General features: G+C 49.5%; 17 protein-coding genes, 1 non-coding gene and 1 pseudogene across 51 annotated transcripts in view; 7 read left to right on the plus strand and 12 right to left on the minus strand.

Annotated features, from left to right (window-relative positions):
• GRIPAP1 (GRIP1 associated protein 1) overlaps positions 1-15763 on the minus strand; it is a 21142-nt gene extending 5379 nt beyond the window's left edge. Inside the window, exons 1-21 of one of the 3 annotated variants that reach the window (XM_043458989.1) lie at positions 15478-15748; positions 13396-13462; positions 13192-13253; positions 12200-12226; positions 11298-11405; positions 8188-8338; positions 7184-7368; positions 6959-7006; positions 6234-6265; positions 6083-6130; positions 5846-5945; positions 4473-4550; positions 4175-4267; positions 3315-3449; positions 2819-2914; positions 2386-2598; positions 2141-2254; positions 1082-1159; positions 902-997; positions 722-778; positions 509-608 (exon numbers count right to left, since the gene is read on the minus strand). In XM_043458989.1, the coding sequence (XP_043314924.1) occupies positions 509-608; positions 722-778; positions 902-997; positions 1082-1159; positions 2141-2254; positions 2386-2598; positions 2819-2914; positions 3315-3449; positions 4175-4267; positions 4473-4550; positions 5846-5945; positions 6083-6130; positions 6234-6265; positions 6959-7006; positions 7184-7368; positions 8188-8338; positions 11298-11405; positions 12200-12226; positions 13192-13253; positions 13396-13462; positions 15478-15519 (1930 nt within the window). In that variant the 5' untranslated portion in view covers positions 15520-15748. Of the gene's footprint in view, positions 1-508; positions 609-721; positions 779-901; positions 998-1081; positions 1160-2140; positions 2255-2385; positions 2599-2818; positions 2915-3314; positions 3450-4174; positions 4268-4472; positions 4551-5845; positions 5946-6082; positions 6131-6233; positions 6266-6958; positions 7007-7183; positions 7369-8187; positions 8339-11297; positions 11406-12199; positions 12227-13191; positions 13254-13395; positions 13463-15477 lie in introns of all 3 variants that reach the window. The other 2 variants (XM_043458990.1, XM_043458991.1) reach the window with 2 other exon arrangements.
• Positions 15764-23528: 7765 nt separating this feature from the next.
• TFE3 (transcription factor binding to IGHM enhancer 3) lies at positions 23529-34535 on the minus strand. 5 transcript variants are annotated; one of them, XM_043458971.1, is made up of 10 exons: positions 34198-34534; positions 31833-31946; positions 30575-30878; positions 29673-29918; positions 29490-29594; positions 27866-27983; positions 27439-27495; positions 27193-27268; positions 26086-26233; positions 23529-25370 (listed from the first exon to the last, which is right to left on the minus strand). In XM_043458971.1, exons 1-10 carry the CDS (start codon positions 34311-34313, stop codon positions 24927-24929), a joined length of 1728 nt encoding a protein of 575 aa, XP_043314906.1. In that variant the 5' UTR covers positions 34314-34534; the 3' UTR covers positions 23529-24926. The 5 variants fall into 5 exon arrangements, with proteins under 5 accessions (XP_043314906.1, XP_043314905.1, XP_043314908.1 ...); XM_043458970.1 differs by having other exon boundaries at positions 29490-29918; positions 34198-34535; XM_043458973.1 differs by having other exon boundaries at positions 29490-29918; positions 30575-30813; positions 34198-34225.
• Positions 34536-46218: 11683 nt separating this feature from the next.
• On the plus strand, positions 46219-62765 carry CCDC120 (coiled-coil domain containing 120). Of its 6 annotated transcripts, none has more exons than XM_043459188.1 (12): positions 46219-46546; positions 54836-54984; positions 55438-55587; positions 55703-55793; positions 55935-56068; positions 56749-56889; positions 57466-57763; positions 58248-58310; positions 58612-58786; positions 58923-59021; positions 60188-61102; positions 61595-62765. In XM_043459188.1, the coding sequence occupies exons 4-12, from the start codon at positions 55745-55747 to the stop codon at positions 61707-61709; spliced, it is 1989 nt and encodes a 662-aa protein (XP_043315123.1). In that variant the 5' UTR covers positions 46219-46546; positions 54836-54984; positions 55438-55587; positions 55703-55744; the 3' UTR covers positions 61710-62765. The 6 variants fall into 6 exon arrangements, with proteins under 6 accessions (XP_043315123.1, XP_043315124.1, XP_043315127.1 ...); XM_043459187.1 differs by lacking the exon at positions 46219-46546 and adding an exon at positions 50993-52904; XM_043459189.1 differs by lacking the exon at positions 54836-54984 and having other exon boundaries at positions 46409-46546; positions 55438-55537.
• A 541-nt stretch (positions 62766-63306) lies between these two features.
• On the minus strand, positions 63307-66215 carry PRAF2 (PRA1 domain family member 2). The gene is made up of 3 exons (XM_043458899.1): positions 65926-66215; positions 64575-64792; positions 63307-64139 (listed from the first exon to the last, which is right to left on the minus strand). Exons 1-3 carry the CDS (start codon positions 66102-66104, stop codon positions 64000-64002), a joined length of 537 nt encoding a protein of 178 aa, XP_043314834.1. The 5' UTR covers positions 66105-66215; the 3' UTR covers positions 63307-63999.
• A 356-nt stretch (positions 66216-66571) lies between these two features.
• On the minus strand, positions 66572-71817 carry WDR45 (WD repeat domain 45). Of its 4 annotated transcripts, none has more exons than XM_043458897.1 (11): positions 71664-71817; positions 70142-70213; positions 69938-70012; positions 69744-69848; positions 68786-68945; positions 68569-68663; positions 68018-68097; positions 67697-67905; positions 67514-67615; positions 67282-67427; positions 66572-67035 (listed from the first exon to the last, which is right to left on the minus strand). In XM_043458897.1, exons 2-11 carry the CDS (start codon positions 70194-70196, stop codon positions 66926-66928), a joined length of 1137 nt encoding a protein of 378 aa, XP_043314832.1. In that variant the 5' UTR covers positions 70197-70213; positions 71664-71817; the 3' UTR covers positions 66572-66925. The 4 variants fall into 4 exon arrangements, with proteins under 4 accessions (XP_043314832.1, XP_043314831.1, XP_043314830.1 ...); XM_043458896.1 differs by having other exon boundaries at positions 68786-68960; XM_043458895.1 differs by having other exon boundaries at positions 68786-68966.
• Positions 71634-86343, plus strand: LOC122435548 (60S ribosomal protein L36-like). Its single transcript, XM_043459733.1, has 2 exons — positions 71634-71755; positions 85938-86343. The coding sequence occupies exons 1-2, from the start codon at positions 71634-71636 to the stop codon at positions 86272-86274; spliced, it is 459 nt and encodes a 152-aa protein (XP_043315668.1). The 3' UTR covers positions 86275-86343.
• Positions 86344-90444: 4101 nt separating this feature from the next.
• On the minus strand, positions 90445-98250 carry GPKOW (G-patch domain and KOW motifs). 5 transcript variants are annotated; one of them, XM_043459166.1, is made up of 12 exons: positions 97261-97513; positions 96982-97071; positions 96511-96665; positions 96287-96411; positions 94252-94361; positions 93227-93440; positions 92694-92823; positions 91979-92126; positions 91674-91797; positions 91516-91585; positions 90880-90965; positions 90445-90788 (listed from the first exon to the last, which is right to left on the minus strand). In XM_043459166.1, the coding sequence occupies exons 3-12, from the start codon at positions 96551-96553 to the stop codon at positions 90654-90656; spliced, it is 1185 nt and encodes a 394-aa protein (XP_043315101.1). In that variant the 5' UTR covers positions 96554-96665; positions 96982-97071; positions 97261-97513; the 3' UTR covers positions 90445-90653. The 5 variants fall into 5 exon arrangements, with proteins under 5 accessions (XP_043315101.1, XP_043315099.1, XP_043315098.1 ...); XM_043459164.1 differs by lacking the exons at positions 96982-97071; positions 97261-97513 and adding an exon at positions 97579-98250 and having other exon boundaries at positions 92000-92126; XM_043459163.1 differs by lacking the exons at positions 96982-97071; positions 97261-97513 and adding an exon at positions 97579-98250.
• A 12032-nt stretch (positions 98251-110282) lies between these two features.
• Positions 110283-121620, minus strand: LOC122435549. Its single transcript, XM_043459734.1, has 6 exons — positions 121482-121620; positions 113592-113720; positions 113062-113162; positions 112582-112779; positions 111886-112032; positions 110283-110536 (listed from the first exon to the last, which is right to left on the minus strand). Exons 1-6 carry the CDS (start codon positions 121618-121620, stop codon positions 110474-110476), a joined length of 777 nt encoding a protein of 258 aa, XP_043315669.1. The 3' UTR covers positions 110283-110473.
• On the minus strand, positions 116699-116829 carry LOC122436189. The gene has a single exon (XR_006267947.1). It is a non-coding gene; the product is annotated as a small nucleolar RNA SNORA18 (small nucleolar RNA).
• Positions 121363-125244, plus strand: MAGIX (MAGI family member, X-linked). Of its 7 annotated transcripts, none has more exons than XM_043459691.1 (6): positions 121363-121472; positions 122502-122605; positions 123395-123477; positions 123555-123791; positions 123892-124063; positions 124702-125244. In XM_043459691.1, the coding sequence occupies exons 3-6, from the start codon at positions 123403-123405 to the stop codon at positions 125010-125012; spliced, it is 795 nt and encodes a 264-aa protein (XP_043315626.1). In that variant the 5' UTR covers positions 121363-121472; positions 122502-122605; positions 123395-123402; the 3' UTR covers positions 125013-125244. The 7 variants fall into 7 exon arrangements, with proteins under 7 accessions (XP_043315626.1, XP_043315622.1, XP_043315629.1 ...); XM_043459687.1 differs by lacking the exon at positions 121363-121472 and adding an exon at positions 121536-121667 and having other exon boundaries at positions 122502-122648; XM_043459688.1 differs by lacking the exon at positions 121363-121472 and adding an exon at positions 121763-121941 and having other exon boundaries at positions 122502-122648.
• A 3032-nt stretch (positions 125245-128276) lies between these two features.
• Positions 128277-131441, plus strand: PLP2 (proteolipid protein 2). Its single transcript, XM_043459021.1, has 5 exons — positions 128277-128537; positions 129604-129756; positions 129862-129957; positions 130735-130825; positions 131023-131441. The coding sequence occupies exons 1-5, from the start codon at positions 128442-128444 to the stop codon at positions 131043-131045; spliced, it is 459 nt and encodes a 152-aa protein (XP_043314956.1). The 5' UTR covers positions 128277-128441; the 3' UTR covers positions 131046-131441.
• A 151-nt stretch (positions 131442-131592) lies between these two features.
• PRICKLE3 (prickle planar cell polarity protein 3) lies at positions 131593-140582 on the minus strand. Of its 2 annotated transcripts, none has more exons than XM_043459020.1 (9): positions 140426-140582; positions 138861-138946; positions 137816-137999; positions 135644-135757; positions 135184-135321; positions 134164-134367; positions 133885-134071; positions 132828-133127; positions 131593-132289 (listed from the first exon to the last, which is right to left on the minus strand). In XM_043459020.1, the coding sequence occupies exons 1-9, from the start codon at positions 140465-140467 to the stop codon at positions 131697-131699; spliced, it is 1848 nt and encodes a 615-aa protein (XP_043314955.1). In that variant the 5' UTR covers positions 140468-140582; the 3' UTR covers positions 131593-131696. The 2 variants fall into 2 exon arrangements, with proteins under 2 accessions (XP_043314955.1, XP_043314953.1); XM_043459018.1 differs by having other exon boundaries at positions 135611-135757.
• Positions 140583-142296: 1714 nt separating this feature from the next.
• Positions 142297-154242, minus strand: LOC122435810 (synaptophysin). Its single transcript, XM_043459882.1, has 7 exons — positions 154150-154242; positions 152938-153003; positions 151649-151773; positions 148644-148839; positions 147758-147949; positions 146121-146451; positions 142297-143912 (listed from the first exon to the last, which is right to left on the minus strand). The coding sequence occupies exons 1-6, from the start codon at positions 154183-154185 to the stop codon at positions 146125-146127; spliced, it is 942 nt and encodes a 313-aa protein (XP_043315817.1). The 5' UTR covers positions 154186-154242; the 3' UTR covers positions 142297-143912; positions 146121-146124.
• A 4933-nt stretch (positions 154243-159175) lies between these two features.
• CACNA1F (calcium voltage-gated channel subunit alpha1 F) lies at positions 159176-186321 on the minus strand. 3 transcript variants are annotated; one of them, XM_043458453.1, is made up of 48 exons: positions 186297-186321; positions 184683-184932; positions 184198-184303; positions 183620-183759; positions 183225-183367; positions 182968-183120; positions 181525-181721; positions 181313-181416; positions 180626-180783; positions 180259-180342; positions 180053-180146; positions 179861-179887; positions 179552-179712; positions 178192-178417; positions 177001-177208; positions 176783-176903; positions 176585-176666; positions 175233-175275; positions 174979-175048; positions 173931-174069; positions 173576-173705; positions 173027-173086; positions 172705-172811; positions 172535-172622; positions 171835-171942; positions 171692-171744; positions 169827-169973; positions 168844-169045; positions 168595-168753; positions 167545-167655; positions 167023-167106; positions 166193-166213; positions 165851-165979; positions 165461-165526; positions 165112-165203; positions 164302-164461; positions 163944-164071; positions 163563-163659; positions 163273-163375; positions 162908-163009; positions 162596-162726; positions 162233-162364; positions 161579-161748; positions 160778-160885; positions 160539-160666; positions 160321-160433; positions 159741-159938; positions 159176-159465 (listed from the first exon to the last, which is right to left on the minus strand). In XM_043458453.1, exons 1-48 carry the CDS (start codon positions 186319-186321, stop codon positions 159235-159237), a joined length of 5889 nt encoding a protein of 1962 aa, XP_043314388.1. In that variant the 3' UTR covers positions 159176-159234. The 3 variants fall into 3 exon arrangements, with proteins under 3 accessions (XP_043314388.1, XP_043314387.1, XP_043314389.1); XM_043458452.1 differs by having other exon boundaries at positions 180593-180783; XM_043458454.1 differs by having other exon boundaries at positions 180593-180783; positions 184683-184697; positions 186242-186321.
• Positions 186322-187578: 1257 nt separating this feature from the next.
• On the plus strand, positions 187579-202547 carry CCDC22 (coiled-coil domain containing 22). The gene is made up of 17 exons (XM_043458433.1): positions 187579-187795; positions 188874-189051; positions 194783-194915; positions 195676-195782; positions 195936-196002; positions 196104-196282; positions 198302-198496; positions 199013-199075; positions 199169-199288; positions 200006-200125; positions 200218-200334; positions 200440-200541; positions 200851-200958; positions 201218-201313; positions 201533-201592; positions 201673-201747; positions 202177-202547. The coding sequence occupies exons 1-17, from the start codon at positions 187746-187748 to the stop codon at positions 202288-202290; spliced, it is 1884 nt and encodes a 627-aa protein (XP_043314368.1). The 5' UTR covers positions 187579-187745; the 3' UTR covers positions 202291-202547.
• LOC122434759 lies at positions 191088-192712 on the plus strand (annotated as a pseudogene).
• Positions 202460-222152, minus strand: FOXP3 (forkhead box P3). 6 transcript variants are annotated; one of them, XM_043458439.1, is made up of 15 exons: positions 222016-222152; positions 220518-220646; positions 218469-218504; positions 217886-218329; positions 209852-210083; positions 209227-209331; positions 208999-209095; positions 208531-208618; positions 208357-208461; positions 206963-207050; positions 206705-206785; positions 205787-205937; positions 205032-205108; positions 203731-203832; positions 202460-203538 (listed from the first exon to the last, which is right to left on the minus strand). In XM_043458439.1, exons 4-15 carry the CDS (start codon positions 217903-217905, stop codon positions 203389-203391), a joined length of 1296 nt encoding a protein of 431 aa, XP_043314374.1. In that variant the 5' UTR covers positions 217906-218329; positions 218469-218504; positions 220518-220646; positions 222016-222152; the 3' UTR covers positions 202460-203388. The 6 variants fall into 6 exon arrangements, with proteins under 6 accessions (XP_043314374.1, XP_043314373.1, XP_043314370.1 ...); XM_043458438.1 differs by having other exon boundaries at positions 208999-209137; XM_043458435.1 differs by adding an exon at positions 218626-218782 and having other exon boundaries at positions 208357-208618; positions 208999-209137.
• PPP1R3F (protein phosphatase 1 regulatory subunit 3F) lies at positions 221231-237061 on the plus strand. Of its 2 annotated transcripts, none has more exons than XM_043458431.1 (4): positions 221231-222668; positions 232051-232103; positions 232321-232400; positions 235290-237061. In XM_043458431.1, the coding sequence occupies exons 1-4, from the start codon at positions 221680-221682 to the stop codon at positions 236583-236585; spliced, it is 2418 nt and encodes an 805-aa protein (XP_043314366.1). In that variant the 5' UTR covers positions 221231-221679; the 3' UTR covers positions 236586-237061. The 2 variants fall into 2 exon arrangements, with proteins under 2 accessions (XP_043314366.1, XP_043314365.1); XM_043458430.1 differs by having other exon boundaries at positions 221232-222668; positions 232318-232400.
• Positions 237062-251725: 14664 nt separating this feature from the next.
• LOC122435550 (mucin-2-like) lies at positions 251726-255101 on the minus strand. Its single transcript, XM_043459735.1, has 5 exons — positions 255011-255101; positions 254229-254367; positions 253746-253961; positions 252725-252943; positions 251726-251939 (listed from the first exon to the last, which is right to left on the minus strand). The coding sequence occupies exons 1-5, from the start codon at positions 255099-255101 to the stop codon at positions 251726-251728; spliced, it is 879 nt and encodes a 292-aa protein (XP_043315670.1).
• Between the last annotated feature and the right edge of the window lie 1003 nt (positions 255102-256104).

Consider the following 256104-nt stretch of genomic DNA (forward strand, 5'->3'; position numbering starts at 1 on the left):
GTTCCTATTAGGGACCCCAGATGTGAGTGTGAGGGCTCAGTCCATATTTACAGAATAAGAGAATGAACACAACAGACTGAGAGACACTAGGTGAGGTGTGGGAGTGTCTGAGGGGTAGTGAGGAGACAAACAGAGACAAAGACAGATGAGAGAGACTGAGGAGGGAGAGAGACAAAGGAACAGAGAGAAGAAAAGAGCAGGATGAGAAAAACAGAGAACTAGAGAGGGAAATCTGGGAGAGAAAGGCAGATAGAGAGAGATGAAATGAGGAGGCAGAGAGATAGAAACAGAAGAGACACAGCAAAAAGGAGAGAGAGCCCAGAGAGAGAATGCAGAGAGAGAGAAACAGAGGAGGGAGAGATGCAGAGAAAGGGTAAAAGACAAAGTTCAAGAGGGACAGAAGACACAGGAGTGCCCTACAGAATAAAGTACAGGAAGCAGCCCCAGCCTTCAGGCCCAGGCTCTGCCTCCCCACACCTCAGCCTCCCCTGCGCTCTGGGCCCTTCACCTGAGCGGCTCTTGCTGTTTGTGAGGATGTCTTGCAGCCGCTCCTGCAGCTTATCTGCCCGTTTCCGCTCTAGGTGCAGCTGCCGTTTGAGGTCCTTGAGCTGTGGGGAAAGGGGGAAAGAGGGGGGCTGAGGCCTGGTGGGCCCACAGGTGGGGGTACCACAGCACAGGAGTGGGCCATGCGTGAACACCTCCCAAGCATGTGCTGTCATACCGCAGCACTGCCCTTCTTTTCCAGGATTCGCTGCCCATCCACTGTGTCCTTCACTTCCTGTGGGGGAGAGACAGCATGGCTGTGGGCGCCAGCATGGCCGCCTGTAGTGTGCTCCCTCCCTGCCCCACTACTGCATGCTGAGGCCCAGGGTGTTTCAAGGGCTCAGGAGGGACCAGGGACCTGCTTCAGGCTGTTGATGGTCTTCAGGTGACAGTCCCGCTCCTCCTGGGCCTGTCGGAGCTGCTCCTGCACACCCTGTAGCTCCTCCTCCTTGCTCTGCAAAGCAGAGGGCAGCTCAGGCCAAGGCCTGGGAAACCTCCATCCTCCCACTAGAGAGGAATGCCATCATACAATAGGCACCTTCAGCTCACTGGCGTGCTGCTCCCGACACTGCCTGAGGGCTTCCTCTTGTTCCTGCTGCTGCTGCTGCAGAGATTCCTACAAGACAAGTCCCAGGTCTGACCACAGACCCCAAGAGAACATCACGCCCAGTGAAGAGGGTAAGGGATTGCAGTGGGCCCCTGGATGTGCAGAGAAGATACTCCCACAGGGAACACTGGATGCAGAAGTGTCACATCGAGGACCAACATCTGCATTTACATCTTATTTAATAAAACATAACATAGCACTACTGCACGCCAGGAATGTTGTGCGTGCTAAGTCGCTTCAGTCGTGTCCAACTCTTTGTAACCCCATGGACTCTAGCCCACCTGGCTACTCTGTCCATGGGATTCTCCTGGAAAGAATACTGGAGTAGGTTGCCATTTCCTCCTCCAGGGGATCTTCCTGACTCAAGGATCAAACCCACATCTTTTTCGTCTCCTGCACTGGCAGGCAAGTTTTTTACCATTAGCGCCACCTGGGACTTTATACATATTACCTCATTTTATAGAACCCTCCCATAGTACCTAGACAGCAAGTACTATCGTTATCATTTTTTTATGGATGTTGAAAACTGGCCACAGAGAAGTAAATAACTTGTCCAAGGCCACACAGCTATAATATAAAGCAGCCTAGCCAGGATTCAAACCCAGGCAAACAACTGGCTCCAGCATGTATGTTCTTCACTGCCATGTAACACAGCCTCTTACGTACTACCATCAGTTTTCCAGAAAATGGTAGTAAAAGTTCTGCTTGGAACAAAAGTAGAATGATTGTATTACAATAAATTCCTGACAGAAGTACAGTGTAAGAAGGAAGAGGTGCCTTTTCAAATTTGCACAGCTGACATTCTGCCCTACTGATTGATGACCATGCCCCAGTCCCCTCGAGAGGGGTGCCGCTGACCCAGGGAGTGCGGTGAGGATGCTCAAGTCCAGAGCATCTCAGAAACTTCCAGGGCCTGACCACTCCTGGTCCCCTGGTTTGCCATGGGTACCCTCCCAACCAGCCTCTGAGCATCCCCAGGCACCAACTCACCTCAGCCTCCTTCAAGCGCCGTTCAAACCAGCCCTTGGCTCCATCCATAGAGTGTACCTGAGCTTGAAGTTCTTCTACCGTCTGCTGAAGAGTCTCCAGTTCCCGCGTTCGAGCCTGTGAGAGAGCCAGCCACCATGGGCCAAGTGGAGAAGTGGGAACCTCACCCATGCCACCCTCTGACCCATCAGCAGTGCTTCGCTCCCCAGGTTTTAGAGACAGAAGGGCACCATCACCTACCCACTCACCTTCTCCTCACGGATCTGCCCACGCAGCTCCTCCTCCTGCCGCTTCTTGTCTTCGTGCAGCTCACGGAGCTCACGCTCGTAGCGGGCCCGCACTCCCAGCACCTCCTTCTCATGCCGTAGTCGCACTGCTCCCAGCTCTTCCTTGTGCTGGGATTTCTCCTGCAGTGTCTCCATGGCCAGCTCATCCAACATGGCCTTCCGCTTCTCAGCACTCTGGTGGCCAGGCAGGAGGACGCCAGTCAACCTCCTCTCCAAAACCAAACAAGGGCAAAGGAACAAGCCAAAGTGCACCTCTTCCCCAGCCTCACTGACCAGGCTAAGCCACCCACCCCTCCTCATAGAACTGGCTACTTTCTGCCCCCTCCCATTCCCTTGGGTTGGCCCACATCACCTGTGCCCCTGCAGTCTGGGCTACCCCCTCAGTGTTGCCCACCTTCCGAGCCTCCTGTAGTTCCTGGATCAATTGCTCCTTCTCCTGCCCAAGTTCCTGGAGTTGTTCCAGCAGCCGACTATTGGCCCGCGATGACTCCTAATGCAGAGACAAAGGGAGTGAGTTTGATAAAGAGTCCCCAGGAGGTGCTGGTCATCCAGGACACATCTGGTCAAGTGAGTGATGGTCTCTCCATTTCTAGATTAGAAACATGCAGAGATCCCTAGCTGCTCCTCAGCATTTATTCTCCCACCATTAATTCTCCCACCATTATTCTGGTTTCTATTATGGAATCAGATTGGCTATCCTAACTAACTGAAGAGGCTCAATCTCGAGTGAAATGACTTGGCCTGGGACACATAGGTGCTAATAAGCTCGGCGGTCATACTGGAACCCAGGTCTGTCTGACTCCATGGTCTTCCCACCGCACCCCATGGGAAGTTCCACTGAGCCAGAACTAGGGAACTAGGGGGAGACAGGTGCAAGCCAGAGGTGTCACCTGGAGCTGGCAGTTCAGGTCATCTTTCTGTCCCATGAGGTCCTCATACTGAGTCTGCCGCTGCTGCAACTCAGCTGTCAGTCCAGCAGTTTGTTCCCGGAGCATATTCAGTTCTTGGGTCTTTGCTGTTTGGATCTGGAGAGAATGGTGGTAATGAGAGTGGAGTGAAAGAGGCCCCAGGGGCCAGTCGCGAGATGTTCCCAAGGAGACAGGGAGAGAGGTGAAAAGACAGCCAGGAGGAGAGAGAGAATTTCAAAGAGAAAATCAATCAAAGTGATCAAGAGGGGATTGGACAAATGTGGTATATTCATACAATGAAATAGTACACAGAGATAGCAGAACAGATTAGTGCTACATATGGATAAACCTCACAGATAGAATGCTTCAAGAAAGAGGCCAGACATAAGATTGGGTGTCTGATTCCATTTACATGAAGTTGAAGAACAAACAAAACTAATCTATGTTGCTAAAGGTCAGAGAAGTGCTTACTTCTGGGAAGTACTGACTGAAAAGAGGTAATAGGGGCCTCTGGGATGCTGAAAATGCTCTATATCTTCCTCTGGGTGCTGGTTACACGGAGATAGAGAAATATACACACAGGGACAATTCACTGAGTGTACACTTAAGATTAGTACACTTCTTGGCTTTTTACCAATGAGAAACTAGAATGTAAGAAAAGCAGAGATGGGGGACCAGAGAGAAGAGGGGTGGAAGTCGAGAGAAAGAAGCTGAGAATGAAATAAAAGCAGAGGCAGGAGAACAGCATGAAGTCCAGGCGACCCTACCCCAATGTGGATCACAAGCAGAGGGAGATGGGGGAACTAGGGAGGGATCAGCATGGGCTCCCATGTGTCCTGTACCTGCTCCAGGGCAGCCAGGCTAGTTCTCAGAGCATTATTCTCAGTCAAAAGTCCTTCCACTTGTTCCTGCGCATCTGCACTCTGAAGGGACACCTGGCCCCACCCCACAACAAGTGAGAGTGGGTCCAGAACCAGAAGACAGGACCTACCCGCAGCCAAGAAAGAAAGGACACACATACACACACCCACAAGAACCGCGACCAGGGGGAGCAGGACCCTTGGGGCCTTGCCTGCCTGCACAATACCCACTGAACCTGCCCTCACCCCCACCTCCCCAAGCCCGCTCAGTACAATATACCTGATCCTGTAGGGCTCGCAGAGCTGCTGCATGCTCCAGGCGCTCCCCTTGCCGCTGATCTCTCAGCTCTGCCAAGCTCTGTGGGGACCAGGTCAGGGGAGTCCATTCCAGACCTCAGCCTCCCCTGGGGTACGTATCATACAGACCTCCTCTATGGAAGGGGGAAGCATGTTGCCAGCACTTGAGGGTCTGGGGCTACCCAGCTATCAGCGATCTCAGGCTCACCCACACTCTAGGTCATTATCCCCGGGGGCTTCACACACCCCTGTATACATCCCAGTCCTAAGCACCTCAGAAAACACCTACAGTCCTAGGGAATCTCAAATTCACTCAGCCCCCAACCATGCGAGGTCTCACGTTGACCCGAAGTCCAGCACAGGGGCATCAGGATTCTCAGACACACTCAACTCCCAGGGACTACAGCTTCACCCAGACTCCTGACTCCAACCCCAAGGGGTTTTAGACACAAGCAACTCCCATGTCCCTAGTCCCCAAGAGTCTCTGACCCACCCAAACTCACAGCCCCATAGCCTTCAGGTTTCAAACTGATACAACTGCATAGTTTCCAGCTCCTGGTGAGGTCTCAGACTGACACCTCACCTGCCACTCCTGCCCCCAGTCTCTGGGGATCTTCAGATCCTGCTAACTGAAGACCCAGCTTTATCTAGACTTCTGTCCCCAGCTCTGAGGGGCCTTAGACCCACAGCAACTATATCCCCCAGTCCAAGGGACCTCAGACACATTCACTCTAAAGGGAAGCCTAGAGACTTTAAAGTCACCCAGCCCCCCACCCTTAGGAGCCTCAAACCACCCCAGACTTTTGCTCCAATCTCTGGATGTCTCAGACTCACCAGTTTTTTTATCCACAATCCCCAGGATTCTCAGGACCACCCAGATCCCATGATCCAAATTCCTAGGTGTCTCAAGACCCAAACCAGATCCCAAGCTCTGAGGGTTTCAAATGCACTCAGCCTCCAGGCCCAGCTGGGTCCATAGTTCTAAAAGTTACCCAGCCTCCGGAGAGTTCAGACTCACTCCAACTCCTGGTCCCAGTCGAGTGACCACAGATTTCTTCAGATTCCTATCTCTAATACCCCAGCAATTCAGATTCATCTACACTTGTGGCACACAGGCCCCCAGTCCTCAGCCCCTCTGAGATTTTTGATTCATGCAGAGTCCTAGCCCAACCCCTAGGGCTCTCAGGGTTCCCCAGTTTCCACTTTCTTAGCTCCTAAGGGGTCCAAGACCCATTCAGTCCTTATATTTCTAACACAGGAACTATCAGACTCCCCAGCTAGCCTCCGTGGACCTCAGAGTTCCCCAGACTTGCAGCCCCGTCCCTGTCCCAGTGATCTCAGAAACCAGCCCCTCACCTGATTGGCAGCCTCGAGTTCCTGCTGCAGCTTTTGAGTTCGAGCCAACTGGGCTTTGAGATCAGCCTCCTTCCGCTGTTGTAACTCCTCAATCTTGTTCCTGGGGGTGATTGGTGGAAGTGGGGGCACACTGATCACAGCCCGAGGCCCAGTCTCCCAGTTTGGCCCCAGGATCTTCGGTTAATCATGCTGGGCACTGCCATATTATCCACCAATATCCCCAACCCTGGTAGTTACCGGCTGTCATTGAATAGTGTCTCCTTTTCTGTCTGCAGACGGCAAAAACTTGGCACAGAAAGATAGATGTATATGGATCAGTTCCACTAGTCAAGCTCCTCCCTAGTCCCCCCAAACCCCTCCCCCCCAGCTCTGGAAAAAAGAAATTTACCTTTCTTGTTTCTTTTTCAGTTTCTCGGAGAGCTGGGGTTGGGGAAGGGGTTACAGACAAGTGATAACGATGAGAATAATATTAATAAAGACAAAAATTAATTTCATGTTTACAGACACTTTCCACTAAGGCCCTTCTGGACTGGGATTTACTTACGTTACTTCACGGAATCCTCAAAACTGTCCTGAGAAGTGAACACTACTGGCTTTACAAATGGGGAAATGGAGTCTCAGAAGGGTTAAGTAATTTGGTTGGGCAGCTGGTCGGCAGCAAAAATGTGACCTGTACCCAGCTCCTTTGGCTCCAAAGCCCAACATATGCCCCCAATCTATTAACTGATGGCCACATCATAGAATGGCTAGGCTGGGAGTCCTGGAAAGCAGGATCATAATTAGCTGCCTCACCACTGGGTCTCAAGTTCCTAAGAGCCAGCAGTCTATAAATGCTTGGATGGATGGACAGATAGATGGATGGACAGATGAATGAACAAGCAGAGCTGGGAGGACATAGAAGGATGGGATGGGACCTGCCAAGCACAAGACACAGAGGGACATTAGCCCATATCATATTGAAAGCATATCTGTGACATAAATGTGTGTCTTTGCATTTCACAGATGATGAAATTGGGCTTTGAGAAGATACTCTGCCCCTCTATCCTACTAACGGAAGCACGGCAGGTGGGGAGTGGGTGAGGGCAAAGTCCAGGGAAAGCTTAGCAGCCCCACCTTAGCAAGTTCTTCCTGCAGCCTGGATGTTTCAGCCTGCTTCAAGGTCTGCCAGAATGGATGAGGGAGGGAATTGTTATCAGCAAGGCAGGAGGTAGGACCTGTGCCTTTCCCTGCCCTCCTAATCCATCAGCCCACAAGACAGTGATGTCACAGATATCACCAGGCAGAGCTAGGGCATCCACTTGCCTTCTGGCACCCCAGCCCCAACAGACCCAGATTCACCTCCAAGCCTTGCAGTTGCTCCCAGAGCAATCTCTTTTCTTCCTTCTCCATTTCCCATTTCAGCTCCACTTCTGCCAATGGCATGGGGGCCATGATAGGGGAAGTTGAGACCCCTGGGGGGTCCCCTTCACCCTCACAGGCAGCTGGGGACCTGCCAGCCTCTTTCCCATAGCGCTCCTGCAGGGCTAGTGGGCAAAACAGACATATGATGGATGAGGCAGTCTTTGAAGACCCCCGACTCACCTCAAATAGAGGGAGAACCGGCTTTCAACCCCTTAGGTAGCAGAAACCCTGCTCCAATGGTCACAAGCCTACAAAATCAAGGTTCAGCCCCCACTTCTCACAAATCTTTTAAGCCCCACTAACCACAGAAATCCTATCTACCATCAAATCAGCCCAAGTTAGTTTCCCAAGATCCAATTCCATCCTAAAGCCCCACCCAGTCTTCCAAGGTGATGGTGATACCCACCCTCCTCCACTTACAGCTGAATCCTTCTACAACCTCTAACCCCAGCCACATTCTACAAAGTCTCCCTCCTGATCACAAACCTACCACCCACCACCCCACAAGCCCAAGCTGCTCTCCAAAAGTCCACATATCAGGACACTCCCACACTCGATGAAGCTTTCTTTCAGCTTTCATCCCAGACCCCACTGACAACTTGGGCTCAGAATCTTCCTAATGCTCCTTCCTTCCCTTTCTCCATTTAGCAAACATCTCCTTTCTGATGTTCAACCTGCTAATCTATAACACCTGCTAGGTATCAGGTGCTGAGCTAAACTCAGAAAGATTATCACCTCTTATCTCTATTACAATTTTCCAGGTGCATGCACTTGGTAGATGACAAAGCTTTGGCTCAGAGAGGTGAAATGGCTCGTCCAAAGTCATACACTGGTTCATGGCAGGGCCAAGCCTGATTCTGAAGCCTGTCCCTTCTCTGAGGGAAGACAATACCTAACTCAAGCCCCAAGGTCCCCACATTACCAGCAGGGTGTCCACACACCTGCCACGTTCTTCTGCAAGGCTGTGTTCTCCGCCTGCAGTCTCAGTAGCTCCCCATCCACAAGGCTCCCAGCTTGGGCAGCCCCTGCCCTGGCAGCCCCAGCCTTCAGTTGCTGGTTCTCCCGCTCCAGCTGTTCCATCTGGCTGCAGAGCTGAGCAGGGGACAGGTGAGGTGGCAGAAAAGCAAAGAATCAGAACAGCATTAGCTGAAATATACACAGCACTTGGTCCATGTACTTTACAATTCATTTAGTTCCCATAACACCCTTGTGATGTAGAGGCACAGATGTTAAACAACCTCAAATTCACACAGCTGTGAAGTGAAAGAGTAACAGAAGATTTGAGAATACTGAGAACAATTTTCCACCTGCTCACGCCCAACCTCACAGTCACAATTCAAGACCTCAGGCTCCTCTACAAGTTGCTGGTCCCAGATGTCAACATCATGGATGACCCCACTGCCAGCCCTCTTCTGTGGAGCAGTCTGCATCTGGGAGCCAAGGCACCACAGACAGCTTTCAGAGCATTTCCAGGGTCAGTATTGCCCACAGCTCCCTATCATTAGCCCTGGGAGAGCTCATGGAGAAGAATACAATGCAAATCAAACTAAGCCAGCCCCCTGTTCAACAGGACAGTAGACCTGACAGGATCCTTTGTCTCCACTTTCAGATGAGAATACTGAGACCTAGAGAGAATTTTTATTGACTGGCTTCTTTTCTACCCAGAACACCATTCCTTTCATCCAGTTCTTCATATGACTGGCTTTTTTGCAACCACCAGTGCTCTTCTAAAACGTCACCTTTCAAGTAATATTCCCCAACACAGAAACTATAATACTTGCTAGCATGGCGTTTTGTTCACTTTTTTCTTACTTAGCACAAACTGCAATTAAATTTACCTAATATGATTTTAATTTCTTACATCTCTGAAAAATTTTGGATCATAAATTGTGATTCACAATTAAATTTTATTTCATAACATAGGGTCACAAGTACAGATTCCAAAGCCAGACAGCTTGCATGTGAATTTCCACTCTGCATTTGATCTTGGCATAAGTTTTTTCATCTCTCTGGGACTCAGTTTTCCTGATAGTAATGATATCTCATCGTTTCGCCAAGAGAATTAAACCAGTGAATAATGTAAAGCACAACAAATAGGACCTACTTGTTTAGTCGTGTCTGACTCTTTGCGACCCCATGGACTGTAGCCCGCCAGGTTCCTCCATCCATGGGATTCTCCAGGCAAGAATACCGGAGTGGGTTGCCATTCCCTTCTCCAAGGGATCTTCCCGACTCAGGGATTAAACCCAGGTCTCCTGCATTGCAGGCAGATTCTTTACTGTCTGAGCCACCAGGCAAGTCCATAAATAGGACCTGGTGGTGGTTTAGTCGCTAAGTCATGTCCGACTCTTGCGACCCCATGGACTGCAGCCCGCCAGGCTCCTCTGTCCATGGGATTCTCCAGGCAAGAATACTGGAGTGGTTAGCCATTTCCTTCTCCAGGGGATCTTCCTGACCCAGGAATCAAACCCAGGTCTCCTGCATTGCAGGCAGATTCTTTACCAACTGAGCTACAAGGGAAGCCCAAATAGGACCTGGCACACAGTAAATTCAATCTGTCAGCTATGAGTGCTATTATTTGTCTACTATATTATCATCTTTTCTCCCATTCCACTCCCAGAAATATAAGCTACTCAAGAAGGAGGACTATTCTGTACAACTATTTCCAGAACACAGAGCACACAGTGGGGGCTCAGTAACTATTTGTTGAAAGAACAACTGAGCTGAAATATCTTGGTAAATAAGTGGCAGAGACAGGCCTTGAACTCAGGCCTCCCTATGAGCACTTATAGCTTCTAGGAGGAGGAGGGAGGTGTGAAGGAGGTCCTATACTTGGCCCAGTGCCTAGCTCAGGGCAGGTGCCAGGAAACACGAGCTGGATTTATGGAGGAATAACTGCCCCACCTCACCCAGCAAGAACCATGATACCATTGAGGCTGGAGGAAGGAAGCAGTGAAAAGTGAGGCAATGATATCAGCTGTTATGTGAGCACCAGGAGTTCTGAATTTTGGGGGGCAAGGACCCACTGGGAGGTATTGTGGAAAGGAGCAATGTGGTAGGACCTGCAGGTCAGAACACTTTTCAGACCAGGCCTGGTACAAGAAGCTGGAAGTGAGGAGACAGCAAGGAGACTGTGGGAATAGAGCAGGTAATAGGTGGTAAGGGCTAAAGGCAGGGCAAGTCCATAGGATAGATATAAACCTTTTAAATAGTCAAGAAATATTTTAGAGGGAAAATGAACTAATAAAAGAGTATTATCAGCAGCTAACACCTACATAAGCTGATACTATGTGCAAGACTGTTCTAAGTGGTTTGCAAACATTAATTGATTCAGTTTGCACAAAAGCCCTGCCAGGCAGGTACTGTCATTATCAGCTTTTCCATTTTAACATCTGGGAACCAAGAAACAGGGAGTTTAAGTGAATTGTTCAAGGTTACAGTTAGTAAAAGGCAGAGCCGAGAGTTTAATCGAGGCCTTCTGGATCTTTACTATTACTTACTAAACTGCCTCTGGTATCGTACCTGCATATCTGCATACTCCATACTGCGTACCTGCATACAAACATACTTTGCTTTGTTTTCTTTTTTGAAGTCTCGAGACCTACATTCTCAGGTAGAACCTTGGAAATACCTATTTTGTTGCCATGACACTTCTCCCCTTAAAAGACACTAAAAACTTAGAAGAGAAAAGGGAAGCGGCTTAAACATCTTTCCATCCCATACTAAGCATAAGAATTTTACCTAAGACTCCCCAATAACCTGGGGCTGCATAGCACCAGCCCCAAAATATACACCAGGAAACTTGAAGCTCAAAGAAAAGGAGTAACCTGGTCAAGAACCAGCTGACATTAAGGCTTGCGGCCTTCTAATCCCAGCAGTGAGTGGTCCCATCTGTCAAACCACTGCCCCCCAACAGTTCCAGGCCGTGTTTCAGCACCATGGACAGTGAGTCAGGGCCAGCCTCTGTCCAACCACCCTCAGCAGCCCTCCAGCCACAGCCCATGTAGTCCCTACCCCTTGCGCCCCCCTCAATTATCCAGGGCACCAGCACCTTGCTGAACTCGGCCATAAGCGTGCTGTTCTGCAAGCGGAAGTCCTCCTCCTGGCTATGCAGCTTTGCCTGAAGCATCTCATTTTCACTCAGCAGCCCCTCGACTTCCTGCAGTGGCAGATGTAAGCCAGGTCTCCAACAGGGGTAGAAAGGATGGGGCAATAGGGCAAAGAAACAGAAATGGAGAAAATGACATTGAAGGGAGAACAGAGGGTACAGAGAATGAGATGGGTGAAATCAGGAGATACAAGGGGAAAGAGAGATATAAGGAAGAATAAAAGAGGAGATATGGAGGGAGAGAAAGACAGGAGAGAGAATGAGAGGAAAAGAGGGGTATATAGAAATTGGGGAGAAAGGAAACAGAGAGATGGGGAAAGGAGGTTAGGAGGAAGGAGAGAGGGATGGGGAGGGGGAGAGAGAGAAAAAGAAGAGGTTGGACGATGGAGAGATAGGAACAAAGAGATCAACAGAGGGAGAATGGAACAGAGAGAGGGGGTCAGGGAAAGAAATGAACCAGGAAAAGAGAGAGGAACAGGGGAGTAAGGAAAAAGGAGTCAAGAGAGGCAAAGAAAGGGAAAGAAGAAATGAAACAATGGCAGAGATAGGAACAGGCGGGGGAAAGACAAAGAGAACGTTGGAGAGAGAAACAAGAATCCAAGACCAGGAAGACAGAGACAGAGAGAGGCTCAGAGAGGAGGATAAAGAAAAAGGGAGAAAGACAGAGAGAGAGAGACAAAACAGGAACACAAAAGACAAACACAAAAACACATGGCTGGGAGGTAGTCACAGATGCAAGTGCACACACAGAGAAAGAAAGGCCAGTACAAGGAGATCCCAGCATACCGAAATATCCCCTCTAAGGCAGTCTACCAGACACATTTACCCGCCAGGGGTCCCCTTACCTGAGCTTTCTTGCTCTTGCTCAGTGCCTAAAGGTGAGGGGGATGGGAAGAGAGATAAGGTGAACAGAGATGGACTCCCTCACTAGGGTATGGAGAGATTGTGGCAAATGTCAAGGGGACACAATGATAACAGGGGTTGAGGGATGGGGGTGTCTATAACCACAGAACTCACACAACAATTTATAGCCCAAAGGAATGGAGTGAGTGAGTGAGGAGCACCCTGCTTACACCCTTTCCTCTAAGCTCTTGAGCTTGTCACAGGTCATAGTATTTAACCCTTCACAGGCTGGATCTCTGGGCTCAGAAATTATGGCTTCATTGCTACATCTGTCCAAACATATCTATGTGGATCCCTCCAAAGAACCATGGAAACTGCTGTTCCTCTGCTGGGCAGCTGAAGACACTGCCAGTTTGGGAAATCAGCACCCTATCAGACAGAAGCCCAGCTTTCTGGCTGCCAGACTTTCTGCATTCTGTATTCCTTCATCTAGCAAATATTCGTGGAGCATATATTATGTATAACATTGTGCTATGCTTGGGGACAGAGCAGTGAAGAAAGAGACAAAGGAGGGCCTTGAATGCCTTAAGGGGCCATGACAGGTTATATGCTATCTCACCTTCAAAGGATCTGAGAGGTAGGTTTAGTCTCACTTTACCAACAGGACCAGGACGGGGTGGGGACTAGGAGCACAAGGCAGGAATGTGAGTAGAGGACAGAAGGCAGAGTCAAGGTGACTTACTGATGGATTTGACTATTTTGAATAAGTAGTTGAAATTAAAAATTAATTAAGTGATTAAAATTAATCAATAAATTAAACAAAATTAGATAAAATTACCAAACAAAGGAGACTTCCATGAGAAATTTCTGAATGACTAATGACAACATGTAACGTTAGGTTACATGCAGGTTCACTGCAGGTGCTCATTGGACAAATGAATGAGTCAGATGGCTACAGGGAAACTTGGGTGAGTGAGTAGGTAGGAGGAGGTACCTTCTGAGCTTTGCTGAACTCCTTATCCAGGTAGGCAACCTTCTGTCGAAGACTGGTGAGTTCTGGTGTGGGGAAAGCAGGGAATCTCAGCTTCAGTTAGTGGTAAGGAGCTGAAAGGTCTTTCTGCCAGGCCTCTGAGGTATTTTCTCCCTTAGCCTCTGTCCCCCAGAGCCACCCCCATCTAATGAGACCCTCCTGGCTCACCAACACCATTCTTGCGTAGTTCATCTGAAAGCTGGTAGTTGTTTGTCCGGAGTTCTAGTAGCTGAGCCTGAGAGGGAAGCAGGGAGGGAAATGACCTGGCGGGAATGTGCCCCCTACCCTCATGAGGAGGGAACCAACCCTCTGAGCCCCAGAGACCCTGTTGCTCTTCTTGTGCCTTTTGAGTCACGCTTAAGACCTGTGCCTGCTGCATCCCAAATGAGTCCAGCTGCTCAGCCCCTGTCCCACCTTCATCAGTTCTACTTATGACCACGGCCAGCTTTGCCCATCTCCCTGCTGCCTCCACCTCTCCCCTTTCAGTCCAACTATGACCCCAGGCGATGCCACAGTGCTGACCCAGTCCGTCTCTTGTTTCTGTGTGTTCCACGGCTCTCCGTGCCTACAGGATGAAGTCGGCCTCCTCACCCTGGCTGGCCTCATCACACACTAAACACTTTGCAGTCTTCCATCAGAGGTGCTGTCTATTCTCTTGGCCCGAGTAGGGGGCGGGAGACTACCTTCTTCCCTCTTTCCCAAGGGAAGAGGGCTTGGTATTATGACCAATTTCACTGAGTAAAAAGGGGCTGCCCGGGGTCCCCACAAGCAAGGCTCTCAAAATGTCCAGATCCCTTTCAAGAATCGAGGACAAGTGAAGTATGGGCCATTCCATACTTCAGGGCACTGAGGTCAGTTCTTCCCAGAACGACCATCCCTTACAGCACCAGGACCTTTCCCTCTCTCCCATGGCACCAGACTCCATCCCTGGGTGGTCTGCTAAAGGGGAGAGGGCTTGGGCCCTATACAACCTTTCCTGCCCCTGTCCACTCCTGGATCCTCTCCTCCTGATCCAATGAGAACACCCCTGGCACCCACTTAAGTCTCTATCCATCAGAATCCAATGGTTCTCCCTTCACTCATGACTAATGGAATCAATCTTCCTCACTGAAGGGTCCCCTACACCCCTCAAGATCTCCCCAGTCATGATCCAATGAGATGAACCTATACCCTTCAGGGTTTTTCCCCCACAAGGCCTTGGATGGGTTAGGTGGATGACCCTTATTCACATGGAATAACCCTTATGCACAAGTTACAAGAGCCTTCCCCTTTTATGGTCCAATTATCTTGCCCTTCCACCCTCAGGGTCCTTCACACAGTGACAACTGGTTTCCTTCGTTCAAGGACGAATGGATTATCCCTCTTCACTTGGAGTTCCTCCTGTCCTCCCACAGACCCTACACAGGGTTTCCCCCCTTGAGTCTACCCACGCACAAAATCCAATGATCTTCCCCAGTAAGGAACTATGTCAACAAGGGCCCCCTTTGGCCTTTCATCCCATCTCAGAGTCCCACCAAAAGAATCAAGTGGTCAGAATACTCAGTCAGGGTACCTTCCCAGAGCCCGGTGATCTCCTCTCCACGCGGTCCAGGGGTATCACTCTTTCACCTCCTCTGGTTCTCTCTCCAACAAGGATTAATGGTATTACCCATTCAGGGCCTTCATCACCCCAGCCCTAATGGGATCACCCCTAATCATCCAATGGTACCACCCCTTGCACAGAAGCTCCACCTCCCAGGAACAATGACAACATGTGGGGTCTTTCCCCAGTGCCCTGGCATAGTGGTATCTCCCACAAAAATGTCTACCTCCCACAAGTAATGGTATTGCCCTCTCCAGGGCTCCCCCCACCATGACGCAAACAACTCAACGCCCGCTTCCTTCCTCTCCAGGCAAAATGGTTTCGCCTTCTCAGGATCTCCTTCCCTCAAAGCTCAGCAATATCATCGCCCACCTAGGGTGTCTCCCACACGAGCCCAAAGGTCTCGTCCCCTCCAGGTCTCAGTAAGGTATCACCCACGCTAGAACTCTTTCTTCCACCCACAAGACTAACAGAATCCAACCGCTGAGAGCCCAACAGTTTCTCGGAATCCAGTAGTCTCACCACTCGGAACCTCAGTTTCCCTTCTCCAAAACCCTTAGACTCAAGGTCCATCCCAACCAACCCCTGCTCAAAGCCGGTGGCACAATCTCTCTCTTCCCCGCACCCCCATCGCCTAGCCTGCTGGTCTTTTCCCCGCCGAGCGGTACCTGCATCCGCTGAAACTCCTCTTCAGACAGAGCTTGCGCCATGTTCCTCCCCCCCACCCCCCCAACAGCTTTCTGCGCCGACGCGGTTTGTCTCTCCTGTCAGTAGAATTGGGTCGGACCAAACCACCGGGCAGGAATAGAGGGGGAGGAGTCTACTCCGGAAGTTCAGCGTTTTGGAAACCGAGACAAGAGAAAAAAAAAAAAACTGGCCGGTTAAGTGAATTGCAGTTTAGTATTTTACCAGAATCCAGGTCATTAGATCTGGCTTTTGAGCTATCATTAGGCTACTCATTGTGATGCGACACTGTGACATTCCTGTGTCATGGGACTCGTCGCTAGGGAAGTGTTTGCCGACCGAAAATCGCGCTTCCGCGGTACCCCTTTAAGGAAGATGGTCGGTTTTACAGTGGAAATGAAAGCGGAAGCTGTGCGCATGTTTTGTTCCGGCCCTCCTCCGGGTGACCCGAAAACGGGAATCCCGTCTCTCGTGAAGCCCTTGGCGTGTTTTTTGTTTGTTTTTTTTTTAAAGATTTGACGCTTTTTTTTTTTTTTTTAACGTGATACTATTAGGTAAAGGGCCCAGCCACCAATAAATTTAAAATACCTGTGAGGAAAGAATGGCAGTGAATCAAACGAGAAAGTTTCACTTAAAAAACAAAACTAGGATAGCAAAACATCAGGAACATTCAAATAAGTGTTAAAATGCATTATAAAAAATAATAAAAAAATAAAATGCATTATAATCGTCTCTGTGCTTACCGGCCACCGCTGCAAACCCTGCCACCCAAGCAGTAGTTTTTATTTGGGACAGAAAAAAATTAGCATGTTTAGCAGCAACATATCTGGTACTAGGATATGCCTTATTTATCTTTTTTTTCTTTTTGGTGGGGCTAGGAGAAAAGCGATTTTATGCCATTTTAAACTTACAGAAAAGCAAGAATGGTATAAGGAAATGTGCTTAGTCACTCAGTCGTATCCGACCTTTTGCGACCCCATGGACTGTAGCCCACCAGGCTCCTCTGTCCATGGGGATTCTCTAGGCAAGAGTACTGGAGTGGATTGCCATGCCCTCCTCCAGGGGATCTTCCCAACCCAGAGATTGAACCCAGGTCTCCCACATTGCAGGTGAGTCCTTTACTGTCTGAGCTACCAGGGAAGCCCATAAGGAAATTACCTGTACCCTTCTACCAGGTTCATCAGTTGTTCACATTTTGCCGCCTTTGCTTTATCATCCTGTCTTTAGATGTAAAATTTTTGAACTATTGGCTTCAGCATCCATCAATGATTTCCTAACACCAACATTCCTTTGATATTTGTTAGTTACTAGTCTACTATAAGAAAGAGCTTTCTCTTCTTCCCCATTTATGTGTTTAGATCTGTACAGACTCATTCTTATTTTATTCCATAGATTATAATCAATCACTGTCATTATTTCCTTTGACGCTCAAATTGTCCCAGATTTGACCAGTGGAAGCTCCTTCAAGTTGACTTTTGTGTCCCTTTGACATGGCCCCATCATTTTTTTTAACTTTTATTTATTTTTTATTAGTTGGAGGCTAATTACTTCACAACATTTCAGTGGGTTTTGTCATACATTGACATGAATCAGCCATGGAGTTACATGTATTCCCCATCCCGATCCCCCCTCCCACCTCCCTCTTCACCCGATTCCTCTGGGTCATGGCCCCATCATTTTTTTTTAAAGCAATTCCATGCTTTCTAGCATTACAAGATGCTCCAGATTCAACATTATTCCTTTTTAGCCCCAGTTGAGAAAGTGTTCATTGCTACTAGAGTGTAATTTTTTCTATGCCCTCTCAGTGTACAGAGCTAAAAAATACATGTATATGGACTAATTCATGTATACACACATACCTGTTATATCTAGTTATGTATTTTGCTATAGGTATATATATTTTTAATTTTTATTTTTTTGGTCATGCCGTGTGGCATGTGGGATCTTAGTTTCCTGACCAGGAATAGAACCTGCACCCTCTGAAGTGGAAGCAAGGAGTCTTAACCACTGGACCATGGACCTTTTATTTTTTAGGTATATGTACTTGGAAAACATAAGTACACTAATAATAACTTCCATTTTAGCACAACACACAAGATTCATTTTAGTTTCCTCACTTTTCATATTCTTCTCCAACAGAATGAAACCTATCTCCCACTGTTCACAATAAATTTACTTATTTGTGTAATCATAATGCACATTAACTCCAGATTGCTTACCCATAAGACTATGAAAAACAAATCTATCAACTAGAGGTCAATACTTTTTTACAGCTTCTTTTGTCTTTAGATTTCTGTTGGTTTCTAGTCAAAATACTGTGTTTAACAAGACTACCATAGCTTCAACACGATGCCGTTCCTTTTGTTTTTAAACTGATAGTAGTCAAAATACTGTGTTCAAAAATTGCTTGGCTTGGACTTCTCTGGTGGTCTAGTGGTTTAAACTCTGAGATGCCAATGCAGGGGGTGAGGTTTGATCCCTGGTCGGGGAACTAAGATCCCACATGCTAGTGACCAAAAAGATTTTTTAAAAATTTGCTTGGGTTAGTTCTCCCTCTCCCCAGCGCCCCTCCTCCATGAGGCTGCATGATTCATTTAAAATATGGTTAGGTTCCTTTGTTTTTGTTTGAATTCCATTTTGCCCTCCCCTCCACCTCCTTGTTGAGGTAACCAACCTATTTAATTTCTAATTTATCCTTTCTCTTTCTTTTCACACAAATGAGCACGTGTGAAGAGGAGCAGAAATGCCACCCCAAAATATGCCACTTTGGTTTGCATTTCTCTAATAATTAGCGATACTGAGCATCTTTTCACCTACCTGTTGGCCATCTGTGTCTTCTTTGGAGGAATGTCTACAAAATGTGGTACTTTGGTGTGTGACTTATTTTAAGCTGAAAATAACCAAGACCAGCCCGCTCAAAAAAAAACTTCTACCTCTCCTTTAACCGCTTAGAAGAATTAAGATAGATAGTCTGGCCCAGAAAGAGAACTATACGGAGATAACGTTTTAACTGAAAGACCCAGCATGGCCAAGCAAACATTTGACTAAGAAACATCTGCTCTTATCATCCTGCAAATTGCCCTCCTCCCCTTTGAAACCTCTCTGAAGCCCTTATCCTATTCCTTAGCTCAGTTTGGCATGTAAGCCTCAATTGCCCAGCTACCTTTGGGTCTCATATTTTTATGGGTATCCTGCACATACGAAATTAGTTTTTCTCCTATTTATCTGTCTTATGTCAACTAAATTATCAAACCAGCAAAGAACCTACAGAATAGAAGGAAAACTTTTCTGCTGTAACACATACATGTATATTATCTTACTTATCCTACATGAAGGGTAACATCCTGTAACTACTCTTTTCGCTTTGCATTTTTCATTTGATAATATCTTGTCTCAGGTACATAGTACCCCATTTTTTCAATGTATCATAATTGAACTACGCTCCTATGTTTGTGCATATAGGCAGTTTCTAATATTTTGCAAGTATAAACGATGCCAAAAGGAATAACCTTGTACATATATTTTTTTATTATTATCTGAGGTATATCTTCAGGGTAAATTCATAGAACTGGGATTGCTGCATCAAAAAATGAATATCTGGGGATTTCCCTAGTGGTCCAGTGGCTAAAATTCCGTGCTCCCAATGCAGGGGGAGGGGGTTTGATCCCTGGTCAGGGAACTAGATCCCATGTGCTGCAACTAAGACCTGGTGCAGTCACATAAATAAATCAAAAACCTTTTTTTCATGAATATCTGGTTTTAGTCGATACTCCCAAATTCCCTCCCAAATGGGCTGTTCCAAGTTCATAACCACTATCAACGTATTTGAGTACCTGTTTCCTCACAGCCTAGCCAATAATCTGTGTTGTTCTATTTTACAATTTTCTCCAATCTCAGAACAAAGAAATGGCATCTCATTGTATCCTTTTTTTTTCCCTTGGAGCACATATGGGATCAAACCCATGCCCCTGCATTTTTTTCTGTCATTTTCATCAGACTAAATGATCTGCTTGCTGTGGGAAAATTATTTCAGCCAGGTCTCTTTTTTTACTTTTTTAACGTATGAACTTTATTGAGATATATTCTCTGTTTACCTATCTACCTATTTGTACAATTCAATGAGTTCTGACAAACACATTCCTTGTAACCACCACCACAATCAATATATAGAAAATTTCCATTACCCTCAAAAGGTTCCTTAGTTACCCATCCCAACCCTCCACTCCATCTCAGGCAATCACTGATTGGCTTTCTGTCATGGGAGATTATATTTGCCTTTTGTAGGGTTTCATACAAATGGAATCAGGCAATATATACTCATTTGCATCTGGCATCTTTCACTAAGTGTAACGCTTTTGTGATACATCCAAGTTGTTGTATGTATCAATATCTTTTCCTTTTTATTGATAAGTAGAATTCCATACTATGTCGCTGAAGAGCATGGGGAGCAGATATGCTGACCTAAGTAACCCTGGAAAATGGTATTTTGACTGGAAACTCCAGAGCTAAAAAACAAAGGAAACCATAGAAAAGCACTTAACTTTGGTAAAGCTGTCTCTCGTAGGAATACAGGTTAACAATTCTGATATTGCAATCCATATACACTGGGATCAAACAATTAAGTAATGGGTGGTGGATGGCTGGAACTAGGTTTCTCAATGTTGGAATGGCAGGCTACAGATAAGCAAGAAGGGAAGGTTAAGATGAACAATATGGTACTGGAACATCACTACGAATTCATGTTTATCTTAAAATATATAGAGATGAATAGATGCAGAAATACTTATAGATATGTGTGAATATATGGGTTAGCATGCATACATTGATTTTCTAGCTCATAGAATCATAAATGGGCTTCCAATTGTGGTGCATGGGCTTCTCATTGCGATGGCTTCTCTTGTTGCAGAGCATGGGCTCCAGTAGTTGCAGCATGCAGGCTTAGTTTGCCCCTCAGCATGTAGGATCTTCCCGGACCAGGGATTGAACTTGTGTTCCCTGCATTGGCAGGCAGATTCATAACCACTGGACCACCAGGGAAGCCCTCAATTGGCTTTTGAGTTGTACCTGTTTTCATTATCTTCTTTAGAGGTTGCCCTGGTGGTTACAAAGTGCATCCTTAATTTATTACAGTCAACTCAAAGTTAATATTGCACCATCTCACATGAGACAGAAAAATCTTGCAAAGCTGTGGTTTCATTTCCCAAATCCTGTCTTGTGTTATTGTTATATATGCTATATCTACATACATTCTAAATGTCACAATTCAACTTGATCCTTTTGAAGCATGTTTTTAGCATATTTTGGAGAAGATCTATAGTAACCCTTACTCTAGAGCTGAAGCGGCATGGTCTTAAGGCATGGTCTTTCTGGGGTGTCTGTTTCTCACTGGGGTATTGGGTAAAGATTCTCCACTCAGGCTGGTCAAAGTCTCTGTCTCCCAGGAATGTGCAAGCATCCATTCAGTTCATGTAAGCCCAGGACTGATCTTTGCTTGGTCTCGCAGTGCCTCACTCTAAACCTGCATAGGCTAGCATTTGGTCAAAGACCTAAAGCAATGCCTATAATGATTTCTGAAAGTCTGACTCTACAAAGCTTTTTTTTCCCCAGTACCTTGCCTGCTAGTCCTAAGGTCTAAAATCTGACCTCTCCCACCCAACTCAGCTATATTGCTAGTCTCTTCCTAGGCTCCACTTCCAAGTAGGGTTCTGAACCTGACCCAGGCAGAAATAATGTACAATCCAGGCTCACTGTGTGCCCACCTTCAAGTTTTGCCTGCTAATTTTAGCACTTAACTGTGGATCCAGTCCAGAGTAATTATTATTGTGGTATTCTAGTGGTAATTTTCCATTTCTCTCATTCCTTCTATATTTATTATTTGGGAGTCTTATGCAAGGAAGAGTTGTCCCATCTCCAGCATTTATTTACTTACACAATCATATCACTGATTTATATAAGTATGGAATCATGGATATTTAGTTTTTGGATTATAATACAGCACTATTGTTATTTTTTTGCTGCTCAGATTGTTCCACCTTTGGCTGTTGGGAGTTCTTTCAGATTGGCTCCCACATCTTTATGACACAGTCTCATTTTTTTTAGGTTCTTCCTTACTTTCTGGCACCACACAATGCTCCAGGCTTGTCTTGTTAAATTTCTCTTCACCAGCCTTAAAATCAGTCATTTCTCCAAGGAGCCCATGTTCCTTTATTGGAGCGTGGCACTTAGAAACCAAGATCTGGGTACTAGATGTGCTTGTTACCTCTGGCATAGTACAATGCCTTCTCAATGGGCAGATTGAGAAACTGTCAGAGGAGACCACGAAAATATGACAGCTCAACCCAGTGTGGTAGGGAGCTTCTAAGACAGCCCCACCCCCCCGCCAGTGGTCCTACCGATATTCATGATCTTGTGTAATCCTCTCCCTTGAGTAATTTGCTTCTAACCAACAGAATGCCTTAACGGTGAGCGGATATCACTTCCATATTGGATTACAAGAGATTGTAGCTTCCGTTTTGCTAGCGGACCCTTCTAACGTTGACTTTGATGAAGCAAACTATATATGTTGTGAGCTGCCTCATGGGAGGAAAGGCACATACAGTAAGGACCGTGGGCACCTCCAGCTGACAGCCAGCAAGGAACTGAGGCCCTAAGTATAACAGGCTGCAGAGAACTGAGGTCTGCCCCAAACCATATTAGCATGGAGCAGATTCTTTTCCAGTCCCCCTTTCAGATGAGCCCTCTGTCCTACCCACACCTCCCCTGACTGCACTCTTGTGACAGCCGCTGGAGTAGAGGACCCAGCTAAGCCAGCCTGGATTCCTGACCTGCAAAAACTGGGAGATAATGCATGCATGATTTTTCAGCCACTGAGATTGTGGTCATTTGTTACACAGAGAGAGATAGCAAATAGAGTATCCTTACTTGAATCCTAGAACAGGAAAAAGACATTTGGGAAAAAACCAGTGAAATCCAAATAGTCTGGACTTCCTAATGCTGTGCCAATGTGATTTTCCTAGCCTTAATAAATGTGCCATGGTTGTTACCGCTGTTAACATTAGGGGGAGCTGGATTATAGCTATGAGAACTCTCTACTATCTTTGCCACACTTCTGTAAATCTGAATTATTCCAGAATACAAACAAAAAATTTCTGGGTGTTATCTTTGTAAAATAAATCGAATATAGCAAATTTGAGGAGGAAAAAAAGCTATCAGAGAACCACCATTCTGGTGGTAAAGGCTCAGCAACCAGGCCCTAGGACTCACAGAATGTTAGGCTAGAAAGGTGCAAGGCAGTGTGGTAGTCAGTCTGACTGGGGAAACACAGGACCAGGCTGGGTCCCAGTGCTCAGGGGTCAATGTTTGATGGGGGTGACACAAGAGGTGGCATGATACCTGTCCTGGGAGTCAGTTAGGTTGAGAAATTCCAGGAGTACTTGTGTCTCTTCACTTCCATTTAAACGCCCCCCCCCCGCCCAACAAATGTCAACATCTGTTCCAAAACCAAGTTGTCTGCTTATTCCTCTACCTTTACGGTTTTTGTCTTTGCCATTTTCACCATCTGGAATACCTCTACTATTTGCCAGTAGATATCATCATATACTCCTTTTTTCTTATCAGTTTCAAAAGTGACCTTGCAAGAAAATCTCTTTCGGCTCGTCTGTCCTCTGTGACATTTTTCAAACCAGAGCCCTCACTTACCTAACTTTACCATTAAGCTCTTCATCCATTTACCAGTTGTGTACCTTCAGATAGTTCTTAAACTCTTAATCTGTGTTTCTTGAGACATGAAATAGGAATAGGAACCAGTACTCTCTTGATGAATATTCCTTAGAATAATAAATTGGGTACAACACTTGCAACTGACTGCCCAGCGGATAGTTGAGGACTAATTTTGCTTGTACATTGTTTTCCTCCAGACCCTCTACCTAAATTGTTTTATTCATCCTCTCAAATCTGTTTCTTCCAAGAACCTTTCTCTCTCCTGGCCTTCATGAGCCATGCTAACTGCACAGACAAAATCAAGGACAGGAGACTCTTTGCCAAAGTTAAAAGCGCATCAAACACGCCTAGCATTTATTATTTTAATCACAAACCTACAGACCCCTCAGAACACATTCCTCGGGGCATGGCCCCAACAATTCAAAACTGACAACCTTGGGTGTATGTGTAGGAGGGATGGGGATGAGGAGGGAGTGTCTCTTGATAACTCTGAAATGGGGAGGATTTCTCCAAATGGAGAACTGGGTGGCGGCCAGAGGTTGGGGGTGACTTAGCTTCTGAGTGGGGAGGGGAGTCAATTAAAAAATCAGATAAACAAAAAAGTGGGTATGTATGCTTTCGCAATCCTCCCCCTATGCCTCTGTCTTGGTGGGATAGGCTTCCACTTGTTCCCAGGCTGGGGAACTCCCTGGAAAGGCCCCTTCCTTCATCCTGTTCCTCTACACGTTGAAAAAAAAGAGTACTGTGGTGCTGATTGTGTAAAACTGCACCAAGTACTCCCTAATCTCCATCACCTCTCCAGTCTACCCCTGAAAGGAAGCAACACTATGCCTAAGGGTACGGGGTCTAACTCTCACTCACTCCTGATCTAGGTCTGGAATGTCAACCCACAAGATTTCAAGATCTGCCCCCTTCTTCAAGGGCAAGGTCAGCTTAAAGCCCTCCTAGGTTAGGTCAAGTTGGTCCCAGGTTAAGGCGGGGGGGGGATATCGGGGTTTGGGGGGAGCTTAAGTACCACTCCTCCCTGCAGTATGGAATGCTGGATGGGATATTGCTAAGAGACAAAGACTGTGGTCTCCACAAAGCTGCCTGATCTTACTGACTCCTCCACACCTGAAATACCTGTGCTGAGTTGTTCCTATAGGGAAGGGGCAGGGCCTGAGTCCTCCATTGTTACAAGGCCAGGACTGAGTTCCCAGGGGAAGGGGCTGGCTCTCATCCTCACTTCTGTTCCTTGCCTGGGCAGGGCAGGATTCACAGGGGAAGGGACAGGGCTTAAACATCTAGGCTGGGACCGCCATCATTTTGACTCCTCTTCCTTCCCAGGATGGACTAGACTGATGCTCCCAAGAGAGGGGATGGAGCATTATCCGGACACCTCTTTATCATAGGAAACCCGCTAGGACAGTCCCTAGAGGCCAGGGGCCAACCTCATCCCGTTTCTTTCCCTCACCTGGGCAAGGGCGAGTCTGACGGGACAAGGTCAGGCTGTGATCTGCAGGAGACAGGCCCTGATGTCCCTACCTTCTCCATGCCTGAACACCTGCACTGGCCAGTCCTGTGGGGAAGAGGTGGAGCCTCATCAAGTCTCCTTTTCCCCGGGGTACACCTGGACAGGGCAGTCTCATGGAAAGGTGGGGGAAAAGGTGGGGCCTCATCCTAACAGGTCCTCCCTTCCTGGGTGGGGAAGTCCCAGGGGAGGGGTGAGGTGTGATCAGGACTCCTCTTCCATGCTGAAGCTGCTGCGGCGACTGCTGGCCTTGGAGACTGCAGGGGATACTGAAGAAAGCAGGGGATCAGAGGCAGCCCGCAGTGGGGACAGGGTGCCCCCTGACAGTCCCCCCACCACCCCCTCCTCCTCCTCCATCAGAATGTCCTCCAGCCCCAGGTGGAAGGGGTCCCCCAGATCCCCCAGGTGGTCGCTGGGAAAGTGCAGGTCCAGAAGTGCATCCGAGGGTGGTGGTGGGGGCTGCTGATGGGGAGCACTTTGGGCAAGGCCCCCCGCTGCATGAAAAATCGCTGTGCCTGGCCTGCCCTCCTCTTCAACATCCAGCTGCTCTGGCTTGAGACTGTCAGAGGCTGAAGTTGCAGCCAGCGAGAGCAGCCCTGGGGTGGGAGGCACCGGCAGACCATGGATCTGGGCCTGCAGCTCCAGCTCCTGCAAAACATAGGTGGGGGGTGTGTGGCACAAGATGGGGTTCAGAGGTCCTTCAGAGGCAGGGGATTTAAAAGTTAAAAGGGTAAGCTGCCTAGGTTCAAATTCAGCATCTGCCACTCACTAGTTGCATAACTTTAGGCAAGTTGCTTACCATCTGTCTCTGAGCCTCAGAGTCCCAATCCATAAAATGGGTATAATAATGGTCCCTGTCTCACAGGATTGTTGTGAGGATTAACTTAGTAAATGGAGAGAAGGCTCTTGTTCATGGCACAAGATGAACACCATGTCTGTTAGCCAATATTCATTATTATTCTTGTTAATGTTATGACTGATCTTCCCAGGTGGCGCTAGTGGTAAAGAACCCACCTGCTAATGCAGGAGACATAAGAGACTTGGGTTCAATCCCTGGGTGGGGAAGATCCCCTGGAGGAGGGCATGGCAACCCACTCCAGTATTCTTGCCCGGAGAATCCCATGGACAGAGGAGCCTGGAGGGCTACAGTCCATGGAGTCACAGAGTCAGACATGACTGAAGCAACTTAGCGCTAGCACGTTATGATCACTGCTTATGATCGTCATCATCATCAACATGTGAGTCAGGAAGCCCGGGGATCCCCCAAGTATGCCCAGAGGGGAAATCCTGGCCTCTTCTCCCTCTGCTTCTGCCTCAGGAAGCCCCCCACCCCCACCTCTAATACTGCCTCCTCCTTCCAGACCTGGATTCGGAGCTGCAGGCTGCGGTTGGCTTGCTCCAGGGATCGCTGCCGGCTCTCCAGGTCTTTGGAGCGCTGTTGCTCCTTCTGCAACTTGCGGATGTAATCCACAGAGGCTTTTAGGATGGTGCCCTTGTTCCAGCGCATCTCCCTGTGGGGCCCGAGGGGGAGGAAAGAAGGGAATGCCGCATATGAAGTCTCTTGGGAACTGAAGGGGGCACTGCACCAGGTAGATGGAGCACCCAGCCACATGCTTGGAACTTGAAGTGCAGGCCCATCAAGGGTATGGAATGCTCAGATGAAAACCACCTGCCTGGAACCTTCCAATGATGCCCCATCACACTCCGAAGCCAGGAGACTCCCTGACCTGATCCCTTACCGCTCCTCTTATCGACCCCCCACTGCAGCCACATTGGCTTCTCAATGCTCCTAGAACATGGAAAATCATTCCCACACCACGGCCTCCAGCTCAGTTCTGCCCTCCACCTTGAGCTCTCTCTTTCCCTAGACACCCAGATGGCTCCAGCCTCACCTACTCAGGCTCTTTATCCAACTGTTTCCTCATCAGCTGAGGCCTGCCCTGTCCCCACCCTCCTTACCCCAAACTGTGACCTTCCCCAGCATCCCCCCTTCTTCCTTCCATTCTTCATTCCTCTCCACCACACTCATCATAACCACCAGATTTTACTTATTTATCTTGTTTGCTGTCTGTCTGCCCCCACTAAAACATCAGTTCCATGAGGTCAGGGACTTTTTTGTGTTTTGTGCCCTCTGGTATCCTCAGGGCCTAGCATGGTACCTGGCACAAAGCAGAAGCAGCTGAATATATTTCTTGAATAAATAAAAAGAAGTACTAAATAAGCAGAAAACTCATGCGGGGGTTGGACTAGGTACATGGACCATAATGTCATGCACCTAAAACTTTAGATTGGGACATGGTGAGGGGCTGCCACCCTGCTCAGAGTGAGGAAAGCTGGGTGAGAAAGAGGCAAATGAGCAGGACTGCCTGGGTGGTTCCCATTTAGGGCGGGCCCACCCTGGAATGACTTTCAGGGAGTGGGGCCCCTGCCCCACCTTCCACTGGCCCTGGGGCTCCCGGCCCAGACTCACGGGTCACTGGACTTGGGGATGAGGGTGCCCAACTCCTTGATCCTGTCGTTAATGTTGAATCGCCTGCGACGTTCAACTTGGAAGGCGAGGGAAAGAAAGAGGAGTCATCAATAGGCCAAGGAGGGAAGAAGAAAAACTGGGGAGTTAAGAGGCTGCTGCAGGGAGAGCCCCACCCCCTCAAGGAAGGCTGGGCAGGGTGAAGCAGGGCTGCATGGCACGTGGCCTGGGGTACATTCTCCCACTCACTCAGGTTGTGATTGTCTTTCTTCTGCCGTTCCTTCAAAAGGGCCTTGGCCTCCGTCTCTAGAAGAGACGGGGTGGTGGTCAGGGCTTCTGGGCCCGGGAAAGATGACAGACGACGGAGTGCAGCACATGTAGCCACTGCGGTAGGCTTTGGTGGGCGCAGGCAGGGGAAGTGACTATTTACAAAGTGCTACCCTTTTTCCGATTTTTAAAGAAGCCATGGTGACAGGCCATTTGTTAAACCCAAGAGAAGAGGAAGTGGACTGAAAGCAGGACCATAGGCCATATGGCCAAAGGTGGCAAACAGCCCCCGTTACTGTCTGTTTAAACCGTCTTCCCCTAGAACCAGCCCCGACCTCCAGACCTGGTAGAAATGGGGCTTGCCCTGGGGTAAAGGATGATGGCACAGGGCCAAGACCCTGTTCCTTACCAGAGATCTCCCGTTTGATATTGGGCAGCTCAGCTGGACAGGAGTTGCTGACAGTGATGGCTGGCGTGGCCACGCCCTGATTACTGTACACATCAAGCAGATTCCCGGACACAGGCAGCTGCGGGCAGAGCGAGCAGAAAAACCATGCTTGGAACAGACCCCAGGCTCAGCCTCTTCTCCAAACCTAGTTCCTGACCCTCCACACACCCCAAAGATGAGCCCCCTCACACAAGGATTGCCTGGCTCCATGTGGGAACCCTTCCTTCTCCGTCAAGGGAATTTCATACAGTGACTCACAGGGAGGACAGGGTCAAGGGGACCTACCCTGCTTTGCTGGGGAACTGGACCCTGCCTGGCCTGTTCATTTTTTTTTTTTTTGGCCTGTTCATTTTGACCCCATAGCCCCTCCAATCCCCTGGAGACTTATGAAGCCTCTCTCCCAAACCCCAGGGTTGGCTCTGAAGAGAAGTGCCAGAAAACCACCCTTCTCAGGTCTTTATCAGCTCCAATGCAATATTTCAGCCCCTCCTAGCATGACATTCCAATTCAGCATTCTTGGAACACTCCAACCCAGTCTTCTCAGACCTTGGGAAATTGTCATGGCAATATTCCACCCCAAATCTGGCCTTCTGGAAAGTTCCCCAGCCCGATCTCCAGTCTTTTGCTATGACTGCATTACATCACATTACATACAATCTCCAGCTGCCATTCACCAAGGTCCTGACTCTAACATCTTGCACATTCTGATCTCTCAGGATTTCTTTTCCAACCACTCAACAAGCACTGTTTTTACATCACCTAGTTTGTTTTCTCCTTCAAACTCTCCTGAATACACCCTAGGGCAAGAAACTAATCCATAAGTGATCAGTCCCACCTCTTGATGAGTTTTCATTTCTTGAAACCCCCACTAGTCCACTGGATCTGTCTAATATAAATCCCAATCTTTAGCTGTTGTCCAAATCAATGAGAAATTCTGATAAATTGATACCATTTTTACATGTGCTTCTATCCTCTTGATGAGCTGGAAAGAAGTAAAGCTATAGCCACTTGCTATGTCCCAAAGCAAGTTATGGGACTCTTGGAATGTTCAAAACCAGAATGTTATAGTTCACTGGTACATCTCTTACTCTAGAACGCTTTATCCAATCTTTACAAGGACCCAGCCTCTTGGCACAGTTCACTGTAAGAGATGTGGTACGTTCTAATTACTTCAAGGTCCAAGTACTCAAATCTGGCTACATCAAGTTTGGCATATCGTGTTCCAATCACTTCATGGTCTGTGTATGTCCTCATGATCTGAATGTCTTAATACATTCAAAATGCTACAAGAGTCCTCTTCTTTTTCCTCACAGTGAAGCTTGAGTGCTTTGGTATGCCCTAATATGTCCATAAAGTTCCCACCGTGTATGTATCAAAATCTACAAAGTCAACCTGTTCATGCAGTCCAATGTGGCCCCAGGGCACTGATGTGCCCCGTTCTTATCATTCAGCCCCCACACTCTATCTCAGTACAATTCAACATGAGAATCTCTTATATATAGCCAGCTTGGGTGTACATAAGCTATTCCTCAGGAACAGAGAGACACACAAATTTTTAGACCAACCTCCCCTCTCAGGGCCTCACCGTGCTGGGGAGCTGCAGCCCCGTGTTGCCTCCAGGCAGATAGCTGAGCATCTCATCGTTGTAACTGGACTCCAGGCTAATGATCTCATCGATGACATCGTCGATCTGGGAGAAGAAATACGGAAGAGCATTAGAAGAAGCTGGGGTGGGGGGAGCCTGTGAGGGTCGTCTGCAGCCACTCACCTCCTTCTCTGAGCTAGACCCGATGGTGAGCAGCGCCATGGGGCTGTTGGGAGCACTGCTGGTGGGACCAGGAGCGTGGGCAGCCTCGGGGGTGGGGAGCGGCTGGGCACTAGCACCCCCTGGTGGTGGGGTGAGGGCCTGGGAAGCCAGCTTGGGCCCAAGTGTGGTGGAGAGGTACTGTTTCACCTGCTGTCGGCGCGCCTGCTGTAGGTGATAGCGTGTTGGGTTCTCCAGATGGGTCTGCACCTGTGGAATGAAAGGGAGACGGGGTAGGAAGGAACAAGGCAGAACAGGGCTCAGAAAGAGCAACTCTGAGCCCCAGTTTGCCTCCCAGAAGTCATCTGTTTCTAGGCTCAGGATGGCAAGCCAGGCCCAGAATCTGAGAACCCTCCCCCAAACCCCAAACACTGGTAACTCTCCCCTAGGACCCAACTCCCTCTCTCAGAGATCTTGCACAGCCCCCCAAGATCTACCCAAGGCTGGCAGACTCCTTCAGCTTCTGGAGCAGCTTGTCACAGTCCCCAAGACTCCCCACGTCTGCAAAGCCTCTGACCCCGCTTAACAAATCTGGGAACCACACACACGGCTTCCCAAGACACTCCAATGCCAAAGAACTCCTAATGCATCACCAGACACAAAGTGCTTCCTACCGAGTCACTTCACAGACTCCAGGGCACTCGTGCACCTCCACAGGCCACCAAGACATCCTATGGCCCCCAAGAACCCCTCACAACTCCACGGGAACACCTTGGAAACCCAAAGCACAGTGGGACACTAGCACAGCCCCCTTTTACCGGTACCTGAGACCCTCCTTTAGAGCCCCTAGGACCTCACCCCAAAGCCACCAGGGCCAATCCTCAGTCACCAGGAGCCCCTCCCAGGGCCTCTGGATGTGGCCTTACCTTGAGCACCTCCCTGGGCACCTGAGCTGGGGGAGGACGACCCAGTGTGTGGCCCCCAGCAGAGACGCCAACCACAGAGATGGCGGGAGAGGCAGGTGCAGGACTAGGGAAGGAAGAGGCTGCGGCCTGTTCCCGACGCTCACGCCTCTCCTGTTCCTGGGCCTGGGCCCGCATTAGCTGCTGCCGCAGCAAGACCCGCGATGAAGAAGACGACGACATGGCAGGGGTCCTGGAGCCCCCTGCAGAAGATGATGCAGAGAGTGTAGCTGGGGTGGCTGGTGTGGCCTGCAGTGATATTGGGAGGCTGTGGAATGGGAAATACGGGGCCACAGGTAAGCTAAAAGTCTCAGCTCCCAGCCTAAGGAGTCACAGTGGGATGGGGCAGACAGAAGAACCTGGCCTGTTCTCTGCCTCCAGAGGCCACAACATAGAGGGGAGATACAGGAACCAGACCCAGTCGCCACACTCAGGGCTCACAGTCTGCTGGGGCAACTTTAGCCCTCAGTCCTTAGGGTGAAGCCAGGACTGGGGCCTGTTCATATATTGAGCTGAGATACCACTGTTCAGCTCTGGGAGCAATTTAAAGGAGAGCTGAAAGAAACAGAATTAAGACTGTGGCACAGAAGGCTCCTAAGCTCTATTTCGGGCTGGACATACTCCCTGATCTCCTGGGGGTGGGCATCAGGCTTCCGGGCAACGGAAAACCCTTCTTCTTCCCTGCTTAGGCCTCTGGTCCCAGGAGCTAGTCAGTCTTGAAAAGGAGATTTCACAATCCTCTCTTCCTGCCCCTCTTCCAGGTCCCCTCCCCTCTCTTAAAGCCCAGGCCCATGACTCAGCACATTTCGACTTCGCAAGCTTGGGGGGAAAGAAGACACCAGCAGGGGTTCTTAAAGGGCGATGGGAGTGAATTCGTGGAGTTAGGCGGGAGGACGACCAGGGATTTTGGAACGGCTCCACCCACTTGGGGGCTGGACTTAAGCACGCCACGCCCCGGGTCTGGGAACTCCATGCACGCTGAAATTTTTATCTATGAATGGATGAGCAGGTGGGGCGGGAGGAAGCAGAGGAGATTTTGTCTGAGATACTGGAATCCTAGTTAGGACTCCTGCTTTTTACATGCTCTTTCTGGCTCTTAATTTTACTCTCTGAAAAGTTTAGGCTGGTGAGAGAATGGGCTGGGCTGGCACTGAGACCTCTGCTCATCAAGAGGGGATGGCGGTGCCTGAGGAATCGGGAGGGGAAGTCGGAAGAGACATACCTTGAGCGTAGCGATAGGGGTTGGCTTTTGAGCTCGTAGAAGCTGTCAGGATCAAGGACGTTTTCTAACTCGATGTCTGCAACAATCCCGGACTCCGGAAGCAAAGAGTTCAGGCTGAGGGTGGGGAAAAGGCAGGGGTAATGGTCAGTGATTGTATGCAGACATCATTCCCCTAAGGCAGACAGAGACACACAGGCAAACTCACACTGAGAGAGAGAACAGAAGCACACACCGGGAGGGAGGAGAACCGAGTGTAGCCCTCACGTTCCGCCACTTTGCTGAAACCACCACCATGAATTCCCCGGTCTTATTCCCTCCCCACTCTCTTTTGCTCCGTGTTACCCATAGTTCCTTAAGATTCAAAATAATAAGCCTGGATCCCAGCTCCTCGATCTAACAATCACGTGTACAACCTGGGTTTCAGGAAAATAGAAATGAAGAATTTAGGAGTGACAATTCACTTTGAGGGACTCCTGACTCCGCATTCAGAGTTCAGCCAGCCCCCACAGCCCCCGCTGTTTTCCTAGCTGCTGAAGGTGAGCCCGCGTTGGTCCAAGTGGGGACATCCCTCTGCAGAACAGTCCATTGTAACACAAACTGAATGCATCACAAAGAGAACTGGGGTAGCTGATTCACTTACTGAAGGATCCTCCGCTTTGCAAAAGTGCCCCGCCCCCTCCCCATCAACCCGGCCCCAGCCAGAGTTTGTGGGATGCGAATAGGCATCCAAAAACAAGATGGGAATAACAGAGGCTCCCCTCGGTCCAATAATCTGGATTTACAAGAGGGAGAATTTGGGCGGATGATCTGCTTTATATGAACATTTTTTTCTGGTCAGAGGAGCCTGCCCAGCCCTTTCCAGTTTTTTGAATAAATCAAAACACAAACACAACTCCAATACCAAAACCCACTGACACATAAAATGAGAAGCCATGAACACCCCTCCCCTTCAACTACTGCCACTACTGTGATGCTCTAAGTTGTTATAAAGACATTAGAAGATGGTTAATTGATATATGGAAAGGTTCCTACTCAACCCTCCATGCTGGGTGCAAGACCCTAGTGTGTGAGGGACATTAACATGTAGACAGATGGATATGCATCCTTGAATTTAGTCAAAGATTTAGAATCCTGAAATTGTCATTGACTTCACTTGACAAGAATTCTTGCCCGTCCCCAAGAATCTGTCTTCCTCCCTTTCCTCACCCACAGTTGGGGCCCTAAAACCACCCAGGAAGCTGGGAAGAGGAAGCTCAGAGAGTCGCTGAGCTCAGCACAATCCCAAGGCAGAAAGTAGGCAAAGCCCCCTCCCATGCTCACACATTCATTGCACAGAAGTTGGAAGAGGTGGGCACTGGGGCTGGTATAGGCAGGGTATACACAGAGAGGACTGGGGCTTCCAGGTCCTCTGATGGAAGTGAGGCTAAGATGTCAGAGAAGATCCACCTAGGCAAGGATGGTGCAATTGGTGCTCATTCCAGCTCTAGGGTCAGATTCAAGATTGTCTCCAGGGCCTGAGAGACAGTCTGGAAAGGTGAGATAAAAAAGAGAAAATGTCTGTGTGTGTGTAGGGGGTGAAGAGGGCTGGCTGAGCGACTAGTGCAGGCAGCAGCAGGAACAAGACCCTCCTCTGGATTCCGAAATAAGCTCTGAGGCCTTCTCTGAGATAAGAGGTGGCACCATCTCCATTGCTGTCTGTCTGACTGTCTCCCATTTGAGTCCCTATATGGGTGTTGGGAAGACAGCTTTTCCACTACCCAGCTGGATGGGTGGGCAGGTGAGGGGATTACTCTGATCAAGTCTTGGCTAATGTTGCTTTTCTTGTTCACTCACACACTCACAAGGATGGTTCCATGCAGTATATTCGAGATACCCCCAAATCCCTCCAGAGTCATGTTGTCCTCAAACACAGCCTCCAGCAACCAGCCAATGGGAGTCATTAAGCTCCCAAGACAGTACCTCTCTTCCAGGAGCCCTTCCCGGAGGGAAAAAGTCCCTTCAAATCAGTGCTTCACCTCAGAGTGTCCCCTCATACCCGACTCAAAGACCCCAAATGCAGCCTCTAGTTAGAGTCTCAGTACTCAAAGCTCAGCAACCCTAGACTAGTTTCTGGACACAACAGAATCAGCCCCTGTAGACCTAGTCAAGAGGTCCCCCAAATCTGAACCAGGCCTCCCTTAATGCACTTCCATGACTCCTTTAAGCTTCAGTTCAAGCAGGCCACCGCCAGATTCCTTAGGTGCCCCCCCAAGTCGGGCGCCCAGACGTCCTCCAAGTCTAGGCCGAGGGCCTCCAATCACAATCCTGGGCCCCCGCTGCCCCCAGAAACCCCAGTTAGCACTACCGGTCCCAGGCGGCCCCGCACCTGAGCAGCTGGGCTGAGTCGGCCGGCCTGCGCTCCTCCAACAACAGGAACACGGCTCGAGGGCCCTCCGCGCTGGCCTCTACGCCGTCCCGAGCTGGCTCGGCCGCATGAGACATGACGCCCGGCCCCGGGTGAGCCCTGCCAGGCCGGTCGGGCCTCGGCCCGGTCCCCCTAACAAATTAAGAGTCCCCTCCCCCGCTCGCCACCGCCTCCTCCGCTAAGCCATGGAGCGCGGTCTGCGCGGGCGGACGGCGTCGGGGAGATGGGATGGGCCGTGAGTCATCCCCCGCCCAGAACGGACCAACAACCCCCTCAACCTAACCCCGGACGACCGCCCTCCTCCCCCTCACACTCTTCCCCCTCCTCCCCGGGTTGGGGAAACTCCACAGGAAGTGACCGAACCGCGGACAGACAGCTAGCCGGGCCACGCCCTCCGGGTGAGGCGACCAATCATTGAGGGATGATTCAAGGACCCACCCTAAGCGACGCCTCCAAACAGCGAGAGAACTAGGTTCTGCAGGCCCTTATTCCGGGAAGGGGCCACGCCCTCAGAGACAGAGGCAAATCAATGAGAGGTAATTTGATTGAGGCACGCCTTCTCTTCGCAAATTATCCCTCCGCAAGATATTAAGCCGCGCCTTAGGTCCTCTGCGCCTGCGTACTGATGGCCTGTCGGCGCGAAGAGGGTCTCCAGGCTATGCTTCTACCTGCGGAAACGCGCCCCCTCTAGGCCAATGTTCGTAATATTTGCTGCCTAAACCGTGATCTAGCGCTGCCTCCTCAGCCAAAGCCATAGCCTTGAGGCCTTGTTGTTTTGTCAGTAAGTCGTGTTCGATTCTTTTGCGACCTTATGGACTGTAGCCCGCCAGGCTCCTCTGTCCATGAGATTTTCCAGGCAAGAATACTGGAGTGGGTTTCCATTCTTTCTTCTCCAGGGATCAAACCGAAGCCTCCTACATTGGCAGGCAGATTCTTGACCACTGAGCCACCAGGGAAGCCCTAGCCTTGAGGCCTAGGCAGCTGTAATACATTGCCTGGAGGTGCACACCAGAAACCCCACCCTTTCGGTGCCTAAAGCCCAGCTGCCCAGGCGGTCTTCCTAGAAGCTCTCCACCTACTCTATGTCATTTAGAGCCGTTGTTGTACTTGGCTGTTGTGCTACCCAGTAGGTGCTTAGTAAATCCATGACAGATGGATGAATGAGTGGAAGGATGGAAATGAGAATTGGTCCCTTCTGTCGATGACTTCTGGAATCATAAAGACCTGGGTTTGAAGATGGGCAAGGGACTTCCCCTCTCTGAGCCTCAGTTTTCCTGGCCTGTCAAATGGGGGGTCATAATACCTGCCTGGAAGGGTTATTATGAAGATTAACACTATTATGAATAGTGCTAGCAGGTTGTTTCTCATACAATAATCTCTCCAAAATTTAATTGATTCACTCCTTTGTGCACTGATTTAACAAACATTTATTGAGCTCCTCTGCATGCTAGATATATACGAGCTGGCTTGCACACAGCAGAGAGTCCCACCCAGATCTTCAGATGCACAGTCAGCTCACAAAACACCGGGACCTGCAGCCCTCCTTTTATCCCTCCCAACATCCCAAGACCATGCCCATCAGTTGGACCACTGGGAACTTCACTGGGCTCCCATTTGCCTTGCACCTTCCTGTACTGGCACCCTTATTTCCCTAGTTGGCTTTGGAAACACCCACATCCCTCTATGCTTACAAACATTATCCACATAATAAAGATGACAACTCTTTCCCAAATTAATTTTTTAAAAAATCAATACATTACCAATAAAAACTGCAAAATGGAACTTGCAGACCTGATGTTCCTATGGTGCCTTAAATATGCAAGAATATCTAATTTTATAAAAGAAGAAGAAAGAGGAGGGCACCGTCTTAACCAAATTAAAAATGTCTGACAAAGTTCTAGTAATTAAAACATTGTAATATGGGAATAGGAATAGAAAAACTAGATCAATGTATTATGGGCATTAGTAAATGACAAAAGTGATACTTCAAGTCACTGGGAGATGGACTATTTACTAAAATGGTCTGGGGAGAATGACTCTCCTCTGGGGAAGAGGGATTAGATTCCTAATTTACTCAATTCGACTTCCCTGGTGGCTCAGACGGTAAAGTGTCTGCCTACAATGTGGAAGACCTGGGTTCAACCCCTGGGTTGGGAAGATCTCCTGGAGAAAGAAATGGCAACCCACTCCAGTATTCCTGCCGGGAAAATCCCATGGACGGAGGAGCCTGGTAGGCTACAGTCCATGGGGTCACAAAGAGTCAGACACAACTGAGCGATTTCAATTTACTCAATTCAGAAAAATTAATTCTAAATTGGCTAAAGACATAACCATTAAAAAAGAATACCACTTATCACACTTTTCTGGTTGTCCAGTGGCTAAGACTCTATGCTTCCACTGTAGAGGACCCAGGTTCGATCCCTGGGTGGGGAACTAAGATCCCACATGCTGTGTGCCATGGCCAAACACAAAACACCTGTAAGAAATATAAGAAAAAAAATATGTTTGGAGAATATGTTTAAGTCTTTGGCAAAAAAAGAAGGCCTTCTTAAACAGGATACAAAAAGCAAACCTATAAAGGAAATAACAATAAACAATGTTTATCAATCATTCTTGGCACTTTATCTGTATTAATTCATTTTAATTCTCAAAACAGACTTCTGAGGAGGCTTCCATTTATTACTCATCCTTCAGATTAGGAAATCAAAGTACAGCAAAGTTAAGTCACTTGCCCTAGGTCACCTCAGTTTATAAAACCTGCTATGGAACCCAGGCACTCTTTATCACCATGCTCCACAATTTCTCCAATTTTACCCATCAAAATATAAAACTAAAAAAAATATATATATATAAAACTATAATCTGATGAAAGATGCTATAAACAGTTAAAAGACTTGCAGCAGACTGAGAGAAAAAAAAATACAGCATTAAACCCAAAAATTAGCTGTCCTGTCACATACCCCAGTTCTACAAACACCAGCCTCATACACACATCCCAAATAACTCCATGACAAGTGCGTCCCCATCACATGCCCTGCATCCATCCTCCATCTGTCTGTCTCTTTTAATCTCTTGCTCACAAGTCACAACTTTTTCAACACTGCTCTCTCAGTCTCTGTCTCAGTCTCTCTCTGGAAGCTGGGGTTTCATTGCAATGCAACTGAAGAATAGGGTGAATGGGAGATATGGAGAAAGAAGAGAGGGCATTTGGGTGGTGAAATTGGGGATATTTATAAAAAGATGTTGGTGGTGATTGAGGATGGCGTGGGGTGATGTTGGTGTCTATTATAGGACAGTTGGTACACAACTAAAGAATCACATCTTCAGGAGAAATGGGGCTACTAGAGGACGGTATAGGAGTGTAGGTAGGAGCTACTGGAGGGTAAATTTGGAATACTTTTGGGGAGGGTGGATGGAAGATGGTTTGAGATGCAGTTGGAGGGAGTATAGAAAGTTAGTGTTTGGTCTTTTGTAGTTTAGGGAATTTTTCATAGAACTGTTAACTGTCATAAGATAGTGTGGTGTGCTAATGGCCCCCCAAAAGATATCCATGTCCTAATCCCTGGAATTTGTAAATGTTACCTTATATGGCAAAGAGATGGGAATTGTGGTTAAATTAAGGATTTTGAGATCGGGAGATTGCCATGGATTATTTGAATGGAACTTAATTGTAACCCCATGTCCTTATACTAGGAAACCAGAGAAAGATTTGACAAACCGTAAAGGAGAAGACAATGTGACCACAGAGGCAGAGACTGTAGTGATATGGCCACAAGCCAAGGAATGCCAGCAGCCACCAGGAGCTGAAAGAGGCAACATGTTCTCGCCTAGAGCCTCCAGGGAGAGTATGGCCCTGCTGACTCCTTGATTTTGCCCAGTGAAATGGATTTTGAACTTATGACCCAGAACTATGAAAGAGTAGAGTTCTTATATTTTTAAGCCACCAAATTTGTGTTGATTAGTTACAGCAGTCACATAAAGTAGATTTTGGTACCTGGATATGAGATGCTGCTGTGTCTTAATCTGCTTGGGCAGTCGTAATAGAATACACAGACTGGGTGTATTAAACAATAGAAGTTTATTTTCTCATAGTCCTGGAGGCTAGAAGTCCAAGATCAATGGGCCATCTGGGCTGATTTCTGATGAGAGTGGTCTTCCTAATTTGCAGATGACTGCTTTTTGCTGTGTCCTCACGTGCTCTTTCCTTTGTGCATGTGCACTCTTGGTGTCTCTTCCTCTTTTCATAAGGACACTGGTTCTATTGGATAAAGACCCTACCCTTATGGCCCCGTTTAACCTTAATCATCTCCTTGAAGTCCCTGTTTCCAAATACAATCATATTGGGGGTTAGGGATTCAACAAATTAATTGGGGGTGGGGTAGGGTAGACATAAGTCCATAATCTATTGTAACAAGTACCTGAAAATATTGAACTGGCTTTGGAATTAGTGAGCAGAGGTTGGAAGAATTTTGAAGTACGTGATAGAAAAAGCCTAGATTGTCTTCCATAAACTGTTGGTAGAAATATGAATGTTAAAAGCACTGCTGATGAAGGCTCAGAAGGAAGTGAGGAGCACAGCAGGGAAAGTATACACTGCCTTAGAGAAAACAAATATATATAAATATGTATATATATATATATATATCATAAACAGAATGCTCATAGAAATATTAATGTTAAAGGTGCTGCTGGTGAGGGCTCAGAAGGACACAAGGAACATGTTATTGGAAACTAGAGGAAAGAAAGTCCTTATTGCATAAAGGCAGAAAACTTAGCTGAATTATGTCCTACAGTTGTATGGAAAGCAGAGCTTGTAAGTGATGTATATTTAGCTGAGGAGATTTCCAAGGAAAATGTTGAAGGTACTCCCTGGTTTCTTCTTGCTGCTTGTGGTTAAATGTAAAAGGAAAGAGATAAATTGAGGGAAGAACTATTAAGCAAAATGGACCCAGGATTTGATGATTTGGAAAATTCTCAGGCTGCCCAGATTGCAAAAGACACAAAATTTAGGATATTAATTATCTGGAAAGTATGCTCTATAGAGAAAGCTAAGGGTGTGGCAGGACAGCCTTTTGCTAGTAGGAAAGAGATATTGTGTGACTCATGGATCCCCTCGACCATCTCAGAAGAAGTCAGGAATAAAGATGGGATTATCCATGGAAAATTTGAGGAGGACCTTCTTGTCTAATGAGCTCCTGTGGTGGTTAAGATGGTAAATAATCTGACTGCCAATGCAGGAGATGTGGGTTCTACCCCCTGGAGAAGGGAATGACAACCCACTCCAGTATTCTTGCCTGGGAAATCCCATGGACAGAGGAGTCTGTTGGGCTACAGTCCATGGGGTTTCAAAGAGTCAGACACAACTGAGCAACTGACACTTTCTCCACTTTTCTTGTCTAATGATGTGAATCTCTGTGCCTCCCATGGGAGACCCAAAAGATTTTTCAGAATGTTATGCAGACAGAAGCACTGCCTAATGGGCTTGAAAAAATAACAGATACAGGATGAAATGAAGGAATGATGCTGGACTCTCAAAATTTTGCTGGAAGGATACAGGCTAAAACTACTTAGCTGCAAACATGTGCTACCCTTCAAGGGAAAGGAAGAATGACTCTGATGGCACAGCCTTGAGCCCACATGTGAAGCCTCAAGCCACAGAGACTTCTTCTCAGGCCTTGCAACTAAATGAAACTTGCCCTGTTGGATTTCACAAGTACTTGGGACCAGTCACACCCTTTTTTTTTCCTTCTGTTTTTGCCCTTTTGGAATAAGAATATCTATAACTCTTATCCTATGCCTGTCCCACCAATGTACTTTGGGAACAGATAACTTGTTTTCTACTTCCACAAGTCCAGAGATGGAAAGGAATTTTGCCTCAGAGTGGATCATACCCAGAGTCTCACTCATACATGATTTACATTATTTAGATGATGAGATGTGAAATTTCTGAGCTGATGATATTAAACTCAGATTTTGAACTTGATTTGATGCTGTGATGGGTTGAAATTCTGGGAGTTTTGGGATAAGGTATGTGTTTTTCACATAGAGTGGATGTGTATCTTTGGAGGCCAAAGCGTGTACTGTTGTAGGCTGATTGATGTCCTCACCAAAAGATATGCACATCCTAATCCCTGTAACTTTTGAATTTATCTCAAATAAGAAAAAAGAAGAAAAGAAAAAGACCAAGAGCTCTGTAGTTTGCAGATGTGCTTAAGGCAAGAATTTTGAGATAGAGAGATTATATTGGATTGTCCAAGCGACTCTAATTGTAACCATAGTGTCCTCCTAAGAGGGAGGCAGAGGAAGATTTGACAGAAAAGAAGGCAATGTGACCATCAAGCAGAGATTGTACTGAAATGGCCACAACCAAAAAAAAAGGCTGATATTCATCAAAAGAGGAAGCAGCAACAAGCAGATTCTCCCCTGGAGCCTCTGAGGAGAGCATGACCCTGCTGGCACCTTAATTTTGGTCTTCTGGCCCTCAGAACTGAGGGAATCAATTATTTTAAACTTTTTATGTTTTAAACCACCAAATGTGTGGTGATTCATCACAGTAGCCACAGGAAGCTTAGGGGTAGATTTGAGGGTTGTCGGAGGGACTCAAGGGTATGCTTGAAGTTTATTGAGGGCAGTTTGAGGGTATAATGGGGGCATTAGAAAATGTTTGGGTGAAAAAAAAAAGAAAATGTTTGGGTGCAGTTGGAACCATCAAAGGGAAGACTGAGGTGGTGCTGGGGGAGTCACCAGAGGATGACTCCCAGAGGTTTGGAAGTATAATTGGGAATCCTTGGAAGGTGGTTTGGGTGGTACAGTTGGAGAAAATTGGAAAATGTTTTGTGGGTGTATTGCATGTAGAGTCGCCCCTTGGTATCCAAGGGGAGATTGGTTCCAGGACACCCCCATGCACAAATACCAAAATGCAAGGATGCACAAGTCCCTTATGTAAAATGGCATAACACAATTGGCCATCTCTATTCCCAGATGTGGGGCCAGTGGATATGGAGGCAGACTGTAATTTAAGACAGCTATAGCTGTTACTGAAGTGTGGCTTGGAGGTATAGTTTGGGGCTGTAGCTGTGGGACCAAGGCAAGGTAGTTAAGGGGTATTTAGAGGTAGAGTTGGGGGCTCTTGGAAGGGAAATTTGGGAGATGAGTTTTATAATTGTTGGAGAGTAGTTTGTGATTAGAGTTGGGTATCATTGAAAGGGCAATTTGGGGATATTCTTGGGAGTTAGAGGGCAGTGTGAGGGTAAAGTAAGGTGTGTAGGAAGATTTGGAAGTGAAGATGAGGACCTGGTTGGATAGTTTAGTGATGAAGTTTGAGGATCAATAGCACGGTTTAGGGATATAGTTGAAGGCTGGCGGGTACAGTCTGGGATGCAGTTTATGGGCCTGTTTTGAGGTCAGGGTGTCAGAGGGATTTTATGCATTATAGTTGTGGATCTAATAATGGTTGATTTGGGGAGCAGTTAAAAGATCATTGGATGGAATACTGTTCTCAATAATAAAAGAAACAAACTGCTGATACATGCTACAACATGACTGAAGCTCAAAAATATTATACTAAGTGAAAGAAGTCAAATACCAAACATCCATATATTGCGTTTATATGCACTATCCAGAAAAGGCAAATCTATAGAGACAGAAACTAGATTAGCAGTTGCCTGGGACTGGGAATGTGAAGAGGGATTAAATCTATTTGGGCATGAGGGGTCTTATAGAGATGATGAAAATGGTGTAAAACTGGGTTGTGGTGATTAGTGCACATTTTGGTAACTATACTAAAATAATTAAATTGCATGCTTAAAATGAGTGACTTTTCAGTTCGGTAGCTCAGTTGTGTCCGACTCTTTGCGACCCCATGGACTGTAGCAGGCTTCCCTATCCATCACCAATTCCCAGAGCTTGCTCAAACTCATGTCCATCGAGGCGGTGATGTCATCCAACTATCTCATCCTCTGTCGTCCCCTTCTCCTCCTGCCTTCAATCCTTCCCAGCATCACGGTCTTTTCCAGTGAGTCAGTTCCTCACAACAGGTGGCCAAAGTATTGGAGTTTCAGCTTCAGCATCAGTCCTTCCAATGAATATTCAGGACTGATTTCCTTTAGGATTGACTGGTTGGAACTCCTTGCAGTCCAAGGGACTCTGAAGAGCCTTCTCCAACACCACAGTTCAAAAGCATCAATTCTTCGGCGCTCAGCTTTCTTTATAGTCCAACTCTCACATCCATACATGACTACTGGAAAAACCAAACCTTTGACTAGACAGACCTTTGTTGGCAAAGTAATGTCTCTGCTTTTTAATATGCTGTCTAGGTTGGTCATAACTTTTCTTCCAAGGAGCAAGCGTCTTTTAATTTCATGGCTGCAGTCACCATCTGCAGTGATTTTGGAGCCCCCAAAAATAGTCTGTCACTGTTTCCATTGTTTCCCCATCTATTTGCCATGACATGATGGGACCAGATGCCATGATCTTAGTTTTCTGAATGTTGAGTTTTAAGTCAACTTTTTCACTCTCCTCTTTCACTTTCATCAGGAGGCTCTTTAGTTCTTCTTCGCTTTCTGCCATAAGGATGCAGATATTTGCATATCTAAAGTTATTGTTATTTCTCCCAGCAATCTTGATTCCAGCTTGTGCTTCATCCAGCCTGGCTTTTCCCATGATGTACTCTGCATATAAGTTAAATAAGCAGGGTGACAATATACAACTTTGATGTACTCTTTTCCCAATTTTGGAATTAGTTTGTTGTTCCATGTACAGTTCTATTACTTCCTGACCTGCATATAGATTTCTCAGGAGACAGGTCAGGTGGTCTGGTATTCCCATCACTTGAATTTTCCACAGTTTGTTGTGATCCACACAGTCAAAGGCTTTGGCATAGTCAATAAAGCAGAAATAGATGTTTTTCTGGAACTCTCTTGCTTTTTCTTGATCCATCAGATTTTGGCAATTTGATCTCTGGTTCCTCTGCCTTTTCTAAATCCAGCCTGAACACCTGGAAGTTTATGATTCATCTACTGCTGAAGCCCAGCTTGGAAAATTTTGAATTACTTTGCTAGCATGTGAGATGAGGGCAATTGTGCAGTGGTTTGAGCATTCTTTGGCATTGCCTTTCTTTGAGATTGGAAAGAAAACTGACCTTTTTCAGTCCTGTGACCACTGCTGAACTTTCCAAATTTGCTGGCATGTTGAGTGCAGCACTTTTCACAGCATCATCTTGTAGGATTTGAAATAACTCAACTGGAATTCCATCACCTCCACTAGCTTTTTCGTAGTGATGCTTCCTAAGGCCCACTTGACTTCACATTCCAGGATGTCTGGCTCTAGGTGAGTGATCACACCATCATGGTTATTTGGGTCATGAGGTCTTTTTCGTACAGTTCTTCTGTGTATTCTTGCCACCTCTTCTTAATATCTTCTGCCTCTGTTAGGTCCATGTCATTTCTGTCCTTTATTGTGCCCATCTTTGCATGAAATTGTTCCCTTGGTATCCCTAATTTTCTAGAAGAGATCTCTAGTCTTTCCCATTCTATCGTTTTCCTCTATTTCTTTGCATTGATCACTGAGGAAGGCTTTCTTATCTCTCCTTGCTATTCTTTGTAACTGTGGCTTCAAATGAGTATATCTTTCCTTTTCCCCTTTGCCTTTCACGTCTCTTCTTTTCTCAGCTATTTGTAAGGCCTCCTCAGACAACCATTTCGCCTTTTTGCATTTCTTTTTCTTGGGGATGGTCTTGATCACTGCCTCTTGTACAATGTCATGAACCTCCGTCCATAGTTCTTCAGGCACTCTATCAGATCTAATCCTTCGAATCTATTTTTCATTTGCACTGTATAATCATAAGGGACTTGAGCTAGGTAATACCTGAATGGTCTAGTGGTTTTCCCTACTTTCTTCAATTTATGTCTGAATTTGGCAATAAGGAGGTCATGATCTGAGCCACAGTCAGCTCCCAGTCTTGTTTATGCTGACTGTATAGAGCTTCTCCATCTTTGGCTGCAAAGAATATGATCAATCTGATTTCAGTATTGACCATCTGGTGATGTCTATGTGTAGAGTCTTCTTTTGTGTTGTTGGAAAAGGGTGTTTGCTATGACCAGTGCGTTCGCTTGGCAGAACTCTATTAGCTTTTGCCATGCTTCATTCTGTACTCCAAGGCCACATTTGCCTGTTACTCCAGGTATCTCTTGACTTCCTACTTTTGCATTCCAGTCCCTTATAATGAAAAAGACATCTTTTTTGGGTGTTAGTTATAGAAGGTCTTCATAGAACCGTTCAACTTCAGCTTCTTCAGCATTACCGGTCAGGGCATAGACTTGGATTACCGTGATATTGAATGGTTTGCCTTGGAAGCGAACAAAGATCATTCTGTCATTTTTGAGATTGCATCCAAGTACTGCATTTCAGACTCTTTTGTTTACTATGATAACTACTCCATTTCTTCTAAGGGATTTTTGCCCACAGTGTAGATCTATAATGGTCATCTGAGTTAAATTCACCCATTCCAGTCTGTTTTAGTTCACTGATTCCTAAAATGTTGATGCTTACTCTTGCCATCTCCTGTTTGACTACTTCCAATTTGCCTTGATTCATGGACCTAATATTCCAGATTCCTATGCAATATTGCACTTTACAGCATCAGAATTTACTTCCATCACCAGTCACATCCATAACTGGGTGTTGTTTTTGCTGTGGCTCTGTCTCTTCATTCTTTCCATAGTTATTTCTCCACTGATCTCCCATAGCATATTGGGCCCCTATTGACCTGGGGAGTGCATCTTTCAGTTTCCTTTTTGCCTTTTCATGCTGTTCATGGGGTTATCAAGGCAAGAATACTGAAGTGGTTTGGCATTCCCTTCTCCAGTGGACCACATTCTGTCAATGACTTTTATGGTATGCAAATTATACCTCAATTAAGCTGTTTTAAGTAAAGATCATTGAAGGATGCTCTGTAATATAATAGGGTCACTTAAGAATGATTTAGGGTGTGGGTAAGAGTCATTGGAAGGCTTGAGGGACACATTTGGGGTCACTGGAGTATGATTTGAAGGTAACTGCAGAAAGAAAGTTAGTGATTATTTGGAGACATTGTTGAGGACTGTTGGAGAGTGCTCTGGGGTCAGAGTCTGGATCAGTGGAGTATGATTTGGAGATGGAGAGGGTGTGGAGGGTAGTTTGAAGTGCAGTTGGGGGAATCTCACTTTGAGTAATTGGGGGTATATGGAATAGTGATAGGGGCTTTGGAAGTTAGTTTTGCTGAGAGTAGGTTGGTTAGTGAAAGGCTTGGTGGTGGTAGGGAGTTTGGAGTTAGAGCTGGTGACTGTTGAAATTGATTTGGGGTGCAGGTGAGGTTCACATTCAAAGGTAGTTGAGAATGTTTGGAGTGGCTTGAGTGCCATCTGGGGGTCAAAAAAGTATGGTTAGAAGAGTACGTGGAGAGTAGTTTAGGGTCAATGCAGGGTGTTTTGGGTGCATATCGGGGGAGATGAGTGTGATTTGGAAGTGCTCTTTGGACACTCAAGGTTTCAGGGCTGATTGTGGATGGTTGGGGGAACAATTTGGGGTATTGGAGGGTAGCTTATTCGTGCAGCTTGGGTGTTCAAGGGAGGTAGATTTGGGGTACTGCTTTGGGATCCATGAACAGTACTTTGGGGATACAATTTGGGAGATGTGAAATGTGATTTGGAGTGCATTTGGGGCACGGAGGGCAGTTGGGGGAATTCAGAGGTGTGCTGGCGGCTGACAGAAGGAGGTTTGGGGTGTTCGTCGCGGGGTGACTTGGGGTGAGAGGACACTAGTCTGATCACTGAGGGGGCGTGGCCTTGGTATGAGAAAGCGCCACGGCCTCGAGAAAGCGTGTGCGCACGCGCTCCGAGCTGGTTCGCTCCTGGCGCTCCCAGGGCAGGAAAATCGAAGACCCGAACTTGCGCCTGCGCACTCGGACTCCGCCGCTGCTGTGGTCTCGCGCCCCGCCCCCCGTCTCCCCCCCCCCCCCGACCCCGCCCCTCCAGGCTGGCGCTCAGCGGCGGAGGTGGAGGTGGAGGTGCAGTCGGGAGCCGACCGACCCGAGTTGAAGGTGGGGGTCCGGGGTCCACCGCCCGCGACGGAGCGGGTACTCCTCTCCTACCCTCCCCCCGTCCCCAGTCTGGCCCCCACGGCTCACAGTCGCGCGGCCGAACGCGGCCCGCGGGCAGGGCGCGGAAAGGGAGTAGGCAGGAGCCCGGGGACGAGCTGGGGGCAGCGAGGGAGGGGAGCCCCCCTCCACCGTTGCCTGCACGGACACCGCCTACGCCGCGGGCGCGGACACTAGGTGAGTAAAGCCGGCTTGGGGTTGTAAAAGAGGAGACAGGGTCGGGTGAAGGCCCGGAAACGCCGACCAGCGATGTACCTGCGCTCGCACCCCCGACCTCTGACTCCGTGGTCTCCCCCTCGACCCCTGACTTACCTGGCTACATCTTTTTAATCTGGAACCCCTGCCAGTTTTGGTCCAAGGACCTCTGGACTGACCCCTGACTAACCATATTCTGGCCTGGCGTGATCCTCAACCTTTGTTTTGCCCCCCTAAATCCAGTCCTGACCCCAAAGCATCCTTGACCTGACCCCAGATCCTTGCCTGACCCTGTTCCATCTCCGAAGCTCATCTTGCCTTGTCTTGATCACCCCAGTTTTTGTCCTGATGCTTCACATGCCTGTTCCCTAAACTCTAGCCCAGTCTCTGGACCCCTACCAGTCATGTCTTGTCTGCTAAACTCCAGTCTGATCCAGGTCTGTCCTGATTCCCAACCTCTGACTTCTCTACTTTCTCCCACAGGTCCCCCTCCTGACTCCTGAACTCCATCCTGGCCCATCACCTTTAGACTCTCCCTCTTGCCTCCTGCCATGCCCCTGCCCCCAAATCTATGCTGTTTCCCGTTGTCTTCCCTAGGCCCACCTCTGTCCTCATTCCTATCCTCATTCTGTCCAGATCTTTTCCTGTTCCTTACCCCCATCCTGAACCTGCCCTTTTCCCTACCCTCTTCCTTGACTACTGTCTTGGCCTGTCCTCCATCATGTCTTCTGACTGCCCTTTTATACTGACCCTGATCCGTGTCCTGCTCTTTTGTCCCTACTTTTTCTCTGGCCTTTGTCCTGAACCTCACTCTATCCCATTCTCTGGCCAGTGTCCTGGCTCCTCCTCCATCTTATCTTTTGACCTCCATCCTACAATGACTCTGATTCTGTTTTGTTCCCTATACTCCTTCCTGTTCTGTCCCTTCATCCTGTCCCAACCCCAGGCCCCTATTCTGCCCCTTACCATGTCCTTGCATGCCATTCAGATCTCCCTTCTTCGTAACATCCACTTTCCATCTCTGAATCCAGAAGGACAGGGGTCCCATTATACCTTCCCCTTGAACTTGGAGGTTCCACTGTACTGATTATCTCTGAAATTCATCCCAGAAGCTTTTCTTAGCATGAGCAAATAAATAGCAAACAACCTTGTGGGCCCCCTGCGACTGAGGGAGTTTTCACATGTGATTTCTCTCATCCCCCACCCAGTGATCTCACACAGAAACTGCATTTCTTTCCCTGCCCCAGGAGGGCATGGAACTGTTCCTGTGCCACGCCCCCACTCCCCAAGTGTGAAAGAGCACCCTAAATTATTCAGTGACTCTCTGGGAGTCTGTGAAGTCTGGGTCATATTTCCAACCTTGCTAGGTTGGGGGCTGATGTGAGTCCTCTAGGTCATGTTATCCCCATCTCCTGGTCTTGATCCTGGGCGCAATGATCCCTGCTTTCCTGGCCTGAAAAAAGTCCATTCTAGGCCAGAGGCTTCAGGGCTTGGTAGAGGTAGGATGCAAGCAGGAGTTTATCCTTTTCCTCTCAGCAGGAAGCAATACACATCTTGATGCTAAGTCCATCCTACCTCTGTGGGAAGGTCTGTGTGTATTGGGTGTGTGGTGGGGGTCTTTGTTAGAATCAGGCCAGTAGTGACAGTAATAACAAGAAAAAATACGAAGTTCTCTCACTGTCTGAATCTCCTTGATTTTGAGGACAGACAAGGAGAATTTGAGTAGTGAGGAGATAACATGTCATTCAATTCTGTTTTATTCCCGTATTTCTCATAGAGAATAGTTTGAATAATGAAATAATGGACCTGTTTCACTTATCCAAACCTGTTAATGACAACACAAACATCTCTCACTATCCTAGTGTATTTGGTACCCAAGTTCTGAGAGGAGAGTTTGAATAGTTCAGACAGTGAAACATACTAAGTTATCTGAAGGTATTTTGTTTTAGCATTTTACAGAGTGATTAGGGAGAGTTCAGGTAGTGAAGGATAATGGCTTTAACTCAGAAAGGTGTTCAGATCTACTAACTTTCCTGTGCTCCAGTGGCAAGGATTGGGATAGTAAGGGCATCTTGTTACAGAAATATGTTTGGTTCCTGTTATTTTGCCTGGTGAGTAAGGAAAACTCAGAGAGTGAGAAAAAGGAAAAGGGAAAGTGTGAAAAAGGAAAAGGACAGCTCAGAGATTGAGTCCTATCTCAGAAATGTATCAAGGTCCATTCACTTCCTGTATTTGGATAGTGAGAGTTCAGACAATTTTTCTGAATATATTTGGTTTCTACATTTTTGATGTTGAGTAGGGAGAGGCTGGATAATGAGGAAAAACAGCTCTGTTTCAAATATGTCTCGTTTGGCAAGTAGAGAGGGTTCTATATCTGGGTGGCAAGTAGGGAGGGTTTTGAGGCTGAAATGTGTGTGTGTGTGTGTGTGTGTGTGTGTGTGTGTGTGTGTGTGTGTGTGTGTGTGTATTTGATTCCTGAGTTTGGACTGGGAAGAAACAATTGTGTATGACATATTACATGTGCATATTGACCGCTTACCATGGGCCAGGCTGTCCTAAACTGTCCCAAGCAAGCTTTGGAGGTCTTAGCTCATGTCATGCTTACAATCACCCTGTGAGTTATATACTGCTGTCATCACCCCCATTTTACAGATGAAGATGTTGAGTTACAGAGAAGTTGAGTGACTTGCCCAAGCAGTCACACAGCCAGGCAGTGGCAGAGATGAGTTGAATCCCAGACCCACCACTTGCTAGCCCTACAGGAAGAGGCCACAGGAGGCTCAGGTTCCCCCTGGGGTGTGGCTTAGAGGTGGTTGTCTTCTCAGTTCAGTTCAGTTGCTCAGTCGTGTCTGACTCTTTGCGACCCCAGGGACTGCAGCACGCCAGGCTTCCCAGTCCATCACCAACTCCCAGAGCTTGCTCAAACTCATGTCCATTGAGTCGGTGATGCCATCCAACCATCTTATCCTCTGTCGTCCCCTTCTCCTCCCACCTCCAATCTTTCCCAGCATCAGGGTCTTTTCCACTGAGTCAGCTCTTTGCATCAGGTGGCCAAAGTATTGGGGTTTCAGCTTCAGCATCAGTCCTTCCAATGAATATTCAGGACTGATTTCCTTTAGGATTGACTGGTTGGATCTCCTTGCAGTCCAGGGGACTCTCAAGAGTCTTCTGCAACACCACGGTTCAAAAGCATCAGTTCTTTGGCGCTCAGCTTTCTTTATAGTCCAACTCTCACATCCATACATGACTACTGGAAAAACCAAACCTTTGACTAGACAGACCTTTGTTGGCAAAGTAATGTCTCTGCTTTTTAATATGCTGTCTAGGTTGGTCATAACTTTTCTTCCAAGGAGCAAGCGTCTTTTAATTTCATGGCTGCAGTCACCATCTGCAGTGATTTTGGAGCCCCCAAAAATAAAGGCTGTCACTGTTTCCATTGTTTCCCCATCTATTTGCCATGACATGATGGAACCAGATGCCATGATCTTAGTTTTCTGAATGTTGAGTTTTAAGTCAACTTTTTCACTCTCCTCTTTCACTTTCATCAAGATGCTCTTTAGTTCTTCCTCACTTTTGCCATAATTGTGGTATCATCTGCATATCACAGGTTATTAATATTTCTCCAGGCAGTCTTGATTCCAGCTTGTACTTCATCCAGTCCAGCATTTCTCATGATGTACTCTGCATATAAGTTAAATAAGCAGGGTGACAATGTACAGCCTTGACAGACTCCTTTCCCGATTTGGAACCAGTCTGTTCTTCTATATCCAGTTCTAACTGTTGCTTCCTGACCTGCATACAGATTTCTCAGGAGGCAGGTCAGGTGGTCTGGTATTCCCATCTCTTGAAGAATTTTCCACAGTTTGTTGTCATCCACACAGTCAAAGGCTTTGGCATAGTCAATAAAGCAGAAATAGATGTTTTTCTGGAACTCTCTTGCTTTTTCTTGATCCAGCAGATTTTGGCAATTTGATCTCTGGTTCCTCTGCCTTTTCTAAATCCAGCTTGAGCACCTGGAAGTTTATGGTGCATCTACTGCTGAAGCCCAGCTTGGAGAATTTTGAGCATTGCTTTGCTAGCATGTGAGATGAGGTAGTGTGGTAGTTTGTGTGGTGGTTTGAGCATTCTTTGACATTGCCTTTCTTTGGGATTGGAATGAAAACTGACCTTTTCTAGTCCTGTGGCCACTGCTGAGTTTTCCAAATTTGCTGGCATGTTGAGTGCAGCACTTTTCACAGCATCATCTTGTAGGATTTGAAATAACTCAACTGGAATTCCATCACCTCCACTAGCTTTTTCGTAGTGATGCTTCCTAAGGCCCACTTGACTTCACATTCCAGGATGTCTGGCTCTAGGTGAGTGAGCACACCATCTTGATTATCTGGGTCATGAAGATCTTTTTTGTATAGTTCTAATGTGTATTCTTGCCATCTCTTCTTAATATCTTCTGCTTTTGTTAGGTCCATGCCATTTCTGTCCTTTATTGTGCCCATCTTTGTCTTGCGGGGGCTGTTAAAAGTCATGGACCAGGCCAATGACGTGTGTGGGTGACTCTGCCCTGCCTCTCCCAAGAGCCCCAGTTACCTGCTCTTCCCTCCTTGCTCTCGCCCCAACCCACCTCTGCCTAAGTTTATTATGTAGTTATTAGCAATTGTGAATGACATGGTGTGAGTTTCCTTGCATTTTGCAGTGTCTTCCAAAGTTATTTTGGCCTCCGTTGTGTTTGCGCCATTTACCTGTTTTCCAGATGCGGAAACTTAAGCCTTGAGACTCAGTCTGCATCTCCGGCCAGATACACTGTCCCTCTCAGCCCTGATTTTATAAACATCCCCCTTCCGAGCATCCTTGGTGTCTCACAAGATGGGGGGTGGGGGGCCATGGCTGAGAGGACAACTCCCCACCAACACCCAGCTGCCCAGCTTGTGGCTTCTGCCTCCATCAGCCCCAGGCAGTGAAGGGAGGGAGAAGCGGGGTGATGAAAGTGGCCTTTGCGGCCCATGCCGGAAATCTCACAGCCAGGAAGAAAGGTGGGCAGGGTAGCAGGAGGCCTGTAGCGTGCACATGGGGCGTTGCTGATACAGAGCAAGTTCCTTTCCAGCCTTGGCCCACCTGTCAAGTGGGGAGGGAGCTTTCCTCACTCTGCTCTTTCACATCAGGGCATGGGCTGCTGTTGGAGCCTGGGTTGGGCTTGGGCCCTGAGGTCACAGAGCAGATGGTCCCTAATGGAGCTCAGGATGTGTGTGGGGTGTGCTGGGGCAGGCCCAAAGCCCAGGTGGTGGTGTAGGGGAAACAGTTGGTCCATCGGTCTGGTCCATCACAGAGACTGATAGCCTCCCATTTCCTTGACTCCCAGCCAGAAATGCCCCAGGGGGTGGGGGAGACCCAGCCTGGATATGAAGTGTGAACCGCCCCCACTCCTCCTCCCCTGCGGGAGTTGCCTCTGTCAACCTGCAATCCAGCACCCCGCCCCCGCAGTTCTGATTGTAGCTGCTCTCAGGCCTCTGTGATCAGAGTTGGGCCTCTTCACCTGTGTGGGCCCCCCCCCCCCCGCTTTCATCTCTCTAAGCTGGCTCTGTGGAGCTGGGTCTGTGCCATCCTCTCGGGTGTGTAGGGGTCGGGGCGGGGGGCATGGTTAAACCACTGGTGTGTTTCTGCCCTTTGCTGGGATGATTTCTTGTGATGCTGCAGAAGGTTTTAGAGTCCTGAGACATGGTCTCTCTTAGAAAAGTGGACCTCGTTTGTCCCACTTTGGGAAACTGTTACCTCAACGAGGGTGGGAATTGCCTTCTGACCTTCTCCCACACCTGCCTCGCCTTGGGAGGAAAGGGTAAAGGGGTCTCCAGAAAGTGATGGGTGCTGCCACAAGAGACACACACCCAGTGTACACCCAAGTCCTTCCATGTGCTTAGCCTCTCCCCAGGCCTCCAGCCTTTGGCTCCTAGGGTGGGCAGGGTTGAAATCTGGTCACTTGGGCAGCGCCAGAAGCAGCTACCACTCCCACGACCATTAGCCCTTCCTCCTTGGTCCTCTGCTAGGTATACAGGGTAAGGGGGGAGGTCCAGGCTCTCTTCTTGGCCATGCTGGACTCCCGGGGGAGATATGACTCCAAGACAGCTCTTAAGGGTGACCCAAGCCCTGGTGTCAGGCAGGCAAGGGTTAAAAGGTATGGGCTGGGCCAGTCCCTGGCCAGGTAGGCAGGGCCATTACCTAGTGGGAGGTGGCCTAGACCTCCGCCACTGGGCTCACCACTTATTGCCACTACCAGCGGGATCAGGGCCTGGTCGAAGCAACTTTTTTTTTTTGAGGTACCTGAGGCCACCCCACAGCACCTCTCTGACTGGTGAGCACCCGGGAGCAGTGGGACCAGGGGCGAGGGGTGAGGGGAGAAGGGCATGGGTATCCTGAAGTTTCCTGCCAGAGAGAGCAAGGTTTGTGTGAGAGGCACAACCAGGAAGGAGGGCCTGGCTAAAGGGGCAAAGCCTAAAATGTCCAATTTCCTTTCCTGGCATAAAGCCAGTTCCTTGCTGGAAGTGGATGAGGGGAAGGGATGGGGGAGAAGAGAGGCTGGCACCCTATTAGCAGAAGAGTGCCCCTTCTCCACTCCCCGCTACTTCCTGTCCCCTTTCCTCCACTGCCGGGATAGCCCCTGCCCTCCTTCAACCCGGGGCTCAGCCCCCTAGGAAAGTGTAGACTGGGGTTTTGAGAAACTGCCTTCCACACCTGTCTGCCCACCACCCCTATCTGTTCCCCTAGAGGGGGCCCCCGGGGATCCTTTAGGGCAGTGTGGGGAACAGTCCAATACTTGAGGAGTTGTCATTTGCTCCAGCGATGGCAGGATGTAGAAATGGGGGTCCCACTCGGGTGTTGGGGTGCCACCCAAGTGAGGTGTCTTGGTTGTAAACAGTCATTACAGCCAGGAATTTCTTTCTCCGCTGTGGTGTCAGAAGGGCAGACCTGAAAAACCTGCTGGGCCCGCCGCCTTTGGGTGTGTGTGGGGGGGCCCTTTGCAGCTCTCTCGCTGCAGCCCATCCTCAGATAGGACAGGGACACAGGGTCACCAGTGGGGAGACCCAGGGGCTGGTTGGGAGTGTGTTGAGGAGGGAACTACTGGGATCCCCTCTTTCTCACCATCCTTGGGTGGGAACCAGGCTGCCTCAGGCCCCCAGGCCAGTGTGTAGAGGGTAGGCGAGTGGAGGCAGAGGCTTGGGAGCGGGTGTGAGAGTGTGGGGGTGTGGGGCGTTGACCTGTGTCTAACCTGCCTGATGACCCCATGACTCAGGCCCTAGCTATGTCCCTGAGGTCAGGCTGACAGGGTGTGGAGTCAGGGTTCCTGTCTGGACCCCGTGTGGACTTCCAGGATGCCACAAGCTCTACAAGCTCCCAGGGAAGGAAGGCGGAGGGAGATGGAAGGAAGATGAAGCAGCCCAGTGTGGGATGTAGGAGTCATCCTGGTGAACGGGCCCATTGGGGAGGAGTTGAGGCTCCTGTTGGGGTTAAGGAAGGTTTAGGGGAACCCTCCTCAAACCCAAATGGGAGCTGGGGAAGAAGGAACCCCTGGAGCCAAGGAGCAGAGGAATCTAAGCTGGGACCTCAAGGAAAGCCTGCCATGCCAGACAGTGTCAGATCTTGGAAGGCGGCTGTTGCCTGGAGGTGCAAAATAGCTTTAGGGACTGACCCCACCCCTGATTTTGAGGATGAGGAACCCCTGCTTTGTTGGAGGGGCATAGACCCCAAGAGGTGGGTGAGAGGCCCGCTGAGAAACTGCTGGCACCCTATTAGCAGCTTGGCCATGTACTCCAAGATACACATGGGGAAGGGGCTTGAACCCACCCCACCAAGGCTGCCTGGGTCTTCTCCACACCCGGCCACCACGTAATGACAAGCTGGGGATGGCGGAGGCAGGTAGAGATGGAACCTCCGTAGCCTCAGGAGGTCCTCCCAGTTGCCTGCTGCTGAGGTCAGGCCAGGTGGTGGGAGGTGATGTCACCTAGCTGCCCAGCTGGGGACTGAGCAGGCTGTGGGAGGGAGGGAGGGAGCAAACTCCAGAGGAAGGGATGAGGGCAGGCCTGGCAACCAGCCAAGGCCAGCTCCATGGTCAGCCAGGGTGTCTGGGGCAGAGAAGGAGGCAGTCGCTTGTTATCTGCAGCTGTGGACTTTGCCACTCCCAGTCCTGGCAGGGTGACTTCCCTATGCCTGTGCGGGACAGGCTGGCATGCTGGGTGGGGCTGGATGGGTCCTGAGGCCAAGCGAACGCTTTTGCTGCTGCACCAGGGCCACAGGATGGAGTTGGGACAAGGAGCAACTCACAGACCTTGCAGTCATCCGTTTATTCACCCAGCAGACACTCCCTGAGCACTTGCCGTGTACCTGGAAGTATTCTGAATGCCAGAGATACTGATACATTTTCTGTTCTCATAAAGGTACAAGGGAGGCACAGTCTTGACATAGTGTGGGGGCCCACCTCTGGAAGTCACACTGAAGCCCCAGAATATAAGAGAGAACCAGGGGCTGGAAGTGGCCAGAGGGGAAAGTACACTCCAGACAGCAGCCACAGCCTGCGCAAAGGCCTGGAACCCTGCTGGGCAGAGAGGTTATGAGGGATTCGTGAGGTTCAGCACCTCTGGGGAGGGAGAGTGTTGGACCAGAGGGTGGGCCTGGCTGCATCCTTAGCCGTAGGCAGATTATTTCATCTCTCGTGTCTTATGCTCATCTCTAAAATGGAGGTAATGATGATCACAGAAATTGCCATCGCAGGGTGGTTGTGAGTATTAAATGTGACATGTAAGGTAACTGTTTCAGGCCCCCAGGTGGTTAATAAAGGCCCACTGTTGTTCCAGTTGGTTGTATCTGTACCATTAATTCTCCTTTCCCAGGCAAGACTCCTGACGGTGGCCCATGGGCCTCTGAGGAGGTGTTGTAAGTCCGCCCAGCTCCCCACTTGCTGTGCTCCCACTCAATGGGAAGGGAACCAAGGTACCCGGGCCTTGACATTGGCACAGAATCTGAGAGGGCAGCCCAAGCAGGTGGGTGGGGTCAGGGTTCTCCTTATTCGCAGCTGGGGCACGGGAACCTGGGTAGGGGTGGAGGGTGGGGGCGCATGCCGGATGATCCCCAGTGGCTCCCCTGCATCACTGCTAGGCCTTGTCCAGCCATCAGTCACGGCATCCTGACAGCTTCAGGATGGAAGTCAAAGGTCAGCTGATCAGCTCTCCCACCTTCAACGCCTCAGGTCGGTGTCTGGTTCCCCCTCCTGCTGCCTCCTCCCCCGCTCTGAGTTACCACTCGCCTGTGTGGGAAAGAGTGGGCCCTGACCCCACAGCTGCTCCAGGATGCCCCACCACCCCCTGATCTTCACTCCCTCTGTGTCCAGCTGCCCTGTTTGGAGAGGCTGCCCCCCAGATGAAGTCAGAGCGTCTACGGAGTCTGCTTGACCGGCAGCGAGCGCTGCAGGAGGCCCTGAGCCTGAAACTTCAGGAGCTACGGAAAGTGTGTCTCCAGGAGGCGGTGAGGGCCTGAATCTAAGGGCGTCTGTGGTGGGGAGAGGGGGTGGAGGGGTTGGGGGGAGGTGGGGGTGAGGAGCAGGGACGAGGTAGGCAGACTGAGCCACTTGTCTGAGCTGGAGATTCCCCAAAGCTCAGCTTGGGTGTCTTCGAACATGGTAATATTTTACCACAATCTCCTATCAACAATTTGAAATCCAAAAAAGAAGAAGAAGAAGAAAAGCCTCAAAGACAAGTTATTTCCCAAACGTGGCAGTAAAACCTGACCAGAAGTGACATGGGCTGATTATAGTTTTGATTTACCTCTCTTGCTGCAAATGTCCACACATTTTGCCAGAAACGGTAATGCATTCCAGAGCATGCAGCCTAGGCCCTGAAGGGAGTGTCATATAATATGTAGTATACAGATAGTGTCACCTTTATAAAAACTGTGAGATTCTGGATTCCAAAGCAGGCTTCCCTGCCTCCCATGCCCACCGGCCCTGGGCTTTGGGCCACGGAGGGGCAGAGAGTGTGCCACACACCCACCTGGTGGAGAATTAGGAGGAGGAAGAGAAATAACAGGTGTGGGCTCTGAGCAGGGCTGGGCTCCTAGTCGGACTTCTGTACCTTCATGTGTCGTGACTGCTTTGCCCCATTCCCCCAACTAACCCTTGGTAGTCTCCAACCCCTGACCCCACCCAGGAGCTGACTGGCCAATTGCCGCCCGAGTGCCCACTGGAGCCTGGTGAACGACCCCAGTTGGTCCGCCGGCGCCCCCCTGCAGCCCGCGCCTACCCGCCACCGCACCCCAACCCAGCACACCATTCCCTGTGCCCCGCCGAGGTGAGCTGATGGGCACGCCGAGCAAGGTGGGGGTGGGACAGGATCCCGGAGGAATCTGAGAGGGGCTTGTGGCCAGGGAAAGGAGAGACTAAGGTGGGAAGGCTTCCCTTGTGGCTCAGAATCCACCTGCAATGTGGGAGACCTGGTTTCCATCCCTGGATGGGGAAGATCCCCTGGAGAAGGGAACGGCTACCCACTCCAGTGCTCTTGCCCGGAGAATCCCATGGACAGAGGAGCCTGGTGGGCTACAGTCCATGGGGTCACAGAGTGGGACGCAACTGAGCACCTTTCACTTTCAAGGTAGGGAGGGAAGGAGCTCAAGGGAGGTGGCTTCCAGGTCTGAGAGAAGATGCTGGTCCCTAACTGTCACGATAAGCCTTTCCCCTTGCCCCAGAAAGATGAGCAGGTGCAGCTCTAATGCACACAAACCCTGCCCCCAGAGGAACAATAGGCGCCCCAAGGAGGGGCAGGCCCCGCCCCCAGCCTATCCAGGCTCTGACACCGCCTGGTCCTGGCACCTGGCATTTCTATGTCCAACATCTGGTCCTGTCACACCCTCTCGGGTGGGCCCTGCAGGAGCTGGCGCTTGAGGCCCTGGAGCGAGAGGTGTCTGTGCAGCAGCAGATCGCCGCAGCTGCCCGCCGCCTGGCCTTGGCTCCCGAGCTCAGTGCCGAGCAGCGCCGGCGCCGGCGCCAAGTCCAGGCAGATGCCCTTCGGAGGTTGCACGAGCTGGAGGAGCAGCTTGGGGAGGTCCGGGCCCGCCTTGGCCTTTCGGGGCTCCCGCCATCCCAGCCCCTGCCCCTGTCCACCGGAGGAGCCGTTATCACCACCCAGGGAGTCTGCCTGGGCACGCGCCTCGCTCAGCTCAGCCATGGTGAGCCAGGCCCTGTTATCCCACCGACGAGAGTGGGAAGGTGGGCACTGGCTAAGGGACCTGGTAGGGGTGGAGTGGATGAGCAGCCAGTGAAGATTGGGGGAGGTAGGCAGGACTTAGGGGGCCCTAGCTGTGAGAGGAATTGTTGTAGACTGCTCCCAGGCAAGGGTGGGGACATTGGGAACAGGCCTCAGGAAAGTGAGGGACAGGGGCTTTCCTGGCGGTCCAGTGGTTAAGGCTCTGCACTTCCACTGCAGGGGGCACAGGTTTGATCTCTGTCACAACAACTAAGATCCCTCATGCCACTCAGGGCAGCCAAAAAAAAAAAAAAAAAGTGAGGGACTAAGCCCCTGGTGGTCTTGGATTTAGGTAAAGGTGGATTCTTGGCAAGTGTACCAGGTGGGGAGGAGACGGTCCAGTGATGTAAGGGGGTGGCACCCAGGCCTTGCATTGATCAGCCTGGCTTTCCGCTTTTCACCTGTAGAGGACGTAGTTCTGCACTCGGAGAGCAGCTCCCTCTCAGAGTCTGGGGCCAGCCACGATAATGGTGAGAACCCTTGTCCCCTAAATTCTCCCATTCTTTGATGCATTGCCCCTGCCCTCCCTCTTCAGCTCCTCTTTAGTCACACCCCATCCTCTGGTGGAGCCCCCATCTTCCTCACTTCACCGCCTTCCCCGCTGTCCCTCCCATCAGCCCCAGTTCCTGCCCTCCTTCCTTGGTTCCTCCTCCACCTGTCCTACCCTGCTTAGCCCTCTGCACCTCCCTACCTCCCTAGCCCCTGCCTTTTGCTTTGTCCACAACCCTCCCATTGAATCCCCACCTCCACCATTTTCTCCCTTCCCCTCAGAGGAGCCCCGTGGCTGCTTCCCTCTGGCTGAGCGCCCCTCACCGCCCAAGGCCTGGGACCAGCTGCGGGCAGTCTCTGGGGGCAGCCCTGAGCGGCGAACCCCATGGAAACCACCCCCATCCGATCTTTATGGGGATCTGAAGGGCCGGCGCAACTCTGTGGCCAGCCCCACCAGGTGAGGGTGAGCCCCTCCACTCCTTCCACAGAGCCAGGAGTGGGGGCTGAGCCTGGGTGGGCAGGAGGACCTGCTGGGAGGTACGGTCTCTAACCTGGCCCCCACCCCCACCCTGGGCCCGCATGTCTCTGTCTAGCCCTACACGCTCACTGCCCAGGAGTGCCTCCAGTTTTGAGGGGCGAAGTGTGCCTGCTACTCCCGTCCTCACCCGGGGCGCTGGCCCCCAGCTCTGCAAGTAAGTGGACTCTAAGGGTGAGTTTGAGGACCAGAGGAGGGAACTGGTAGTTCTCACAGTGGGTGCTGGGGAGAGTATTTGGATTCCAAGAGTGTAGGACATGAAAGACTGGGCTTTGAATCCATCAGTTTTATTCTGATTTTCTGTGTAGGTTGTATGAAAAAGCAAGAATTTTATTTATGCTTCAGAACTTTTGTTCAAAATGCATCCTATTACATGATAAAGAAATATAGGTAAAATATCTTTTGGAATATTCCATACATATGTATGTGTAACATCACATTATAAATAAATTTTTTAATTGACCAAAAAAAGAAAAGAAAGGCTGGGCTTTGAAAGGTGAATAGGAGTTGTCTTGGTGGAGAAAGAGGGTGGGGATTTGGGGCAGAAGCATCAAAGTTTGAGTATGGGCTTTTCTGTGCATTTTGGGCAAGTCATTTCCCTTCTCTGAATCTTGGTCTCCTCATTTGTGAAACAGGCATATCAATATCTTCTCTGGAAGAGGCTGTAGGCACAAATGAGTTCTGGTTAACATGTGCTGCATTCCTACCATCTGCTAGGAATCAGTCCTTTACTTGGTATCAAACTCATTTAGTTATCACAACATCCCTATGAGGTAGATGCCATTATTCTCATTTTAGAGATAAGAAACCTGAGACACAGAGAGGTTAACTAACTTGTTGGTAAACCAAAGACCCGGTATTTGAACCCAGACAAATTTGACTCAAGAGTCCGTGCTTTTAACCATGGTAGTCTCCTAGTCCTTAAACAAATAATGTACTTACCAAGTGCCTACTTTTTCCAGGCTGTGAACAAAAGTCCCCATCCTTGTGACGCTTGCATTCTATGAATAGTGTCCTCCCCTGCTAGCATTTCCTCTGGAGCCCCTTGCTTCCATCTCCCTCGGAGCTAACAGCCCCAGGCACCCCCATACATTTTCAACCCCTCTGCTCCCCAGTCCTGGCTAGGACCTCTGCTGCTCTTTATGTGCCACTCCCTAATGCCTTTACACCCCATTTCTAGTCCCATTTCTAGTCCGGGGCCCATTTTGGAGTGTGAAAATGACCCAGAGAGGCATGTGTTGGTGGGGGGAGGTGGAGGGTACTCATCCCATCTGCCTGATATTTCTGACCCTTTTCCCATCACCCCCACCTCTGTGCCCCTAGACCCGAAGGCCTCCATTCTCGCCAGTGGTCCAGCAGCCAGGACTCCCAGATGGGCTTCCCACGGGTGGACCCTGTCTCCGACCGCACCTCCCTCTTCGCAGCTCGCACCCGCCGCAGCAATAGCTCCGAGGCCCTGCTGGTGGACCGGGCAGCGGGTGGGGGAGCTGGCTCCCCGCCGGCACCTCTGGTTCCCCCTGCCACCGGTCCCCCAGTCTGCAAGAGCAGTGAGGTGCTATATGAGCGCCCCCAGCCAATCCCCGCCTTCTCCTCCCGCACGGCTGGCCTCCCAGACCCTCCCCGCGCTGCCCGGCCCAGCTCAGCCGCGCCGGCCTCCCGCGGGGCCCCCCGGCTCCCACCCGTGTGTGGGGACTTCCTCTTGGACTACTCCCTGGACCGGGGCCTGCCTCGTGGGGGCGGCGGGACAGGCTGGGGGGAGCTGCTGCCCACAGCTGAGGTTCCAGGACCCCTTTCCCGCCGGGATGGGCTCGTCACCATGCTCCCAGGCCCACCGCCTGTGTATGCAGCTGACGGCAACAGCCCCCTCCTCCGCAGCAAGGACCCCCATAGCCGTGCCCCCCGCACCAAGCCCTGTGGTCTGCCCCCGGAGGCCGTAGAGGGCCTGGAGGCGCATCCCAACCCTCTGCTGTGGATGCCCCCACCCGCCCGTATCCCCCCGGCCGGTGAGCGCAGCGGCCACAAGAACCTTGCCCTGGAGGGGCTGCGGGACTGGTACATCCGGAACTCGGGACTGGCCTCGGGGCCCCAGCGCCGGCCTGGGCTCCCCCACATGGGCCCGCAGCACCCGCCCTTCCTCCATGCCCGCTGCTATGAGGTGGGCCAGGCACTGTACGGGGCCCCCAGCCAGGCGCCGCTCCCGCACTCGAGGAGTTTCACGGCGCCCCCTGTCTCCGGCAGGTATGGGGGGTGTTTTTACTGATGGGTAGGGGTCTCTTGAGGCAGATAGCAAAGGTGTCCAGGCCAGGGAGCAGCTAGTCATGGTAGCTAATGACAGGGACCACGAAAGAAGTAGCTGCAGCCTTGGCCTGTGGTCCCTGGGCCCTGCCTGACCCGCGTTAATCTGTGGGGTCTTGGCGGAGGGGTATCTTGGGCCCCGGTAGCAGCAGTTCTTCACCGAATTATTCAAGAGTTGTAAGAGTTGAACAGCCAGTGCATGTCAGCTGAAAATGAGCCTTGAAACTAGGGTGCTGGGAGGAAGGGTTGTCCTGTGCCCCTCACCTTTCTCTTCCTCTTTTCACCACGCCCTGCACCTGCGAGCCTAAAGGTACTCTCCTGTGCCTGCTTCCACCTCTTTAACGAGCCTCTTTTCCTCTTTCTGTGTCTTGTCCGTCTTTTCCTCTGTCCGGTCTTCCCACCCTGTCTTCTGGATTCCTGCTACCCCTTCTAAAGATACTACGCGGACTTCCTGTACCCCCCGGAGCTGAGCGCTCGTTTAAGTGACCTGACGCTAGAGGGGGAGCAGTCCTCCGGTTCTGACCCCCAGACCCCAGGAACACTGGTCTGACCCCTTCTGACATGCCCCTTATTGGCCTGGGCAAGACTCCAGTTTGGGAGGGGCACAGCTGACCTCGCTGAGCCCTGGGATAGGGTTGCTGTCCCTCCTGGAGGTGGGCACCAACCTGATCTTCCAAGGCCCCTGGCTCCCCGTGGGCCCATAATGGTGTCTGACACCCTGCATCTCCTTTCATGCTGTGCTGGGGACTGGGGGGCCCTCTGCCAGCTTAAAAGAGAGGAGGTGATGTAATGGAGACTCCAAGCCCCTTCCTCCATTTCTGTTTACAGTTGTGATTTAGGTATTCACTGTCTTTCCCCCAACACTAGACATTTTATAAAAAGGGAAACTGTGATCTCATCCTGGTTGGGTTCATTCCTGTCCCTGTGCCCAGCCTGCTCCATTCAGGAGCCCCCTCCACAAAATGGACCAGATAGGGTCTTGGGGCCCAATTTAGGGCAGTCAGGAGACTGATGTGAACAGAACTCCCTGCCACCCACCTACTGGGACAATGTTTTCTTGGCAGAGGTGCCCACATTTGGAAGGAATGAAGTCTCTGCCCACGTGTGGAAGGACTGAAGTCTGGGTGGGAGGCTTGGGTTCATTTTCCCTTCCCCAGGGGTGCCTGCAGGTGCCCCAGACCCTGTCTGTCTGTGCCCGCTGCCTCTGCCCACAGAATCAGATGGCTCAGCCTTTGGTGGCAGCCTCTGCCCTCTTCCCAATCGGGAAGCCCCACAGGAGGACCGAAGGGCAGAGCCATTGGGTGTTGTGTGTCCTGGAATGCTGCGGTGGTGGAACCTAGCATCTAGTAGATGCCAATGAAATCCTCAAGTGACGTCTTGCCACTGGCTCCATCACATCTTCCCTGGCTTTCCTTCCATCCACCACTTTTTAAAAAAAAATCCACACAAGCTGTGTTTTCTATGATATCTTTCTGTGACTTTCTGAAGCTGGGGGTTCCTCTACCCCCTTTACCTGGTGTGAAAACTTTTTTTTGTACCAATGGATCTGGACCCAAAACACTACCCACATTGGAAGGGGATTTGTATAATAAATGTGTAAACTGAACCCATGTATTGCTTCCCTATCTGCCTTGCCTTGGGGGCCCACATCTTTACCTAAGATGACATATTTTAACAAGAAAAAAAATATATATATATATATATCGCTGTGGAAACAGCCTTTGATAACGTAATCTGCTTTGGTTTTATTTGCTTTGTGATGTGGGGCAACTTCTTCACCTGTCCATGCCCAGATTCCTAGGCAAGAGCCCTTAGAGATACAAATGATGGCAGCAAACACTCCTTGCCCTTAACTATCTTGTGTGTTAATGCCATTCTAGGGATTCCCTGGTGGAACAGTGGTTAGGACTCTGCACTTTCACTGCTGGAGGGCCAAGTTCAACCCCTGCTCAGGGAATTAAGATCCCACAAGCTGCTCAGCACTGGAAAAAAAAAAAAACCGCCACTCCAGAGGTAATAGATTTGAGAAAGCAACTGAAAGCTAGTGTTTTCAGCTCACATATATGACAGACTCAGTCAGAAAAGTCTCCAGCAGAATTGAAAAGCATCTGGCCATTGAAACACACAGACTACCCAAGAGGCCCAAATTGGCTTGAGCAATGCAACAGCCTTTATTGTTGCAGCAATACTGCTATATATGCCCCATTCCTGGTTAGGGCTACCCCCACACCACCCCACCTCACCCCTTGGTCCTTGTCACTGTGGAATTTTTTTGGGGGGTGGCAGAACTCCTAAGCAGAGCTGGAGGGAGACAAGTGGGACTGGTGAGTGTTGGGGTCACCTGGGACTAAGGGTTCAATGGGGTCAGGATACCTGAATCCTCTACCCTGATGGGGGTTGAGAACACTTGGATCCTAGGTTCAAAGCTGGGGTTCGGTCTGTAAAAGCCTTGGTTCAGGGTTCAGGATCTGAGAATGCCTTGGTCCCAGACCCCAGCTTTGGGACTGAACATGGAGGATAGACGGGTCCCAGATTGGGGTTGGGGGTGTGGGCCTAGAGTTTGAGGTTGGCTATGGATGCTCTGGTCTCCAACCCTCAGTTTTGGGCCGGATGTATCTCTGGGTCCAAGTTCAGGGCTGGGAAGACTCTGGTTTCCTAAAATGGGAGGTGGGGATGTGTATGAGGGAATATCCCAGTTTGGGACCTGTGGAAAGGGCTGCAGTTGTCTTATTTTTTGAACTGGGTGGGAGGCTCCTATTTTAAGGGCTGGGAAAGGGCTCTGGGTTCGGGCTGGGGTGGGGATGGCATTCTCCACGCCTTTGGGTACAGATCCCAGGCCCCTAGGATCCAGCCTCCTGTTCTTGTCCCAGCGCCTCCAGTAGCAGCCCCATTGGTGTCCGCTTGAGACCAATGCTCTCGATCTTGTTCTCAATCTTGTTCTTGAGGTTGCGCAGGCGCAGTGACGCATGCACCAGGATCACTGTGGACAATACCGACAGGAGTGGGGTCAGTGGGATGGGACATCTGCCTTTAGCTAATGGGGGGCCAGAGAAAGGAACTGGAACACTGACAGACCAACGGAATGGTCGGTAGCCAGGTCGCCTCCGAACCCTGCTAATATGGCGGAGAAATACGTTTCACAACAGGGGCGTGGCCAGAAGGGTGCACAGCAATGGGGACGTGGCCGGCGGAAAGCACTTCATACCAGCAGTGACGCCCAGAAAGGCGGGTAGTAAGAGGGGCGTTCCCAGAGAGGGGCTCAAAGCCAGGGAAGGCGCTTTATAAAGGAGGGGTGTGGCCTTGCCCGCCGGGTATCCCAGCCCCCTCTCAGCCCAAGAACCGGGGTAGGGCGGGCCTGGCGCCGTTCACGAGCGCTGGCTGTCTTCCCGGTTATCTCAGGGTAGTGAAGACTCACGAAGCACTGGCCCGGCGATGCTGAGCAGGAAGGTGCCAGCGCCGCCCGCGGCCCAGAGGACGAGGAAGCCGATGGCAAGCACTGCGGCCAGGCAGGCGGCTGGGTGGCTGCGACGGCAGCGGCGCACGGCGGCTCGATTCTCAGCCGCCCACACCAGCGTGCCAAGGGCCACCGCCACTACCAGCGCGCTTAGGAGGGTGTGCAGCGGCCGCACGTACCTGTGGGGACAATGGAACTAAGCTAGCCCCCGGGCAGGCGGGGAGAGGGCCTCCCAGACCGCCGTCCACCAAAGCCTGGATGGGCCCCAAAGGCTTTGGTTTGTTCCCACCTCTACCCCTGCTCTGGATCCTCCAGCTCGGCAGATACTCCCTCCAGCCCTGTTCCCAAGAGGTCCACCCTTCAGGTCTTCTAACTTCTGGGAGCCCTGGGCTCCCCTGTGGATCCTTTTTTTAAAAAAAAATCAATCCTACAGTCCCATCTTCCTGAGATCTCCGGCTTCAGACCCTCCCATCCTGCAACCCCCCCTCCACACACACACACCCAGACTCGCAGCCTTTCCCTGCTCTTTCCTTCTGACCCTGCCCGTCCCCCCCCCCCCCCCGCCGCAAGACCCACTCCAGCCGCACCCCAAACCCACTCTTTGCAAAGGCCCAGCCCTTGCAAATTCCTCTTCCGGTCCTATTTCCATACATTTCCCACTCCCCAGGCCCAGAGTCCCTTCCAGACTTCCTTTCCTTGAAATTCCCCCTCCAGGCTCCCATTTCCTACAGATTCATCCCTCCATCATTGCTAGAACCCCTTCCAGGCTTTCAGTACCACTCTTAACTTCCAATCCTGACCAAGTCCTTCCTCCGGGTTCTCCATCTGTCCCTCGTCTCAGGCCTTCCATCCTTGGGTCCTTCCTCATGACTCAAGTTTCCCAACTAGTACCTGCTCCTGGAGCATTCCAATTATGAGCCAGGTTCCAAGTCCAGATCCTCCACAAGTCCACTCTTCAACTTGACCAAGTCCAGCCCCTGTCTCTGCAGTAAATTGTTCAAGGCCACCTAAAGCTGGTCCCATCACCCCTCAGGCAGTCATGTCCCAATTTCAGGCCCTCCTTATCTTCAGATCCACACTTAACCCTACCCCCGCAGGACCTTTTCCAGCCGATGCTCCCATCCCAACCTGTCCCCAAACCTTTGCAAAGGCCCAGCCCTCTTCGAGAGCTTCTGTCAACCCGTTTCCCCCTCCGTTCCTCATACTACTGAATTCGCCCTTCAAGGTCTTGCATCCCTCTAAAAATCCCGCGGGCCCACCCTCCATGCCAGTGGGCATCCCCGGCCAACCGGCGCCTCCCTCCCTCCCTCACCCGGCCAAAGCGAGACCAAGGCCGAAGCAGATAAGGTAGTTGGTTTGGTAGTAGAGGAGGTTGTTGATGACGCGGTGGCACCATCGCTGCGGGTCGCAAGGATCCGGGGCCACCAGACGCGCCGACCCCAAAACAAAGTCGTCCAAGGCGCGTAGCGGTGGCAGCCGCACCTCCGACATCCTGCCTGTCGTTGTAGCTGGACCAGAGAAGCGGTCGGACTACAACACCCGTACCACCCCGCGCCAACACGAGGCACACCGGGAAATGAAGTCTGGACCCTGCAGCCGCTACTAGGACGACCCAGTGGCTGCGCATGTGCACCGATGCACGTGACCGGAAGTGCAAACAACAAATCGGAACTGTAGGGTAGCGGGGGCTGCCGGGAAATTAAGTCTGCGCCATGGGGCGAGACATTCCCATCCACCCCCACGCGGGGGCGCCACAGGGACGGTTGTGGGAGATGCTGGCTGTTCTGACACCCCAGTAGCCAGATCTTAAAGCACACGCAGAGACTGTCAGAAGAACCTGAGCAAGATCCCACTTCCTTCCCGTCAAGGTCCAAGAGGGTCACACCTTTCAGGAAACTCCTGCAGGGTCTTTTCAGCCTCATCTTCTCTAGGCCCCACTCCCAAGGTCCAGTCATAAATACTATTAAGGGCCTTTTATTTATATTCATCACATCAGAGAGCATCTCTTTCTGGGAAGTTTTTTAAAAATCCCCACAGGTTTGATTAGGGTACCCACTCTGGGTCCATAGTTTTCTTCAGGCTGGGAGCTCCAGGGGGGTCCACTGTCTCCCTGGGTCCCTGGCCTGGCCCTGCAGGCACACAGTCATCAGGAAGTGCTTGGGGCAACTGAGCTGTTTGGGCATTGCTCTTAAGAGTGCAAAGTGGGCACCCGCTCCATTAATGCATCCTGGGTGGCGCTTCCACAGCACTCCCACCCCCACACAGGCTTTGCAATCTGCCATTGAAGGTCCCTAGTACAACCCACAGGGTCCTTAAAAGTCATCATCATCACAGATGTCAAGGTACACGTCGAAAGCCTCTCGGTTGCAGTTTCCATCCGGAGTGAAGACATATTTGTGGAAGGTCCCATCTACACAGATGGCTGGAAGAGAGGGGAGGATTGGAAAAGGTTAGGGGCTGCCAATGCCACACTCTAATTCTCTCAGGTGTCCCATAGCCTAGGGTCTACTTCCAGGCCTTTGCCCATCTCTTTGCCATCTCTTACTGATGATGGAAGTGACCCATCCATTTTGCTCCCTCAGGCCTCCCATGACCTAAAATTCTTTCAGGTCCAATTTGCAGGCCTCCGCCCATGCAGTACCCCCAGTCAAGGGCTATTCCTACTCACCAATGACAGAGTTGACATTCTTGGAAGTATTTCGACCAAAAGCACAGATGCAGGCTGACTCAGCAGGCACGGTGAAGCTCGCCAGGCTCCACTGAGAGTCCACATACTGCCCAATCATAGGCCCCACCTTGCCCACGCGAGCCAGCCTGCAGGCAATACTGGCTAAGCTCAGGTGTGGTATATGTGCAGGAGGATGATGGGGGTAAGGCAGGGCAGGGCAGGAGGTACTCACGCAGAACGGCGGTTGAGGCGGGTATCCTTGAGAGCAAAGATATGGACTGTGCCCTTATCACTGGATGCACACAGGAAGGAGGAATCATGGCTAAAGTTGATGCTGAAAGACAGACCAGCAGTGATGCCCACATGTCATGCTGGGCATGGGGTCAAGAGCCCACCACCCATGCCCTGTGCTTACCAGTAGAGGGTGGCAGGGTCGGTGCCTCGACGCAATTCCACCAGTTTCTCCTTGGACTGTGTGTCAAAAAGGCGAATAAGTGTGCCCTTCTGAGAGGCCGAGGCCACTACCGTGCCTGGCTGGTTCAGAGACACACAGGCCACGTCGCTCTGATGTGCATTGATGGTAAACGGAGCAGATGAAGTGCCAGGCTTTGTGCTTGCCAGGTCCTATGGTAGAAGGAGCAGTTCAGGCTTAGAGTAGGTAGTAAGGAGGTAAGTAGCCAAGAGTCCACAGGGAGAGCCAGTCCACCTACCCATCCCTGCCCACTGGACAGCTCACCACAAGTTGTAGGCTCCCGCACTTGTGTCCTGGAAACACTAGCAGTTGTTTCTCCAGGCTGGGGCAGAGGTCACAGAGCCCTAAGGTGTGAGGGAGAGTGGGCTGGTAAAGAGGATGATGGGGCCAGGCAGGGTCTCAGATGGACAGAGCTGGATAAAGGCTGGACTTCAACCTTCTACGATACATGTTACCCACAGAACCCACAGGGGGCTTGTCCTTGGCTGTGCTCTCCACCATCAAGGCAGATTACCTACCTCGCAATGCATTTGTGGCAGTCCCAGGAGGCCCAGGAATCCCTGGCATACCCGCAAATGTCCTTACTGAGCCTTTTTGCTCTGTGATCTCAGATAGCCAGGGGTGGGACAGGGCCAAGAGTGGGGAGAGAGAACTGACTAAGGGATGGGAAGATAGATACACTGGGAGTCTCAGCCCATCAGAGCATATCCATGAAGACTCCCTCACCTGCCTCTCTTTCCCAGTTCCTTTCTGCATGTCCCTCTTCCCCATCCACTGCCTCCTGCCATTACATCTGCATCTCAGGGTCCTCTCACCCTTGGGGTTGTCCCGGGTGTCAAATTCAAACAGCTTTCGGGGATTGTCAGGGAAGGAGTATACATAGATGCGGTTCTTCAGCACGATCACGATTCTGTGGGCATCACACAACACAGGATGGTCGTGAGAGAGGGCAGGGTACCCATGCAGGATGAACCCTCTCACCTGCTGGGGGGACTTCCTACCTCCCCCACCCCCAGTCCACCTCAGGCTCACTTGTCATGGCGCATGCGCACAGCCAGCACTGGCTTGGTGAAGGTGAACTCCAGCACCAGCTTGTCCTTGGAGTCCTTGCCCTCCCGGGCATCGTCCCAGATCAGCACTGCTTGGCAGGTGGGTGTGTTGTCGGGGCCAACGTGTAGGGTGAGGGGCAGCCCTGGTGACACAAGACCTACCCCTACTCCCCATGGGACCTCAACCCACTTGTTTAACCTTTTGCTAGCACCCCATGTGATCCTCACACAGCATGACCACTTGTGATTCCTCAGGAGACAGGTTTTAAAACTGTTATACTCATTTACAGATGAGGAAGCTGAGGCTCAAAGGAGTTGGCTATCTGGCCAAGGACCTCACAATCCATTAGTAACCAAGCAGGGACTCATACCCAGGCCTGGAACTTCCCATTGGTAACCATTTCTGCCTCCAGGGTCCCAGTCCATACACCCCCAGAAGATTTCTGTGAGGAATCCTAGGGCTTCTCTTACCATGCCCCAGTGGGATAAACAAAAACCCTGAAAACAAGATGGTGCTTGAGACTCAAAGCAAGAGGGCACTGGGGAGACTGCCCCAAGATTTTAAAACCTATTGATTGTGTGACCTTGGATAAATCACTTAACCTCTTTGGGCCTCAGTTTCTTTATCTGTAAAAACGGGAATAATGATACTTCCTACCACACATAGTTATTATGAGTATTAAATGAGTTAATACATGTAAAGTGGTTAGGACAGCACCAGGATCACAGCAAGCGCTCTATAGGTAAGGACATGGCATACAGGAGGCATTCAACAAGTGTTTGTTAAATGAAGACAAAACACCAAGCTTCTCAAGCAATGAGATCCAGGACTGGTAAGCCTCACTCTGTGACTCTGAGTTACTCTTCATTTGCCAGTGCCTCTGGGAGGCCAGGATTCTAGGGAATCTGGGCCAAGGGTGGGATGGGATGAGGACACTTACCTGAGATCTCTGAGAACTTGGGGCTGCTACCACCGCCCACCAGGGCCAGCAGGTTGGAGCGGTGCAGCATTTCCACCAGGCCCATGCTGCCCACCTGCTCATGGTCTGGACAAGGACCAGGGTGTCAGTAGGGGTGGGTGCCAATGCCCAACCCATCCCTTCTGCCCACTGCACCTCCCCCACCAACAGCTCACCCAGATGCCCCTTCTCCATCAATGGCTCCACGTTGTAGATGCGCACACCTGTCTCCATAGCGCAGCAAAAGCAGCCTGGGGATGGGAGGAATCCGGGCTGCCTCAAAGGATGCCCAAGTGGGAAGCTAGGGGCTTAACATCCACCTGTAGCCATTCTCTCCCTCCCCCCACTCCAAAAAGGGCACAGGCACAAGCCTCTCTCACTTTGGTCTTGGTTGAAACGCAGACTGGTCACACCTCGAAGTGGCTGCTGAGTCATGGTCCAGGATTACTTCCCTGGACACAAATGGGGGTAGGGTTGGGAAGAGTCCTTTGGTCTGTTCTCTGAGTCCTAGAACTCCTGTCCTCAACTGATTACTTCTTCCTCCTTCCACTCTGCTACCTAATCCCAGCAGTATTGCAGAGAAGACAAAATCATGGGGAGAATCCTAGGGTCTCCATCTAAGCTCCCAAGACCCCAAGGAGCATGGCCAGGAACAGTCCCATCTTCTCACACTTGGTTGACCCCAACTCTGTGGGTCTACTCTGACCTCGACCACCCCTGCCCCTCCTCCTTACTCCCCGGCCCTGACTGTTTCTCAGGAAATAATGAGGTAGGGGGTATTTCAGTGATGTCTCCTCTTTATCCCCAGCCAATCCTGATCTTGGTGCCCAACATAGCCTGGAACCACCCCATACACTTCTCTTCTTACACCTGGACCTAGCACCTAAGTCTGCCTGTCAATAAATGGGAAAGGGAGCTCAAGCACCCACCTCCTCCTGCACCTCCCCGACCTGGCCCTGAGACCTCCTATGGCTGGTCCACCATTCTGAGGATCTCTCCTTCCATGTCCTTCTACTCCAACCTATTCTATCACTCCCGAGCTCTCACACCTTCCCTCCTCACAGGCTTCCCGAAATACCTTCAGGATCCCGTTCCTACCTCCAGACAACCCCTTTCATGACATGCTAACTTCTGCCCAATCATGGACAACCTGGACCTTCCCCCAGATCCCTGTATGCCCTAAAGACCCTACTTCAGAATTCCCTTATCACTCAGATGCCCCACCCCTGGGACATACCCTTGCATGTGTTCTGCTATCCCTGACTTTGACATTGGTTGGCTGGGACCTACCCTCAGGAATTGCATACCCCTTAAGATCCCTCCTCCAGACTCCCTATCCTCTTCCCAAGACCCTGCCCCGGGGGACCCTACTGCCTCAAGACCCTTGCCCAGGACACAGACTTTCCAAAACTCCTACCTGGGACTACTCAATCCCCCCAGCAAGATGCCTGCCCCAGATTCCCCTAATATTATTGCCCTAGAGTCCCCATACTCCCTTTAAACACCCGTCTTCCCCAAATCTTTGCCCAGGCACACCCTCTTCCCATCCTCCAAATGTCCCCCTCACCTCTTCATACCACCTCCACTGGACTCCCTAATGCCCCCCCCCCTACAAAGACCCATTCGTTGGAGATTCCCCAAACTTCCAAGACCTCCTCTTTGGGACCCCCAATCCCAAGATCTGTGCCACCCAAGAACCCTGCCCAGGGATTCCTCACACATAGCTCCCCCACCCCTTATGTGCAAGTCCACTCTCATACGCCTCCCAATGCCAGCACCTACTTAAGATGCTTGTCCTAGATACCTTCCATCAACCAAAACTCCTGCTCAAAAAACCCCTTTGTCTCCTAGACCGCAACCAATTTTGGGACCATGCCCCAGATCCCTGCCGCCTGCACTGACCTGAACACTGTGCGTCCCCGATCCCAGCTCCAGTTCTCGGTGCCGCCCGCGGCCCGGCTTTCTGACCTCCCGGGCCTTGACGCCCTGCTCTGGTGTTTACATCAGGCCTCACTTCCGGGGGAGGGAGCCTGTGACCGGAAATGACTCACCCTGCCCAGAAAACGCGGCCAGTCCTCCTAGCCCAGCTTCTGGGTCATTGGAGCAATGAGAGTGAGCGTGGCGTCCTCCCAGGAGGGCGCGGGAAGCAGAGGATGCTCAGCCAAGGCATGACTGTCTCAGAGAACCGCGGACGGGTGGGCGAGAGAGAGTCTTTCCCTCGCTGAGCGGAAAAGGGCGAAAATTCTTCAATTCGGTCCAGTTCGGACAGCTAGAGGTGTTATCTTCTGGGCTAACAAGACGTGGACCTCCGAGGTGGGCTAGAGGGGCCGCCCCGTTAGCAATTTGTAGTTCCCGCACACTCCTAGGGAGGGGCGACCCAGGACCCTTGAGGCGGGGGCGGTTCTGGAAGCCTTCAAAGCTGTCTATCCCCATAGCCAGGGAAAACCAGGTTGAGACTCCCCATCCCAACCTCTCTTCGTTTTATTCACAAAGTGAAAAAAAAAATTTTTTTTGATGGCAAGATAAATGTTCTCTGTGGGGCTTAAGAAACCCCAATTATGTACGTACTGGAAATATTTTTTTTATTCAACTTTTAAATTTTGAGATGTGGACTCATGTGTAGTTTTGAGAAACAATACAGAATCCCATGTACTTACTTCCCCCTAAAGGTAACGTGTCATCAAACTATAGTAAAATATTACACTCAGAATATTGATACATTTGATATTGATAGAATCCACCCATCATTTACTTTTTTTCAAGTATTGTTTTGATACTTTCAAAAGTTACTAATATATAACGAACAGTGGTTTAATGTATCCTTTTTAATTGATCCATGGTATTCCGTGGAATAAATGTATAATTAATTGTTCAGCTGTTCCCCTACTGATTGGAGAAGGAACTGGCAACTCACTCCAGTATTCTTGCCTGGAAAATCCCATGGATGGAGGAGCCTGGTAGGCTACAGTCCATGGGGTTGCAGAGTCAGACACGACTGAGCAACTTCCCTTTTTTTTTCCCCTACTGATAGCCATCTAGATTGTTCGATGGACTGTGTTGTCAACATCCACAGGCATGTTTACCTGTGAATTTTGGCCCCATATACTACTTTATGGGCTTCCCTGGTGGCTCAGAGGTTAAAGCGTCTCCCCGCAATGCAGGAGACCTGGGTTTGATCCCTGGGTTGGGAAGATCCCCTGGAGAAGGAACTGGCAACCCACTCCAATACTCTTGCCTGGAAAATCCCATGGACAGAGGACCCAGGTAGGCTACAGTCCATGGGGTCACAAAGAGTCGGACACGACTGAGCGACTTCACTTTCTTTCTTTCTACTACTCTAGGCATTACTCCATTGTTATGCTCCTCCACAAAGCCAATCTTCTGGCTCTCCTCAGTCTCCACTTTCTCACAACCGAGAGCATATTAGTTCCCTGACCAAGGACTGAACCTAGGCCCCAGCAGTGAAAGCTTCAAGTCCTAGCCAGTGGGCCATCAGGGACTTGCTAAGGCATATTTGACTTAATTCAGTTTGGCTTCTATCACGCCCTGTCTCTGAGACTTCTCTTAACCAGATTACTGATGATTAACAATCTTCCCAAACCGGCAGTTACTTCTAACCCTTCCTGTGACCACTCAGCATATTCCACAGTTTCTTGCCCTTACTCTCTTGGTTTTCTCCTGTATCTCTGACTACTGGTCCACTTTTATCGTTTCCAAATATTGGTGTATCTTTGGCCATGCTCCTGGCCCCCTTGCTTTTATAGCCAATATTTTGTCCCTAGGTGACTTCATCTTGTCTCCTAGCCTTAATTATTGCAAATATTTGTAAGATTCACTAATTTCGGCCTCTGGCCTAGATGTCACCAGACTCGTATATGCTATGGCTTGTTGCACATTTTCACATGGATGTCTCATAAGGCATCTCAGATTGAACCCATCCAAACAGATTTCTTGAATTTCCCTAACTCAAACACCCTCCTGTCACCCTCATCTCAACCAAGTTTGTCATGCAAGCCAAAGATCAGATATATCATGCTTGATTCTCCTTTGTCACTGGCAAATTCTGTTGATACCATGTCAAAATGGTATTACAGATACAACCCCTGGGATTTCCCTAGTTTGTCCAGTGGGTAAGAACCCACTGCAGGGGACATGGGTTCTGTTTCGGGTCTGGGAAGATTCCACATGCTGTGAAGCAACTAAGCCCGTGCACCACAACTCTCAAGTGCTGCAGCTACTGAAGCCCGTGCGCCTAGAGTCCATACTCTGCAACGAGAAGCCTCCACAATGAGAAGCCCGTGCACCACAACTAGAGAGTAGCCCCTGCTCTCTGCAACTAGAGAAAACCCACACAGCAACGAAGACCCAGTGTAGCCAAAAATAAATAAATAATAAATAAATATAGCAGTGTGTACACGTCAAAAAAAAAAAAAAAAAAACAGGCCTGGCACATAGGTCAATTGGAAAAACTCATAATTCACAGGGCATGGAATACACAGGAAGGTTGTGGGGAATAATTAGCCCTGGACTTGGTACCACTCCATACCCAATTAATAAATCATTAAAGGAAGAACCTGAAAAATCAAATTGTTTCCAAGTAACTGTATTTCAGTACAAAGATAAGGAAGATTCATAGGGATAATAATAATAAAACCCTAGTACCTAATAAGGTAAAATTCACAATGTCTGTTACCCCCCACCAAAAAAAAATGACTAGGCATAAAAAGAAGGAAGAGGTACATACTACAACATGGAAGAACCTTGAAAAACATATGCTAAGTGAAAAGAGCCAGTCACAAAGGACCACATGTTGTATGATCCCATTTGTAGATAATGTCCATAATAGGCAAGTGAAATACAAAGTAGATTAGTGGTTGCCTAGGGCTGGTGGGGTGCGGGATATGACTGGGGGAAAAAAAGACAATGACTGCTAAGGAGTATGGGGTTTTGGGGTGCTGAAAATGTTCTAAAACTGATTGTGGTGATGGTTGCACAAGCCTGTAAGTATCCTTTAAAAAGAACATTTAACTGTACACTTTAAATCGTGTATTGTGTGGTGTGTGAATTATATCTCAATAAGAATGTTATTTTTTTTAAAGCAGGAAAACAGGACCCATAATAATCAATCAATGGAAATTGACCCAGAATGGACACATATGTTAGAATTAGGAGAGAATAATGCTAAAAAAAAAGTTATTAAAAGCTGCACTCCATATGTTAAAAAAAGTTATCAGAGACATGGAATATTCACCCAAAGTGAATTTATAAAGATGAAAAACACACCCGATGGGATTAATGACTAGACATTTCAGAAGAAAAACATTAATGACTTAAAGTCCTAGCAATAGAAACTAAGAAAATGAAAAAGGGAAAAGGAATCTCCAAAAATAAAAAGAGCATATATGAGCTGTGGAACAATTTTGTGTGACCTAATATGCAGGAAATCTAAACCCCAAAGAAAAGCAGAGGGGACAGAAAAAGTGTGTAAAGAAGAAAGTCCTAAAACTTTCCAAAATTAATGAAAAATATAAGCTAACAGATCCAAGAAATTCAATGAACACCAGCAAAAGATGCATGAAAAATACTACACAAAGGCACATTGTAATAAAATTGCTCCAAACCAATGAGGAGAAAATCTTTATTTTTTCTTCCAGTTTTATTGAGATACAGTTGACTTACAGCACTATATGTGGAAAATTCTGAAAGAGATAGGAATACCAGACCACCTGACCTGCCTCTTAAGAAACCTGTATGCAGGTCAGGAAGCAACAGTTAGAAATGGATATGGAACAACAGACTGGTTCCAAATAGGAGAAGGAGTACGTCAAGGCTGTATATTGTCACCCTGCTTATTTAACTTATATGCAGAGTACATCATGAGAAACGCTGAGCTGGAGGAAGCACAAGCTGGAATCAAGATTGCTGGGAGAAATATCAATAACCTCAGATATGCAGATGACACCACCCTTATGGCAGAAAGTGAAGAAGAACTAAAGAGCCTATTGATGAAAGTGAAAGAGGAGAGTGAAAAAGTTGGCTTAAAGCTCAACGTTCAGAAAACTAAGATCATGGCATCCAGGCCCATCACTTCATGGCAAACAGATGGGGAAACAGTGGCTGACTTTATTTTTCTGGGCTCCAAAATCACTGCAGATGGTGACTGCAGCCATGAAATTAAAAGACGCTTACTCCTTGGAAGGAAAGTTATGACCAACCTAGACAGCATATTAAAAAGCAGAGACATTACTTTGCCAGCAAAGGTCCATCTAGTCAAGGCTGTGGTTTTTCCAGTAGTCATGTATGGATGTGAGATTTGGACTATAAAGAATGCTGGGCACCGAAAAACTGATGCTTTTGAACTGTGGTGTTGGAGAAGACTCTTGAGAGTCCCTTGGACTGCAAGGAGATCCAACCAGTCCATTCTAATGGAGATCAGTCCTGGGTGTTCATTGGAAGGACTGATGTTGAAGCTGAAACTCCAATACTTCGGCCACCTGGTGTGAAGAACTGACTCATTTGAAAAGACCCTGATGCTGGGAAAGATTGAGGGCGGGAGGAGAAGGGGACAACAGAGGATGAGATGGTTGGATGGCATCACCGACTCAATGAACATGGGTTGGGGTGGACTCTGGGAGTTGGTGATGGACAGGGAGGCCTGGCGTGCTGCAGTTCATGGGGTCGCAAAGTGTCGGACACAACTGAGTGACTGAACTGAACTGAACTGACAGCACTATATAAGTTTGAAGTGTACAGATAATGACTTGATTTACATACACCGTAAAATGATGATCACAAGTTTATTGAACATCCATCATTCCATATAAATATAAAATTAAGGAAATAGAAAAAAAATTTCCCTGTGACCCTCTTATAATTTACTCTTATATATAACATATAGCAGTGTTCATTATATTTATCATGTTGTACATTAAATCCCTAGTACTTATTTATCATATACCTGGAAGTTTGTACCTTTTAAACCATCTTCATCTTATTCCCCCTTTCCCACCCCCACCTCTGGCAAACACAAATCTGATATCTTTCTATGAGTTTGTTTGTTTGTTTTTGAAGGTGGGGAGTAGGGGAAGGGGCAGCAAGAAAGACAATTAGGAGGCTATTTCAGTAAATCAGTGGGTTTTTGTGCCTTATGGCAGACAGCAAAGAAGAACTAAAGAGCCTCTTCATGAAAGTGAAAGAGGAGAGTAGAAAAGTTGGCTTAAAACTCAACATTCAGAAAACTAAGATCATAGCATCTGGTCCCATCACTTAATGGCAAATAGATGGTGAAACAATGGAAACAGTGAGAGACTTTATGTTGTTGGGCTCCAAAATCACTGCAGATGGTGACTGCAGCCATGAAATTAAAAGACGCTTGCTCCTTGGAAGAAAAGTTATGACCAACCTAGACAGCATATTAAAAAGCAGAGACATTACTTTGCCAACAAAGGTCCGTCTAGTCAAGGCTATGGTTTTTCCCAGTATCATGTACGGATGTGAGAGTTGGACTATAAAGAAAGCTGAGCGCCAAAGAACTGATGCTTTTACAAGGACATCAAACCAGTCCATCCTAAAGGAAATCAGTCCTGAATATTCATTGGAAGGACTGATGCTGAAGCTGAAACTCCAATACTTTGGCCACCTGATGGGAAGAACTGACTCATTGGAAAAGACCCTGATGCTGGGAAAGATTGAAGGTGGGAAGAGAAGGGGATGACAGACGATGAAATGGTTGGATGGCATCACCGACTTGATGATGTTTGAGTAAGCTCCGGGATTTGGTGATGCACAGGGCAGCCTGGCGTGCTGCAGTCCATGGGGTCACGAAGAGTTGGACATGACTGAGCGACTGAACTGAACTGTCCTTCAACACAAGGTTGACTTTCAACAACCTTCCTGGTGCTGTTAAAACTTCTGATAGTAGGAGTACCACCGCCCCCCTTCACCTCCACAGTGAGTGTTTTACCTCACCTTTTTTCCTGGAGCAAATAGGACTTAGCATCTTATTTGAATTAAGATGTATTCCTAAGTCTTTAGACTTTTGAACTCTGTGGGAGAAGGTGAGGGTGGGATGTTTCAAAAGAACAGCATGTATACTATCTATGGTGAAACAGATCACCAGCCCAGGTGGGATGCATGAGACAAGTGCTCGGGCCTGGTACACTGGGAAGACCCAGAGGAATCGGGTGGAGAGGGAGGTGGGAGGGGGGATCGGGATGGGGAATAAGTGTAAATCTATGGCTGATTCATATCAATGTATGACAAAACCCACTGAAATGTTGTGAAGTAATTAGCCTCCAACTAATAAAAAAATTAAAAAAAAAAAGTTGTATTCCTAAGTCTTTAATCCTTTTTAGTTTGCTTTTCAAACCAGCAGTCTGATTATTTACTTACTGCTGTATATTAACAGGACAGTCACCAGAGAATGAAGAATGATGCATATGCCTGTCATGCCAAGTTGTCACAAGGAAGGCCGGCAGGATCAAAAAGGACCCACCTGTTATGATTGAATAACATGTGGAAGAAATCCAAACTAGGATGAACGTTTAGGCATTCCAGATTTGTGGGAATGAGTTTCAAGTATATATATCTCAGTCAAAATCTTTCTTAAAACAGAAATCTTGAAGTTAAACATGGCTCTGCTCAAACCCGGTTGGGTCAACTTTAATATTAGAATTTCTCCTTGGAATATTTTGCCTTCTTTTGTGGATATGACTCAATGAATTAATTTTCTCTTAACACATTCTGGAAAATGGATTGTTTGGCAATTGAGAAATTAAGTTTTGCTCTGATGTTCTGAAAAGTAACATACTAATCTTCATTTAACAGCTAATTACTGAACATTTATTCGTTCATTTATCCAATGTATATTGAGTGCCTACAACACACCAGGTACCTGTACTAAGTGTTGGAGAATGGAACAATAAACAGAACAATGTCCTTGGAGGAGAAAGGTGGTGAATAAATGGATGAGTAAACATGTATTTATATATAAATTAGAGAGAAAATGGATTAGGAGATAGGAAGGGTTGCTATCTTATCTGGGATGATCACAGAAACTTCTGTGATCAGGTGACATTGGAGTAGAAACCTGAGGGAATGAAGTCTTTGGAAGTTTGGGGAAAGAGCATTCTGGGAGAAGGAACAGCAAAGATATCAGTGCATCCTGAGCAAGTGAGTCACAGAAGTTATGTTGTGGAGGCAGAATATGCAGGGCCTCACCACCATTTGAAATGCTTTGGCTCCTATTCTGAGTGGGATAGGGAGCCATTTGGAGGGTTTGGGGCAGAGAAGAGAGACATAACTAGACTGGCTTCTGTGTGTGGACCACACAGAAGGCAGGGAGTAAGGGAAGGGGCAGCAAGAAAGACAGGGGGCTATTTCAGTAAATCATGCAGTGGTTTTTGGTGCCTTGGACACTAGGCAGTGGAGGAGATGTTTTCTGGAATTATTTTGAAGGTAGAGCTGAAGGACTATGTTGATGGATTAGATACAGGGTGTGTGGATGATAGGAGTTAAGAAAGACTCAGAAGGTTTTAGTTAAGCTGAGAGCTGGAGAAGCAGATTAGGAGTTTTGTATTGTTCTTGTGAACTCTGAAATGCCTCTGAAATATCATTTAGAGATGTTAAATAGGTGATTGGATATGACTAAAGGTCAGGAGTGAGGTACAGGCTGGAGACAACACATTTAGGAGGCATCAGAAGGTCAAATTCATTTACAGCCAGAGGAAATTACCTAGGAAGTGAAAGTAGGTGAGGTTAGAAGCCTAAGCCCTGGGGCATTTCCAAGGTATAAAAGTCAGTGTCATGAGGAGGAACTGGCAAAAGACTGAGTAGGAGCAGACAGTGTGGCAGGAACAGAACCAAGGAAGGATTTCTGGAAGTCAAGAGAAAAAGCATTTCAAGTAGGGAGTCACATGTTGCTGAGAGGGAATGATAAGGAGCACTCATGATATGCAGGCACTGGGTGTATAAAGATGAACCAGAATGCCAGGCACATAGTAGGTGTCCATGTACTTTTAATTGTAACAAAATATACACAACAAGGTGCTTCCCTGGGGGCTCAGAAGGTAAAGAATCTGCCTGCAAGGCAGGAAACCTGAGTTGATCCCTGGGTGGGGAAGATTCCATGGAGAAGGGAATAGCTGGCTACCCAATCCAGGATTCTTGGCTGGAAAATCCCATGGACAGAGGAGCCTGGTGGACCACAGTCTGTGGGATCAACTGAGCGACTAACACTCACTTTTTTTTTTTTTTAACACTCACTTTTTAATACATAAAATTTACTACCTTAACCATTTTTAAGTATACAGTGCATAAGTGTTAAGAATATTTACATTGTTGTGAAACAAATCTTCAGAACTTTTTTATCTTGCAAAACTGAAACTCTAGACTCATTAGACAACATCTCCCCACTCAGCCTCCTGCCCCTCTCCAGTCCCTGGCAACTACCTTTCTACTTTACGTTTCTATGAATTTGACTCCTTTAGATACCTCACATAAGTGGAAACATACAGTATTTGTTTTCTTATGACTGGTTTATTTCACACAGTGTTCTCAAGGTTCATTCGTATTGCAGCATGTGTCAGAATTTCCTTCCCTTTAGAGGCTTAATAATATTCTATTGTATGAATATTCCACTTTTTGGTTATCCATTCATTTATTGATGGGACACTTGGATTGCTTCCACCTTTTGGCTTTTGTGACTAATGCCACAATGAACATGGGTATGCAAATCCTATTTCATACTATGCTTTCAATTATTCTGGATATTTTTCCAGAAGTGGAATTGTTGGATCATATAGTAATTCTGCTTTTTTAAAAAATTTTGGGGGGACTGCCATATTTTTTTTTCCATAGAAGCTGCACCATTTTATATTCCTACCAAGAGTGCACAAGGGTTCTAATTTTCTCCACATCTGAACCAACACTTCTTTTCTTTTTTATAGTAACCATCCTAATGAGTGTGAGGCCCAGAGAATTGTCATTCTTGATCTGTATGGCAGTTCCCTGGAAACCTTCACTTACAGGGCTTGTCTTTATTTGACCTGATACAGAGCTCTCTCTGAATCACATCTGCCTGAGGTGGTGATAACAGCTGGAATCAACAAGTTGACCAAAAAATCATGAAAAACTGGGAGTGAGATGTCCAGAGGGACCTTTGAAAAACTCTGACCTATTTCTGGGAATCTGGAAGGCCACATGCATGTGCAACTGCAGGATTGCAAGCATGCCCAGGAAAGAACTGAGGAGACCGTATGCTTTCACCTCTGGGTGATTTTTTTATTGGAGTATAGCTGATTTACAATGTTGTGTTAGTGTACAGCAAAGTGAGTAAGTTATCCATATATATATATATATATATGTATTGCCACTCATTTTCAAATTCTTTTCCCATACTGGTTATTACAGAACATTGAGTAGAATTCCCTGTGCTGTACAGTAAGTCCTCATTAGTTATCTATTTTATATATAGTAGTGTGTATATGTGGAGAAGGCAATGGCACCCTACTCCAGTACTCTTGCCTGGAAATTCCCATGGAGGAGCCTGGTAGGCAGCAGTCCATGGGGTCGCTAAGAGTTGGACGTGACTGAACGTCTTCACTTTCACTTTTCACATTCATGCATTGGAGAAGGAAATGGCAACCCACTCCAGTGTTCTTGCCTGGAGAATCCCAGGGACGGGGGAGCCTGGTGGGCTGCCGTCTATGGGGTCGCACAGGGTTGGACACGACTGAAGCGACTTAGCAGCAGCAGCAGCAGTGTGTATATGACCAATCCAGTCTCCTAATGTATCACTTTCCCCCACCTTTCCCCTTTGGTAAACCATAAATTTGACTTTGAGATCTGTGAGTCTGTTTAAGTTCATTTGTATCATTCTTTTTTTTTTAGATTCCACATATAAGTGGTATTATGTGGTACTTGTCCTTCCAAGCCTGACTTACTTCACTTAGTATGATAACCTCTAGGTCCATCTGTGTTGCTACAAATGGCATTGTTTCCACCTCTGGGTGATCTTGACACCCTGTGGAAAACTCTTCTAAGGCAGATCTGTAAACTACCTTGCTGGAGTTTTCAAAGCATGCAGTGACACACCCAGAAACCCTAGGCAAAGGTTGAAGACCTGGTTCAAAGGACTTAAGGAAATCTCTATTGGCTGGCTACTAAGTTAATGAAGGTCACTTTGGTGAGCACACACAACAAAGAATATAGACTTTACAAAATCAGTTAAGAAAAGTCACTAAACAGCAGCAACAACAAACCCTGGGGAGGAGAGAATCTGAATTCCAGAGCTGCCACATTATTTCAAATGTCCACATTTTAAATTGCAATGAAAATAGAAAGTATAAACCAGACTTCCCTGGTGGTCCAGTGGTTCAGAATCCACCTGCTAATGCAGGGGACATGGGTTTGATCCCTGGTCCAGGAAGATCCCACATGCTGCAGGGCAACTAAGCCCATGTGCCACAACTACTGAGCCCACACTCTAGAGCCTTTGCTCTGCAACAAGAGAAGCCACCACAATGAGAAGCCCACACACTGGAACTAGAGAGCCGCAACTAGAGTAGTCCCCGCTCACCACAACTAGAGAAAGCCTGCCCACAGTAACAGAGTAACCCAGCACAACCAAAAATAAATACATAAAAAGAAAGTATAAACCATACACAGGGGAAAAGTCACTAAATAGAAACCATCCCTAAGGAAGCCCAAACATTGGATGTACTATATTTTAGATTATTTTTAAGTATAGTTGATTTATAGTGTTGTGTTAGTTTCTGGTGTACAGCATCAGTGATTAAGAACATATATATTCTGGGGTTTCCCTGGTGGTCCAGTGGCTAAGACTCTGCACTCCCAATGCAGGGAGCCTAGATTTGATCCCTGGTCAGGGAAACTAGATCCCACATGCTACAACTAAGAGTTCACATGCTGCAACTAAAATTTCTGCATGCCACAATTAAGACCCAGTGCAACCAAAAAAAAAAGTATATATATCTACTAATCCCAAACTCATAATTTATCCCTCCTCCATCCCCTTTCCCCTTTGTTAACCATAAATTTATTTTCTATGTCTGTGGGTCTGTTGCTATTTTGTAAATAAGTTCAGTTGTATCATATTTTATTTTTTGGCTGTGCTGGGTCTTTGTTGCAGCATGCAGGCCTCTCTAGTTATTTGCAGGCTTAATTGCCCCAGGGCATGTGGGATCTTAGTTCCCATAGGTTAAATTGAACCTGCGTCCGCCTGCAGTGGAAGGCAGATTTTGAACCACTAGACCATTAGGGAAGTCCTTGTATCATATTTTAGATTTCACATGTAAGAGTCACATGTAAATGATAGCGGGTTTCCCATGTGGCGCAGTGGTAAAGAATCTGCCTGCCAATCTAGGAGATGCAAGAGAATGCAGGTTTGATCTCTGGGTCAAGAAGACCCCCTGGAGTAGAAAATAGTAACCCACTCCAGTATTCTTGCCTGGAAAACTCCATGGACAGAGGAGCCTGGCGGGCTACAGTCCATGGGGTCACAAAAGAGTTGGACACGACTGAACGACTAACACTCTCACTGCCATATGCAACAACATTAATGGACTTCAAGGACATTTTGCTAAGTGAAATAAGCCAGACACAGAAAGACAAGTACTACCTGATTCCACTTATATGAGGTATGTAAAATAGATTCAGGACTTCCCTGGTGGTTCAGTGGTTAAGAATCCACCTTGCAATGCAGAGGACACAGGTTTGATCCCTGGTCAGGGAACTAAGATCCCACATGCCACAGGGCCACTAAGCCTATGAGTTCTAGAGCCTGTGAGACAGAACAAGACAGCCTGCATGCTGCAACTACTGAAGCCTATGTGCCACAACTAGAGAGTCTGGGTGCTGCAATGAAAGATCCTGCATGATGCAATGAAAATCTCACGTGCCACAACTAAGACCCAACACAGCCAAATAAGTAAATGGTAAAAATAAAATAATCAAATTCATAAAATTAAAGTCTAGAATGGTGGTAAACAGGGGCTGGGTAGAGGGAGAAATGGGAAGTTATTAATCAACAAGCATAAAGTTTCAGTTAGGTAAGATTAATAGGCTCTGGAGATTTGCTGTACATTGTACCTGTAGTCAACAATAATGTATTATATACTTAAAATTTGTTAAAAGCAGAGATCTTATGTTGAGTGTTTTCATCACAATAAGATCTAAAAAATAAAGCTCTTTGGAAGAAAAAATATATGGATTGGTTAATCTATTTTGGAAGCCTTCTCCATTTTGCATCAATGAGAGTCTAGTTATGACTATGGTCTTTGTCCTAGAGACATTGCCCAAGGTTTGACACTGAAATGGGTCTGCCATTTTCTTTTAAATGCTTTTCAAAATTAATTATTTTTATTTTTGGTCACACTGGGTCTTCATTGTTGCTAGTGGGCTTTCTCTAGTTGCAGAGAGTAGGGGCTACTCTCTAGTTGTGGTATGTGGGCTTCTCACCGAGGTGGCTTCGCTTGTTGCAGAGCACAGGGTCTGGGCACATGGGCTCAGCAGCTGTGGTTCATGGGCCCATGTAGGCTTTAGTAGTTGAGGCGAGTAGGTTCAGTAGTTTCGACACCCAGGATCCAGAGCATGGGCTCAGTAGTTGTGGCACACAGGCTTGGTGGGCCTGCAGCATGTGGGATCTTCCTGGACCAGGGAACCCATGTCCCCTGCATTCGCAAGGTGGATTCTCATCCACTGTGCCACAAGGGAAGCCCTGCAGTTTTCTTTTGAAGAGTAGTTTGTGCTGGTTCATTATAACAGAGTGCTGGTTCCCAACTCCAGAATGTCAAATTCATTAGGTCCAGAGAGGACCTGAGACTTTGTATTTCTGCCCTGTTTACAGGTGATGCTGCTGCTGCTGCTGCTGGTCTGGGGTCCACACTTTGAGAATCACTGCTTGCCTGATACCACAAAGTAATAAAACTCTGCCCCTGGAGTATTGTCCTAACCTCCTCATGGGAGCCTTTGATTCAAGATATAGCCAGAGTCCCTAGAAGGACAGGAAGCTGGGACTTTGCTGAGTTTACAAACAGGTTTAGGATTAGCAGGAATTGAACCTGCTTGGTACTAAATGTCTGTTTAATAAATGACAAGTATGTTGGAGAGGGAAGAAAACCCTACAGCTAATGGTGCAGTTAATGGCATAAGACTGGATACTTTCCCCTCAACACCTAGAATGAGACACGTATCTACTCTCACTACTGCTCTTTTACATTGTACTGAAGATTCTAGTCAATGCATAAAAGCAAGAAGAAATAAAAGGCATCTGGATTGGAAAGAAATACACCTGTCTTTATTTGCAGAAACATGATTATCTAGTAGAAAACCAGTGGAATCTATAAAAAAGGTAATAAAATTGTTATTTTAGCATGGTTGGAGGATACAAGATCAATGTACAAAAATCAATTGTACTTTGGGACTTCCCTGGCAGTTCAGTGGTTAAGACTTGGAGCTCCCATTGCAGAGGAACTAAGATCCCACATGCTGCATGACACAGCCAAAAAAAGAATGTGGCGAACTGACTTTCAAAAATTATTTATTTGGCTGCATTGGGCCTTAGTTGTGGCATGTGGATCGAACCCAGACCCCCTGCATTGGGAGTGTGGAGTATTTGCCACTGGACCACTAGTGAAGTCCTGGATAACCGATTTCTTTTAAAAGGCACAAAGCCATGCAGTGGAAGGAGGACAGTCTTTTCAACAAACAGTGCTAGAACAGTTGGATATTCATACCCAAAGGAAGGAGCCTGGATTCATACCTCCTACTATATACAATGTGTTAGTTGCTCAGTTGTGTCTGACTCCTTGAGACCCCATGGAGTGTAGCCCACCAGGCTCCTCTGTCCATGGGGATTCTCCAGGCAAGAATATTGGAGTGGGTGGTCATTCCCTTCTCCAGGGGATCTTCCCGACCCAGGGATCAAACCTGGGTCTCTTGCACTGCAAAAAGTAATTCAAAATGGACTAAAGACCTAAATATATTATCTGAAACTATAAAACTTGTAGAAAACCTTTGTGATCTTGGATTAGGCGAAGATTTCTTAGATAAGACATCAAAAGGACAATCCAAAAAGAACAAATTGATAAATTTGACTACATCAACATTGAACATTTCTGCTTTTCAAAAGCCATTGCTAACTTTCTGCCTCACCAGCCATTGCAGAGCAGTGGCTGTGGCTCTGCTCTTCCCCATGGCCATGGGCCTCAACAAGGGCCAAAAGATGACCAAGAACGTGAGCAAACTGAGGCACAGCCACCTCCTCGGGCGCCTTACCAAGCACACCAAGTTCACGCGGGACATGATCCGGGAGGTGTGCAGCTTCACCCCTTATGAGCGGTCGCCCATGGAGCTGCTCAAAGTCTCCAAGGACAAGCAGGCCCTGAAGTTCATCAAGAAAAGGGTGGGGACATACATCTGTGCCAAGAGGAAGAGAAAGGGGCTGAGCAATGTCCTGGCCACCATGAGGAAAGTAGCAGCCAAGAAGGACTGAGCCCTTCCCCTCTGTGCACAATAAACCTTTTCAGAAAAAAAAAAAAGATATTGTTAAGAGAATGAACAGACAAGCCACAGACTGCCAAGAAAAATACTTGCAAAGCATATATCTGATAAAGTGTCTGTATCCAGAAGATTGGGGAATAAGAACTGCTTTTTGAAAGGTCTGTTAATAAGATATGGCAAAAGGGGTGGTGTATGAGGAAACCAGAATTGAAAGAGACATGTGTACCCCAATGTTCATCGCAGCACTGTTTATAATAGCCAGGACATGGAACCAACTGAGATGTCCATAAGCAGACAAATGGATAAGAAAGCTGTGGTACACATACACAATGGAATATTACTCAGCCATTAAAAAGAATACATTTGAATCAGTTCTAATGAGGTGGATGAAACTGGAGCCTATTATACAGAGTGAAGTAAGCCAGAAAGAAAAACACCAATACAGTATACTAACACGTATATATGGAATTTAGAAAGATGGTAACGATAACCCTATATGTGAGACAGTAAAAGAGACACAGATGTACAGAACAGTCTTCTGGACTCTGTGGGAGAAGGAGAGGGTAGGATGATCTGAGATAATAGCATTTAAACGTGTATATTATCATGTATGAAACAGATCGTCAGTCCAGGTTTGATGCATGAGACAGGATGCTCAGGGCTGGTGCACTGGGATGACCCAGAGGGATAGGATGGGGAGGGAGGTGGGAGCGGGGTTCAGGATGGGGAACACATGCAAACCCATGGCTGATTCATATCAATGTATGGCAAAAACCACTACAATATTGTAAAGTAATTCAGTTCAGTTCAGTCGCTCAGTTGTGTCCTTTTTGCAACCCCATGAATCACAGCACGCCAGGCCTCCCTGTCCATCACCAACTCCCAGAGTTTACTCAAACTCAAGTTCATCAAGTTGGTGATGCCATCCAGCCATCTCATCCTCTGTAAAGTAATTAGCCTCCAACTAAAATAAATAAAGTTTTAAAAAAGGGGTGGTGTATCTCTAATCTTCATAAAGATTCTTAAAGCTAGAAAAAATGGAATAGATGAATAATTTGCAAAGAAGAAATAGAGACACAGATGTAGAGAACAAATGACGTTTGGATAACAAGGGGGAAAAGGGGTGGGATGAACTGGAAGCTTGGGACTGACATATTTACACTACTATGAGTAAAATAGATAATAGATATTTACAATACCATGTGTAAAATAGATAACCAATGCAAACCTACTGTATAGCATAGGGAACTCTACTCAATGCTCTGTAGCAACCAAAATGGAAGGAAATAAAAAAAAAAAAAAAGGGGGTGGGATATATGTACACGTGCAACTGACTCACTTTGCTGTACAGCAGACTAAAATAACATTATAAGGCAACTATATACCAATAAAAAAAAAGCAACCTGGGTCTCCTGCATTGGCAGGTGGATTCTTTTACCACTAGCACCACTTCATATCTTTGCTCAAATGCCACCTTTGTAATAAAACCTTCCCTGATCATCCTATGAATACTGCCCACTCTGGATCCCCTTTACCCTGCTGTACTTTCTCCCTGCACCCCCTTCCATGGTTGTTCACACCTTTTAACATACTGGATAATTCTCATGCTTATTGCCTCTCAGCCCCACTGGAAGGTCAGCTCCACAAGGGCAAGGATCTGTCTTGTTTTGTTCATGATCTTCAGTAACTAGAATCAAGCCTGGCATAGAATAGGGACTTGATGTTTGTTGAATGAATGATGTATCCTTTATGTATCCCTAGCATGCAGAACAGTACCTGGCATACAGCAGGGGTTCAACAGATACCCACTGAATGAACTGGAGCAATAGTAATAGCAATAGCAACTGGAGCAATAGGAAGTAGCAATACCAACTTCCTTGGTAAGGAAGTAGTTTTTCAAGTTGTTACTTACTCTCTCTGCTGGATGCTACAAACATGGAAGTTAAGAGGCCCCATTGTGGGAGTGGAGGGGAGCACCCTGGGGCTGAGGAAGCCATGTCAGAAAAGAGGAGCCTACCTGTATATATCTGCCCCCAAGCTCAGCCCCAGACAGCAGCCCCAGTCACCCAAATAACTGACTTCTCTCAGAAAGGCAGAGAAGCTGCTTCCAGAGTCTGCCACAAAGGCTGGCTCAGTGTCTGGACAGCTTCCTAACAGGGAAGCACCCTGCAAGGAAAACTTCTGGAGATTTGGCAAAAGAGGCAGATATTTTTTCACCCACATCTTGCTCAGACCCTGTGATGGAAAAAAAGCCAGTCCGGACAAATGGTACAGGTCATGGTCCCCTGCTTGTGAGTGGTCTGTGGAGTATTCGTGGGCTCATGGAAGCTGTTGCTGCAGTAACCGCTGCCGAGGAGGCAACACTGGCAGCACGTGTAGCAGCTGAGAACACCATGCAGACTCAGAAGGTGTTTGTGCACAGTGAACGAGGGGCAGGTTGGGAGGGCTTCCTCGTACTGTCTGTGCTTCTTAGAATGTAAGGAGGCCTGTCCTCATACTGAGGGATCAGGAGGGATCCTCTTGGGGAAGCACAAAAAGCCCCAATGATCTGCCCGGGGGGACCAGGCCCTCAGCCAGGGGCTAGGCCTTCTGAACACAGGGTTGTATTCAAGAACTTCAGGTCCCATTTCCAAAGGTGGGCTCAGGAGAAACATTAACTCCAGGAAATTGGATCTAATAAAAGATCTATTTTAAGGGTCAAGGTGCACAGAGGAGATAGAGGAATTTTCTGAAACTGTCAGATCATGTCTCATTACAGGGCAGACACGGCACCAGGGCCATTCCCTGGGGAGCTTTATGTCCTCCAGGGCATTACCAAGACAGATTTACTATGATTTGGAGAAAAGAGGAGGCCTTGACTGGGTGAAGCATTTAACAACATAGGAAACTGTTTTCTGGATGTGGGCTTCCCTAGTGGCTCAGATGGTAGAATTCGCCTGTAATCCCTGGGTTGGGAGGATCCCTTGGAGGAGGAAATGGCAACCCACTTCAGTATTCTTGCCTGGAGAATCCCCATGGACAGAGGAGCCTGGTGGGCTAGTCCATGGGGTGGCAGAGTCAGACACAACTGAGCGACTAGGCACAGAACTCCCAACCCTTTCCAAGATTAAAAACACAAGTCAGCCTGTAATTCCAGGGCAGTGTGTACAATCACAGTGATGACACAAGAACCGGAGGGACTGAGGGTGGGGTTGTTCTCTGGTATCTGCCTTAATAACCCTGTTCAGCTAATCTTGAAAACAGATGAGTTCTGGAATTAATTTGGGATGATTAAAAAAAAAAAAAAAGCCAGTCTGTGCAAGTGTCCCTCATATTGGGGTGACTATACTAGAAGGTTTTCTAATCCCTTAGTTTCCTGAGCCTATGGCCAACTCATTGTCTTTCTATACCTGCTCATTTTGGCTCAGAACAATAATCTGCTTCTGCTTGGTGTAGACAGCAGCTTACCTTTATTATTCTTCTTGAGGGGGAAGTATTCAAATTCTCCATAGTGGTGCCCTGTTCTGAAGCATCAGGAGTGTATACCAGAAGCCTAGATCTAATGCAAACACCACTAATTATATCAACGATTTAATGACTGAGAATGATTTACAAACAGTTGTGCCTAAACTCTGACTTCCCTTGTGGATTTTTTTTTCTTCCCTGTTGATTTTCTATCTTAGGACATTAAACAGGGAAAAGGATTCTCTGGAATCCTTTAGTAGGAAAAAAGATAACCTTTTGAGGATATAGTTACTTGGAGAAACCAGAGAAATTCTGCCCAAGATACACAAAACTTTTTTACCTTCAAAGTTTTGGGACTAAAACGGGGGCCCCGAGATTAACTGGCTCCTCTGGAAAGTAGTGCTAACATGTCCTATTGGTGGGGAGAAGGCTCCCTTCAGCCTGAATCCTGTCACAGGCTCAAGATACCCTGTGGGCATCTTCTGTGGACCAAAGGCAGAGCCTCCAAGATTCTTCCTTAGAAAGTTCTCCAGAGATGCAGCCTTCCTGAATCCCTAGTCTCTGCTCAGGGACAGGGTTCATAGCTTCGGGATTCTGACAGTGGGCTCAGGAGCAAATGGATCCTTCCATTTGGCTGGCAGCCCAAGCTTGGCGGTGGTGCTGAAAACAGGAATGGTTCCCATCTCCACTCACAGCTCAGAACACCATTTATGATCTCTTTGTTTCACGAACTATTTGAACTTTTTATTATATACTAACTTCTGGTAAACTGGGTTTGTTTCTAGCCTCCCTTCTGATCCATCCTGTCCCAAGGCTGCACTGTGAAGTGGAGGGCAAACCATGACCACCCCCCCACCTTCACAAAGGCGGGTTTTTCACATTGTACAGGACTGGAAACAGCCTGCGGGATGGGAGTAAGTCCAGAGGTCAGTCTTCCTCCACGTCCCAGAGACCCACAAACTGGCAGACGGCATCATAGTGAAGCTCCACCACCCTGTCTTCTCTCTGCAGCTGTACCAGAGCCCGGCTCCGTGTTCTGTCCCGGTCCAGCAGACGGCCCACCTACAGTAGGAGTGGGTCGAGTCAGCAAGGCCAAGCCAGACCAGAGACGTTCCCGTGTGCCCCTGCCCCCGTTCCTAGATCTGCAACTCACCCTTCCAGCCCATTGCCCCAGCACCACCATCACTTGGTCGCCTGGGACCTTGGGGACCAGGGTCTCCAGCATGTCTTCCCTCAGGCCTGTGGACAACGAGAGGGGAGTGAGACCTGCAGCAAGGGCCAGCCCAGCCAGGGTCCTGTCAGAAGGGCCTTTCCTGTATTCCCTGGAGCCACTCTATACCTGTTGACAGATGGTAGTCCCCCATATCCATTTCCCAGAGGAGGAAACCCAAGGAGCCATTCCTGGCAATAGTTGTAATAAAGTTGTAATAAAGAGTTGTACATTTATGTACAACAATGATGAGTGGGGGGGTGATAACAGACACCATTTATTGAGGGCACATTGTATGCCCTGCCCTGCATGGGGAGCTTACACACATCCCTGCAAGGCACCAGCCACAAGAGGGGGAAATAGGTTATCTCCATGATAATTTTTCAGAAGAGGCAAGTGGGGCTCAGATATTCACCATGATAGAAGTGTCTAATGATCTGTCAGAGGGTGTTGGGCCTTACAAAAAAACCAATTCTGCCCAAACTCCGAGCCTCTGCCTGGGTCAGGCTCTTGACCCAAGATAGTCTTCTCATCTGCCTCCGGGATGATGAAGACCCAGCAACCATCCCTCAGACTCACCTTCCAAGACCTGGCCTTCATCTGTCCGACACACACAGGTGTCTGGGCTCAGGACATCTTCAATTGTCATCTGGGGAAAAGGTCAGCGGATATGAGAATGTTAGCTAAGGGGACCCATTCCCCAGGGGAAGAAGCAGACCCAGGTGTGGGGTTCCCACCTTGGTGTTGTAATACTGGCCGCCCTTGTGCAGCTTGTCCACAAACCGCACTCGCAGATCTCTGTGCAGCCAGTGCTGACTCCGGGGGGCTGCTTTCTCATTCTTGGCTGCAGGCCCATCTTGTCTGTGGAGGGGGGTCGACAGCAGGCATAGCTCTTTATGGGGGGCATGTTCCAGTCACCCCACCTTGCCAATGTTTTGAAACCCACCCATAATGCCATTCCTATTTCCTTCTAGGTACCTGCCTTGCCCTGGAAGCCCTCTCTGCTGGAGCCTCCCCATAGTCCTGCCCCCTACCCCCACACCTGAGATGCTCAGTGTCCCACCGGTCTGAATGGTGTTTCCGCTTCCTCTCTGAATCCTCCCACCACATGTGGCTGTCCTGATCCTGGATGGTCTTCCGTGATGAGGTTGTTCTGTGCTGTTCCCCAGGGGAAGTTCTGCTCACTTGACCTGTTCAGCAGGGTGTGAAGGGAACCCAGACACAGCCTTGGTGTCTCACTCGCTTCCCTTCCAGGCCACACCTCAGCCTCAGGCCACCTCTCATCTGCCAGAGTATCCCGGCTCACCATCCAGCCTTTGCCTTGGCTATTAGAACGCTGCCTGTTTCCTCTCAGCTGTCTCGGCTTCCTTCAGGAGGCCTTGCTCGACTCATCTCCCATGTGCCAAACTGGTCCATCCTTGCCTAGAATGCCTTCCTCCCTGTCATGCCCTAGTCCTAGCTGTTCTCCATCCCTAGCAATAGAGTAGTCCACCACCCAAGAGACAAAAACTTTCCAAGGGTAGGAACTGGTTTCCATTCCTGTTGCTTCCTCCCTAGAAAGAGGCTAAAGACCCAGGGTTACTAGAGAAACTTCTCTTCAGTCAAACTGTATAAACCACTATTTCACTCTCACCTCTTTAATTCTGACCAGAAGGCACGCTTGCCATGCAGACCACTGTCCCACCCCTCTCCAGATCTAACTCCCACCCCCAGGAACACTGCTCCAACTCCCCCAGCTGAGTAACAGGCTCACTTACTGAGATTCAAGTTCTTGTCAAACTCCTTCTGGGAGACAGGCCGCAGGCAATACTCACTAACAGTCACCATGCGGCTCCCCACAGCCAGACGGACCATGGCTCGAACATTGTCAGGATCAAGGCCTTCCACCTAAAGTGTGTGTGTGTGCAAGGGGGGGGTGGAGCGGAGAGAAATGAGGCAGGGGTTGAGCAGACTTGACCCATGTTCCTAGGACCAAGTTGTCCACCCTTATCTCTAATAGTCCTGACTCCTGTGTCTCTCCCAGCAGACTGTGAGGCTTGGATACATTTTAAATATCTAATCCTCAGGGACCTGTGGCATATGGCATTCTCTCCCTTTTAGTTGAAAACTGAGGCTCAGAAAGGCCTGGCAAGTAGTCCTTAATTATGGAATGAGATAGTGGGCCTAGCAGCCCTAAAAGACAAGGCCTTCCAGCCTTTATACTCCACACCCAATTCTGCCTCCTTCTGACCCTCACATCAATCTTCCCCTGCTACCTGTTTTTGGCTCCAGGCACATCAAGGTTCCTTACCTTCCCATAGAGGCCTCGGTGGGGGCCAGAAAGAACCACCACAGCTCCTCCAGGCACCAGTCCTTGAGGCTGGTCTTCCTTATCCTTCTCTTGCTCCTCATCTGGCCTTGGCAGGCGGTAGGAGCTGGTAGGGGCCAGGGCCTGGACCTCGGTCAGGTTGGCGCCCAGCCCTAATCCCTTGGGCCTCAGTGAATTGACACGGGGCTTCACTACTCTGCAGGGAGCACAGAATATGGACTTGTTGTGGGGCGGTACATCAGTCTTCAATGTCTTGTTCCCCACCCCTATCCCCAGCCACTATTTAACTCCCATCCTATCAACATGTTCAAGAATATCCTTCCCAATCTCATATTAGGACTATTTCTGACCTAGAGAAATGGCAATTTCATTTGGTTCAACCGAGTAACATGCTGAGTATACCATCTATGACATGGTATCTAGAGTGGATTCTGAGACAGATCCCAACAGCCAAATATACCGATATTTCTACACGGGAAACTATTCACACCAAACAAGATAAATAGACTGTAAAATGCTCAATGTCAATTCAGGTCACATTTGGCTATCAAATATTTCATGAAAAAAAAATGTCTGGTTTTCAGAATTCTTTAGAGTTTGGAACGGTAGAGAAGGGATTGCAGGTCTGTATGATCATGACAATATCAAGGGTTTAGCCTACGCTTTATCTGTGACCAAGGGCTATTATAAGTGCTTCATGTGTATCATTTCACTTAACTTTTTAGAATAGTGAGGTCAGTACTGTTATTACCCCCATTTTTCAGATGAGGAAGCTGATGCCCAGGGAGGCAATGTTTCCATAAATAGGCTCTCTTAATGGAGTTTCAAAGGGCAAACAGGAGGCTATAACAGTAGCAGAAGGGACTACCGAAATACTTAGGGTGGTATTGTGCCCTCTCTCTGCCTGGACGGCTCTGGGTGGGCAGTAACCATGGGGATCTGTTCCCTGGCCCATCAGCTGTCCCCTGGCCTATCTGCTGTCCCCTGTCCCTACCCGAGAAACTCACTGACTGAAGGTTCGGCCGATGCCCTCGCCAGGTTTCCAGCCCATGCCCCGCAGCATGGCCAGCCCATAGGCCTCAACAGGGACTGCTTCGTAATCAGCCTCCTCCGGCACCTATGGGTTTAGGCAGAGGAAGGTCAGGCTTGGCTTACCGTGGGCCTGCTGAAGTGTACTTGCTATCACCCACTGAGTGACACTTGAGGCTTCTTTTCCAGTCAGCTCAAGGGTGAGTTTTTCTTTTTTTTTTTTTTAAGGGTGAGTTTTTCTTTTCTCTCATCATCCCTTACTTTACTCTTCCATGTTCAGTCCTTGGACAAATATTTATAAAGCATCTATTCTGTGCCAGCTACTGTTCCAGGTGCTGAGGATAAAGCAGTGAACAAAACAGACAAAAACTTCTGCCCTTGTGTGGCTTACATTCTAGTTGTGGAGACAGAATAAATGAAATGCCTAAAACATGATATGTCAGGTAGTGATAAGTCAGATGAAGGAAAATAAAGCAGGTTAAGGGGATGCAGAGGGATGGAGAAGGGAGTGTCACCAAGTTGATATCTGAGTAGAGACCGAAGGAGATGACAGAGGGAACCCTGAAGATACAGGAAGAATGCTCCAGAGAGGACAGTAAAAGCAAAGGCCCCAAGGCAGGACAAGATCTATTGTGTGTGAAGAGCATCATGAAAGCCAAAGCGATTGAAACAGATGTGGAGGCAAAGAGGAGTGGTAAGAGATTAATCAGGAGAGCTAGCCAGAAGCTATGACAGGGTGGCAGCTGCAACAGGACCAGTGAAAAAGTTACTGCAATAGTCCAAATGAGAAATGCTGGTGGCTCAGACCAGAGGAGTGGTAGTGGTAATGGAGAGAAGTGGTCAGATTCTGGATATATGTGGAAAAGGGAGATGACAGGATTTTGCTGACAGACAGTATATAGGGTATGAAATAAAGAAGGGATTCAAGGATGACTCTAAGGTTTTTAGGCTGAGTGAGAGGAAGGATGGATGGAACTGTGATGGACTGAGATATGGAAGGCTCTGAGAGGAGGGAAAAATCAGAGAAAGGAGGCCAAAATTGGAATAGGATGGAGAATGAAGTGAAGGTCTTTTTTAAGATGAAAGAAACCCAGAGGTTTGTCTGAAGACTGAGGAGAACAGTTCAGTTGAAAGAGTCTCTCTGCTTTGGGGCTGTAGGAGAACTAGAACCCAAATAAGCATTGCCAAAAAATCGTGAATGAAGAGGTGGAAAGTAGGGTCCACGAGTATGAAAGGCAGACTTCGTTACTTCTGTGGACACACCCCTCACCTCTCCTGTTATCACCTCCCATCATCACTCCCTTAATTCTTTATATTCACTCTAGACACATCAAGGTGTCACTGAGGGACACACACCATGCTGATTTCCTGTCACTATGCCATTGTTTGGGTGGTTACTGCCATTAGGAGCACTCACCCTCCTCTTCCCTCTCTCATTAAATCCTACCTATCCTCCTGGCCTCACTCCTACCACTCTGGTCTGGGTCTCCGTCACCTCTAGCATGGACTGCTGCTCTCCTTGCCTCCACCTTTGCTTACTAGTCTGTTCTGCTCACAGCAGCCAGAGAGAGCCTGTCAAGTCATAAGTCTTGTCCCTTCTCTGCTTAGAGCCCTCTCATGGCTCTCCTCCCACTCAGAGTAAAAGCCAAAGTCCTCACCGTGGCCCACTTATGACCTCATCTGCTACCCTTCCCTCTCACTCATTCCACTCCAGCTACCCTGATCTCCCTGGTGTTCCTCAAATGCTCCAAGCAGAGTCTACCCTTAGGATCTTTACATTTCCTGTTCCCTTTGCTCCTCATCTCCTTCAGATAATCCCAGAGTCCAAAGTTACCTTTTCACACCTCAGTATCTGGATTCATTTGTCAATGCTTCCAAAAAGGATAGAAGGAGGAAGGGAGAGGCGGCAGACCTCTAGTATACACAGACTTTTCCTGCTGTGTGCAGGGAGACAAGCCTGGCAGACAGGGCACTGAGAGACTGGGGAAGCGGGGAGGTGAGGGGCCAGCTCACTGTCTCAGCCTGGGGTTCGCTGTCTGTCCCTTCTCCACTGGGGGTGCATCCTTTCTGGATCATGGGGATAGCGAGTGTGGGGTCGACACCCGCATTCTCTCTCTCCTCCAGAGACTTCTTGGATTCTGAAGAAGAATGGGAGGGAGCAATGAGGTCCCACCCTCTCCTTCCATTTTCCTCCCCTTCTTCCTTCACTAGGGCAAGGCAAAGGAGGGATTACTCACCCTCAATGAGCTCCTTCACAGCCTGCGACAGCATCCCATCCATCAAGACCTCAGTATGTGTGGATGGCCCAGGGGCCTGGGTTGGTGGCTGCCTTCGATGGCCATTCTGGATCAAAGGGATGACAAGTTCCTTGGGGGCTTCTGAGGGCTTCACACTGATGTGGACACAGAGGAGTGAAATTAGGAGAGTAGCACAAACAGTGAGGCCTGAGCCACAACCCTTCACTCAGAAGAAACACAAGAGCCACATTCACCTCCAGCCCCATGGATCACGCCTTCCGTTCTCATGTTATACCCTGGTGGTGCTTTCTTTGGAGTCTCTCCCCCACCACGAACTTTTTTTTTTTTTTTTTGGCTGCACCTGGTGACTTGCGAGATAGTAGTTCCCCAACCAGGGGTCAAACCCGGGCCCCTTGCAGTGGAAACACGGAGTCCTAACCACTGGACCACCAGAGAACCCTCTCTCCCCACCTCTTAAATGTCAGTGCCTTCGTGGAATCAGTCCTCAGTTCTGGACCCTCTGTTCATCTCAAGACCCACTTCTGTGGCTTCCACAAGGACCTAGAAATCACAATCTTCAGCCCAGACTCTCTCCCCCCAGTTCCAGGCTCCACACCAGCCTCCTGGATGGTTGATTCTCTTCTGGAAGCCCCTCCCTCAAACTGTCCATTCCGAATTAAGCTGATGATGGCCTCCCCCCGAACCTGAATCTGGCGCTCAATTCCAGTCCCCATATCGAAAACGCCTCACCGCTTCGCCTGGGCCACTAGGAGTCCTGTCATTCGCCATTCCTTTTCTTCTTTCAGAACACAAACACACGCTCCGCAGGGTCCCTCGACTCCTAAAGACACTCTCTCTCAGGAATACATCTTCTCCTCTCAATCCCTTCGGCCAACAGATCCAATTTCCCCACCTCTCTTACTGACTTCCGACTTTTCTCCTCCACAGATTTTCTCTGGCTGTCCTTCAGACTTCCCAGGCCACTGTCACCAAGACGTCAACTGATTCCACCCTCTCGCAGGCACCCACCGCACCGGTTTCCAAGGGATGAAAGACCCAGCACTTCACCTCTGCAGCTCCCGGCCTTCCACGGTCTTCAAGAAATCCTTCTCCTCCGGAGTCGCGTCTCCCGCAAGCCATCTGCGGGCGGACGTGCGATTGAAGCTGAATGAAATTGGGGCAGTGGAGGATCCCACCGGCCGCAAAACACCATCTTCAGCGTCCGCCATCTTGCCCCTCTTCCCAGGCCGTCGCGCTGCTCGCTGGGAAGCTTAGTTTACGCTCACTTTGCTGGGGCCTTGAGCACGACCGGTAGAACTACCCTTCCCATGAAGCATTGCGGCACCGGCCGGCGAAGGCGGATAGGGGCCGTAGGAAGTAACTGCCGCTCTATTTACTTTACAGGAGCGCGTGACAGCAAGCATGGAGGGAAATGTAGTTCTTAGGGAAGGTGTATGCGTGCTAAGTCGGTTCGGTTCAGTCGTGTCCGACTCTGCGACCTTATGGACCATAGCCCATAGGTCAGACTCCTCTGACCATGGGATTCACCAGACAAGAATACTGGCATGGGTTGCCGTGCCCTCCTCCAAGGGATCTTCCTGACCCAGAGATGGAACCCACGTCCCTTACGTCTCCTCCGTTGGCAGGTGGGTTCTTGGGGAAGGTAGGCGTGATAGAAGATGGGTTCGTTCTTGCCAAGTATTCATTCCTATCTGTGGGCATTATTAATCGCCTGCTTTGCCCTACTGGTGTGGGAAATTAGGTAAAATAAATGATTAAGAAAAAAATCTGTGAGTGCCAGTTGTGTACAATAATAAATAATAGACATGTAAGTGGTGCCTACAAGATGATAGATTTAATAGTGGACAAACTCTAGATTCAAATACAGAGGACCTTTGGATTACATGGGTTTGAACTGTGAGAGTCCATTTATACGTGGATATCTTTCACTAAATAACCTACTGCATTACTACATGATGTGAGGTTGGTTGGATTCAAGGTTGGTTGAATCCGAGGATGCAGAATCTGGAGGGCTGACTGTAATGTTATAGGAGGATTTTAGACTGTCCTGCATTGTTGCCCCTAATCCCTACATCGTTCAAAGGTCAGCTGTATTAATAAAATAGTCTGGCTTCCTCTCTTGAGACTCCAAGTCTAGTGGGAAACAATGACACTCAAAACGGATAAAAAAATGTTTCTACCAACTTTAAATGTTGTGAGAGCCACCTCCTAAGGCCTCAGAAGATTAATGAGACACTCCTCCGAGTAGGACCTTAAGAGTTTGTAAAGTAGAAGACCGATACTTAAATAGTTATAAGAAAGAAAACTACAAATCTAAAAATTCATCCCAAAGAAACCATCCAAGATGTTAAGAAGTATTTTATATCAGAGTATTGTTTATTGTAGCAAAAGCTTGAAGACCACTAAAATGAACAACAAAAGGAGATGGGCTAAATGAATTAGAGCATATGGTTTGGATGGAACCAATACAGAGCTTTTAAATGTGAAGCTATAATTAAATAAATGAGGACATAGTCACAGTGTTTGGAAACCAAATAATAATTTAGTGGGTTATAGGAAGCTCTTGAAAACAGGTAATCCAATATTCAATCAATTTTGTGGCTATGCTTTCAGGCTTATAAGCCCTACGCATCCTGGGATGGGCCCTGAAATCTCAAGAGAGAAGCCATTGTGGTTTTCAAAATATACAACAACAACAACAACAACAAAATCTTAAAATTTTTATTTTGAAATACATTAAGCCGAAAAGAAATGTTGGAAAAATAGTAGAGTCCCTATATGGGCTTCCCTTGTGGCTCAACTGGTAAAGAATATGCCTGCAATGTAGGAGACCTGGGTTTGATCCCTGGGTAGGGAAGATCCCCTGGAGAAGGGAAAGACTACCCACTCCAGTATTCTGGCCTGGAAAATACCATGGACTGTATAGTCCATGGGATTGCAAAGAGTTGGACACAACTAAGCAACTTTCACTTCCCTGTATATCCAGATCCCCCTAAACATTTTATATAATGTTAGTGTAATTGCCAATAATGAGGAAATTAACCTTTATGCTATGATTAACTAAACAATAGATCATTTTCTGTTTCAGGATTCAATCTAGGTTCATACTTTCCATATAATTGTAATGCCTCTTTCTTGGGCCACACTGCATAGCATGTGGCATCTTGCACCCCCTGCAGTGGAATCATGGAATGTTAACCGCTGAACCACCAAAGAAGTCCCTGTAATGCCTTCTTAAGTCTTCTCCTGTGAAAATTTCTGTCTGTGAAAATTTAAGTCTGTGAAAATTTCTGTCTCTCATGACCTTAACATTTTTGGAAAGTACAGTTTAGTTATTTTGTAGAATGTCCCTCAGGTTGGACTTGTCTGATGAGTTCTTATAATTAGGCTGAGGTTATGAGTTCCTCACAAGAATGCCACAGAGTTGAAGTGCCTTTGTCATCACATCATATTAGAGAGTTCACAACATTATATCTTTTATCATTTAAAAATATTTATTTATTTGAATGCCTCGGGTCTTAGTTGCATTATTCATGGTCTTTTTTAAGTTGTGGTATATGGGATCCAGTTCCCTGATCAGGGATGGAACCCAGGCCCTCTGCATTGGGAGCAAGGAGTCTTAGCCATTGGACCACCAGGAAAGTCCCAACAACATTCTATCTTATTACTAATGATGTGAACATTGCCTGGGAGGCTAGCTGTCCATGGCTGAAGTGATACCCATTTCCTGAAGCAGCCACCTGAGATAATGTGCACAATACAGGCTTACACAGGCTAGGGCCAGAGGTCCCTGAGAATCTTACCTTCTCAGCTGGTTCACACCTGATCTGTGACTTACTCCTGACATGTACCATGGAGATCACGCCAAGCTACCCTAGTCTGATGCAAAACTTCATGGTGAAAATATAGTGGGAGAAAAGACACTTTTTTTCTGTTTTTCCTTTATTCTGAAAACAAAATCAGGAATTTTTTTCTATTTCCAAGCATTAAGAAAAGTATTTGCTTACCATGCAGTGTAAGAAGACTATAGGAAAGTTTTGCACATTCAACCATTTATTCTTTTGTTCATTGAATAAACATGAATTGAGCACCTACCCTGATATATACTCTTCCTTCCAGGTACTCATATGGGATAATGGGACAATCCATGGTTCCAAGTGTGGTTATGACTGCAGACATACAGGACTGTGGGAAGGGGTGGCTGAGAAGACAGAGGGGGTTAGTTTACATGATACCACTTCTAAGATGGGATGAAGATTCAGAAAGCATTTTGAAAGATGGCAGGAAGTGAAGCTGGAGTGATGGGCTGGAGTTTGGCCACCTCACTACAACTGACTCAAATCCTCAAATTAAGGACTTTCTGCTGTATGTAATAAGGGCGCCATGAGAAGGTTATGTGACATGACAAAATTTGTATTTTAGAAAAATAATGTATATCAAAGGTATAGAGACAATGTGCTCAATAGACAAAGCACTCCTGTAGTTCAATAACTATAAAAGGAAAGCAATTCCCAACTAAAAAATGGGAGCAGACAGAATTAGATGGTTCACGAAATGAGAAATACAAATAGTCATGAAGCATGTGTAAAGATTCTCAACCTCACTAATACTCAAAGCAGAGACTTCCCTGGTGGTCCAGTGGCTAAGACTCTGGGCTCCCAATACAAGGGACCCAGGTTCAATCCCTGGTCTTGTAGCTGAAGATCCCACATGCTGCAACTAAGATCCGGCACAGCCAAATAAATAAATAAACACTCAAAGCAATGCAAATAAATAATAAAGTGTTGTTCTTCTCTTAACTCATTGGTAAAATTAAAAAGACAAACACTTCTACTGTGGGTTCTCTATGCCAATTGCCCATCTAGGCACTCACTTAGCCCTCCAAGGATTCTGTGAGGTAGGGACTATTTTAAGTAAGTAAGTATTTAAGTAAGTGTTTAAGTAAGTAAGTAAGAGAACTGCAGCCCAGAGAGGCTGAGTTGGCCAAGATCACAAAATAGTAAGTACTATGAATGAATCCTAGAGCTACTAAAGATAGAAGAAAACGCGCACATTCATACACTGCTAATAGGGGCACAAATTGATTCAACATTTATCCAGGGCAGTATAATAATATATATACCTTCCCTGACTCAGTGACTCCATTTCTAAGAATAGATCTGAAGGAAAGAATGGAAAATTGGAGCAGGATATTCTGTATGCTAATGAGTGAATCTACATTATACCCTGACTAAAAAGGTTTAAAAATTCTTCGTGGTTTGACAAGGAACAATAGCTACAGTATTGTGTTAAATGGAAAAAGCAATTTGAGGAGTATGTAGGAATTTCAGGAAAATTAATAATGTTGTCTTAGTTAACCTAGTGAGAGTTACACAGGTATTGATTTTACAGTTTGTCAAACTGTTCATGTATGTTGTATGTATGTTCTCTATTAGGTATATTTCACTATTTTTAAAAATAGAGAATTCCAGAATAGTAGTACTAGGAGCTTGATGGGCTTTATCCTCAACAAAGCAACAAACACTAGTGAAATTTTTTTTTTACTTCTTTTTATTCTTTTATTTTTTTTATTAGAAGATAAAAGCTTTACAATGTTGTGGTGGTCTCTGCCATACATTAGTGCAAATCAGTCATAATTATATATATCTCCCCTCCCTTTTGAGCCTCAGTTACACCCCCACATTCCACCCCTTTAGGTGGTCACACAGCATCAGGCTGGGCTCCCTGTTACATAGCAGCTTCCCACAAGCTGTCTAATTTACACATGATAGTGTATATAAATCAATGCTACTTTCTCAATTAGCACCACCCTCTCTTCCCTTGCTGTGTCCACAAGTCCGTTCTCTTTGTGTCTCCATGACTTCTTGGTAAATAGGTTCATCAGTACTATTTTTTCTAGATTCCATATAAATGCATTAGTATATGATGCTTGTTTTTGTCTTTCTGACTTACTTCACTCTGTATGACAGACTCTAGGTTTATCCACCTCACTACAAGTGACTCAAATTTGTTTCTTTTTATAGCTGAGTAGTATCCCATTGTATGTATGTACTATATCTTTATCCATTCATCTGTCAATGGACATCTAGGTTGCTTCCATGTTCTGGCTGTTGTAAATATGTAAATAGTGGTGCTATGAACATTGGGGTACATGTATCTTTTTGAATTATGGTTTTCTCAGGGTATATGCCCAGTAGTGGGATTGGGCTTCCCTGGTAGCTCAACTGGTAAAGAATCCGCCTGCAATGCAGGAGACCCCAGTTTTGATTCCTGGGTCAGGAAGATCCCCTGGAGAAGGGCATGGCAACCCACTCCAGTATTCTTGCCTGGAGAATCCTCATGGACAGAGGAGACTGGTGGGCTACAGTCCATAGGGTCGCAAAGAGTCAGACACAACTGAGTGTCTAAGCACACAGATGGTACTTTTATTCCTAGTTCGTTAAGGAATCTCCATACTGTTCTCCATAGTGGCTATATCAGTTTACATTCCCACAAACTGTGCAGTGGGTTTTCCTTTTCTCCACATCCTGTCCAAGATTTTTTGTTTGTAGTTTTTTTTTTATGATGGCCATTCTGATTGGTGTGAGGTAATACCTCATTGTAGTTTTGATTTGCATTTCTCTAATAATGAGCTATGTTGAGTTTAACCAACCCCGGAAAGTCTTTGGGAATTGCATAAGGGCATATAGGAAACGGAGAAACATTTGTTCAAGAAAATCCAATAAATCACTATGAGAACACCAAAAGTCTGGCACTATAATTATGACTTGCTCCCTCCATGCATGCCATCTCAGTGTGATAGAAGCTCTACTTCAAGAGTGTGACCAAGAACATGGGACTCTCCCCCTGCCAGCTCCTGGTCTAGGACAGTGATTTCTCCTCAGGAGGGGCAGGTAACCAATATGTCTCATCTGCTCAGCCCCATATTATAGAAACTCTATTCTGGGAAGGCATGACTAAGAGGTCTGGGGCTCTCTTCCACCATCCAGACCCTGTTCATAAGGATGAAACTGTACCCCAGTATGGCAGACCAAGAATATCGGGCCCCAATTGCCCACTCCATAGCTTACTGTTGGAGTGGAGGTTCCACACTAGGAAAGACAAGCAGATAATACCAAAGGATATAACCTCCCCAGCTCCCTGCTCATAGAAAAGGAGTGTTGGTCCCTCCAAGAGAGGTGGGCTTCTGATAGACCTGCAACTCTTGAGGGAGAATATAAAGAACAGAGAGCTTAACAGCTCTCCCTTAGAGGACTGACTTTATTTGAAACAGAAAGTCAAGAAGTTGAAGAACAAGGGCTTTAGAAGCCATTAAGATAGCAACAGGAAAAACAGGGAGAAACAGCTGACAAGAGTCCTTCTAGGAGCAGAGCAAGCTACAAAGACTGCTCTCAAGAAAAAAAAAAAAAGCTGTTCTCAAAGGCTACACCATGCTTACACCTTAAACACTGTAAACCAACTATACTTAACTTTAAAAAAAGATTTAAAAAGACTACCCCATATTTTAGTTGAATAAGGGGCCTGACTTTAATGGAATAAGATTTTAATTGGTTAATTAGAACAAGTTATGACCCAGAGTACTGTAAAACTTTAGTGGCAGTTAAGTTAGGTATAGTATTGATAGCTTATGGTGAATGATGTCAGATTCGTGATCTCTGAAGAAAAAGATTTAGATTTGGGACCAGAGACCAGGCTTGACCACTCAGGGCTCTTGTGTGGCAGAAGTTTTGTTACAACGAAAAGGGACAGAGAAAGCTTCTGACATAGACATCAGAAAGGGGTGGAGAGTGTCCCACTTGCTAGTCTTAGCTAGGGAGCTGTATACTTTTTAATTGATTATTACAATAAATCAAAAGAATATCTCGAGGTTATAAAAATCTTCCTAGACCCACTCCCACAATTTACATTTTAAGATGACAGGATTAGAACTAACAATAGAAAGATCATACCAGACCCACTATCATAATATACATTTTAAGATAACAGGGTTTGTCAGAAGGTTTTCAAGAAGGAGAAACTATCCTCAAGCAGGATACATTGTTATCTAATCCTTGAAAGTGAAAAGTGAAAGTGAAGTCACCAGTCTTGTCAGACTCTTTGTGACCCCTGGATTGTACAATCCATGGAATTCTTCATGGACTGAATTCTCCATGGATTGTACAGTCCATGGAATACTGGAGTGGGTAGCCTTTCCCTTCTCCAAGGGATCTTCCCAACCCAGGGATTGAACCCAGGTCTCCCGCATTGCAGGCAGATTTTTTTACCAGCTGAGCCACAAGGGAAGCCCAAGCCACTCAGTCATGTCCGACTCTTTGCGACCCCATGGACTATACAGACCATGGAATTCTCCAGGCCAGAATACTGGAGTGGGTAGCCCTTCCCTTCTCCAGGGGATCTTCTCAACCCAGGGATCGAACCCAGGTCTCCTGCATTGCAGGCAGATTCTTTACCGCATGTTGTTGTGGTAAAGAATGAGCCACAAGGGAAGCCAATATAATCCTTAGTACCTTAGTACAGAGTTTAAGCTGAGTTGTTTTGTTGTGTAATCATCAGCTCTGGGATTAAAGAAAAAAAACATTTTATGTGACTAAGACTCAGGAATGTAGCCTGGTGGTCTACAACCCATGGGGTCACAGAGTTGGACATAACTGAGCAACTAACACTTGGACCTAACATTCCAGGTTCTTATGCAATATTGTTCTTTATAGTATCAACTTTTACCTTCACCACCAGACACATCCACAGCTGAGCATCATTCCTACTTTGGTCCAGCCACTTCATTCTTACTAGAGCTATTAGTAATTGCTCTTCACTCTTGCCCAGTAGCATATCGGACACTTTCTGACCTAGGGGGATTATCTTCCGGTGTCATATCTTTTTCCCTTTGCATACTGTCCATGGGGTTCTCCAGGCAAGAACACTGGAGTGGGTTGCCATTCCCTTCTCCAGTGGACCAGATTTTGTCAGAACTCCTCCCTATGACCCATCTGTCTTAGGTGGCCCTCCATGGCTCCTGGCTTCACTGAGTTACACAGCCCCTTCACCATGACAAAGCTGTGATCCATGAAAGGGACTATGTTCATGCCCAAAGCTGAACCCTTTGAAGAAGTTTATAAGGTGGAAACAGATATAACTAAATTAGCCTGGTCAAGTCACTAAACAGTAAACAAGGAAATTATAACAAAAATGGACAGCTCTATATATAGAGTTGCTATGATATATTATTCAAAATGTTTAGTTTTCAACAGAAAATTATGAAACATGCAAAGAAACAAGAAAAGTGGCAGGAACAGCAGGAAACAGAAACTATTAGAGGACTCAAATGTTAGACCTAGCAGATAAACTTCAAAGTGAAACAGGAGGGAAGAGGGCAGGGCACGACCTTTAAAAGAATTACATACCAGTTGAGGATATGACATAAAATGACTAGAACCAACTAGGTCCAAGATGGCAGAAGATTTCACTTCCAGTAGACTTTGAGCCTCATTATATGCTCATTTTAATATATTAGCATGCTAAATGGCACACCTACAGGCACCATGACAGTTCTCAGACCAACCATAAAAAAACAAGTGGGTGGTGGCCCAAATCCTGGAAATCCTTGCCCCTTCTCCAAAATAGTTGGAATAATCCTCCCAGTCATTTGTCTATGAAATACTCAGCCCATGAAAACTAACCACACCTTATTTCAGGGCCTCTCACCTTCTGAGATGGTCCACACTCTGTCTGTGGAGTGTTTCTCCCAAGGCCACTCTTGCCTTTTGAGATGGACTCCATTCTGTCTATGGAATGTATCTCTCTCTAAATACACCCACTTTTTTTTTTTTCTTTTTCTTCTTTTTTATTTTTTTTTATTAGTTGGAGGCTAATTACTTCACAACATTTCAGTGGGTTTTGTCATACATTGATATGAATCAGCCATAGAGTTACACGTATTCCCCATCCTGATCCCCCCTCCCACCTCCCTCTCCACCCGATTCCTCTGGGTCTTCCCAGTGCACCAGGCCCGAGCACTTGTCTCATGCATCCCACCTGGGCTGGTGATCTGTTTCACCGTAGATAATATACATGCTGTTCTTTCGAAACATCCCACCCTCACCTTCTCCCACAGAGTTCAAAAGTCTGTTCTGTACTTCTGTGTCTCTTTTTCTGTTTTGCATATAGGGTTATCGTTACCTTCTTTCTAAATTCCATATATATGTGTTAGTATGCTGTAATGTTCTTTATCTTTCTGGCTTACTTCACTCTGTATAATGGGCTCCAGTTTCATCCATCTCATTAGAACTGATTCAAATGAATTCTTTTTAATGGCTGAGTAGTATTCCATGGAATACACCCACTTTTTACCTATCACTTTGTCTCTCACTGAATTCTTTCTGTGATGAGATATAAAGAACCTGAACTTCATTAAGTGCTGAGACCAGGTGTATGATTTCAATGAGAAGGCAATGGGTTTAAGGCCCAGTCTGGCTCTCAGCTGGGTTTGAGTCCCAATCTGAGGTGTGCAGTTTCAAAATCAGCTATTAAATTTGCCCAAAGAAGTAAGAAATGATGTATAAAGATGTAAGGGAAAGTATGAAAACAGTATCTCATCAAATAGAGGATATCAATAAAGAAATTAAGTTACAAGGCTTCCAAACTGGCTCAGTGGTAAAGATTCCACCTACCAATGCAGGGGACACAGGTTTGATCTGTGGTCTAGGAAGATTCCAGATGCCATGGGACAACTAAGCCCATGAGCCACAAATACTGAGCCCTCATGCTACAACTACTGAAGCCTGTGCACCCTAGATCCTATGCTCCACAACAAGAGAAGCCACAGCAATGAGAAGCCCATCTATGGAGTGTTTATCTCCCTTAATAAACCTACTTTCCTACTTAGTTCCTGGGGCAGTGCCCCTTGCCTGCACGCTTGTCTCCCTCATAAGTGTCCTATATTAATACACCTACTTCTTGCCTATTGCTTTGTCTCTTTCTGAATTCCTTCTGTGCTGAGACATAAAGAACCTGAGCTTCAGTAAGTTCTGATGCCAGGTGAGTGATTTTGTTAGGGAAGCACTAACTGAAACTGCCTGCCCTGGCCAGGCACACAGTAACAACTTGCATGAACTATCTTAACAACAGGAGGTCCTGGTAAAGAACACAGAACTAAAAAAAAAAAAAAACAAGAACACAGAACTAACAAGCTACCAACAACCGAAATACTTCAGGAAAGGTATAAAGGAGAGAGGGGACACCAGTCCGTATATCCTACCAACCTCCCAGAAACCTTCTTGCTGGAATCCATCTTGGGTGAGCAATGTGCATGCCATGGAGGAGGGACCCTGAGTCAGAGTCATGGGCTAGAGATAACCCGGAAACTAACCCCATTACCATAAAACCTGAGACTGTGAACCACGTAGCAGAGTAGTTCTCCTGGGTTCCCTCACCCTCCTGCTCTACACCCAGATGCCCTTTCCCAATACAGTCTCTTGCTTTGTCAGCACAGGGGTCTCCTCAGACAATTCCTTACTGAGTGAACTGTCTAACAGAGTGTTAGACAAGAGCCCACTCTGAGGCCCTGGAAGGGGTCTCCCTTCCTGCAAAAATTTTAATTAAAAGACAGTGGGTTCGAGCATCAACAAGACAACTCCTTAAAAGAAAATATTCCTTCTTGATCTTGTAACATGACCTACCATGACGATGCTTAGATCTGGATTATGTAAATCATCGTACATCACTTGATGTATAGCCCTCTGTCTCAAAAAACATATAACTGTATCTTGACTTCTCAGGGCCAGAACAGTTCTCAGAGCTTTCTGAGATGCTCTTCCCAGGTTATAATCCTCAAATTTGACTTGAATAAAATTTTTCATTTCTTTTTTGGATCAATCAATTAGTTTTTCATCTATAGGACAATAACCAAAATGAAAAAAATAAGCAGAGGGACTAAAAGTAGCTCTTTTGGGCTAGCCGAAGAAAGGAGCAGTGAACTAGAAGAGAGTTCAATGCAAATTATGCAATTTGAAGAACAGATTGTAAATGGAATGAAGAAAAAGATGAATAGAGCATGAGACAAATATGGGACACAACTAGGTGCACCAGCATATGTGTAATGGGGAAGCAGAAGTGGAGATAGAAGAGCAAAAAATATTCAAAGAAGTAATAGCTAAAATCTACATGTCCAAGAAGCTTAACTGACTCCAAGCAGGATAAATGCAAAGAGATAGATACCTAGGCACATCATATTCAAAAATGTTAAAATCCAAAGAGAAAACCTTGAAAGAACAAAGAGAAAAATGACTCATCTACAAGGTAACCCCAATAATATTACAAGCAGTCTTCTTTTTTTGGTTCCACTGGGTCTTCATTGCTGCTCACTGACTTTCTCTAGTTGCGGTGAGTGGGGGCTAGTCTTCCTTGCGGTGCACATACTTCTTACTGGGATAGCTTCTTTCATTGCGGTGCACAGGCTCTAGACACAGGGGCTTCAGTAGTTGCAGCACTCGGGCTCAGTAGTTGTGGCTCAAGGGCTTTAGTTGCTCCTTGGCATGTGGAATCTTCCCAGACCAGGGATCAAACCCCTGTCCTCTGCAATGGCAGGAGGATTCTTATCCACTAGGCCACAAGGAAAGTCCCGAGCAGGCTTCTTATCATAAATAGTGGGTCCAGAAAACAGCTAAAATTTTACTCAATCATGAAAGTCTATATACTTTGTACCCATGATCTGGAATAAAACAATGTCTGCTCTTGCTACTTCTGTGCAATATTGTACCTGAAGTTCTAGTTGGGAAAAGTAGGCAAGAAAAAGAAATAAAAGGCATCCATATTGGAAAGTGTTGATAAAAGAAAGGACAAGTAAGTGGTTCAGTGGCAAAGAATTCACTTGCAATACAGGAGACTGTCTGCAATGCAGGAGATGCATGTTCAATCCCTGGGTCAGGAAGATTCCCTGGAGAAGGAAATGGCAACCCACTCCAGCATTCTTGCCTGGGAAATTCCATGGACAGAGGAGACTGGGCTACAGTCCATGGGGTCCCAAAGTCAGACATGACTTAGTGACTAAACCACAATTTAAACAGTATTATTTCTGGGAAGGTCACCTTCCCTTCAGGGGAAGGCAAGGGAGGATGTCTTAGGCAGATTACCTCACTAGTGCTGACCAGGAAAAAAAAAACCTCACAGACTAGTTGGCTTAAAATTCAATTCCTAGGATAGCCTGCAAGTACAATTAGGTTAGATATTAAATATCAGTGGAGCTTAGTACAAGTCACTCCATTTTGCATTGATTGTTTCCTTTTTAACAAAGAAATAAAACCATCTCTATTTGCAAATGTCATTACATAGAAAATCCTAAGGAACCAATTGAAAAACAATTAGAACTAATAACAAGTTTCACGAGGCTACAGGATAGAAAATCAATATACAAAAATCAATTGTATTTCTATAGACAAGAATGAAATAAAAAAATAACTCCATTCACAACAGCCTGAAAATAATAAAAATACTTTGGAACAAATTTAACAAAAGAAGCATAAAAATTGTACTCTAGGAAATGCAAAGCATTGTTGAAAGAAATTAAAGACCTAAATAAATGGAGAGACATCCAATATTGACTCAAGGCTTGTGCTGGATTCTCAGCGTGGCCCTGTTCAATGCTCTCCTGCAGCTCCCATCCTCCTTTTCCACCCTCTCTCCCAATCCAAGACCCCAAGATTCATGAAGGAAATCTTGGCAAGATGGACGGTTCAAGCTTCCCAAAATTACACAAGTTTTTTTTTTAATACTTATTGTTATTTATTTGGCTGTGCAAGGTCTTAGTAGTTACTTAGGATCCAATTCCCCAACGTAATTGAACCTGGCCCTCTACACTGGGAGCCTTGAACATTAGCCACAGCACAACCAGGGAAGTACAACGCAGAGCTTTTAAAACTGACTGTACTTGACATGCCAGGAACTCTTCCTAGGAGGCAAGGGGATCTTGGGACAAATCCATGATGTCATTGTCCTTCCGGTATTCTAAGGGCTAAAGAATAAAAGAGACTAGTGTTAGTCGTGCAGTCCTGACTCTTTGCGACCCCATGGACTGTAGCCGGCCAGGCTCCTCTGTCCTTGGGATTTTCCAGGCAAGAATACTGTAGTGGATAGCCATTCCCTTCTCCAGGGGATCTTCCTGGAATCAAACCCAGGTCTCCCACATTGCTAACGAAAATCTTTAATGATGGCCCTGTGACACTGGATAGGGCTCTTGCCCTATATAAACATTCTAGCCACTTCCCTTTGAATTCACATCCGGGTTTCACCACTCTTGCTATGTAAACTGAGACCTTCAAGTAATCATCCAGGCTTCACCCACCGGAGCAACCATTCTGATCACACCTTCTTAGCTAACAACCCTGGCAACAAATATTCAAGCAATCCTCCAGATTTCCTACCTCGCTCAAATAAAACACAGATTCTAACCCCTCATTTTAAACCCTTAGACCCATCTTAACACCGTGCTTCTCCAGGATTCCAGGTCCTGCTCTCTAATTAGCTTGGTTGTAGTCACTAAGTCGTGTCCGACTACCCTATGCACTGTAGCCCGCCAGACTTCCTGTGTCCATGAGATTTGGCAAGAATACTAGATGGGTTGCCATTTCCTACTCCAGAGGATCTTCCCACCCAGGAATCAAACCCGGGTCTACCTTAATTGCAGGCAGATTCTTTACCCAGTGAGCTACGAGAGAAGACCAATTATTCCATAAAACGTCAACCTATTCTTGACAATTCGAGCCACACCTCCAGTGCGTTTATAGACTCCACCCCTTGACTAACATTCCAGGCCCGCCCCTCAGTCAAATGCCCGCCCCCAACCTTCTCCAGGCCCGGCATCCTCAGAAATACCACTTGAAACCCCGCTGACGAAAGTAAACGTCAAGCTCCGCACCCACAGCTGATCTTGCAGCGTTCAACTACTCCAATAACCCTCTCTAAGTCACCTCCTTGAGGAATATTCTAGTCTAACCCTAGTACACTCAAATCACAGCCGAGCCCGGGCCTCCCTACTCACACTCATTGGTCCCACCAAGAAAGTGAAGTTGCTCATTTGTGTGCGATTATTTGCGATCCCATGCACTGTAGCCTACCAGGCCCCTCCGACCGTGGAACTTTCCAGGAAAGATTACTGGAGTGGGTTAGCCATTTCCTTCTCCAGGGGATCTTCCTGACCCGGGATCAAACCTAGGTCTCCCGCATTGCAGGTAGAGGCTTTACCCTCTGAGCCACCAGGGAAGCCCTCCCAACAAGGGGAGTAACTAACAATCCTGGGCCCGCCCCCTCGGAACCTGGCTCCACTCCGACCACGCCCCCGAAAGCCCACGCCCCATCACGCACCCTCCTTGGGGCGCAGGCGCAAGGTGGCGCCCGCCCTGCGTACCAGCGCCGCCACGTCGGCCGCAGCTCGGGCCGCCAGGGGGCGAGCTTCCAGCCGCGCCAGGAACTGTCTGGCGCTGGGACCCCCGGGCTGGGGACCGCCACCGCCTGCGCGAGTGAAAAGAGCAGATCAGGGCCCACCCTGAATCTCAGCGAACCCTCACGGGCCCCTACGACCAAAGACCTAGAATTCCCCTCAAGATCCCCGAGGCCACTCTTTTTCATAGTTCCGAAGGTCACCGACTGTGCCTTTCACCTCCCAGGACCCCCGACTATCTCGGGAATGCCCGTGGACCCCCGCCTGCTCCCACGATATCCCTGGAGAGCTATTTAACTCCAGCACTCCTGGACACCTCCTAACACCCTGTGAATATCTCTGGAGGTTTCTGACGCCCCACCCCCCACCCCCCGCCACACACACACAACCCCAGATTCCAAACTCTGCCCCCCAATATCCAAAAGGACCGCGATTCTCCCAGATGTCCCGACAGAACACGGTCTGCTCCCTGTGGCCCAGGTACCCCCGATTGCCCTCTAGATGTCCTAGGCAACCCTGCTGGTCCACGTAGCCCCAGATGGCCCCTCCACCTATCCCCAGAGGCTCCAGCCTAACCTCCCACAATCCACCACCCCCAGTGCCCAGGTGTCCCCAGTGACCCTGGGCAGACCCCTCCAGCACATCTCCCCCGAGACTCCCGGGGGTCCCGGGGTCTGGTGCTCCGCCCCGCGGCGCAGGTGTGGGTGCGGGCGCGGCTCCTCGAGCCCAGCCGGGGTCGCTGGGCCGCTGCCCTCCACCGCCACCGCCCCCGCCGCTCGCCGCCGCCACTTGGGCGCCAGGGCTGCTTTGTTTACCACCTGTCAGAAGGAGAAGGTGAGGAGCAGACAGGAGGCGCGAGGGCTGGCAGGGACGCGCCCACTACCCTCCCACCCCGAGCCTGGTACCTCCTCTGCTTCCCCTAGGGTCCGTGCCGCCCCCCGGGCGCCGCTCCATGACCTGTACTTGGCCTGGTGGACGCACGGCCGCCCGCGACGCGTTTGGGGCGCTCGGGAGCGCTCATCTGGTGGCCAGCCCGGGCCTGGACGTGGCTGAAGCCGGCCGGTCCCGTGCTCGGCGCCCCAACCAGCGCGGTGACCTACCTGGCGGCCGCCAAGGAGTCCTGGCCCTGAGAGCCAGCGCGCACTCTTGGCCTCGCCCTGCCTCAGCTGCTGCCTCTCTTTCCCATCGCCAAGGGAAAACTCTTTCCACCCAGGGGATGTTGTTATTCCAGTGTCAGAGGGGAAAGTCGAGGCCCAGAGAAGTTAAAGGCCCCACCTGAGCTCTGACAACTAAAAATGGGGTGCAAAACCGGAATCCAAGTTTACCGAGGTGTACTGAGGCCTCCAACAGATCTTTCCACATCTTAGGTGGAAAGTTGCTCAGTCGTGTCTGACTCTGCAATCCCATGGACTGTAGCCCACCAGGCTCCTCTGTCCATGGGTTCTCCAGGCAACAATACTGGAATGGGTTGCCATGGCCTCCTCCTCCAGGGGATCTTCCCCACCTAGGGATGGAACCTGTGTCTCCTGACACTCCTACATTGGCAGGCGGCTTCTTGACCACTGGGCCACCTAGGAAGTCCCTTCCACATGGTAGACACTCAGTCAATCTGCACTGAATGTTTCCCTACTGGGGAACTGGAAGAGTATGGTGGCCTGAGGAATGGGGGCACCCTTGGAGTCTTTGGGAGTCCTGGGAGGTGTCAGGGCCCTGAGCATGATAGGGTTGGGGACCCCAAAAGTAGGGAAGGGCAGGTCTCCTGGAGAGTGGAGGGGCAGTAGGAGCCTGGACTTGAGGAAGCTTTGAAGGCATATGGGGTGTGTTGGGGGCGGGGACACTAGCCACTGAGAGGGGAGTAATGAGGTCCCTCCTAGGTTTGAAATGGGGTGAGGGTGTCTGGAGACAAAGCCCCCAAGATGGAAGCCCATGGGTAGAGTGCTACTCTAGTGACAGGAGGAATGGGGAGGGGTGAGAGAAGGCCTGTGGCCACCACTTTGTGGAGGAAGAAACAGGCAAAAGATTTGAACACAAACTTTACCAAAGAACATATACACTTTTCCGGTAAGTGGCCTGAGCTGACCCTTAAAAATGGTGCGCTATTCACTCGACCCAGAAAACCCCACAAAATCATGCAAATCAAGAGGTTCAAATCTTCGTGTTCACTTTAAGAACACTCGTGAGACTGCCCAGGCCATAAAGGGTATGCATATCCGAAAAGCCACCAAGTATCTGAAGGATGTCACTTTAAAGAAGCAATGTGTGCCATTCCGTCGTTACAATGGTGGAGTTGGTAGGTGTGCACAGGCCAAACAGTGGGGCTGGACGCAGGGTCATGGCCCAAAAAGAGTGCTGCATTTTTACTACACATGCTCAAAAATGCAGAGTAATGCTGAACTTAAGGGCTTAGATGTAGATTCTCTGGTCATTGAGCACATCCAAGTGAACAAAGCCCCCAAGATGCGGCGCAGGACTTACAGAGCTCACGGTTGGATCAACCCCTACATGAGCTCTCCCTGCCACATTGAGATGATCCTTACTGAAAAAGAACAGATTGTTCCTAAACCAGAAGAGGAGGTTGCACAGAAGAAAAAGATATCCCAGAAGAAACTGAAGAAACAAAAACTTATGGCCCGGGAATAAATGCCGCAGAAAATAAATGCAAATAAAAGTAAAAAAAAAAAGAACATATACAGGTGGCAGATAAGCATGTGAACCCTGCTTAATATGATTAGGCTTTAGGTAATACAAGTCAAAGTCGTGGCAAAATGCCACTACACACATATTAGCATGGCCAAAGTTAATTAAATGCCTGACCATACCAACTGTATGTGAAGATTTCCAGGAGATGGAACTCTCATATACTGCTTCCAGGTTCAATCCTTGTTCAGGTAACTAAGATGCCCTGTGGGGCAAGAAAGAAAATCCAACGCCCCTCTTAGCTGCATCCTTTCCTGAAAATAATTCTTTTGCCCCTTTTAGCATCACTTGGTTCATGGATGTAGGTAAGTCCCTCTAACAACCCCACCCAATTCTTATTAATTTAAGCAAATCTTTCTTTTCTTTAAGAGATTGTGGATTAATTGACATAAAGTTTGATAGGTTTTGAACCTGTGACAAAACAAGTTTCATTTGCTCAACATGCAGCAAGTCAAATGATGAGACACCAAGATCTGCAGCAGAGAAAGGAAAGTGCCTCCCAAAGGCACAGGGCTTGAGATATTTATGAGATAAAGAAGCAGGGTTGTCTTTGGCCCAGGGAAAAGTGATTAGAGGTAGGGAAAAGGTGACCTAACAGGTGTTCTGTGTGGTGTATATGAGTTTTATGCTGCTTCAGGGGATGCATGTGCAAAAATGGAGGTGCACCATGATCTGAAGGTGAACCATTTGATGTGAAACGGTCATTCATCAAACTCCTGTGCAGGCCCAGTTTGGGGTCGGTGGTCCCAACCAATCTTAGCCAGTTTGAACTGGACAAGATCTAACTCCAAGTTCCTGAAAAACAACACAAAGCCCTCATTATTATAGCAACCCATATGTCAGAGGTGTGATAACACCTATAGATTATAGGGAGTGGTTAAGGAGTCAAAAAATAATTAAGGCAAGTTTGGTCAGTAAGGCAGGTTACAAAGCATATCGGTCTTTAACAAGCTGTTCCCATATCTGCTGTTCTGTAAGATAAGCTCAAGAATCTGTCACCAGAACAGAAACATTGATCCTATGGGGCACAGTTTCAAAGTGTTTACATCTGTGAGACTATCACTACACTCAAGACAGGGAACATAATCCTCACTGCCAAATGTTTTTCCTGCCCTGTGTGAGTCTCCTTTCCTTACTGCTGTCCTCCCCACCCCTGACACTGATATACTTTCTTCCACTGTGTATTAGTTTGTACTTTACTTGTTGTTGTTCAGTTGTTCAGTCATGTCCAACTCTTTGTGACCCCATGGAGTGCAGCATGCCAGGCTTCCCTGTCCTTCACCATCTCCCAGAGCTTGCTCAAACCCATATTCATTGAGTTGGTGATGCCATCCAACCATTTCATCCTCTGTCATCCCCTCCTCCTCCTGCCTTATATCTTTCCCACCACCAGGGTCTTTTCCCTGATAAATAATCGGCTGCTCTCATCAAGTGGCCAAAGTATTGGAGCTTCAGCTTCAGCATCAGTCCTTCCAAGGAATATTCAGGGTTGATTTCCTTTAGGATTGACTGGTTTGATCTTGCAGTCCGAGGGATTCTCAAGAGTCTTCTCCAAAACCACAGTTAAAAAGCATCAATTCTTCAGCGCTCAGCCTTTTTTTTTTTTTTTACTTTCTGCACAAAGGTTTCTTTTTATTCATAACATAGGCAAAGTTATTTAAGTCAATAAATTTTTAAGGATTTTCACACGTCCTGATTCTTTCCACTGCCAGTCACCATAGTTCCTCCAAAGTTGTCATCTTCAAGGCAGCCCTACAAAAAGTTCTGCTCAATCCACAGCTGTGATGCCACAGCTGTTTTAGTTGGGCCTCTCTGATCTTCAGTGCACTGTAATCTTTAAGATCCAATTTCCTCAAGCAGTTCACTATAGGTTCCTGTTTAGGGTCAGGAGATGGGATGTCTAGTTCTCTAAAAGCTTATCAAGTTCAAATGATATTAATTCCTATGTTATCACACCCTAGAACTTGACAGAGATCATTGGGATATGCCAATACCTAAGATAAAAAAAAATTGTTAGGTTTTTCATAGTTTAATAGGCAGCTATGTCTTGTAGTTCTTTCCCACAGATCTAACAGGTAGTTCTATGAGTAAAGGAAACTACACAGTTACTCTATGAGGCGTTTCCAACGACGTAGGTTTATAGAAAAAGCCCCATCGGGATAGACCTCAACTTCAGCCTTTTTTATGGTCCAACTCTCACATCCATACATGACTACTGGAAAAACCATAGCTTTGACTATACAGACATTTGTTGGCAAATAATGTCTCTGCTTTTTAATATGTTGTCTAGGTTTGTTATAGCTTTTCTTCCAAGGAGCAAGTGTCTTTTAATTTCCTGGCTGCGGTCACCATCCACAGTCATTTTGGAGCCCAAGAAAATTTTGGAGCCCAAGAAAATAAAGTCTGTAGTCACTGTTTCCCCACCTATTTGCCATGAAGTGATGGGACCAGATGCCATGATCTTAGTTTTTTGAATGTTGAGTTATAAGACAGCTTTTTCACTCTCACATTTCACCTTCATCTAAAGCTCTTTGCTTTCTGCCGTAAGGGTGGTATCACCTGCATATCCAAAATTATTGATATTACCCCCAGCACTCTTGATTCCAGCTTGTGCTTTATCCAGCCCAGCATTTTGCATGATGTACTCTTTATGTAAGTTAAATAAGCAAGGTGACAATATACAGCCTTGTCGTACTCCTTTCCCAATTTTGAACCAGTCCATTGTTCCATGTCCGGTTCTAACTGTTGCTTCTTGTCCTGTATACAGGCTTCTCAGGAGGCAGGTAAGGTTGTCTGATATTCCCATCTCTTGAGGAATTTTCCACAATTTGTTGTGATACACACAGTCAAGGCTTTAGCATAGTCAATGAAACAGAATTTTCTGGAATTATTTTGCCTTTTCTATGATCCAATGGATATTGGAAATTTGACCTCTGTTTCCTCTGCCTTTTCTAAACCCAGCTTGTACATCTGGAATTTCTTGGTTCACATACTATTGAAGCCTAGCTTGGAGGATTTTGAGCATGACCTTGCTAGTATGTGAAATAAATGCAATTGTGAGTAGTTTGAACATTCTTTGGCATTGCCATTCTTTGAGATTGGAATGAAAACTGACCTTTACCAGGGTACAAACAAAACCTTGTGTGCACCAAGACCCAGGGAAAGGAGCAATGACCTCGACAAGAGACGGAGCCAGACCTGCCTTTGAATGTTTGAGTGTCTCCTGCTGAGGCACAGGTCAGCAGTGGCCTGCTGTGGGGGACAGGGCCTCTGGCAGCACCAGTCCTAGGAGGTGCAGCATGTAGCATAAGTCCTCTTGGAAGAGGTCGCCATTAGCCCCACTAAACACCTGCGCACCAGGCGACACACAAACTGGAAAACAATTATGCCAAAGAAGTTCTCGCACTGTTGGGAAAGTTCTAGGGCCCACAACATATTTCCCAACCTGGGTATCCTGCAAAGGGACTGAGAACCCCCAGGGAATTTGACTTAGAAGGCCAGTGGGATTTGATTACAGAACTTCTACAGGACCGGTGAAACAGAGACTCTTGGAGGGCACAAACAAAATCTTGTGTGCACCAGGACCCACGAGAAAAGAGCAGTGACCTCACAAGAGACTTAGCCAGGCTTGTCTATGAGTGTTTTCAGTCTCTGGTAGAGGTGTGGGTCCACAGTGGCCTGCCACGGGGTCAGGGACACTGACTGCAGCAGTCCTGGGAGGTGCAGCATGCTGACATAAGTCTTTTTGGAGGAGGTCACCATTACCCTTACCATAGTTTTGCCTCAGGCCAAACTACAGTGAGGAAACACAGTCCCACCCACCAGCAGAAAATCGGATTAAAGATTTACTGAGCATGGCCCTGCCCACCAGAGCAAGACCCAGTTCTCCCCACAGCCAGTCCCTCCTATCAGGAAGCTGGCACAAGCCTCTTAGCCTCATCTATCAGAGGGGAGACAGAAGGAAAACCATGATAACAGATAACTAACCAAACTGATCATATGGATACCTGAGTTAGTGAGATATGGTTAGCTTTCTCTGATTGTAATTTTCATTCTGTCTCTCCTCTGATGGATAAGGATAAGAGGACATTTTTATATAAATGTAATCATACACAATGTACTCTGTGGGGAGAGATAAGTCTTGCCTCTTTCACTTAATATAATTATTTTGAGATCCATCCAAATTCTACATTCATTTTTATTGCAGTGTGTGATTCTACTGCATGAATATTCCAGTTTGTTGATCCATTCACCTATTGATGGACACTTGGGTTGTTTTCAATTTTTGGCTATTAACATATTCTATGGACTGACTTGTGTCTCCCCAAAATTCATATATTAAAGCCCCAACCCCCAATTTGATGCTTTCGAACTGTGGTGCTGGGAAGACTCTTTAGAGTCTCTGGGACTGCAAATCCTAAAGGAAATCAACCCTGAATATTCATTGGAAGGACTGATGCTGAAGCTGCAGCTCCAATACTTTGGCCACCTAACGCAAGTAGCTGACTCATTAGAAGAGACTCTGACGCTGGGAAAGATTGAAGGCAGGAGGAGAAAGTGATGACAGGATGAGATAGTTGAATAGCATCACAATGGACATGAGTTTGAGCAAACTCCGGGAGATAGTGAAAGACAGTGAAGCCTAGTGTGCTGCAGTCCATAGGGTTGAAAAGAGCCAGACACAACTTAGGGACTCAGCAACAACCCCCAATGTGACTGTAGCTGGAGATAGAATCTTTAGAAGGAAAAGTAAGGTAAAATGATGTCATAAGATGGGAATTCCCTGGTCCTGTAGTAGTTAGGATTCAGCACTTTTAGTGCTGTGGACCGATTTCAATCTCTGGTCAGGGAACTGAGATCCCAGAAATCACAGGGCATGGCTAAAATTTTTTAAAAATGATGTCATAAGACTGGGGTTCTGATCTGATAGGATATGGCCTGATAAGAAGAGAAAGGGGGGCTTCCCAGGTGGCTCCATGGTAAAGAATCCACCTGCCATTGCAGGAGACACGGGTTCAATCCCTGATTCAGGAAGACCCCACGTACCATGGGGCAACTAAGTCCATGTGCCAAACTAATGATCTCTGCTCTAGAGCCTGGGAGCCACAAATAGTGAGCCCATCTGCCACAACTACTGACGCCTGCACGTCCTAGGGCACTGGCTCTGCAACAAGAGAAGCCACCACAATGACAGACCCATGCACCTTAACTAGAGAGTAGTACCTGTTCGCTCTCCACAACTAGAGAAAAGCTTGCACAGCAACAAAGACCTACCACAGCCAAAATAAGTAAATAAATAAAATTATAAAAAAGAGGAAGATCTCTCTCTCTCTCTTTTTGTCCCATGTGAGGATACAGAGTGAACATGATCATTTGCAAGTTGGGAAGAGAGCCCTGACCAGGAATCAAATTGGAAAGCAGCTGGATCTTTGACTTTCCAGTTTTAAGAACCCTGAGAAATAAATTTTAAGTCACATGGTATTTTGTTATGAAACCTGAGATGAATAAGACAAAAAATAAAGCTGCTATGAGCATTCGTACACAAATATTGTAGAGACATATGCTTTCATTTCTTTTACGTAAATACATTAGGAGTAGAATGACTGGATCATATGTGTAAGTTTAATTTTTTAAAGATACTGCCAAACTGATTTCTAAAGATATCATATATCATTTTACATTTCCATTAACAGTATATGGGGTAACTTCCTGAAGCACCAGTGATTAGGACTCAGGGCTTTTGCAGACCAGGGCCTGGGTTAGATTCCCTGTCAGGAAACTAACATCCTACAAGTTTCCAGGTACAGCCAGAGGGGAAAAAAAGTCAGCAATAAAGGAGAGTTCCATTTCCTGGACATCTTCACATACAGTTGGTATGGTCAGGCATTTAATTAACTTTGGCCATGCTAATATGTGTGTAGTGCCATTTTGCCACAATTTTAACTTGTATTACCTAAAGCCTAATCATATTAAGCAGGGTTCACATGCTTATCTGCCACCTGTATATGTTCTTTGGTAAAGTTTGTGTTCAAATCTTTTGCCTGTTTCTTCCTCCACAAAGTGGAGGCCTTCTCTCACCCCTCCCCATTCCTCCTGTCACTAGAGTAGCACTCTGCCCATGGGCTTCCATCTTGGGGGCTTTGTCTCCAGACACCCTCACCCCATTTCAAACCTAGGAGGGACCTCATTACTCCCAGGGCTCAGGGCCCTGACACCTCCCAGGGCTCCCAAAGACTCCAAGGGTGCCCCCATTCCTCAGGCCACCATACTCTTCCAGTTCCCCAGTAGGGAAACATTCAGTGCAGATTGACTGAGTGTCTACCATGTGGAAGGGACTTCCTAGGTGGCCCAGTGGTCAAGAAGCCGCCTGCCAATGTAGGAGTGTCAGGAGACACAGGTCCCATCCCTAGGTGGGGAAGATCCCCTGGAGGAGGAGGCCATGGCAACCCATTCCAGTATTGTTGCCTGGAGAACCCATGGACAGAGGAGCCTGGTGGGCTACAGTCCATGGGATTGCAGAGTCAGACACGACTGAGCAACTTTCCACCTAAGATGTGGAAAGATCTGTTGGAGGCCTCAGTACACCTCGGTAAACTTGGATTCCGGTTTTGCACCCCATTTTTAGTTGTCAGAGCTCAGGTGGGGCCTTTAACTTCTCTGGGCCTCGACTTTCCCCTCTGACACTGGAATAACAACATCCCCTGGGTGGAAAGAGTTTTCCCTTGGCGATGGGAAAGAGAGGCAGCAGCTGAGGCAGGGCGAGGCCAAGAGTGCGCGCTGGCTCTCAGGGCCAGGACTCCTTGGCGGCCGCCAGGTAGGTCACCGCGCTGGTTGGGGCGCCGAGCACGGGACCGGCCGGCTTCAGCCACGTCCAGGCCCGGGCTGGCCACCAGATGAGCGCTCCCGAGCGCCCCAAACGCGTCGCGGGCGGCCGTGCGTCCACCAGGCCAAGTACAGGTCATGGAGCGGCGCCCGGGGGGCGGCACGGACCCTAGGGGAAGCAGAGGAGGTACCAGGCTCGGGGTGGGAGGGTAGTGGGCGCGTCCCTGCCAGCCCTCGCGCCTCCTGTCTGCTCCTCACCTTCTCCTTCTGACAGGTGGTAAACAAAGCAGCCCTGGCGCCCAAGTGGCGGCGGCGAGCGGCGGGGGCGGTGGCGGTGGAGGGCAGCGGCCCAGCGACCCCGGCTGGGCTCGAGGAGCCGCGCCCGCACCCACACCTGCGCCGCGGGGCGGAGCACCAGACCCCGGGACCCCCGGGAGTCTCGGGGGAGATGTGCTGGAGGGGTCTGCCCAGGGTCACTGGGGACACCTGGGCACTGGGGGTGGTGGATTGTGGGAGGTTAGGCTGGAGCCTCTGGGGATAGGTGGAGGGGCCATCTGGGGCTACGTGGACCAGCAGGGTTGCCTAGGACATCTAGAGGGCAATCGGGGGTACCTGGGCCACAGGGAGCAGACCGTGTTCTGTCGGGACATCTGGGAGAATCGCGGTCCTTTTGGATATTGGGGGGCAGAGTTTGGAATCTGGGGTTGTGTGTGTGTGGCGGGGGGTGGGGGGTGGGGCGTCAGAAACCTCCAGAGATATTCACAGGGTGTTAGGAGGTGTCCAGGAGTGCTGGAGTTAAATAGCTCTCCAGGGATATCGTGGGAGCAGGCGGGGGTCCACGGGCATTCCCGAGATAGTCGGGGGTCCTGGGAGGTGAAAGGCACAGTCGGTGACCTTCGGAACTATGAAAAAGAGTGGCCTCGGGGATCTTGAGGGGAATTCTAGGTCTTTGGTCGTAGGGGCCCGTGAGGGTTCGCTGAGATTCAGGGTGGGCCCTGATCTGCTCTTTTCACTCGCGCAGGCGGTGGCGGTCCCCAGCCCGGGGGTCCCAGCGCCAGACAGTTCCTGGCGCGGCTGGAAGCTCGCCCCCTGGCGGCCCGAGCTGCGGCCGACGTGGCGGCGCTGGTACGCAGGGCGGGCGCCACCTTGCGCCTGCGCCCCAAGGAGGGTGCGTGATGGGGCGTGGGCTTTCGGGGGCGTGGTCGGAGTGGAGCCAGGTTCCGAGGGGGCGGGCCCAGGATTGTTAGTTACTCCCCTTGGTGTGACCAATGAGTGTGAGTAAAGAGGCCCGGGCTCGGCTGTGATTTGAGGCTGCTAGGGTTAGACTAGAATATTCCTCAAGGAGGTGACATAGAGAGGGTTATTGCAGAAGGTGAACGCTGCAAGATTAGCTGTTGGTGCGGAGTTTGATCTTTACTTTCTTCAGAAGGGTTTCAAGTGGCATTTCTGAGGAGGCCAGGCCTGGAGAGGTTTGGGAGCGGGCATTTGGCTGAGGTGCGGGCCTGGAATGTTAGTCAAGGGGGTGGAGTCTATAAACGCACTAGGGGAGCGGCTCGAATTGTCAGGAATATGTTGAGGTTTTATAGGCTAATTGGAGAGCAAGGCCTGAAATCTTCACCAGCTGGAATCCTGGAGAAGCACCGTGTAGGGTGGGCCTAAGGGTTTAATATTAGAGCTAGGATCTGCATATTATTAGTAGGAAAGTTTGGGGAATACTGGAATAGCTGTTGCCAGGATTATTAGTTAAGAAGGTGCAATCAGGATAGTTATTCATCTGGGTGGAGCTTAGTTAAATGAATGAGCAAGTCTGTGCATCCTAAAGGCACGGAAATGAGATGAGGCTAGAATATTAATTCAATAGACAGGTCCTTGTTTCTTTATAGTACCCTTCCGACTGCCTTTTTCATCTCTCAGCCATTAGCATGCTGTATTCTGCCGAGATAGAGGTCACAGACAATCGCCTTCCTAATGCCAGTTTCGTGGAACAGCGTCCCCAGGTACCACCTTGTCCTCTTAATCTAAGGCCACCTGCCTCAGGACTGGCAGTGTATGTACAATTGTGTCCTTACTCCAGCATCGTCGGTCAGAGAACATGGGTATACGTACCGCGCCGCCCCAAGCGACCCAGGGTAAGGCTCGTCCTCCTTTGAAGTCACCCCAGGCCTCTGGTCAGTTCTCTGTTGAACTCATTCGCAGTTCCGCCGGCTTTGGCTTCACATTAAGTGGAGGCCGAGATGCAGGTGGGGATGCTCCACTGGCAGTGCGCCGGCTGCTGAAGGATGGACCAGCCCAGCGCTGCGGTCGCTTGCAGGTGAACTGTAAGGCACCCTCCATTCGATGGTGCCAGCCCTGCCCTCTCCCGTTGGTGTGCTCTCCATTTTGACCTTCCTACAACACCCCTTGCCTTGCAGGCCGGCGACCTCGTGCTTTACATCAATGGAGAGTCAACTCAGGGCCTCAGCCATGTTGAGGTCGTGGATCGGATTCGTAGAGGTGGTCCCCGCCTTTGCCTCGTGCTAAGTAGGCCTCCTGAAACCCACCCTGGCAAGCCTGAGGTGGTGGGAAGGCCCCAGAAAGAAGATGGTAGGTTTCCTAGGGGAAAAGGGTCAGGGATCTGTGAGGAAAAGAGGGTTACAGAGTGGAGAGGCTGGGGACCTCGTTAGAAGGGTTTGGTAGTCTCAACCAGGAGGATCGGGGCTCAGTGTCTGAGGGTCATGGTATTTTCAAAAGGGGAGGTGAAGACCGGGGTCCCAGGGTAGGAGTAAGGGTGGATTTCAGAGGGAAGGGTTTTGAGGTACTGGGAGAGAAGAGAAAAGATGGTGTTTGGGGTAAAAATGGGTGTTCAGAAGGAATAGTTGTGGTCTTCTGATGGGAAGACAGAGTAGGTCTAAGAGGAGAGGGGATGGGATAGGGAACCAGAGGGTAGGGAGACTAGCCCCAGAAAACGAGGGATCCTTTAGGGTAAGGGCTGGGGGTTGAGGATGATGGGATGAGCAAGCAGAAAGTCTGGGATCCTAGATGGGAGGGTTTGACTGCCTTTGGGGGTTTTGGGAATTGATTTCTGAGGGGAGTGTTCAGGATCCAGGAAAGGAGGGGAAAGGAAGCATCGGGTCTTGAGGGTGGCCTCGTTCCCGGAGGGCGTGTCCATGCCTTTGCCAAAGAGCTCCATCCCCATTGCCCACCCTATCGCCCAATCTTATCCGCAGTCCTTCCATCCCCAGATCGCATTCCAGATCCTGGGGGACCAGAGATGACGAAGACTCGCAGCGCCAGCACTTCCTCTCCACTTCAGCACCCACGACCACGTATGACCCCCCAAAACCGGGGCAGTCAGGAGCCTCGCCCAGAAGGGGCGGCCGATGGCCCCGCGGTTCCTGCTGCAGAGCGCCGCACGGAGGACCCCAACGACCAAACTCCGGATTCCCCCGGACCGTGGCTGACGCCCAGCGAGGAACGGCTCTCGCGGGCCCTAGGGGTCCCGGGGGCCGCGCAGCTCGCCCTGGAGATGGCAGCCGGAAAGCGGAGGCATTGAGCGTGCAGCGGAAGGCTCACTTGGCATTGCCCAACCTCCATCTGGCGTGCTCCCCCCGCCGCTCACTTAGTATCACTGGGAGAACTTCCTTGGTCTTGTCCCCCCCATCCTACTTCGCAGTCGACTCGCCCGCGCTCCCCTCGCGGCGTCAGTGGTATGGCCCTTCCCAACCGGCCTGCCCGGCGCTTCTTGTTTCGGGGCCGGGGAGGTAATAAAATGGTTCAATCCAGTCTTGACTTGCCAAGTGCTCCAGGGCAGGTGGGGATCCCGAGTCCCACACGTGAAGGAGGGGGAGGGTCGATCTGGTTTCGAGGAAGGCCTCTTCAAGCAACCATCGGCAAGCTTACTTCGCGCTGTTTCTTTCATGCCTTTAAAGAGCTCTTTGCTTCTGCCGGCGCGCTTTGGACCCACTCCGTTCCCATTTTGCCAACTCCTGCTTCTTTCCCCATTCATTCATTTCACTTTTTTGGAGGTGTACAGGGCTCACAGCTAATTATTGCGCATGGCGTGGGGAATGCCTGCTGTGGCAAGAGTGCACCGGTTTACCCACAACCCCGGCCGGCCGGGAATCGTCCAGACCCTCTAGTGAACTAGATAGCAAAGTTAGAACCTGGCAGCTTCCTTCGCCGAAAGCCTGCGGTCACTCACTTCCGGCCTGGTCGGCCAGCTTTCGCTGGCTGTAGACTGCCACCCTCAAGGCACTGGCTGGGGCCCCAGAGCCCCCTTCGGGGCGGAGCCAGGAAGGTGTGAGTCAGCAGGCTGGGCTAAAAACGGCTGTTAGAACCTTTGAGCCGCGCCCCCCTCTTCCACAGATGGTGACGAACTGCAGCTGGGCTTGTGTGCACACGCTACACGCTGGGCGTTCCCAGTCCTGGGAGAGGCCAGAGTTTCCTCCGTCCTGGGAACAGAGCCCCAAAGCCCGGTCTTATATGGCGAGCTGGGCTCCAGTGTAGCCCCAGTGCCGGCGCTGACTGAGTTCAGCAATGTCCAGTCACCTCCGTGGTCACCACACCCACGACACTTGGTCCTATGCCCCCAACGAAGGAAGCTGTGGTCTGGAGGGAATGAGCAACTCTCACCTCTATGGGGAGGGGCTGGAGAGGTGGGAGAAAGTAAAGGACCCTCGTGGGAGTGTCCAGGGCGGCGCTGGAGAGGGGAGAGGGACTGTAAAACTAGGCTGGGAGTTGGGGTATAAAGAGGTGAAGAGGTGAACCCTTGAATGATTAGCGCTGTAGCAATTGTGGGGGAGTGCGCTGGGGCTTCTAGCTGACCCTTACTCAACTTGATAGAAGGTGTTGCTGGCTCTAGGGAAGTCAAGAAAGGACTTCAGAGCCTTAGTCACATCCAGGAGTCTAACAATAGTAACCCCAACCACCATTTACTTGGTCTTATCCTGGCTACTGGCTTTACTGGCACTATTTCTACTTGGTTACACATTGACTCAACAATCGTGATGTGTCCATTTCACAGAGGAGAGAAATGAAGCCCAGTGAGTATAAATAGCTTGAGGAAGTTGAGGATTGAAGCAAGATTTAATCTTGCCCGATTCCCAAGCCTGTCCTCTTAATCTCACCTGCATTTGACAAGTATTAACTGAGCCCCAACTACTTACCTTGCACTGTGATAGGCACTGATGAAATGTTGGAGGGATGAAACATAGATTTCTATCCTTGTGTAGCTGATGTAGTGGAGGGGGGTAGACTGATGTCAGAAAAGATACAAGAAGATGAATAAAAGAATTTCAGAGAGAAGTGAGAGTTATGAAGATAGCAAAAGGTTATGTTGGGGGAGGTAATGATGGTGGGCTGCTGACCTCTTTGAAGACATTGTATTTGATCTGGGACCTGAGTGACCAGAAGCTAGATGTTTGAAGGGGTGGGGTGGGAGTGGGGGTGGGGAGAAGGGCATTGACAGCAGTGGGAGAAGCAAGTTCAAAGGCTCTGATGTGGAAGAGAGTTTGTTCTGTTCTAGAAACTCAGGCATGGCCTCACAGAGTTGGAAAGCACACACTCAGCCCTGGGAAAGGTATGCTTCATATCCACTATCCAATCTCTTTCAGCCACCTGGACTGAGGAGAGCCCCTTACTTGGCTTTGTGGGACCCAAGGTTCAGCGGGGGAAAGCAGGCAGGCCCTTGGGTTGAACCATTCTGGCCTTCCAGCCATGGCTCTCCTCACCTCAAATGAGAATGAAACCAACACCCACTCTGGAGAGAGTGTGCCAGAGGAGCACATCTTGGGGGATAGCCTGATTCCATTACCAGGTGCAGGTCTCAGACGCAGAAATTGAGGCTGAGTCAGGAGAAATTACTTGCTCAGGATAACTCACTCTTCAAATGTCATCAGCCTTTTCGCTCAGTCTGGCACCCAGGAGCCTTCCCCTCATTTTGCCAAGCTCACAGCAATAAACAAAACTGTGCTCCTTCCGCATTCTTCATCTAAGACTGGGCTGACAGCCCCTTTATGTAGAACCAGGAAACAGAAGCCCAACACTTGGGGCCAGGACCTCCCCAGAATTGCAGAACAGAGAAACAGACCCTGGGCTCTGACACTGTTAATAATGCCCACTCTTCATTTAGGGAGCAGCTTGATGCACAGCAGGCTTTGTTCTCTCTCCACCTGGCAAGGTCTCATCCCTATCTAAGAGGTTTATTCCACGATCCACTATCTTTTATCCACAATCCTGAAATCCAAAAAGCTTTGGAAACCAACAGATTTCCCACAAGTTGGGTACCATTTGGTTACAAAACTTGACCTGACTTAACCAGAAACAATTCTTTGGTCCTGTCTTATCCCACTTACTGTGAAGGTCCACATCATTCCTTGAGGAAATATTAACAGGTGTGTGTGTTGCTGCTGTTGTTGTTTTTAAACGAGGCAGTCTCAGATCCCACTGAGAGTGTTCAATAATACCTTGTATGCATTGGGAAAATTTTCCAAAATCTGAATTATCCCGAATTCTGTAAACATACCTGAGTTTAACCTTGGCCTGGGCAGTTTCTTACAGCTAAGGAAACTGAGGCATTCCCTCCCAAAGCCAGATCTCCACGGTTCTGAGGCAGTCCCAGGCGCATTGGTATTCTAAAAAGCATGAAGGGTCTCTCCATTGGAACACGGTTCTGGTTCGCAGATCTGCCAAACCGCAGAACTGACAAACTGGCGCCCCTGAAGACTGGGTGCCTCGGGGGCTGAGCGCCCGGCGGGGAGAAACCTTGGCGGGCGGGGCGAGGGGGCTTCCGGGGCGGTGGCCACCTGGCCCGACCCGCTGAAGCCCCGCCCGCTTCTGCTCTGCGCGGTGATTCACTCCCTCCTTCGCCCCGGGGGCCCCCTTCCCGGCCAGACGGCTGGCAAGACGGCTGGGTGTGCAGCGTCCTCGAAAACACGAGCCAGCGAGCAGGTCTTCTGCGCCTCTTGGGACTCGGGTCCACACCATGGCGGATTCCGAGCGCCTCTCGGCCCCCGGCTGCTGGGCCGCCTGCACCAGCTTCTCGCGCACCCGAAAGGGATTTCTTCTGTTTGCTGAGATTGTGAGCGTCCCGGGACTGGCGGGTGGGCAAAGGCGGGGTGGGGTGGCAGCAGCACGCGAAGCGGGGCAGCTCCAGGGGAGGCAGGCGCGCGGCCGAGGGCTCTCGGCAGTGGGGCGCCAAGTGGGTGAGTTGATGGCGGAGGCCCGAAACCAGGGGCACACGCAGGGCCAAATCAGTGAGGTCTTGGAGAAGGTGGTCAGGAGCTGCTGGCCCACGCGGTCAGGCAAGAGGCCCACGGGGCGTATGGCGGGCCCGGTGGAGAGAGACCCAGTATTCTTATCGGTGGTCTCCTCGAAGGTGTCCCCAGGTCCTGGGTGTTGGGGGGACATCCCGTGGCAGGGCGTGGCGCGGCCTGGGCACAGGCGGGCGGGCTGGCAGAGCGCCCAGGGGCGGGACCTGTTGGGGTGGGGCCCCGCGCGCTCTAGTCCCGCGGGGTAGGTGACTAGCCCTCCCCCAGTTCTTCCTAGCCCCTCTGTGGTGGGGCGGAAGGTCTTTAGCTATCTGGGCCGCTCGGGAGCCTAGGTTTCCCGTACTCCTCAAAGTGGGCGCCTCCTTTGAGGCCTTTGTAAAAGGTGCAGAGCCTTTAATGGAGCCCTGCCCCTCTGGTGTTCCTCTCACCGCTTCCTAGAGAGGTTGCTGGGGGAACTGCATGTCGCACCCTGTCAAAGCCCTGAAGCTGGTGCCCCGAGTGCTGGAGGCGATACTCCCCACAGGGCATCCTAGAAGGAAAAAGATGGGAAACCGAGGCACCCAACTCTACCTATTAGCTGGGTGATTGTGGATAAGTCACTTCACATCTCTGTGCCTCACTTTCCTCATGTATAAAAAATAAAGGTACTAATAATAGTACCCAGTTCACTAGGTTATTGTGATGACTGAGTGAATTAATACTTGTGCAGCTCTTAGAACAACATTTGGAACACAGTGTGCACACACTAAGAGTTTAGCTATTGCTATTTGTCATTTTCCCAGTCCTAAGTTTGAGATGACCCGCCCCCCCCTTAGTTGAAACCATTCCCCTCAGTCCTGGGAGTTGACTGAGGCCCCCTTTCACATGTCCTTCCAGATACTATGCCTGGTGATTCTGATCTGCTTTAGCACCTCGACATCAGGGTACTCTTTCTTGTCGGTGATAGAGATGATCTTTGCCGCCGTCTTCTTTGTTGTCTACATGTGTGACCTGCACACCAAGATACAGATCATCAACTGGCCTTGGAGTGTGAGAAAGGGGCCATAATGGCAGGGCTAGGGAGGGATAACAGAAGTTGTGATTGTGCGGGGCAATTCTGAATGCTGACTTCCCTCTTCTCCCTACACCTCACAGGATTTCTTCCGAACCCTTGTAGCGGTCATTCTCTACCTGATCACCTCCATTGTGGTGCTCGTTGAGAGAGGAAACAACTCCAAAATCGCTGCAGGGGTAATGGCTGTGGAGTCAGCTTCTAAGCACAGAGAGAAGGGTTTGAGGATCCTGGGGCTATTTCTGCCTCTGCTTCTGCCAGAAAGTGTGTGACTCACAGTAGGTCACACTTGTCCTCAGGGCCTACAGGGAAGTCAAACTGAGGCCCTGGTTTTCCTCCCCAGATCATCATTTGCTGTAAATTAGAGCCGTCCCTTGTCCAACACAAGGACTTTTGTGGGAAGCACATAGAGGTGGACGCACAAAGCACTATCAATGTCAATAATTAGACTAAACCATCTGCTAGAGCTTTGTTGCAATGCACAGTATGAATGGCATCCCCTATATGTGGGGCCTGGCTTCCCTGGTGGCTCAGTAGTAAATAATCTGCCTGCAGTGCAGAAGACCTGTGTTCAATCACTGGGTTGGGAATACTCCCTGGAGAAGGGAATGGCAACCCACTCCAGTATTCTTGCCTGGGAAATCCCATGGATATAGGAGCCTGGTGGGCTACAGTCCATGGGGTTGCAAAAGAGTCGGACATGACTGAGGGACTAAACAACAGCAACGTATACGGGGCCACTGTGTCGCTGTACTGTGTTGAGATGTACTAGGAAGAAGGAGGGTGGGGTAGAATCCAGTCTCTGGTCTTTCCTTGGGGCTCTCTGGGATCCCCACCTGTGGCTTTAACCATCATCCCTGCATGGGCTAGTCACTGGGCTAGTCAGTGGATACAAGGAGATAGGAGGCTTGGTAGGCTGACCAGTCTAATCTACCCACCCTCACTCCCATCCCCAGGTACTGGGCCTATGCGCTGCAGGCCTCTTTGGCTATGACGCCTACATTACCTTCCCCTTGCGGCAGCAGAGACATACAGCAGCCCCTACTGGTAAGTGTGTGGGTGTGCTGGGGGTGTTGCTAAGGGGGCTGAGAAGAAGATGGGTTTCCCAAGGGGCATGAATACCAACTTTGTCTCTTGTTGGTACTTAAGGCTTTAGTGCCAATAAGTTCCATAAGCTTCAGTATTCTTATCTGTAAAATAGGCAAATGGATCCAGCCAATGCTTTCTCTCTTTTCCTCTTGCAGACCCTGCAGATGGCCCGGTGTAGGTGTACTCTCTTCATTTCTCTCAGCAATCTGCAAACAACACCTCTATTGAAATAACTCCTCCCCACCCCTACAACACTCCCAGCCAACTCCCAGCTCCCTATTGAGGTAAAAGTGCCTTTACCATGGAATTTGTTTTCCAGCCTGCCAATCAACCCTCCTGGGTATGGCTACCTTTATGGGCGTGCCTAGGGCCCCCTTCTGCAGTATCCAAACAGAGACATCAGTTCTGCCTGGACAATGTCCCACCTAAGTCACAAAATGACAGAAGAGGGTACCTCAGATTTCAGACTCCAGGCCCCTTGTTGTAACCCACTCTAAATAACCTCCTCAGTGTGTAGGGGGTGGGGGTGTTCTGTGGAGCAATAAATAAATACTATGCAGATTATTAGAACATATGATAGTGAATAAATTAATCCTTTGATTAAATGTAGATAAATCTCAAGCATCGGTAGGGGGAAAATTGGGGAGGGGGGATGCTGGAGCAAAGAGGTAAAGACAAGCCTGTTTTACAACAAATATTAAATTACTTCAGTAATACAAACAGACAAAGGAGGGAGGAAGGAAGGGGATCAATGACTTAAGTTGGGGTGTAGGTCATCATCTACACTGACTTGAGAATGAACCCCCCCCCCCCCAGAACTGTCACTCCTTCAAGCCACGATGCAGTTCTTATCTCTGGCCTGTCGAGACATTCCTGGGCGAGAGTTCCCAGGGAGCTGTGGAGATGGGGAGTTGGCAGTCTCAGCTATGGTATCTTGAGCAAGCACTGGCCTGCACAGGTGCGGGGACAGTGGGATGCGTTCCCCTAGGAAGTAGCCATCCTCCTCTGAGGACTCGGAACTGGAACTGGTGGGTGAGCTGGAGCAAGATCCTGAGTCCGACCCTGATCCCAAGTCACATTGATGGTGGCGACGTCTGCCAAAGTGGCAGCGGTGGTGGTGATGGTGGTGGTGGTGATGGTGGCGGTGGCGGTGGCGGCGCCTGGGCGGGGGGCTGCGTGGTCTGCGGCGCTGGGCTGGGGGTGCACTCAGGGTCCGCCGAGGGCCTCCCTCAGACACTAGGGGGTCTCGGAAGCTGACACGAGGGGCGCTCTGGCGACCAAAGGCACCATCTTCTGGTCGTGGATCCGGCTGGCTGGGAGGCCCCAGGGGTGGTTCGGGGACACTGCGGAGCCCCAGCTCAGGCATGGAGTGGCGGTGGGGGGCCCCCCTCAGAAAGTGAGTGGGCTCCTCAGGACCTGCAGCTGGAAAAAGATGGGGAGTCGCCCTATACCTCCTGCCCCACCCCCACCCCACCCAGGAGAGGCCTCTGGAAAGGACCTTCTTTCTCCCTGATCAAGACTGGGAAAATGGGGGCAGGCATCGGGGTGGGGCAGAAAGGTGGGGAGTCCAGGGAATATGAGGTCTTAGGCAGGTTCTGGGTGGAGGTGAAAGCAGGAGTAACAGGACTGGATTGGCATATGGGGTATGGCCATGGGTGGGGGCGTGGTGTAGGATGGAGCAGAATCCAGGTGGGGCCGGGGAGCAGAGGGTGAGGGGTCAAGGGGTTTGGAGGAGGAACTTGGGCTCAAGCTGGGACAAGTTGAGGTAGGGGAAAGGCCCTGCACAGAAGTGGGGTGGAACCAGGATTCACATGGGGTGTAGTTTGGGCTGGAGATTAGGCCTGGAATGGTTTGGGGATGAAGCCAGGACTGAGATGGGGGTAGGGCCAGGGATGCCAGGGTGAAGGGCCCGGGCTGGTCAAGGGGAAGGGACAGGGTTGGGGGAGGTGGGGTGGCTCACCAGGCGCTGCCTCGGTGTTGGTGCCTTTGGTGGTAGTCTCAGATGCCCCCTCCACAGCAGAGAAAGAGGCTGTAGAGGCTGTGAGAGGTGTGGAGACTGTGCTTGCGCTCCAGCTGCGGCGGCTGTGCCCTGGAGCCGTGGGCTCAGACCCCAGGCTGCAGGCTCGTGAGCAGAAGATTAGGCCACGGCGTGGCAGGAAGGGGCGGCCCAGGAGAGCTCGCCCGCAGCGACTACAACAGAAGCAGCGCTCTGAGGCGTGCCAGTGCTGGCCCTCATAAGCCATCTGGCCTTGGTCCAGGCCTGCAGGGATGGACAGGAGGGGGAAAACTCAGGCATATCCCCGACCCTATTGAATGGGGGCCCTTCTTGGGAATCTGGGGCAGGGTCCCTGGAGATGCCCTCTTCCCCCACCTCTCCAGATTGGGGCCCTTCCTCACTCTCCTCTCCTGGAAACTGGCTGATAAATGTTTCCTCTGCTTCCCTTTCTTTCCCCAGGTGGCCCCTCCCAGAGTGGAGGTGGGTATTAGACTCTAAGATGTGGGTCTGGCTTAGACATTAAGAGGTGGCTTCAGGTGGAAGGAGAATGGAAGGTAGACCTGAAGAAGAGACCTGGGTGGTGGCAGCAGAACAGAGAAGGTAGGGTGTGGCTTTGGTGGGAAGGGAGTAGTAGATCTTAGAAGGTTGGGTCTGGCTTAGAAGGTAGGGTTTACCTAGGCTGATGGAGGAGAGTGTGGGAGAACAGGGCATAGCTTAGAGTAGGGGCTAGGTTGAGAGGGTAGGAGAGTAACTTGGGGGGAAGGTGCTAGAAATTAGAGGGCACTCTGGAGGTGGGTCTAGATATGTAGTGGTGCCTAGTGTAGGTGGGTTTAGAAAAGATGGCATGATGAGGGACATCGGTAATGGAATTGCAGTGAAGGGTATAGGGCTACAGTGCTGGGGCTAGAATTAAAGTATAGGGTATAATGGGAGATGGGGCCTGGAAGACAGAAGGAATCCTGGGGGTGGGGCTATGACCCAGCTGTCCATCCATCGCCCAGCCAGTCCCATGTTCACCCACCAATGTGCTCCCCGCAGCCATCACAGTACTCCGCGTGGCGGGCCTCATAGCAGGCACAGCAGTGGGGGCGACTCTGACGCATGACATAGCGCTGCCCCCCGAGCGATGCTTCACATTCAAAGCAGCAGAAGTGACCCATGTGCCAGTGCCGGCCCTCGGCTTCCGTGCACTCAGGGGAGAAGATGATCTGGCAGGCAAAGGCCATCCATGGCCATCAGAAGGGTCTGCCCCTGGCCCTGCCCACCCTCCATTCCCACCATTGGGCAGAAAGGCACAGACCTCGTCACAGGCTTGGCAGCGTGGGCGCAGGCATTCGGCATGGTGGCGACCACAGTAGACCTTGCCAGCATGGTAGAAGTAGATGAGGTCCACCAGTAGCTCCCGGCACGTGGAACACACAAAGCACTGTGGGTGCCAGCAGGCGCCTAGGCCTGCACGGCTGGCAAACACGGCAATGTCCCCACCTCCAATCTGCTTCCCACACTGTGAAATGACAGGTGAACACGGTCACCATCACCAAGATGGTCAGATGGATGGGGGTCAGCCAAGGTGTGTCACACCTGGGCCTTCCCCATGGCCTATGTGACCAGCCCCATCCAGGGGGTAGAACTTCAAGATAGGTCCTGCCTACATGGCTGTGGGTAAAGGTGAGAGCAGGAGCCTTTAGAGAACAACCCTGCTCCTGGGGAAAACCACAGAGACAGGCCCTATCTCTTGTGGGTGGCCTCAAAGGCAAGTCTCACCTTTAGGGGGTTGAGAAAACCATAGAGACAGGTCAGGCCCAGTTGGGGTATCTTAGCAACAGACCTCACCTAACAGTAAGATCTAAGGTTAGGGTCCACCCACCAGGAGGGCCTCAGAGACAAATTCCACTCATCACTCACCTCTGAAGACATGCCCTGCCACTGTGGGTTGGTTCTTAAGAACAAGTCTCGATCATAAGAGGGCCAAAGAGATAGCCCACATCCCATGTCCACAGCATGGAAGGGAGAAAATGAATAGAGAAGGTCTACTAAGCTCTCCTTAGAGGTAGACCATACCTGACATGGGATCTGAGAAACAGGCTCCAGTCCACCAGGGGACCCTACAGACAGACCTGGCTGGTCAGGGAGGCCTTAGATATGGCCCCTGTCCAACAGCAGAACATGAGGAAAAGACCCCACCCACCAGAGGGGACACTACACAGACCACTAGGGCTTAAGTGGCCAGCCTCATCTTCCCAGGGCCTGGGAGATGGGTCTGCACCCCAAGGCTTGGAGCAAAGGCACCCCTTACTCACTGAGGCCCTCCATGGCTCACCTCCTCACAGATGGCCCCAGTGATGGTCACAGGGAAGATGCGCACGGTGCCACGCCCCAGATTCTCCCGCTTCCGCTGCTGGCTGAAGGCTCTGAGCTCTTTCTTCTCCTCCTCTTCCAGTGCCGTGCAGTACTGTGCCTGGAGTAGCAGGGGTCTTCCAGGCTCTTCCCCTGATGCCTGCCCCACCCCGACCTTCTTCCAGATTTCAGCCTTGCTCAGAAAGTTTACTTCTAGGCCTTTGTATAGGTGCCTTAAATACCCACCCCTTACCTCCTCTCCCAAGGCCCAGCTGTGGTTTTTACCAAGGAATGTCCCCTGATCGCCCCTGCCTGTCTAGGCCTGTCCCCTCAGATCAGTTCACCTCTCCTCCTCTGAGCCTGCCCACTGCTTTCCAGCTCCCAGCATTTGTCCAGGCTGTGCCCCCTACCTGGCATGCCCTTTCTGTCTTCTGCCTCCTCACCTCACTGTCATGTGGGGGCAGCTGGTGCAGCAGCTGCTTGATCCTGTATTTCTCCCCAGGACTGTTGACATAGGGGACCTTGTCTTCTGGGAGGCAGCTGAAAAACTGGTATACCTGGAGGGACATAGGGGATGGGTGAAAATAATTGAGACTAGAGATGATGCAGTGGAGTGGTTGTTGTTCAGTGGCTCAGTCGTGTCTGACTCTTTGTGACCCCATAGGCTGCAGCACACCAGGCTCCCCTGTCCTTCATTATCTCCCAGACTTTGCTCAAACTCATGTCCATTGAGTCAGCGTTGGTGGATCCCTACTTTTCTGAGAAAATTAAAGTCATCAGGAGGGAACTTCTACTGACCCCCCTCCATCTCTCCTTCCTACAGGCCAGATCATTCCTGCCACCTCTCAAACATACTGAGAGTTCCTTCATGTATTGACCCTTCTTTTCCCTCCATCTGCTGCTTCACTTTTCTTTCCCCATTTACAGCAAAAGTCCTCAAAAATGTATGTGTTTCCTATCTCCATTTCGTCTCCTCCCATTCTCTCTAGACCCCACTCCAGTTGGGCTTCTCCACCCCCTCTGTCTCTGTCCTTCCTCCAAAGCTATTCCTGTCATAGTCATCAATGATATCCAGATTGCTAAACTCATTTCTCAGGTCTCAGTCTTCATCCAGTTTGACCCATCAGTAGCACTGGACACAGCCAATCACTCCCTGTTCCTGGAAACACTGTTCTATTAGCTTCCACAAGACCACACTGCCCTGGGTTTGCTTCCTCCTACCTTATTGACTGCTCCTTCTCTGTCCCTCTTTTGGTTCCTCCTCAGCTAGTTTATCCCTAAATGTGGGAAGGTCCTCAGTCTCAGTCCTTGGTCCTCTTCCCTCTGTCTACCTTCAGTTCTTTGGGAATGACATCCAACTTCATGGCTATAAATACCATCTCCTGGCTAATGCCTCACAAATGCATACCTCTAGCCCTGTGACTTCTTGTTGAGTTCCATTTTCATGTGACCACTCAGATGTCCAACAGGCATCTCAAACTCCAGACAGCCAAAACCAAATGTATGCTCTTAGCCTTCAAACTTGCTCCTGCCTTGGCCTGCCCCATATCAGTCAATCCATCCATCCTTTGTGTCATCTTTGACTCTTCTCTCATACCCACAAGAAAATCCTCTAAGCTCTAATTTCAAAATATAACTAGACTCTGACTACCGCTCACTACTTCCACTGCTAATGTCACGATCAGGATCAGTCACCTGGACCACTGCAGTTGCCTCCTCTTCACTAATCCCCTGCTTCCACTCTCACAGTCCATTCTACATTCAGCAGCCAGAGGGATCCTGTTAAATCTTAAGACAAATCACATCCCTTCTCTGCTCACAAACCTCTGGTGTCCTCTCCCTCATTCAAAGTGGAAGTCAAAGTGTGTCCATGGCCCCTGCCATCTCTGACCTCACCTCCAACCACTGGCCCCATTGCTCACTGTGTTCCACATACACGGGCTTCCTCACTGTTTCTCACACATGCCAAGCACACTCCTGCCTCAGGGCCTTTGCATTAGCTTTTCCCCTTGCCTGGATTGTTCTAACCTCTGATATCTGCATAGCTCACATCCTCACCTTCTTCAGGAAGCTCAAACATCATACTGTCACAGAGGCTGACCTGGGCACCTTATTTACAATTCCAACATCTCTGTCTCTTCCCCACTTCCCTGCTCTATTTATTCCATAGCTCTTACACCATCTGACATATTTTTGTAGGTTTGCTTATTGTCTCTTGTTCCCTTTGGGAATACAACCTCCATGTGGGCAGGTGTATTTTTGTGTGTGATTTTTGTTCATTGTTATGTTCTCAGAACAGTGTCTGACATGCAGTAAGTGCTCAGTGACTGTTGAATGAATGAATGAATGAATCAATGGAAATATGGTGAATGAAAAGTGCTGGGATAAGGCCTGAGGTAAGATGAGAACAGGAGTGGGGTGATCAGGTCCTGAGGAACTGGCCCAGCGATCAATCAGGGTTCCCTGCTGGATCACAGAGGGGTCAGAAGGACATGCACAGTCTGACCACATACTCTAGTGTTTCCCTGGAAATAGTTTCCCACCTGAGTGTGTGTGTGAGTATGTGTGTGTGCGTGCCCACTGATGAGCAAGAGTGGGTGGTGGCGTTTGGTCACCTGCTCAGGCTTGAGACCAGGGGGCACCCAGGCATACTCCTCTGAGGCACAGCCTGAGTCATCATCGGAGATGGAGTGGCGCTGGAAGTCTGAGATTAGCCGACACATGATGCGTTCCAGGTCCACAGGCACTGCATGCACGGCGTGCTCCTCCCGCGGGCATTTGCAGTGCTGGCAGATCTTTCTGTGGGGGCCGGGATGGGGGTCAGTTCCTAAGGGATAGCCCACTGGGACCCCCTTGGCGGCCCAAGAAAGTCTAACTGAGGGGCAGAGACACGCAGATTATCGCCAGCAAAAGACTTGGAGCCTGAGCTCCAAGCTCTGGGCTTGGAGGAGGTGCAGAGCGGACGTGAGGCTGTGAGCCAAACCACTGTGGGGGAGTGGGCGGGGGCTGTGAAGGGCGGAGCGGCCACCTGGGCTGGGAGCTGCGAGCGGGGCTGTGGGCTTGGCCAGAGGATGTGAAGCGAGTGGTGGGGCTGTGGGAGGTCTCAAGGCCCTGACTTTCAGCACTGGGACTTGGGCCACACTCTCCTGGCAGCGGACTTGAGTAGGGGCGGGGCTGAATCTGAGGTTGGAGTTATAAATCTAGGGGTTTCCCCTCAGGACTTTGGAAGTTGTTGAGGGAACTTTTCCTAGAGGCGGGCTCTAGCTTGCGCTGAGGCTCTGAACTCGTGAGTGGGTCGGGCTCTGTCTGTTGTATTCTATGGGAGGTTTTGGGTACAGGCCTTCACTAAGAGGATAGGACCTGGGTGTGGGAGAGGAGTTCTGAGCCCAAAAATGGGGCTGGAGGTCAGTGGGCGGTGCTCAGAACCCGGGACTCAGGCTCTCCCTAGAGACGGGGCTCGGAAACTAGGAGGATACTTCTGGGGGCGGGGACATGTAGTAGGCGGAGATCTCCTGGGAACGCCACAATTAGGACCGAGTCTGGGGAGGGAGGGCTCTGGACCTGAGCTTTCTCGAAGACCGGGCTCCAGGCTAGGGGAGTGGACTAAGTCTCGGTGGGTTCCCCTAAGGGCAGGACCCTGACGAAGGCAAGGTCACCTACCTCCAGCCGTGTAGCAGGAAGCCGGGGCACTGCTCCCTACAGGAGTTGCAGGGCTGGCCGCGGTCTGGGTCCTCTGCCTCTGGAGGCTGTAGTGGGCGGGGGCAGACGCGGGACCAGGCGAGGTGCGCACGGGCGGGGAGGGAGAGAGAAATCAACGCCCGCCTCTCCATTCCAAGGACAGCAACCACAGGCCAGGGCCTGTCCCACCAGGGCAACGCCAGGCAGGCTGGGACAGAGCCCAGAGCAGAGGGGGACACCACCGAGGTAGAGGCGGGGCAGCTGAGGCTACCTCCCTACATGCCCCCCTTTCAGGGAATTTCCCCTCCCTGGGCCAGCCTTGGAGTCCCCTCACCCAGCCTGGACACCTCTCACCAGCCTCTGAATCCTTTAGGCCTCAAAACACCTGAACTCGGAGTACTCTCTCCACTAGAGCAGAGACCCTAATCTGGGTGTCTCTTCCCAGGCCTCATCTTGCTGGGCCCCTTCTCCACTCAGGAACCAGCAGCACTCCAGTTCCACAAGTTGGGAGTCCGAGACCCCATCCTTACTTGGTATCCCCAGGTGAACCCTGTTCCTATTTTCAGAAGCTCAAGAGCTCTTCTGGAGAAGGCAATGGCACCCCACACCAGTACTCTTGCCTGGAAAATCCCATGGACAGAGGGGCCTGGTAGGCTGCAGTCCATGGGGTCAGAAGAGTCGGACAAGACTGAGCGACTTCACTTTCACTTTTCACTTTCATGCATTGGAGAAGGAAATGGCAACTCACTCCAGTGTTCTCGCCTGGAGAATCCCAGGGACGGGGGAGCCTGGTGGGCTGCTGTCTATGGGGTCGCACAGAGTTGGACACAACTGAAGCGACTTAGCAGCAGCAGCAGCAAGAGCTCTTTCCCAAACCCTGGCTTCACCTTTTCAAACCCAAGGAACCGAGACCCTCCTCTGGGATCTCAGGAGGCCCTTGAGCCATTCAGAAACTCACACCCCAAGAAGCCTTGGCCCTTATCCCTCATATCCTAGGGCTATTCACTCTTCTGGACCAGACCCCACCCAGACAGCCCCTCCAAAGGAAGAGAGAGACCCTCCCATCTAGGAAGTCAAAAGCTCCTTGACTCAAGTGGAAGCCTGGAAGCTCTCTTACCCCCATATCCCAACCACTTGACTCTCAATATTCGGGCACCCCAGGAGTGTAGGGCCTCGCCCCTCAGTTCACCTTCCACCCAGGTACAGGGGGAGGTCCCTTTCTTCAGAAGCTCAGGAGGTCTCTGCTCAATTTAGGACTTCAGGACCCAATCTTTTGGCTCTCAGAATCCCCTCCCATAATTCACCCAAGAGGGGAGTGCACCAAGTCCCCTGCATACTGACAAAGGTGTGCGGAAAGGTGATTAGGGAGCCAGGGCCACCAGATTTCCACGTTCCTTCATCCACATGCTTCCAGCAGCCCTCCGGTCTGGGTATCTTGGGGATGGGGATTCCCAAATCCTCTGTGGAACACCTCCTCTCTATCCCTTGCTTCCTCTCCTGGGTCTCTGTTTACCCCGACCCCCATCGCTGCCCCGAGTCTCGCTCACCGCGCGCCCGGAGCGGCGCCTCCGGGACCCACGCGCGAACATGGCGCGCCCAGGCAGGGTCCAGCCGGGCCGGGTCAGGCGAACGGAATCCTTGTGGCCGTCTGGCCACCGCGCGTCCGGCAGGGGAGCTCTCGGTTCCGTAAACCTGACACCGGCGTAGGAGGAGCGCGCCCAGCGGGGTCCGCCCCTGGGCCTGGTGTCTTTCCCGGGCCAAGGCGCCCCCTGCCTAGAGGTGAGGGCCGCGCAGCCCAGGAGCGCAGTGCGTGACAGCTTCCCGGCACTCCTGCTTGGGCGGGAGCTGGGCCTCGGAAATCACAGCCCCCAGAACCCCAGGGTTCCATATGATCTCTCACTAGATGCTCTAGGGCTGGAGGGCTCCGTTGTGGAGGAGGGGAACTTGGAAGTGGTGACCTGACTGCAAGGAGTGTGCGCTACAGTACTTGTTTTGTCACTTTGTGTCAATTTATCTTGGATGTTTATTTGGGGGATGGGTTAAAGCCACCTCTTGGTCCTCCCCTCAGTGGTGATGATTTGCGGGTCTCTTTCCCTCCGACTAATGCTGCACGAATGGTTTCCAACCCTATTGCAGCCCCGTCTGAAAGCTAGACCTTGTACACCCCCGCTCCCTATGTCCTCGCTCACATCCGCTTTCAGACAGAGCCAGGGTCATTTGAGATTTATGGGAAAGGGCTTAAACTTCCGCGGCCCTCTTCCCATCCTTATAGTTCCAACTGCGAGGCCCCGTAAGTCCTCAGAAATAGATTTTAAAGGCTTCTCTCCCCTGCTCTTGCTTTTCTCTCTCCAGGTATTCTTTCCCTGAGCTATGAGTCTCTCCGTCGCCCTCTCAGGCTTGGCTATGCCTCGGGGTGGGAAGAGGGGGTCCCTAGCACACAGTCAGAACTCCAACGCCCGGCCAAGGTAGGCACCACAATGGGCAGCGGTCCACCAGCCCTTCACGGTGGGCGCCGGGGACCCCAGCCCCCCACCCCCCTACCCTACCCTAACCCACCCCAGCCCCCCACCCCCCTACCCTTCCCTAACCCACCCCAGCCCCCCACCCCCCTACCCTACCCTAACCCACCCCACCCCACCCCGGACCCATTACGCAAACCCGGTCATTTCCCGCCCCTCCCTGCCCCAGGGAGGAGCCAGGACAGGTTATGAAATGAATGAAAGAACTAACTAGTCTCCTCAGCGCCCCGCCTCCGCCTTACTGCCTAGTCGGTCTCCCGGTTCTCCAGTAGGAGCGCAGGCAAGGAAACGGAGAGACAGCAGGGTCTGAAGAAAGCGAGAAGGGTGACTCGTGAAGTCTCCTTGTGAAGCATGGGGATCCTATTTGAACCCTTTGGGGATTCAAGGACAGGGCTCCCCAGAGTCTGGGAAAGGGCCTGTCTAAAGAACCCAAATTAGAACCGAACTGTAGAGAGACTCAGTGGTAAAGAATCCGCCTGCAATGCTGGAGACACAGGAAGCTTGGGTTTGATCCCTGGGTCAGGAAGATCCCCTGGAGGAGGAAATGGCAACCCGCTCCAGTATTCTTGCCTGGTAAAATGCTATGGACAGAGGAGCCTGGTGGGCTACTGTCCAAGAGACTGCAAAGAGTCGGGATTCGACTGGGCATTCGGTGGCCATTAGTAGGGCAGTGGGCAGGGCTACTCTGAGTGTGACTTAGAACAATCGGCACGCGAGGCTTCACAGAGGATGCAGCTCAGCAAAGCACTGTTGGAGGGGCCGAAAATGGGGTTTCTTGAACGGTGTCCAGCAGGTCGGAGGTGGAGCTTTCTCTCACCTTCTTTTCCCTTTGTCCCCCGCCTCCGCCCCCCTCCACCCCGCCCCACCAAAAGACACTGAGAAGTCAGAGCCGTGTGGACTAGGTGGTTGAGGAATTTATTTAGGGGAGAATTAATCATATTTGTTCTTCCTCGGGGAGGGAGTCTTCAAACAATATCGAAGGGCACGGGAAAGGGAGAAGGTCTGGAGGGGTGGGGGAGGGGCAACAGCCAGACAAAATGGCAACACACGATCACAGGCACTACGGACGCCACAGACACAGCAGAGGGTGCAGGATAGGGGCTCCAGACCGGGCCTCCAACCACCCCGGGACGGACGAAAGCGGGTGTGGAGGGAGGGAGGAGGCAAGGGAAGCGGGGAGAGAGGGTGGGTTGGCCCCACAGACCCTCTGGCTCTGTCCACTGATTGCCTAGCCGGCCCATCTCAGGGTGGGCAAAAGTGTGTGGGGGGTGCCTCTCTCTGGATCCCACCCCTTAACCTCCAAGTCTTATTTCTTAGCTCTTCTGGGCCCCCTCAGTCCCCAGCCTTGGCAACAGATATTCCCCCACCCCTAACAAAACCCATCCCTCAGCCCCAGCCAAGCCTCTCATCCTACCCTCCCCACTGCCAAGCCCATCCACTTTGAAATATATTTTTCTTCACTGCTCCATTGCGGGGGCAGGGCTGCCCTTTTAGAAACCACCAGGCAGGCCCCGCCCCCACTATGGGCCCCCAGCTGTCTAGAATCCCGACCATGACCTCACTCCAAGTTTGGCCCATTCCTGAATCCCACTTCTAGGCTTGCCCTGCCCCCTTTGGAATCAAACTCAGTCTATGGAAAGTTCCAAGTCACACCCCTTTCATAGATTCTGGTCCCAATCCGAGACCCGCCCTCTCTGGAGCCTCACCCACTGTCTAGTTCAAGCCCCACCCTCTCTAAAACCAGCCCTCAGCGTTTTTCTCTACCTGGTTCCCAGGTCCCAAGTCACACTCCTTCCTTAGAACTCTGTCCTACTCTAACCCCTGCCCACTGTGGGCCCTACCACTGCCTCACTCAAAGCTCCACCCCTTCTAGACCCCTACCCTCAGCCTCCTTCCAAGCCCCATTCTAGAATGCTGTAGGGCACCCCTCTTCTTGAGACTCCAAATCCAGTATGTCTGGAACCCAATCCATCTGCTGATTAGTCTCCTCCACTCCAGAGCTCCTCTCCAAGACCACCTTGGGTCCCAGGATCACCCAGTCTCCCCTCTTCAGTGTTGGATTTTCCCTAGTGGCCCCTGTTCAGGAATTGCTGGAGGAAATCAAGGCCAGAGTCAGGAGGAGGAGAGGGAGAAAGGGGAGATAGTCTGAACTCACACCCACCCTCCCCACGCAGCCTTCTGTCTCCTCCCTGTGCCCCTTAAAGAGTCCCCCCAACCTTAGAGCACAGGGCCAGAGAACAGAGAGGGGCCAAAGGATGAAGGGGAAGGGGTAGGGGTAAGAGAAGGGCCCACTCAAGATCGGGTCCTTAATGCACAAGGGGAGTGGAGTGGGGGCAGGGCTTAGACAGATAAATAGATATTTATATATAATATATATATATATATATAAACAGCAAAGACAGTTAAGGGTCTCCTGGCTTGAGGGGTGGAGACCTGGGGTGTAGGGGTGGTAAGTGGGGGCAGGCCTTCTCCTGAGCTCTTGCCTACCCATGGGGTCCTCCCAGGCTGCACTGACCTGTGGAGACAAAAGACACAAAAAGGAGAGGTGGTCCAGACACAGGTAGTGCCTTTAGGGAAGGGCTGGGCTGCTATGCCTCTGCCCAGGCTTTACCCTCTATCTGCCATGCCCTTCTTCCTTCCTTCTTCCTTCATTTATAGTCTTGGGATCAGCTTCATCCCAGCTGCTCCTGTTGGGAAGATATACCTTACCTCCACTAGATTAGGTACCAAAGAAATTATGGTTTCCTTTTGGATTGGTTTCCCCTAATCCAAAAACATCTGTTAACAGGTACTGGTCTCCTCATTGCTGAAAAACTACATTGAGCAGAGCGAAGATCCATATCTTTGTGGAGCTTACATTGTAGCAGGGGAGACAGAGAGACTTCAAACAATGACCATGATGTGTAAATAAGCTATCTAGTATGACATAGGTGATAATAAGTGAAATGGAAAAACAAAAAGTAGACTGTGATGAGGGGGATCAGGAGTGCCAGTAGGGAAAGAAAGGTTGCTCTAGTAAGTAGGTAGTCAGAGAAGACCTCATTGAAGAAGTGACATTGGAATAAAGACTTAAGGAGGTGAGGGAATGAACCATGCAGATAACCAAGGAGAAATACATTCTGGGCAGGGAGCACAGCCACCAGTGCAAGGGCCCTGGGGTGAGACCACATCTAGTGTGTTTGAGGAACAGCAAGGAGATCTGTGGGGCTTCATTGGAGTGAGCAAGGGAGAGTGATAGAAGGTGATGTCAGAGAGGTAGGTAATGGGGTCACATAGGGCCTTGTGGACAAAGTTGTGAGGACTTCAGCTTTGACTCTGGATCAGGTATAAATCAAGGGGAAATTTTAAAATGATAGTAAAACGTTTCATGCTATGTTGTTTCAGTAAATGTTTCTTAACATTAGCAGTGCTCTGATTTATCTATGGCATGAATTAGTCATGGTGACATCCCCTAATCTAGTAGAAGAGATAGTAAATAAATATATAAACTAATAATTACAGACTGTGATAAAGAAAACATAGGGAAAGGTAAGAAAAGGGACTTGTAAGGAGTTGGCCAGGTAAGGTTATCACGTGTGGGTTTGAAACTCCAAGGAGAAAGCAAGTACCAAGACCATGAACTTGGACTGTGCCTGGCACATCGAGATGGCCAGTGTGACAGGAACAGAGTCAGGGGGAGTGGTTGGGGATGAGAGGTCAGAGAAATGAGGGGTGGGGCTAGATTGTGTAGGGCCTCGTGGGCCATAGTGAAGGCTTTGGCTTTTAATCTGAGTGAGCCCCAGCAGAGATCTAAGTTCTGAGCACAGGAGAGCTGTGGCTTGATTTAGGATTTAACAGGGTTGTTCCCCAAGCTGTGAGCAACATATAATGGGAATGGGAGTGGAAACCAGTGAAGAGGTCTAGAGGGACAGTGTGAAGATTATAGATATATTTTGAAGGTAGAGCCAACAGGAATTTTTAATGAATTGTATATGAGATACCTAATAAACTCCTCCCTGCCCTTTCCATCCTGGCCAAGTGCCAGAAGCTACCTCCACCTGTGTTGCCACTTCCTTGCCTTCCCCTCTAACGCCATCAGCCTGTCTCTATTTCCCATTTTCCCCTCTCAGATGCGAGGGACATCTCGCTTCTCTTTAGGGTCCCAACAAGGCAGGCAAGACTTTCCAATGCCCCCTGCTTCGCTCCGCCCCGCCCCTTTCCTTCTTGGAAATTCCACACCACCCCCCTCATCTCCACGGTTGCGGAGAGGTGGCGGATCTGTCACCTCCTTCCAGATTAGTAATCGCTGACCTTCATGATTCAAGCCCATTTACCCTCATCATCCATTGGCCTTATAGGCCTCATAGGCTAAGACCCACCTCCTCTTCCCTCTTCGGCGCCTGCGCCCAGCTGACTTTCCAGTACGCAAATCCTCCTGTTATTCCTCCTTTCATTGGTTGCTCTGCCCGCTTCTCTCTCCTCCCTTCCAGAGCAGCACTTCCACCTCTCTCCCATTGGCTCTTCATTCTGCCTATTTTCAAAAGCCACTCTTCTCCTCTCCACCATTGGCTAGTTACTCGTCCTTAACATGTAGCTCCGCCTCTCTATTGGCGCCTTCAAACGGCCGTCCTTACTTGTCCAGCTAGCGTCCTATGTACATATTCTCCTGCCTCTTATTGGTTCATTGACCCGCCCATCTCCTTTCCTGAACCCTCATTGGCCACCTCACCCGTCTGTCACTCACCAGACTACATCTGATTGGAGAAGGATGTGGGTGCGCCCTGAGGGCCGTAGCCTTGCTGCCCGTAGTCGCCCTGAGGCCCATAGCCACCGCCACCGCTGCTGGCCGGCTGCCCGTAGTCTGGCTGATAGCCGCCCTGGGGCCCGTAGGAGTCCTGGGGCCCGTACCCGCCGGGGCCCTGCCCGTAGCCTGCCTCGCCATAGGCATCCCCGGGCGCTGGTTGCTTCTCGGGGGCACCGGGAGGAGCGCGCAGGAATGGGGCGGCCCAGCCTGTCTCCTTGAACACGAACCACAGGTTGCCGACCCAGAGCACTAGGTTCAGGAAGCCAAACACCTGCGGGGAGACAAAGCTCTGCTGTCATCTAGCGCCCATTGCCCTGGTGGTCCCGGGGATCACTGAGGCTGTTTGCATCGGGCTTGGATTCGCGGGCGCCCGGAGGGTGGTGGTTTCTGAGACCCTGACCCTCCGAGTCCCAGCACATGAATGTCTATGTGCAAAAAAATCACCTTGGTGGGGGTGATTAGAATTCACATTCCCAGGGATATATGTGTTTATGTATTTGCATATATACACGTTTATACATGTACAGAATGTAGTAAATGAATCTAATTTTGTAAGATATAGTAAAATGTTAAGCATAAATTTTTATTAAATATGTAGGCATAACACTAATAAACATACACACATATGTATAAATACATATGTATAAAGTACATAAACGGGATTTTCCAGGCAAGAATACTGGAGTGGGTTGTGATTTCCTTCTCCAGGAGATCATCTTGACCGAGGGATCGAACCCACGTCTCCTGTATTGCAGGCAGTTTCTTTACCACTAAGCCACCAGGGGCTTATGTATAAATACATATGTGTAAAGTATATAAATATATGATTTATACTAAAACAAAGATATGGAATTTGTATAAATACGTACAATGTAATTCAGTTTGGGGCCAGAAAGTAATATTTCTACTTTACAGTTGAGGAAACTGAGGCCCAGAGAAGCTAAGTGGCTGGTCTGATAGGCAGCAATTGACAGAAAAAAATGGGAACCTTAACATCTGTAACACTTGTATACGACTTACCATGTGCCAGGTCCTTTTCTAAGCATTTTGCATGTTATTATTCCACTAATCAACTTTGAAGCAGGACCTCTTGTTTTCAATTTATATGCTCAAACTGAGGTCTGAGAGACTTATCTATTGATGGTTACAGGTTATAGAGCTTGCAAGTGGCAGAACCGGGATTTGAGTTCAGCCTGACTCTGGCCAGTAGGGGGCGTCCAGATGAGAAACATTTCAAGTTATTCTTTTATTTTGCATGTAAGGAAACAGGTCCCTAGAGGGTACTCACTGAGTTGCCAGAGATTCTACATGACTAGGCTGAGCCTTGGATCCAGGACCTAACTGGACAGAAAATCTCATGTTCCCCTTTTGGGAACAGTTTGTAGTGTCACAGTGATTACAATTACTATCTCATCCTTCAAGGCATTGTTGTTTGCATGCCTCCTTCAGGGAGCCCTCTTGGATTTCTTTGGAATTCTCCTCTCATTTTTTTCTCTCCACTACTCCCCACTCCTCATGCCAGATTAAGTTTCCCAGCCACCCTCCCCAGCTGGCCCAGCCAGCTTCCCAGGACTTACCACTGAGGTGTTGAGGCCAGAGGTCACAGGGTCCCTCAGCTCCTTGCATGTATTCCCTGGCTGGTGGCAGACATGCATCCCCTTAATAATGTTCTCTGGGTCTGTGGCCATCTTCACATCTGACAGCCCCTTGGCCCAGGCTGATGAGCTAACCAGCCACATGAAGGCAAACACTGCTGTGGCCAGAAAGTCCTAGGACAGGCAGGGGAGAAGGATACAGCACCATGAGTGGGCTGCTCCATGCTGGGCTGTGGGGCCTCCTCAGATCCCAGGCTTTCTTGGGAGAGGAGGGTCCCCCAGAAGAGGCTGTCTCTCCCCTGCCTTTCCAGCTCTTGAAGCCCCCAATGCTCACTTGAAGGTGGCCCTTCTCGCTTGGACGTGTGTGTATTTGTGTGTATATGTGACACAGAGGGTGTGAGAGTGTGATTGTGGTATGTGGGGGTGTGTGTGTGTGTGAGGAGGGTTCTTTGAGTTGGTTGTCTAATCTGTGGCAAGTAGTGTGTCTTTCCACTTATGTCTGAATGTGGGGATTTGTGTCATTTTTATCTGGAATGAGGGTGTATGAGTACGGCTGTATAGGAATCAGTGTGTCTGTGTGGTGTGATGGATGACAAGCATGACTGACGTAATGAACCTCTGTGTGCTCCTTTCTTTCATCTAGGCTGTGGGGTTTGGTGAGAGGTGGTAAGTTTCCAGGTGTCTGGGATTCCGTGTGGGCTGTAGATGTGTCCCTGTCACTCTATGAGTCAGTGTCTCTGATGCTCGTAGCAGCAGTGCTTGCGTGTGAGCCTGTCTGGAATTTGGTGCGGCCTGTGAAAATGGCTGCGTCCCCAAGGCTCCATGTCCCCTGGCCCCTGCATGCATGTGAGTGGCTGTGGGAGCTCACCAGCATGGGCCCCTTGTTGTTCTCTCGGTACTTGTTCTGCAGGAAGATGTAGGTAGCCAGAGCCCCCATGGAGTAGAGGAAGGCAAACACGGCCACGGTGACAAAGAATTCAGCTGATGAGGAGTAGTTCCCCACCAGGAAGATTTTTTTAGGGTCCCCTTGGCAGGTGGGTGCCTCAAAGTACACTTCGTGCAGCCTGTGGAGAGAGGTGGGCAGGTGTGGCCTAGGCCCTAAGAACTCCCTTCTCCTCCCCCCTTCCCAGTCATGGGTCCTCCCAGATTCTGACATGGTCCCAGGAAGAGGAGGAGATAACCATTCACGAGCACCTACTGTGTACCAGTCACATTTCATTATTTGTTGCTGTTTGGCTTTTATGGTTGCACCACAGGGCTTGTGGGATCCTAGTTCCCTGACTAGGGATTGAACCCTAGCATAGAGTCCTAATCACTAGACCACCGGGAAAGTCCTGCAGTCACATTTCAGTGATTGCTGAGAACGTCCCGGTGAATTAGGTGTTATTCAGCCCTCACTCCAATCTAGGCACTTTGCAGAACACACCAGGCACCCTCCCACCCTAGGATCTTTGCACTAGAATGCTCTCCTAGATATCTCATATCTTACTCATTCCATCTCCTTCAAGCTTTGCTACACTGGTCATCTTCTCAGTGAGGTCTTCCCTGATCTATTTAAAATTAAATCTAACCATTCCCTCCCAGCACTCCTTAGGCCCCTTCTTTGCTCCATTTTCTCTGTAACTGTGATACCCCTGGACATACCATGTATGTTACTTTTTCCCTTGATTTTTGCTGTAAGCACAAGAGGGCAGGGCTTTTCCCTTGGTTTTGTTCACTGTTATGCCCTTAAGTCTCGGAACAGTGCTGCCACATAGTAGGCGCTCAATAAGTATTTATTAAATGAAATATGTGGAGGCAGAAACAGAGGCTTCAAGAAACGCATTGACTTGCCTAAAGTCACACAGCTGGCATGGGAATGACAGAATTAGGATCTGAATCCTGTGTTTTCCCCCTATGTCATGTTGACTCTTCTCTCCACCTCACTTCAGGTCCTCAAAAGAAAAACAAATGTGTACATAGCTGAGGAGAGCCCAGAGACTACAAGATAGGAGGAGACGGACAGAAAGATGGGAGGGTAGAAGGGATGCAAGAACGGGATGGGTGTATGTGAGGTGTGGGTGGGGTGGGTGGGGACAAACTGCGAAGACATGTGGTGTGAGGGAAGAGGGGTCATAAGGAGGAATGTGTGTGGGGAGAAAGACTGGGGTGACGTCCCTGAGCTCCGACCTCAGGTTGGAGGGCAGGATCCTGAGATAGGAAAATGGTGCCAGTGCCCTTGTATAGCAAAGCTTAAATGTATTGATCAGCTCTAAGCATTTTACATGATTGCCTCTTTTAAGGACCCTCCCCCACAATTCTCTAAAGGAGGCATTATTATACCTGTTTTACAGAAGAACAAACCAAGGCTCTGCAAGACTAAGTTACTTATCCGGGGCTGCAAGGCTGCTAAATGATGGAGCTAGGAGTTGGGTCTGGTTTGAGTTTTTGGGTTTCTAGGGGGAATGAGGAGTCCTTAAGGGGGGTTATTGGGGCAGTGGCAGGGTTGGTCAAGGGGAACACAGGCTAAAGATTTTTTTTCCCTGGCAGACTTGTGGGTAAAGGGCAGATCCTCAGGACCTGAGGCTCTAGGCATGGGAGGTGTTGGGGGCCACAGATTTTTGTGGCCTTCTAGATTCCAAAGTATCCCATGCTGCAACCCCTACTCCTTCCCCAAATTCCCTTGGCTTCTGTGAGCTGGTGGATCCCTGGTTGCCATGCCCCCTCCCCAGCCTCTCAGACCATGCCTCCCTGGCACTTTTCTTTTGATTATTGCTCAGGACCACTGCTGGACTATCCTCTCTTCAGTCTTCCCTCTCACCTTGGATGATCTCCTGAGCCTACATTTACCCTTAATGCTCAAAAATCCCTAATTTCCAACTCAATCCCTGACCTCTTTCCTGAGTCCTTTAAACTTCTTTATTTCCCTTATTTCAACAAACACTTATGGAGTGCTTATCGTGTGTCTGGCACTGTGCTAAGCATTTTACAAGTATTAATTCACTTAATATGTATCATAACCCTATAGGATGAGTATTATTATCTCCTTTTATGGATGAAGAAATGGAGACCTGGAGCAGGTATGTGTCTTGTCCTAGTAGTGGAAGAGCCTCAGGAGCCTCCATTGAAATTGTCCTTGTAAGTCCCTGTCTTTCCATGGCTAGGAGGGAAGCCTCTCCATTAGGGCAGCCACTTTGCCTGCTTGTGCTCACTCTCGTGTACCTAGCATCCAGCATACGGTGAGAGCGCAATAATTTTTCGAACTGCTTAATTGGGTTTAATCCTTCCCTATGGCTAAGCAGCACCCCCTCATTATTCTCTATTTTAAGACCCTGCAGGAGGATCCCCTCCTTGGATTTCTCCCAATTTGCAATTATCTTTATTAATTTGTTTATTTGTTATAATGTTGGCTCCATAAGGTAGCTTGGTCTGTTTTGTTCACTGTTTTATCCCCAGCACTTTGAGCAGTACCTGACATAAAATAGGTTCTCAAGAAATGTATATGGAATGAATGAATGGGAATTAAATAATAATATTGGCTAACATTATTATCCTATGGCATTAAGGATACATATATATGTGTGTATATATATATATATATATATATAATTTTGAATCTTATTTATTGCTAGTCTCCTGTCACTCCCCTTCACTAGAACATAGCCAGAGGGCAACAGCCTATGCCTGTCTTGGTCACCACATGTCCCAGATGTCCAGAGCAGTGCCAGGCACAAGGTAGGTGCTCAGTGCATGCGCAGTGACCTGAGTGGGCGTGGTCTCCCGAGGTGCAGGCTGGGCAGGAGCCTCTGGGGTGGAAGTGTCGGCCAGTCCCAACCCCCCACCCCCATCCCAGGCCTGTCAGGATCCCAGGGGTGGGCTAGAGTGGGGGCACACCTGAAGGGGTACTCGAATTCGACCTCGATGTTGAGGTCACTCTTGGTCTTGTTGGCACAGTCCACACTCAGCTGGAACTCCCCACTGTAACTGCCGCATGTGGCAAAGGCGAAGATGGCAAAGACCTTGGGCAGTAGGGGTGGGGATGGCCACAGTGAGCCTGTGTGCACGTGGGATGGGGCTGCCCTCCTCTGGACAGATCAGGACCCAGCATAGGCAGCAGCAGATGGACTAGTCCCCACCCCCACCCCCTAATCAGGGCTCATGGGGCCCAAGGACAAGCTGATTAGAGGGGTGTGACTATCTCTTCCAGTCTTTCTCCCACTGTCTCTCTTGGGCTCTACATCTCAATAATGCTCTGATTCCCCTTGTTCTGGCTCAGTCTCTATTTCTCTCTCTGTGTCTCTGTCTCTGTCTCTCTCTCTCTGTATTCTGCCTGTCTCTGTTGTCCTCTGTGTCTCTACTTCTCTCAGTCTCTTTCTCTCTCTCTATTTCTCAATGTCTTTGTCTTCCTCAAATATCTCTGTCTCTCTGTTTCTCTCTCTACTTCTCTAGTATCTATGTGTGTCTCTTTCCGCCTCTTCTCTCTCTCTATCTATATCTCTCTCTGAATGTATGTCTCTGTGTGTGTGTGTCTTTCTATTTCTTGATCTGTCTCTAACTCCCTGCTTTGTCTCTGATTCGTTGTCTCTATGGTGCTCTCTCTATCTCCCTCCTGCCTTTCTGTTTATCAATTTATCTCTTTCTCTTTTCCCAGTGGGTCTCTTCTCCTTCTATCTCTTTCTCTTCCCCACCCCACTTTTCTTCCTCTTCCTGTGTCTGTTTCTCTTTGCATCTCTGTTCATCTTTCTCTGTCTCCCATTTCTTTGTCTCTTTCTCATCTCTATATCTTTTTTTCTGGGTATTTCCATCTCTGTCTCCATCATTCCTGATCTCTCATTCTCTCTGTCTCCTTCACTGTCTATGGGTTTCTCTGGCTTTGTATCTCTCCCTGGAGCAACCAGCTTCAGGCTTCACCTCACTTGCCCCTCTCTCACCTCAGGAGAGCAAGTAGCACATCACAATATTCCACTTCATGATGTGGGTACCCTTGGCCTTATGTGATGTTACATCACGGCCCATCCATTCTCTGGCCCCAATGCCCTGGGACTTCGCCTTGGAGCCCAATTTCCCCATACCCTTTGCCCCCCACCCACCCATCTATTCCTCCCTCTCCATCCATATTCCACCTCTGCTCTTCCGAATCCCAGTACCTCCCTCTTTCTCCCCACAGCTCAGACCACACTCACCCATTGCAGCACCTTCACGAAGCCGAGGGGCTCCTTGACCACCCGGAACTGACCCCCAGCCACCAGCTGAGGAGAGAATTAGTGGGGAAGGGTGGGGTTGTTGGGGATGGAGAGGGAGGTGAGGGACAAGGCCACCAGGCAATAACCCCTGGGGATAAGGCATGTGATCTCGGGGAGAGAGTGACATTTGGAGAGAAGGTGAAAAGGAGAAAGCAACACTTTGGGGAAGGTGTGAGCTCAGGGTCTCTGAAGAAGATCCCTGGGGTTCAGGGAGGTGGGGAGATAGATGGAAGAGGGGTTCAAGGGTGAGGAAGATGGAGATGGAGTCAGGACTAATTAAGGAAGGAGAGAAGGTTTGAAATCGTAAAGATGAGTCAGATGGCAAAGGGGATCAGGTGGAGAGAGTGAGGAAGGAGTTGGGGTTCATTAAGGTGGGGGAAATGGTCTTGGATGGTGAAGGTGAGTCACAACAGGGAGGGAGTTGGGTTGGCTAGGGTGGGGGAGGGGTCTGCAGCGGTAAAGGTGAGTCAGATGATGGTGGTGGGGTGTCTGAGATGATGAGGATGGGGAGGGGTTAGTCCTGGTTAGAGATGGGCGAGGTTCTAAGGTGGTGAAGAAGAGCGCGATGGCAGAAGGTCTGGACTGATTAAGGTGGAGGAGAGCTGGGACATGGCTTCACTGTATATGTGCTGGGGGAAGGGAGACTAGGGGTTTGGGAGAAGTGAAACCGATCGTCCCCCTTGGTCTGCTCTGGGGGAAGAGGTGGTCGTCTACCAGGGTACCATCTGGAAGGGTCTGGAAGGGGCAGGTGTCAGCCCTCCCTTGCACCCCCGCCCCCACTCCTTCTGTCGCTCTATTTCCTAGCTCATCCGCAGCACCCTCCAATCTTCCTTCCATTCTCCCTTCCCTTACCTCCTTGCCTATACCTTAGCTCTAAGACCCCTCTTCTTCCTCGCTCGCCTGTAAGGAAATGGCTTCTGGAGGCTCCCGCTGCGGCAGTGAGGACAGCCCTCGCTGCGGCAAAGGGCGCACTCCTTTTCTCCACCTCCCCTTCCCTCCCCTCGTCTGCCGCAGACCCCAGCCCCAGAGCCGGGGACCAGGCGTCCGCTGCTAGAATTCTGGCCACCACCTCTTAGAGTAGGCAGATTCACTGCGAGCCGGGCGAGGAGGCCGGGCAGCGGCGGGCTCTGTCCGCGGTGCTGGAACGCGTACCTGATTCACCACGTCCATGTCGGCCAGCAGCAGCATCAGCAATGCAGGGGGCGGGAGGCGCCTGCTAGCAAGGGCTGGCGCAGGGTGCGGCGGGGGTGGCGCGCGATCGTCGGAACAGCCCAGGCGGCCGCAGCTCCGCCCCTCGCACCCCCGCCTCACTCGCCAATGGAGCCTGCGCACAGTGGCTGTGTCTAAATCTCACTGGTCGCCATTCCAGCCGGGAGGTTGGAACCGTGAGAATTCTCTGGGAAGGTCGTGATCTCTGAAAACACTGCTAGAGATCTGGGGAGGCGGACCGTTCCGTCCTACAGTAGGACAGTTTGCCAGCCCTTTACTGAATTTGTTGAATGTGTTCATTTATTTAATCCTTAGAACGTCCCTATGTGGTAGGGACCATTGTCCCCATTTTTATAAGTGAGGAAAATTAGTCCCCAGAGAGGTTAAGCGACTTGTATAACGTTACCCAGCTAGTTATTGACAGTGCCCAAAGTCCCTGCAATTTAAACGTAGTTCCCCAAATCCCTGCAATTTAAACGTAGTTCAGGGTCTTGAGGGTTTCTTCTTTTCTGCATTTTCAGCACATTAAAAAACAAAACAAAACAAAACACCCCCCCACTGCCAACTATCTCCCCTGTTTCTCTCTTCCTTAGTCAAAGTGTTGCTTTGACTAAGGAACAACTTAGTCAACTCCCTACTCCAACTCTACACTTGTTCAGTTCAGTTCAGCTCAGTCGCTCAGTTGTGTCCAACTCTGTGACCCCATGAATTGCAGCATGTCAGGCCTCCCTGTCCATCACCAACTCCCAGAGCTTACTCAAACTCATGCCCATCGAGTCAGTGATGCCATCCAGCCATCTCATCCTGTCGTCCCCTTCTCCTCCTGCCCCCAATCCCTTCCAGCATCAGGGTCTTTTCCAATGAGTCAACTCTTCGAATAAGGTGGCCAAAGTATTGGAGTTTCAGTTTCAGCATCAGTCCTTCCAATGAACACCCAGGACTGATCTCCTTTAGGATGGACTGGTTGGATCTCCTTGCACTCCAAGGGACTCTCAAGAGTCTTCTCCAACACCACAGTTCAAAAGCATCAATTTTTCAGTGCTCAGCTTTCTTCACAGTCCAACTCTCACATCCATTCATGACCACTGGAAAAACCATAGCCTTGACTAGATGGACCTTTGTTGGCAAAGTAATGTCTCCGCTTTTTAATTTTTTTTTTTCTGCACAAAGGTTTCTTTTTATTCATAACATAGGCAAAGTTATTTAAGTCAATAAATTTTTAAGGATTTTCACACGTCCTGATTCTTTCCACTGCCAGTCACCATAGTTCCTCCAAAGTTGTCATCTTCAAGGCAGCCCTACAAAAAGTTCTGCTCAATCCACAGCTGTGATGCCACAGCTGTTTTAGTTGGGCCTCTCTGATCTTCAGTGGAGTGCACTTCAAAGTTTGCCACCTGTAATCTTTAAGATCCAATTTCCTCAAGCAGTTCACTATAGGTTCCTGTTTAGGGTCAGGAGATGGGATGTCTAGTCTCCGCTTTTTAATATGCTGTCTAGGTTGGTCATAACTTCCCTTCCAAGGAGTAAGCATCTTTTAATTTCATGGCTGCAATCACCATCTGCAGTGATTTTGGAGACCCCCAAAATAAAGTCTGACACTGTTTCCACTGTTTGCCATCTATTTCCCATGAAGTGATGGGACCAGATGCCATGATCTTAGTTTTCTGAATGTTGAGCTTTAAGCCAACTTTTTCCTTCTCCTCTTTCACTTTCATTAAGAGGCTCTTTAGTTCCTCTTCACTTTCTGCCATAAGGGTGGTGTCATCTGCATATCTGAGGTTATTGATATTTTTCCCGGCAATCTTGATTCCAGCTTGTGTTTCTTCCAGCCCAGTGTTTCTCATGATGTACTCTGCATATAAGTTAAATAAGCAGAGTGACAATATACAGCCTTGATGTACTCCTTTTCCTATTTGGAACCAGTCTGTTGTTCCATGTCCAGTTCTAACTGTTGCTTCCTGACCTGCATACAGGTTTCTCAAGAGGCAGGTCAGGTGGTCTGGTATTCCCATCTCTTTGAGAATTTTCCACAGTTTATTGTGATCCACACAGTCAAAGGCTTTGGCATAGTCAATAAAGCAGAAATAGATGTTTTTCTGGAACTCTCTTGCTTTTTCACTACACTTGTTACAACCTGTTTATTCCTCAGTCCGCTCTTAATTGGATTACACCTCCTTCATGCTGCCAAAATGAGGCCCACCGAGGTCAATGGCAATTGCCACGTTGTAGAAGCCAATGGATAAATACAGTTGGAATTTAAAATGCTAAGTCTCACTCATACTAAAAGAAATGCCTATAAAAGCTACCAAGACATTGTTTTTCACCTTTGAGGGTGGGGAATATAAGACAGTTTGATAATGCTCAATATTAGCAGGTTGGCCAGAAATAGGCATTCTCATAAATTGCCCATGGAAGTTAAATTGGTATAACTTCTGTAGAGAATAGTTTGGCAGGATATAGAAAACTATCAAGTCCATATATGTGGCTCAGCACTTAACACTTGTAGGAATTTGTCTTGCGGGGAGATTCATACATGTGCTAAAGAAGGTATGTATTAGATGATACACTGCAGTGCTCTTTATTTTTTATTATAAAAATAAGGAAATGTGGACACTTCCCAAGTGTTCATTACTGGTGGCCAGTTTAACAAAAAACTCAGCTAGAGCCACAAAATGGAGTACTATGTAGCTGTCATTACTAATAATATGGAGCTGTGTAATGATATCCAAGATACTTAAGTAAGAAATGCAAGAGGCCAAACTATGTGGGAATTGTGTACAAACAGAATGAAGGGATTGTATCATAATGATAGAATAACTAACATTTTAAATTGTGGCAATTCTGTGAGCTTCTTATATATCACTCATTTAAATCCTCACAACGACTCTATGAGTCAGGTACTGCTACTATCCCAAACTAAGCTGAAGGAATTTTCTAAAGTAATACAGTTGGAAAGCGATAGAACTAGGATTTGAATAGCTGGTAAGTGGCTGAACTTTGAACAGCTGGTAAGTGGCGGAGCTAGGATTTGAACCCAGGAAGTTTGGCTCCAGCACCTGTTACTGTTAGCCATTGTGCTAACTTATCAGTACAGCATCCTATAACTGTATAAAAGATATCTGATAACACTGGTTGCCTCTAGAGGGAAGGGAAACTTTCACTTTATACTCCTCTGTACTTTTGAATTTTGAACTATCTGAATGTATAGTTCAAATGTATGTATGAAGAGCATGGGCTTTGGCATCTAATTGCTGGAATTTGCATCCCACCTCTAATATCTGTTCCTGTATGACTTTGGACAGGTAAGATAATTTAAAATGGTACTTATAGGATAGTTGCACCGATTAAATAAGATAATCACTGTAACACACCTAGTTTGGGGCCCAGTAAATGGTTCGTTTTACCTCTACACATCTCTGGAACCTACTCCCTTCTCTCCATTTCCTCTGCCACCTCCCCTGGCTAAGGCAACCATCATTCCTGCCAAATTTAGCATCTCCAGTCTCTTCCCCCTCCCTTCTGTTTTCGGCACAAACGTCAGAGCATCTATTTAAAATGCAAAGTTAACTATATCACTACCCTGCTCAAATTCCTCTCATGGCTCCCCACTGCGTTCAGGAAAAACCCCAGGGGTTGGGGCCTGGCATTCAAGGGTCTGCATCATCTGGCCTCGGGTGGCTTGTCCCACCTCATCCCCCAGCAACTCCCTTCCCTCTCTTTACCATACCCATAACTTACTTTCCCACCATACACAAGCCCAACCACCCTAAGCCTTTGTTTCCAGACCTAGTGCAACTCTATATTCTGAATCCCAGATCTCCAATTTTGGTTTCTCTCAAATTTCAGTCCTGGTTCAATTGACACAAATTATACAAATGAGAAACCCCCGCTCTGAGAGCTGGGGGGAGACCTTAGGTCAGACGTTCCCCGCAGGTGGCCCCATCCTGTGCCACTTCCAACACTACCTCAGTTCCTTTGGCATGGGGATGACTAACACTTTGGACAAGTCCTGACACAGGTCTAAGCCAGCTCAGTTTGTGGTAAGGGAAACCCAGAACAGTGCCGGGCACAAAACAAATGCCTGTTAAACCTTCACTGAATGAAGGAGACCCCAAAGTTTGGGCAACGACTAAAGATAGGAAAAGAAGCAGAAAGAGGAGCGGTGGGATCTGGGAATGGGGTACTCTAAGTTGGCCTCAGGAAAGCCAGGTTGGCCCTGAGTGGGTTCTCCCAGGCTAGAAACCTCACCTTAAGCTGTCATCCATGTCTTTTACAAATGGAGTTAGACTGTCTCTCTCTCTCTCTCTCTTTCTGGCCATGCTGTGTAGCATGCGGGATCTTAGTTCCCCACCAAGGATCGAACCCCACGCCCATGCAGTGGAAGTGCAATCTTAACCACCATACCACCAGGGAAGTCTTAGATTTCCTTTTGTTCCAGCAGAAGAGGCAAAGTAGGAGACAGGGTGATCCCAATTTAGTCTCCCTCTCTGACACTGTCAGAGGGCCCCTCTGCCTGAGACACATCACATGCCAGGCTAATTCTAGCCTCCAAGCCTTACTACCAGCAGGCCTTGCCTGGAGGTTTCCATATCTTTCCTTTCCATCCACTTGTCCTGCCTCCGTCTGATCTGCCTGACCCCTTGTGGAATCTCTGACTTTCCTCCACCCGTCATCCAAACCCCCACACATCCTCTCTCTCTCTCTCCACTTCCCTCCATCTGTCTAGTACCCTCCCTTCCCCCAGCACCTCCACTTTGTCTCCAGCTTTTTTTGGCTGCTGTCTCTTCCTCCTCCTCCTCCCTCCTTCCCTGACGCTGAATAATCAGGCCTGGCTGTCCTGGTTTCTGGAAATACCCATGTGTGGGCAGTGGCTCAGGGCTGATACAGGGGATGGATAGATGGGAGCTGCTGGGCAGCCCCAGGCCTCCAGGGCAAAGACACTAAAATCCAGGAGTGTGGTCCACGGCTGTCTCCTTCTGAGGAAGGGAGGGAAGGAAGTTTATTGAGCAGTGGGGGAGGGGTAGGACTTCAGAGGGCATGGACGCAGGCCATTTCATCACCTAGGTCCTCCTCATCAAAACGGGAGAGGATGGACTCTTCGTCACTATACAGTGAGCTGGTCCCCTGTGCCAGCAGGTCACTGGCAGCACTGTCCATCTCGTCCAGGGTCAGGCGACATGCATCTGCAATCTCCCGCTTGGCCAGGGCCACGAAGCGTGGGTCTCGGGCGAAGAGGCCCAGACCCTCAGAGATGAGCACCTGGGGGGCACAGATGGGATCTGTGTTGACAGTGGGTGCAGCATGGAAACAAGGCAGTATGCACAGAAGGGTTGCTGTGAATGAGTGATGAACCCATGAAGGCACACGGGGATGTCTGTGGGGGACAGCAGGGCACACATCTTGCAGAGCAGAAGTTGCAAAGAGAGAGCTACATGCACAACACAAAGACTGGGGACCCCTTTCCCCTCCTTCCCAAGCTCCCACCTCCTCGCCTTCTCTCCCGTCCCTCCTGCCCCCTCCCCTTCTGGACTCACAGCCTCCACCAGGCTGTCAGCACTGCCCCTTTTGCCATGGCTGGGGTCCGAGTGGGTTCCAGGCACATGCAGACAGGTGAAGGTGCGCAGTGGACTGCTGGACTTGCCGAGGTATCCCTCTCCTGCTGCACCCTCCTCCACCAATAGCAGTGGGGCATATAGGAGTCGGCCCCGCTGAGGAGGGGTTGCCCAGGAACCCTGGACCAGAATAAACATCAGGGGCATAGTGATGGATGGATGGGGTATGAGGATCTAGGAATTACTCCCATGCCTACCTCTTATCCCAAACCACAACTGGAGTCAAACCGAAAGAGTATAAATCAGACTTGAGTTTATTTAAAAGCACAGAAGGCCTGGGTTTGCCAACTACTAGCTGTGTGATCTTGGGTAAGCCTCTCTGGGCCTCAGTCTCTTCATCTGTAAACTAGGGCTAATAGTACCCACCTTATGGGCACAGTGAGGATTGTGTGAATTCATATGTGCCCCCTTCTTCAAAAGGACCTGATATGTAGGGTATTTGATCAATTCAGCCTCGGCTGCCCCCACCCCTCCAGACCTCAGCCTCCCTCCCCCACCTCACCTGTGCCCTACTGGGCCCTGAGTTGCGTCCACGATGATAGGTGCCTGGGATGGGTAAATCTTCACAGCTGCCCTGGCGCCGCAGACACTGGATGGTGAAGGACGGCTTCCGACCTGGGGGTGTGGGGGGCACCGTGGGCAAAGAGGAATGTCAGTGCCTCCCCAGCCCTCTGCCCTGATGGCCCAGGGAGGGGGGCCCGGGCCCATGTCTACTCTCACCTGCAGGTGTTGGGGGCAGCAGACGACGGCGTGGTGCTTGGTGGCCATCCACGTATCTCTGGGGTCTGTGAGATGGCAAAAGGATGGGGCGTGGGGGAGTCCCTGCCTGTTCATCTAGGTAGGAGAGCCTGTTCATGAGGAATGGCTGGGGTGAGCTCAGGTCTGGGCATGTGCAGTGGGTTACCATCCCTCCCACACATGGGCTCATGGGCTCATCCTACGTGTCGTGGCCAGACTGCTGGCTCAGGACTTCCTCTTGCTCATCCTGCCTCTCTTGCCCTTTGGTTGTCTTGGACTGAGAACTTCCTTCTTCTGGAATGGTGAAAATGAGAACCCCAGAGCTTCTCCTGGGGAAAATGAGGCAAGTTAGGCAGATCAGATCCTCTCAATGCGGTCCTGAGCCCCTGATTCCCTCTCATTCCATGCCCTACCTTCTACAGAAACACCGGACTTTTAATTTTTTCCTAATTCAGAAAATTCGCAAAACATAAAGTTAACATGTCATCATTTTAAGGCAAACATAGGCTTTCTTTTAACAGTTGTCTGTCTCATTGGAAGTACCCAAAGTTTCCAAAAAATCAAAGCAGACTCTCTCTCTGGCCTGCTGAAGAGAGAGCTTCAACACAAGAACTGGGGGTGTGTTGGGGAGGTGGGGAGGGGGAGGTTGTAAAAGCTAGTGTGACCTCATTCCCATGAGGTAAGTGCTACCATCACTCCCCATTCACAGGTGAGGAAATTGAGGACCACAGAAACTAAGTGACTAGCTCAAGGTCACTTAGCAAATGGCAGAGCCAGGATTTGAACTTAAACCCGTTTTGCTCCACATCATATGTTTTTGTATATTAAACCTCTGTATTGCCTCTCTCATATGAATCTCTTATTATCCTCTGTTCCCACTAGAGCCCTTGAATCCCCTCCATTCCTCCCCACATTTCCATTTGAAGGCCCTCTTATGCTCACCACCTCTGCCCCCTGAAGTCCCCATATAGTGGCTAGTCCCTGTCTTCCCTCACAAGCCTCCCACAGAGCTTTGGCCATACCTGTGGGCATGGGACCCAGACTGGGGAACATTGGACTGTCTGGAGTTGGGAGCTCCCCCATCGTCATCACTGGGTCCAAGGGAAAGTGAATCTGGAGGTTTGTCTCCAGCAGAGAGAGACACAGAAATCACGGAGCTCCGGCGAGATGGGGGCTGAGAGCCCATCAGGGCCTATGGAAATCACAGGATTGAGGATTGCATCCAGGTTGTAACTAAGTCACTCGGTCAAATAGTGTGTATCCAGCAAGTGCCCCAGGGGCTGAATCTGGGTTTTGCCCCCAACCCAACAGTGGGTGGTAGGTACCAAATAAACATTTGTCTACTGTAGGGTGTCTTCTCTGGGGGACTTCCTCCCAGAGGCAGTATGGAAGTCACTCAAAGGGTTGAGTGAGTATTCAGCTCAGTTCAGTTCAGTCACTCAGTCTTGTCCGACTCTTTGTGACCCCATGGATTGCAGCACACCAGGCTTCCCTGTCCATCACCAACTCCCAGAGTTTACTCAAACTCATGTCCGTTGAGTTGGTGATGCAGTTGGCCAAAAAGTTCGTTCAGGTTTTTCCATAACAAGGTACTGAAAAACCCAAACGAACTTTTTGGCCAACCCAATATTTTCCTATCAAGATTGTCTGGGGGAGTGAAAGCTTATTGTCCTTACTGTGTACGTTTCCAGGTCCTCCTTTTCCTCCTCCTCTCCCTCCTGCCCCTCTTCCCCTTCCTCTTCCTCTGTGTCACAAGTGAGGGCCTGCCGCATCTCCGGACCCAAGTCTTGTAGGCTCCTCAGGCCAGCCTGTGGGGGTAGAAAAATAGGGAAACGGGCAGCTCAGGGTCTAAACTCCTCTGCCCTTGGGTAGGAGTGTGGGGTGGGAAAGGAGGCCCACAGCCACCCCTGATCCTCTATGGGTCCTGGGGCCTCAGTTTCTTCATCTGTGACATGGCTTCCATGAGATCAAGAAGGCAGTCAGCCTCAGCTACAATGCTCCCACATATTCCCACCCAGCTCAGCCCTTGCTCCCAAGACCTGAAGGGCAGAGGAGGTGCTTGGGGGGGCCTCGGTGCCTAGTAGCCCCTTTTCTTTCCTCCGCCGGAATTTGCGGAAATAGTCCTGGATCAGAAATGTGGCGTAGAATTTGCCCACGGTAACTTCTTCCTCTGGGAGCAAGGGAGAAGATGCAAGGTCACACAGAAGTCCCCTGCTCTCCCCGCCTCTCCCACCAAGGCTTGGACTCTCCCCCTGCACCCCTCAGTCTGTAGCCAGGGATGGTTTGGTGGCGGTGAGCAAATCCTCGACATTCAGAGGCGGGCTTAAGAAATTGGGGTGGAGCCAGCTCACCGTCAGCCGGCGGGATGACCTCATCTAGCAGCTTCTGCTTCATCCGCTTCCAGATCTTTTTGATGACAATCCGCAGCTCCTGATTGGCTTGCTCCAGGTTCCCTGCATCGGGAGAGGATATGGGCGTAAGCCAATGGGAAGAACACTTCACAGCTACTCCCTCACTGTTGGAGGGGGCGTCACAAGCTTCTACTGCAGCCACACACTGCTCCGGTTGGACAGGTGGGAAAACAGACCTGGAGAAGACAAACTCACCTATTTTGAGGTTCAGAGCTAGGAGTGGGGCCCATTCTCCAATTAGTTTGCTCCTGGCACCTTCCCCAGGAACCCTCTCCCTCCTGCCCCTCCCCCTCTTCCCCACACACCTTCTGTCTTGATCTTCAGGGATGTCCGAACCAGGGCAAAGAGTGTGGCGTTGAATGTCACTGTCCCATCTGAGTTGAGGGGCATGTTCATCGCCACAAGTCTCTGTGCACAGCAGGGATATGGAAGCCACTTTGGGCAAATGCCAGGGATGCAGGCATGTGATGCCCAAGGGCAGAAGCCTTTGAGGATGTCATCAAACACCCCTTCTCTGCCCAAGGCAGGGTCCCTGCCCACCCCGGTCATATGGTGGACAGTCCTCTCCGAGGCAGTGGTGGGCAGGTGCACAGACCTTGCAGGCCACTCGGTGTGGGCACAGCTTCCCGAATCCCAGGGGGGGCTGGATGCGTCTCAGCAGGGCAACCACATCCAGGTGCTTGATGCGGCCTCTGGGGAAGGTAGGGGTGGATAGGAGGCACCACTGGGTTGGAGATAACCCTTCTAGTCCTTACTCAAGGTCTTACCAGCTCATCACTCCCTCCCCCCACCAACACCCCATAGCCTGCCAGGGAAGCCTTGGGAGGGGAAAAGGCAGAGGACAGCAGCAGTGGGAACCTTGGAGCATCTACTGACTGGGTAATGGGAGGCACAGGTGAGTGGTTCTGGGGTTGGAGGACTGTGTGGGGCAGTACACTGTCCTCTGGGATCCCAGGTATGGGGTTAGAGGGCATACTTGGCCCCAGGGTCATATTCAGACCAAATCCTCTTGAATTCATCGAGGTGATGGGGGCCCAGGATGGACCAATCTCTGGTTAGATAATCAAAGTTGTCCATGATCACAGCCACAAAGAGATTTATGATCTGTGGGCCAGTGAGTAGGAGAGGTTAGGTGAAGGGCAGAGCAGGGTATGTGGGTTTGGTGGGAGGCTGAGGTAAGCTTATATGGTCACTGACTCAGGAGTCCTTGGTTTGATCTTGTCAGGCCAGCCCTTTCATCTGCTCTGAAGATCTGGGCTCCCCACCTCATCCCCGGACTTCCTCAGAGCCAGCCCCTGGGATAGTGGTAATAGTGGTGGGGAAATGGTCCTTACCAGGAATGCACAGAGCATGAAGAAGCTGATAAAATAGGCGATGGCAAAATTGCTACCACAGCTAAACTCCTCACCAGGGCCGAAGTCAGACTCAGGGTCACACCGGCTTCCGGGAAGGCTGGCAAGCATTATCTCCTGCCATGCCTCACCAGTAGCACACCTGGGGGGTCACACAGGGATGCCATCTTGGAGGGGAGGCTGTGACATCATGACAAGGGGCTGTAGGGGCCAGAGGGGTGAGGAGATGACCTACTTCTTGCCAGGCGCAACATCTGGTAAAGATAGCATTTCAATATTTTAACAGCTGGTGTGGCCATATTGATGACAGTCATGTTTTCATTTTATAGATGCAAGGTCTATGAAAGGTATACATCTTGCAGCCAGAAAAAGGATGGCTGAGGCTAGACTAATTCTAAAAGATTCTTTAGAACACAACAAGAAAAGGTCTCCAGCAATATGGAGTCCCACAGCACCAGCACTAGTGTTAGTTGCTCAGTTATGTCTGATTCTTTGCAACCCCATGGACTATAGCTTGCCAAGCTCCTCTGTCCAAAGGATTCTCCAGGCAAGAACACTGGAGTGGGTAGCCATCTCCTTCTGCAGGAGATCTTCCCTACCCAGGAACCGAACCTGGGTCTTCTGCATTGCAGGCAGATTCTTTACCATCTGAACTACCAGGGACACCACATGAAGTCCCATGCTGCCCTGTTATTTCCAAAACTCAGGCAGTCTGGGGCCCAGAGAGGCTATGTGGCCCCTCCCAAAAGCATGCTGGAGATCAAAGCAGCAGGGAAGGGGTGTTTGTGTCACCTGAACAAAAGCAGTACAGCCTGTGGAAAGGTCTGGAAGTTGTTGTTTCGGTTGATCTGTGTGCCATCCTGAAGAGCCACCTTGCCGAACATCTGTGGGCACACAAGGGCTGTGTCAGAGGGGTGACTCTGTGCCCTTTACAGGATCCCACCCATTTCACAACACCTAATACCCAAAGGATCCTCACCACGCTGACAAGCAGCCACTGCTGACCCCATTACACAGATGTGTGGACTGACTCAGGGTTATGTGGCTTGTCTGTCTTTATACCCCCACTTTGGGCTCATTCCTGTCTAACCCCTTTCAACAGAAGAATGCCCGAGGGATGCTCCCTAGTGTTTGCACTTACCTGCATCCCAATGACTGCGTAAATGAAGAATATCATTGCGATGAGAAGAGCCACATAGGGTAAGGCCTATGGGGGTGGAGAAGACGATAGGTACTCAGGTCCAGGCAGAGAACTGTAAGCCCCAGAATGCACTGCTCCCTCAAGCCTGGGCCATATGAGAGATGTGGTCCATCCCCAAGGTGCCTACAACACAGTATTAAATACAATAGAGTAAGGTCTGTAAGGCCAAGACATGTTGGGAATTGAAAGCCCACAGAAGATAGAAAACTGGAAATAGTAAGCTGCTGATGGGTATGACATGCTGGAAGGGGTAGTTCTGGGGGTGGTAAAAGGACAAGCTGAGAGGTGTGAGGTAGGGATGAGGAGTGGACAAAGGAGTGGGGGAGTTACCTGAAAAGACTTGATGAATGTCCAAAGCAATGTTCGAATCCCTTCACCCTTACTAAGAAGCTTGACCAATCGCATGACTCGGAAGAGGCGAAAGAAGGTGATTGAAATGCGGGAACTGTCCTCAGAGCTCTGGGGTTGAGTTTGTGGTGAGCATGCTCAGTTCACATTTGCTTCAGCCACCTCCCGGTCTCATACTTTGACCTCCCCAAGCCATCAAATCCCTCAGAACCCAGGCCCCAGAGTGGTTAGGGAACATTTCTAAGGACTTTCAGGCAGAAAGGAAAGGATGGTAGGTGAAGAGAAAGGCATAGAGTCCCTGCTGTGAGGTGGGGGGGGGGTTACCTCGCCCAGGTGGCCACCATTCTGGATGGAGATATTACCAAAACAGAGGTGATGAGATCACAGGGCCAATGAACAAGAGGAGAAATGATGGAGCAAATATGAGGGATAGTGGAGGGCAGAGTTATTATTCAGGGATGATGAGGAAGGTTATGTAATAATGGATCAGGATGGTTGAAGGAAAAGTTGGTAATAAGGGTGAAAGGGAAAGGAGAAGGTACAGAAGATGATGGAGGAGAGATATTGGAGACAGTGGAGGAAATGGTGGAGCCAGTGGTTTCATGGACATGAGAAAACCGATGGAAGATCCAATGGAGAAGCCAGTGATGGAGATATGGACCCGGCAGCATTGTCAATGGAGGACCACGAAGTACCCAATGAAGAAGATGATGGAGCCAATGGTGCAATCAGTGGTGATGACAGAGCCGTGAAAGACCCAGTGTCAGAGACGATGGTGTTGGTGGAGGAAACGGAGCCAATAAAGGAATCAGAAGAGATGGTGGAGTCAAAGCAGGAGTTGGTGGAGATGATGGGGCCAGTGGAGGGGGGTGTAGAGGCAATGAAGAAAATAATGGTAAAAACAAGAGAGTCGTTTTAGGAGCTGCTGGAGGCAAGGCATAACTTGCAAATAAATGGGGGTGGGGTGGGAGAAGAGGGCTTTGGCTGAACCCAACAGAGACTCAGAAAAGATGGAGCTAGAGGAAGGAGTTCTGAGTCTCTGGGAGTGAGTAGGATATGAGTGGGAACCACCTCCCCATGAGAGAAAGCCCTGGCGTTGAGGTGAGAGAAGGTTGGTAGGAGTAGAGTGGGTTAGTAGAGAGGCCAGTCCTCACATTGACTTCAGTGACGGCAATGTCCACTACGCTGCCCACCACAATAAGAGCATCAAATGTGTTCCAGGCATCAGTAAAGTAATGCTGTAGACAAGAGGAAAGCATTGCCCTGTCTTCTCAGAGCTAGCAAGCTAGGGTATGGGGCTAGTAGTGGCTGGGGACATTGGGGAGGCAGGGCCTGGGTTGGACTATGATAGGGCTGCATCTAGATCCCTCTTCCTCCTTAGTCTCATGACTCGCTGGTTGCTGCCCCCCCTGGTGGTGGTGGTTTAATTGCTAAGTCGTGTCCGACTCTTGCGACCCCATGGACCAGGCTCCTCTGTCCATGGGATTTTCCAGGCAAGAATACTGGAGTGGATTTCCATTTCCTTCTCCAGGGGATCTTCCCAACCCAGGAATCAAATCCAGGTCTCCTGCATTGCAGGCAGATTCTTTACCGACTGAGCTATGAGGGAAGTCCCCCCTGAGAGGTATGCAATGAGCTCCACCCTAAGGAATGGATTAGGTCTGGTGGGGGGGTACCTTGGGTTTGAAGGCAATGATTTTGAGCACCATCTCGACAGTGAAGAGGCCAGTGAAGACCATGTTGAGGATGTCCATGGCATAGTTGAAGGGAGCAGTCTGCTCATAGTGCTGCAGGAGAAAATCAGATGTGGGGATATAGCATGAGGCAGAAAACCCCCATAACAATCAAATATTCTCTGGCTTGGACTGAGGTGAGTCTGGGGATGTGGCAGCACGATGAGTTGGACAAAAGTCTCACACTGTCCACCTCCCATTATGGATATTGGAAAGCCCAGCTCTTGATTTGTTAGCTTTCCTTGCAGCTAGTTCTGACTAATGAGACTGAAACATAAGATTGCTGCTGCTTGGACAGCTTCTGTGAAAAATATTTTTGATTTCCAATAAAAGGATCAAAGAAGGAAATGGCAACCCACTCCAGTATTCTTGCCTGGAAAAATCCCATGGACAGAGGAGCCTGGCAGGCTACAGTCCATGGGGTCACAAAGAATTGGACACAACTCAGAGACTAAAAAACAAAAGGGTCAAATGAGGAAAGTCCCTTACTGCAACCTTCCTTCCTTTTTCCTGCTTTGAATGTGGTTTTGATGCCTGGAGCTATGGCAGCCATTTTGTGACCATGAAGCAACAATCATGAGAATGAAAACCAACTTGCTAAGAATAGTGGAACAGAAAGAGCCTGGGTCCCTGGTGGGCAATAAGCAAATAGCCTACCTCTGCAATGCTTGCTATGTGAGATAACTCACATTTTATTGATTCCAGGATACACATCTTTTCATATTTTAGAATCTCTGAAATTGGGGTGCACTTCACAGTCAGTGGCAACTTACATTTACCATCTGCCATATTTTTTCACATTCTCACATCCCTGAAATTAGGGTGAATAGGTCTGTAATTTGAAAAAATGTGACACATATCTTCAAAGCTTAAGTTTCTGTCAGTTGGGGGTTTTGTTACTTGTAGCCTAAAGCATTTCTGATGGTTCTCAAGGATTTGTGTGGATAGAATAGGGTCAGGTGTCTGGCAGGGGGCAGGGTGGGGAGTTCAGACCTGCATGGCTAGAGCAACCGTGTTGAGCAGGATGAGCAGGAACATGAGGTACTCGAAGGCAGCAGAGTTCACAGTGGCCCACACACGATACTGATGTGGGTTCTTGGGGATATAGCGACGGAGTGGTTGGGCCTTGAGGGCGTATTCTACACACTGGCGCTGCATATGGGTGCAAGGCATGATTGAGTGGTGGTGTCCCAAGGCACGGAGTTGGGGAGGGGAGTTGGTGAATCAGGGGTCTGAGGTCACCTGGTTCTTATCCAGCTCACAGTCTTGGTACTCCTGCTCGCCCTGGGCTCGGAAGGTGATGATGACAAAGCCCACAAAGATGTTCATCATGAAGAATGCAATGATGATGATGTAGACAATGAAGAATACTGAGATCTCCACGTGGTAATTGTAGATGGGGCCCTTGTCCTCTGCGTTTGCATCAATAGCCTTGTATAGCAGCCTGGGGAGCCAGTGGGGGCAAGTGGGGGGATATCCCAGACACTTCCGACCTACCCATAGACACCTTAGATACCCCAGAATATCCTTCTCAAATATCCCCCAACCCCCTGACCTAATCGCCTGAGACCTCCACATCAGGTCATCAAAGACTCCAAAGCCCAGCCCTCCAGAGACCCAGAGATCCCCATCCAACCCTCCAGAGAATTCCCCAATCAGGCCCTCTGAGACCCTCAAATCCCTTAAGTTCCCACAGATGCCCAATTCTCCTCCAGCCATCTTGGGGTCCCTATGCAGCTCCCCAGAACTCCCACACAAGCCCCCAAAGATCTCTAAGTCCTCTGTCCCATCAACTTGAATTCCTTGTTCCATGTCTCCCCAAACATCTTTGACTAATACCCCAAAGACTTGTGCAGGTATCTGGAAACCACTGAATCTCCAGCTCCATCTCCTCCAAGACCTCCACCCAGTCCCCCCAGACCCCTACTGGGTACCCTCTAAATCATATCCAGTCCTCTCTAGACTTCCACCTAGTGCCTCAGAGATCTCTACTTAATTCCTGGAAGCCCCCTCACCCAGGTCCCCAAAGTACCCTCAACCAACTTCTAGGAGATCCCCACTTAGTCATCTGATACACACACCAGTCCCCAGAAAACTCTATCCATTCTCCAGAGATTTTCATCACATCTCAAGATACCCTTCCACCCATCCCCAGGATATCCCAAGCCAATCCACTAGAGACTCTCGCCCAATCCCCTGCCCATCCTTAGGGCCCTGTCCCTCACGCAGGCCAGCCTTCGAAGGTGGAGACAGTGAACAGGGCCATCATGGCTGAAAGGACATTGTCAAAGTTGAAATCGCTGTTGACCCAGAGCCGCTCCCGGACCAGAGGCCTTGACACATCTCCATCGGGGTAGACCAGGAAGGAGCCCCTGTGGATGTTGCAGACATGCTGGATGGGTGAGGAGGGGTGGGGAGCTATGGAAAGGTGACTGGTGTCTCCAGCATGGAGGCAGCAGGACATAGTGGTGGAGGTGAATAGCCTGGGTTCAAATCCTGAACTTCCATTTACTGTCTGGGTGACCTTGGGCAGTTAGCCTCTCTCTGCTTCAGTTTTCCCCATTTATGAAATAAGGATAATGACAGAACATATTTCCTGGCTTGTTACAAGGGTTAATTTTGTCAATCAATGAAAACAGTGTCTGGTGCATTGTTGGGACCATATACGTTAGCTATCGTCACCATTATTATCATCATCATTGTCATCCAGGAAAAAGCAATACTAATAATAGGCAACATTTATCAGCACTAAGTATATGCCAGGCTCTGTGCTAGGCTTTACATGTACTACTTTTACATTGTAGTACACTCTCCATGTAGTAACTCATTTACTCCTCACAACCACCTTGGAAATCCATACTCTTTTTATCCTCATTTTTCAGTTGAGGAAAATGGGACTCATTGAGGTTAAGAAACATACTCAAGTCTCATGAGATGAATTTGAACCAGGAATGTCTAATTCAGTTAACTACTACCCACTACAGGCTTCCCAGGTGCCCTAGTGGTAAAGAATTTGCCTGTAATGCAGGAGATGTAGGAGATGCAGATTTGATCCCTGGATTGGGAAGATCCCCTGAAGTAGGGGGACCCACTCTAGTATTCTTGCCTGGGAAACCCCATGGACAGAGGAGCCTGAAGGCTACAGTGTTATGGTGTTGCAAAAGAGTCAGACATGGCTTAGTGGCTAAATATCAGCTCCCCTCTACAGGAGTCTCAAGGTGGAAGCTGGGGACTCGGTGGTGGTGGTGGTGGGTGTTTGGGAATTGCTGGGGGGATTGGAGTGGAGTGGAGGTAACTCTGGGGAATGTGAAGAGGGGTTTGGGGCAGTTACTGGGGGTATCTTAAGGATTAGAGTTCTGAGAGCCTTTGCAATTCTTAGAATTCTCAGGGTGTATCTTAGGACCTTGAGGAAATCTAGGGTCTTGGGGGCCTTGATAAAATCTGGGGATGGTGGCACTTACCTTGTGGTCCAATGGTTAAGAATCCACTTTGCAATGCAGGGGATGCGGGTTTGATTCCTGGTTGGGGAACTAAGATCCCACATGCCATAGAGCAACTAAGCCCATGTGCTGTGGAGCCAACGGGCTGTAACTACTGAGCCTGTGTGCCATAACAAGAGTTCCGTGCACTGCAGCTGCAGAGGAAGATCCCACATGATGCAACGAAGATCTGTGTGCTGCAGCTAGGACCCGACTTAGCCAAATAAATATGTGTGTGTGTGTGTATGTGTGTAGTTGATCTGTCACGTCCAACTCTTGTGACCCTTTGGACTATAGCCAGCCAGGCTTCTCTGTCCATGGGATTCTCCAGGCAAGAATACTGGAGTGGGTTGCTATGCCCTCCTCTAGGGGATCTTCCCAACCCAGGAAGCGAACCAGCATCTCCTGTGTCTCCTGCATCGGCAGGTGGATTCTTTATCCACTGAGCTCTTGGGAAGCCCAGCCAAATAAATATTTTTAAAACTCTGGGGGTCTCTGCAGTTCTTTGGAGGAAGGTCTAGGGGTTTCAGAGGCCTGGGTGAGATCCAGGGACCTCTTTGGACTCTGGGAGGGGTCCTGGGCTGCATGGAGGGCAGGATTTGGGCACTCACTTGCATTCTTGGGGTGTGTGTTTGGCCTCATCAGTGCAACTGTAGAATTTCCCCTGCAGGGATGATATTTGTCAAACAGATTCACCCTTCATCCCCCACTCCCCGCCTTGACTCATCTGAGTCTTTCCAGTGTTTCCTCTCACCTTGAAGAGCTGCACACCAATGCAGGCGAACATGAACTGCAGGAGCGTGGTCACGATCATGATATTTCCGATGGTCCGGATGGCCACAAACACACATTGCACCACGTGCTGCAGGCACCCACAGATATGGCTCATGGACACCGCAGGCCATGGCAGCCAGGGGGCACAAACTCTTGGCATGTGTGGGGCTCAGGGACTTGGGTTGAGAACATGCGGTCTTGGGTGAAGGACATGTGGGCACCAACTGGAACTAAGTGTTTGCCAGATGGGTATGAGTCCACACATCAGGAACTTGGATCATAGAAATGTGGCCTTTGGTAAGGAATGGACAGTCACTTGTAACTGTGCCCAGTGTTCAGGGCCGGGTGGTTACAACATCAGCTCCAGGCTATGTGGTCAGGTTGTGGTTTTAGTCGCTAAGTCATGTCTGACTCTTGAGACCCCATGGACTGTAACCTGCCAGGCTCCTCTGTCCATGGGATTCTCCAGGCAAGAATACTGGAATGGGTTGCCACTTCCTTCTCCAGGGGATCTTCCCCACCCAAGAATCGAACCTAGGTCTCCTGAATTGAAGGCAGATTCTCTACTGACTGAACTACGAGGGTCAGGCATCCCTGCATGTGGCCATTCTGACCATGATCTTTGGCCCTAGGGGTGGGGCAGAGTCTGGGTCCCATGGATTTGGGTGGGATGTGGATACCTTGAGTCCTTTGGCCCTGTTGATGGCTCGAAGGGGCCGCAGTACTCGGAGCACACGCAGAATCTTCACCACTGAGATGGCGCTGGAGCTGGGGAGAGGGCAGTCCTCAGGCCATGGCCAGGGCCTGGCCTTGGCTCTTGGAGGGATGGAGTGGGCAAGGTGCCACTCACTGGATACCAAAGGAGATGAGGGACACGCTGACCACCAGCAGATCCAGCAGATTGAACCAGCTACGGCAGAAGGAGCCGCGGTGCAGGAAAGCCCCGAACACTGTCATCTTGGGAGTAGGGGGATATAAGTCTAGTTAGACCCCAGATCTGGAGATGGGGAGGGCAGTTGGGGATGGAAACAGGAATGGTGGGCTACAAGGGTGGGTGGGGAGTAGGTTGGGGCAACTGGGGGTATGATGGGGGCATATCAACTGTTGTTCAGTTGCTGAGTCATATCTGCCAACTCTTTGTGACCCCATGAACTTCAGGGGCCCATTCATACCTTTAGTAGAATTTCCACAGTGAAAATGGAGGTGAAGGCATAATCAAAGTACCCCAGAATCTGGGGGGCAAGAAAGAGGGGGGGCACCAAGTCATGGCTGAGGGGGATCCTAGCTGTGTCCCTCTCTGTAGGTTTTGCTGTTCCTCCTCCCTCCTTCCCTCTCTTCCTCACTCTCTCCTTCCTTCCTTCCCTCCCTCTCTTTCCTCTCTCTCATCACCATCAAGGACTTCTCTACAAGGCAAAAACCATGGCCATCAGAAAGACAAGGCTTCGGATCTGGCCTCCTCTCCTTCTACCCAGCTCCATGGGCACCCTTGGTCTGCTCAGCCTCTGAGTACAGCTTCCTCCTTTGCCAAATACTGATCACCTCCCGGGCTCTTCCCCAAGGGCGTTGCACACTTAATAAAGGCTAGTACTGCCGCACCTACCATTATTTCTCGTCTCTCTGCCTAACTAGGGGGACTTGTCCCTGTATGCACCCTGGCCATAGCTTGTATCCAGTAGGACAGCCCTGGGAGTGGCCCCTTGAGCCCCCAGCCCAAGGCTCACGTGGTTGCGGAAGGAGTGGGCTCGGATGGGATCCTCCGCGGCCAGGGACACGCTGCTGAGGATGATAAACACCAGGATGAGGTTGGTGAAGATGTGATGGTGGATGAGGGTGTGGCAGGCCTTCCTCAGTCTGGGGAGTGGAGAAATGGCCGTGGTCAGAACCCAGGACCACAGAAGTGACTGAGGGAGCCCAAGGGAGACAGCCTGGGCCCTGTTGCATCAGGCTGTGCACCCCACCTGAGCCTAGGCTGCTCCCTGGTCCTCCCCCTCTCCCGACCCCAGCCCCTCCTGTTTCCCTCCCCTCCTTTGCCCCCCCCAGTCCCGTCCCCCCACCCAGCACATTCGCAGCACTCACGGGTTGGTTTGGCTGAGGCAGAAGAAGGCGCTGCCCTCAGGGATGGGCACCACCTTCTCCTTGGGTACAACTTCCTGCAGGAGTTCCACATGCCCGGCCCCCCCTTCCTCTTCCTCCTCTTCCTCCTCCTCCTCCTCTTCTTCCATGCCTGGCACCAGAAGAAGATCAAAAGAGAGAGAATGAATTGAGAAGATGTCTGTAGAGCACCTAGAACAGTGCTTTCCCATGGTAAATTCTCATCTCCCTGCTAGAATGGCAGCTCCTTGGAGAAGGGATTTCAGTTCATTTTGTTCACTTCTGTGTCCTCAGCACTTAGAACACAGGCTCGAACCCAGGTCTCCCGCATTGCAGGTGGATTCTTTACCAGCTGAGCCACAAGGGAAGCCCTGGGACACAGTTAGGGGCTCAGTAAATGTGTGCTGAGTGAACATCGCCATCTTCAGGGCTATAGCCCACCAGGCTCTTCTGCCCATGGGATTTCCCAGGCACGAATACTGGTGCAGGTTGCCATTCCCTTCTTCAGGAGATCTTCCATACCCAGGGATTGAACCTAAGTCTCCTGCACTGCAGTTAGATTCTCTACCATCTGAAGCACCAGGGAAGCCCCTCTTCAGGCATTTTACACACTATTTTATAATAAAGGCTCTGAGAAGTTCTGCAATAAAATAAAATATTGGTTTCTCTTCTTGGGCTTCCCTGGTAGTTTAGTCAGTAAAGAATCCGTCTGCAATGTGGGAGACCTGGGTTTGATCCCTGGGTTGGGAAGATCCCCTGGAGGAGGGCATGGAAACCCACTCCAGTATTCTTGCCTGGAGAATCTTCATGGAAAGAGGACCATGGAGGGCGGCAGTCCATGGGGTCGCAAAGAGCTGGACACGACTGAGTGACTAAGCACATCTTTAATCTCAGTGTCTTGAAACTTCCTGGCCACTCACCAAGTCCATTATTTTCAAGACCATGTCAGAGAAGGCTGCTCCCCAGAGAAGAGTGTCTCAGGGGTCACAAGGTCTGCCTGGGTGGTTTCCCCAAGGTCCCACTCCTCTTCCACCTGACCCTGCCCACTTGCCTGCTCCTTCAGTTTTTGCAGATTCCTCTTCCTCATTCTCCCCACCAGGCACCTGGGGACAGGAAGATGGGGGTCATCGATGATGGGGGATTCACCAGGGGATGGACACGGGGGAGGCACAGAAGGGATGCAATAAAGAAGGAATGAATAGGCAGAGGATGGGGGTTAAAGACACGCACACAGACAGATACTGGTGGTAGTGGTGGGTATAGACAGTGCCCAGACTTTTAACTCACCAGTGCTCCATTCTCCTGTGGAGTTTCCTCAGTGATCTTCTCCCTGGGCAAAGAAATATTGGGGGTGGGGTGGGCAGTAACTGTTAAAGATTGAAGCAGATAGGCAAGGCTGGTAGAGGAGGGGGTTACTGTAGTCAGAACAGACCTTTCTTAGGTCCCATAGAACCTCCCTGCTTCTTCCCTCGTCTCCTTGGTCTATTCTCACAGCAGCAGAAGAGATCCTGTTAAGTTCTAAGTCTGGGACATTCCTCCTCTGCTCACACCCCTCCCACGGCTCCCCCCTTACTCAGAGAAAAACCGAAAGTCCTCACCATGGCCCAAGATACCCTTGATCTGGCTTCTCTATTTCCCCCTATTTGAACTCACCCCCTATCACTCTCCTTGTTCATGCCACTCCATGGCATCCATGGTGTCTCCATGGAGTTTTTTTTTTTTTGCCACTCCCAGCAGTATGTGGTATCTTAGTTCCCTGACTAAGGATTGAACCCATGCCCCCTGCCCCTCTGCGGTGGAAGCATGGGCCCCTAATCCCTGGATCACCAGGGAAACCCCTCCATGGTGTTTTTTAAATGTGCTAAGAATATTATCACCTCAAGACCTCTGCACTTGCTGTCCCCTTGCCTTGAACACTCTTACTCCAGATATTGGCATGGCTCACTCCCCTACTTCTTTCAGGCCTCTGTTCAACAGTCACCTTCCTTGATTACTCTAACCAAAACAGCAAGCATCATATCTCTCTATTCTCTTATTCTGCTTTCTTTTCCTTCTTTACATATTGTAAATATATATTTAATTAAATTATATTATTATATATTCATTAGTTTGTGTTTTGCTTGCCTTTCCCAACTAGAATGTCGGCTCCATGAAAGCAAGTACTCTGTCTACTTGGACCACTGCTGTCTCCTTAGCATATAGAACAGGGCCTGGCAAAAAGTGTACATGTGTGTATTAGTCGCTCAGTTGTGTTTGACTCTTTGGGACCCCATAGACTATAGCCCTCCAGGCTCCTCTATCCATGGGATTTCCCAGGCAAGAATATTGGAGTGGGTATTCCTCCCCATTCCCTTCTCCAGGGGACCTTCCTTACCCAGGGATTGAACTGGGTAACAATGGGTCTCCTGCATCGCAGGAAGATTCTTTACCATCTGAGCCACCAGGGAAGCCCTGAGCCACCAGGTAAAAAGTAGGTGCTCAGTAAATGCATGTCCAATGAATGAGGACTGGCAGGTTGGATCTGCAGATGGAGATTTCCAGGGAGACCAAGGCATCTTTGGTGGTGTGGGATGTGTGTGTGAGGGTCCCAGTCAGGGATTCCAGGGCAAGAGTGTCTTGGAGGCAGAGTCAGACCTCACCTGCCCTTATCTTTGTCAGTGCCTGCATCTCCACTGGCCAGGTTGTCCACAGCGATGGCAAGAAACACATTCAATAGGATGTCTGGGGTGAGCTCAGGCTAGAGAGGATGGAGAAGCAGACTGCCTACAGAGTGCCCAGGTCCTCATTATCCTCCCCCAACCCTGCCATGATCCAGCCTCCCAAGGCTCTGAGGATACAATTGCCGCAGATGAAGAGGATGATGAAATACACGCACACCAGCATCCCTGGGAAGAAGGGGCCGCCATAGGCCATGATACCATCATACATGACCACATTCCAGTCCTCACCCGTCAGTATCTAGGGGTGGGAAGTCACCATGAAGCTCTTGGGACCCTCTCCCCAACCTTGCGTCCTTCCCTACTTGCCCACCCATCCCATCATCTCCAGGTCCCACCTGAAAGACAGTGAGGAGGGCCTGGGGAAAGGTGTCAAAGGTGCTTCGCTTGGTGTGGGTCTGGTCAAAGTTGAACTTGCCCCCAAACAGCTGCATGCCAAGCAGGGAGAAGATGATGATAAAGAGGAAGAGGAGAAGCAGCAAGGATGCAATGGATTTCATTGAATTGAGCAGAGACGCCACTAAATTGCTCAGAGATGCCCAGTGCCTGCAGCAGAGATGGAGGGGGAAGGGTTGACATGTTCAGTGGTGAGTCAGGAGCCAGGGCAGGGCTTTAGCTTGGGATGTTCTGGGGCGGACTGGGTTAAGATGAACTTTGATGTCACTGTTGGATGTGATTTTGGAGTTAGAGTGAGGTAAGAATAAGAAGGAAGGGGAAGGTTGTATTTGAGGTTAGGGTGGTGTTAGGGAAGATGAGATTAGTATGGTGGGTATATGGAAGTTGGTGAAGCTAGAATTGGGTTTCAGGTTGGGCCTGGGACTGGGTTTGGGGTAAGGGATGGGTAGATGGGGATGGGCTTGGGGAATATTTGGAGTTGTAGATGACTGAGTTGGGGATAAGGTTGTGGTTGAGGGTTGGGATAGAGGAGAGGATGGATGGGGATGAGATTAGGGCTGGGATTGGGGACGAGTTTTCAGTTGGAGATAGGCTAATGGTTATGAGTTTGGGATGTGGGGGTTGTGGTTAGTGATGGGGATGTATCTGGGAGTTAGAAATGAGGTTGGAGGTGGAGCTGGGCTTGGGCTTGGATATTGGGGCTGTAAATGACCTTGTGGATGATAAGTAGCTGGTGGTTGGAGTTAGAGATAGTGTTATGGTTGTGGGTGAGGGGTGGGGTTTGGGTTGGTGATGAGTATGGGGTTGAATTTGGAGATGGGGTTGGGAATCATATTCTAGCTGAAGTTGAGGCTGAGGAAAGGGAGGGAAGTGGAGTAGACACCCTCCCCAACTGACTTTAATCTCTAGGAAGGCAAGAGCTAGTGTCTGCTTTGATTCCTGGTGTTTCCCTAGGGCCTGGAAGGACAACTTGTATGCAGTAGGCACTCAATGGATATTTGATAAATGAATGGTGATACAAATATAGTCATCATTGGAGCTGGGGTGGTGGCTGTTGCAGCTGTGTTTGGGGTCTCAGTCTTCACCCTTCGCCACAAACAAACACACCCCCTCACCCACCCACCCCCACATACCTGGTGACCTTAAAGATCCTGAGGAGGCGCACACAGCGGAGTACTGAGATGCCCAGGGGTTGCATGGCACCCACCTCCACCAGGGTAGTCTCCAGGATGCCCCCACAGACCACGAAGCAGTCAAAGCGGTTGAAGAAGGAGGACACGTAGACAGAGGGCCCCAGACCATACAACTTGAGAAGCATCTCCACCGTGAATAGACAGAGTAACACTTTGTTGGCATACTCTGTGGGGAGAGGGGCAGGGGTGAGTGGGCTAGCCAGGTTTTGTGGTGACATGTGGGGAGGTAGGGGCCATGAAGCGATCTGGGGCAGCTGGTATTGGACCAGGCACAGGCTGGTGATGTGGTGAGGATTGAGGATAGGGTGAGTTTGTAGGTCAGGGTGCATGAGGTTTTGAGAGTTTTGGACCTGGGGTGAGGGCAGAGCTGGGGTGTGGGCCTCAGTTAGCCTCTGTGAATACAGAAAAACTCTGATTCATGGGTAGACTTAGAGCCTAGTGTTTAGCTGGGACTGGGGCCGGTTTGAGGGCTGGGGTTAGAAGTGTGCTCGGTATCCAGGTTGGGGCTGAGATTAAAATGAATAATAGTAAGGGCTATTAATAACACTCATACAGTGTTAACTCCATGTGGGTCAGGCAACGTTCTAAGCATTTTTCACTTTAACTCATTTAATCCTCCCCACCATCCCTGGTGGCTCAGATGGTAAAGAATCTGTCTACAATGCACAAGACGTGGGTTCGATCCCTGGGTCGGGAAGATTCCCTGGAGAAGGGAATGGCTACCCACTCCAGTATTCTTGTCTGGAGAATTCCATGGACAGAGGAACCCGGCAAGCTACAGTTCATGGGGTCTCAAAGAATCAGACAGAACTGAGCAACTAACACTTTCACTTTTGCTTTTAGCATCCCATGAAGTGGATACTATCACTATCCCCATTTTGTAGATGGGGAAATTGAGGCACAGAGGGTTTAACTTGTCCAGATAGTGGGGTGTTAAGAGCCTGAACTCTAGAGCCAGGCTGCCTAGGTTTGCCACTCAGTAGCTGAGTCCTGGGGTTAATCATTTAACTCTTCAGGACCTTGGTGCTAGGCCTCTGTGCCTTCGTACTTAATTCACATAAAGTTGCAGTGAAGAGAAATTGAGTGAGTACGTGTAAACTGCTGAAAACAGAGCCTGACACACACAGCAAGCGCTACTTAAGTGTAAGCTGCAAGGTAGGACGGGACAGGCTTTCTGCATTTACTTGGGTGGGAGGGCTGTATCTGGGGCCATATCAGGACCCAGGAGATCCTGCATCTGGGCTTCTGGGGTGGAAGGGATTAGGGGCTGGGGAGAGGGCTGGCAGGCTGAGGGGTGCACCCTGGATCTGGGTGAGCCAGAAGGGCTGCCCGTGGTGCTCCGAGGCGATTGTCAGAGTGTTGAGGAAGACGAGCAGCAGCACGGCCCAGTAGCAGGCATTGGACTTCACAGCCCTCCGGCAGCGCGCTCGAAGGCCCCGGTTGGCTCGGCGGAGACGACGACTGTGGGGACAGGGAGCCCACTGACAGAGATCACTTACCTGAACCTGTCCTGGGGGCTCAGGTGGGGGAGCCTGTTGGTCATGGGGGGCTTGGAGGTGGGGTTCACAAAGTCATAGGGTCTGAGAGTCACAAAGCTTCCCCAACTCACCAAATGCTGGTTTTCATGATCTTATTTCTGGAAAAGGGGAAGATGGTAGGTGGGCATCATTAGAGGCTGAAGGACACTCAGCAGCAGGGGTTGGAGGTCAGGGCTAGGAAGTTGGAGGCTGAAGTCAGGACTGGGGCCAGGATCTGTTCCGGGTTCTGGGCTGGGTCAGGGGTCGAGGGCTGGGGGCCTCACAGGCAGCGTGTACAGCTAGCTAGAGTGCCCTCTTCCTCTTCCTCGTCTCCTTGGGTCTCTGCCATCGAACCAGTGTCACTGGCTGGGAGGCTGGCTGTGGGCAGGATGGGAGAAGAGGTCAGCCCATGAAGATGCCAGGGTTCTGCTCTTGGCCTTCCCCTCTGTCTACTCATCCCACCCCCTCCTCAACCTGGTTGGATCCTCACCATGGCTACTGGTGGAGTGGGTGGAGTGACTGAACCAGCGCAGACGTCCTCGTCTCCTATTGGTCAGCTCTGCCAGTTGTGGCCCTGTAAGCACAGGGAGGACATTTGGGGAACAGGGTCTGGGGTGAGGTTAGGGCTCTAGGATGAGGGGTGTTATTTGGAGTCTTTGTTCTGGGTACAGTCTGGGAAGGGTATCTGAGTCTGGGTTCTGAGTCATAGACCATAACCAGAGGCTGGGCCTAGAGTTGCTGAGGGCTAGGGCTAGATCTCAGGAGGGCAGCCCACATCTGAGGGACGTATGAGGCAGGGCGTGGGCTGGGTTGAGATTGCCTACGGTGGCCGGCCAGGCCCTCTTCAGCCATGGAACCAAAGTTGCCAGCAGCTGAGGGGTCCTCCATGTCCAGCTCCTCTGCCTGTGTGATCCAGTCCAGGTAGCCCCGGAGGTCCTCCTCCAGCTGCTGCTTCTCCCGAAGCTTCTGGAAATCCCCTCGTGCTTTTGCCTTCTCCCTCTCTTTGGAGAACTCCCTGAGGGAGGAGAATAGAGGGCTAGACAGAGGAACCACCCTGGCCCCCTTGCCATCACCATCCCAGCCATACTGACCTCCTTGCTGTTCTTTGAATACACTAAGCACGTTATAGCTTTGGAGACCTTGCACTGGTTCTTCCCTTTGCTTGGAACACTCTTTCCTCAGATATTCACATGGCTTAGTATCTTTTCCCATTTTTACTCAGATAACACCTTCTCAAGGAGGCCCATCCCTGCTTGTCCTTATTTGTAATTACAATATCTCCCTATTCCTTTCTTTCCAGAGTACATATTTCATATAAGACAAAACACATATGTGTATATGTATGTATGTAATATCCAGTAAGGCAGAGACTTTTGTCTCTTGTTCTATTCCTAAAACAGTGCCTCACACACAGTAGATGCTCAGTGTTGACTGAATGAATGAAGGGGTATTTTAGATGGGTTTTGAAGGATGCCTAGAAATTTGTTAGGAACAAAGTAAAGGGACAGGGGCTGAGGGGTTGGGTAAGTGTCTAGGCTCCTCACCCGCTCAGGACACCAAGCACAAGGTTGAGGACGAAGAAGGATCCAAAGATGACGAGACTCACGAAATACACCCAGGGCAGCTCATACCCCATGGCATCCTGCATCTGGGGAGGGGGAAATACATCTCTCAGTGTATGCAAGCCCTCCTGCCTGAGCTCAGGGAGGAAAGGCAGGTTCAGCTTCTGCACTGGGTGTCTGTCATTCCACCTCACCCAGTAGAGCACGTCGGTCCAGCCTTCCATGGTGATGCACTGGAAGACTGTCAGCATGGCGAAGAAAAAGTTGTCAAAGTTGGTGATGCCTCCATTGGGTCCTGCCCAGCGCCCGCGGCACTCTGTCTGGTTCAGCGTGCAAGCACGGCCTGATCCTGAGGATGCACAGGGTGACGGGTCCTCCTCCGCCTCTACGTCTGTGGGAAGACTGGAGCTCTGGAATCCGAAGTGCACCCACCCACAGTCATGGGCACTTTGGAAGCCCGCCTACCTGGGAAGTTTGCCTCAGGGTTCTAGATTTTTCTAAATCAGACAACCCTTAGGGCTTCTCTGGTGGCTCAGTGATAAAGAATCTGCCTGCCAGTGCAGGAGACCGGGGTTTGATCCCTGGTCCAGAAAGATTCCACATACTTCAGAGCAACTAAGCCTGAATACTGCAACTATTGAGTCTGTGCTCTAGAGCCTGAGAACTGCAACTACTGAGCCCATGAACTACAACTACTGAAGTCCACACTCTAGAGCCTTTGAGCCACAACAAGAGAAGCCTGCACACTGTGATAAAAACCCAGTACAGCCATAAATAAATATATGAAATTAAAAAAAAAGACAACCCTTAGCCTCTGACTGCTGGGTCAGGACTCGGAACCCCTGGGAAGCTGTGAGGCCCAACCACAGAGATCTGGGGAGTGGGACTGTAAATTCTGAGGCAGAATTTTGTGAATAACAGTGAGCCATGAGCCTAGGAGCAGAGTCTTGTGAATTTCAGAGGGTCATTTGAAAGAAGGGTGGGGGCAAGCCTTGGGTTTGGGTCTGGATAAAAAAGGCCTGCCTAGGAGTCTTTACTTCCCTGGTGGCTCAGTGGTAAAGAATGCTAATGCAGGAGATGCGGTAGATACCGGTTGGATCCCTGGTTTGGAAGATCCACTGGAGAAGGAAATGGAAACCCACTCCAGTATTCTTGCCTGGGAAATCCCAAGGACAGAGGAGCCTGGTGGGCTACAGTCCATGGAGTCACAGAAAGGTCTGAGATTAAGGGTAGAGTCTTGACTACATGGGGTGTGCTGTGTGTGTGTGCTAAGTGGCTTCAGTCATGTCCGACTCTTTGAGACCCCATGGACTGTAGCCCGCCAGGCCCTTCTGCCCATGGGATTCTCCAGGCAAGAATACTGGAGTGCACTGCCATTTTCTCCTCCAGGGGATCTTCCCAACCCAACCCAACCCAGGGATTGAACTCTCATGTGTCCTGCATTGGCAGGTGGGTTCTTTACCACTAGCGCCACTGGGAAGCCTGAATATATGGGGTAGGGCTTGTTGATCTGGTGGCAGAGCCTGAACCGGGGAGCAGAATCTCGTGTATTTGAGTGTGTCTCCTTGAGAACAGGGTGGGGCTTAGGAGCCAATGGAGGGGGCATGTCCTGTCCTGGCATGGGTGGGCTTGCTGACCAGATCCCAGGAAGTAGCACGTTTTGTGCATGCGTCCGAGGAACAGCTCCAGTCCGATGATGGCGTAAATGATGATGACAAAGAGCACAAGAAGTGCGATATGCAACAGCGGCACCAGAGCCTTCATGATGGAATTGAGCACTATGTGCAGGCCTGTAAGGAGCGAGGGGTGGGCAAAGTAGGGGTGGGGTCAGCTCAGCCCCCAACCCCTCCCACTGCCCTCCATCACCTCCAAGCCCGGGGGATGTGCCACTCACTCGGGACCCCAGACACCAGCCTCAGTGGTCGCAGCACCCGAAATGCCCTCAATGCCTTCACATCGAAGCCCCCTGGCTTTCCTCCCATATGCGGGGTGTCCCCTGGGCGTCCGGGACCCTGCTCCAGAAGCACGCTGAACAGCCTGATGGGGAAGCACGGGAAGAGGAAGTAGGGGGTCAGGCCTTGGGATCCCCACTTCCCTTCCTTTCCTTCTCCTCTGAGAAGTACAAATCCCTGTAACTGGAAATGCAAATAGGTTTAAAATATGTTAATATTCCTGATTCTGGCTGCCAAATGGGGGCAGTCTGAAGCAGTCACTTCCCTGAGCCCTGAATTTAGCGGGTCTGTGGTGGGAAGCTGAACTAGGGTGGGGGTGTCCCCTGCAGATGCGCACCCGACCACGACAATGATGAAGTCGAGCAGGTTCCAGCCGTTGCGGATGTAGGCGCTGGGGTGGAGCACCAGCCCGTAGGCCACGATCTTGAGCACCGTCTCCACAGTGAAAATCACCAAAAATACATATTCCACTTGCTCCTGGGGGCAGAGCCGGGGGCGAGGCGGGAGATTGGAAAGTTATTTGGGAGTGGGGTTTGTTTGATAGGGGGTAGGGGGAGGCGGGTCTTCCCTGGTGGCTCAGAGGATAAAGAATCCACCTGCAATGTGGGAGATCTGAGTTCGATCCCTGGGTTGGGAAGAGCCCCTGGAGAAGGGAACAACTACCCACTCCAGTATTCTGGCCTGGAGAATTCCATGGACAGAGGAGCCTGGCGGGCTACAGTCCATGGGATCACAAAGAATCCGACACAACTGAGCAACTTTCACTTCATGGGGAGGCCAGCAAAGCAGGACGGAGGGTGGGGCTGGGCAGGAGAGAGTCATCTGGGTCAGCAGTGGCAGGGCCTGGCTGGAAGGCTTGAGGTGTGGCTCTATTGGAGCTGTATCTAGCTGGAGGCGGGGCGGGGCAAGCCTCACCAGGTTGTGGTTGGCAGTGTTGGAGTCGTCTTCTGGGAAGGGGATGTAGACTCCCAGGGCCACGCAATTGGCAAAGATGGTCAGCAAGATGAGGATGTCGAAGGGCCTCAGGTGGACACAGTTAAGGACCCAGGCAGAGTGGCCTCAGAATGTGACCTTCTCTTGGGGCCCTCCCCACCCAGTGCTGACTCAACCCTAAGATGACCAACCTTGACATTCCCGGCCCCTGCTCTGACCAAGGCCTTGACTCTGACCCCCCAGAAAACCTTAGCATCCTCAAGTCTGGCTGAAATTTAGTCTTTGACCCTTGACACCAACCCCCTCCTCCAGACCTTCATCTTTCTCAACTCTCCCTTGAATCCAGCTCTTAACCCTTGATCCCTGGTGATCTCAGCCCTCTTTTATTCCTACCCTGGCTTGAACCTTGACTCTTGGTACCCTGGTGACCTTCACCCCTGAGCCCTGCCCCTGGCCCTCAAGGATGCTTCCATTCCACAATGCTGATGCAGGACCGCCGCAGGGGGTTTGCCAGGGTGAGGCAGAAGAGTGCCCGGGGTGACCGCTGGGCACTGGCTACTGCCACTGTCTTGTGCTTACTGTGCTGAGTCTTCCGCTTAGGGGTCCCTAGGCCCGATGCCCCGCTGATTTCACCATCTGATGCTGGGGGCCCAGGGCACAGCCCCCATTCGGGCCCAGGGCCTGTCCCATTGACTGGACAGGGCTCTGGGGTGGTGTCTGTGTGAAGAAACCAAGTCAGGGTGAGGACAAGGTATTGGTTGCCTCCTACCTGATCCTATTCTTCTATCTGAGGGAAGGAGAGAAGAGCATGTAAAATTAGGGAGAGTTGAGGATACCTGAGTTAAGGATTGGGGGATGAGTGGGTATTAGAATTGACTGAGGGTAAAGTGCAAGTTTATAGGTGGGTGAGATTATATTTCTAACTGAAGCAGGGTTTGCATTAGTTTTGGGGGGCAGAGAGCTTAAATTTGCATGGGGTAGGACTGAGTTTATAGCTGGAAGCAAATTTAGGGTTAAACTTGAGTGGTAGATTTTGGGTTGGGTTTAAATTAAGGTGGGAGTAAAGTGTACTTAAAATATGATTTAGGGTTAGGCCTAGATAGTTGAATGAGTTGGGATTTGAATTAGGATCAAGGTTAGGGTTAAAGTTGAGTTTGAGTTCAGGTGGGATCTGAGTTTTACATTGGAGTTTTCAGCTAAATCCATTCCCAATTCCCACAGTCTTATTTCAGCCTCCAAGGGGCAGTGGGTTGGCCTGGTTAAGATACCATCAGCTTTGGAGGAAAAAAGCTATTTGAGTTTAAATCCTGATTCTACCACTTGGTAGCTTTCTGTGTCTTTGAGCAAATTATGTAATCTCTCTGAGCCTCAATTTCCTTATTTGTATAATGAGATGACAATAAGAGTACCTACAACATAGAGTTGTTGTGAGGATTAAATGAATTCAGCATTCAGGAGAATGTCTGACACACAGTATTATTCCCATTTTTCAGGTGGAGAAATTGATGCAAAAAGAGGTTAAGTGATTTGAAGAAGTGGCTGAATTGGGAGTAAAACCCAGGGAGTCTCTGACTCTAAACCTTCATGACTTACTACTACCATCAAGTATGCGTTCTGTCTTTCTCTCTAATCCTTAAAAATGGGTCTGTGGTCTTTCTGGAAAGTCAGAGACCCACTCACCAACAGTGTTGATATCCAGGGGTTGGGGTTGAGTTTAGGTGACTGTAGAGCTCATGGTAAGGTCTGTATCCATGTTGGGATTTGGACTTTAACAGGGGTTTGCCCTCTCATTGGTAAAGTTTGTGTTAGGATTAAGCTCGGGGCTGACACTGGAGTTGAAGTTGGGGTGGGTGCTAGGATAGAGATCAGGGCCAAGATTGGGGTTGGGTTTCAAATTGGGATCTAAGGCTGTGGGCTGTGTTGGGGCTGTCTGGGATGGGAACAGGGTAATATGATTCTAGTCCCCAAAAGGCTCTCCAGGGGTAGGATCCTGGTGGGCAGTGGGCGGATCAGAGGGGCAGAGGACAGAGCAGAGCCCAGGCTTGCTCCAAGGGTCTGTAGGGGTGGAAGGTTGCTCTCACCTTTCCCGCCTTCAGATGCCGACATCCTCCTTTCGAGATTGAAGAGCCATCTGCACACAGCCCCCGTCTCTTCCCCCAGCTTTGGAGGGATTAAGGTCACAGGGCGGGGCCATAGCAGGGTCGGATGGGAGGGTGAGGAGGGGTGAAGATGGGACACTTGTGGACCAGAGCATGGCAACAGAAAACTCACTGATTAAAAATATATATATATACATATACAAAATATATACCAGCACCAGAGGCAGAAACTAAAATAAGAAAAATGATAATTGTTTTCCAAAAGTATCTGAAATTTGAAGTATGCAGTAATAGACCTAAGATAACATATGTGCAAGATCTCCATGGGAAAAAATTATCAAATGATTAAAGGGGGTCTAAATAAATAGAGAGATAGATTAAATTTACTAATTGAAATAGTTAATATTATGAAGATGCCAATTCCTCCCAAAGTGATCCAGAGATTCAATGCAGTCCCAATTAATTTCTAAAGATTTTTCCTTGACATTTAACAAACTGATTCTAAAATGTATATTGATATACAAAAGACCTAGAAAAGCAAAATCTTTGAAAAATATCAAGATGGGAGGACTTGCCATATTAGATATCAAAACTTGTAATAGAGCTCGATTAATTAAGAACAAAATAGAGAAACTCTACTTTGTCCCACATGATTTAATGTGGGACTACGGATCAGTGAAGACAGGGTGGTCTTTTTAATGACTGGTGGTTATATGGATGCTTACTAGGTAATTATTCTTTGGAGTGTACACATATGTATAACATTAAAATAAGCATTTATTGAATGCATGAATACTAGTGACTATAGCTTACATAGTGCTTTTTTTTTTTTTTACCGTATTATGTATCACACACACAGTTTAACAGCTGCTTTACATGAATTAATTCTGCTTTAATCCTAGGAAATAGGTACTATTAATAGTCCCATTTTACAGATGAGGAAACTAAGACAAAGGAAGCTACGTAACCTGCTCACTGTTGCACATTTAGCAGGCTGTGGAACTGAGACTCAAACCTAGTTGCTTTGTGCGAAAGCCCCTGCCTTAATTAACTTGTACACTTTTACAATCTAGAAGATGAATGCCTTAAAAGGAATGAATCAAGAAGCCTCTCTCTCTCTCTCTCTCGAGTGCTCAGTACAATCCCTTGCCCACTTGGAAGAACGCACTGGGCTGTAGGCAAAACAAAACAAAACGGAACCTACAACTCCCAGCAGCCATTGCGCACTCAAGCGTGCACGCGCCCATTCACACCAGTACGACAGGCATCCGGCTTGCGTCAAACGCGCTCTCGGGACTACACTTCCCGACTCTCCTAGCGGAGCCCGTGACACTCCTTGGACCGCGAGCGGGGAGCGGGCTTTCCTCAGCTGCGCCTCTCTTCCTCGGACCCGGCCCTGGACCCAACCTCGGACTCCAAAACGGCTCCACCATGGAGGAGGCGGACCGAATCCTCATCCATTCCCTGCGCCAGGCCGGCACGTAAGGACACAGCCCCCGCCTACCTCGGAATGCCCACATCCGGGACTCCAAAACTCCGGACCCAGTCACCCGGGAACCTTAAAACCCCAGACCTTAACATCTAGGGATCCAACCTCCAGGACCCTAAGACCCTCCCTCCTCCATACACACACACGCACATGCACATGCACACATACACACACACACTCCCAAACCTTTGACCCCTACACTTGGTAAACCCCAAACTCCAGGACCTAGGCACCTCGAGACCTTAAAACCTTGCAATCTCAAGGCCTGGGCTCCTGAAATCTGTGGATCTTGACATCAGTACCCTGGAACCCTGATATCTGGAGATTCTAAAACACCTGTATCCTGAGAACCAGGGAACTTAAAACCCTGGGGTCCTGGTGCTCAGGGACTCCAAAAACCTCTGGGGCTGGATACTTGGAAAACTTCAAACCTCTTTTCCCAATACCCAAGGCTTTTAAAATCCCAGGACTTTAAAATCTGGTGTCCTTAATGCCTGGTGACCCCGACACACTGGGACTCCTGCATTTGAGAGTCCTACAAACCCAGGATGACAACATGTAGGGAGCTTGACTTCCAGATTGCTTGAGACTAGGTGGTCTTGATATCCAGGGACTCTGACATTTGGAACTCCTGAAAATCCCAGCTTCCCAACGTCGAGTCTCAAAACCCTAGCAGTTCAATATCTAGGGGCCCCTGACATGCAGGGAACATGATATCTGGGGATGCAGAAACCAAGAGACCATTCCATCTGGGCTCCTAGGCCTTCCCAGACCCTAGGCATTTGGAACTTTTAGGCACAGGGAAATTTGAGATTTTTTGAATTTGGATCCCTTCCATCCACCATTCTACACTGAGGTCTTAGGACCTGAGGACTACCTCCCACCACCACCACCATTTTTAGTTTTACAAGTGGAAGTCAGCCAGCAACACTGAGGACCTGTCTGAACTGTGTCCATCCTCAGCACCCCATCCCAGTATTAGGGCTTCCAGGAGACTACATGGCTCAGCCTCATTCCTGTTTCCTGACTGCTCTCATCCCCCTCATTGAGCCTGCCCCCTTCTTCCTCAGGGCAGTTCCTCCAGATGTGCAGACCCTGCGAGCCTTCACCACTGAGCTGGTGGTAGAAGCTGTGGTCCGCTGCCTGCGTGTGATCAACCCCGCTGTGGGCTCTGGCCTCAGCCCCCTGCTGCCTCTTGCCATGTCTGCCCGTTTCCGTTTGGCCATGAGCCTGGCTCAGGCCTGCATGGTGAGTGCCTTCCTCCCAATATACACAGCCTCTTCCTTCCTCCTTTACAGTCGCCAGACTCCTTTGAAACTCTTGACTTTCCTCTCTGCTACCTCCCCTTGTGACTTAGTGGTTAAGGCTGCTTGCTCTGTGGTCAAACTGCCTAAGTAATTGAGACCCTGGCTACAGCACTTGCTGTGTGTGACCCTAAACCTTGTAGCCCTCAGTTTCCTTCTCTGTGAAATTGGGATGGTAAAAGTAGGGTTGTTAGGATCATCAAATGAGTTGATCCAGTTTGCACCTGGGTGACTCCTGGCTGCCATATTTTGAGCTTAGCACCAAGAACTTTTCTAAACCCTATAATATCCATTTACCAGTTCCTGAAACAGCCCTGTTTGATTAAATGCTCAGGCTGAAATTAACCACCTGTTCTCTGATTGGCCCAGCCTGGATCCGATGGTCATCCCTATAGGGCACTGTGATTGGCTACTCCTTCAGGATCACATGGAGTTGGGGGAGGGAGGGTCATCCAAAAGAAGATATGCTGGTTTATTTAAACAGTGTCTGCACTAAAACTTCACTCTGCCCTGTTAGCCAGATAGGCTTGATCTGGCTTCTTGCATTCCAACAGCCTGTGGCTATGTAATGAACGTCAGCATACCCAACATACCCAGTATTTGGTGGTAGAGGGCCCATGGTGTTAGCTACAGTGAAACTGTTCACTTAGCCCCAAGGGACAGGGTGGTCAGGTTTCTTGAATCTGTGCCTTGCTTGTGCAGTTTCTGTCTCTTAGAAATAGGCCTCTACCCAGCTTTCAGCTCTCAGGTTCACCTAGCTCTTAGGTGTTCTTGGGTTCTTCTGTCTGGGGCTTTTGGTGGCCTTCGAGGCAAGCAGTCTGTCCTCTGGCCCGGGGGTGTCTTCTTGAGAATGGCACTTTATAAGAGGGAACGTGGGTCCTCTGTGTGTCTCGAAGGGGGCACAGTGGGACATGTTGAGGAGTGGCTGGGGCTTAGGCTTCCCCCAGTTTTCTGTTACCCGCTTCTCTCAGTGTTGTTTCCCACTGGATTTGATGGTGATCTACTTTTCCTCACACTAGCTTTAGCGTGGGGAAGAGAGTGTGGCCTTTTCAGTGATGGAGAAGTTCACGTGATTGTCTGGCCCCAAAGTCTTGGTTTGGCCTGAGCGGCTAGAAAGTCTGCCGTGTGTCCAACTCTTTGTGACTGACTCTTTGTGACGCCGTGGACTGTAGCCCGCCAGGCTCCTCTGTCCATGGGATTTTCTGGGCAAGAATACTGGGGTAGGTTGCCATTTCCTTCTTCAGGGGATGCAAGAGCAAGTAGAAAAAGTCTCTTAACTCGGCCGGGTGCTGCTTCTGTAGCCCACCTTGGCTCAGCACTGCCGCCTTCTGGTGTCTGCCTCGTCATGTGCCCTACTGCTGACACCGCTTTCTGCGACTCAGCCACCTCCATATTTTGGTGGCTGTCATTTCACACACCCCACTCCTGGAATGAGTTTCTGTATCAGTCACAACTCTTTGATTGCAGGTGTCGGGAAAAACCCAAAGTAAAGTAGCTTAAAAGACAGTGGTTTTCACACTTTTTGACTGCGACCCTCTGAAATAAATATGTCCTACATTGTGACCAAATACACATATATCTGTATAATAATGATGTTATATTATATATAATATCGTGATGTTTTCTGAGTGTTGCTCTGTGCTGGCTGTTGTGGTAACTTGGCATTAAGCCATTGAATTCTTGAGACAGCTTTCTGAAGTAGGCACTGTTGGTATCCTTTTACTCAGGTGAGGATAGTAAAGCTCAGAGAAGTTAAGTGATTTGCCTGTGGTCACACAGTTGGTAAGAAGCAAAGCTTAGATTTGAATCCAGAAAGTCTGCTTTGAGAATCCATGCAGCTCCAGACCAGAACCTTGATGGGCCTTTTAACCACTTAAGTGAAAATGAAAGTGTTTGACTCTTTGTGACCCCATGGGCTGTAGGCTGCCAGGCTCCTCTGTCCAGGGGATTCTCCAGGCAATAATATTGGAGTGAGTTGTCATTCCCTCCTCCAGGGGATCCTAATCCAGGGATCAAACCCAGGTCTCCAACATTGCAGGTAGATTATTTACCATCTGAGGCACCAGGGAAGCCTTTTTTTTAAATCCCTTAAAGCATCCACATAGGGACAGTACTGTCAGCCCCATTTTACAGCTAGAAACTGAACTGGGTGTTTAAATAACGAGTCCAAAGCTTTATAGCAAGTCAAGTAGCACAGGCTAGATTTCAGCTGCAACCTTTTTGACTCCAAAGCCCATAGTCTCTTTTAAAACCATTATTTACTGTTTTATGGAGGTCATTTTTATCAGTCAGAGTTGAGTCCAGACACAGAAATCCTAGCAGTAATTTGAATAGGGAAAATTTAATATGAAGAACTGTTGCCTTTCGACACTATCTAGACAGGGGTCTATATGGCATTGTTCTGGATTCCCATCGTAACTTAAAGGGGAACTTTCCCAGTGTCCGGAGCCCTTGATACCCTACAGATGAAGGAGGAGAATGTCCTTGAATTCCTTGCAGCAGGAACCCACTTAAGTGGCACCACCTTGACTTCCAGATGGAACAGTACATCTACAGAAGGAAAAGTGATGACATCTACATCATAAATCTGAAGAGAACCTAGGAGAAGCTTCTGTTGGCAGCTCATGCCATTGTTGCCATTGAAAACCCAGCTGATTTCAGTGTCACATTCTCCAGGAATACTGGCCAGTGAGCTGGGCTAAAGTTTGCTGCTGCCCCTGGAGCCACTCCTGTTGCTGGCCACTTCACTCCTGGAATCTTTACTAACCAGATCCAGGCAGCCTTCCTGGAGCCAAGACTCCTGGTGGTTACTGACCCCAGGGCTGACCACAAGCCTCTCACAGAAGCCTCTTACGTTAACCTGTCTACTGTTGCTCTAAGTAACACAGACTCTTCTCGGCAGGATGTGGACAGTGCTATCCCATGCAACAACAGGGAGCTCACTCAGTGGGTCAGATGTGGTGGATGCTGTGTTCCTGTGTGGCACGATCTCGCATGAATACCCATGAGAGGTGTAGCCTGATCTCTACTTCCACAGAGATCTTGAAGAGATTGAAAAGGAAGAGCAGGTGGCAACTGAGATACTGTGACCAAGGAGGAGTTTCAGGGTGAATGGACCACTCCAGCTCTGGAGTTGACTGCAACTCAGCCTGAGGTGGTGGACTGGTCTGAAGGTGCTCATGTGCCTTCTGTTCTTATTCAGCAGCCTGCCACTGAAGACTTGTCTGCAGCTCCCACTGCCCAGCCCACTGAATGGGGAGGGACAACTACCGAGGGGTCTTAAGCTGTTCTTCTACAAACTCTTAAAATGTAAATTTAGTTGAGAGAAAATAAACAGTTTCTTTAAAAAGAAGAATTGTTAACTAGGTGAAAGATGGTTAATTACTGAAAGAGTAAAAGAAATCTCCAAGGTGTGACAGAAGTGACGCGATACCTTGAGAAGTCTCATGTGCACTCCGAACCATTCACCTGGTTACCCTTACCTGGCTGCTGAGAGGGGGATTACTTTGATTAGTTTCTTGTGTATCTTTCCAGTTTTTCAGAAAAAAATGAAGATATAAGTAAATATAAATATATATTCTTATTTCCTCCCTTTCTTACATAAAAGAGAACATATACCTAAATTCTTACCCTTTCTACCCCCTTGCAGCATATCCTGGAAATCATTTCATATCAGACAATAGAGCTCTTCCTCATTTTTTTCCTTTTTGCAGCTGCAGAGTAGTTCATTGTATGTATACACTGTAGTTTATTCAACTACTCTCCTATGCTTGAACATTTAGGGAGTTTCCAACATTTTGCAAGTAATGCTGTAATGAATAATCTTGCATATCTATATTCATGAATTGTTGGAGGCGTATCTTCATGGTAAACTTCTAGAAGTAGGATTGCTCGGTTAAAGAGTAAATGCATGTGTCATTTTGTTAGATTTTACCAAATCACCTTCATTGGGATTGTTTAATTTCTGTATTCCTGAAAGCAGTGTATGAGAGAGTATCTGTTTCCCCACAGCGTCTCACACTGAGTAAGTGTAGTGTCAGAGTTCTGCCTGCTCAATAGGTGAGGAATAGTATCTCTGTATAGTTTTCTTGCTAGTTTTGCACTTTGAAAAACTTTTGAATTTAAGAAAAAATGAAAATAGAAACATAACATCTTTCTCCTAGCTTTCTATACTGTTAACATTTTACTTCATTCTTTTCTGAGTCCACACACATATTTCTTTTCTAAACCATTTGAAAGCAACAGACATTGTGATACTTCATACCTAAAACTTTCAGTGCACCTCTCCTAAGTATTGATAAAAGGACAATCACCAGTATAACCGTAGTACCATGATCACACCCATGAAATTGAATATCGATAGAATAATAGTATCTAATATTTAGTACATGGTCAAATTTCCTCAGTAGTTACAAAGATATCCTTTACAGCTGTTTTTTTTTTCTTTTTTTTGTTTTTTTTTCCAATTACAGAATCCAATCAAGGATCATACATTTTATTTCACTGTTATATCTCTAATCTTCTGTATCCAACAGCAGTCCTTCTTAGTTTTCTTTTCTTTTCTTTTTTTTTTTTTGTGATGATCCATGTCTTTGAAGCGAGGAGGCTGGTCGTTCCGTGGAATGCCCACAATCTGATCTGATTGTTTGTTCATGACTAGATTCAGGTCTGGGGCAGTAACTCTGTGCCAGTGATTATCTCTCTACCCAAGTGGAACTTCAGGAGAACAAAATGTCAGGTTGTCCCAGATCAGTGATACTCACGTTGGGGCTCAGTGTGCTTTCAGTTCAAGTCTCCCTTGTAAGTGAGGTTGGACATGTTTGCATATGTTTATGGACCATTTTTTCATTCTTTTTCTGGGAAATGTCTATCTGTTCCTATCTTTTGCCTCCTTTACTGTTGTACTGCTGGTCTTTCGGCTTGTGTGGTTTTAGACACTCTTTATATACTAGGTGGGCTTCCCAGGTGGCGCTAGTTGTAAAGAACCTAGCACCAGTGGTAAAGCCAGTGCAGAAGACAAGAGTCTCAGGTTTGATCCCTGGGTTGGGAAGATCCCCTGGAGAAAGAAATGGTAACCCACCCAGTATTCTTGCCTGGAGAATCTCATGGACAGAGTAGTCTGGTGGGCTACAGTCTATAAGGTCACAAAGAGTCGGACACGACTGAAGTAACTTAGCATGTATGCTATATACTGGGTAGATTCACTCTTTGCCTTTGATATGTTGATGTGTGGGAGAAACCAAGATGAAATGGTAAAGCAGTTATCCTTCAATTAAACATAAATAAGTTTTTTAAAAAAGAATGCAGACAAGAGGCTGGATATGTGACAGCCAGTTGCAACATCTTAAATTAAAAAAAAAAAAAAATCAACTCCAAATACTATTTTTCCCATCTTGTTATTATGCTTTTGACTTTGCTCATTTCATTTTTTCTTTAAATTTTTTTTGTGTATTCAGAAACACTCATCTTCTCTTTTATGGCCTCTGAATTTTGATCATATTTAGCAAGGCGAGAGCTTTAACTTTAAAGTTATGGAGACCGTGGGGAGCCAAGGGAAAGTTCAGAGGGTGGTGGCTGGTGATAGCATGGTAGCCTTTGCAGTCTCTGCCCTAGGCTCTCAGGTCAGGACGATCCTGCCTGCCAGACCCACAGGTGCCACCCTTTCCAACCTCCAGGACCTGGGCTACCCCTTGGAGCTTGGCTATCAGAACTTCCTCTACCCCAGTGAGCCTGACCTCCGAGACCTGCTTCTGTTCTTGGCTGAGCGTCTGCCCACTGACGCCTCTGAAGATGCAGACCAGTCTGCTGGTATGGGGCGCCTGGGCTGTGGTAGGAGTGAGGAAGAGGTTGTTGTGGGGCTTGAGAAGAGGAAGGGGTGAAAAGTTTGACTGGTGGGGGTGGAGTATGTGTCTTAGGGAGAGCTAAGTGGGAGGACTGGGTTGGGGAGGGGGGTACAGGTCAGGGGGAAGGAACTGGGGCTTGGGCTGACCCAGGTGGGGAGTTGGTGCTAGAAGAGTCCTGTGGCCTTACCTCCTGCCTTGCCCGCCCCAACTCTAACAACACTGGCCTCAGTGATGCTCCTCAGACACATCAGGCCACTCCAGCCTTAGGGCCTTTGCATCTGCTGGCTTACTCTCCCAGGTAGCCTCATGGTTCACTCCCTTACCCCTTGGAGTTTCCTGTTCATGTGTCACCTCAGGGAGGCCTTCCCTGGATTGCCTTGTTCAAAACGATATCTTCCTCTCCCTGGTCCTTAGCCTCTTTTCCTGACAACCACCTGCCAGTTTTCTGCATTGTACTTATGACCTCGGTCATGCTCACCTCTATCAGCCTGCCGCCCTGGGAGGGCAGGAGGATATTTATCAGTTTGTTCACTGAGGTAGCCTAAGGGTCTAGAATGGGACTGGTACAGAGTAGGCGCTTAGTAAGTGTTCCTTGAATGACTGTGAAAATGATAGCTACATAGATATGTATCTCTGCGAGGGGGTCAGGCTGCTTTCCCAGAGTATATGCATTTTTGGAGTTGTGGCTTTGTCACCTGATTGACACTCCCTCCCCTCTCCCCTAGGTGAATCTGCTATACTCCTCCGGGCCATCGGGAGCCGAATCCGGGACCACCTGGCCCTGCCCTGGGTCCCACCCCTCCTTCGCACTCCTAAACTACAGTACCTCCAGGTGGGACCCCTCAACTTATGTTAATATTGCTTGTCACTGCCCTGCCTGCCTTGTCCCCAATTGGTTGCTCAGGTTTTCGGCCCCTTCCCTCTGCCCCCGCTCCCACCAAACATGATTCACCCTAGAGGCTCTCTGATTCTACTCTCCCACCAGGGCTCAGCCCACCAGAAGCCTTTCCATGCCAGCAGGCTGGTCATGCCTGAGTTGAGCTCCAGAGGAGGTGAGCAGGAGGGCTGTGGAGAGGGGCTGAAGGGAGGGGCAGAGGTGGGCCTGCCCGTGTGGTGAGGCCGGAGGGCTGGCTGACTCTGTTGCTGCCTCTAGAGTCCCGGGAGTTCCAGGCAAGTCCCCTGCTGCTACCAGCCCCCACCCAGGTGCCCCAGCCGGCTGCCAGGGCGGCCTCACTCCTCGAACACCACGCCATCCAGCTTTGCCAGCACACAGGCCGGGACCGTCCTGGGGACGAGGACTGGGGCCACCGGACATCCCGCCTCCCCGCCCAGGTACTGCTTGGTGCTTGGCCCCCGCTGATGAGGCCTCTCCTCCCCGCAGCTCCCATTTCATCTCCCTTTAGTCCTCTGCCCCTCTCCTTTCCCCACTTTGTCCCTTTCTTCCATTGTTTCCTCTGTGTGCAACTACCTGGTTCCCCACCTGAAATAACGCTGGAGCCAGAGAGTCAGTCCTCACACAAGTCAGTATGGCCCCTCGGGACTTCGGTGTCCTGCTCTGAGACATGGGTGGTAATACTGCTCTCCTCCGAGGGTGATGTTCCACTGAAGGTCGTGCACGGGCAGCCAGAGCCATCAGGATCTCCTCCCTTTCTCCCTGCTTCTATTACCTCCTTCCTGCCCCCAATTCGCTTCCTCTTTCTGTCGTCATCACTGATTATAGCCTCCAGATCCCTGACCATCTCTTCCCACCACTTGCTTTCTTGTCCTGTGGTTTTGCTGCCCCTCTTTCTCTCTCCCCACCACTGTCTCATTTCTGTACTGTCTCCCCACCTCTGACTACCTCTATATCTGTCCCTATATCCCATCTGTCCACCTCAGTGTCTGTCTCCATCCCCTCCCCACTTTGTCTACCTCTGTAACTGTCCCCTTCTGCCTCCCCCACTGCCATTTGTCCTATCTTTATCTTTTTCTCTCATTTTAAAACTTACAGGCACTTCTAACACAGAAGTAGAGAGAATAGTTTCATGAGCCCTATGGCCCTGTCATCAACATTCAATTAAAGCATTTTGTGGGACTTCCCTAGCAGCCCAGTGGTTAGGACTCCATGCATTCACTGCCAGGCCCGGGTTCAATCCCTGGTCAGGGAATTAAGATCCTGCAAACTGTGTGGTGCAGCCAAAAAAAGAAAAAAAAAAAAGATCCAAGCATTTTTCCAATCTTTCCTCATCTCTTCTTTATTTTTTGTGTGTATTATTTTAAAGCAAATCCCAGATATCATTTCATTTAAAAAATTAATTTATATATTTTATTTGGAGGCTAATTACTTTACAATATTTTAGTGGTTTTTGCCATACATTGACTTGAGTCAGCCACGGGTGTACATGTGTCCCAGAGCTGGTGCTCTGGGACAGCCCAGAGGGATGGGGTGGGGAGGGAGTTGGGAGGGGGGTTCAGGATGGGGGGGCACATCATGTCATTTTAACTCTGAATACTTCGGCAGACATCTCGTAATTCAAAAGGGCATTCACTTTTTTAAAATAAATCTTAAAAATTTATTTATTTTTGGCTGTGCTGGGTCTTTGTTGTTGCATGGACTTTTCTCTAGTTGTGGCAAGCAAGGGCTACTTTATAGTTGTGGTACGCAGGCTTCTTATTGAGGTGGCTTCTCTTATTGCAGAGAATAGGCTCTAGACATGCAGTCTTCAGTAGTTGTGGCTCACGGGCTCTAGAACACAGGCTTCAGCAGTTGTGGCACACAGGCTTAGTTGCTCCATAGCACGTGGGATTGTCCTAGATCAGGGACCAAACCCATGTCTCCTGCATTGGCAAGTGGATTCTTTACCACTGAGCTACCAGAGAAGCCCTAGGGCATTCACTTTTTAATGCAACCAGCAGGCCATCTTCACAGTTAAGAAAATGAACAGTGACCTCTTAATACTATCCAACACTGAGTTCATAATCAGATTTCTCCAGTTGTCTCAAAACTGCCTCTGTTCTCATATCTCTCTGCTCCACTCTGCCTCCGCCCCCTTCTTTTTCCAGCTCATCTGACTCAGTCTCCACTCTGTCCCCACATGTCCTTTGAATGTTGGTCTCTAATTTGGGGGCTGCCGACTTACTTCTCTCCCTTCCTACAGCCTCCTCCAGCGTGGAGAGCAAGTGGGTGGAGAGAAATGGGGCTGTCCTCAGGGAGCTGCCAGGCTGGTGGGCCCAGACAGTGGGGCTAGGTCCTCTTTTTGGAGAGGCTGGAGGGTGGGTGAGACTTGGGAGTGGCCCCTCATCAGGCAGCTCCCTGGTGGAGGCAGGGCCTCGGGTACCCAGCGGACCTCCACCCCCTTCCACTGTTTCCAGGAGGACACACGGGCTCAGCGGCAGCGGCTACAGAAGCACCTGGCCGAGCACCTGCGCCAGACCTGGGGCCGGCCAGGGCCCCCCCAACAAGCCCGAGACCTGGGAGAACTGCTGCAGGCCTGGGGTGCTGGAGCCAGGCCTGGTGCTCCCAAAGGCTCCCGCTTTACACATTCCAAGAAGTTCACCTTCCATCTGGTAGGTGGGGCTAAGGGCATGCTGATGGCACCAAGGTTGCTGTAGGTATACATACCACACTCTCTCCACACAAGGGACCCCTGTTCCCACCAGACCTGCCTGCTCCCCACTGAGGTGGGTACCCAGAGGGGTCCCCTGGCTTCTTGGGAACTTCTGTGGAGAAAGGGTCCGGGGGTGGGAGCTGTGTAAATGTGTAGGACTGCTCTTTGTGCAAAGCTCAGCTTTCTCTGGAGAGTTTCTTCTGGACATCTCTTCTTGGATGGTCACCCAGAGGGGCCCTCACCCCTCTCATGGGCAGATGGGTAGGAGCTGTGTCAAGGTCAGGGAGGTTTTTTCTAAGCAAACACTCCAGTCTAACGTCACAGAGAGTGCCTTGATCCTCACACGTATTCCGACAGCCGTCAGTGCACTGTACATGAGTACTGTGCTGGGAGGGTGCTGACGGAGGGTATTGAGGTTGGCCGTGAGGGCCCGGGCCTTCCCCGACAGCCAGGATGCTCCTTCCTCCCTCCCCAGGAGCCTGAGCCCCAGGCAGCCCAGGTGTCAGATGTGCCAGCCACCTCCCAGCGGCCTGAACAGGTGAGCAGAGCAATGGTGGGTGGGGCGGTGTCCTGAGCCCTGGGCTGTCTACTGAGCCTGACACCCCCACCCCGCCTTGCCTGTGTCTACCAGGACACATGGGCAGCCCAGGAGCAGGAGCTGGAGTCTCTTCGGGAGCAGCTGGAGGGGGTGAACCACAACATTGAAGAGGTTGAAGCTAACATGAAGACGCTGGGAATCAACCTTGTGCAGGTGAGGGTGGGGGAGGGGCTGCCCACTGAGGTCAGGCCTGGGGGCTTAGAGGTACTTGTGGGGGCTGAGGGTACTCTGTAGAGGTCTGCAGATGTCAAAAAGGTTCATGGAAGCCACTGGGGACCTGTGGGACTCTTGAGGGTTCAGGAGAATTGGGGGCAGTGAGGAGGGGGTGTGGGACCTATAGGGGTTAGAGGTGCCTTGCTGTCTGTGAGTGTCGGGAGGGGTGTGACTGTCCATGGGCAACTAGAGGGGCCTGTGGGCCTCCTCGGGGCTTCCAAGGGAGTCAGTGTTGAGGTCAAGGAGTCAGTGGGGTCTGCTGTGGGTGCCTGTCTCTGCTTATATGTCTCTGTCGCTATTGGGAGGGGTCTGAGGGGCCTATAGGGGCTGCATACATGCTAAGTCACTTCAGTTGTATCTGACTGTTTATAACCCCTTGGACTGTAGCTCCTCTGTTCATGGGATTCTCCAGGCAGGAATACTGGAGTGGGTTGCCATGCCTTCCTCCAGAGGATCTTCCTGACCCAGGGATCGAACCCCCATCTCTTGCATCTCCTGTATTATCAGGCGGGTTCTTTACCACTAGTGCCACCTGGGAAGCCATAAGGGCTAGAGGGATGTATTGTCATCTGTGGGGGTTGGGCCAGGCCAGGGCTTTCCAGGCTCAGAAGGCTGGGCTCCCCTACTGACTGGGATTAAGGGTTTCTGGGGTGCCAGGTGGAGACCGAATGTCGGCAGAGTGAGCTCAGCATCATGGAGCGTGAGCAAGCCCTGCGTCTGAAGAGCCAGGCGGTGGAGCTGCTGCCCGACGGGGCTGCCAACCTCGCCAAGCTGCAGGTGAGGCTGGTGCTGAGGCTGGGCTGGGAGGGTTGGAGTTGGGTGGGCCCAGCCTGTGTGTGATCTACAGCCCCCCTCCCACCACCCTCCAGCTCGTGGTAGAGAGCAGTGCCCAGCGGGTCATCCACTTGGCGGGTCAGTGGGAAAAGCACCGGGTCCCGCTCCTCGCTGAGTACCGCCACCTCCGAAAGCTCCAGGACTGCAGAGAGGTAGGTGGTGGGGTCCCAGACCATGGGTGGGGTAGGTTCCGTCCCTCCCTAGGGGGCTAGTCCTGTGCTCTGCCTCACTACCCTCTCTCCTTGGGACCCTGGCAGCTGGAATCTTCTCGACGGCTGGCAGAGATCCAGGAGCTGCACCAGAGTGTTCGGGCAGCTGCTGAAGAAGCCCGCCGGAAGGAGGAGGTCTACAAGCAGCTAGTAAGACTCCTGGGGCTTCCCTGGTGGCTCAGACAGTAAAGAATCCACCCACTAATGCAGGAGACACGGGTTTGATCCCTGATCTAGGAAGATCCCCTGGAGGAGGAAATGGCAACCCACTCCAGTATTCTTGCTTGAGAATCCCCATGGACAGAGTAGCCTGGCGGGTTACAGTCCATGGGGTTGCAAAGAGTCAGACATGACTGAAGCAACTGATCGACCAACAACCAAAGACCTGTGTGGGGGCCTTGGGTGGCTTGGAGTGGGGGAGGTGTGGGTCCAAGGGGAGCACCCGCTGTCTCTGTGTAGGTGTCAGAGCTTGAGACCCTGCCCAGAGATGTGTCCCGGTTGGCCTATACCCAGCGCATCCTGGAGATTGTGGGCAACATCCGGAAGCAGAAGGAAGAGATCACCAAGGTACACCATTGTGGCTGTGGAAAGTGGGTCACTCAGGCAGACATGCCCAAGGGCAGGATGTGTGTTGCAGGGTGACACAGGGACCTCACACCGTATGGAAGGCAGAACTATCTGGCCAGACTTGGCACAGCGCAGCCCGTCACAGTCCATTCCAACCAGCCCTGAGCCTGTCTAGATGTGACAGCATGAATATGAATGGCCTCAGCTGGCTGGCTGCCTGCCCCAGACATGGGCTCACAAGTACCCTGGTCTCTGCCAGATCTTGTCTGACACGAAGGAGCTTCAGAAGGAAATCAACTCTCTGTCTGGGAAGCTGGACCGGACATTTGCAGTGACTGATGAACTTGTGTTCAAGGTTTGGGGCAGGCCGGGCTGGGTGTAGGGGTGGGGTGGGTGGGCTTGGACCAGGTGTGAGTCTTGTAGTTACACTGACGTTTGCGCCTGGCTTTGCCCCATGGAAGATGAAGTCAGGGGAGTGGGAAGGGATGGCCTTGTGGGGGCCTGAAGGTGGGGGTGGGGTGGGAGCGGGGCAGGAACGGCCCACTGACACCTTCAAGATCCCCTCTTTCGTCAGGACGCCAAAAAGGATGATGCTGTTCGGAAGGCCTACAAGTATCTAGCTGCCTTGCACGAGGTGAGGGGAGAAGTGTGCCTGGGGGCTGGCTGGGGAGGGGACAAATTTGGGTGTAAGCCTTCCACTCCTGCTGTCCCCAGAACTGCAGCCAGCTTATCCAGACCATCGAGGACACAGGCACGATCATGAGGGAGGTTCGAGACCTGGAGGAGCAGGTGAGGCCAGGGGGTGGGAGGGCTCAGCAAGGCAGGCCAGGGGACAGAGAGGCTGTGGGACCAGACCTAGCCAACGGCTGGGGTCTTAGCCCTGCCCGTTAGTAACTGGTTGTGTGACCTGGAACCGCCCAGTGGCCTGCTCTGACCCCTGCCTTCCGTCCTGAGGCTCCTCATACCTGCCTCCAGGGCCACTGGCAGAGGCTTCAGCTTAAGAATGGGCTGGGTGATCCTGCCACACAGCCAAAGATGCTTCAGGTGGATGGATGACATATGCTAAGGCCCGGTGGTGGGACAGAGCAGTCTGTTATTGGGGCAGGGGGTGGGAGGAGAACAGTGGGGCCCTGAGTGGCTGCAGTGGGGTGTTGGTGGCAAGCAGGAGCTGGGAAAGGGGCCCTGCATGCTGAAGGGCTGCGGTTCACATTGCCTTAGATTGAGACGGAGATGGGCAAGAAGACCCTCAGCAACTTGGAGAAGATCCGTGAGGACTACCGAGCCCTTCGCCAGGAGAACGCTGGGCTCCTGGGCCGGGTCCGTGAGGCCTGAGCAGCCCCCGCCAGAGGTCTATCCCCCAGCCTCAGGCAGGGATTTGGAGTGCTGGGGGCACTGGCCCTCATTGTGCCCTCTGATTACCATCCAGTTCTTCCTGCTGCAGCCTTGGCCCCAGACCCTCACCCACCTCACCCCAACCCTTATCTGGGGCAATCATCCAGAGTGTGGGAGCTTGGCTTCAGTTTATTGTGGAGGGCACCGGGCGGGGGTTGGGGTCTTGGATCTCAAATAAATGAGGGGCTCTGTCTGCAGTCTAAGCTGAGGCATGGAGGAGGGTGCAGGGCTCAGGGTGGGGAAGGGGTAGGTGGCAGGTGAGACCCTGGATACATTTGGTGAATCAGTGTGTGTAGCCCTTGGCGTCTGCCTGGGACTCCAGAGGCCCATCGGGGTGTTGTGCACCCACACACGTGGGTGTGCCTGTGCACATAAGATGTGCTGGTGAGTTCAGAGTCTGTGTAATCAAGCATGTGTGTTGGGAGCCATGAGTTACCGTGTGTGACCTGCATGCATGCGTCTGGGTGGCTTTCTGGAACTTGACATCCTGAAGGTCCCGAGGCTGCTTCTGTGTTAATATCAGGGCCTGCCTTATGTGACACTGCACCTGTGGGCCTGGAAGCCGGCTGTGGGTGTGTGCTTTGGGGGATGTGGGTTGACTGTGTGCGGGTGTGACTGACTGCAAACTTGAGGTGGTGTGAGTGTACTGAGGCAGGCTCTTCATGTTTTGGGGGTTTGTATCGAGCCTAGGGGACAGGATTGCGACTCTTATGTGTCCTTTTCCAGCTCCAAGGTCATCTGTGAGAGTGACTGAGGCAGGCTGTGTGTATGACTGGTTGTGAACTCTCAGTTTGGCTGAAGAGCCCGTCACAGGGGGCTGGGGAGTGGGTGCAGGGCTGGGCCTGGGGTCCCTCTGAGCATCCTTGGTGCAGAGCGTGTGATCCAAGAGGGCAGTCAGCTGGGGAGTGGGGTCCCTGACTGGCAGGACAGTGCACACCTTACTACTTGGTCCCTGCAGGCATGTCCAGGGCTGGTCACCCCTGCCCCCAGCCACTTCGATCCCCTCCCCTGTCCTCCCTTCTCTCCTTGGCTCTGAGATCAGGGGCCAGGTGTGGGGTTGGAACACCTGCTGGGCCTCTGGCTCCTCTTCTTGCGGAACTCGAACTCATCCACGGTCCACACAGCCCCCTTCTCACTCTCCACGCGTACGAAGCACTTGTGCAGGCTCAGGTTGTGGCGGATGGCATTCTGTGCAAGGAGGACCAGCCAGCCGGGCCAGGGCCAGGGGGGTGGGGGGATCAGATCAGGCACTGATGCCAGCAGTGCTCACCCCAAACTGACCTCCTGTCCTTTCCCAACACGCCTCCAAGCCCCCTCCCAGGCCCCCCTGTGGTGGCGTTTGAGGCTCTCCCAGCCACTGCCCCGTCCAGAGGAGCTCACCTTCCAGGTGGCCGGGTGGTTTCTGAAGAAGGCAAACATGCGTGTAAACCAGTGATAGATCTCGTTGAGTGTCCGCTGCTTCTCAGGAGCCTCCAGGATGGCCTGGAGGTTAGGGGGTGTAGGGGTGAGGGGAGCTGCTCCCCCAAATGCAGCCTGACAGGGGCACTGGCCCACCTTGGGCTGGCCTCTGACCTGGGTGGAATTGTGGGGACAGGGGAAGGGAGGGAGATGGTGAGGGGTGACGGGTCAGAGACAGGGTTAGAAGTGGGGTGAGGGTGGGACTGGGATGGGGTTAGGTGAAGGATCAGGGCTGGGGTTGGAGTGATGTCCGATTCAGGGTCAGGGCTGGAGTGAAGTTAAATTTCTGGGGTGGAGTTGGAGCTCTCGGGATGGGGGTGGGGTGAGATTTCAGGGTTTAGGAAGTTTAAGGGCCAGGGGTGGGGTACAGTTAGGGGTTTGGAAGGAGTAAAGGGCCCAGCAGAGTTAGAGGTCAGAGACATGACTGGTTAAGGATCAGGCTGGGGATGAGCTGGGGTAAGTCTAGGGGCGAGGGGTGTAGCATTAGGTCAGGAGGCAGAGATGGGCCTAGTTATTTTGTGTGTCTGGATTGTATTTAGGTCTTGACTGTGTGTGGTCATTAAAGGATCTGGGCTGGGATTGGGTGTAGAGTGAGACTGAGGGTCTGGGAATTTGATCTGCTTGGATTTAGGAATGGAATTGCGTCAGGGGTCGGTGATCATGGGCTGCAGTGAGCCTCCGGGTTTGGATGGGGTGAGGCAAGTGAATGGGTGGTGTTGTGTAGGGTTAGGTGTGGGCCTGGGATGAAGGTCCAGGTGGGCTCTGGTGAAGCCTCGGGGAAGGCATTAGGGAGATTAAGATGAAGGGGTTGGGATGGGGTGAAGTGAAGGGTCAGGTATTACAAGGAAGGGGTTGGTGATGGGGTCTAGCCGGGGGATGTCTTGACAAACTGGGGTACGTCAGGGCTGAGGAAGGAGTTAGGGTGAACCTGAGGTGGGCATAGGGGAAGGGGAAGAGATAAGATTAGTTTGGGGGCTATTTATGGGCCCAGGAGGCAGTTAGGCATGGGGTTGAGATGGTCATTAGGAAAGGGGTGGATTTAGGGCTGCCTCTTGGCTTGCCGTGGCTTGGATAGCAGTTGAGGTGTGGGTTTGGGGTGTAGATAGGGGATCACATCTAAGGCATGGGTTTGTTCACACAGGAGCCCCCCTGGGGGTGTTCGGTGAGGGGAATCCTCCACTCCAGCCCTCTCTTCCTTCTCCTCAGCCTGGCACCCTGCTTACCCAGCGGATGAGGGTGGCATAGGTGAAAGGGGGCCGCATATTGTGGAACTTGAAGTAGTCCATGTTGTGGAAGAACTCTGTCAAGAGGTGGGGAGGGATCAGGTGCCATCTGGGAACTCCTCACTCCCTCTCCCACCCTCTGCTCTCCACTGGCTGTTGAGTCTGCATGCCTGAAATCCCACCATGTACACCGCTTTCCTGGATCACAATAACTGTTTGCTAAGCACTCTGTGTAAAATGATACCATTTCCTCTTTACACTGCTCCCACCACCATAGGGCTTATTCTTCCCAAGGTTTAAAAGTAGTAACTTCCACACCAAAGGGATGTAACTGGTTAAGTGGCAGGGCCAGGAGGGCACTCAAAAGCCCTGCTCCCTGTTAAACCCATAGCCCAGACCATGTGGGTGGCAGGGGATTGGTGAGCTTGGCGAGTCACCCTGCTTTTTCTTGGTGGTGGGGAAACAAAGAGTCCCTGGGAATTATTAAGCTAGCTCTCTCCCTCCTGATGACCAAATGGAGTGAGTAGCTGAAGCCCAGAGTGAGTGAGTCCCAACCTCCATGGAAGACAGGGCTAGACATCTGAGACCACAATGGGGGCTTGGAGGCCATAGAATTCCAGAGAGGAAGCTTTTGCAAGCAGTTGACATTTCTCAAAGTCTGGGTGGCAGTGGTAGGGAAGAGTGGTCCCCCACCTTGTACTAGGTAGGGAGATGAGGGGTCAGGGGGCACCGTGTAGGACATGCACCACCCTTACCTGGGAATGTGCCGTTTCCATGGCTGCCCCAGAGGTGCCTCCGCACGGCAAACAGGCCATCGGGGGCCTCCTGGGGTCCTGGCCAGGCCGGGACGGTGGTGCCTGGGGTGCCAGTGGCTACGATACAGCAGGAGCCCTTGTCAGATGATGCCTGGGGGAAGAGGGAGGGGCTGGTGACCCAGAGGCTTAAACTTTCCACTTTAGTTTTAAATAAGTGTTTTTATTAACAAAAGCAAGGGCGTCTTCAATTCCACTCTGATGTAGAATCCGACAAAGCATAAACCATATTTATTAGAGTGGAGGTGTGGACAAATGGGTGTAGAGCACCAGTGATGGGGCCACAAGCTAGGGTTGAATTGGGCTCTTCTGCCACCCAACTGGGACCTTGGGAAAGTCATCTAAGCCTCCCTGGCCTCAATGTTCCTCATCTGTGAAGTGGGGATGATAGTAATACCTCACACAGGCATCATGAGGAATTAAATAAGGTAACATCACCAAAGGTGAGAAACAGTGCTTGACACCCAGGGCTGGCTTCTATATGATTGCTGCAGGTGCCTAGGGCCCGGCACTTTGTTTAATGTTCTGCAATCATCATTTTGAAATCCGAGCCCCGTGATTTCATTTTGCACCAGGCTCTGTGAGTTATATAGGCGGTTCTGCCAGCAGCACATGGTCTGTGTTCAGTGTTGGGTGATTTGCTGTTGCTTTGCAAACTCAAGATTGTGATGTCTGGGGATCTTAAGATCAGAGAGTTTGTAAGCTGAAAGCAACAGATTCCCAGGTCTGGGTATGTTTGGAGCTGGGGACAGGGGCCCAGAGATCCCAGGACCTGGGTGCAAGGATAGGTCCCCTGCCCCCTGCAGGAGCCTCTCCCACTGCCCAGCTGTCCGTGCCACCTGTGGGTCTGGGGTGGCTCACCGCAGATGGAGCCTTGGTTGGGGCCATCTTCCCGGCCAGATGGGCCTGCATAGCACCCAGCTTCTCCTTCTCCAGCACCAGCTGTGAGGACAGGCACAGATTGAAGCCTTGACCTGCTCCTTCTCCACTTCTTTGCCCGGGCTGTGGTCTTCCCTGGGAGTGCCCTGCCCCCTTCCTTCCGTCAGGCCAGGCCCCTTCCTGGGTGAGCTTGGCTCCTGGCATGGGGTAGGCTGACCATTTACCACCCCCCCACATCACCTGTTGCTCCAGAGATTGCACCACCTCCCTCTGGAGCAGACACTGCGCCCTGCCCTTCTCATCCAGGAGATGGTCTGCCTGGCAGTGCCTGGGTAGGGGGAAGAGTCCAGGTGGGTGACCATGGTGGGCCCAGCCTTCTGGCTCAACATTCTGAGGGGAAAGGGCTCAGACTCTGGGAGGAAGGTCTCTTCAGAGTCTCAGCCGCCCTCCCCTCTGTTGACCTCAGTCTTCCTCTCAGACCTGTCATTCCTTCAACGCATGCCACTTGGCATCTACTGTATGGTCAGGGTGCTGGAGATGATGATGGATGAGTAGTGAGCTGAGAGCGGACCAGGTAAGTGAGAGTGGGAAAGACATTCCAGATGGAGAGGACAGCCTGTGCAAAGGCCTGGTCGTGAAGACAGGATGCACTGAGTTGCCACTGATAGTTGGGTATGGTTGGAGAAGGGGGTGGGTGTGAGAGAGTGAGGGAAACACTGTGTCTGTGTGTGTGTGTGTGTGTGTGTGACTTTGGGATCAATTAAAATCAGCTGGTGTGGGATGACGAGAGTGAGGGAAACACAGTGGTGTGTGTGTGTGTGTAGTGTGGCTGTGTTGTGGGATCAATAAAATTTAGGCTGGAGGTGGAGAGACTGAGGGAACACCTGTGTCTGTGTGTGTGTGTGTGTGTGTGTGACTTTGGGGATCAATAAAATCAGGCTGGTGTGGGGTGAGAGAGTGAGGGAAACACTGTGTGTGTGTGTGTGTGTGTGTGTGTGTGTGTGTGTGTGACTTTGGGGATCAATAAAATCAGGCTGGTGTGTTGGCATGACAGGGTAGCAGGGCAAAGCAGTTAGGAGTGTGGAAACACTGTGTGTGTGTGTGTGTGTGTGTGTGTGTGTGTGTGTGTGTGACTTTGGGGATCAATAAAATCAGGCTGGTGTGGGGTGAGAGAGTGAGGGAAACAGTGTGTGTGTGTGTGTGTGTGTGAGACTTTGGGGATCAATAAAATCAGGCTGGTGTGTTGGCATGACAGGGTAGCAGGGCAAAGCAGTTAGGAGTGTGGATTCTGGAGCCTGGCTGTCGCTCAGAGGCTGGGTGATCTTGATCAAGACACTTAACCGCTCTGGCCTCAATTTCTTTGTCTGTAAAATGGAGGCAATCATAGCACACACCTCTATTGTGATGCCCCATTATACAGATGAGGAAACAGGCTCAGAGAAACTAACTTGCCCAAGATCAGAGTCCATGAGTGATGGAGTCAGGCTCTGAACCCACAGTCTCAGCTTTTGCCTCTTTCATCTTACTCCCTATCAGGATGAGGCCTGAACTGAAACCTGCACCCCCAGACCTCCTCCCACAAACTGTCCCCCACCCCCAGACCAGAATGGGCCCGGTGGGCCCGGCTCACTCACTTGAGGAAGTCCTCTGGCTCCTTGAAGACCTTCTCACATCCGGGCCACTTGCAGACACCATTTGCCAGCAGTGAGTAGGAGCCCTGGGGCACAGTCGAAAGGGTGCTGGGGGGACAAAAAGTGTCAGGGGCAGGGGTGGCAGGGCAGGGAGCCTTCCCAGCCCTGCGCACTGACCTGTCTTTCCTAGGCATGCCGGGGCTTGGGAAGGTGCAGAGCAGTGCTGGCTCCCTGGACACCCACTCCAGGCTGGCCACGTTGATCCCTGCAGGGGGGACAGGGCACCTCTGGGTGCCAGGCTCTGAAGCTTGGTCCCAACCGGGCCTCTCGTTTTGAGCTTCCGACCCCCCCTGAGTTTAGCAGGCCCAGACTCCCAGGGGGCTCTGTGGTCCCTAACCTCCGAAGCTTCTGTAGAGCAGCTCAAAGAATGTGCTGACATTTCGACTAACTTTGCAAAAGATCTGTGGTTCTGGGATTTTGACATTCTGCGTCTTTAAGATTCTGACATTTTTGAGAGGTTGGAGTTTCCAAGATGATAAGACCTGACCCCTCTGGCCCCCCGAGGGCCATGATTCGGCAGCCCACACTGCTTTAGTTCAAGGATTGCGGGCTCTGGGGTTCTGTGGAGCTGCGGGGCAGTGTTACCAGGTGGCAGGCCAGGCCGGGCCTTGAGAGAGAAGAGCCCCGTAGCAGCAGTGGGTGGCGGGAGGCTGATCATGGCTGGGCTGTCCAGTGGGCGCACCTGCAGCACAGGAGTCCGGGCATGGGTGTCCACTGTTGAGAGCTAGGGGCACATGAGGGCTGTGGTTCAGCCTGGTCCCCTCCCCAGTTCTCCCGCCTGCTCCACCCTCCCTACCCGTGCTGAGCTGGTACCTGGTGCACGAAGTGTGGCCTGTCCTGGAGGAGCGCCTGCAAGTGGGGCGAGGGACCCAGCCGAGCTCCGGAGGGTGCCACCATGACAAGGGGTACTGTGGGCATCTGGGGGAAGGCAGGTGGGTGACATGCTATCCTTATGCTCGTTCTACGTGTCTAATCGCTATACTCCTCGCTGCAACCCTGCCTACTAGGTACTATGACCATCCCCATTTTCCGTATGTGGAAACTGAGGCTCAGGGAGACTGGGTGACTGTTTCAAGGTCAAGCCAGCTAGTAAGTTTCGGAGCTGCCTTCCATCCTGTTACCTCACCTCCGTGGGCCCCCAGCCCTTTGTCACATGGGGATGGAGACACACAAGGCTATGCCTGTGGGATGATGATGGGGTCTCCTCTCTTGAGATACGGGTTGGGAGGTCGGTGAGAGCCTCGAATCTCTGAGACCTGCTATGTGGGGACTTTCTTGGCCCTGTGACATCTGCATAAGTCACAGACTTGCCTGGGACCCGGAAAACCACTTCCTGTGCCCCGGCTGGGCCCCCCCCGCCCAGTGCCACAGTAAAGGTCGGCACCTGTAGGCCCAGGTGCCCCACCCTGCCTGCCCCATCCTGGACCCTAGGCCTTACCTGCAGCTGCGATGGTGGCATGGGGTTCAAGGAGGAAGAGGAGGTGTGGGCCCCGCTTCGGAGATCCCGGCCTTGGAAAGTTGTCCCAGGGCTCTTGGTGCCCAGCTGGTCTGAGGCCTTGGGTGCAGCCCTCCAGCTGGGTGAGGCTCCTGGGGATGGGCTGAGTACCAAGGAAGGGGCCAAGGGCTTGGCTGGCCTGGGGTTGGGCATTGGGTCCTTGTCCAAGGGCAGGCTGCAGGGACACAAGAAGAAGGAGTTACATGTGTGCTGGGCTGTGCATGTACGAAATACTCAACTGTTTGAACCATGTGGACACCCCCTCTGGTCAGAGCAGGCATTGGCCAGGGACCGTCCCAAAGGGACCCCAGCTCTGGTCACATGTGTGCGCATGTGCATGCACATACTTGCTGTCAGGGACACAGGTGTGCCTACTATGTTTCCAAGCACACCCCCCGTGCAGACATACATAGACCGAGTACACAGCCTGCCTGCACACACTGGCACAACCCTGCTGGGGAATTCAGGCTGGTTTTTGGGGCTTCAGTCAGGGTAGATCTCAGCATTTGAGTGGTGGACTTCAAGCCTCTGCCCTCCCGTCCTCCTGGAACTGGGTACAAGCCACACAACCTTTGCTGACCCTGCTAGGATTGGGTTCTGATTTTCTCCTGGGAGCATTGTTACCCCAGTGACTCGGGCATATCTGGGAGTAAAAGGGGGGCATGGACTCAAAAGATCCCTCTGGCTGCTGTAAAAGGGGAATGCTCTAGGGAGGTGAGGGCAGAAGTAGGGGGAATAGTGAGGAGGCTACTACAATAGTCCAGGCAAGCAACAGTCCAGACCAGGCTGATGGCAGTGGAGATGGCGAGAGGTGGGTGGATTCTGAGTTATGTTTTGAAGGTGGAGTCAGGAGAACTGGATGGCAGCTTGGATGTGGGAGGTGAGAGAGGGAGGGTCATGGTGACTTATGGGTGTTAGCTGGGCAGCTGGAAGGACAGAACTGACATGACCTGAGATCGGGAAGACATGGGGGAGCAGGGTCGGGGGTCCTGATCCAGGTGTGGAGGGACATAGAAAGTCTGGCATTAGATGTGCAAGTGGCAAGGCGGGGTAGGAGCTGAGTGAAGTCTGGAGCTTAGATGGGCATCTCTGAGATCATCTCCACACTCCCACCCTGCACAGAGCTGGCAGGGCAGGTACCAGAGAGGAGGAAATACAGATTCTCTTGAGCCAGGGGCTGGTATGAGCTCCTTGACTTGGCTCCCACCAGAGTTTACTGGAATCTCTGCTTTGCAGGCCTGCCTCCCAGCCATTTCTCATGCTATTCGACCTACCCGGAATGCTTCCTCCTCTTCCTGTACACAAACCCTGTCCAGAAAGTCCTCCTAAATGGCTCCAGAACCTTACACTCTCTGACGGGCAGGGCCTTGGTTTCTCAGATTCATGTAATCCCAGTCTGAGAGGAAGCCAGAACTGAAGGGACTGCCAAGTCCAACTTCCATTCTATGGAAGTGGCTAACCAGGTACAGTGTCCCACAGCCCCATGGTGACTTGAGAACTCTACTTCTTTCTCCAGAAAGTATGTGCATGTGCGTGTGTGTGTGTGTGTGTTCATGTCCCAGTCTCACCCCACAGCACTGGGATGGGCACAGAGCTGCTGAGAGCAGACCTGGGGAGTAAAAGGGAAGGTTCTGAGGGGGCAGTAGCTCTTTTTCCTTTGCTGTCAGCTCATAGGGGGTGTCAGAACTATGGTGCTGAAGGAAGTAGGGGTAAGAATCCAGGTATTTAAACCCCTAGTCTTTCAGGGGCTTAGGACATTACTGCCTGAGAATTAAGAGCCTGGGTCTATGGAGGCGCAGAACAAGGGCCAGAGAGTGTCGAAGACCCTGAAGACATGAGTGAATGAATGAGTGGATGAAGGCAGGCAGAGATCACGGTGAGGCTTGAACAAGCCAAGGGACATCAGGCTGCCAGCAAACCATCCAAAGCTATGAAAGACGCATGAACAGATTCTCATACCCCTACGAGGAACCACCCCTGCCGACACCTTGATCTCGGACTTCGGCCTCCAGAACTGTGCGACAAACCATTTCTATTGTGTAAGCCACCTAGTTTGTAGTAGTTTTTCACAGAAGACCTGAGCAAACCAATACCAATTTTGGTGGATGCATGAATGTTTCTCAACGCTCTGGCCTGGTCCACAAGGCTAGCTTGTGGTCGGTTCTCCAGTTGCCTGGACCCTTGGCCAGAGCATATAAGAAGCCACTTCCCCAGATACATCTGGAACCACCTGAGTCAGGGCAGCATAGATACATTCTCAGAAAGGGGCCGTGGATATGGTCTGTCTGGTGGTGGGGCACCTGGAGGACCAGACTGGGCAGCTGGCTTCCTGCACTGTCTGTTGGGGCGTCCCTTTCTGACTATTTCTCAGAAGCCACATGGAGGATGTTTCTGGGACACAGATTGTATTTTCGTATCGGGGTCTGCATCTGAGCCCTGCTGTCACAGCCCCCGACTTCCCCAGATATTTCTGCCATTGACGTCATGGCGGCCGGATGCACTGGGCTTCATCAGTACCAAGGAGGAAAAGAAGGGGGCAGGTACCCCACCCCACGGGTTTCATTCCGAGAATTGGCCATCCCGTCCTGCAGCTGGTTTGGCCCAGGTGGGGTGATGTGGGTGCTGGCGGATGTGGTGAGTGACGTCCATCTGGCCACCATGACGAGCCCTGGGCCCTGTAGACCTGGCCCTTGGGCCATGGAGAGGCCCAAGGTTTGACGCTTGGGGAGCGCCATGCAGACCCCACAGAGACTGGGGCCCTCGGAGTCTTCAAATGGTACTATGCCAGAAACTTAGACTCATAGAACATTATTTCTTAGATTTAAAGGATCCCAGAATCTCAAACCCACAGACTCTGTGGGGACCATGGGCTCAACTTCTCAGTATGTGAAGGCCAATGTCCCTGGTGCTCAAATTCACTGGAACTTCCTGAAGTTCACAGTGCCTCCTGCCTACCAGGCCTGGAATTGCAGCAAACCTTCCTTCAGCCTCCCTCCTAAGTTCTGGGAAAGCAGGAAGGTCAGAATCATCCTCTGCTTCCCCCAGCCTGGAACCAGGCTCTGACAGTAACCAGCTGTAACTCTCCTCAGGCTCATATATAAATTGAGACAATAATAGTACCCATCTTCCAAAGTTAATGTGTACTAAATGCTTAATGAAATGTCAGTGATCAGTAGATGGACCCGGGAAGGGTCTGTCTTCCTGTCCATTCTGGGACAAAGCTCCCAGACTCAGCCACTTTGCCAGAGATGGGGAGGGAAGGAAGGGGATGTTGAGGCCAGCACACATTTGGCTAGGACCTCATGATTGGAGCAGGAAAGGCCCTGGTCTTTGCCAATAGAGAGTGTACCATCAGGCTCTCTGGAGGGGCCCCAGGAGTGAGTCCCAGGGACCAGTGCCAACTCTGGGGACATAGTTGAGCCCTGTCCACAGTCAGACTCACAGACTGACTGATGTCCCTATAGTATCACCACCCTCTGGCCATGAGGCTTCCTGACTCATGGGGCCCTGGGACCCCACCCAGCCTAGCTCTTGTGAGGCTGGCCCCACACTGTGACCCTGAGGGTCCAACTCATGAGAGGGCTGAAGGTAGAATGGCAGCAGATGGGAGGCAGCCTAGGGTCCCCCTGTGCCTGTGATGGGTGCTGAGGAGTAGTCTGAGGCCCACGGTTGGGCAGAGAGACAGAGCCAGGGCCCCTCTGAGTGTCTCGGGATCTGAGCTCGGGTCTCAGCTCTGCCACTGTGTCTCTGTGAGGGCTTCATGGAGTCCTCCTGCCCATCTCCCGGCCTCAATCTGCCCCCTCTGTATGCTGGGACGGGGAGGGGTGTAGAGTGGATGAGGGCCAGGGGCCTTGTGCTCGGTGTCTGAGTGAGCGGCTAGGTGTCTGCAGGCCTTTGATTCAATAACTGCCCTTCTATACAGGGGAATGGCTGGAGACAGGGATACAGAGAGACAAAGAGAGACAGAAACAGACATAGGCAAATTAAGAGACCCAGAGGACAAGAGCTACAGAGAGAGATGGGAGAGACATGGGGTGGGACAGAGAGAGACACTTGGAGAGAGAAACAAAGAGAATAAGAGAGATAATGAGAGAGGAGAGACATTGAGGACGAGCAAGGAATGCACAGGAGCAGAACGTCAAAGACAGAGAACAAGATAGACGGAAACAATACAGGGAGATGGGGAGAGACAAAGAAACAGATAAGAGAGACAGAAAGAGACAGAGAAAGAGAGAGAGGGAGACGGAGACAGAGAGAGAGATGCTCCAAGTAAGAACAGTTGTTGGTCTCTCGCTGGAGGAACTGATCCTTTTTTATTCCACAATAACAAAGGAATAACAAAGGGCAAGGTGCCAGGGCTTTCAGTGGGTGCTACATTGGAGCGAAGAGCAACAATCACAAAATGCTGTGGCCCTGGCACCAGAAGAGACACTGAGGAATAGAACAGAAGGGGAAAAGCTCAAATACAGACCAACGTCTACAGAGAATGGAGTTGTGATGAATGTGGCATGTGGCATTTCAAACCAGGAGACATTGAAAGAGACTGTTTAACAAATGTTTCTGGAATAATTAAGGGGACAATAAAGTTAATGACTGACCAGTCCATTTTCCCACTGCCGCCCCCCTCCCCCCGCCCAGTGTGAAATGTCACCCTCATCATATACCCTAAAATAAATTCCAGATCTATTAAAGGGATAAATAATAATATCTTATATTGATCTTGGGTTTACTGTATGCCAGGCCCTATGCTAAGCATTTAAGAAGGTTGAGAGATTTAATCCCTGTAACCACCCTTTGAGGTTGGTACTATTATAACCATCACAGTACCTATGAGGAAATGGAGGTATAGAGAGGTTAGATGCCTGGCTGAAAATCACACAGATTGCCTGGGCTGAGGTTGGGTTTGTCCCAGACAGTCTGGCTCCAATACCCACACTCTTAACCTCTAAAGTAAATGGAAAAAATGAAGCCATAAAAGAGAATAGAAGCCAACACAGGTGAACATTTATCTCATTTTCAAGTGGGAAAGGGCTTTCTAAGCATAAAACCAGAGACAGTAACCACAGAAGAAAAGACTAACCTCGTTGACAATACAAAAACATCATAAGCATCACAAAACAGCAGAAATAGAAAAACAACTTCAGCAAATGATGAATTGAGAGAGAATATTTGCTGTATATGTATGGCTGAGGGGAGGTTAATATCCTTTTATATAAAGAGCTGTGACACATCAATAAATTAAAATAATGAACACCCTATTAGGACTAAGGACATGACCAGACAACTGGGGGGAGAAAAGCACAAATGGTCAACAAACAGTATAAATTATCAAAAGGTGCAAATTTCAACAACATGGTAATATTTTTCTTACCTGTTATGTTGAGAAAGGACTAAAAAACAATAATACCCACCCATGGTTAGCTCAAGTAGAGGGAACATAAAACAGGACAACCTTTTGGGAGAACAATTTGTAGAAAGGGTCAGAAACCTTAAAAATTCACAAACCCTTTGCCCTAGCCGCTCGACTTGTAGGAATCCAAGGGATTAATCAGGGATGATTATGGCCAAAAACTAGAAACAACCCGAATGTCCAAAAATCAGCACTTGGTCAAACCAGCCGTGGTTCACACCAATGTGAGGATAGTCTGGACAGTTATAATAGATCTTTTTATGTTGAAACATTTTTCAGTGACCTACAAAAATGCTATTCATTGAACAAAGCAGAAACAAAATCAATAGATAGCCAGATAGCATGATTCTAATTTGGTTAAAAAAATACTAACAGTTAACACTCAGTGAGCACTTGCTAAGCCTGCAGAGACGAGGTCACACTGACCCTGAATGATCTGCTCTGTTACTGGACATGGATCCTGGCCATACACACACACGCATGCACACGCACACACCTGGCCACACACACACAAATCAGGTCCTAAGGGTATGACCCCGCAGCTAAATCATGGTTGACAGTGGTGTGAAGTGCCCCACTTCACATGATAAGAAGGCTCTTATCATGCGGTGCAAGCACAAGTTCATGTTAAGGGCTCAGCCCAACCCAACTCCTCTTTTGATCAGGGCAAACAGAATTGAAGCTCATTCTTGTAAACTGTAAATGTCCTTCTCAACGTTACTTAACACACTGTTATTAACCGCTAACTGTACAAAGTTCTGTGCTAGACGTTGGGGTGTGGGGAGGCAGGCAGGGAGAAAGCAAGACAAGTGAATAGGAAAGGCGGTGGGAGAGACGGAGGAAAGGAGACAGACGGAGTGTGGTTGGTCAAGATGGAGGAGACAGCAACAGGGGAGATGGTCAGAGCCAGAGAGAGACAGAGGGATGGAGACTGTGCATTCCAAGAAAGACAGAAAAAGAGTGGGGCAGAGAAACATGAAAAGAATGAGACAGAGAGGGATGGGAGGTATCAAGAGAGAAGAGCCAAAGAGATGCCGCAGACGTAGTTGAAATTTCCAGTTTTACCTGGATAGTATTTCAAGTTGTTCAAAGCTCTGCAATTCATAAAAACTGGCAGTTGATATATTTAAAACATCTTACCCATCCACACATTGAGCCATTTATTTATCTTTGCCTCTGCCTCAGCACTGATTAAGTGCTTGATCTATCAGTCTTCTGGCGTTTGTTATTACTATCATTAGTGTAAATAATACCTTACCTGACCAGGACCACAGGAGCTGTGTGCGTCTTGACAGTCCCCAAGGGCCACCAATCCCCTCAATGCCTACCTCACTGTCGTCTCTTCCGTTGTACCCACATCTGGTGGGGGAGAGTGGGGACACTCACCTTGGTGAACTGGACTGACAGAAAAGGATCAGCTTGGCTTGTGGGAAACTGTCACATATCAAAACAACTTTGCTTTTATACCGAGAAGAAAAACCACGGTGTGGAAGCCACAGACCTCTCTCTTCTAATAATCCAATTTTTTTTCGATGAGTGTGTATGCTGATAATCACGGGGTGGGGGGGGTTCTCATAGTTTTTTTTTTTTTTTCTCTCTCTCTCTCACTCGCTTGCTCTGTTTCTTCTCTTCTTGATTATGAGACTTAAACGGAAATTTTGAAATTTTGGGTTTTTTCTTTGCCCTTTACGAGTCATCTGAAAATATGATTTCTTCCCCTCACTACAGAGGTGAGAGGTATCAATGAGATAACAAGGCTCATGAGAAACCACAGTTTTTAAAACAATTGTGTAGAGTTAGAAAAAAAGGGAAAAGAACTCAAATAAATCACAGGGGCTTCTCAGGTAAGTAGAGGTGCTACTCCATGAGTGAAGGGATATGTGAGGGTCTCCGAGGAAAGGGAGAGATGAACTACAGGCTATGCGTGGATGGGAAATGCCAGGGAAAGAAATGAAATAGGGTTGTATTTCCAGAGGCCTTGCTCTGGTCCAGGCCTGTTTACCCTTAAGTGGAACTGACATGGTCATCACGCTCTTACTGCCAAGGATGGGGAGCTCTGGACGTTCTTGCAACCCATCTTCTCACTGAGGGTGAGGGGCATGGAAGTTAATTCACAGAGAAAAAATGCAGGGAGTCCCTCCCTACCCCCTCACAATTCACAGAATCCAAGAGTCTGGGAACCACTGGCTCCCAGAATCCACTGAACATCACTGAATGAGGAAAGGGAGAAAAGTCTTGCTTCATTATATCTTAAGGCCTGAGAACTCTGACCCAGAGGCTACACTACCAGGAAGGTCCCAACCAGGCCCCAGTATTAACATATCCATCCTCGCAAAGCCTGGAGAGGCCCGTTGGGACCCCAAACTTCTCATGGTCAGGTACATCATGTTCTGATGCTTCTGAGGCCCTCAGCGTTTGTAATTTTCTACTCTGACAAATCCCTGTTTCTAAGGATTTAGGATTCCAAATATCCACCATCATCCCCATAGCTGACAGGTATCTCAGATTTTCCATGTGCCAGGCACAGCACCGAACACTTCTCACAACGGATCACGTTCAATCCTCACCACAGCCCTCGGAGATCCATCTGTCATCACGGCTGTTAATACATATCAGGAAAACGGAGACATGAGGTAGTCCGGCAATGTGCCTGGGATCACAGAGCTGGTGAATAGGGGCCCTGTGTCCCATTGGTGGTGGAGTTTGAAACCCCCATGTTTCCTTGAGCACAATGGTCCCACTCTAGGCTGCAATGACAGGGAAGTTCTGACATTTGGAGATTCTTCAGGGGGCTTGAAGGTTTCGGGTTGTCCAAGACTTGGTGGCTGCATTTCCTCACCTCAGTGAGCATTCCTTCCAATCAATGGTCAACAGGCATGTGCAGCCCCCAGGGGCTTTTCCAGATAAGCCATGGCTGAGACTCTCTGCCCCTGGCACTCCAGTGCTCTGCAGAGCCTAGGGTTCTGCCATCCAACGTCTACTCCAATCCGTCTGCAAGACTGGCTTCAGGCCTGGGGAACAGAAATTGGGAAGAGCTTATTCACATGGTATAAACCTCCTGTCCAAGACCCACCCCTTCACTTCTTTTTCTCCCCATCACCTCCGAAGTTGTCAAAAGGAGGAGAGCCTCTTTCCTCCACTCGGACTTACCTTTCTGGAAAAGCGCAGAAGGGCCTGGTGGCCTGGCTTTGTAAAGACAAGAAAAAAAAAAGTGAATAGAGAAAAAAGATCTAAAAAAAAAAAAAAAAAAAAACCCAGCCAACAACAACAAGAAAGAAAGAAAAAAAAAAAAAACAACTCTCCCTACCATTAGTTCAAAACAATTTCACTGGTTGAGGCGCTTGAGGTGGTAGGACATGTCTGAGACCCAAAGATGGCCCATGTGTGCCGAGCAGCCAGGGGAGGCACCAAGTGGGGTAAGGTCTCAGGCTGGAGGCCTTTAGGGATCCGGCATACAGCAGGAGCTTAAAAGATGTGGCATGTGGTTAAGAGCAAGAGATGGGGTGAGGAACGTGCTTGTCAGGAAGGAGTCTGACTTTACGGATGTCCCCTTGCTCCTTGTGGACTTGAGGGGTCTGAACTATATAACTATAAACAAGGTCAGTTCTAGAAGCTGAGGCCCCATTCCCTGCCCCAGGACCTGTTCCCTCCTGAGAGAGGGGGCTCTTTTTTCCCTTTCAGAGTCCAAGGTGTGGGTTGCATCCTCCCCACAGGGCCCCTACCCATCCTCTCACTCTGTGAGAGGAGCACCAGAAAAGGAGGGAGAAGGCTGAGTGAGAGGTGCTGCTGCTGCTGTTGGGGGCCAGGACTCGTGCACAGCAAGGACCAAGAGGTCAAGTGGGTAGAGGCCGGGGTCACCACCTCTCTGCACTGGACTACATCCTCTCGCAGGGGAGGCTTCTGTGGGAGAGGGGACAGGATTAAATAGAGAGGTTGGCAAAAGTCCGCAGAGAAGTGGGCCTTTGACAAAGATTTGAAGGAGGTGAGGGGGGAGTCATGTAGATGATATCTGAGCAATTCCAGAGGAAATAGCCAGTGCTAAAATCCTGATGTGGGAGTGTGCCTGATCTGCTCAAAATATACCAAGGAGGTCCGTGTGGTTAGAGTGGTGCAAGTGAGAGAAAGAGGGGTGGGAGGTGAGGTAAGAGACGGGACGGGGGGAAGGGGCATTGAACCATACAGGACCTTATAGCCCATGGTAAGGACCTTGGCTTTTACTGAGTGAGTAGGAGGCCATGGGAGGGTTGTGAGCAGGGGAGAGATGTGAACGGTCATAGGATTTAACAGGAGCCCTTTGACTGCTGAGTGTAGAATGGACTATAGGAGTGAGGGTGGAAGCAGAGGCATCAGTGAGAGGAAGGCTACTGCAGCAATCCACTTGACTGATAATGGTGCTGGCAGTGGAGGGAATGGGAGAGGGCATATTTGGGAAATATAGCAAATGGAGAGCTGACAGGATTTGTTGAAGGATGACAGTCTTAGGCCAGACCAGGACACAGACAAAGGAGTTCCTGGACTACTTAACATCTTGAAATTTTATGTGAGAAAAAAAAAGTTCTATCTTGTTTAAGCCCATATTATTTTGTGTGGATTTCCCTGTTACTTGCAACTAAACATATTAGTTCCTGGCCCATGACCCTATCCTGGACACAGACCTGAGGAGGGGAGCCAGCCGGGAGAACTGCCTTTCTCCTAGGGATGTTGTGAGTCAGAACCTTCCATACAGTGGGTGTTCAGAAAATCCTCCCAGGATGGAGGGAGAATGTATGAATGGTCATGTTCAGTGGACACAAGCTATAATTCCATTCCCACAGGAGGCAGGGTCTCAAAGTACGAGTGGAAGGGGAGTGAGAGGAGTTCATTAGACGACCAAGAAGGAGTAGTACTCTTGGAGGAGGGAACAGTAGGAGTAGAGACCGAGGACAGAAAGAAGGGAGGTGAGGCCACTGTGGGGTGTGGAGTTTGAGTCGGGCAAGAGAGACAGGGCTCTGATTTGTGATTACGTTAGTCAATGTCTGCCAACATGCCCAACCAACTCCTGGATGCATACAGTCATCACTCAGTGTTTCTGAGCTGGAGTTAGAAAAAGCTAATCTTCCCCACAAAGCTCTGACTCTCATTTGGCCATTCACTCAAGAATGATGCCAAGTCTGGAGAATACTGAAGATGATAATCAGGGGCATTAGTGGCTAGTGGTACCGCTCAAGAAAAGGCTTGGAGCTGGGTCGGGCAGGCCCAGTAACTGCGACAGGAGAGGTCCGTTTTGCCTTCTTAGGTTTCACACGAGGATGCAATCTAGGTCTTCAGGGGCTCTGGGCATTCACACTCCTGGGGCAACACGGAGTCACAGAGGATTAAGGAGAATGTAAATTCATCCATCAGAGGCGTACTCTTCCTAAGGGCTGCCTACATTCTACAGATCAGTGGCCTGATCACCCTACAGCTCAGGCAGCCTACGCACTGTCCTCTTCTCTGGCCTCCTTACTGGCTGTTCATCTCCTTCACAACACCTAAAACATCCCAGTTGGTTCTGCTGTTTGCAGTCCCGCCTCCGGGTCCTTCTACACCTTCTGGCTTCGGCATTGGTTCATCCCATTCTAGCACTGCCCTTTGCGGTCTCAACTGCTTTCACTCTGGCTCCCGCATTGGCTACCCGGCAGCTCTTCCTTGCTACTTCATCGCCCACCCCATTGGCTCTTCCCCTCCCCTCCCCGCTGAGGCTGCTGACACCACCTCCTGTTCACCTTTTTTAGCCTCCTTATTGGTTACTTCTTCCCTGGCACCGCCCCTTGAGGCGTCGTGCACACTTACAAGACTCTCTATTGGCTCACTGCAGCTATTATCGTCATCCTCTTACAGCAGCAGCGCGCGGCTCCCCATTGGCTCCTCGCTGTCTCGCTCTTCCGTCCCACTACCTACGCAACCCACGGATCTCCTACTTTTCTGGCCTTTCTGTTCACTCCCTGCTGCCCCCATCGCCTGTAGCCATTCCATTTTCCCCGCCACACCAGCTCACACTTCCCCATTAGCTATCCTACGTCTGCTCTTTTCATCCCGGGCCCGCACCCCCCACGCATTCAGGCCTCTCCATTGATTCCTCGAGCATCCCGCCTCCTACACCGCCCACTCTCGGGCATCCCCATTGGTTGTGTGCTTCCCCTGCACGCGCTTCATCGCCTACGTCACGCATGCGCGGCTCCCCATTGGCTCTCCGCTATACCTGTCTTCGTCTCACCGCCTACGTCCCCCGTGAGTCGTAACCCCCCGCCCGCGCTGGCCTTCCCATTGGCTGCCCGCCCCTTCAGGCCCTGCCCCTGCCGGTCCCGCCGCCGGTGCCGTCGGTGCCGCCGCCGCCGCCAATATGGCGCGCACGGCCCCTGTGGAGCCCCCGCTGCGGCATCCCGCGCCCCCCTCGCTGGCCTCGGGCGAGCCCCGCACCTCAGTAGAGGCAGCGGTGGCCCCGCGGAGGGTGCTGTTCGCTGACGAGGCCCTGGGGCTGCCGCTGGCGCAGCTGCGCCGCTACCGGCCGTGGGGCGGGCCCGGGGCGGGCAAGATGGCGGCGGCGGCCGGGCAAGATGGCGACGGCGGCGGGGCTGAGGACGACGATGGCGAGGATGGGGATGAAGGGGAGGAGGAAGAGGAGGCTTGCCCCGAGCCCTCGCCGCTGTGCCCCGTTCCCGCTGGCGGGGGGTTTTACCTGGTGCCCACATTTTCGCTGCCGCCCGCGCCGGGCCGTCTGGAGCGCTTGGGGCGCGTCATGGTGGAGCTGGAGGCGCTGCTGCCGCCTCCCGGAGCAGTCCCCGGGGGTGCCGGGGTGTGGGTGCCTGGGGGGCGCCCGCCAGTGCTGCGAGGGTTGGTCCGCGTGCTGAACCGCTCTTTCGAGAAGGTGGTGCACGTGCGGGCCTCACACGACGGCTGGGCTTCCTTCTGCGACCACCCAGCACGCTACGTCCCGCGCAGCCCGCCGGGGGCAGGAGCGGGAGGACCAGGAGCAGGAGATCCCATCTTGGATCTGGGCCTTGGCCTGGGCCCTGGCCAGGTGTCCGCCTCCTCGCCCGACGACGGTGGCCGCACCGACCGCTTTGCCTTCCAGCTGCCCTTTGCTGAGGGCGCGGGCGATGGGGCGCGCCTGGACTTCGTGGTGCGCTATGAGACCCCCGAGGGCACTTTCTGGGCCAACAACCACGGCCGCAACTACACAGTTCTGCTCCGGATTGCACCCGCTCCCATTCCCACTGATGCCGAAGGGCTGCTCCAGCAGCAGCAGCTGGAGCCACAGCCCGAGTCCCAGGGCCCCGTGGAGGCTGAGGCCAGGCAGCTGAAGAGCTGCATGAAGCCGATGAGGCGCAGGTAATGTCTGCCAGCGCCACCTCCGCCAACGCAGGGCTGTGTTTAGGATGGAGGACAAGCATTCCAACAGCCCTCAGGCCTGCTCTCCAGGACAGGGAGGAGGGCATGTTCAGTCAGTTAGTCAAAGAGTAATGGAGACCAAACATGTGCTAGTCCGTGTTTTAATTACTGGGGTTTCGTTGATTTATTGAGGTCCACTGTAAAGCCCTGAACAAGACAGACATCTTCCCTGCCCTCAAGGTTCATACAAGCTTTTATAATCGTGGTTTGAAAAAACCCACAGGTATATAAGATACATAGGATAAGATTAACTGCTGAGAGAAAAGTAAAATAGAGTAAGGGGATAGTTCGGGAGGGAATAGCTGCTTTAGGCAGGATGTTTGGGGAGGGCCTTTGAGGGAGTGAATCCTGGATGCTGATAAAGAGTTATGTACAGATATGGGGGGGGGGGTTGTAGAAAAGGGAACAGGGAGGACTTTCTGAGTAGGTGCTGTTTAAACTGAGCCCTGAATGATAAAGAGGAATAGCTATGCACATGTAATGGGAGCAAGGGTGTTCTAGGGAGGGAGAACAGCAAGTGCAAAGGTCCTGAGGTGGGAATGAACCTGGTGTGAATGAAGGATAATGTGCTGGAGTGAAAAGAACTGCAGTGATATGGTAGTGTGGACCAAGGGTGTTGCCAGTGGGAGGCGGGGAATCTGATCCCCATTTGATGGAGCAGGAGGCCAGGGTTCCAGAGGGAGAAACTGGTTGAGGAAGTGATGGCACCTGGCTTTTCCAGTTCAGCCATGTCTGACCTTGAATCCTGTGCACTCTTTCCTGCTTTGCTCTAATATAGTCTGATATCTCCTGTGGAGTTGAGGGGCTGAGACCCTGCTTTCACAGGCAAGCAGTGCCTCTGGCAGAGGCAGAACCAGATGGGCCTGAACTGGAAGCTCTTGATCTTTGTTTTTGCAGTACCACCTGTGACGGACCATTCAGGTCCTGGGAGAATGAACCGGTTAACCCCAGAAGGTCTTAATATAAGATTCTCCTAGGTTTTCTTTATCAAGTCGTGAGTTCTTTAAGAGTAGCAGCTAGGCCTGATTTTGAGGGGAACCACCTAAGTCTAACCTGGGATAAGTAGATTCTCAGTGCACTTGTGGGAAATGCATACATTTCCCTGCTCTTGGGAGGACTGGAAATTGGAATGGGAAAATGCTTTTTGGATCTTGTATATGCTTGATCAGAAGCCTCTGGCTGCAGCAAGATGTTTGTGATTCTGTCAAGGTCTTAGGCTGTGAGTGGTTTGAAAGGTCTAGCTTGGGTCTGGTGCGCAGATGCGCCTGGGTAAGTGAGCAAGCAGATAAGTACCCACTTACCATCCAGTGAGCCCCACAGTAACCTGAACAGGGCAGGCAGCAAGGCTGTCCTTAGAGTGGTAAGAGTGTGGATTCTGACATCAGTGCCTGAGTTTAAATCCTGGTCCTGTCTATTAGCCTTGTGACCTTGGGCAACTCATCTCACTGCACTGTACCTCAGTACGCTCATCTGTAAAACAGATAATTATTGCACCTACTTCACAGGAGACGAGTAAGAGCATTCGGAACTGAGCCTGGCTTTTAGCAGGGCCATATAGGTGTCAATATTAACACTTAGGAAATCACAGACAGTTTCTTGGATTCCGCTCCCCGTCTCTGCTCTGCCCGTCATCGGCTATGTAGCCTTGCATCAGTTTCTTCATCTGTGAGCCTCAGTTTTCCCATCTGCTAAAGGGAAGTGACAGTCACTTTGGTGCTTGGATTGGATGCAGCAAGCGTGGGCAGGGTAACTGAAGCATGGTGGCAGCTTCAAAAGATTGACAGTGGCCAGCATTTACTGATCTCTGTGAGAGCTTCAAGTTTGTCTTCTCTTGAGTCCTGCTGTGCATGCTCTGTGCTGTAGATGCTATGATTATGCCCATTTAATAGAGGGGAAAACTGAGGCAGCTCAGAGAAGTGAGCCAACTTGTTCAAGTATACTCAGCTAGTGACAAGACCAGGGAGGAGAGATAGGGACTTTTTAAAAAACTACTGTTCCTCTTGAAGGCCTGATAGGATTCAGGGCAAATTCTACATTTTACTCCTGGTGTTTCTATGTTTCCAGCATGTCTTGCTTTCCTTTTATCTTTTTTTTTTTTCTTTATTGATCTTAAGTGTAAAGCTCAATAGATTTTTATATATGTACGCCTTTGTGAAACCATCACCTAGATCAAGATAATTGAGTTGTTCCAGTGCCCCAGAATCACCTTCATTTCTGTCACTTTTCCCAAGTTGTCATCCCAGGCAGCTGTCGTGGGAGCTCTGTCTAAGACGCGACAGTTTGGGTAGCAGAGTTTGGTCATTTTAGAGTGTGAAATGAAGGGAACAGAGAAATCAAAAGCTTTCAGGGCCAAGGTGGGTGGAGAGGGTGTTTTTCTTTTAAAATACATGGGTGGTTTTAAGGAGAAATTGAAGCGGCCCGTTCAGACAATTGTTTTGGTATCTGGCCCCAGGTCTGTGGTTCCTAACATGACTTGTGATATTATTTTAAGTGGGCAGATGGCTTTTGATAGCTTCTTTATCTTGATCTTAGCTCTTGCAAAGGGGAGGTTGGTGCTCATTGCAAGATCAGCGATGATCAGTGATAAGATTTTCTTTGTAGGTCGGTGGCTTTCTTGGCGAGTACATTTCAACTTATTATTGTTTTAAAACCTGGGTGCTGCCGGTGACATGGAGCGCTGTTGAAGAACAGCCACTCCCTGCGACCCAGCGCTCTTAGGAGATGGTAGAGGATCTTAGGGGCTAGCCTTCTGTGGGAGCCCTGTCAGAGAAGGCTTCCCATTGAGAAAGTGTTGCCTGCAGGCCCATTGTGCACCAGCACAGCCACATCATGTTGGGGCATGGGAGAAGTCTGTGCTAGCCCTTGGGATATAGCTCAGAAACTGAAATGGCTGCATTCCTCAAGTTGCTGGACTAGGCTTTTGATAACCCTCAGGCTTAGAGATGACCCATCAACAAGCATTTATTGAAGGCCTGCCATGTGCTGGATCAGTGCTAGGTTCAAATAGGGCAAAAACTGCAGACTGGTGCTAAGTTGTCAAAGGGTTGGTGGTGGAACTGGGTGGGAGGGGCAGGGATGGAGGACTTGTTGAACAAGACCTGGCAGAGACCCTGCGGAGTATTTGTGTGCACAGTCTTATCTAATCCTTTCAACGTTCTCTGTGAGAAAGAGTGTTTTCTTCCTTCTTTTCTGGATGAGCAAACTGAGGCTCCCAGAGTCCAGAATCCCAGGACCGGTGTGGGGAGGAGAGTCTTCCAGGTCTGCCTTGACATACACCCTTGGGAAGTGTCCTATTCCTCTTAAAAATAAAGACCAGGAGGGCCTAAGCATGTCCTTTGAGCACCTCCTGCCTTCTCCCCTAGTCTGGCCTCCAGGTCTACTTGTGTCACCTCACGCCATCCTTTGCCTTCTGAGCTTCTGTCGCTAGGGTCTTTCCAAGGTGCTTTGCCCTTTCCTGCCTCAGAGCCTTTGTCCCTGCTGTTTCCCTCACCAAGAATGTTGGTCCTGTGCCCCTTGCAGTGCCTCATTTTGATCCTTCAATTCCCCTCCTGGAAGACTGTCCATCCCAATGACCTCAGGCCCAGGTCTTTTTATAGCACTGATCAGCCAAGCAGGCAAGCCCTGATAGAGACTCATACAGCAGAGCAGATGAGCATTTCCACAGATCCAGGATCACTTTCCACCCTGCCTGGCAGTCCTACTATATTCTGATTCACTCTTGTCCCTAAAGTGACTCTTTTGAATGTTCTTTACCTTCAGACTTCCTGCTTCAAAAAAACAAGTAGAAACCATAAGAATGAAACTCCCTATGACTTGTATCCCCCAAGCCTGCAAACTGATTTCCCACCTTTGTGTTTCCTCCCTTAGGCCAGTCCCCTACTTACACTCTGGGTTCCATTTTTCTGCAACTTGCTTCAGAACCTGACCTAATCAGTTACACTTTCTCTTCTGGCAGCTTTTCACTGCCCTCCTTGGCTGAGCCTTTCTGTTGGCCTTTATACATGCCAGCGTCTCTACTGTCTTAACTATATGTCATTTGACCTCACTTCTGTGCATGCTGCTCCTGGCTAGCACCCAATCACCCTTCTCTCCTTCACTGTTGACCCATCTCTGAAGAGGTACCTACACCTCTCCACTCACTTCTGCCCCTGCATCTACCAGATTCCACAGGGGTATTTTTGTGTTCTTGAAGTGATTGAGCACTCCTATTTAAAATACTTTCTTTCCTTGCCTTGGGACCACCCTCTGCTGCGTTTCCTCTGAACTCTCTGGCCCTTCTCTTTCTCTCTGCTCTTTTCTTCAGCCTCATATGTATTATCTCAGTACCTCTACTTGGCTGATGTCCCAAAGATGCCTCAAACTCGCCTCGTTCAAGATTGACTCCATCACCTCTTCCATAGAGGCCTGAGCAGCCCCTCACTCCCCAACCCCTCCATTGCTCATTTTTCTTCTAAGCGTCCTAAGTCCTCTCTGACCCTGTAGTCTGGGCCAAGGCTCCTTGTTCTAGGGCATTCTTTCCTTTTCTGAAGGCCCTGGCCTCAGTTTGTACTTAGACGTTCATTAGGGGATTATTGGATGACCCTTTCTGCCCTGCTAGACTGTAAGCTCCGTGAGGGGTAGGGACATGGTCTGCTTTTGTTCACCGCTGTATTCCCACAGGGCCTGTCATGGTGCCTGGCACTTAACAGGTGCTCAATAAATGTTTGTTGAAAGAATGAGTGTGAGTATCTTTTTTTGATATCTTCCTGCACACTGAATTGTAAGCCTTCTAGTCGGATTTGCTCACCATTTTGTCTCCAGGGTCTGTCCCTGGGCTGATGCACAGTAAGGCCTCCATGATTTTTAGGTGTACCTGTAGGCGAATGATTGGGGACCTGACTTGCTATCCGAGTTAGCAATTGGGACATCAGAACAATCAAAGTTGAAACAGGACGGGCCAGGGGTCATCTTAGTTGTCTGGAGAGTGAGGATTTTAGTGGGAAAGTGATCCTCTTATTCCATGGAAAACTAGTAGGGCATCATGGTCAAGGATGTGGGCCTGAGACCACATTTTATGAAAATGGTACAGCCGGGATCTGAGCTGGCAGCTCCTGCTCTGGCACCCCAGTTCTCAACTGCTGTGCCAGGCTGGGTGATGGGTCTTACCAGCTGGGCAAGTTTCCTTCCTCTTCAGAGCCTCAGTTTCTTTCAGAAATTGGGAATTTGGAGGGGAGTACTGTTGGTTAAGCACTTTAAAGGCAATTTCCAAATATTTCCTCAATCTGCCAAACAGCTCTCTGAGGTAGGTATTACTATTATACCCTCTTCACAATGAGGAAACTGAGGCACAGAGAGGTTAAGTAACTTGCTCTAGGTCACACAGCTGGTAGGTGGCAGAGCTGGGGTTATTCAAAACTACATGTCATGACCCTTTATTGAGATGTGAGATCAGTTTATTGGATTCCAACAAACATTAAAAAACAGCATAGAAAATGAGTGCATCACAACATGTAGTAAAGGTAAGTGTTCAAAGAACAACTGGTTTTCAGATATATGTCTATATGTTTACACATGTATGAGCATGTGCTGGGTTATGATGTAAAATGTATCTCTTACTGTGGGTCACTGCGAAGTGAATAGAGGCATTGCTTTAACAGAAACTCACGGCACAATAAACTGCTCAGCTTCCTCCCTCCACCCTACTGGGTTGTCCGTAAGTTCCAGAACTGACACGCACAGCTGGGGAAGGCAAAGCAGTGCCCCACGTAACTTGGCTTTCACAGCCTCCTTCAAACCCCATTGAAAGCAGATGGCTCAGGGTAACTGGGATTCCAAGTATCTCGGGCAAGTTTCCAAAGCCGCCTGTCCCCTTGGAGAGTCAGCATTATCTCTGGGCTGACTGCATGGGAGCTGGAGTCTACTGAGTTTCCCTTTGGGTTTCACTGCATGACCCACTTTGGGCTGGCCAGGTTCTTTGAAAACACGAGTGTTGGGGGGTGCTCTCAGAGGATTTGGTGGTGGTGGTAGTGATATGACATCCCTAAAAGTCTGCTTTGCTCTTCTCCATGGGGGTTGTCAGCCATCACTTGCTCACTCACTGTGTGACGATGCACTTTTTCGTTCTGTCTTGGCTGGCCTAGGCTGGGGCCCCCAGCAGCTCTTTCTAAAACCCCACTCCCAGTCTCAGCTGCCATCAGGTCAGAGGCCATTGAGTCTCCTGATGGCAGGAAGACTTCTCAAGCCCAGGAGACAGGCGTGCAGGCCTGACATGGCCCCTTCTAGGCCACACTGTCTTGACTAGCTCTCAGGAGAGCACCCAGAAGATGCATGCCCAGGATGCCCCCTGATCTGTGTGCTCCAGCTTGTGACTGCTCATAACCCTTAAGGTGATACCATGTGGCATGTGTGGGGTTGGTGCCAAAAGGGCAGGTTTCCTTCTCAAAAATTAGCAAGCACACTGGAGGTACAGTTTTGTTCTTAATCTCCCTCTCCATTTTTCTAAGAACCCCTTTTCTCTGTTACGGATTAGTGAGTCAGTTTACATTTGTACTCCCATTTCTTTTACTATCCTCCTTTTGATTAAAATCCTAGCTGCCTCCGAATATTTACTGTGAAAGACAGTTCAAGGATAGTGTTTTTTTTTAAGGCCCAAAGTTTCAAACTGTCTTCAAAATGGAACGTTCTTTGGATGTTATCAGAGTGGTGTGTAGTTAAGTAGTTAGTGTGTATAGACAGTTCCTTGAGCCTCAGTTTCTGCATTTGTGAACAGTTTCTGCAAAAGGAAGGGTATTGCTTTGAAGGATAGATATGAAGGTTTTCAGATGACTTAGGTGTATCAGTGAAAAGGGTCCATGGTGGAGGAGGAGAACGATAGACGTTTGTGCCTCCTGCTTTCATTTCTCTGATGTCGGAGGAAGGGAGAGTGACCTGTGTACTTATGCTGACTTCGTGGATCTTGGGATTGGCTGAATTGCTTGACTCAATTTTTGGATGTTCCCCCTCTTCTCACCCTCCCTGGCTGTGGAAGAGATGTTCTGGGGGCAGAAGGGTTGTTATGTCTTTGTTTTTCTTCTCTCTCTTCCTTCAAATGGACCGTGGAGTTCTTTCCCTGCTGGTTGCTGCATGCTGAGTTCCCCCTCTTATCTCTCATATACACCCACTTTGGGCTCTGGAGTGGCTTTTAGAAGCCTGATTGTTGTGTACATGCACTGGGCCAGATGGCAGGGGAAGGCTGGCTCAGTCCTGCCCTGGAAGGAGGGTTGCCTCTCTGTTTGTTTGTGGGTCTTAAGGATGCTTGAGAAGACCCTAGGAAGATGACATTTTCTTTAATGAAGGACTACATTAGTAAAAGAAGTCAGCAGAAATTGTGTTGGGCCACAAATCCAAAGACCTGGATTTTCAACCTACTCAGCGGACTGGTGCAGGACCAAGCCAGTTTGCTCCAAATCCCCCTTTCTCATCCATGAAGTGCAGGAGATGATGGCTGAGCTCCTAAAGTCACCCACTGCATGCCCTGTAGTCTCTGATTCTGGGAGGTGTGAGCCCCAGTCTGTGGAGAAGGACAGATTGTCCTTTCTGGATCTTCCAGATCCGTGTGCATTGTTCAAGCTTCCTCCCCATCTTCCAGACTCGATCCATATGCATTGTTCAAGCTTCCTCCCCAAGAGTGCTAATAAAAAGCAGTTCTTTCAGCCATTTCTGTCTGGTGGTCTCCTAGCCACATGTCCCACAAAGACAGGGAAACTGAGAATGACAGTGTGGGCAAAAGGCAGATCGAAAGCAAAGCTTGAATGAAGATGGAGGGAGGGATCTTGTCCATTATTGCTGCTTCCTATCTACTCTCGAAAGGATTGGAGATGGGGCTGTGGTAAGATCCCAACCTCCCTCGTCAGTTTGTTGGTTGAGAGCACAGACTTAGGAGCTGAAAGGCCTAGGTTTCTATCTTCACTGCATGACTGAGCTGTTTACTTGGCTTCTGTTTCATCATCTGTAAGATAAGGATAAGGATAAGGATAATAATACTGTCTACTTCAAAAGAATAAAAGTATCTCATAGGGTTCTCATGAGAATTAAGTGAATACATGTGAAGCTATGTGAAGCTATGCTACGAAGTACCATAGTAAGCAATATATTCAGGTCAGCTAGTGATAATTCTGTTTCTATAGGTAATTGTGAAGATAATTGATTATATGTTTTCAAAAAAGTTGCAACCACTTCCGGAAGTGTCAATATCATACTGTTACTTCTTAGAAAAAACATCTGAGCTATTGCCTCAGCTCTTCTCAGGTCTCCACATGATTTTAGTTAATGGTTCCCTCATTGGAAACAGCTGATACTCATGAGAACAATGATTTCCGCATGATCCTCGTGCCCTCACCTGTGGTAGGGACTGGGTGAAATACACTTGGTTTCTGCCACTCAGACCTTGGAGTCAGACTTGCCTGGCGAAGGAGGAAAAGACCAACAAATATTTATTCAACCCCTGCTCTGTGCTAGGCCCTGGTGTCTAGCTTGAAGTCCTCATTTCCCACGACTGCCCTGTGCTTGGTGTACACATCCTGGCTCCTCTGTGCTCCGTTTTAAGATGAGGAGGTGAGGTTCAGGAAGGTTAAGTATCCTGCCGGGCTGATACAGCGATGGGTGGAGGGTTGGCGGAGGGACCTAGGCCTCTGTGACCTCAAATCACTGCCTTTTTTTCTGACCTTCCCGTTTTCCATTTGTTTCCTTCCTTCCTGTTGCTGTTTCCTGTGCCCCACAGTCCTCACTTGCCATTTCTTGGAAAAGATGGTTTCCTCCACAGCCAGAAATATACCCTAGAGAAATAATCCAAAATGTTCATTAAGCTATGTCCAATGGTGTCTGCTGAAGTCTGCTTTGTGAGAGCAAGATGAAAAAACAACCTAGCTGCCCAGTAGGAAGGGAATGACTATGTACGTTAAGGTCAGCCCATGTGATAGAAGCAGTAAGCAGCCATTTCAGATGGTTACAAAAGTATATAATTCTGCTTCTTACTGTTAAATGGACAAAACCAGCTGCAAAATTTTGCCTGTAGAATCTAAATGATTCGTAGAATGTGTGGAATGAAATTTTCCAGAACAGTAATGGTGGTTGCCTCTGGCTGATGCATGACTTTTCTCCTGCTTCTTTACACGTTCCTGTATTTCGTCAGTTTTCTACAGTGAGTGTGTTGACTTTATGACCAGAGGATAGAGAGAGGCAGCAGAAGAGAAACTGCAGCTATCAGGTGAGGGTGGGCCAGCAGAGAGGCTCAGAAAGTGCCGGTAGGTGGCAGAACTGGCCTTTCAGGGCATCAGATCCATGCATTCTCTCCTCCGCCCCACAGGCCTAACGAAGAGCTGAAGATGAAGAGTGCGGACGATAATACCCCTGCTGTGGGTAAGCAATTGGCAGGCTGTGGGCATTTTAGCTTATATTTACCATTTCTATCTTCCTCGCCTTTCTCCATAAATTAAGAGGCACCCTCTGCCTTAGATTGTCACAGAAAGCTTCAGAGGCAAATCTGACAACTGGCTAGAAGCATATATTTTCTTAATCAAACCAGGCCAGTTCATATACTTGCCTGGCCCCAACGCTGTCCTCCTCTTTCCAGCAGAGCGTCCTGATGTCCAGGAGACAGTGGGTCCCTTGGTGGCCCCCACACCTCTCCGTCCGTGGCCCCAGATGACACTTCAGGTAAGCAGACCTGGCAGCCTCTGGATGAACTGCCCGATGAGAGGCTGGGTGGTGGGGGCTGACTTGCTCTGGGTCAACCCTAGGTAGGAGTTTGTTGCTATTTAGTCGCTAAGTTGTGTCCAGCTCTTTGTGACTCCATGGACTGCAGCACACCGGGCTTCCCTGTCCTTCACTATCTCTCGGAGTTTGCTCAAACTCATGTCCACTGAGTCGGGGGAGACCCCCAAGTCAGAACTTGGTGGCGGAAGGGTAGAATGCAGTTATTTGCCTGGGCTTATAGAAATGTCATTTGTTTAGCAAATGTTTATTGAGTGCTTGCTCTGTGCCAAGCACTGTTATGGACACTGGTAACACAGTAATGACCAAAAACACTGTCTTCATGGGGCTTACTTACATTTTAGTGGAATGAGACGTAATAAAACAAAGTAGTAGTTAAAATATATGGTATTTTACCAATTAAAAAACAAATTTTAAAAATACGGTATTTTAGATGATGAGTGCTAAGGAAAAAAAATAAAGGGATAAGGAGAGAGAGTGTGTGGATCTGTGTGTGGGAGGGGGGTTTAGAGGAGGGGAGATGTTTGCAACTTCAGATTGGGTCGCCAGGGAAGGCCTTAGTGGTCAGTGAGATTTGAGTGAAGAGCTGAAGAAAGTGAAATAGTGAGGCATGTGGATAACTAAAGGAAGAACATCTCAGGCTAGTGCAAAGTCACCAACCAGGGCTGTGGCTAATATGTGTGAGGAGCAGTGAGGAGGTCAGTGCAGAGGGGCAGAGTGAGTGCAGGGGAGCGGCAGGAGGTGAGGTGGGAGAGGTTGGGGAGGACAGATTGTGTGGGACCTCATGGGCTGTGGAGAGGACTCTGGCTTTTACTCTAAATGGCAGGGGAACAGAGTGGGGCTGTGATCTGACTTAGGGTTTAGCAGGTTCCCTCTGGCTGCTTTGAGGAAAATAGACCGTGGGGTTGAGGGCAGAAGCTGGGGGACCCTTAGGAAGAGGAGGTTACTGTAGTGGTCCAGGTGAATGATGCTGGTGCTGGCAGGGAGAGAGATTCTAGAGATGTAAGTGTGTGTGTGTGTTAACTTTTTATTATAAAGATTTTCAAACGTATCAAAGTAAAGAAACCAGGAATTCCCTGGCAGTCCAGTGATTAGGACTCCATGCTTCCACTGCACAGGGCATGGGTTTGATCCCTGGTCAGGGAAATTAAGATTCTGCATGCCATAGGAGCAGCCAAAATAATAATAATAATAAGGAAACTAGTATAAGGAATCCACATATCACCCAGCTTCAACAAGTTATAGCACATCCATTGCTACTTTTTCTATACTCCACCCACCCCTTCTTCTTGCCTTCCCTGTGAAATTATTTTGGAGAAGATTTAGACATTATGTCATCCACGAATACTTCAGTTTGTATTTCAGAAAATTAAGCATTCAAAAAAAAAAGAAAAACCCACAATGCATTGTTCCCCCTCAGAAGATTAACAGTAATTCCTTAGTATTACCAAATATTTGGTCAGTTTTCAAATTTCCTTATATTGGAAGTGTTTTAGGGTCCAAACAAGGTCAACACATTGCATTTGGTTGATGAGTCTTTTTAGAATTTTAAGTCTATCTTACAATTTGTATGTTGAAGAAGACTTGTTTGTCCTATAGAGTTTCCCACAGTCTGGATTTGGCTGATTGCATCCACGTGGAAACACATTTCTACTTTATTTTTATTAATTTATTCTATTTGATTTGATCTAACTCCGGGAGTTGGTGATGGACAGGTAGGCCTGGCATGCTGCGATTCATGGGGTCACAAAGAGTCGGACACGACTGAGCGACTGAACTGAACTGAATATTAGATTTAATTAATTTATTAATCTATTAATTTTTATTAAATAAATTTAATAAATCTGTTATTAAAGTAAGTTAAATAGAATCAATTCTATTTACTTCTATTTCCATTTTATTTATTAGCTGGAATTTTTCTCTAAAGAAAGGCTTTTGCACATCAACTATTTGGCTACCTTGAGCATATATACACTGAGGATATATGTAGTTTGTATAGGAAAAGCTGGATAAATATTTAAAATTTTCCCTTTCATTTACCAGTTTTCAGAAGAAATGAACACCAAAGGTGACCAATTAGGGATTTAAGTTTTGGGGTGGCATTATTAATATAATGAATTTTAAACATATTTGATGAGTTTCAACCCATTGCACCTATTTATTTATTTTGATAATAAATTGAACTGCATAAGTTGAACTGTCTCTGGCCAGTGGGAGTTTATTTTCACTGGCTCCAGACTTGTTATGACACATCCCCAACATTCTTTGAGCACTTTCTCACATTCTGGTATGTCAATATGTCACAACCTCGTCTTGTGCTTTTCCTGCCCCAGACTTGAAAACAGTCATTTATTTCAGGATCCCTGGTTCCTTTTAGTGGAGAATGGTATTTAGAAACCAAGATCTGGGAGCTAGGAATGCTTGTTGCTACTAGACTGGTCATTGTTTCTAGGCCTTGTCAAAAGACAGTGCTAGGAAATACAATTTTTTTAAAGAGAAAATACATGAATTCATATGGATGTCCTGGCTATGTTTTGGAGGTCAACCAATAGTTTTTACTGATAGTTGTTCACCAAATATTGGTGCCCACTGAATTCCTTAGCTTTATGATCTTCAGGGAGTTCCCTTTTATTCCATCTATTTTAATATAGGCATAGTCTTTGGAGTTAAGGAAATTATAGTTCTTTAAGGAGTTTTCATCTGGAAACACTTGTGGGGCTGGGTGCAGGCTGTCACCAGTTCTCACTGTCTCTGCTTGTTTCCCTGCCTCCCCTGCCTCTTCATTCCCTTCCCTTTCTCTCCCCTCCCACTTCCTCCCCTCATGGTTTCCAGGTTTCTGAAGTTACAGTGACTGGCAGACCCCCAGAGGAAGGTGATGTCACCAGAAGCAGCCTGCCTGTGACTTTCACAGAGGTTCCCCAGGCACCGGCCATCAGGATTCCCCTCTCTTCCTCTCTCTGCGGCCTGGGTCGCTCTCCCCGGGACCAGGCCTCAGGGCCCGATGCAAGTGAGGGGGCAGCTGGGCCTCTCCTGGAACCGAGCCAGCGACAGATGGAGGCCACGTGGGAAGTATCCAGCGAGAATGGAAGGGGCCGAAAGGAGCCCTTAGTGGGAGCTATCATGGACGAGCCTCCCAGGGGGCTGGAGGTTGTGAGTGGGTTGGAGGAGCTGCTTGGAGAGGACACCATCGACCAGGAGCTGGAGCAGCTCTACCTGTCCCACCTGAGCCGCCTGAGGGCTGCTGTGGCTGCTGGTGGGGTGGGAGGTGGTGGGGAGGGCCCCATAGATGGAGGGGTGTCCCCCAGCCATCCCCTGGGCATACTCACAGACCGCGACCTGATCTTGAAGTGGCCTGGCCCTGAGCGGGCCCTGAACAGTGCCCTGGCTGAGGAGATCACGCTGCACTATGCCCGGCTGGGGCGCGGTGTGGAACTCATCAAGGACACTGAGGACCCTGATGAGGAGGGGGAGGGGGAAGAGGGACTCTCCATCATACCCTCCAGTCCAGAAGGGGACACCCCTAAGGAATCACCTCCAGAAATCCTCTCGGGGGCCCCTTCTGTGGTAGCCACTATGGGAGATGTGTGGCTCCCATGGGCGGAGGGTTCTGGATGTGACAGCCCTGTGGTTCTGGGTATAGAGGGTCAATTCAGTGGGGCTCCAGAGAAGGGGACGAGCAAGGACTCTGACTCTTTGCATGTGAATAGGATGATATCTGGGGTGACTGGGTTCTCAGGGGCCACAGAAGCCCAGATGGAGTTTACCACTGGGTTGGGAGACAGGTTGATTTCTATCTCTGGCCAGGAGCCAGCCGCTCTAGTCCTGCAGGGGCAAGATCTCTCCCTCCTTGGTCCCTTAGGGACTGAAGTCTGTCCTTCCAGCCTGGCCAGGCCCCAAGTAAGCCCCCAGGATGAAGGGGGTTCAGGCCCAAGCCTTGAGCCCCCAAAGAGGTCTCCTACCCTAGCAGACCCTGCAGAGAGTGTGGCTGTGTTGCCTCCCCAGCTCTGGGGACCCCTGACCCAGACTCTGGGGGTCCTAGCTGTGCTGGTGGTGGTCCCTGTAGCTCTGAACAATGGTATGTCCCTCCTGGTGCTTGCACTGTGCCTCTCTCTGGTCTGGTTCTTGTAGGAGCTGTTTGTGAGATGAGCAATAACAGGTTTCTTCTCTCTGGGGAGGGGCAGCCCCTGCATCACCCCCCCCTCCCCAGAGGGTTCAGATGGGATGTGTGGTCTGTTCAGTGAACAGTCCTTTGCTTCTGAGAATGCTCGACTGGAGAGAGGCCTCTCTGTCCCTCAGCTCTCCAGTCAGTATAGGGTTCCCTGTGGCAATACCAGTGGCGAGAAGTGGCATGGGGGGATGGTATAAGAACTTGCAGAATGGAATTGGGCATGTCCTCCCCTCCCACCCCACCCTCAAGCCTGTATTTATTTTTGTATAATTCTCTGGTTGAGGGAGAGTGGTCATGAGCTGGTCTTGGGGCACAATTACCCAGAGATGTATTTATTAACAGCCAACCTGTGCAACCTGCTGGAGCTTTATTTTTAATTTAATTTATATAGAGTACCTATTATTATATGCCACAATAGAACTCTATGAGAAACGATGTGTCTTGTTGTGCAGTGTTTTCCTCTTTGGGCCTAAATGTGCAGGGTGGCCACGATCTGTGGAAGGACCATGGTGGAGAGTGGGTGGGGGTGGATGGGTGGGGTGGGATATGGGCATACCTGCTGCTGCTGCTTCAATATGTCCTTGAGGATCTTTGTCACCTCACCTTATGGTACTAATGTGTAGTCTGGTGGTCTTGCGGGAGTGGGGCCAGATCCTTTGGTCTTTTCCACCTTCTGCCAGGGAGGGAGGAAGAATGGGGGCCACATGAGTGTTTGATGTCACACATATGACTCTATGACACATGGCCAGCTGTGGATGAGGGGATATTGGTTGTGAATCAGCCACAAGGTTTTGAGGTTAATGAAAAACAAAAACAGCCTTTGACACTAACAGGGAGAGCCCTCTGCCCTCAAGATTGGGATGGCCTCAGAAAGAACAGAGAACTTAATATGTCATAGTAGAGTTGCTGTCCAAGACATTGCATTCTAACTCAAAACTGGAAATCCAGAACCTTTGAAAGAAAGGATAGATGTATATACTGCATGCAAATGAAAAAAACTCTATATAGCAAAATAAAACACCATATATTTATTTACTTGCCTTCACAGCAAAACTTTATGTCATCTTTCTTTAGTCCTTCTCCAGGGCTCCAATGCTTTTCTGAAACAGCCCCAATTGGATTTTTTTGCCTAGCCACTTCAGCAAAAGTGCTGAAGACACTGATGATACTCACATTATGCTATTGACAGTCATCTCAGACCTCATCTTACTTGATTGATTGACAGTATTTGACACAGTGGACCATCAACTCAACCTTGAAATCCTTTCTTCACTTGGTTTCTAGGATACCACACTCTTGTAAGTTTTCCTCTTTCCCCACTGACCACTCTTCTAGAACAGTACCTGGCACATAGTAAGTGTTCAATAAATACCTTTTGTGTGAAATAAGTGAACAAACAAATGTATGTGGGGCAATACAGAGACGTGGCTAGAGAACTTAGCTGATCATTCAGTGGTTACAGCTCACTTCAGCTCCACAGGTGTTGATGTGTGCTCTGCTCTAGGACATAGAGGAAGGGGCCCACAGTCTAGTGGGGGAGACAGACACAGAGGAGGTTAGTACCACAGTGTGGTTAGAGCATTAGCAGCAATGGATCCAGTGAGCTGTGGGGGCCCTAGGACAGATGCTCAGTCCAGTGTAGGGACTCTGAAAGCCTTCTTGGAGGATGTGGTGCCTGAGCTGCATTTTGAAAAACAAGAAATGGGAAGTTCGCGGCAGCTCAGTGGTTTGGCGCTTTCACTGCCGCAGCCCAAGTTCCATCCCTGGTCAGGGAACTAAGATCCCATAAGCCACTTGGCACACAAAAAAGTGAACAAAACTAACAATAACCCTCCTTCTCCCCTACAAAACAAGAAGGAATCCAACATGTGATGAAGGGAAGAGAGGGCAGTCCCGTCAGAGGGAATAGCATTGCTGAGGTCTGGAAGTAGAAAACAGTTTGTTGTTGTTCAGTTGGTAAGTTGTATCCAACTCTTTGTGACCCCATGGACAGTAGCACACCAGGATTACCTGTCCCTCACCATCTCCTGGAGTTTACCCAAGTTTCTCTGCCAAGAAAACAGCTGTGTGTGCTAAGTCACTTCAATCATGTCCGACTCTTTGTGACCCCATTGACTGTAGCCTGCCAGGCTCCTCTGTCTATGAGATTTTCCAGGCAAGAGAACTGCAGTGGGTTGCCATTTCCTTCTCCAGGGGATCTTCCTGACCCAGGGATCGAACCTGTGTCTCCTGTGTCGGCAGGAGGATTCTTTCAACACACCCATATTTTAATGAGGATACTCTGACTTTGTTATGTATCAAGTTTAGACATGTGCCCTTGGCCTTCCACTGATGTGATAATTTGCTCAGTGTCCAAAAAAGAAACTTTATGCCAATTGGGCTGAAAAATTAGGTAAAATGGACAAATCACTTGCAGACATATAACTTGCCAAAACTGTCTCAGATGGCTTCAGTGGTAAAACGCTCTAAGGAATAATAAAAATGTGTAATAATTATATAATAATTCCAATTTTATAAAAGCAATTCTAGATTGTAGAAAAAGAGGGAGCATTTCTAATTCACTTTATGGGGCTTATATAACCCTGATACTAAAACCTTCTGAGTGAAAAAAGAATATTAATAAGATATTAATTAGAAAATAGATGTGAGACTTCCCTGGTGGTTCAGTTGCTAAGACTCTGCACTCCCAATGCAGGGCCCCAGTAACTAGATCCCACATGCCACGACTAAGACCTGAAGCAGACAAATAAATAAATATTAAAAAAGAAAATAGATGTAAGTGTTTTAAATTAAATAAAAACTTTCTGTCTTGGTTCAGGCTACTATAACAAAATAGTGTAGACTAGGTGGCTAATAGACAACAACATTTATTTCTCACAGTTATGGAGGCTGGGAAATTCAAGATTAAGTTGCTGGCAGATTTGGTGTCTGGTGAGGGCCAGCTTCCTGATTCATGGATGGCTCTCTTCTTGCTGTGTCCCCACACAGTGAAGGAACAAGGATGCTCTCTGGACTCTCTTTTATTAAAACACTAACCCCATTCATCATGGGCTTCCCTGGTTAATCAGCTGGTAAATAATCTGCCTGCAATGCGGAAGACCTGGATTCGATCCCTGGGTTGGGAAGATCCCCTGGAGAAGGGAATGGCTACCCCCTCCAGTATCTGGCCTAGAGAATTCCGTGGACTGTATAGTCCATGGGGTTGCAAAGAGTCAGACATGACTGAGCGATTTTCACTTTCTCATTTTTCATTCCCTTTCATGAGGGCTCCACTTTCATGACCTAGTCACCTCCCAAAGACAAGACCTCCTGATACCCTCACATTGAGGATTAGGTTTCAACTTCTGAATTTTGAGGGGACACAAACACATGGTCTATAGTTATATTGAGCGACTAACACACACACACACACACACACACACACAGGATGCCTGCTATCGCCATTTCTGCTCAGCATCATACTGGAGGGCCTAGCAAGCACAGTAAGGCAAGGGAAAGAAATGAAGTACAGAATTGCCATTATTTGTAGATGATGCGTGTGCGCATGCTCAGTTGCTTCAGTTGTGTCCGACTCTGAGACCCCATGGACTCTGTAGCCCACTAGGCTCCTCTGTCCATGGGATTCTCCAGGCAAGAATACTGGAGTGGGTTGCCATGCCTCCTCCAGGGGATCTTCCTGACCCAGGGGTGGAACCCCGGTCTTCTGCATTATAGGCGGATTCTTTACCACTGAGCCACCAGGGAAGCCCCATTTGTAGATGATACCACTGTATATTTAGAAAATTCAAAATAGTCCATGGATAAATTATAAGAATTATTAAGAGTTTAAGATTTCTGGGACTTCCTCAGTGGTCCATTGGTTAAGACTCTGCGCTTCCACTGCAGGGGCCACAGATTTGATCCCTGGTGGGAGAACTAAGATCCTGCATGCTGTACGGTGAGGCCAAAAAAAAAAAAAAATGAGAATTTTAAGATTTCTGATACAAAATCCATATTTAAATATCTACTGCTTTTATATGCTAACAACAAAGAAAATTTTAATGAAGATACCATTTGTGAACTTCTTAGGAATTAACAAAAGAAGCCAACATTCTTGGGAAAAATATAAAAGTTTATAGAAAGAAATTTTAAAATACTAAATAGATATACGTATTTATCAAATGGAAGAATCAATGTCATAAAGCTCTCAGTTCCCTCTAAACTGTTTTATAGGTTCAATACAAATAAAGTCATGATTTCAATAGATTTGTGTCTGTGTATCATAACGAGATGATTGTTAAATTTATGTGGAAGTTCCAACAAGCCAGGGCACCTATACTTATTCTAAAGGTATAGCAATTAAGATGGTATGATATTGCTGCAAGGGTAGACAAAGAGACCAATGAAAGATAGTGGTCTCAGAAACAGACCCACTTGTATGTTGACAGAGAATATGTGGCCAAGGAGGTACTGTGAGATCAGACTTCCAATATGGTTAGACTTCTAATAAATGGAACAATCTGTTTTCCATATTGAAAAAATGAAATCAGATCCCTACTTCACAACACAAATAAAAATAATACTAGATGGATTGAAAACCTAAATGTGAAAGACAAAAACAAAGAGCTTCAAAACTTTAATATAGTATATAGTTTTTCTTAAGACAGAAAAAACACTAACCATAAATGACAATTGTAAAACATTCAATTACATTAAGAATGTCTATAAATCAAAACTACCATAAAGAGAATGAAAACCACAAATTGGGGCACAAATTGGGAGAAGATAACAAACACATTTAATTGATCAAAGACTCAAATGTAGAATATATAAAAACTACAAATAGAAAAACCAAAGTGCCATGAAGTGTGTAAATAGTTTATTTGTAGAATGGAATACTGTGCAATGAGAATGAAAGATCTATGAATACATGGAACAGCCTGGATGAACCGCACAGATATGCTGTTGAGCAAAAGAAGTCAAACATAAATGCTTACACACTGTATGACCCACTTACACAAAATTTGAAAACAGGTAAAGCAAATCCATTAGTACTGGTAAAATTATAAAGAGAATCAAGGGAATAATAATCACCAAGACATAATAGTGTTTACTTCTGGAGGAGGGAAGAATATGATTGGGAAGGGGTCCAGAGGACTTCTGGAATGTGGATAATGGTCTACTGCTTGATTGGGGTGGTTGTTCATGGATGTGAAATTCATTAATATTCATTAAGATGAACATTTCTCAAGTAAAAAAAAAAAAAAAACACCAAAGCAACAACTAAAAAATGCAGTGAGGAGTAGGAGTAATGTGACTCTCTGGGACTCCTCCACACAGGCTCTGAGCCACCCCAATTTCCTTGTCTAGACCACGAAGTGTAGACTACTTCCGTCAGAACCTCCTCTGGAGACAGAGTCCTCTTACCTACAGTCCTGGAAGTTACTGACGTTCCCTCAGCCCTGTCTGTGGAAGTCATATTTGGGGGAATTGTTTATTCTTTACCTTCTGACATCAGCGGTGGTGTGGGGATACCTCTCTGAGGGGATGGATCAGTTCAGTTCAGTCGCTCAGTTGTGTCCGACTCTTTGCGACCCCATGGACTGCAGCACACCGGGTTTCCCCGTACTTCACCATCTCCCGGAGTCTGCTCAAACTCATGTCCATTGAGTTGGTGACGCTATTCAACCATCTCATTCTCTGTTGTCTCCTTCTCCTCCTGCCTTCAGTCTTTCCCAGCATCAGGGTCTTTTTCAATGAGTTAGTTCTTCGCATCAGGTGGCCAAAGTATTGGAGCTTCAGCTTCAGCATCAGTCCTTCCAATGGACATTCAGGACTGATTTCCTTTAGGACCAACAGGTTTGAGGGGATGGATAGGATCTGCTAATTTTGTCCTCAGACTCTGGAGTCCATCTTCCCTTGAACCTCATTCACATTCGTAATAACTGAGGAAATATGGTTTTAGAGTCTGGCAAATCTGCTATAAAGGCCAGAACCTCAAGTCCTGGTTGTGTGACCTCAGGCAAATCATCTGTCCTCTCCTGGTCTTTGTTTCTCATTCATTAAAAGGGGTTAGTGCCCACTGGGCCTTGGAGAAAACATGTGTAATGGCCTTATTTATGACCACATTTTTTTTCACAGCACCATGCAGCTTGTGGGATCTTAGTTCCCCAATAAAGGATTGAACCCGGGCCCCTGACAGTGAAAGCACCAAGTCCTAACCACTGGACCTCCAGGGAATTTCCCATGACCACATTTGATTAATCTAGTAATCCAGGCAGTGGAGTAGGGTGAGCAAGAGGAGGGGCTCTGGAATGACACAGTCCAGGACTAAATTCCACAATGTCACATGATGGGCAAGTTACACAATCTCTCTGTGCCTCCCTTTGCTCCTCTGTCATCAGGAGTGATACCTTTCCCTCCTCACAGGGTTGTGGTGAAGGTTAAATGAGATAACACATTTACCTGGGGCAGTGCTTGGCCTGAGCAAGTAAACATCAGTTGTTATCAGCCCCTTCTAGATCATCACTGACACTCATGACACTTTGTGTCTACCCTCAAGTATGTGTATTATTATAGTGGTAGATAATGGGCAGCGTGGGGGCCTTCTGTGTATCCCAGGCCCCTTCCCTGTCTGCCCCCTTGAGCAGCACTGGGTCCCAATATACCCTCCTCGGGGGACCTGCACCCTCTGGTCTCCCCCTGTCTCAGAGACTGATGGAAGGGACAGAGCCACCATCTTATCCCAAGGCCAGGGGCCACAGGACTGGGCATTTCTGATAGAGTAAGGGTCTGAGAAGGAGGAAGGAAGGGAGTGGAGAGGATATGTGTTTCCCCATCTAGTGGTTTCATATTAGTGATGTAACAAATTTACAACAAACTCAGTGGCTTAAAACAACACAAATGTATTATCTTTCAGTTCTGGAGGTCAGAAGTCTCACAAGGTGTCCTCAGGGCTACGTTCCTTCTGGGCCTTCTGGGGACTCTCGGGGAGAAACCATTCCCCTGCCTTTTCAAACTTCTAGAGGCGGCCTGCAGTCCTTGGCCCCTTTCTTCCGTCTTCAAAGCCAGCAATAACCAGTCGAGTCTTTCTCACATGAAATCACTCTCTTTCTTGCCTTCTTCTTTCACTTATAAGGACCCTCATGATTACACTGGGCTCACCCAGATAATCCACGATGATCTCTCCATCTCAAAATACTTAAATTTAATCACATCCACAAAGTCTCAGTTGCCGTGTAAGGTGACATATTCCAGGTCCTGTGGTTTGGGATATGGACATCTTTTGAGGGGGCATTATTCTGCCTTATAAAATACCCCCTCCTTCACCAGACCTCTGTGGTGACCACCAGTGTTCCCACACTGGAGCCACAGAGGTGGACCATGGGGTTTACCATTGAAGGAGACAAGGTGCCCACCTCGTGAGGGAGAAGAGCATGTCAGCAATTATTTAAGACTGAGTGATTCTTGTAATAATAAAAATAACAATACCATCACCATTAGCCTCATAATTACTCTGTACCAGATGTTAGCGGATCACATTACATGAATCATGCTTTTCTCACACCAACTGCATGATGTAAATTCAACTTTTATCACCACTATACAGATGGGCAAACTGAGGCTCTGAGTGCCTTCCATGTTCTCATCAGCCCTGATCTTCCTCTCGCTCTTTCTCCTCATTACTAGGCCCAGTATCTCTATCTCATAGTGGCCTCTTTCTCTGTCCTGAGCTCTCGACCCTCAGCCTGGCTGTTACTGGACCACCTCCTATAACCTCCTCACTTCCCATTCTGGATGTCTGTGATGCAGGTTTGGATCCAGGTCCAAACCCGAGGATGCTGCTAAGTTAAATCAGCCTTTTGCTTTCATTCATGGAAGCCAGCCTGAAGCCTTGGCCCCGTGGGAGGTCTTGGCATCACCAGGCACAGCTCAGCCACCAACTGTCCACATTACAGTGACACCCGCCTTTGCCAGCAGGGGCGTCTCATCTCCAAGACTGGGAAAGTGTCTGAGAACAGAGAGGAGGGACAGAGGCGGAAACATTCACACCTGAGAAGGTCACAGGCCTCTGGGTATGTGAGCCCCAGGCCTGGGTGTCCCTTGGAGCCCCCTTCTCTGTGCGTGGACAGCTGGGGGCAGCCTAAGGTCAGCTCTGCCTCTTGCTCCTGGGGGACCCTGGAAGACTCTGGTCTAAGCTCAGGGTCTTTTGCAGATGGCCATCCCAATTTGGAGGGGGCAGCACAGATTTGATTCCCGGTCAAGTAACTAGATCTCACATGCTGCAACGAAGATAGGAAATCAAGCATGCTGCAACTAAGATCTGGCACAGCCAAATAAATAAATATCAAAAAAATTAAAAATGAAAAAATATCATACAGTAAAATTGACCTTGGGAGTTCTGTGAGTTTTAATACATGAGTTTTAATACCACCACATTCAGGATACATGACTGTCCTATCACCCTACAGAGCTTCCTTGTGCTGTCCTTTCATAGCCACACCTTCACACACAAATATGACCAACTGATATTTTACAAAGGTGTGTCTATAACCCTTTGCCAATACTACACTGTCTTGATTATTGTAACTATATAGTAATTCTTAAAAGCCATGTTGGGGCTTTCCAAGTGGCACTATGGTAAAGAATCTGCCTGCCAAGGCGGGAGACAGTAAAAGACATGGGTTTGATCTTTGGGTTGGGAAGATCCCCTGAAGAAGAGCATGGCAGTTCACTCCAGTATTCTTGCCTGGGAAATCCCATGGACAGAGGAGACTGGCAGGCTACAGTCCATAGGGTCCCATAGAGTTGGACACAACTGAAGCAACTTTGCACGAAAAACCATGTTAGTCCTCCAGTTTTGTTCCTCCTTTTCAAATTTATTTTGACAATTGTAGTTCTCTGTTTTTTCACATACATTTTATTCTCTATATTTTTTAATTAAAAAAAGTTTTTTGGTCACGCCACACAACACAGCTTATGCAATCTTAGTTCCCCAAACAGGGATTGAACCCCAGGCCCTTGGCAGTGAAAGCACAGAGTCCTAACCACTAGAAAGCCATGGAACGTCCTCCACATACATTTAAGAACCAATTATTCTGTATTTAAAAAATTCCTGCTGAGATTTTGAATGGAATTGCATTAAATCTAAAGATCAATTCAGGGAAAACTGACATCCTAACTACATCGAATCTCTCAGTCCATAGACACTACATTCATTTGTTTAGACCTTCTATTTCTTTCATCAGCTTCTTGTAGTTTTCAACATCCACAGATCCTGTACACGTTTTGTTGGATTTTTTGAGAAGCTGTTGTAAAAGAGTATTGTGTGTGTGTGTTTAAATTTTGGTTTTGTCTCTTGATAGTATATAGAAATAAGCTTGATTTTTGTGTGTTGAACACTATTTTCTCATCCCCATTCTGCCATTGAACCCATGCACTGAGATTTTTATTTGGCTATCATATGTTTCACTTGTAAAATTTCCATTTATTTCTTGAACTATTCTCTCTCTGTGCCAAGATTTCCTGTTTTTACATTTGTTTCAAAAATGTTCATGATTAATTTATTGAAGCATTAAAAAAAATAGGTGCTCAAAAAAAAAAAAATAGGTGCTTTAAGGACTTCCCTGGTGGAACAGTGGTTCACAATCCGATTTTCAAAGTAGCGGAGGCAGATTTGGTTCCTGGTCCAGGAACTAAGATCCCACATGCCTCGGGGCCAACTAATCCCACACACCGCAACTAGAGAAAGCCTGTGTGCCACAACCAAGACCCAGCGCAATCAAAACACAAAAACAAACTTTAAAGATGATATCAGGGTTTCCCTTGTGGCTTAGTGGTAAAGAATCCAACTGCCAGTGCAGGGGACACAGGTTTGATCCCTGGTCCAGGAAGATCCCACATGCCAAGGGACAACTAAGCCTGTGTGCCACAACTACTGAGTCAGTGCTCTGGGGCCAGTGAGCTGCAACTACTGAAGCAGGCACCTAGAGTTGGTGCTCCACAAGAGAAACCACTTCAGTGAAAAACCCGTGACAACTAGAGAGTAGCCCCTGATCTCTGCAACTGGAGAACGCCCATGAGCAGCAATAAAGACCCAGCACAGCCATAAATAAATACATCTTTAAAATAAGATGATGTCAGATAATACTTGGCATCTTAGTCTTTTCTACATTGGTGTCAGTTGATTGTCTTTCCCATGTAAACTCAGATTTTCTGGTTTTTCACATTTTGAGCAATTTTTTTCACTTAAAAATTTTAATACAATTTTAGAAGTTACTTTCCCTTTACAGTTATTATTGTTATACCCCTCTGTTGTATAATAGATTAAGCCTATCTTGCACCCTATAGTTTGTACTTCCAATGCCTGTACTCCTATATTGCCCCTCCCCCTACTGGTATGCAGTAGTTTGTGAATATATGTGAGTCTGCTTTCTTGTTTTATTCACTATTTGTTGTATTTTTTATATTCTACATTTAAGTGATATCATACAATATTTATCTTTCTCTGACATTTCACTTAGCATCAGTTCAGTTCAGTTCAGTCGCTCAGTCATGTCCGACTCTTTGGGACCCCATGAATCGCAGCACACCAGGCCTCGCTGTCCATCACCAACTCCCAGAGTTTACTCAAACTCATGTCCATCAAGTCGGTGATGCCATTCAGCCATCTCATCCTCTGTCGTCCCCTTCTCCTCCTGCCCCCAATCCCTCCCAGCATTAGGAAAGGAGATCACTTAGCATAATGCCCTCCAAATCCCTCCATGTTGCTGCATTCTTTTTTTATGGCTGAGTATTATTGCAGATGGTCAACACCAAAATCAGACTGATTATATTCTTTGCAGCCAAAGATGAAGAAGCTCTATACAGTCAGCAAAAACAAGACTGGGAGCTGACTGTGGCTCAGATCATGAACTCCTTATTGCCTTATTTCTTCTTAAACTGAAGAAAGTAGGGAAAACCACTAGACCATTCAGGTATGACCTAAATCAAATCCCTTATGAATATACAGTGGAAGTGAGAAATAGATTTAAGGGACTAGATCTGATAAACAGAGAACCTGATGAACTATGGACGGAAGTTTGTGACATTGTACAGGAGACAGGGATCAAGACCATCCCCATGGATAAGAAATGCAAAAAGGCAAAATGGTTGTCTGAGGAGGCTTTACAAATAGCTGTGAAATGAAGAGAAGCGAAAAGTAAAGGAGAAAAGGAAAGATATCCTCATTTGAATGCAGAGTTCCAAAGAATAGCAAGGAGAGATAAGAAAGCCTTCCTCAGTGATCCATGTAAAGAAATAGAGGAAAACAATAGAATGGGAAAGACTAGAGATCTCTCTAGAGAAATTAGAGATACCAAGGGAACATTTCATGCAAAAATGGGCTCAATGAAGGACAGAAATGGTATGGACCTAACAAAAGCAGAAGATATTAAGAAGAGGTGGCAAGAATACACAGAAGAACTGTACAAAAAAGATCTTCACAACCCAGATAATCACGATGGTGTGATCACTCACCTAGAGCCAGACATCCTGGAATGTGAAGTCAAGTGGGCCTTAGAAAGCATCACTACTAACAAAGCTAGTGGAGGTGATGGAATTCCAGTTGAGCTATTTCAAATCCTGAAAGATGATGCTGTGAAAGTGCTGCACTCAATATGCCAGCAAATTTGGAAAACTCAGCAGTTGCCACAGGACTGGAAAAGGTCCGTTTTCATTGCAATCCCTAAGAAAGGCAATCCCAAAGAATGTTCAAACTACCGCACAATTGCACTCATCTCACATGCTAGTAAAGTAATGCTCAAAGTTCTCCAAGCCAGGCTTCAGCAATATGTGAACCGAGAACTTCCAGATGTTCAAACTGGTTTTAGAAAAGGCAGAGGAACCAGAGATCAAATTGCCAATATCTGCTAGATCATTGAGAAAGCAAGAGAGTTCCAGAAAAACATCTATTTCTGCTTTATAAACTATGCCAAAGCCTACGACTGTGTGGATCACAATAAACTGTGGAAAATTCTGAAGGAGATGGGAATATCAAACCACCTGACCTGCCTCTTGAGAAACCTGTATGCAGGTCAGGAAGCAACAGTTAGAACTGGATATGGAACAGCAGACTGGTTCCAAATAGGAAAAGGAGTATGTTAAGGCTGTATATTGTCACCCTGTTTATTTAACTTATATGCAGAGTACATCATGAGAAACACTGGGCTGGAGGAAGCATAAGCTGGAATCAAGATTGCCAGGAGAAATATCAATAACCTCAGATATGCAGATGACACCACCCTTATGGCAGAAAGTGAAGAGGAACTAAAAAGACTCTTGATGAAAGTGAAAGGGGAGAGTGAAAAAGTTGGCTTAAATCTTAACATTCAGAAAACTAAGATCATGGCATCTGGTCCCACCACCTCATGAGAAATAGATGGGGAAACAGTGGAAACCGTGTCAGATGTTTTTTTTGGGCTCCAAAATCAACTGCAGATGGTGATTGCAGCCATGAAATTAAAAGACGCTTACTCCTTGGAAGGAAAGTTATGACCAACCTAGATAGCATATTAAAAAGCAGAGACATTACTTTGCCAACAAAGGTCCATCTGGTCAAGGTTATGGTTTTTCCAGTGGTCGTGAATGGATGTGAGAGTTGGACTGTGAAGAAAGCTGAGCACCAAAAAATTGATGCTTTTGAACTATGGTGTTGGAGAAGACTCTTGAGAGTCCTTTGAACTGCAAGGTGATCCAACCAGTCCATCCTGAAGGAGATAAGTCCTGGGTGTTCATTGGAGGGACTGATGCTGAAGCTGAAACTCCAATACTTTGGCCACCTCATGCGAAGAGCTGACTCATTGGAAAAGGCCCTGATGCTGGGAGGGATTGGGGGCAGGAGGAAAAGGGGATGACCGAGGATGAGATGGCTGGATGGCATCACCAACTCAATGGACATGGGTTTGAGTAAACTCCGGGAGTTTGTGATGGACAGGGAGGCCTGGCGCGCTGCGATTCATAGGGTCACAAAGAGTCGGACACGACTGAGCCACTGAACTGAACAGAACTGATTATTCCCTTGTATGTATCTATCACGTATCTTTATCCATTCATTTCTTTGGGTATACTTTGGCTGTTTCCATGTCTTCACAACTGTACATAATGCTGCTATGAACATTGGGGCACATGCATCTTTCCCAATTAGTGTTTTTGTTTCTTTTGGATATATATACTCAGGAGTGGGGTTGCTGGGTCGCATGGTAGTTCTAATTTTATTTTCTTGAGTATTTCTGATCAATTTTGAATCATACGCTGGACATTTTGAATATTAGGTTCTGAGGCTTGTGCTTAGCCATATCTGACTCTTTGCAACCCCATGGACTGTAACCTGCCTGGCTCCTTTGTCTATGGGGATTCTCCAGGCAAGAACACTGGAGTGGGTTGCCATGCCCTCCTCCCAGGAATCTTCCCAATGCAGAGATCGAACCTAGGTCGCCTGCATTGCAGGTGGATTTTTCACTGTCTGAGCCCCCAGGGAAGCCCAAGAATACTAGAGTGGGTAGCCTAACCCTTCTCCAGGGAGTCATCCTGACCCAGGAATACAGCCGGGGTCTCCTGCATCACAGGTGGATTCTTTACCAGCTGAGATACCAGGGAATCTGTAAATTCTATGGAGTATATTGCACTTTGGTTTTAGCAGGCATTGTATCTCACTTTGCAGGCAGCCACCACATCCCTCGGCCTCGTGGCAGGTCTGGGATAATGGAAGACAGTACACCAGAGTGGAAAGGTACAAGGGAAAGTAGGGCGAGCCTTGGGGGCGTTACTTGAGGCACCTTTGCCCTGGAAGAACCGGAGCTACTGACAGAGCACAGATACGGAAGTCATCAGTGGTTGAGGGGAGGTGGTAATCCGTTGGGGGAGTTGGGCAGTGAAACGAGCCCACGTGGCGCACGAGAGACATAGAGTGCATGCCCAGGATTGCGAGCTTTCCCCTCGGCCCCTGCGGTGCAGTGTGTGCAAGGTGGTCTGGGTGCTGAACTCTGTGGATTACATCTTGCTTTTGCTTCTTTCTGTTTGGCTGAGAATAACCGGGTAGGGCCACCAATATTTCCTGTCTGGAGTTTAAGTGTGCATGTCTGTCAGGGGGAGCCAGAGGGCTTTGGGCAGGTCAGGCGGTGCCATCTTTAACTTTTGAAGAGGAAGGCCCTCGAGGTCAGCCGCTATAGCTCTTGTCCTGGTGGCAGGAGAGTTAGGACAGGGGGCGGCGGGGGTCAGGGAGTCAGATGAAGGTGGGGGTGAGTCTTGGGTGCTATTGGAGAGATCTGAGTCCTGGAGGCCTTAGAACTGAAGACAGAGCACAGAAACGGGAGTTATACATTGAAGGGAGGTGGCGGGGGCGGGGGGGGGAGTCATCCTTGCGGAGAGAGGGGAGGGGCGGGGAAACCAGCCCACTTAGCGCATGAGAGACATAGTGCGCATGCCCAGGGTTGTCCACTTTGCTGGCGGCCGTTGCGGTGCAGTGTGTGCAAGGTGGTCTCGGTGTTGAACCCTGTGCATCGCATCTTAGCTTTCGCTTCCTTCTGTTTGGCTGAGACCAACCGGGTAGGCCCACCGATATTTCCTGTCTGGAGTTTAAGTGTGCGTGTGTGTCAAGGGGAGCCAGAAAGCTTTGGGCGGGTGAGGGGGTGCCATCTTTAACGTTTGAAGAGGAAGGCTCTCGAGGTCAGCCGCCATAGCTCTTGTCCTAGTGGCAGGAGAGTTAGGACAGGGGGCGGCGGAGGTCAGGGAGTCAGATGAAGGTGGGGGTTAGTCTTGGGTTGCTATTGGAGGGATCTGGGTCCTGGAGACCTTAGGACTGAGGACAGAGCACAGAAACGGGAGTTATACATCAAGGGGTGGTGGAGGGGGGACGGGGCAGGGAGTCATCCTTGTGGGGGGGGGGGGGGGGAAACCAGCCCATGTGACGCACCAGAGACGTAGTGCGCATGCCCAGGGTTGCCCACTTCCCTGTCGGCCCTTGCGGTGCAGTGTGTGCAAGGTGGTCTGGGTGCCGAACTCTGCGCATAGCATCTTAGGTTTTGCTTCTTTCGGTTTGGCTGAGACTAACCAGGTAGGCCCAGCAATATTTCCTGTCTGGAGTTTAAGTGTGCATGTGTGTCAGGGGGAGCCAGAGGGCTTTGGGTGGGTCAGGCGGTGCCTTTTGAGGACGAAGGCCCTCGAGGTCAGTGGCCATCGCTCTTGTCCTGGTGGCAGGAGAGTTAGGGCAGTGGGCGGCGGGGGTCAGGGAGTCAGTTGAAGGTGGGGGTGAGTCTTGGGGTGCTATTGGAGAGATCTGGGTCCTGGAGGCCTTAGGACTGAAGACAGAGCACAGAAACGGGAGTTATACTTTGAGGGGAGGTGGCAGGGGTGGGGGGGAGTCATCCTTGTGGAGAGAGGGGAGGGGCGGGGAAACCAGCGCACGAGAGACATAGGGCGCATGCCCAGGGTTGTGGAGTTCCATGTTGACCCTTACGGTGCAGTGTGTGCAATGCGGTCTGGGTGCCAAACTCTGCGCATCGCATCTTAGCTTTTTCTTCTTTCTGTTTGGCCAAGACCAACGGGGTAGGCCCACCGATATTTCCTGTCTGGAGTTTAAGTGTGCATGTGTGTCAAGGGCATTGAGATGGTTTTGGGCGTGTTAGGGGGTGCCACCTTTAACTTTTGAAGAGGAAGGCCCTCGTCAGCCGCATAGCTCTTGTCCTGGTGGCAGGAGAGGTAGGAGAATGGGCGGCAGAGGTATGGGAATCAGATGAAGGTGGGGGTGAGTCTTGGGGTGCTGTTGGAGGGATCTGGGTCCTGGAGGCCTTAGAACTGACGCAGAGCACAGAAACGGGAGTTATACATTGAGGGGAGGCGGTGGGGGGCGGGGGGGGGCGTCATCCATGTGGAGAGGGGGGAGGGGCGGGGAAACCACCCACGTGGCGCAAGAGAGACAAAGGGTGCATGCCCAGGGTTGCACCCTTTCCGTCGGCCCTTGCGGTGCAGTGTGTGCAAGGTGGTCTGGGTGCCTAACTCTGCGCATCGCATCTTAGCTTTTGCTTCTTTTGGTTTGGCTGAGACTAACCGGGTAGGCCACCTTAATTTCCTGTCTGGAGTATACCTGTGCATGTGTGTCAGGGGGAGCCAGAGGGCTTTGGGCGGGTCAGACGGTGCCATCTTTAACTTTTGAGGATGAAGGCCCTCGAGGTCAGCCGCTATAGCTCTTGTCCTGGTGGCAGGAGAGTTAGGACAGGGGGCGGCGGAGGTCAGGGAGTCAGATGAAGGTGGCGGTGAGTCTTGGGGTGCTATTCGAGGGATCTGGGTCCTGGAGGCCTTAGAACTGATGCAGAGCACAGAAACGGGAGTTATACATTGAGGGGAGGTGGTAGGGGGCGGGGGGGGGCGTCATCCATGCGGAGAGAGGGGAGGGGCGGGGAAATCATTGCAGGTGGCTTACAAGAGACATAGTAGGCATGCCCAGGGTTGCCCACTTCCCTGTCGGCCCTTGCGGTGCAGTGTGTGCAAGGTGGTCTGGGTGCCGAACTCTGTGCATAGCATCTTAGCTTTTGCTTCTTTCTTTTTGGCTGAGACCAACCAGGTAGGCCCACAGATATTTCCTGTCTGGACTTGAAGTGTGCGTGTGTGTCAGGAGGAGCCAGAGGGCTTTGGGCGGGTCAGGCGGTGTCTCTTTAACTTTTCAAGAGGAAGGCCCTCGAGGTCAAGCGCCATAGCTCTTGTCCTGGCGGCAGGAGAGTTAGGACAGTGGGCGGTGGAGGTGTGAGAGTCAGTTGAAGGTGAGGGTGAGTCTTCGGGTGCTATTGGAGGGATCTGGGTCCTGGAGGCCTTAGGACTGAAGACAGAGCACAGAAACGGGAGTTATACATTGAGGGGAAGTGGCGGGGGGTTGGGGGGAGGTCATCCATGTGGAGAGGGGGGAGGGGCGGGGAAGCTAGCCCACGTGGTTCACGAGAGACATAGTGCGCATGCCCAGGGTTGTGTAGTTCCACGTCGACCCTTGCGGTGCAGTGTGTGCAAGGTGGTTTGGGTACTGAACTCTGTGCATTGCATCTTAGATTTTGTTTCTTTCTGTTTGGCTGAGACTAACCGGGTAGGCCCACCGATATTTCCTGTCTGGAGTTTACGTGTGCATGTGTGTCAAGGGGAGCCAGAAGGCTTTGGGCGGGTGAGGGGTGCCATCTTTAACTTTGAAGAGGAAGGCTCTCAAGGTCAGCCGCCATAGCTCTTGTCCTGGTGGCAGGAGAGTTAGGACAGTGGTCGGTGGAAGTGTGGAGTCAGATGAATGTGGGGGTGAGTCTTCGGGTGCTATTGGAGGGATCTGGGCCCTGGAGGCCTTAGGACTGAGGACAGAGCACAGAAACGGGAGTTATACATCAAGGGGTGGTGGAGAGAGGACTAGAGGGAGTCATCCATATGGGTACGGGGGAGGGGCGAGGAAGCTAGCCCACGTGGTGCACGAGAGACATAGTAGCATGCCCAGGGTTGTGCAGTTCCACGTCGACCCTTGCGGTGCAGTCTGTGCAGTGTGGTCTGGGTGTCCAACTTTGCACATCGCATCTTAGCTTTTGCTTCTTTCTGTTTGGCTGAGAACAACTGGGTAGGCCCACCGAGATTTCCTGTCTGGACTTGAAGTGTGCATGTGTGTCAGGAGGAGCCAGAGGGCTTTGGGCAGGTCAGGCGGTGCCATCTTTAACTTTTGAAGAGGAAGGCCCTCGAGGTGAGCGGCCATAGCTCTTGTCCTGGTGGCTGGAGAGTTAGGGCAGTGGGCGGTGGAGGACAGGGAGTCAGATGAAAGTGGGGGTGAGTCTTTGGATGCCATTCGAGGGATCTGGGTCCTGGAGGCCTTAGGACTGAAGATAGAGCACAGAAACGCGAGTTATACACTGAGGGGAGGTGGCGGGGGTGGGGGGCAGTTATCCTTGCGGAGAGGGCGTAGGGGCAGGGAAACCAGCGCACGTGGCTCACAACAGACATAGTGTCAATGCCCAGGGTTGCGCACTTTGCCATCGGCCCTTGTGGTGCAGTGTGTGGAAGGTGGACTGGGTGCCGAACTCTGCTCATCCCATCTTAGCTTTTGCTTCTTTCTGTTTGGCTGAGACCAACCGGGTAGGCCCACCAATATTTCCTGTCTGGAGTTTAAGTGTGCTTGTGTCAGGGGGAGTCAGAGGGCTTTGGGGGGGTCAGGCGGTGCGGTCTTTAACTTTCTAAGAGGAAGGCCCTCGAGGTCAGCTGCCATAGCTCTTGTCTGGGTGACAGGAGAGTTAGGGCAGTGGGCCGTGGAGATCAGGGAGTCAGATGAAGGTGGGGGTGAGTCTTGGGGTGCTGTTGGAGGGATCTGGCTCCTGGAGGCCATAGGACTGAGGACAGAGCACAGATACGGGAGTTATACATTGAGGGGAGGTGGCGGGGGCAGGGGCAGTCATCCTTGCGTAAAGGGCGGAGGGGCGGGGAAACCAGCACACGTGGCGCACAACAGACATAGTGCGCATGCCCAGGTTGCCCACTTCTTTGGCCCTTGGGTTGCAGTGTGTGCAAGGTGGTCTGGGTGTCTAACTCTGCTCATCGCATCTTAGCTTTCGCTTCTTTCTGTTTGGCTGAGACCAACCGGGTATGCCCCCAATATTTCCTGTCTGGAGTTTAAGTGTGCATGTGCGTCAGGGGGAGCCAGACGGCTTTGGGCGGGTCAGGCGGTGCCGTCTTCAACTTTTGAAGAGGAAGGCCCTCGGGGTCACCCGCCATAGCTCTTGTCCTGGTGGCTGTAGAGTTAGGGCAGTGGTCGGCGAAATTCAGGGAGTCAGATGAAGGTGGGGGTGAGTCTTGGTTTGCTATGGGAGGGATCTGGGTCCTGGAGGCCTTAGGGGACGACAAAGCAGAGAAACGGGAGTTATACTTTGAGGAGAGGTGGCCGCGGGCAGGGGGCAGTCTTTGTTTAGGTCAGGGGAAGGGGCAGGGAATCCAGCCCAGGTGGCGCACGAGAGACATAGTGCGCATGTCCAGGGATGCACACTTCCCCGTCGGCCATTGCCGTGCAGTGTGCAAGGTGGTCTGGGTGTCGAACCCTGCCCATAGCATCTTAGCTTTTGCTTCTTTCTGTTTGGCCGAGACCAACAGGGTAGGCCCACCGATATTTCCTGTCTGGAGTTTAAGTGTGCATGTGTGTCAAGGGGAGCCAGAAGGCTTTGGGCGGGTGAGGGGGTGCCGTCTTTAAGTTTTGAAGAGGAAGGATCTCGAGGTCATCCGCCATAGTCTTGTCCTGGTGGCAGGAGAGTTAGAACAGTGGTCGTTGGAGGTGTGGAAGTCAGATGAGGGTGGGGGTGAGTCTTAGGGTGTTATTGGAGGGATCTGGGTCCTGGATGCATTAGGGCTGACGACAGAGCACAGAAACGGGAGTTATATACATGGAGGGGAGATGGCAGGGGCGGAGGGAGTCATCCTTGTGGAGAGGGGGGAGGGGCGGGGAAACAAACCCATGTGGTGCATGAG

The sequence above is a fragment of the Cervus canadensis genome, chromosome X (genome assembly GCF_019320065.1).
Source record: "Cervus canadensis isolate Bull #8, Minnesota chromosome X, ASM1932006v1, whole genome shotgun sequence".
Lineage (NCBI taxonomy): Eukaryota > Metazoa > Chordata > Mammalia > Artiodactyla > Cervidae > Cervus > Cervus canadensis.

Excerpts from the sequence above, each read along its gene's own strand:
- TFE3 (XM_043458970.1), bottom strand. The coding sequence starts at position 34,313 with ATGTCTCATGCGGCCGAGCCAGCTCGGGACGGCGTAGAGGCCAGCGCG. Across the intron at positions 31,947-34,197 it reads GACTCAGCCCAGCTGCTCAG|CCTGAACTCTTTGCTTCCGG; the intron begins GTGCGGGGCCGC and ends CCCCACCCTCAG. Across the intron at positions 27,269-27,438 it reads GAAAGACAATCACAACCTGA|TTGAACGTCGCAGGCGATTC; the intron begins GTGAGTGGGAGA and ends TCGCCTTCCAAG.
- CCDC120 (XM_043459187.1), top strand. The coding sequence starts at position 52,664 with ATGACTCCAAGACAGCTCTTAAGGGTGACCCAAGCCCTGGTGTCAGGC. Across the intron at positions 54,985-55,437 it reads CATTTTCTGTTCTCATAAAG|GCAAGACTCCTGACGGTGGC; the intron begins GTACAAGGGAGG and ends CTCCTTTCCCAG. Across the intron at positions 61,103-61,594 it reads GCGCCCCCTGTCTCCGGCAG|ATACTACGCGGACTTCCTGT; the intron begins GTATGGGGGGTG and ends CCCCTTCTAAAG.
- PRAF2 (XM_043458899.1), bottom strand. The coding sequence starts at position 66,104 with ATGTCGGAGGTGCGGCTGCCACCGCTACGCGCCTTGGACGACTTTGTT. Across the intron at positions 64,793-65,925 it reads CTTGGTCTCGCTTTGGCCGG|GTACGTGCGGCCGCTGCACA; the intron begins GTGAGGGAGGGA and ends TTGTCCCCACAG. Across the intron at positions 64,140-64,574 it reads CATCGCCGGGCCAGTGCTTC|TGATCCTGGTGCATGCGTCA; the intron begins GTGAGTCTTCAC and ends TATTGTCCACAG.
- WDR45 (XM_043458895.1), bottom strand. The coding sequence starts at position 70,196 with ATGACTCAGCAGCCACTTCGAGGTGTGACCAGTCTGCGTTTCAACCAA. Across the intron at positions 68,098-68,568 it reads CACCCGGGACAACCCCAAGG|GGCTCTGTGACCTCTGCCCC; the intron begins GTGAGAGGACCC and ends CTCACACCTTAG. Across the intron at positions 67,036-67,281 it reads GAATGTCAACTCTGTCATTG|CCATCTGTGTAGATGGGACC; the intron begins GTGAGTAGGAAT and ends CCTCTCTTCCAG.
- LOC122435548 (XM_043459733.1), top strand. The coding sequence starts at position 71,634 with ATGCCCCAGATCCCTGCCGCCTGCACTGACCTGAACACTGTGCGTCCC. Across the intron at positions 71,756-85,937 it reads GGCCTTGACGCCCTGCTCTG|CCATTGCAGAGCAGTGGCTG; the intron begins GTGTTTACATCA and ends CTGCCTCACCAG.
- GPKOW (XM_043459163.1), bottom strand. The coding sequence starts at position 97,739 with ATGGCGGACGCTGAAGATGGTGTTTTGCGGCCGGTGGGATCCTCCACT. Across the intron at positions 91,798-91,978 it reads TGGGACACTGAGCATCTCAG|ACAAGATGGGCCTGCAGCCA; the intron begins GTGTGGGGGTAG and ends CCCCCTCCACAG. Across the intron at positions 90,789-90,879 it reads TGGGGCAATGGGCTGGAAGG|GTGGGCCGTCTGCTGGACCG; the intron begins GTGAGTTGCAGA and ends CTCCTACTGTAG.
- MAGIX (XM_043459687.1), top strand. The coding sequence starts at position 121,619 with ATGGAGCGGCGCCCGGGGGGCGGCACGGACCCTAGGGGAAGCAGAGGA. Across the intron at positions 123,792-123,891 it reads AGCGCTGCGGTCGCTTGCAG|GCCGGCGACCTCGTGCTTTA; the intron begins GTGAACTGTAAG and ends CTTGCCTTGCAG. Across the intron at positions 124,064-124,701 it reads AAGGCCCCAGAAAGAAGATG|ATCGCATTCCAGATCCTGGG; the intron begins GTAGGTTTCCTA and ends TTCCATCCCCAG.
- LOC122435549 (XM_043459734.1), bottom strand. The coding sequence starts at position 121,620 with ATGACCTGTACTTGGCCTGGTGGACGCACGGCCGCCCGCGACGCGTTT. Across the intron at positions 113,721-121,481 it reads TCGGCGCCCCAACCAGCGCG|GAGACCTGCCCTTCCCTACT; the intron begins GTGACCTACCTG and ends TCCACTCTCCAG. Across the intron at positions 112,033-112,581 it reads GCTGGAGGGGTCTGCCCAGG|GCGGTGGCGGTCCCCAGCCC; the intron begins GTCACTGGGGAC and ends TCACTCGCGCAG.
- PLP2 (XM_043459021.1), top strand. The coding sequence starts at position 128,442 with ATGGCGGATTCCGAGCGCCTCTCGGCCCCCGGCTGCTGGGCCGCCTGC. Across the intron at positions 128,538-129,603 it reads TTCTTCTGTTTGCTGAGATT|ATACTATGCCTGGTGATTCT; the intron begins GTGAGCGTCCCG and ends ATGTCCTTCCAG. Across the intron at positions 130,826-131,022 it reads ACATACAGCAGCCCCTACTG|ACCCTGCAGATGGCCCGGTG; the intron begins GTAAGTGTGTGG and ends TTCCTCTTGCAG.
- PRICKLE3 (XM_043459018.1), bottom strand. The coding sequence starts at position 140,467 with ATGTTCGCGCGTGGGTCCCGGAGGCGCCGCTCCGGGCGCGCG. Across the intron at positions 135,758-137,815 it reads CTGGTCTCAAGCCTGAGCAG|GTATACCAGTTTTTCAGCTG; the intron begins GTGACCAAACGC and ends ATGTCCCTCCAG. Across the intron at positions 132,290-132,827 it reads CAACACCGAGGCAGCGCCTG|CTGCAGGTCCTGAGGAGCCC; the intron begins GTGAGCCACCCC and ends ATCTTTTTCCAG.
- LOC122435810 (XM_043459882.1), bottom strand. The coding sequence starts at position 154,185 with ATGCTGCTGCTGGCCGACATGGACGTGGTGAATCAG. Across the intron at positions 153,004-154,149 it reads ACATGGACGTGGTGAATCAG|CTGGTGGCTGGGGGTCAGTT; the intron begins GTACGCGTTCCA and ends TTCTCTCCTCAG. Across the intron at positions 148,840-151,648 it reads GAATTCGAGTACCCCTTCAG|GCTGCACGAAGTGTACTTTG; the intron begins GTGTGCCCCCAC and ends CTCTCTCCACAG.
- CACNA1F (XM_043458452.1), bottom strand. The coding sequence starts at position 186,321 with ATGTCGGCATCTGAAGGCGGGAAAG. Across the intron at positions 180,343-180,592 it reads AGAGGGCCTGGCCGGCCACC|GGCCACAACTGGCAGAGCTG; the intron begins GTAGGCAATCTC and ends CTGTGCTTACAG. Across the intron at positions 165,980-166,192 it reads ATGGTGGCCACCTGGGCGAG|AGCTCTGAGGACAGTTCCCG; the intron begins GTAACCCCCCCC and ends ACTCAACCCCAG.
- CCDC22 (XM_043458433.1), top strand. The coding sequence starts at position 187,746 with ATGGAGGAGGCGGACCGAATCCTCATCCATTCCCTGCGCCAGGCCGGC. Across the intron at positions 200,542-200,850 it reads AGGAGGTCTACAAGCAGCTA|GTGTCAGAGCTTGAGACCCT; the intron begins GTAAGACTCCTG and ends GTCTCTGTGTAG. Across the intron at positions 200,959-201,217 it reads AGAAGGAAGAGATCACCAAG|ATCTTGTCTGACACGAAGGA; the intron begins GTACACCATTGT and ends GGTCTCTGCCAG.
- FOXP3 (XM_043458434.1), bottom strand. The coding sequence starts at position 217,905 with ATGGATCTCCGAGGGCTGTG. Across the intron at positions 207,051-208,356 it reads GAGCCAGAGGACTTCCTCAA|GCACTGCCAGGCAGACCATC; the intron begins GTGAGTGAGCCG and ends CCCCCTACCCAG. Across the intron at positions 206,786-206,962 it reads TGCAATCTCTGGAGCAACAG|CTGGTGCTGGAGAAGGAGAA; the intron begins GTGATGTGGGGG and ends CTGTCCTCACAG.
- PPP1R3F (XM_043458430.1), top strand. The coding sequence starts at position 221,680 with ATGGCGCGCACGGCCCCTGTGGAGCCCCCGCTGCGGCATCCCGCGCCC. Across the intron at positions 222,669-232,050 it reads ATGAAGCCGATGAGGCGCAG|GCCTAACGAAGAGCTGAAGA; the intron begins GTAATGTCTGCC and ends TCCGCCCCACAG. Across the intron at positions 232,401-235,289 it reads GGCCCCAGATGACACTTCAG|GTTTCTGAAGTTACAGTGAC; the intron begins GTAAGCAGACCT and ends CATGGTTTCCAG.
- LOC122435550 (XM_043459735.1), bottom strand. The coding sequence starts at position 255,101 with ATGTCTGTTGTGCGCCACGTGTGCTGGTTTCCCCGCCCCTCCGCCCTT. Across the intron at positions 253,962-254,228 it reads AGTCCAGACAGGAAATCTCG|TCCTAAGGCCTCCAGGGCCC; the intron begins GTGGGCCTACCC and ends CTCTGTCCTCAG. Across the intron at positions 251,940-252,724 it reads CCCCTGACACACATGCACAG|TCCTAAGGCCTCCAGGACCC; the intron begins GTATACTCCAGA and ends CTCTGTCTTCAG.